This window comes from Xyrauchen texanus, chromosome 37 (genome assembly GCF_025860055.1).
Source record: "Xyrauchen texanus isolate HMW12.3.18 chromosome 37, RBS_HiC_50CHRs, whole genome shotgun sequence".
Classification (NCBI taxonomy): domain Eukaryota; kingdom Metazoa; phylum Chordata; class Actinopteri; order Cypriniformes; family Catostomidae; genus Xyrauchen; species Xyrauchen texanus.
This window is the reverse complement of record NC_068312.1, coordinates 27,682,311-27,904,635: the sequence shown is the minus strand read 5'-3', so window position 1 is coordinate 27,904,635 and position 222,325 is coordinate 27,682,311. Positions and strand designations below refer to the sequence as shown.

General features: G+C 39.1%; 9 protein-coding genes across 13 annotated transcripts; 2 read left to right on the top strand and 7 right to left on the bottom strand.

Annotated features, from left to right (window-relative positions):
• Window positions 1-4,236: 4,236 nt before the first annotated feature.
• abhd17ab (abhydrolase domain containing 17A, depalmitoylase b) lies at window positions 4,237-13,854 on the bottom strand. Its single transcript, XM_052108531.1, has 5 exons — window positions 13,506-13,854; window positions 12,484-12,863; window positions 10,945-11,139; window positions 10,009-10,188; window positions 4,237-8,330 (listed from the first exon to the last, which is right to left on the bottom strand). Exons 2-5 carry the CDS (start codon window positions 12,855-12,857, stop codon window positions 8,105-8,107), a joined length of 975 nt encoding a protein of 324 aa, XP_051964491.1. The 5' UTR covers window positions 12,858-12,863; window positions 13,506-13,854; the 3' UTR covers window positions 4,237-8,104.
• Window positions 13,855-23,215: 9,361 nt separating this feature from the next.
• LOC127630884 (AN1-type zinc finger protein 5-like) lies at window positions 23,216-37,006 on the bottom strand. Its single transcript, XM_052108732.1, has 6 exons — window positions 36,889-37,006; window positions 35,518-35,720; window positions 33,746-33,851; window positions 33,423-33,562; window positions 26,781-26,888; window positions 23,216-26,240 (listed from the first exon to the last, which is right to left on the bottom strand). The coding sequence occupies exons 2-6, from the start codon at window positions 35,675-35,677 to the stop codon at window positions 26,092-26,094; spliced, it is 663 nt and encodes a 220-aa protein (XP_051964692.1). The 5' UTR covers window positions 35,678-35,720; window positions 36,889-37,006; the 3' UTR covers window positions 23,216-26,091.
• A 1,213-nt stretch (window positions 37,007-38,219) lies between these two features.
• Window positions 38,220-43,866, bottom strand: LOC127631097 (perilipin-3-like). Its single transcript, XM_052109072.1, is given in 8 exon segments — window positions 38,220-38,598; window positions 38,696-38,914; window positions 39,076-39,304; window positions 39,306-39,429; window positions 41,419-41,650; window positions 41,753-41,835; window positions 41,969-42,164; window positions 42,481-43,866. Coding segments are annotated over 8 exon segments (1,251 nt in total). The 5' UTR covers window positions 42,547-43,866; the 3' UTR covers window positions 38,220-38,496.
• A 3,693-nt stretch (window positions 43,867-47,559) lies between these two features.
• LOC127630913 (ral guanine nucleotide dissociation stimulator-like 1) lies at window positions 47,560-90,763 on the bottom strand. The gene is given in 19 exon segments (XM_052108776.1): window positions 47,560-50,023; window positions 50,488-50,602; window positions 52,187-52,438; window positions 52,526-52,647; window positions 52,650-52,705; window positions 59,606-59,695; window positions 59,811-59,932; window positions 60,059-60,091; window positions 60,308-60,394; window positions 60,721-60,810; window positions 61,437-61,521; window positions 62,185-62,288; window positions 63,463-63,678; window positions 64,350-64,474; window positions 64,610-64,803; window positions 65,097-65,171; window positions 66,649-66,857; window positions 68,213-68,323; window positions 90,261-90,763. Coding segments are annotated over 19 exon segments (2,409 nt in total). The 5' UTR covers window positions 90,396-90,763; the 3' UTR covers window positions 47,560-49,835.
• An 8,178-nt stretch (window positions 90,764-98,941) lies between these two features.
• Window positions 98,942-120,446, bottom strand: LOC127630408 (procollagen galactosyltransferase 2-like). The gene is made up of 12 exons (XM_052107878.1): window positions 120,141-120,446; window positions 111,817-111,927; window positions 111,293-111,410; window positions 110,607-110,741; window positions 110,211-110,415; window positions 109,280-109,399; window positions 108,903-108,976; window positions 108,621-108,727; window positions 107,997-108,129; window positions 107,526-107,653; window positions 107,192-107,398; window positions 98,942-103,686 (listed from the first exon to the last, which is right to left on the bottom strand). Exons 1-12 carry the CDS (start codon window positions 120,368-120,370, stop codon window positions 103,413-103,415), a joined length of 1,842 nt encoding a protein of 613 aa, XP_051963838.1. The 5' UTR covers window positions 120,371-120,446; the 3' UTR covers window positions 98,942-103,412.
• An 8,200-nt stretch (window positions 120,447-128,646) lies between these two features.
• On the bottom strand, window positions 128,647-173,132 carry zgc:92140 (uncharacterized protein LOC447854 homolog). The gene is made up of 6 exons (XM_052108743.1): window positions 172,992-173,132; window positions 147,618-147,741; window positions 136,328-136,413; window positions 134,362-134,432; window positions 132,718-132,778; window positions 128,647-131,664 (listed from the first exon to the last, which is right to left on the bottom strand). Exons 2-6 carry the CDS (start codon window positions 147,706-147,708, stop codon window positions 131,623-131,625), a joined length of 351 nt encoding a protein of 116 aa, XP_051964703.1. The 5' UTR covers window positions 147,709-147,741; window positions 172,992-173,132; the 3' UTR covers window positions 128,647-131,622.
• A 3,055-nt stretch (window positions 173,133-176,187) lies between these two features.
• edem3 (ER degradation enhancer, mannosidase alpha-like 3) lies at window positions 176,188-190,819 on the bottom strand. 3 transcript variants are annotated; one of them, XM_052108796.1, is made up of 21 exons: window positions 189,211-190,819; window positions 189,046-189,091; window positions 187,692-187,792; window positions 187,523-187,562; window positions 187,298-187,410; window positions 185,895-186,045; window positions 185,430-185,564; window positions 184,826-184,931; window positions 184,605-184,702; window positions 183,401-183,526; window positions 183,244-183,327; window positions 183,051-183,134; window positions 182,810-182,934; window positions 182,187-182,361; window positions 181,844-181,989; window positions 179,472-179,616; window positions 179,164-179,355; window positions 178,847-179,012; window positions 177,738-177,923; window positions 177,482-177,529; window positions 176,188-177,261 (listed from the first exon to the last, which is right to left on the bottom strand). In XM_052108796.1, exons 1-21 carry the CDS (start codon window positions 189,330-189,332, stop codon window positions 176,963-176,965), a joined length of 2,688 nt encoding a protein of 895 aa, XP_051964756.1. In that variant the 5' UTR covers window positions 189,333-190,819; the 3' UTR covers window positions 176,188-176,962. The 3 variants fall into 3 exon arrangements, with proteins under 3 accessions (XP_051964756.1, XP_051964758.1, XP_051964759.1); XM_052108798.1 differs by lacking the exon at window positions 177,482-177,529; XM_052108799.1 differs by lacking the exon at window positions 177,482-177,529 and having other exon boundaries at window positions 176,188-177,255.
• Window positions 190,820-193,131: 2,312 nt separating this feature from the next.
• npl (N-acetylneuraminate pyruvate lyase (dihydrodipicolinate synthase)) lies at window positions 193,132-198,025 on the top strand. Of its 2 annotated transcripts, XM_052108801.1 has the most exons (12): window positions 193,132-193,192; window positions 193,335-193,404; window positions 193,512-193,585; window positions 193,700-193,787; window positions 193,920-193,977; window positions 194,446-194,521; window positions 194,625-194,717; window positions 194,920-195,068; window positions 195,874-195,920; window positions 196,327-196,411; window positions 196,648-196,687; window positions 196,856-198,025. In XM_052108801.1, the coding sequence occupies exons 2-12, from the start codon at window positions 193,337-193,339 to the stop codon at window positions 197,005-197,007; spliced, it is 930 nt and encodes a 309-aa protein (XP_051964761.1). In that variant the 5' UTR covers window positions 193,132-193,192; window positions 193,335-193,336; the 3' UTR covers window positions 197,008-198,025. The 2 variants fall into 2 exon arrangements, with proteins under 2 accessions (XP_051964761.1, XP_051964760.1); XM_052108800.1 differs by having other exon boundaries at window positions 193,145-193,404.
• Window positions 198,026-199,580: 1,555 nt separating this feature from the next.
• Window positions 199,581-209,426, top strand: LOC127630957 (vesicle-trafficking protein SEC22b-B-like). Of its 2 annotated transcripts, XM_052108861.1 has the most exons (6): window positions 199,581-199,785; window positions 201,615-201,724; window positions 201,940-202,100; window positions 202,202-202,348; window positions 207,271-207,391; window positions 207,826-207,971. In XM_052108861.1, exons 1-5 carry the CDS (start codon window positions 199,711-199,713, stop codon window positions 207,387-207,389), a joined length of 612 nt encoding a protein of 203 aa, XP_051964821.1. In that variant the 5' UTR covers window positions 199,581-199,710; the 3' UTR covers window positions 207,390-207,391; window positions 207,826-207,971. The 2 variants fall into 2 exon arrangements, with proteins under 2 accessions (XP_051964821.1, XP_051964820.1); XM_052108860.1 differs by lacking the exon at window positions 207,271-207,391 and having other exon boundaries at window positions 207,826-209,426.
• The last annotated feature ends 12,899 nt before the right edge of the window (window positions 209,427-222,325 follow it).

Sequence of the window (222,325 nt, the reverse complement as noted above, 5' to 3'; positions counted from 1 at the left end):
CACACGACTCCACATGCAGAAGTATCCTTGGGCAAGACATCGAACCCCAAGTTGCTCCCATCATTGGTGTGTGTGAATGGGTGAATGAGTGTGTAAGCACTATATAAGTGCAGACCATTTACCATCATATTATTATCATACAACAAGGGGCAGCCAATATTAGCAGCAGGGCAGGAATAATGCCATGACCTCAGGCAAGGTGCAGTGAACCATATCCATGAGTGTCTTCTATTTCCCTGAATCTTCAGTTACCCGATATCCAGGTCAATTTTTACTACAATAAATCAGCCCAACCATATGACACAGAACCATTTCACATTGTGCTTAAAGTCTTGGGAAAAATGTTAAAGACCATTTAAGAAAAATACACAAAACAACTGTTTCAAATGCAACATGCAATATTCCACCACAGCTGGATTCCATGAGCGAATCTATACACACAGTTAAAGGTGGGGTATGTGATTTGCAAAACGGCCGGCAGATTTTGAAAATACACAACTCATAAGGTCCTACCTTCTCTCCTCCAACGCTGGCCCTGACCCCACCCATTCGAAAAACATGGACGCGCAATCATGCACGAGCGAAAACTCAGATGCGCGAGAGCGAGCCAGGCTAGCATAGGTTGGAGTTTCTGCATGACGTCACCATTTACCTGCTAAGACCGTCAACATGGCACAACATTCAGCGTTAAGTTGCACCAGATATTATTAACACTCAACAGTCACATAAATCATTAGTATTGTTAGAAAATTGATGTTTTTGAAATGTAAATATATATTGTATAAATATAAAATATATAAAAATATATAAAAATATATAAAAATATATTGGACGTCCTGGTTGTCACCGAAGTTTATGGCTAAATATAGGGCTGACCGATATAACGTTATCAGATGAGATTGTTATGCGCATCTCGTCAGTAAAGCACATAACATAAAGTGCATTCATTGATTAGTAAATCGCCATCAGCTGCTTTCAGATGGAGCGGCGTATACTACACAGATCCGTAGTTCACTAACAAGCTGGGCCGTGATAATGAAGGGTAAATTGCCCAGCTTGTCAGTGATGAACTACAGCTCTGTGTAGTAAATGCCGCTCCATCTGAAAGCAGCTGATGACGAACGGGACACGCGCGCCAGGGTGGTGGGGGAGGGGGCATGGTACGACCGTTTGATTGACACATTTTCTGTCCAATGATTCTAGATGGTCTTGAAAATGATCGGCTGGAGTTTTTCGAGTCCTGCTCGTTCCACAGATGATTAAATTGCTTAATTTTCATTTCAGTGCTTCTAATTTACAGCCAGTAAGTGGGTTAGGAATAGGATTTCAAGTTATTTTGAAAAAATGGTCAAAAAAGAAAATCACATACCCCACCTTTAAGAGAGAAATGAAGAGACCACTGCAAAATTAGACTTTTCTCTGGATTTACAATTTATAGGTATGCGTTTGAGTAAAATGAAAATTTTTGTTTTATTCTGTAAAGTACTGCCAACATTTCTCCCAAATAAAACTATAGTAATTTAGAGCATTTATTTGCAGAAAATAACAACTGGTCAAAACAACAAAAAAGATGCAGTGTTTTCAGACCTTGAATAATGCAAAGAAAACAAGTTCACATTCATTTTTAACAACACAATACTAATGTTTTAACTTATGTTCATAAATCAATATTTGGTGGAATAACCCTGAATTCCAATCACAGCTTTCATGCATCTTGGCATGCTCTCTACCAGTCTTTCACATTGCTGTTGGGTGACTTTATGCCTCTGCTCAGCTTAGCTTGATTGTTTGTGGCCATTCATCTTCCTCTTTATCACATTACAGAGTTTTTCAATGGTGTTCAGGTCTGGAGATTTGGCTGGCCATGTCAGGGTCTAGATCTGGTGGTATTCCATCCACACATTGTCTGACCTGACTGTGTGGCATGGAGCATTGTCCTTCAGGAAAAACTAGTCCTCAAAGTTGTCGAACACAGTCAGAGCAGAAGGAAGCAAGGTTTCTTCCAGTATAACCTTGTACACGGCTGCATTCTTCACAAAGACGAACCACGCCTATATATAGTAAATCAGGAGAAACTGATAATTTTGCAGTGATCTCTTAATTTTTTCCAGAGCTGTATATTTCTACTAGAACACTGGGTTATGTTTGTCAGTATCATAATAAACATGTGGGAGAACATTAGACATACTCATAAACAAGTTTAAGTGAAGACTAAACACATATTTGTGATAAATGCAACATGCAATGATCCACTTTAGCTGGTTTCCATGAACAAATCTACCTCTTTTCCTAAGAATGCAATGTTTGTTTGTTTGGCAGTGTGACAACAAACATGTGGTAGAACATTCCACAAACCCATAAACTTTACTTTGGACTAAACAGATATTTCTGATGTTTTCTTATGCTTCACAGTGAAATGAGAGACTGCAGCACAGAATTCTTTAATGGCACAGCAGGACGAAGAGATGTAGACATCCGATAACAGTGAGGATATGAAACACTCACTAATGGAGTGGCAACACGTATTTTGTGACTGTGGTGAAGAACGGAGGATTTTCACCAGTGATGCCAATTTCAGTAAAAGGGCAGAGAATGCACACATCAATCTCATATCAAAGCCCTGCCTTATAAGTGTAATTTCTCAGTACAGAAATGTGTTGGATGTTACTCACTTGGATGGTTTGCTAAAAAAAAAAAGAAAAAAAGAAAAAGAAAGCAGCATCTCTTATTTTCCCCAACAATGTCCAACTGCAACCCTACAATAAAGCCTTTAGGGTTTCACTGATATCTACTCTAAAAGATGTTCCAAACAAGCAGGGCACTTTCCATCCACAATGGCATTGATTGCTGGATCTGCTAGACTTCATTTCTGGCTGAGAACAAATCTAAGAGCTCCATCTATAGACTAAGTCTGATCATTGCACATAGATTCATCAAATTGTATTTGGACTTTCATCTCACTTATGAACATTTCAGTGTCAGAGCTAAGATGCAATGATCCAACTGATCAATGATTTTCACTGATACAGGTCTGACCATCCATTTTAATTATGCCATTTTAATCCATTTAAAATATATAGTGAGTGCACTCTAGTGGTAGAATTTGAAACCTGCAATATCAATGTCCCCCTGGCAAGCCTCAGGCAAACTGTAACACAACTCAGCTGACAGTGGATGACATAGTTGTGGTAGAAACATTAATCACATCTCCTGAAGCAACTACTGATACATGTCTTTTTGTTCATCCAGTCATGTAGGTTTGGAATTTGATTAAATATATACACAAAATTGAACATAAAACATGGAATGTTTCAATCATTATTAAAGAACCAACTTTGAATGCACAACCAGCAATTACAAATAGGACCAAAAAATATTAAGACCTGGAATTTTATCAAAGGTGAAATATTAGTTTAAATGGAAGCAATTTCAAAACCGTGAAAAAGTGTCCTTGAGAGAAAGTAATTAATTATTTTGCCCACTCTGAAATGTGATCCATGAACCTAAAACAGGTGTCAATAGTAAAACGTAGGTGATGCATTTCAATGCAAATAAAAGGCCACCGTAAAATTCATTCATGTGTGATTAGACTGTAGACAGATTTTGTGTACATTTTCACATACATGTTTACTGGCTATAGAGGCAGGCATAAAAATGTGTAAGCATTTATGTTTAACAGTAAACCATAAATCCCATCTAGCCATATTAATTCCTCTTGACTAGCAGGTGGCAATAGGTTGGGTCATGCCAGAGCTCACAGGGTAGTAATTAAAACAAGGCAGATAATTGGAGGGCTTTTTTGTTACGGATAATAACAAAACCCATCTGTTGCAGCCAAAATCCTCTGCGACACTATTCTCTCTGTATGCCCACACACACATTGATATACTGGTTTGTTTTTATGGGCATATCCAGATTCTTGAGACGAGTTTGGCATTAGCTGATGAATTGGAAGAGATGAATACATCCTAGATGAACAGAGAAATGCAGCTAGCTGCTCGAGTAAACTAAAACACGGCCAACGGCAACAGACAACATTATCTGTTACGCTTGAACATCAAAATGTTTCTCTCTGTGCCTTGAATCATAAATACCTCAACAATGGGACTTAAAATCTGGGCTACACAATTTAATGATCACAATTTAATATGCAGGTCAGGTTTTATAGTATTTCATGAGGATGTTTATATCCCAAGTATATAATATTATTATTAATTCTGAGCACAGCAACAAGAAACAAGATTTACAATCATTATCAATTTGTAATTTTATTTTCTATGATCTCATATTTTCAATTAATTCTGGAAAAGGAAAAAGACATCTTTTAAACAAAAAACAACAACATTAGAATAATGCATAAAATGATAGAACTGTAAAACCCCATTGACTCTTGCTCCCGACCCTGTAAGATTCTCAAACATCCAGATTAAGATTCTCAAAAAATGCTATACAATACATACATCGGATGGCTTTAAAAACACATTTCTATAACTAATTTTCTTTAACAAGAAAAAATATCTTAATAAAAAGAGCTGAATCAATAGCTTTTTCAGATTACCATACTTCCATTTGACTCTTCCCATTGCAAAAATATAAAGAATGGTATGGTTGTAAGCTATTTCAAACATAGCTAATGTGTTGGGGTGGAGTCTCTGGGTAACTCCAACCCCATCCCAGTCCAACTTCCTCCCCAACTGTATGCACATGTTATCCTCATATCCAGTCCTCTGTTTCCAAGTCTGTATTGCTTCAGCCCTCTAAACACTTGTGTCTTATTGGAGGTAAACACTAAATCTACACAAAACTTCCTCTTGGCAGCTATAACAGCAGCCTGTACTGTGAGACATGGCTTTGTCTGAACAGCCCAAGTCCACCCCCCCCTCCTCAAGCCATATCTGAGTGGTGACAAATGGCAGTGAGCAGCCATAACAACTCCAACACCTGTCATCTTTGGTTAGAATGGAGAATGAATAAGCCCTGTTGTGTTCAACCACAGAATGCATACCTAAATACATGATGAAACATGGAATCAGAGTTGTTGGAATCAGGCTTTGGTTTTTACGTTCAAACCAGTTGTGTATTTTTCTGAAGAGTTTAAATACAGAGTGATCACTGTGCTTTTTGTAGTAGTGGGAATGTGGCGAACACATGCAAATTGGGGGAGTCAAACATGGTTCTTTGGGTGATCAGAACGAATGGTTTAAAGCTGAAAAGAGAATTATGGAACAGGATTTTTGGACATTGCATGATTTCTTCTAAAAACAAGTGTAAAACAACTAATTGCAACCAAGGTCAGACATTAAAAGAAGGTTCCAGGTTCAATATAATTTAAGCTCAATCGACAGCATTTGTGGAATAACGTTGATTACCACAAAAATGAATTGCCACAGTTCCTCCTTTTCTTTAAAAAAAATTGAGGTTACAGTGAGGCACCTTCAATGGAAGTGAAAGGGGCCAATTTTTGAACATCAAAATACTTAATTGAATTTTATAGACAAGAGGTAATTAATTCTCAATCTAGTTATTCATACTGACAACATAAGTCAATGCATTTAATCATGTGACAAAAGGTTGACATCTTGTATATTTTCTTAATTGGTTGGGGGGGGGAGGCCCTATAAAAAGGTATAAAATGCCCTTGAAAATGAAATCCAGGGAGCAAATATATAAGTTCTGACCCTGCTTGCAACTATGATGACATAAAATCTAAATATTTGTCTATTCTAACAAGGTATTAAAGTTAATCTAATTATATTTATTGTGAGTTACTTTGAGGAATCCAGAATAGTTATAAAACCACAGCCCAATGTGTAAATGGGCTGGTTCACCCAAAAATGAAACTTTTGTCATTATTTAATCACCCTTGCATTATTCTAAACCCATATAACGAACACAAAATGTTAGCCCCAGTAACAATTCACTTTAAATTGCATCTTTTTTCTCTTATAATGAAAGTGATTGGCCTACTATCTTCTTTTGTGTTTCCAAGAATATATTGTTTCCATTAGAGTAAACAATTATTATAATTTTTTAGGTGAACAATCCTTTTAAAAACAGCAAGAATGAATCATGCCAGCATGGGGAAGTGTATTAGGTATCATTATGTAATATCTCAATAACAAAATGCTTGGTAGTCTTTGCTGCATCAGAAAACAGAAGGTTGAAGTGTTTGGCCCTTTAATTTCATTTGAGACCATTCAACCGTGATCTGTAGCAGCCAGTACTCTTAATAATTCACAGTTGAAGAGCTTAAGTCTGAGAGACAGACACGCCACTGAGTGATCTCAGCACAAGTGTTTTTAGGAATTCAAAGAATATTACAACCTATAGGTATCTTGTCTTTCTATACACCATGAAACCTGATACCTGTAAGAGTCATGGTTGCATCCACGACATCAGACATCATAAAGAGAACTCTTTAACTGAACATACAAAATGAAATGTTAGGCAAAATGTTAGGGACTGACAGCCTCCATCATCATTCACTTTCATTGCATTTAGTGAGTAAATTATGACAGAAATTTATATTTTGGATGAACTACACCCTTTAAATTTATAAACTATGAATTTAAACGTTCAGGGCTGCATTTCCCAATAGCATCGTAAGCCTAAGTAGATCGTAGAAACCACGGGTGCCAATGGTCTCTACAATCAACTTAAGCAGCAATGCTTTTGGAAAACCCTGACCTATCGCATTCCAAATTCAACACATTTAACTCGGTGATAAAAAAAAGAAAAAACACCAGACCACAAATTAAATATGCGTGATTACAGTGGGCCTTGAATTTGAATGCAATCTGTAGATGTAACATTTCCCTGCCAGGGACATATACCTGATGTAAAAACTGGAAAAACTGGTTGGGATTTGTATGTCATTGCCACAGACTTCAAAAGTGATTTATATTTTAAGCTCTGACTACTACCCGTGTTGTATGCATTCTTTGTTTAATCCATTTATAAACACAAGCCCAGTTTAAAAGGTTCAACTGCCTGATGGTGATCCTGGCAGCCATGTATAAATGTGGAAATCTGGCTTTAGGAAAGTCCCAATGAGATAACGAAACCTCAATCTTGCTACTGGCCAAACAGTTCAAAAACATGACGCATGGTTCTGGACGTATATATGCTTTACTAAGAGAGCAGCAGGTGTACTCCATATCATGTGATGGATCTCGACCACAGTGTTTTCATTGAAACATGATGAGTGAGTTGCCTTCGCAGTTTCTTTCACCTCAGGGTGCTATGGACACCCTTACATGTAAAAAGATAGGGAAGAGAGATGGAGAGGGAAAGATAATATGGACTGATCTGCTAGGGACAAAAGCAATTTGAGTTTTCCCTGCCTGGAGCAGTATAGATCATCAGGTGTCATCTTTTACATAAAGGGAACCTAATCAGGGGGCAACATCAGTGCAAGTCTGAGAAAAAATTGACTCATAAACCTGGGCAGAAGAGTGGAAGCCAAATGGTAACGTAGTGAGATAATAGTGAGATGGGCATCTTTGCACTAGTGTAGGATGAATCAAAACGCAATCCTGAAATGCACTGCCAAACATCCTGTTTATTCCAATCCACTGCAGGGTCGAAGCTTTGTACCAAGGCTAGGAACTTTGCCAACACTGAGATTGAGCTATTTTAGGTTGTCCATTAACAAATGGGAAGTGAAGATCTTTCTGCTGAGGCATCATGGGAGCAGACTGGAGAAGGAAACCACCGAACGACCGACAGACGAATACTCAGATACAGAGAAAGAAAGTCAGGTTGGAGGTACAGGGCTGGGTCTGGCTTATTTCCTTGCACTGTTTAAGGGGCAGAGAGGAATCCATCCATACTTGCCCCAGAGAAATTGCCCTTCCTATGCACACACATATGCATATGCATGCATATGCATGCTCACACGTACAAGTAACGGGAGGGTGGGGACACCACATGAGGAAAAAAATCAGAGTAGAGGAGCATTCATAACGAGCTGCTCCGATAATAGTCGTCCATACAAAATGGCAACCTTCAGTAAGTTACAGATGCATCCATCTCACTCTCACTCAGACTGGGAGATGGTGGGATGACGAGTTGTAAAGAGAGAGAAACAGAGATGCAGGAGTGCTCAGGCATGTTGTGCAGCTAGTTCCTGACCGATGAAGCGACGCAGGCGTTCCAGGTACTGGCTGTACAGTTCGATGTCATTGTGTCCGGCTCCCTCCACCCACAGTGGCTCCACGGCTTTGGGGCAGCGCTCATACAGGGCCAGGCCATGGGAGAAATCTATCACCTCGTCCTCCGTCCCGTGGATTATCAACACTGGAGATGTGATTTTAGACACTTTCTCAATGCTGAAGTGGGGGACACACAAGGGGACATGATGGGTTAGAAGTCAGAGAAATCTTCTCCAATGAACAGAAGGAAAATTAAATAATTGAAAACCACTTCAAGAATGTTCTGAATAGCTAATTTCACTCTTGACATATATGATCAATGAAACCCCATATAATTTACTACTAAGCTACTTTAAATAACTACATTAAGTAATGTGACAGTAGCTCATTAGTTTTCATAGTAGTAGAATATACATTTTTCTAGTAGTTAGCAATTTCTAGTAGCGATTATCTGACTAGCATGACTAAATGCTACATTGTCATTTTATTTCGCATTATGTTGTGTACACAGCCTTACAAATGTCCGAGCTGAGGTAATTATCAAACATGTTCTTTTAGAATGTCTTTTTCTCGAGTTTAGTGAATTGGTACTTGTGAATTTCTTTGCATTTTCAGCACAAATTCTTATGAAAATTCTGTGGAATTATGTGGAAGGTATTTATACACACTAAAATGTGTTAAATGGAGCTGACAGTATTTTAAAAGCATAATGAATTTAGCCAAAATATTTAATAAACAAACATGCAAGGGGTGGGGAATGTGTACAACTTTTATGAATGACAGATGTCACAATTCTGTGGAAATCCACAGTTTCACATGCAGATTCAGTCTGGGCCTGTTCATTATTCTTATCTCTCAAATAGTATTCCCAAAAGTCCATGTATACCATTTATAACTCTTTTTTAGCTAAATAAATATTTAATTGCATGCAACCATTTTACAATGATTCAGTCAAAAAATATATCATGTTTTAAGTTCTGTTACTTCTATTTAGTGCAAATTTATGTGTTCAAGTTTGATGCTATCGTCCTAATTTAAATGCTCAGTTTTTGTGACAAATAAACTTATATTTCAGGGCAGCATTTATTATATTAAGTGATGGTTTTATAATGAAAAAATGTCCCCTTAAACAGCTTCAACACAGTTCATTACAAGATAATAACTATAAGTAGCATACTAATAAAACTGATGTGAATCAACAACTGCTTTTTTCAAAACGTAGCATGCTGCACGACTGTGGTTTAACTACTTTGACTTAGCATAGTTTATAGTTATAGTTTCAAAGTATCCTGAAACAACACTTGTGTGTGTGGGGGTGCCAGCAAACTTAACAGCTGACAGCAAACTAAACAGTGCTCTGGTTGGTAGAGAACAGTGGTGGTTTTGACTGCAGCTGTTTGGTGACCATGTGTTCTCCAACACAGGCACTAAGTGACACCGCCCACCAAGACCATTCAACAATTCTCTGAGCTCTACAAGGCCACTGGCACAACCAACATGCAACAATTAAAATGAATGTATTGAAACTTAACCAAATAAAATCTGTTTCCATTTAATCAAGAGCCAAAAATCTAATTCTAAGATTTTTCAATGCATGATTATTTTTAGACACATAAATCTCATTATAATCTCTGCCAGCAATCAACTTCTCAACACACTGTTCACTCTGTCCAAGAGCAAAACCGGTGAATAACTCAATAATCAATCTGTGCTGGCTGTGACAAGGCAAATAATTGGCTCATAAACAAATCCAAATGATGAGCCCTGTCAAACCTCCAGTGAAATTGGAGATACAAATAAGTGTGACACTGAGACACAAATAATAGGGACCAAAATTAGCCTTTTCTATACTCACTTGGGAAACGCATCAAAACAATACGTTTTCTTAGTGTCTGGGAAGGCCACCCTCATGCCAGAGGTGAGAGGAGAGTGAAGAATCACAGCAGCACACTCATATCGTGATGCCAGGTCCACAGTGGGCACTGTGCCAATGCTCTGTCCATACAGGATTATATTTTCTGGGCTAATGCCATATCTGATTTAAAGGAAGGAATGAAAAGTTTATTACTGTCAGATGCAAAACAAATAACTCCTGTATCACTGCAATTTACAGCATCTACAGACCCAATCAAAGGCAGGACAGTGTGATAAAGTTTGTGCTGCACTATAACTATATCAGCTTAATAATGTCTTGTTAAACATGCCTTGCAAACCTAAAATTTGGTATTCTGCTATAGGCTGCAAATGATATACAAATAATAATTTCCAGCAAAAAGTGTGTATGAATATATAGCTGTAATGGAGTTCCCTTACCACTAATTTATACCCATATATTTATCACCATTCAAATTCTAAAGACTGTTGTGTGTGGAAAATCCCAGGAGATCAGCAGTTACAGAAAATACTCAAACCAGCCCATCTGGCACCAACAATCATGCCGTGGTACAAACCACTGAGATCACATTTTTTTTCCACATTCTGATGGTTGATGTGAACATTAAGCTCCTCACCCATATCTGCATAATTTTATGCACTGTACTGCTGCCACATGATTGGCTTATTAGATAATCCCATGGATGATTGTTGGTGCCAGAAGGGCTGGTTGGCAATAAGAGGGGGACCTACACAATATTAGGCAGGTGGTTTTAATGTTGTGGCTGATCGGTGTATATATAAATATATTTCTACTCTACCACAATGGAATCTTACCATCTAATAAACATGAACAGAAAACATATTCATTTATACACATTTCAGGACTACAGGACAGCATACTGATTTCATGTCTCACCTTGAGCGTAGAGCCTGCCACGCTGCATCTATGTCAGCATATAAATTCTTTTCTGATGGTTTCCCTGTGCTAACCCCATAGCCAGAGTAATCATAAGAGAATATGTTACAGTTGATGCGAGTGCCCAGGCCAATATAGAAGCTACTCATTTGACCTAGATCCACTGCGTTACCATGGGAGAACAGGACAGTGAACCTGAGGAGAAACCAAGAGAAAGGGTTAATTGGATTTGTAGTACAAAGTAACTCACTTTAATAGTTTCACCATGCTGAAAGCAGTATTTTAGGGTCTGATGCAGCATCTCAGTTATTATGGCATCCGCAAACCTATAATTTTACTTGCTGAATCATTAGGCATGTAGGCGCATATGCAGCAAGCATGAGCCGGATACGCCTCAGGGAATAGTTTCATAACTAACATGGGTGTGTGTGAGTGTGTGGAAAGATTTTTTTTGTGAGTATTCAAATCATCAGGTGGTAAAAATGGTCTAAATCAAAGCCTTTCAAAATGAAACAACATTTAATGCCACAAGTACTTTCTGTTGCGAGATAAGCATGTCAATTGTGATAAGACATCTACAATGTGTCATCTATCAAATACAGCAAATAAAAAATGTCCTTTCCACATCCAATTAAAATAACCCATTTACAGGAAATAAAGCCACAAAGGAACAAGTACCAACCCGTCAAAATAAAGTGACACGTGATAAAGAAAGAATGTGTTCAGGAAGTATTGGCTTCTGAGTAAAGACAGCAAACAAACAGAGGGGGAAGGAGGAAATGGGACAAAGGAAAGATGGAAAAAGAAGCAATGTAAATGACTGTTGGGAGGAAAAGGGGGGCAATCAAAGGAGATGTGAAATGTAGAGTTCTACATATATTACGATGAGGAAAACTACAAATAAGACCCATCCGAATTAAGGGGAGGGGTCTGCAATGGTCATGTGTCTTTAGATTCTTAAAGGAGACATGACATGAGGAATACCATTTTTCTTGATCTTTTGACAAATAAGAGGTCATTGTACTATAAAAACATACTACAAGTTTCAGAACTCTAAACTTCCTCTTCACTGCAAAAAAGCAAGCTTGATTAAACCAAGCTGCCAAAATGACTCGTTCTCTACTTCCTCCACATTGTGATGTCACACTGTGGTAGACATTTGCATGTGACCGCCTCCACAACAACACATCAATGCCTACTTAACCTTATTACTTCCGTAGCCTGCCCAGTTGCGGTGAGCAGTGAGATGGCAAGGAGAGAGCAGATCAGTTAAGAGCAGAGAGCCAATCATAACATTGGGCATTTACTGTCAAGTCTTAAAGGAGAAGCAGAACCAAAAACAAAGCGAACTGACAGAGGGTCAGAATGAGAGTGGGAAATGTTCATGTTTTACAAATACATGACTGTTTTTTGTGGATATTATTTTTTTTTTTACAAATATTATAAGTAAACCTCAAAGAACATAATAAAATAACAAAAAATGCATGTCATGACCCATTTAATAAAATGATGGTACACAATATTTTGCATCCGTCTTACCTAGCAGAGGGGGCACAGCGGATATACATGCAGCCCACTCTGTTACCCCGACTAGAGCGAGTCAAGAACACTTCCGTGGCATCCAGTTCCCGCTGGGAATACTGGAATTCTGCTCGCTCTGTGAGATGGAGCTTCCAGCGGCCCTCACCTGTGGCATTCCCTCCCCCTACCGAACTCCCACCACCACCACCTCCTCCCCGGGAGCGTAGGCTCAATGTCCCTGAGGATCCGGCCGGAACTGGCACAGCCTCAAGATCGGGCAGGAGGGAATAGGTGGGCTCAGGGGGCAGAAAGGCAAGCTTGGCAGCAATGCGGCTGGGGCAAGGGGGGCAACAGAACAGGCAGCACAGCTCACTCACAGAAAGGCCATTCATTGTCAACTGCATGAGGAGACAGGAGATCATGGTTAATGCATATTCAATACAACACAGGGTATGATTCAAGTTCATTCAATGATCTCGATTAAACACCAAAGCATTTCCATAAGGACACCACAAGTTATGGATTCCAGAACTGTTATGCATGATATAGGTCATCGAACTTAAATTAAAAGTCCACAATAAAAAGTACAGTATATTCAGGTTCCTTTGAAAACCATAACCCACTCAAGTGTTTTTCTTTCAGAAATATTTATAACGCAAAACTATTAATAGTTCTCTATAAATAACTGAAAAGGCAGTAAGCACCAACAGTAAACAAATGGTTAATAAATATTATACCAAGGTAGACTTAAGATAAACACTCATAGACGCTCAGTAAAACTATCCCAGCAATGCCGTCCTCTGAATTTAAAAACGATAGTCTATGTGCTTTCTGACACTGTATAGACAGCAAATATATATAATAAATCATTACGATCAGCTGATATAGCCAGTTTAAGGGGATCCACAACAAAATCCACCAGTGGTCACATCAGTTCTAACAAACCGCTCGCTAACTGAATAGTTACACCTTATTTAACGTTCGTTCAAACACCAATAAATGCAAACATGTATATTAATGTATATAATTGTTACACATACGTGTCGTTCTCTTGACCACAGCCTGCCAAAGCCGGATTTCTATGTTTTCACACCTCTATCGCTAAGTAGCTAACTCGTTGAAAGGGGGTAGGGGGAGTTAGCCAGGTAGCCCGTCAGTTACGACTCCTCTCAGATAACAAATAAACGCCTGGCCGACGCTGGAGTCATTTCCCATCCGAGGATAAAATGTAGCGCCCTCCAGGAAATAAATGTAAAAATTCAGGTCAGCCGTACACGATGATGAATCGATTCCCGGCTACCGTCCTGACATGTATTAATCTGCTGCTATAGGCTAATAGAGCTGTGTGTTTTTTTCCACTTCAACCATAGATGTTTGCCTGGTTAGCCCTCCTACTCTACACAGCAGCGGCGTGTATGACCCTTTAGGAGGCGACAGAGGTGCGAAATAGTCAGAAAACGCGACGCCTGTTTGTAGGCAACTCATTAATCTATCAAATAGAATCATGTTTTTAGAATTATTACGCTTAGAATCCTAGAATTATACATAGGCGAGGTGAACCCGGAAGGCTAATACACCATGGGTTTTTAGAATAGGTATTTTCAATTTAGGAGTAAAACAAGATCTGTTGTGAAAATTACTTGGAGAGATTTTCAGGTTTTGTTATAGAAGACAAATTACACACAGACATTCCTCAATCGTGGATTTTGAAGCTGTTGGGACTTTTTAAATTACATGTTGCTTACCCATGACTAAATAAGGACTACAACAGTAGTCCATTTTGTAAAACACCTTGCTCACATGCTCATGGTAGTTGTAGTTCTTAATTAGAATTCTGATAGCAATGGGTTTTTTTATTTTTTAATTCAGTCGCTGTGTCCGAATATAGCCTACATACCTCCCTACAATGCAGTATGCCAAAAACAGTATGCTGATTGAGTAGGATGTCCGAATCCTCTGTATTCATAAATCAGTAAATGAGAAATACCCAGATGACCTACTATTTCACAATTTTTTTTCACACTAACTGCACATTGTCAAAGACATTGTTAGTACTATTACTAACATACTGACGGGGGCCCCAAAATGCTAGGGACTAGCTCTGCTCGCATGCATACCTAAAAGAACGTACTGTTTTACCCAGGGCCATAGATTCAATGAGCAATGGAAACGTATCGGTTACCTAACGTAACCTCGGTTCTCTCTAGAAGAGGGAACGAGTATTGCGTAAGCTAGCTTACGCTACGGGAAAGATTAATCTTTTCTGAGATATTGAAGCCAAAAAATTATCCTTAATTTTTGTATCCATTGTCAACGCAGTGCGGCAGCTGCAGACCTTGAGCGGGCTAGCTAGCGAGCTCATAGGTTGCTCTGCGGCAACTGCTGCAGCCTATAGACGAGCTTGGGTGAACTCGCATCCAGTGAGAGGCGTCGGCGTGCTCACTGCATCAAAGCCCGCCAAAATGGGCGTGACTTGAGTGCATATAAGCGTAGTTCGTAGGCTGGAACCCTGGTTTTCATTGACTGAAGCGAAAAGTCGCTCGTGGCGCGAGCACGGCCGGCTACGCAATACTCGTTCCCTCATCTAGAGAGAACCGAGGTTACGTTAGGTAACCGATACGTTCTCTTACGAGAGGTTCTCTCGTATTGCGTAAGCTAGCTTACGCTACGGGAACCCCTTGTCAACGCCGTGCGCGCCAAGCATCCACTGTAAGAGCCCCAGGGAATTAAGGGGGGACCCGGGGGAGCCCTTATGAGTGGGGAAATAATATTTGGCCGGCAAGAATGCGGGTCATTGATTGTGTAATACATAAGCACATAGTGGGAAGGGAACGACAGAGCGGCGGTGCCGGTCTGTGTGGAATGTGTCCCATCAGTGCAGCTCACCAGGGGTGCTGTAGCGTATTAAACCGCTAGTAGTTTTGCCTGCAGAGCGGGCACTTCCATATTGTAAAATCTGACAAAGGTGGAGGGGGAAGTCCATCCCGCTGCCATACATATGTCGTGAATGGAAATCCCGCTGGACCATGCCCACGAGGATGCCATGCCTCTAGTGGAGTGAGCCCTAATGCCCAACGGGCATGGCAGGTCTTTTGACGCATATGCAGCAGCAATAGCGTCCACTATCCATCTAGATAGTGTCTGTTTCGAGGCGGCGAGACCTTTGGTGCGCCCTCGAACGAAACGAAAAGCTGCTCAGAGCGCCTGAAAGCGGTGGAGCGCGCAGTATACAATCTCAGTGCTCTGACCGGGCAAAGGAGATTGGCGTCGCGTTGCTATCGGAATGCTGGCAGCGCCGATAGGGAAATGACCTGTGCTCTGAAAGGAGTACCGATCACCTTGGGAACATAGCCGTGTCTAGGCTTTAAAATGACCTTGGAGTCACTTGGTCCAAACTCAAGATACGCAGCGCTGACAGACAGCGCGTGAAGGTCTCCCACACGTTTGACTGATGACAGGGCAGTCAGAAAAACGGTTTTGAGTGAAAGGTATTTCAAATCCACGGATTGAAGTGGTTCGAAAGGGGGGGCTTTCATAGTTTCGAGAACTATAGAAAGATCCCAGATAGGAACCGATGGGGGGCGCGGGGGGTTCATCCTTCTAGTTTTTTACCCCATGACTGGCCATGCAGGGGTTCAGCGAACGCCGCAACGGCCGCCACATACACTTTGAGCGTGGATGGGGATCTGCCCTTATCCAGCAGCTCTTGTAGAAATACGAGCAGCGACGACACCCCACATGTCCGCGGGTCCAGGTCTCTGTCGGTGCACCATTTTGAGAACACAGACCATTTTGACGCATAGAGTCTTCTCGTGGAAGGGGCTCTAGCGTGTATGATGGTGTTTATTACTCCTTCTGGCAGAGCGACGGGTAGTCGTTGATCACCCACGCATGCAGCGCCTAGCGCTCTGGGTGGGGATGCCAGATTGTGCCGCGAGCTTGAGAGAGGAGATCTGCTCTCACAGGGATGGGCCACGGCGCTGTAAGTGACAGCTGCGTAAGCTCCGGGAACCATGTCTGATTCTCCCAACGCGGGGCTATGAGGAGCACCGAGTGACGCGTTTCCCTGATCCTCTGCATTACCTGTGGCAATAGCGAGACGGGAGGGAAGGCGTAAAGCGGGCGTCTGGGCCAGTCCTGGGCCAGCTGCCCTCGCTCGAGAAAAATATTGGGCAGTGAGAGTTCTCTTTGGACGCAAAGAGGTCTATCTCTGCTCTGCCGAATAGGTGCCATAACGTCTGGATTGTTTGAGCGTGCAGGGACCATTCCCCTGGGGGAATATTGTCTCTGGACAGTCTGTCCGGGCCATCGTTCAGGTTGCCTGGCACGTGCGTCGCCCTCAGCGAGCGCAGGTGGCACTGGGACCAACTCAGTATGCGTTTCGTCAGATGGAATAGGTTCCTGGATCTGACACCGCCCTGACGGTTTAGGTAGGATACCACAGATCTGTTGTCCGAACGGACCAGGACGTGGTGACCCTGAATGACCAGGAGAAGGCGCACGAGCGCGTACTCGACCGCTATCATTTCCAGACAATTTATGTGAAGGAGCTTTTCCTGAACTGACCATAGGCCGAAAACCGGAGAGCCCTCGCAGACCGCGCCCCAACCCGTGTTGGACGTGTCTGTCGAGATGACTTTTCGGCGAGATACAGCTCCCATTGTCACTCCCCGCTGATACCATTCGGCCACTGTCCAGGGCTGCAGAGCTGAAATACAGGTCTGAGTCACCTTGGGCGGCCTGTGGCCCAAGCCCGGCGAGACGCGCGGGTGTTTAGCCAATGCTGAAGCGGGCGCATGTGCAGTAAACCCAGCCGAAGCACTGCTGCGGCTGAGGCCATGTAACCTAGCACTCTCTGGAATTTCTTCAGAGGTGTGAGGCTGTTCATCTGAAAAGATGCGGCTAGTCGCTGAACACAGCGCCGTCATTGCCACGGAGTCTAGTTCTATTCCAAGGAAGGAAATTGTCTGACTGGGCTGTAGTGAGCTCTTGGTCCAATTGACTGCAAGACCCAAACTGTTCAGATGGCTGAGGAGAACTGCTCTGTGAGACAGAAGCTCCATATGTGACTGTGCCATAATCAGCCAGTCGTCCAAATAGTTCAAAATTCGCAAACCCTGACTCCGCAGGGGTGCGAGCGCCGCATCCATGCACTTCGTGAAAGTACGGGTGCTAAGGACAGGCCGAACGGAAGGACGGTGTATTGATAAACCTGGCCGTCGACGGCGAATCTCAAGAATGGCCTGTGACGGGATTTATCTGAATCTGAAAGTATGCATCTTTCAGATCGAGAGAAATAAACCAGTCCCCTGGTGCACATGCGCGAGGAGTTTCCTGATTGTAAGCATTTTGAACGTCTTTTGCAAGCACCTTGTTCAAAACCCTGAGATCTAATATGGGTCTGAGGCCACCGTCTTTCTTGGGAACAAGAAAATAACGGCTGTAAAGCCCCGACTCGCTCAGAGAGGGTGGCACTTTCTCTATGGCCCTTTTGCACAGAAGGCTTGCTATTTCTGAACTAAGCATGCACGCTGCTTCCGTGTTCACAGTGGTTTCGAGCCAGCTCTGAAGCGAGGAGGGCGGCGATCGAACTGTAGCAAATAGCCCTGTTGTATTGTGCTTAACACCCACTTGGATATCCCTGGAATAGCTTCCCACGCTTTGAAGCGTAACGCTAGAGGGTGAATGGCCAATTCGCTCTGATTGCCGCACACAGAGCGCTGAACAAAATGTGTGAGCGCGTTTAGTGTGTTTATGCATGATTGCTCGCAGACAGCATGAACAGGCTGTTTTGTGAGTGACTTCCGATTGGAATGAATGGGGAAAGAGTCACATCTGTTACGTGATGCGTAAGCATAGTCATGGGCATGGGACTTACACACAGAGGAATGTTTGCTGGCCGTGTAACAGAGCGGGCAGAGAATGGGCGCGCGACGTATTCGTGGGCGCATTTATTGACTCTACGCTCGAGCGGTTCGTAACCGCTTTATGTGAGCGTGCTCTGGTGGGGACACGAGACATGCAGTGCTTGTGTGTAGAGGTGAACACTGGATTGTGGGCACATTTTCTACACATAGGGCTGGTCGTGTGACAGAGCAGCCAGAGAATGGGCGTGCGCACGCATTTGTGGGCGCCTTCATTGACTCTGACGCTCGAGTGGTTCGTAACCGCTTTATGAGAGCGTGCTCTGATAGGGGCACGGGATGTGTTATGCTTGTGTGTAGGGGTGAACACTGGGTTGTGGGCACATTTTCTGCACAAGACATGTTTGCTCTTTACAAGATTTATTTGGGTCGCCGTGAAAACGGCGTTTGAGTGCAGGCAAGCGGGCAGTGTCACCGGCTTGTTGGCTGCTAAATTCACCACTGCAGTAGCCTGAGAGAAGGGGACTGACAGGGGCTAAGCTTTGACGGTGGTCCGCCGCGGCGGACTGAGCCGTCGTTTGTTCAACACAGTTAGGAAGATTTCGGCTGCTCGGGTTTCAGCGTTACCTTAGATCGAGGCCCGCGGGGGGACGGCGGTCTGCGGCGGCTGTCTGAGCGCGATCGAGGGCGGCCGCCCTGTCGACGCTGAGAAGTCTGAGTTTGTTGAACTGGGCGCTGTGAAGAGGCTCGTGCAGGAGGCTGATCACGTGAGCGGCCTGCAGAGGAGCTAGCGCGACGCGGCAGGAAGAGGTTCATGGCTTGGGTGGCTTTCTGGACTTCTGAGAAGCGGTCAACAATGCCACTCACCGCGGAGCCGAAGAGACCGGTCGGAGAGAGCTCTGCTTCTCCCATGTCGGCTAGTGTTAGCCACAAGTGTCTCTCGGTCACAGTCAGCGAGGCCATGCACTTCCCTAGAACTTGGGCTGCAGCTTTGGTAGCGCGAAGGTTGAGGTCTGTCGTGCTTCGTAGATCAGTAACAGCCTCTGGGTGCCTGCCTTTCTCATCCCACCCCCGAAGAAGGTCTGCTTGTAGGATCTGTAAAACGGCCATTGAGTGCAGAGCAGATGCGGCTTGGCCGGCGGCGGAATAGGCGCGGCCAACATAGGCGGAAGTCGCTCTGCAGCCCTTAGACGGGAGCACAGGCTTGGAACGCCATCTCGTGGAGGGCGGACAAAGGTGTGCTGCTACCGAGTCCTCGACCGGGGGGATGGAGGAGTAGCCTCTCTCAGTGGCGCTGTCCACCGACGCGAGAGAGGTGGAGACGTTGGGAACGGGACCTGGCTGAAAAAGGAGCGTTCCACGACTTTGCAAGCTCCGTGTGTAATTCCGGCAGGAAGGGAGCGGCCCGGGCCGCGGGTGTAGAGCGGCGATGGCTTAGAAGAAAGCAGCCGTTGAGTCTGTTGGGTGCCTGCTCAGGGGGCGGTGACCACTCGAGCCTGAGGCGGTCGACGGCCTGTGTGAGGAGGTGTGTTAACTCCCCTTCGACTCCAGCGCGGGTCCTGCTGGATTCCTGGGCCGAGGAGGAGGCTTGGGAGCCTGACCACTCCTCGCTGTCCGAAGCCATGATGGAACAGCGGCCCTTATCCTCCGCCTCGTCATCCCAGATGGCAGCAGTGCGGCCGCTCGGCGGCAACTGCGCGTCCCGGGGGGGCGGGGAGGGTGAAAGCGATGCTCGAGGGAGAAGCTCCGGCGAGGCAGTCGCTTCAACCACAGTTTCCGGCAGCCTTTGTGAGCGGCGCTTCTTCCTGCGCGGCTGAAGGTGAGGCGGCGCGGCAGTTTCTGCTTGGAGCGCTTCGAGTCGAGCCCGCAGGGCTTTGATGCATTGAGCGCGCGGACGCCTCTCATTGGATGCGAGTTTGCCCAAGCTCGTCTATAGGCTGCAGCAGTTGCCGCAGAGCAACCTATGAGCTCGCTAGCTAGCCCGCTCAAGGTCTGCAGCTGCCGCACTGCGTTGACAATGGATACAAAAATTAAGGATAATTTTTTGGCTTCAATATCTCAGAAAAGATGAATCTTTCCCGTAGCGTAAGCTAGCTTATGCAATACGAGAGAACCTCTCGTAAGAGAACATGTAAATGCTTCACGTTGCACCCCCCACCCCCCAAAGTTCAAGCCATATCTACACCTTTGGTTTTACTGACTGAGAAGATCATCCTTCATCATAAACAGTGCATACTGTGACAGCAAGCGATTTTGGACACAGGGTAAAGCTTCAAAATTTACTGTGTAATTTATGTTCCAGCCCAATATTTTCTGTGGAAAATATTGATGATTTCCAAGTATTGGCATATCTTCTGGAGACATAACCAGTGAGTAGCATGTGGCCTCCGTGCAGAAAACAGCTGCCCGTTGTACAAAGGTGCCTATGTTTGATCCTGAAAGGCAGCAGATGCCCTAATCCTGCCAACACCCTAATCACATGGAGCCTGTAAGGCTGAGTACCCTGCCAGGAACAACCTGAGGCACTTTGGCCCATCGCAAAAAGGCTGGAGTGGATGATCTCGCTGTTAAAGGAAACATCTTTGCTCTTTACTGTACCGCATCCGAAAATTGCGCTGACAGGACATGAAGGGAGGAGTTTCCAAAGAACTGCTGTCACATCTGTTTGCGTTGCCCAGACGGCGGATAATTAAGGTCTTCCAAGAGACCAAATACCAAATATATTATGAAGAAAAAAAAATTTAATCTGACCGCTCATGTTCCAGTTTGTTCCCTACGTGTATTAGACATCTGCTTTGGCCAGTTTAACCACACAAATGACGGTTTCACAAAAGTCCATGTGTACAAAATGAAGCCCCTTTGAACTTTTCCATTAAATTTGAGATGCATATGGGCATGCTGAATTTATTTTACAATATATTCCACAGATAACAATTACATTTGAGACTTAAGCATAACGAGGAAATTGGAAATCACTTGTGAGAAAGGGTGGAGATGCAAAGTGGAAAATTTACGCCTTTGCAGAGAAGAGATTTCCTTTCCTGCACTGAGCAACAGAGAAAATATATGTGATTAATATAGAACTGATTATGAAACCTACTATAAAACCTCCTCCTGATCAAGCAGGACAATACTGCACTCTTAAAACAGGCTTATGAAGTAAATTAATATAATGGGATTTAAATTAGAAAGATAAATGGCGTTTTAGGCAACCCCACATCCTCAAACCGTGCAGCTGTGGAGGAACACAAGCGGTCTGTGGTGAAATAGGGCAAGCTGAGGTGGGCAGCTGCTGATGTGGCAGCGGGTACTAAATACAGGGTGATTCATAATGCAGATACAGTACATTTGGAGTGTTTACAGATCTAGTTTACTCATCTAATAATCACAGCATGAGAGGATATTCTACTTGGAGTGTCTCAGTGGAAAGTCTAAGAGCTTCACAACTACTTGAGTAAAGGTACTGATTACAAGGGTGGGTGAGTTTTTATCTAAGCCACTTCAGTGATTAAATCAACTGTTTGGTTTTTAAAGTTTCCTACTTGAGTATGGGTCGTGTGTTATTTGTGCACAGGTACAGTCAGACGCGGCGTCAGCCGATTTTGCCGGGGCTTCATCCCCGAATGTTTTGAGTGTAGCCCCAAACGTATTTTTAAAAGTTGACTGACAAATATGAAACCGGACAATAGCCTATGTAAACCCCCGAAATCATTAGTTGCCTTATTTCATTGTGCTTTGTCTTTGCACATACTGCATACAGCCTGTAAAATAGACAGGTCTTAAAAATAATCTAGCCTATAGAATAAGTTTCTTTGTTGTCGGCAGGGGCGAATATTTCATCAAAATGTTGGGGGGGACAATAAACATAATTCTCAAGAGCAATTTTTGAAGGGGACAGCAAGGTTTTTTTGTTGTTGCCCCGTTTGCATTTGTATTATTTTATTTCTTAAACAATTATTTTAAGAATATATCATTATATTATTTACAATACACATATATTTTAATGATATTTTGGGGGGGGACAACCCTCAGATGGGGGTAGCTGTGCCAGAATCAGGCATGGAAACTGGTAACAATTAATCAATCACTTTACTTTAAAGTTAAAAGTGAAACATTGTTTATCCCAATGATCCTAATGAAAGGATTTTGACAGATGAACATTGAGAATTATATACAGTTTGATGCCATGGTGTGTCAATGAACTTAGACTAAAGTCATTCATGTATTGCTTTAACTTGGGATCATTTTGACTATGTAAAAAAATATACATTATTTTTTATATCAAATTTTTTTTTACCTCACTTTACTCACTATAATATAACTCTTTTGTGATGACTTTATGGTAATGTACATGAAAATTCAAGAATCATGATAGATATTAGGGCAATCCCACTGATCTGCTCTTCCCAATACATTTTCTTCAATGGTATTGGTCTACAATTTGACATATGTAGCACTTGATGAATTAGTTGTTTGAAGCTGATTTGCAATAAGTTATGTGCTGTATCTGTTCTTTTGCATCACAGATGACTCGGGGAGGAGAGAGGATGAGTTAGTCGAGGATAGTACTAGTGGAAGATTTAGGAACTGTAGAAACAGGCCCAGCCAGAGCAAAACTCAAAGAATACCCTCTCACCAGCTTTGGACTACAGAGAAGTGGTTTCTAGTATGAAAATAAAATTGTCTAGGCTAAGCACCGGATGCCCTTCAATGCTGGAAACGCCTCTGGGTACAGCACAAACTACACTTCAGCTAAACGGATACAATTCATTTGCTGTGAGATATTGTATCCTCCTGATGTTAGGGGAGGAACAGAGCAGTATTGAATAGAAGAAATGAGCTGGAATGAAACACAAGACATTGAATAAATTTAAAATAAACTTTGTGATTTTATTCGTTTTATACTTACTCATACACATCATACAATCCTAAATTTGAATGGGGGAAAAAAAAGGTATCTTGTGGTGTCTCTGGGGGACTGGGCATGCTGGCAAATTAATCCATGAATGCTGGTTAACGTAATGCTCAACATGCCTGAGCTGAAACTAACATCTGAATGTTCTGATAAACTAGGAGAGAATAAAACCTCAAAACCTTTGCTATCATGAAGTTATGTAGAATTTGCTCTGCTGTTTGTCTCTTTAACATGCAATAATGCCCATGAATTGTTGCTATTGTAGAAGAGGTAACCCTATTAGCTCGACATACAGTGCCAGTGATCTAAAAAGACACTGATGGCAATATTAGAGGTGTGGAACTGTGGCCCAGCTGGCTTTTTCCTGCACTGGAGCTTAATATGTTTAGGCATGATTAACATTACCAACTAATTGGCAATGTTCACACATTTTTGGTGTACTCAGTCTCAAGCTGTGGCATTGTAACTTGAGCCAAACATACATAGATAATGCGTTTTACCACGTCTGTATCAAAATACAAAAAGGCGTTTTTTTGTACAGTCTGATAAGACTTGTATGCACTGGGAGATGTATAGGGCATACAGTAAATCCTCAAGCATAAAAGAACAATGCAGACAGAAAGAGTGAGTTCCAAACCCTCATTAAACGGCTGTCAAGATGCTGGCTCATATCAGGCTCAGCAACCATGGTGTGGGAGCATGCAAGCTTTCTGAGCTTCTTTCAGAGAGCTGCTTTCACACCTGCCTCTCTTGACTGCCAGCACCACTAAGGATAATGCTCCAATCACAGATGGTGCTAATTAAAGCTTGGGTTATTTTCTTAAAGCAGCAAGGTCATTGAATTTGCTCAGGCCAGGACTTCAAATCACATTGCTAGGTATCAGTTTGTTGACAGATTTCAATCAAATCGGTTACATCCACCAAGAGTCACATAGAAAATTAGGTTGTATTTGAGATTCTGCCTTGTTAGTCAGGGAATTGTTATGAGTCATGGGAAAATTTGCACAAAGACTTTTTCAGGCTACCTTGCTTGAAGTGAAAGACGGATACAAAATGTCCCACATGGTAGTTTCAGCCCTTTTACAAAGTAATTAATATCACAAACACAGCCAGCACAAAAGACACAGGCCTCACTCAAAGGATTACAGAGAACACACTGCACCTTTCTCCTTACATATGGGTTAATAAACAATACATACCAAAAAAAAAAAAAAAAAATTCAAAAAAAAAAAAATTCTGCTTAACCTTTCCCCTCCTCTCAGAACACTGCAACATTCTATTAAGAATAATTCAATATGAATGGTAGCCACTTATTTACATTAGCGAAGACAGTAGAAACCTTTTAATTTGAATATCAGTGATTCCGGCTCCATTTGTCCATGCATTGTAACAATGGGATTACAATTTTTTTACATTCTTGTTCAGATCAAAGTTACAATCTAAAATGTGGCTGATGAATTTTGCATTTTACCTATTATCCGTGCAAGCATGCAAGGCTTGTCTGTTTGGTGAATATCTGCATCTTCCACTGTGACATCATTAAGCAAAGCAGTGCTCACAAAACGGAAAAGTGTTATGTAATACATCACTAGTCCTGTTAGCCATCATTCATTCATTTGTCTGCTGGTGGTTAATAACAAATACATAGCTTCTCAAAGCTCTGTGACTCTGAGGGCAAAGGTCAAAAGAGTTAATATTTAATTGCTGTATGCGCATCGCTGTTGTTCCATACAGCTCCAAAGATTCTATGCTGCTGCACTTGTGCGAGAATACTTAAGAAATTCCTTTCGTTGTGCTTTGATTCTGAATTGACCGATAATTTTTCAGCCCAATCCTGTCCATTTGTTTTTGGAGACTCTACTCTGTCTAACATCAGAACTTATTATGCTTTAAATTGATACATAATTAGAGATAATTTTTTACATATATTTAAGGGATTTAATACAAATACATTTTTTTAGCTTTTTTTTTTTTTTTTGGACACATGCTTCCAATCCTCCAGTACCAGCCAAATGATAATAAAAAAAATAAATAGACTGCAATCACACAATTCAAGCTACGTACAATATATTAATATAGATCTTTTGATGCCATACACTCATTAAAACAGAAAAGGAAAGACAAAAAAAACTCAGTCACACGCTTATGTCAAATCTCTGGCTACACCCCTCCCCACTACCCCTTCAAAACACATCCAATAACTATTCATGCACCCAACGTTATCATGATAAGTCAGTATATAAAAGAGGCATATTTGAAAATGTACAGGTTGGGATTTGACATGTCAGGGGTAATTAATCAGAATAAAGAAAAACAATAACACAGAAAATAAAAATTGAACATGGGTAAATGTGGGAGTAGTCATTAAAATCTAGATTCTTCAGAAACAATTCGCAATATCAGAGAAATTCCCATTCTCTCAATGCCCCCCACCCCTGAATCAAATCCTCCATTCTCCTGACCCCACATCCCAATTTCCTATAAAAAAATAATGTTAATATCCTAACAAAATCAATGCCAGGGTAAAAACTAGTGTCCACCCTCCCCCCAGTTCACATGGATTCACACTTGACAACCAATCCCTCTTCTCCCTGGCTCTCTAAAGAAACACACACACACACACACACACACACACACACACACACACACACACACACACACACACACGTCCTTCCAGGAGAGACAGGGAGATGATGGTTTAGGGAATGGCCAAGCAGGGGCAGTACCCCCATCACCCCACCCACCTTATCCTACATTGAACAAATGAACCCATTTTAGAATGGTGTTATTCAGCGCCATGGTTCCAAAACTTGCAGGTCAAAGAATTTTGCTCTTAGCCGTCAGTCCTCATAACTTCTGAATCTTCTCAGCTACCACAATGGGGTTCTCCTTGCGGATGCGAGCGGCAGCAGCTCCTCGGTAGTCGTAGGGACAGTCATGTTTGTCAGAGTAACGGTGGATAGCACAAAACAGGTTACCACAGCGACAGTCGAAGCCTAGAGACAACAAAATTGGTAAATCAGGCAGAATAATTAAGAGTTGGTTCAGTCTTTCAATTGACCATATAATTCTTTAGCTAAAGTGTTAAGTTCTCTGAAGTAAGAGCTGGATACCAGAGGTACCACGTGAAATGCAGCACAAACCTGCAGTATGCTGCCTGACCACAACTGTGAAAACTATAACATATTACCTAAAATCACTGAAACTTGAAAATTAGCTTGCTAATAAAAATAAATGTACAATTATGCTGAAGTTGATCTTTCAGTCAATCTTTCAGAAATATATTAAGGTGTAGATGTAGCTTTCTACATCACAGATATCTCTTTAACCAAAGCTCACTTTAATGCAGATTTCTAAATGCCAAAAGAAAAAGGGAACATTTGTGTATGAATATGAAGACTAATATGCTGACTCTTTCAACAAAAAAGAAAATTAACAATTTTTCCATTAAAGATTTTGAAAACCTTTTGTAGTCTGCTCCCAGTGATTGCACCCCTGCCCTCATCCAAAAACACTGCTCTTTCCTTGGCTCTTACCTGTGAGGCCAACTTTTTTCCTACAAGTGAAGCATCGATTCTTCTTTTTGTTCTTGTCAGGAGTCTGATCTCCGTCTGAAGAAGTCTGTGCAGCCTCCCCTACTGGCCCTGTTATTAAATACATGGTCTGCCTTGAGAAATAACTTCTAAAACACAATGAAATTCCTTGCTTCTGGGACTACATGTAAAAGGGATTGTTCACCCAAAAATGAAAATTGTCATTTACTCACCCTGAACACATTGCCTTCTTATAAAGATTGAAAGCAGGGCTTTAGCTCAGATGTGGTTTTTCAAAATATGTTTCTTCTTTTGCCAAACTACTCTGATCTTTCATAACTGGTATATGCTCAAGATTAAATCTATCAGACTTTTGTCAAAAACATAAATTAAAATACATAAAACATAAAAACAACTGAGAGAGCTGAATGTACCAAGGGAATTATATACTTGTGTCTGGGGTAACAATCATACATTTCTACTAATGATTTTGCACTAGGTACAAAAGGGGAGACCAGGATGAGTGTCTCTTTCACACAGAGATTCCAGAAAAAATCATTTAAATGTCGGTCTCTCAACTGTTCTGGTATTGCAAGATTTTGTTCATTCACAGTGCCAGAGCTTTCCCATAATCTGTGCTCACATTCACACTCATTACAGAAAAATCTAGTAAAGACAAAAGTGACATCACGATCGAAGGATGTCTAATGTACAGCATCTTGAGATAACTGGCGACTTCTCAAATGCCCGAATCCTCTTGTAAACAAATGCATCGTGCACAGTACCACAAAAGCAACAGTTAATTTCATTGTCTGCGAGGATGCCAAGTAGGTTCCTTGTTTTAGTATCACTCTAATTCACACTTTTAGTTTTTTCAGTATTAGGGGTGTAGGTTAAGAGATTTGCACAGTAGCCATTTGGGCAGTTATACCCAGTTTTATTTGGGCAGTTATACTTTTTATAATCTACTCATAATTTAAGCTTTTTTTTTTGTGCGCGTTATTGGCTGTTGTATACCAACTGAATTGTTCTTGAGGACAATAAAGATTGAAAGTAAAAGTCATAACAGTCAATAAATAAAAATGGTATCAATGCAGAAATGTGAATAATATTAAATAATAATAAAATAACAATATAAATATTTTATAATAATATTAAAAAACTAAAAATATTTGCAATGATTTCTGCCCTGGATCAGTTAATATGTACATTTGATGAGTCACGTGACACCATGTGAGGAATCGGACATGTGAACGGCGAGCTCTGCGCACTTTGCTAGTTAACACTTTTAAATGACAAAAAACGGTGAGATTCGGTACACTCCGTTCCATAACTGTTCTAGGAGGACAATATGTCAAAGAATTCAAAACCCTAGGGCTCTGGAGACATTAAAAGACACTTACGTTGCTTAAGCTGATAATCCCGAGCAGGCCGCAGGCACAGGAGAGATGAAGGAAATGCGGCAAGAGATGTTGAACATGTCGGCAAAGCTGACGAAGGTTGTTGCTGATTTGGAGGATGTTGCTGTGGTATGTCGATCGATCGCTGCCATGGAGGCGATATTCACTGTAATGGTTACAAGAGTGGGGGATGTCGAGAAACAGATCGATTATCTGGAGTTAATGGAGAGGGAATTATCAGCTAATCCGCTAGCAACCAAGGTGAATTTGGAGCTTGTCTGGGAGACATAGCAGGCAGAATAACATCTGTATTATCGGAATTCCTGAGGGCGAAGGACAGGATATGGTGAAATTCCTATGTGGGTTCTTTCAGAGTTTGCTCGACATAGCAGGCCATAAGCTAGAAATCAATCGAGCTCACAGGGTTCTGGTTCGGCGATCTGTGGAGGGAGACAGGCTGGCCGATCAATTCTGGCCAAATTTCTGAGATCATCCAATAAAGATCTTGTTACGCATGTGGAGGAGTAAAGGAGGGCTTTCTTGGAAGAAACACAGCATTTTCTTGTTCCCAGATTTTGTGAACTCGATAAGAGAGAAACTTGATGGATTCAAGGAATGCAAGAAACTTTTACATCAATGGAAGTTCGCTTTTGCACTGATATTCCTGGCCAAATTGTGAATAGATGCCAAGGATGGCTGTAAAACATTCACATGACTACAGCCATTGATGTTCTTCATAAAGTCAGTGGAGTGAGTAAGTTGCCTTGTGGTACTCATGTTGCAGCCGAGTGGACCGGATCACTATACATTTGCTTGACTGTTTGAAGATTCTGCACGCTCTTTGTGCTGGTTCCGCCCAGCAGCTGGAGTTTATTTTGTAGAGCAACACAGATGAATCTGCATGCTCTTTGTGTATATTCTGCATATTAGCTGGAGTTTGTTTTATAGATCATCTTTTGCTGTGTAATTATATTTCACAAAATTTGTATAGAAACACCGGATTTGAGAAATCTGACGGCAAAGATGTTGTGGGAGTTCTCGTAGGCATGCAAGGACTGTTTGAAGGGATGGACGCCAGTTGGCGCTGTCGTGCGCGGGATTAATGTGCACATTTTTCTTTTTTGTTTGGTTCTGGGGAATATTCGGGGTTTGACTGTTGCGCTAACTTTGGAATGTGGTCTTTATAATCCTGTTTTTGACACACAATCTAGATTTCCTCATGTCAAAAAGTAAAATGTTAATGAGTGTATTGTCTATCTCCACATGGAATGTGAATGGGCTGGGGCACAATATCATGTGGTCAGTGGTGAATGATCAGACTCTGCCATCTCACTTGATGCCGAAAAGGCATTTGATATGGTAGAATGGGAATATCTTTTAAGATTTTGGAAATATGCGGGTTCGGGAATACTTTTATTAGATGGATAAAGTTACTTTATAGACACCAAGTAGCAGCGGTACAAACAAATAGATTAATTTCAGATTACTTTACTCTGGATTGGGGCACCCGGTAGGGTTGCCCTCTTTCCTCATTATTGTTCTGTCTTGCCCTGGAAACATTAGCAGCCACCATAAGGAAGGAGGATGATTTTTCAGGGGTGGTGGCGGGACGTATGGTGCATAAGCTTTTGCTTCATCAGTCTCTGACCCTACTAGATCTATGTCTTGCCTCCACAGAATTATTCATTCCTTTCCCAAGGTCTCAGGATACACAGTCAATTGATCTAAATCTGAAGCTTCGGCTCCGACAGCTTACAACCCAGTAACAGCTTTTCAGCCGGGTGCCATGCAGTGACCCAAACAGGGCATTAAGGACAGCCTCATTTTATTTACAGCAAATTTGTGCGATTTAGTTCATTTTGACCCTTTAATTAAAAGGTTTTCGAACGATGTGGGCAGGTGGGCTTCATTAACCTTCCCAATCATAGATAAATGTAATGTTATTAAAATGAATTGTATTCCAAAATTCAACTACCTGCTACAAATCACTCCCTGTAGATGTCCCCTCTCTTATTTCAAGAAATCTGATAGCATAGTGAAGTCCTTCATTTGGAATGTTAAACGTCCCAGATTACATTTCAGTAAATTGCATAGGCTGATTGACAAAGGTGGGCTAGGTCTACCCAAGACTTTGTTTATTATTATGCATTTGGTCTCAGACATTTGGCTCACTGATCGCTTCCACCTGAGAGAGCCCCTCTCTGGTTTTGTATTGAACAGGAAGTTCTTGCCCCCATTTCGCCATTGCAAAGCCTTTCTATTAAACTAACCGGAGAAGTTACATCCCGTTATCTCTCATTTGTATGCAGTATGGACAAGTGTGTCCAAAGTGTTAAATTCTGACATTTATTTAAATGTTGCCTCGAGCATATGTCTGAACCAAAAATTATGGATTAATAAATCCCCTTTCTGCTGGACAGAGTGGATTGTGAGGGAGGTTAATTTGAGGTCTCAATTCTTTAGGCATTTACAGCTGCGCCACCTGCTTTGTACTATTTTTGGGAGCAGCATACCCCCCCAAGCGACAAATACTCTGAAAGTGGTAATTACTACTTTTGGAAAAGGCCATGAGGCATCAATGTATTACTCCCTGCTAGTTCAGAATCTGAGGTTACGGAGCTTCATCTTCTCTCAATAGATTATGGGAGAAAGATTTAAACTAGGTATTTGGAGGACGGAGTGTGGGCTACAACTCAAAAATACGTCAAGTCAACATCTATAGATGCAAGGGTGCACCTTATGCAATTAAAGATTTATATTGATTCTATTGAACCCTCTCTAGATTGTATAGTGTATAGATTTTTGGTTGAGGGTTTCAGAATTTTAATGTGACACATTGGACACTCATATTTCATTTTGCCCATGACTCAGTATTTTAGGAGATGGGGTGGTCATTAATATAGGGGATAAATACATAAAATATTACCGTAATTTCCGGACTATTGAGCGCACCTGAATATAAGCCGCACCCAGTGAATTTAAATTATTATCATTTTGAACATAAATAAGCCGCACATGTCTATAAGCCACAGGTGCCTACCGGTACATTGAAACAAATTAACTTTACACAGGCTTTAACGAAACACAGCTTGTAACAAAAAATTTGCAGTAAACCGTAGCCTACCAAGAAAGTCATTGGTCACTATCTTCCTCCTCCTGTGCACTGAAACCACTGAAGTCATCTCCTTCGGTGTCGGAGTTGAATAGCCTCAGAATTGCTTCATCCGATATTGGATCGTTTTCATTGTCGCTCTCGTCACTCATTCCTCACACTGCTGTTTCCAACATCTTATCATCGACTCATTAAGACCAAGCTCCTGTGCAGCAGCTCCATTTCCTTTTCCAACAGCCAGATCAAATCGCCTTCAACTTGAAAGCTGCATCATATGCATTTCTCTGTGTCTTTTCCATGATGAGGGTGACAAAATGACTACTGTAATCAGAATGATGGGAAGTTTGACGCGCTCGATTGAATCTAAACAGTAAACAAAAAAGTTGTTTGACCTTAACCCGTTCGGCAATTTCATTGGTCTAATGAAAGCTTCATGCCGCCAAAAAACTGAGCACGTCACAGAACGTTTTTTTTTTTTTTAATAAAATTTGAAAGCGGGAAAAAATCCATATATTAGCCACGTCATTGTTTAAACCGCGAGGTTCAAAGCGTGGGAAAAATTTGCGGCTTATAGTCTGGAAATTAAGGTAGGTCCTTGAAAGAGTTATGATCGGCAGTCAGGTCATTCTTAGGGGATGAAAGTCAACTGGAGCGCCCTCATTTCAGGAGTGCTGCATAGAAATGGGCAGGGTAGCGGCATTTGAAGAAATGTCTTATAGAAGGCAGGGAAACTTATTAATAAGTTATTTAATATAAATGGGGCAGCTATTTGGTATTTTTGGTAGGCTCTCGGGGAGGGGAAGTAGAAAGAGAGATTTGTAGTTTTAAGTGTGTGTGTTTTTTTTATTTTTATTTATATATATTTTGTGTATTTGTGTATTCTCAGGTTGGACCCACAGGGACATTTGTTGAGGGTCAGGGTGGGGTTGGGGATTGGGAGGGCAAAAGGGAATAATGGGGATTAAAAGTTGATTCTGTGTATTTATGTTTGATTTTCTGCTTCATATGTCTGAATCAATACAAAGTTTTAATCATAAAAAAAATATGATACAGTATCTTAGATTGTAAACAATATTTACTGAAAAATAACTTCACTGACAAGCTAAAGCTATGCTTTTTTTCAGATATTAGCATTTATAATCAAATTATTATTAATTTGCAGTTTATTTGTTGGTGTCTTTTGTTTTGAAAATATTTTCTATTTTCCACCATCTTTGTTTTATATAAAAAATAAAAAAAATTCACAAATAGAACAAATTAGCAAACACATTGTTTCCTCAATGTTGCACTGCACTTAAACACTTTTTTTGAGAAGGCAGCTGATCTCGAGGTAAATGTTTTTCTTTTTGATGTTATTTTCATGACTTACAAGCTGAAAAACTAAAAGTAAAAGCAACATTTGGAAGAAAAATATAGAAATGCATTATTTTGGACTACTGTATGTGTTGGAAAATAGCAATAAATACGTTTTCGGAGGTTTTGTAATTTTTTTGCCATTGTTCATAAAATGTATGAACAAACCGCTGACCTGTCGTAATGTTGCATACTAACGCTTAAATCTGTTTGCGCCGAGTGTGTAAGAAAGTCTACTTCAGGTTTGGCATTTGGTGTGCTCTACTCACTGAATGTAAGAGGAAAAATTATTTATCACATCAAGTTTATGATGCTGTAAATTAAGCTGACAGTCTATTAATTTAACTGACATTTAAAGTGGAAACATCAATTCCTTTACTTGGATTTAAAAAAATTAAAAAAAATATCAGAAAAGGATGACCTTTTTTTTTTTAACACAATGCCATGAATGAGATAATGTCAACTGTATGACAGCCATCTGTTTTTAAAACTGCGCTGTACCATGAAATGGTTACATCAGTATACAAACTTTTCCTTAGCAAGATAAGTCATCACTACGAAACACACCCTTGACAGTATCGGCACTGCCTATGTTCACACTGACACATTCAATGATTGATGCTGGCAATGTTGCTGGAATCTGATCTGGGAACATAATTTCTGGCAGTCCACCTTCGACTAGCGTTCAAAAAGAAGACACCTCTGCAATTTTTCCAGCAAACTGCCGGAATCAAAGCCCAGTGTGAATGCAGTTTATGTGTGAGTGAGAACATAGCTGACCTGTGCTTATAGACGAGCCCTCATCATCTTCCTCCTCATCCTCCTCCTCCTCCACTTCTGCTCTATCTGAATCAGTGGTTCCAGTGTCCTGTGAGATGCTCATAGCAGTCATTTGTTGGGTTACAGGGCTGGGCGAACTGCTGCATCAACACAATTCAACCAAATACTTGTATTAGTTGTTATAATTGCTCCCTTTAAAATGCTTCGTGGATTTTGCTTTTTTAAAGATTAAGATTTAAAGATTTTTTAAAGATTAACACCGATCTATTATTTAAAAAATACAGTTTTGCATCTGTAGTTTGCACAAATTCTAGAATCCTTACCTAGACGTACGTTCTTCAGGTGGGGTGACTGCTTCTGAGGTGGGTACAGGGGCGGACTCCACAGACACTGCAGATGCGCCTGGGGAACCTACAGGTGATGTGGCAGCTGGAAGACAGACATGAGCTCACCAACTCATGGTCAAACCAATCAGAATCAAAGCATTTCTTCCAAGAATTAGTTCACGCAAAATGAAAATTCTGTCATTTACTCACCCTCATGTTGTTGCTTGTCTGTCCTTCTGTGGAACACAAAAGGAGAAGCTAGGCAGAATGCTAGGAACTGACAGCCTCATTCATCATTCAATTTTATTCTATGGAAAAAAGATGCAATGAATGTGAACAGTGACAGAGGCTGTAAGTACCTATCATTCTCCCTAATATCTCCTTTTGTGTTTTGCAGAAAAAAGTCTGGAACAACTTGAGAGCGAGTAAATGACAGAATTTTTATTTTTCAATTTTGAACTTTTTCATGAAACTATTTTCAACAATTTTGGAAATTCAACTGAGGGTACACAATTGTTTCCCAATGAAATAGGTGCATGTGAACAGCAAGTCTTGTGTTATTTTGCTGTTCAATTACAGGCTTAGCAGCCTCACTGGCTTCAACACTGTTCATTCACTATTAGCAACCCAATCACCTGTCTAATTCAATCCCCCAGTAGAGGGTGTAAATCAGACGTTTCATCACAATCCGATTTTATCTTGATTCCCTTGGCCCGTGATCTGATATTTGCAGAAACTCCAAAGTCTGCCACAATACGATTTCGATTTGATTCAGGGCCCTGCGATCGATATTCCGATATTATGTGCCTATTTTACACAATCAATTACATTTTTTTTGCCCTCTAATGCAACCCCCAAAAAATTTGAATTTTTTATTGAGCTCTCTGAAAAGTGCAAATTTAGTATCCACATCGGGACATCAAAAACAAGGTACTTCAGATGTTGAAAAAAATTATACAGATAATATTTTGAAAAATATTAAAGTGATCATCAGTCGTTTAACAGCTTATTTTTCAGTTTAATCAATTTCTTACATGACATGACAAGTACTTACATGACCTGTTACCAACTATATGTGCTATCTGCGGTTTACTTGGCTATAACTTCCAAAGTTTTAATGAAAAATTCTGTTAAAGTAAACTGGGATAAATGTAAGTAAGAGTGTTGATGTGTAAAGTCTTATAACTGATGCTAGTGCTGGGCAGCAAGTGATTTCAATGTCACCGTTGTCAAGACGTTTCACATGATGGCTGATCTGCTCCATGGTACCGGTACTTTTTAATAGCAAACTGTCATGTTATTTTCAAAGGGGTCACATGTACAACGATATCGATGGAAGCCTGAATTAATTGTGCATGCCAACAGTTCGGTGTTTGTCACAAGAGCTCGCATGTTAAGGAGCACCCAGTTGACGCACGCGCGTGCGCAGACCCTGTCACTTGTTTAAAGCTTGCGTTTTGCTGGAAGCTCGATTGACACGCGCACACACAGATAGTGGAGTGTAATTTGGCTTCACAGACCATGCGCACATCCTTGTCCCACATGAAAAGCATATTTAGTGCTCAAAGTGAAATGAATAAAGTTGCTTAATCCCCTGACAGAAAATTGTAAGGACATGGCTGACATGAGAGTATTAAAATAAAAGTGCATCTTAAAAAATGTCTATCGATATTTACGTGTTGTATGAATAACATTGGATCATTGGTTATTGGATCGATACATTGATCCAGATCAATGGATCATTACACCCCTATCTCCCAGTATCCTACCTTTCTCACCTGGGGGGCTGCTTCGCCCCCCTCCTTGTTGTCTCTGCAGATGTTCCTTGTAGCAGACAGAGCACATTCCGTTGGTGCGAGGGTTACCATAGAAACCGCATCCCATAGTACAAAGCATTGGCACCTGTGTCTGATTTGTCTCCTGAGCCATGCTGTCTAAGAAGGGGGGGTAAGGGGGACGGGAGAGGGCAATCCTAGAAATAGGGTTTGAGAATTAGTATTATATGAATTAGCATAATGTATTAAGAAGTGGCTAGACAATGGAGAGGCTGATATTAAAGCACCAGAGCATAAGGATTAAATGTAGGCTGTAATTGCCATCATGACACACATGATAAAAAGACAAACATCTCAGGTTGTGAGATGTGTCTGCCATCAGACAAACCAAATTAGACATTCATTACAGATCATCTGTAGACAGATCACTGCAAAATGCTGACACAAGTTTTGCAAACACAGCAATCAATAAGTTCGCACCGTAGTGGTTTGTTGTTGACATGACTGATTGATGTGTACCATCTTATTGCCACTAGCGCCATAGGAAGTGAAATTGATACTCAAAATGTCATAGCAGCTCGACCTGGTGTGTTTTTCTTTTTCTAAACAACTGCACTGAAATGTCAAGGTCAGAAAGTGCCCTCCTAGTGATGAATGTTTGCTTTGCTATGGTGAAACGGTTTACTGTTGCTGAACTCCCGTTATAGGGAGAATCAAACTTTAAACCCAATGGCTTATTTTTTTGGTGGCCCTGCTAGACTCGGTTGCACGAAAACAAAAGATATTTTGAACGTCTGTTTGTTAGCCTTTTGTTTCTCAAACAAACAAACGAATGGTCCAGGTTACTGTTACCTTAAAATCCTGGTGATCAAAAGACGATTGGAAATATAGGAACAAGCTGCCATTCGAAATAAATACGCCCATAAATCATTATTATGGGAATGTAGAAGTATTTCATAACTGTCTGACCGATAAACCACCCAGTAAACATACATAAGTCCGGTTATTTTGGAGGCTGACCATGGGAAACCAGCTGAGAGCAGCTCCGCAATTAGGAAAACATTTCGTCTTTGACCCGAGTATCGGGACAAATAACAACCCGACGTGCTGTCAACGTCAAAGTGACACCAAAAAATAATATTTTCCTTCAAAAGTAGTTGACGTTGCGTAGAATTGACAGTGTTAAAGTCGCTGACTTCGTGAAAGTCGTTTTGTTAGTGATTTTCAAATAGCCAGGCTAACGAGCTAGCTCTGCTAACGGCTAGCTGACGTGATGGCACGCACACAAAACGGAAAGCTGGGACCACCAGACCGTCCCGCGGTCATTCGCGGTGGCTTAAAATCCCAGTAAGCTCGGATATTTACCCGTATTTTGGTGCGATTGAGGAGAAATCGACGACCTTGATCCACAGAAATCGTCAGAGAAGGTTCCTGGTACGCGTGTGCGGCCTACTTCCCAGCGTCATCTGAAACAACAGACGTGACGTCACTGCATTGCTCCACTGTTGCTTCGCTGGTGTTTAGAAGCAATCTCTGTAGTTTTTTTTGTTTTGTTTTTTGGTCTTCCCTAGGAGACAAATCTTTTAATATACCTAAAATTATTTCTTAAATATACTTAAAACTATTAACATACAAAAAAAAAAAAAAAAAAAAAATTCTTAAAGGAATATTCCAGGTTCAACACAAAATATGCTAAACTGACAGCTTTTGTGGCATAATGTCGATGTCGGTAATTATTTTTACTCATTAGAAAAGTTGTACTTCTAAAGAAATGAATAGTCATTTTAAAATATATGCACAAAATCATGAGCACTCACATGAGATGAAGACTAATATTAGTAACCTTATAAAATCTGTTTTAATATAAATAGAGAGGGTCCCCTCAAGGGGGCTGCCATGTTAGGATCACATTATTAACTGAATACTACTTGCTTAATCTCAGTAACCACCCTGTTATTGGACACTTTAACTCATGTATTAAATTCATCATGGCTTTTCTGTGTAAAGTTATATTCATATTTACAACTTTGTTGCCATGACGATGTGACGCCACAAACCCTGTAATCATGGTAATTTAGTAGTCCGCCACACAAAACTACAATTTTAACAACTTTACAGCTCAAATAATACATGAGTTTTAAAAGAAAAATTTGTGTAAGTGCTTTTCAAATTTCTATCTTGGAACCCTCCCAAATTGGCCCCATTCACTTACATTGTAAGTGCCTCACTAAAACCTAGTTTCATGAAAATAATTTTGGCTGGTATTCAACAATACACCCCAAATTTTGTCGAAAGAGTTTAACTTGTATGGAACCTGACATTTTCCTTTAAGTGCTTTTTTCTCCAACTCTTCGTTTTAGGATGTGTATGCTTTTATTTCAAGTTGAATGTCAAGCTTCCAAATTCAGCACCTTTCTGGAAAATATTCAATTTTGACTTGATTTTAATGATTGTTCTCACAGTATTATTCATTTATGTATACATATAATATACAGTATTGTAACAACAGTGTGTATTATGCTGTTAGACAGTATATTGCCTATTATAAAGAAGAACAATCCTTAATTTTGTAGAATCCATCATTTGTGTCAAATTATGCAAAAACAAATGAATGCTTTGACAAAAGTAATTTTATTTCCTCAATTTATTTACCAAATTATATAAACACATGCAATCTCATGGTTTTCAATGAAAATAAAATAATTCATACAAAATCAGTGACAACGAAGGACGGCGTTTGCTTTCTTTCAGTTGAGATCATCTTCGATAGACATATATTAGCTCATTAGTACATTTCCAATACTCTAGGTTGAAAATACTGACATTGATGAACTAAAAATATGTATTTTTATTTGCAATGAGTGAACATTTTAATGTCTATTTTAAAATGGAAATAATTACAATGTGACAATTTGGAGCATATATTAATGTCATTCATCAAGACATGTCCTTTATTTGGGTGCCATTTGCAGATTACCCTTTCACTGTTATCTGAGGTGCAAAGGGCCCAACCAACCAATTGAGAGGCGTGTTATTGAGGAGATACTCTATGACTCCATCCAAAGATTGTCGTAACTGTTGAATAAGATACACAATCAACATCATTATTACACAGACCAGTTTTACAACAGAACAGAGCACAACAATTGGCATTCACTCAAAATGACAATACCTGTGTAATCTGCTGGCGTGTTTGCTGTAGGAGGAAGGGAGTGAGGGTCCTGGTGCTAGCCAGAGATGCCTGGAGTTCTTCAGCTGTATGTCGAGCATTAAGAAGCTGTTCCTGCATGGTGCCTGGGAGACCCTGTACACTAGACACAACCCCTGAACACGCAACCTTCAGCTGGTCACTTAGACTTTGAACCATTGACAGGGCTCTCCTCTCCAGCTGCTATGGGGAGACAATGACATATACACTAAGAATATGCCTGACAGACAGATACACACATAATAAGTACTTTTTTAGCATGAAGAACCTGTGTTTGAGAGCAAACTTTTGTTATACATTGCAAGTAAAAGTCGAAAAACTACAAATACTATAAACATCCTTACCTCTCTCTGGTCTTGTGCAGCATCCACCTCTGCCACCCCTGTTCCTTTTTTCTCCAGTTCCTTGGGAGGCCCTTCCTTCCATTCTTTCCAGTTCTGAAGTAACTTCTCTGGAGTTCCCCCTAGCTGCTGGTTGGCACTGGCTAAGGTAGCCCGGGCAGTTTCCAGCCAGTCTAAAGTGCTGGTGATTTGAGTCACAGCCACATGTGTGGTGTCTCTGGCTTTGCGGGCTAAGGGATTGCTCAAGTGCCCTCTCCCTGACCTTGGCAGACAACTTACCAAGGCGGACAAAGTAACTAGGGTGAGAAGTCACTATGAATCCTTCCTCTTCGCTTGGCCTTGGTTCAGCCAGGGCAGCTGTAGGCAGAATGTACAATAATGAGATCAATAGCAAAACCTTGATATGGTACATAGTTTTCTCTATGTACTAGTGTGAGCAACAACCTAACTTATATATATGTTCAATCCAAGAAAGCTTAAAGGAAAAGTTCACCCATAAATGAAAATTCACAGTTTACTCACCCTTGTATTGTTCCAAACACATGTGACTTTCTTTCTTCTATAGAACACAAAAGGAGTTTTCTAGCAGAATGTAAGCCACGGTCATCATTCACTTTCATTATACGGAAAACAGATGAAAGTTAAAGGGACAGTTCACCTCAAAATGAACATTCGGTCATTGTTCACTCACCCCTGTGTTTTTATAACCCCATTTCAGAACCCATAGAGGTCTGTCACAAATGCTCACGGGTTCAGAATGGAGACAAGCCATTCCCACTTCCTCTATCTATAGCTGTACTGCGGTCAAACAAATGAGGCAGGACATAAAAATTAATCTATTCTCCGACTACAAACTCATCAGACATATTTAGTAAGTTCGGTTTTCTGGTTTGTGTACAGCTGTGCTGTGTGCTGTTATTTATGTTGCTAGGACCTGGTTTTAGATAAACAGAAGCAAGCGAGTTTCGCTTGAACGTCCCATTTTGTGAACTTGCTCTCGTGCAGTCTCATGAACACGCAGAGGAACGGTCACTCAACAGTTTCCCTAATAATACATTTGATTTTGGTTTGATTCTCACCTAATATTGTTGTATGCTTTCATAAGAATCGTGAGTCTCATGGAATAATTAGTCGGCTGAATTATACTTTTGCATACTTTTAAAGCTTGAAGAGGTGGTCACCATAAACTGCCATTTTATGACATCACTGAGCACAAAATGTATTCACAATTTCTCCCTTTGTGTTAAGAAAAAGAAAGAAAGTCATACTGGGTTATAACAACACAGGGGTGAGTAAACAATGACTGAATATTTATTTTGGGATGAACTATCACCCTCAGGTCATCACAGATGTGTGACTTTCTTTCTTCTGCAGAATACAAACAAAGATTTTTTTAAGAATATCTCAGCTCTGTAGGTTCATACAATGCAAGTGAATGGTGGCCAAAACTTTGAAGCTCCAAAAAGCTCTAAAAGCCAGCATAAAAGTAATCCATAAGACTCCAGTGGATAAATCCACATCTTCTGAAGCTAATTAAGTGTGGGTGAGAAACAGATAAATATTTAAGTCCTTTCTTACAATAAATCTCCTCTTTCACTTCAAGCATTGTAATGAATTTTCAGTTATTTTGGAGATTCATATTCTTCATGAATATCACCACATACTGGTCGGGGCTGGTCAAACGTGTACATTTATAGTAAAAAAGGATTTAAATATTGATTTAAAGATATCCTGAAGACATGGATTTAGCCACTGGAATTGTAAGGGTTAATTTTATGATGCCTTTATATGCTTTTTGGAGCATAACATTTCTGCCCACCATTCACTTACCAATTTTCTTCTAAAAATCTTCATTTGTGTTCTGAAGAAGACAGAAAAACATACAGATCTGGGATTTCATGATGTTGAATAAATGAAGAGAGAAATTAAATTTTTGGGTGAACTATTCCTTTAAGACACTTTGCCCTAATGAGCTGAAATAATAAATTATCTTGAACTAATAATTCTTAATACTAGATCATTCTTAATACATACACAAAATTGTTTGTATTAACAAACACTTTAAGATTCAAGTCAGCATGTAATTAATCGCATTACTTGGTAATAATGCAATATTATTACTTGAAAGTGAAATGGGCCTGCAATCCTTATTGGTTCATTTAGCATGCTATTGTTACAACTGAAACAACAAAATCTTTCAAACATGAATGAGATCCTTGGAATTTCATTGTGACCATGTGTTTTCAAACACAAAGTTAATTTCAGAAGAGAACACACAATAACTAATTTTACCTTTAAACTTACCTTTAAAAACAATTACTGTGTCTAAAACACAACTTAACTCACCAAGCTCTTTCTCACTGAGTGGAAGGTTTTGATCCACCCAGTCTTCAGAGTGTGTGAGAGCCTTGTCTACACCATTACTGACCATCTGGCCCACACGGGACCCCATGACGGTATTTATGCCTTCGGTCATAGCCATACAGGTCTTTTCCACACCCCCCAACACAGCCCCCACCACAGCATCCTTAGCTCCTGACACAGATTGGTACACCATGCCCACTGTGTCTGATACCAACTGCAATTGAGAAATACCAAATAAGTGCCTATTCATATCCCTTTATCAATTCACAGGCCAAATGCTATAGGTTACAAACAGACTAAGACTGTCAAGCATTACCTTGTCTGCTGGTTGTTGTAAAATGGGAAATTTTTCTTCTACCTCGTCCAGCCCTTTCATAGCGTATTCATTTACCACTGAAACTGCAAAAGAGAAAAAAATAAAATCTGCTGCTATTTGAAGTAAAACTTTGTTAATAGGGTACAATGGGGCTAAAGGCACACCTTAAGGGAAATTAGCTTTTTTCAGGTGACCTATCGGGTGAAGACTACTTACTCTGTGGTTCCAGTCGGTCTAGTATGGGTTTGGAACCTGTTGTAGCAGCAGCACCCAGAGTGCGCACCCCACTCTCTGCCACCTCCATTACTCCTTTCAGGAGTGACACACTGTGTTTAGTAGTGCTGTAGGCATTGTACACCGCATCACATGCTGAACTCACCAACGGCAGATTACCCACCCTGGATACTATGCTCTGAAATACAGCATTAAAACATATTGAACTATATTCATTGTAATTCAAATTTGATTTTAATATGTTGTTTACACTTACTTTTTATGCACAATGGACCTCATTCATATAAAACTATCAGAACGAATTTCTGTTTAAAATGTTTCTAAAACCATTTAGACAATTACGTAAATATACACAGAAATTGGTTCTGCTTATGTTAAAATAATAAGGCGGCCTTATGTATTATACAAAATGTAAAAAGTTTTATGACTGAAAGGAACATAACTCTTGTTGTGTACCTGTGTATATGAGGAGGTTTAGAAAATATATAACTGACCTGTTGCTCCTGGCTAGTCTGTGATGTCTCTTTGTCCATCCCACCTGTTTTCTCATTGTCAGACATTCTAAGGGGAAATATTCCAGTAGGGGTTTACATTAAAGGTAACTAGGAGATGGCAAAATAATTTACACAAGTCAACATCCAGTCCTTTGATAGTCCTGGAGAAAAATTCCTATCAAACAAACACCATCCTTAAAAACCTAACCCTATAACTACATTTAAAAATGAAAGAGAACTCTTAGATTGAAAGAATGTAGTTAACCCTGCCATAAACCCGAACACTCAAATCTGATTGGTTGATTATAAGGTTGTTCCAAGACCAACAAGGATGTTGTTCCATGTCCTAGATGGCAAGTAACATTAAAGGAATACAGTACTGTACATAAGTTTTAGGCACTTGTGAAAAACTTTGTGAGGATTTCTTAAAAACAAAATGACATAAATAGTTTTCATTAATCAATTAACGTCATACAAAGTCCAGTAAACAGAAAAAGAGCTAAATCAATATTTGGTGTGAACACTTTTGCCTTGAAAACAGCACCAATTCTCCTTCTTACACCTGGACACAGTTTTTCTTGGTTGTTGGCAGATATGATGTTCCAAGCTTCTTGGTCTCAATCACTTCTGTCTTTTCATGTAATCTGTTAGGGCTTGCCATCTGTTGCAGGGCTCCCTGTTCTTCTAATCTAATATTTTCTATTTGCAAAAGGAATGTTTGGGAGTATAAAATGTATATTTCCTATTGACACATTAAAGTAAAAGATATAAATAACCATTTTAAGACAAATGTTTTTGTGAAACATCTTATGTGCCTAAGACGTTTGCACAGTAGCCTACTACAGTTTACAGAAAATTTAAAATTCTCTAATCATTTACTTACCCTCATAACATCCCAGATGTGTATGACTTTCTTTCTTCTGCAGAACATAAACTAAGATTTTCACTGTACAGTTTGCCACTGTACATCAGTCTCTGGGCAAGATCGTGATTTCGAGTCCGGTTATATTTCCTAAAGTTTAACGCACGCACAAAGCTATAGATGAAGCTAGGAAGTGTAATCGAGCTTGAAATCATATTATTGCCAAGGAGACTGATGATGTCAAAATAGTGGAAAAGAGAGTAATATACAACATAAAGTGAAGACACATCTTGTGTTCTCTTACGAGAGGTTCTCTCGTATTGCGTAAGCTAGCTTACGCTACGGGAAAGATTAATCTTTTCTGAGATATTGAAGCCAAAAAATTATCCTTAAAGGGGTCATGACATGGTTTTTTTTATTGTATTATTATGTTCCCTTGGGTGCAATTATAGTATTAATATATTTTTTTTTAAGAAAAACTTTTAAAATCTAGTGATTTATGACCTTTTCCCACCCTGTTTCTCATCCTCTGATTCAAACAGTCTGTTTTGGGGGCGTTTTCCATTTAAGACTTCAGTGTTAACGCCCACTGTTATGATTGGCTAACGTCAGTGCCTATGTATCAATTATTGACGCCCCCAGCCAGAACAATATGCAAGTAAACTAAGTAAAAACACTGTGATTATTCATAATGAATGAAATTGCGCTTTAAAAAGTAGTTTAAAGTTTAAAATAGATTACTTACAATTTGCGTCGTCGTTGTTCCCAGAATAGTCGGCACGGACTTATCTTTGAGCAACAGTTTTCTGGCAAAGCCAGCATCATATTGAGATTTGTTCTCAAAACAGTCATCCTTAAAATGACTGGAACGTCCGCAAAAAATAAACTGCATCCATTTTTCCCTGACGTCTGGATCTTTCGGCAGCTTATTCAGAGGTTTTGTTTGACCACAGCCAGGAACAGCACATCTGTGTGGCATCGTAATTTTCCTGTGCACAAGTAGTCTCTGTCAGAGCTCGCTGTCCATCGACTGAACACTTGTGAGGCGACGGCGATACTGAAATGAGCGTAGTTGTCTTGCGCTTAGAGCGTAGTTATCTTGTGCTGGAGGCGGTCATATGCAAACGCTGTTACGTCACTTCTAACCGACACGTCACTTCTAACCATGAATCCAGAACGGGCTGTATTTTGAGCTTGATTAAATAAATGATTCGTTTAGAATGGGGAGGACGTCTTAAAATATTAAACTTGCAGGACGTTTTAATGATACAAAGACCTCTTATATACCAAAAGATCAAGGCAAATTTGGTTTCTCATGTCATGACCCCTTTAATTTTTGTATCCATTGTCAACGCAGTGCGGCAGCTGCAGACCTTGAGCGGGCTAGCTAGCGAGCTCATAGGTTGCTCTGCGGCAACTGCTGCAGCCTATAGACGAGCTTGGGCGAACTCGCATCCAATGAGAGGCGTCCGCGCGCTCACTGCATCAAAGCCCGCCAAAATGGGCGTGACTTGAGTGCATATAAGCGTAGTTCGTAGGCTGGAACCCTGGTTTTCATTGACTGAAGCGAAAAGTCGCTCGTGGCGCGAGTACGGCCGGCTACGCAATACTCGTTCCCTCATCTAGAGAGAACCGAGGTTACGTTAGGTAACCGATACGTTTTGTACTCTAATTTAATCATATTTTTGCTCGACTTAAATAGGAGTGTTCATTCTGACTCCAGAAAGCACTACTTGTAACAAATAAAGAGAGATGTATAGAGGAAAGGGAGTAATTTTTCTGACATATTTTATAGTTGCGCCATTCTGTGTGGAATCTGACAGCAGACATTCGAGGCTAGCTTTAAAACAGCTTCAAACAACAGTAAACGCTTATGAATATACAGATTTTCTTACTGAATTGATTAATATACAATCTGCATTACTGTTTCAGAGTCGCACGCGACGCGGCTATTACAATAAATAAATAAATGTGTGTATATATGATGGGCATGAAAAAACAAAACAATCGTAATAAAAAAAATTGAGACAAAACGTAACTTAGGCTAGCTCTCGCTCTTTGAGAAATTCAATGTTAAACTAATTACAGCACATTAATGTAACAATAAAATAGTGTGTGGTGTTAAAAACTCATTGCACGTGCCATGGCCATTATAGCCATTTTTCCATTCAAAGAGCTGTGTCTTGTGAACTGACCTGTTATTGATCCGCTGTCCTGCAGTGACCCGCGTAGTGTTGATGTGGGAATCTGTAATCGCTGTTCAAGTCAAAATCTTGTCAACTTGTCGCAATAAAAGCGCGGAGTTCTGTTAAAAACCAATCACCCTCGTTGAAATTTCGTATTATGAAACTAGAGACAACCCACAGTAATTGTTAGCTCATTTGTATTAGTTTCCCATTTTAGCCTTGTTCTACATGAAACTGTCTTATTTTCTACCATCACATAGTCAGGACGGGCCCCCCAAAAAACACAATGCTCTTAATGATTGCAAAGACTCATCAAGTTACAATTGTGCCACCCAAGAGACCGAGGTTTACATTTTGTCCATTGCAGGGTATTTTGATCTATTCAAAAGTAATCCGTGTCTTTTTAAATGCTTTTATTTTTTACCATTTTCCTTGAAATTGTTCATGACATGAGCTTACTCTTCCTCCACTTTTTCATTTCTCAATTTTTTAGTTACTGATGATCAACTTTGGATTTTCTAAAGGATTAATTCACCCTATAATGAAAATTCTCTCATGATTTGCTCACCCTCATATCATCCCAGATATGCATGACTTTTTTCTGCTAAACACAAACTAAGATATTTAGAAGAATATATCTCTACTATGTTGGTTTATACAACGCAAGTAAATGGTGACCAAACTTTAAAGTGCTAATAAGCACATAAAAGTAACTCATACGACTCCAGTGGTTTAATCCATGTTCCTTAAGCAATCCAATCGGTTTTGGATGAGAACATCCCAAAATATATGACTCCTTTTTTCCACTATAAATACTGACATAAGAAGTCTCCTTGGCAATCATGATGTCAAGCTCGATTACACTTCCAAGCGTCAACTAGCGATCTGCCAGAGACTATTTAGCAGAGATTGGCCACTTCTATTAAATTAAATGGGAGAAATTAGAACGGCCAACAAATGTATAAAAGGAAGTACCACCTTACAGGTAAAAGACTCAATTACCTTTTAGATACAGACATCACCTTTCAATCAACTCAAGAAGATGCATGCGCATTAACAATACAAGCCAGGAAAATTGCATTTTTTAAAGTTATCTGAGGTAAAAAAAAATAAATTACAAACATTTATGAGACCAATGTTGTCAGATTTTATGGCTGTTTTGAAATATATTCTTTGATCATAATCTTGATTAACCATTTTGGAGATTTCTGTCTTTCCCCATTCAAGTAGATGGGAGCTGGATGTGCATGTTGTTTGTTTAGATAAATAGAAAATAGCTGCCCTGCCTGTCCAAAAGCGTTCCAAAGATGACTGATTTAGGAAGTACTAGGAAGTATAATCAAACTTGAAATCATGACCCTGCCTAGAGACTGCAATGGCAAAATGTACAGTGAAAAAGTAGTAACATTTTGGTCTGTTCTCACCCAAAACTGACTGGATCACTTCAGATTGCATGAATTAAACCACTGGAGTTGTATGGATTACTTCTATGCTGAATTTATGTTCTTTTCGGAGCTTCAAAGTTTTGGTCACTATTTACTTTATTGTATATGACAGAGCTGAGATTTTCTTTAAAAAAAAAAAAAAAGTGTGGTCTGCAGGAAAAAAGAAATTCACACATCAGGGACGGCATGAAGGTGAGTAAATTATGAGAATTTTCATTTTTGGGTTAACTATTCCTCTAACTTACATCTCCTCCGTCTTTCTGAGTTGACTTGAGGTGAAAAGCGGCAATGTGACAGCTTAACAAGATAAGATATGTAATCTTATGAAAATATAAAAACAGTGACAAAAAGTAACATCTACACTTCTGCTAATCACTTGAGATAATAGCAATCTGTGTGTTGTTGAAGCATAACAAACAGGATAGGCTTACAGCATTATACCAAAAATATATCTATTAACATCATTTTGGCTGTCAAATTTTCCACTGTAAACATGTAGCTACATACAAAAAATCAATTAGACACTGTTTTCATTTGCATTTGTGATTAAATTAAAAAGACTAGCAACTATTGACTTCACAACTGCAACTCTTCACAATTTAATTGAGTCATCGGTTTAAAAACAGATAATGTAAAAGATAAGAATGGCAAAACAAAACAGCTTCAATGAATGAATCATTGGCCTCTGTGAGAAGCAAACACATTGTGGTCAATATCCAGAGTACTCATCAGTCTCAATTTAATTCATGAAAAGTAATTTCAATTACAAAACATAATTTATCATAATGATAATAATTTATTCACTAACTTGTTGTAGATAGACAATTCTTTGGTAGTGAAGAAATATTTAAAATAAAGAATTGAGGAAATTCACAAGTGTTGAATGGATTTATGGACAAATTAACCAAAACAAACACTACTGCCATCTACTTTTAAAACACTACATTTTATACTGAAACTGTTAGTGTCATCGGAGTCTTGTATGTTCATGTAACTGATATAAGTGTCATTCAATTATTTTGAGAGAACAAAAGAAATCAAAAGAAAGTTTGGGACATTTTAAATTTGGTGTCTATTGATGTGTTATCCCAGGATGTGTTAAACTAGATATAGACAGAACAGTAACAAGTATCAGACACCACATTAACAGGTTTTATGATAAAAAGGACATTATGTAGAGAGAGAACCGGTTTAAAGGCAAGAGTTTCATGTGCCTTTCAAAACCGTTAGGTGTTTAAAAAAAATGCCCGCGCAATTAGTTTTAGTGTAAAAATATTATTTGTATAAATATGAGATATTCATCAGTTATTTGAAAAAGATTTCACTTGGTGGCAGGGTTCCTGTGAGAGTGAATTATTAGGCTGGCTGAAAAACTCATCTAATAACATGTTTTGCAGTTCTAAATGTCATGTGTCCAAAAAAAATTATTGTAAGATTTACGCATTTAATTTTCATAACAAAATTCCAACAAATGTAATTTTATTTTTAATCTTTAATAAAATAAAATGTAAAAAATATCAATATTTTAAGGTATATTCATTTAATTTTGTTAAACATTACACAATTCAATTTGATGGAAATTTGTTATGAAATTGAGAATAGGCTAAATTTAATGTAGTGGAAATGTCTGACTTTTCATAATGCTCACTTTACAATCACACACACTCGTTTGTCACAGCTTTTTTCTTGTCATTTTTAAGTATTTTTAAAAATGTCAAAATCCTTTTCTCATAGATATAATGGATATTTCTTCAACTCTTACAAAAACACACATTTAAAAAAGAAACAAAATGAAAACTATTAATTGTTTGAAGGCTAAAACAGTGGACCAAGCGCTCTTTGTAGTACACACCTACTGACTCCGCCCACCCCTTAAGCAAGTGCCACTGTATCAGTGAGGAAGGCAGCTCAATCCAGGTTTCAGACGAGAAACCCATCCTATGGGTGTAACCACACCTTAAAGACACAACATGGATCCAATCATCTAAGGACAGACAATTCCACAGACTTGATAAAACCAAGTAGGAACCAATCAGAACACATAATTTCTGCATTCGTCACACAGCTCACAATATGAGAGTAACAGTAATAGAGATAAAATGCTTAGAGAAGGCAGAGAAGGTCATTAAAAAATAGGGTATCAGATTTGGGTATCAGACTATTCATCAGAGATATGCATCATTCGTAATACCTAGAGGAAACCGTTCACAAAATTGGCCTTAACTAAGAAGCTACAATTAGAGTAACATTAGAAGAGTGTAACACTTCTAGAAGAGGAACTCTATGGATTGCTATGCCATGATCTTTAGTGACAGCAGCCAGTCTAAGCAATTTAAGTCTAAGTATGCAGTCCACATTATCCACATAGTGCACAAGGGGACACAAAAAGGACACACTGAAAACGATGACAACATCACAGCTCCTGTCGATCATCTTCAATACTGATACAAGAGTTCCACTATTACCATTTATGAAGGCAACATGGCTGTCATTTAAGTTCTCTTCCCACCGCTTCTTTTCTTCCCAAGGAACTTGTGTAGGCGTCTTGACTGGGAAGAAGTGTGCTATTTTGAAAATACTGACAAGAAGCAGGAGACTCTCCTGCACATGTGCAAAATATCCAGCTATATGGAGGGAGGGACATGTGGGCCAGACAGTTCCCGGCCTACGGGGAGGATATCTGATGGGGTAGGTGCTACTATAAGAAATAAGTATATATCTTCAAAAGGCAGAAAGGCAGCCAAAATCAGTTCTGAAATGTTTTTTTTTTTACTATGTCAATAATCTATAAAGCCCATTTTCCACATCTCCACCCTCAATAGTTTTTGTAAAAAGCTCTCTCCTGTCCAAAACGGGCAGAGGTCACAGTGTGACCTTGCTGAGCCCGTGGGACAAAGTGGTGCGCTGCTGTGTGCGTGGCACAGTAGAGCTGCAACGACTGCGCAGCTGAACTGGCCTCCCCTCCATCCCTCGCAGACGCAACAAGAAGTCAAAGTTTGCAGAGGTGCTCATGGCATAAAACACATTGGCATTGTCGGGGATAACCAACTCTGGAAACACAGAAAAGAGAGCAGGATGTCAAAATGATGAAGAATCCCACCATAACAAGCCCAAATCCCAGCACCAAGGTTTCAAAACATGCTAGTCCTTATCAGAAGACACTGTTTATTGTTAGTGTTCTACAATACTGTGACAGGGCGGGGCCGGGTTATGATGCTAAACACCCGGCCTCTAATCGGGCTAATCAAGCCTCAGCGAGGGATAGAGGCCGACTGAAAACTGCAGTGGGACAGAGAGAGATTTACGGGCAGCTGTCCGACACCTGTGTGTTTGTCTTTTGGTTAAGTTCTTCATTAAAATATTATTTATATTGTCAAGCCAGTTCTCGCCTCCTCCTTGCCCATCTTAACTCCCTTTACAAATACTTAAGAGACAAAATACAGAGACTAAACGTAACTGTGACTTCACATTGATTAATGCTTTGGTACAGAGGTGGAAGGTTTTAAAGTCGTACCTCTCTCTTCAGAAATGACCTGCACCAGCTCATAGTCAGCAGCCTGCTCAACCTCCAGGTTGTGTTTGGTCATGGCTCGAGAGATCACTGCTGGAGTTTTGTCCTGACTAGTCAGCTGCACAAAGATACAATAAGGCATTTTACAACACAATCTGCACTTCTGTAAAAAACAAACGTATCCATTAAAAAGGACTTTTCCTGATGCAGGCACATCTGCCTAATTAGTAACATATATTAGTTAGACTAATTACCAACATCTGAACTTCAAGGAATAGTTTACCCAAAAATGAAAATTCTCTCATCATTTACTCACACTTGTGTCATCCCAGATGCACTTGACTTTCTTTTTTCTGCAGAACACAAACAAAGATATTTAGAAGAATGTCTCAGCTCTGTAGGTCCATACAATGCAAGTGAGTGGTGACCAAAAAGTTGAAGCTCCAAAAAGCACATAAAGGCAACATAAAAGTAATCCATATGACCCCAGTGGTTAAATCCATGTCTTCTGAAATGTTCTAATCAATTTCTGGTGGGAACAGACTAAACTATAACTCCTCTTTCACTATAAGTCTTGACATCAGCAGTCTCCTTGGCGATCATGATTTCAAGCTTGATTAGACTCCGTAATGCCACCTAGCGCTCTGTGCATGCATCAAGTGTAATCAAGCTTGAAATCACAAAGGTGCCTAGATACTACAATGGAAAAATCCACAGTGAAAAAGGAGTCATATATTGGTCTATTCTCACCCAAAATCAATTGGATCACTTTAGAAGACATGGATTAAATCACTGGAGTCATATGGATTACTTTTAGGCTGCCTTTATGTGTTTTTTGGAGCTTTAACATTTTGGTCACTATTAACTTGCATTGTGTGTACCTACAGAGCTAAGATATTTTTCTAAATACCTACGTTTGTGTTCTGCAGAAGAAACAAAGTCATACACATCTGGATGGCATGAGGGTGAGTGAACGATGAGAGAATATTTAATTTTTGGGTGAACTATTTCTTTAATATAAGAAAGCTCTTTATACTGACAGCTGGAGCACCTGAGCAGGTACGTATTCTTTCAGTATATAATCACACTAATAAATTACTTTGTTACACCCTTTTCATGCTCTACCAAGATTTTTTAATGGACTACAAAAACATTGCATTGTGTCTTTTGACTAATAGCACCATATTTGATTTAAGAGCTACAGCAGAGGGGAAGATTTTCAATGAGTAATAACTATGTGGCGAGCAGTGCGGGGCCGAGAGGCATCTGGGCAGAGAGAGGACAGGAAGTTGAGTGATGAATGAGCTCCACCTGTGTGCCACACCCGTCTCGTGATCCAGTGAGGGCGGTGGGAGTATTTAAGGAGGGGAGACAGTGGCAGATGACAGAGAGAGACACACAAAGCTGTTTGTCTGCGTGTCAGTGATGTTGGTGTAATGCGAGAGCAATATGTGTTGATTTTATGGGGCTTTTTAGTCATTTTGGAGCTTGACAGACCCAATCCCCTTTCATTTTTATTTTATCTGAAAAAAAATGTCCTAAATAGCTCAACCAAAATTCACTTCCAAGTTTAACATAATAAAAAAAAAATTATTTAAAACCCATACAGATTCAAACTGGTTTGGAACGATGTGAGGCTGAAATTAGATTAATGTAAGAATGTATTGAGCACACTGATAAAAGTAGAAAAGTCTTCACTAACCATTATGCTCTTGTAGAGGTTGCCGTTGCCCTGTTCGAGGCTAACTCTGATGATGCAGGCATCCTGAGCTTGTGTATTGTATGCAGGAGGAAAACTGGGTGATGTGGGAGTCATGGGCGTCAGCGAGACAGAGCGGCGGTGCATGCAGGGGGGCCCGGGCAGTATTGGGGAGGCTAGAGATATGGTAGCACTGGCCGAGGAGGAGGAGGTGTCCATGGAGTGCAATGAGGTACAGGAGGAAGACTCTGACAGCTACGGTCACCATGCAAATGTATTTTTAGTACATGTAGTTTATAAAACACCATTATCACATTTTGGCATGATTTAATATGTTTTTACCTTTTTTAAATGTGTATCTATGATGTGTGTGGGTGTCATGCCCTCGCTCTCTGAAGGACTTGAGTCACTGGAAGACACACTGACAGAGTCCATGCTCTCCCCTGAGCTTCCAGCAGGGGTGACCGAGGACTCTCTCTCACGGGAGAGCTTGTGTTTGTGGCATCATTTCCTAAAAAGAGTCTAATGGAGAGACAAAGAGACAAAAAAATAATTGTTCTTTGAATATAGCGTACACAAAATTATTCACAAAACAAATTAATGTTATGTCACAATTGTGTAGCAATACTATATAAGACAGGAGTTGTTTCTTGCCACTTTCGCCATCATTTTGCTCACTATGGAGTTTGTACACCACTATTCTTTTGTAAAGCTGATTTGGAACAATGTGTATTGTGAAAAGCACCATTCAAATAAATTGAATTGAATTAAAGGCCCCATGAAATGGCTTGACAAGCGCAGTTTCCCCTTTTGTCGCTCTCTCCACGTTGTGTCAGAGAAGCGACACTAGGGGTCTCTCTTGAGCGCCGATATTCACCTCTGAACTATGAAAAAAGGCCAATGAGAGTTGGCAACCAGTATTTGCATGTCCCGCCCCCGGACATACGGGTATTTAAGCGGCGCAAATACGGGAGTTCATTCAGAAAATTTCTTCGGAGCCGATGGTCGTGTTTGCAGACTGCTGCGTTTTACACACCGAGTTCCTGCTATCCTCTGCTGCATGCTGTTGGATTCTACGGTGCACAACAGCGGTTTTCTCCTGTTTGCACGGCTGTGCACTTCCTGCCCCTGAGCGCATTGACAGTTGCAGATAAGAAAGATCTCTCACGAGTTCTTTCATTCATAAAAGAGTGATTTTATTTAAAAGAGTAATTTCCTCTAAAAGAGCAAAAACACAGTGGCATTGAACGTCCTTTTAAGGACGCGTCTTTATAAAGATGACTTTCCGCCCCTGTGTTGTTCCTGGATGCGGTAGAGTACTCTCCGCTTCCGACGGCCACAGGCGTTGTCTCATTGCGAGAACATGACCATGACAACGTTGCGGTCGCGGCTTGCTTACAACTGTAAGCAGGCCACTCCAGCCGCCCCCCCGCGTCGCCCCTTCTTCCCACGGGATTGAGGACGATGCGGCTGGCGATGGAGGCGATTCGGGGATGGCAGCGGGTGCAGCTCCGCCGGGTACGCCCCCTCGGACAACCCGTGCCCGGCACGCTCGTTGACTCCGTCCCGCTTGAGGTGGCGGCGACTCGCCTCACAGCCAGTCTGCCTACCCTTTTGTGATGGAAGCAGATGAGTTCGCCGCGACATCGGAGGGCGTGGGCTCTGATGCTGAGGGCTCCTCTGGGCTGCCGCCTTCGGGCTTGCACGCCCAGGAGGAGGCCGACGCACAGATGTCCGATATGCTTTCCCGGGCAGCCAACAGCGTGGGTCTGGATTGGAACCCTCCGTCCTACCCACAGCCATCACGGCTGGACGATTGGTTCTTGGGCGTTGGGCACCGCTCACAGCCTCGCCCCCCCCCCGGTTCCTTTCTTCCCGGAGGTGCATGATGAGCTGACGTCTTCGTGGAGAGCACCCCTCTCCACTCGTCGCACCGCCACCTGCTCATCCGCCCTCGCCACCCTCGACGGCGGAGCGCGCCACGGGTACACGGAGATCCCCCAGGTGGAAAGAGCTGTTGCACTCCACTTATGTCCCGAAAGCACTACCACCTGGCGGGGCCGCCCTGTACTCCCTTCCCGGTCCTGTAGAGCAACATCCTCGCTCACCGCGAAGGCCTACAGTGCTACCGGACGCGCCGCTTCCGCCCTGCATGCCATGGCTCTCCTGCAGGTCCACCAAGCCAAGGCACTTCGCAACATGCACGGGGGTGGCCCTGATCCCGACACGCTGCAGGAACTGCGCTCAGCGACCGGCCTCGCCCTGAGAGCGACGAAGGTCACAGCGCAGGCACTCGGGCAGGCGATGGCCACTCTGGTGGTCCAGGAACGTCAGCAATGGCTGGACTTGGTTGAGATGCGTGAAGCTGACAAGACTCGCTTCCTCAACGCCCCTGTCTCCCAGTTTGGCCTCTTCGGCGACACCGTTGAGGACTTTTCCCAGCAGTTCTCCCTGGAAGAAGCAGACGGAGGCCATTTCGCACATCATGCCGCGCCGCAAGCTTGCCGCCACAGCCCAGGCCCCACCTGCTCGCCGAGGGCGTCCTCCCGCGGCCAGAAGACCTTCTGCTCTGCCCCAACCTGGGCCCAGCTCTCAGCCCGGCGTCGAGCAAACCGCAGGAAGCGTCGCCCCCTGCCTCACGGACCCCTTCGAGGACCGGAAGGCTCCCAAGCGTCCCTGAGACAGCGGACCCAGAGGACAAGAAGTTAGCTCCGAGGTGGTAAGACCACTCCGTCCCCAGTGGAGGGCGGGAGGAGAATCGTTTGTTTTTTCATTTGCCGCACCCCTGGCCGGGGCTCGCGGTACCAAATTCTCAATAGAAGAGCTATTTCCTTTACCTCTGGGTCACATGGCCCGCAAATGCCGTTCTCACGGCACTGGGCTTTCAGGCCTCAACAGTCTCGGGCCCAGGATGCGGTGCTCCGCCCTCAGCCCCACGACTGTTCCCGGCCCGGCCGAGTTCAGAGCGAGTCCACAGCGCCACCCGGCGCCTGGCGTTACCTGTTCCAGCACCGCTGCAAAGCCCGCCCGGGTACGTCCAAAATACTCGTCCCCTTGGTGCCCCTAGCACGGAGCTTAGAGGCATGGCTTTCACTGCCCAGCTCGTCACGGTGGCTGCACGGACCATCCGACTTCGGTTACACAATTCAGTTTGCCAGGTCTCCACCCCTTCGTGGGCGTTCGTTCCTCCGCGAGTGCACGGCGAACATGCCCACTCCCTGCGCGAGGAAATCACCTCCCTTCTAATCAAGGCCGCGATAGAGCCTGTCCCTCCGACCGAAACGAAGAAGGGTTTCTACAGCCCTTACCGTTGTACCCAAGAAAGCGGCGGCATACGACCGATCTTGGACCTCGCGAGTTTTCAATCGGACCTTGTCCAAACTCCCGTTCAAAATGCTTACCCAGAAAAAATTTTTATCTGGCGTCCGGCATCTAGATTGGTTCGCAGCGGTAGACCTGAAGGACGCGTACTTCCTCGTCTCAATTCGCCCTCGACATCGACCCTTTCTACGGTTCGCGTTCGACGGCCAGGCGTATCAGTACAAGGTCCTCCCCTTTGGTCTGTCTCTGTCCCTCGCGTCTTCCACGAAGGTCGCAGAGGCGGCTCTTGCCCTGCTACGAGGGCGGGCATACGCATACTCAATTACCTCGACGATTGGCTCATTTTGGCCTCCTCGCAGGAATTAGTATGCGTACACAGAGACCAGGTGCTCGAGCACCTCGGCCGTTTAGGGTTTCAGGTCAACTGGGAAAGAGCAAGCTCACCCCTGTCCAGAGCATCTCTTTTCTCGGTTTGGAGTTAGACTCAGTCTCAATGACAGCACGTCTCTCCAACGAGCGTGCTCAGTCAGTGCTGGAATGCCTCGCTTCTTCGAACCAGGCACCGTGGTCCCTTTGAAGCGTTTCCAGCGGCTCCTGGGGCATATGGCATCCTCCGGCGGCCGCGCCACTGGGGTTGATGCATATGAGACCACTTCAGCATTGGCTCCAGACTCGAGTCCGAGGCGAGCATGGCGCCACAGCACGCACGGCGTGGAAGTTACCCCTGCCTGCCGCCAAACCTTCAAACCCTGGACAGACCTCTGCTTTCTACGGGCAGGAGTACCCTTGCAGCAGGTGTCCCGTCGCATTCTGGTTACAACCGGCGCTCCAAATTGGGTTGGGGTGCCATGTGCAACGGGCGCGCAGCCGCAGGCCGGTGGAACCGAGGCCGCTGCGCTGGCACATCAACTGCCTAGAGCTGCTGGCCGTTTTTCTTGCCCTGAAGAAATTTCTTCCGTTGATTACGTGGCAAGCACGTCCTAGTCAGGACAGACAGCACCACGGTGGTGGCCTACATAAACCGCCAAGGCGAGTACGCTCCCTCCACATGTCACAGCTCGCCCGTCATCTCCTCCTTTGGAGTCAGCAGCGACTGGAGTCACTGCGCGCCACTCAGATCCCGGCAACCTCAATGTGATAGCGGACGCGCTGTCAAGACAAAACTTGCCCGGTGGAGAGTGGAGGCTCCACCCCCAATCGGTCCAGCTGATTTGGGACAGGTTCGGCAAGGCCCAGGTAGACCTGTTTGCCTCCCAGGAAACCTCCCACTGTCCGCTCTGGTATGCCCACACAGAGGCTCCCCTTGGGACAGATGCTCTGGCACTAGCTGGCCAGCGAGGGCTGCGCAAGTACGCTTTACCCCAGTGAGCCTTCTTGCACAGGTGCTATGCAAGGTCAGGGAGGACAAGGAGCAAGTCACTCTGGTGGCCCCCTACTGGCCCAACCGGACGTGGTTTTCAGATCTCACGCTCTTCATGACAGCCCCTCCCTGGCGAATTCCCCTGAGGAAGGACCTTCTTTCTCAGGGACGGGGCACGCTCTGGCATCCGCATCCAGACCTCTGGAATCTCCACGTCTCCACTTCCACGCGGAGGATCTAGACACTATTAACCAAGCCAGAGCCCCTTCGAAGTGGCGTCTGTTCGCGGACTGGTGTTCTTCCCGAGCCGAAGACCCGCAGAAGTGCGCAGTTAGGTCAGTGCTCGTGTTTCTTCAGGAGAGGCTGGAGAGGAGGCTGTCCCTCTCCACCCTCAAGGTGTATGTTGCCGCTATCGCGGCCCACCACGACACGGTAGACGGCAAGTCTCTTGGTAAGCACGACTTAATCGTCAGGTTCCTAAAAGGTGCCCGGAGGATGACTCCCTCCCGGCCTAACCTGTTTCCCTCCTGGGATCTCTCGGTCATCCTTATGGGACTCCGGAGACCCCCCTTCGAGCCGCTTGACTCAGTTGGACTCAGGGCCCTCTCTCTCAAGACCGCCCTGCTGATCGCGCTCGCTTCCATCAAGAGGGTCGGGGACCTGCATGCGTTCTCTGTTAGCAACGCTTGCCTGGAGTTCGGTCCGGCAGACACTTTCGTGATCCTAAGACTGCGACCGGGCTACGTGCCCAAGGTTCCTACCACACCCTTCAGGGATCAGGTGGTGAACCTGCAAGTGCTGCCCCGGGAGGAGGCAGACCCAGCCCTTTCACTGCTGTGTCCAGTACGTGCCTTACGTATTTACCTGGACCGCACACAGAGCACCAGACGCTCTGAGCAGCTCTTCGTCTGCTTTGGGGGACAGCAGAAAGGGAATGCTGTCTCCAAGCAGAGACTACGCCCACTGGGTTGTCGACGCCGTTTCCTGGCTTATCACACCCAGGCCGTGCCCCCCTTTGCGGGTCCGAGCCCACTCCACCAGGAGTGTTAGGTCCTCGTGGGCACTGGCTAGGGGCACTGCCCTAGCAGACATTTGTAGAGCAGCGGGCTGGGCAACACCTAACACTTTTGCGAGATTCTACAATCTCCGAGTTGAGTCAGTATCGTCCGTGTTCTCTCAGGTACCGAGCCCGTGAGAACTTCGGTGGCACGTCCACGATCTGACCGGGTGAATCGCTTGCACCCAGCGCCTTCCCCTAACCAGGGAAACAGTGCGCCTTCATTCCAGGAGATCCCAGGTTTGGGACACTGGTTGACTCCTCCCTAGCCCTTGTGGGTCGCAGTTCTGCGGAGGAACTCGCCGACCCAAACCACTGCGGGTACCGCAAGCTACCTTGTACTGGTATAGGTGCCCCACAGGTAAGGCCTCCTGTTCGGACTCCCCCTGTGTGTAAAACCACAGTTCTGTCCCCTCACGAGTTGACTCTGTGTTTCCCTTAGGCAGTTACAGCTGCCTCGGTTGCCGTGCTGTATGCTTCCCCCCTCTGCGAGGCTGGATCTACCACCGCACTACTTTTCCGCATAAGACCTAAGTATAGGCCATGCGATGTATTTGCCACTCAAAATTTGCCTCCCCTCCCGGGTAGGTGTGGCCTCCGCAGGGTCTTCTCCTAAGGGCTAAGACCCCCTTCCCTCAATGCGTGTAAGGGCCCCGGCCGTAGTTGCTCTATGCGAGAAACATAGAGAGAAAAGAGGCCCAGCCAGGCTGGCCCGTTCCCATGTTGGCGGCCATCACCTTGTTCCCCCCTCCAGGGTAACGATAAGGAATCCTGATGGCTTAAATGGGGCATTGGGGAAGGGTACGTGCAGCCTGATACAGTTGGTCGTTCTGCACGTAGGAATACCTGCTCGCTCCTGTATCAGCAGATCACTTACACGGCTCAGCGCATGGCTCTTTCTAAGTGGACCACTAGTGTCGCTTCTCTGACACAACGTGGAGAGAGCGACAGAAGGGGAACGTCTAGGTTACGTATGTAACCTCCGTTCCCCGATGGAGGGAACGAGACGTTGTGTCTCCCCTGCCACATCGCTGAGCCGAGCCCCTGTTGTGGCCGGACCATTTCCGGCTCCTCAGAAAAATCCTGAATGAACTCCCGTATTTGCGCCGCTTAAATACCCGTATGTCCGGGGGCGGGACATGCAAATACTGGTTGCCAACTCTCATTGGCCTTTTTTCATAGTTCAGAGGTGAATATCGGCGCACAAGAGAGACCCCTAGTGTCGCTTCTCTGACACAACGTCTCGTTCCCTCCATCAGGGAACGGAGGTTACATACGTAACCTAGACGTTTTCGCTGTGCTGAAGCTTTTCCTATTAAAGCAGTTATTTGGAGCAAGGAACTTTTTCAATAGCCTTTAGTTTACATAAAAGCTGTGAAACATGATTTGCTACTTTCTATTGCTAGTCGGAGGCTGGTGGTTTTAGGGGGGCGGGACATTCTCGTGCTAGATGAGTCATCAATATAGTTTGTCTGTTTTCCGTAAGAGAAAGACTGCAAATTGTAAACGTGAACATATATCAGCTCAAATTAAAATGTGTACACTAGAGTATGCTAGCATAAAGCAAAGCCACAAAACTCCAATTCTGATTTCATGGGGTCTTTAAGTGTAAAGCAAATATTTGATTCTGATGTCAAGATTTTGTAGTCTCATCATAATTTCATCTTGGTTATAGATCACTCACAGGCTAAGTCTTTTCACCATACTCTTGCGGGGTTTTGGTGACGTTGGACTGTTGTCACCCAATCCTTCAATCTCACACGAGAGCGCGTAGCTGCAAGACATTGGAGACTGATTTTAGCTTCTCAGACTCCCACATTATCTACATGTAGGAAAAGACAGGAAGACAAGGGGGAAAACAGAGTATAAAAGTGAAAGACTGCATGTACCTCTCCTCCTCTGTATGTTGAGGTTGACTTTTAAACCAGCGCAGAAAAGTTGGGTCAGGGGTCAGGCAGTAACTGTTACACGCAGACTGCAGGAGCTTAATCTGAGCGATCACCTCAAACTCCTGCGAAGAGATGGAGAGAGAGAGAGATTTTCAACATTCACAAAGATCTGAATGGCTTTAGTCAAGAATAAGGGCTTAAACAGTTGTTTGACTGTAAGGCTGAATAATAAAAAAGTTGGTACTCACTCTGCGGCGCTTTTCAAAATTAAACAGTCCTCCCTGTGAAACACAGGAAGACACTTTAGCCCAGACTCTCCTATTGATTTGACACATGACAAGCTTTGATTAAATCTTCCAAGTTCTTGCTAAACAATCTATAAAAAGTTCACATAACAATCTTAAACAAACAATATGTTAAATAAACGTATTCCCCATGTATTTCACGCTCTCTTGCTGTTGCTCTGGAAATGGGAGTGGTGAATACAGATGACTCACCTCCACTTGGTCAGGCAGTGCTGTATCAAGCATGGTTAGATCTGTAAGAAATGTGCCCAGATATGGGATCGTCCCCTGCATGGCACCCTGGGGACAAAAAGGTATAATTATGAGATTTTTGACCATGTAAGATCTTCCGTGGAGCACAAAACAAGATGTTAGGCAGAATGTTAGCCTCAGTTACCATTTACTTTAATTGTATGACAGATGCAATGGAAGTGAATGGTGACAGAGGCTAACATTCTGCCTGGCTTCTTCTTTTGTGTTCCAGAAAATAAATAAAGTCATACAGGATTGAAACAACTATGTTGAGGGTGAGTAAATGATGACAGAATTTTCACTTTTGGGTGAAGTATCTCTTTAACTCCCTCTCTCAAATAGTACACATCAATACTAGTTACTTGCTCACTTACCATCTCTTTCTGTAACTGCAGTCTCTTTTGCGATCTTTTCTGATGGTCTTTGGCACAGCTGTCCAAGCTGGCAAATTTTGAGGTGCCCTCCTGAGGAGATCAGAGTCATCATAAGTAATACATAGTAGCTAAATTAACAACACAGACTATTATTAAGAAAATAATATTTTGGGTAGATCAGCGAGTATTGACACTGACTACCACCCCTGGAGTCTCAAGTTCGAATCCAGGGCGTGCTGAGTGACTCCAGCTAGATCTCCTGAGCAACCAAATTGGCCCAGTTGCTAGGGCGGGTCGAGTCACATGGGGTAACCTCCTCGTGGTCACGATTAGTGGTTCTCACTCTCAATGGGGCGTGTGGTAAGTTGTGCATGGATCACGGAGATTAGCATGAGCCTCCACATGCAGAGCCTCTGCGGTGTCATGCACAATAAGCCACGTGATGAGAAACACGGATTGACTGTTTCAGAAGTGGAGGCAACTGAAACTTGTCCTCCGCCACCTGGATCGAGGTGAGTAACCGTGCCACAATTTGGTACTAGGTAGTGGGAATTGGGCATTTCAAATTCGGAGAAAATGGGATACAAATTTCCTCAGTGCAATACACATCCAGAGCTGAGAATGCAAGATGTGTGTGTGTGTGTGTGTGTGCGTGCGTGCGTGCGTGTGTGTGTGTGTGTGTGTGTGTGTGTGTGTGTGTGTGTGTGTGTGCTTACCCTCATAAGGAGTTCTCGACTTGTAAGGTAATTATTGTGGTCGGAGAAAATATCAGACAGCTCTTCAAACATCTGCATGCTGTCTCTGATATAGTATAAGGGAACAAAAACAATCAGAAAATATGATTATGTCATTTAATTCTATAATTTTTTTTATTACAGAATCTATACATTTTACCAATCTACATTTCACCGTATATCCAGAACCTAGATACTTTACCAGTAGCCATATTATTACCAGTAAACATAACCAATATTATTAAAAGCATACATAAAGGGGGCCTGGGTAGCTCAGCGAGTAAAGACGCTGACTACTACCCCTGGAGTCATGAGTTTGAATCCAGGGTGTGCAACCAAATTGGCATGGTTGCTAGGGAGTGTAGAGTCACATGGAGTAACCTCCTCGTGGTCGCCATAATGTGTTTTGCTCTCGGTGGGGCAAGTGGTGAGTTGTGTGTGGGTGCCGCGGAGAATAGCGTGACGCAATATGCCTCTGCGGTAATGCACTCAACAAGCCACATGATAAGATGCAAGGATTGACGGTCTCAGAAGCGGTGGCAACTAAGATTAGTCCTCTGCCATCCAGATTGATGCGAGCCACCACGAGGACTTAGAGCACACTGGGAATTGGCCATTCCAAATTGGGGGGAGGGAAAGCATACATCAAATTGTTACACCTATTCATATCCTGATTAGAAATAAAGGAGTGTCTGTTTAATCGGCAAACTGGTTGATTGACAGAACTCACTTGGAAACAGAGGCCCATACTCTCTTCAATCTGTAGATGGGGTTGGACTGCAGCGCTGACACTATAGCTCTCAGAGATGAGAAGTTTTTACGGATCCGACACTCCTGGAGACATTTTAATACACATTTAAATATTTTGTCATTTTAAATTATTTATGAGGCTAGAAGAAGTTTCATTGTTATTTCAAGCTCTACTTGGTTTATAGTCTAAAATAGTATGTTATATGAGCTAAGGCTTAGTGGTTAGCTGATGTGCTCTGACATGTTGAGCTGTGGTGCTGAAGTAGGTAATGCAAATTCGAGTCCAGCTCCTGTAATTTCCAAAGCTGAATAGTTGCCCAATCACAGACTAAGGTCTTAGCCAAATGCCTTAAAGGAATAGTTCACCCAAAAATGAAAATTCTCTCATCATTTACTCACCCTCATGCTATCCCAGATGTGCATGACTTTCTTTCTTCAGCAGAACACAAACAAAAATGTTTAGAAAAATAACTTGGCTTTGTAGGTCCATACAATGCAAGTGAATATAAAGGAAACATACAAGTAATCCAAATGACACAAATGTTTAAATCCATATCTTTAGAAGCAATATAATAGGTGTAGGTGAGAAAAAGATAAAAATGTAAGTTCTTTTTTAACTCTAAATCTCCACTTTAAATTTCACGTCAAAACATTTTGACCCGTTTCTCACCCACACCTATTAAAATGCTTCTGAAGATATGGATTTCAAATCAGAATGAGCTTTAATTGCCAAGTATGCTTACACACACAAGGAATTTGTCATGGTGACAGAAGCTTCCAGTGCCAAGATAATAATAAAAAAAATGCATATACACCATATAAACACAAACATTAATTTAACCACTGGAGTCTTATGATTACTTCTTTTTACTTTATGTGATTTTTGGAGCTACATTTTCTGATCACCATTCACTTGACTTGTATGGACCTACATAGCTGAGATATTCTTCTAAAAATCTTTGTTTGTGTTCTGCTGAAGAAAGAATTTCATACAGATCTGGGATGGCATGAAGGTGAGTAAATTATGAGAAAAATAAAAATTTTAGGTGAACTATCCCTTTAAGAATGTCTTATAAAAAGATGTAATTTCACATCGACCACCCTTTTTCTATGGCAGGAAGTCTAAAGTATTTTTTAAACACAATACTAAATAGCCTACATTCTACAAGCTTCATGCCAACAGCTTAAATGGGCAAAAAGTTAGAATGAAGTGATGTAAATGTGCTTGACGATACAGCTGTGTGTGTTCGTTACGCACCTGTGCAATATCAATCCAGCGATGGATGACGCGAGAGCGCAGGTTTGGACGTATTTGCCGATGGCGGAGGATAGTACTGACCACGCACGCAGCCACTGCATTAAACTGGGTGATGGTGGCACGGATGGTGGGTGCGCTCTGTTTCCCATCCTTCTTATCACGCTGAGACCAGACCGATCCCAAACAATGATGAGGAACCACCTTCTTAAACAACAGCTGTGAAAAGAAATCGAGTTTTAGAAAAGTGAGTTCTAAAGAAATGTATAGAGCTGCAATTTACTCTACATTTCTTTGCTTGAACCAAAGAAATGTAAAAACAAATAAATGTGTAAAACAAATTTGCTGAAACTATTGGTGCTTCATTGAGATGAGTAACTCCTCTTGACTTTTACAATTTGTGTGGCTGACATGAAATACTTCTGGAAAATTCACATGTCTTGCAGTGTGACTTGCTAACCCAATTTAAAACTATTTTAATCAGCATTTTGCTCATAATATTAATTATATCGCATGATGTTGCTTTTATTACCTCATTTTACAGCTCAAGTTTGTAAATGTTGCTGTGTCAGGCAGTCAGGACACTCTAAAAAACACAGCAACGTTTCGATTGTTTTTGGACAAAGCCACAGTGTTTACAGTTTTCGATGAAATCAACCTCTGAATGGCTTATAGTTTTCTCTGCATACTAGGCATAGAAGCATATATATTTTAACTTTAAGAAATGAACTACCTGTAGGTAAGGCAAAAAAGTGTTTAAAATGGTGACCAGTACCAGGACCTAAGATTTACACTTTCCCCTTTACCTTCGTATGACATACAACCCAAAACATGGACTTCAAGTCATTTCATGACTACTTAAGTCCTGATTTAATCTAATTCTCTCTCACCGCATCCATGTAAGTCAGCTGCTCTGCTACAAGGTCAACCTCGAAGGAAAGGAAGTCCTCCTGCAACTCGATCACCACTTCCTCATCTTCCGCCAGGCAGAAGGAGTTGTTGCCCAGGAAGCTTCCTGCAACAGACCAACAGCAAGTAGTTTTGAATGCACAGGAAGCCAGAACAAACATTAAAAGACAAATGAAAGCAAAGATGGATGGGGAACATGAACAAAGATAAAATAAATGAACAGTGACCGAATAAGACTTACCATCAGTTTCATTCTCTAGGCTGGCCTGGGCACGTAATTGTTCTAGCAGACTCTGAGCCCGGCGCATTGGCTCTGAGCCAGGCATGGCCTTCTGCAGGAAACCCAGCACACGATGCAGGCTTGGATATGATGGTGGTTCTTGAAAGTCGTCTGGACACTGATCCAACCAGGCTCTCAGAATAGAGGCTAAAGCTCTGCAACAAAAACAAATACAGATGTTGATGAATACTAATTAAAATCAGGCCATAAGCAATGCAGCTAGCTAGGGAGGAAATCCCTAGTTTCTTCATAACGCAATTCATTTTAGCAATAAAACTATAATTTATCAGTTCCCTTTTCTCATTTCTTTTAAACTCACACACACACACACACACACACACACATTAACAGTTTTAGCTTTTTTTAAAGCTTCCATGTAAATGAAACTTAAAACACAAGAGCTGCTTAGAAGTCATTGCAGATGGCCACAAGGAAGACAAAAACTCACGTTCTAACAGCGTCTCTGCACTTTCCAGACTGACTCTGGTTACTGTCCCCTTCACAATCCTCAAAACTGCCATACCTGCAGAAGAAGAGTGAGACCAAGTTGAGCAAGTTGAATAACAGGAAAATAACCACCGCAAAGGCAGTAACCACTGCAGAAGGAGCCAAATGTAGAACTCATACAACATCTCATAAGTATTTATTTAAAAAAACTGAGTTCTACACATAAATGAGAAATGAAATAAATTCCACACATAATTTTTTTATGTTTTTTGAGCTGATAACAGTACATTTTCTATGGCCATTCTCCACCCTCTCTTTGACCATTTAGAATTAAAAGAGTCATATTTTGCTTCTGTGCCTATAAGATTTCTATTTAAAAGGATATTCTGGGTTTAATACAAGTTAAGCTCAGTCAACAGCGTTTATGGCATAATACTGATTACCACAAAAATGTATTTGGACTCATTCCTCCTTTTCTTTAAAAAAAAGCAAAAATCAGGGTTACAGTGAGGCACTTACAATGGAAGTGAAAGGGTACATTTTTGAGCAATAGAATACTCACTGTTTCAAAAGTATAGCGACAAGACATAAAGGATATGCGTGTAAACATTATTTAAGTGTAATAAAATCACTTACTAAACTTTTCTGTTATAGCCAATTTTACAACTTGACGATGTAATGTCAACAAACCCTAAAATAACTTAAAACAAATTGATTTAAAAAACTTTACAGCTCAAATAATACACAAGTTAATGTAAGTGCTTTTATAAAATTATAAGCTTCCAATTTCTGTGTTTAAACCCTCCAAACATTGGCCACATTCACTTCCATTGTAAGTGCCTCACTATAACCCAGATACTTGCTTTTTTAAAGAAAAGGAGGGGCAAGTTTAAATAAAGTTTTGTGGTAATTAATATTTGCCACAAATGCTGTCGATTGGGTTTAACTTGTATTGAACCTGGAGCATTCCTTTAAATGTCATCTTTGTATGTTAAATGGACAGAAGACACAGATTAGCTGACGAATCTAAAATTGTTTAACTGCCCCATCTCTTTGCAAAGCCTATACATTACATTGAGTGGTTCACATTACAATCTGGACTGAAATGTGTTCAAATTGTTAAAATCAGTTTGAAATGACCAGGAACCTTGCTGAAACTAAACTTATTTCTAATTTTGCTAATTATAAGCAGAATGGCAGATGCCAGGACAAGTACAGGGTTTGGCACTTTTGCCAAGGGTTTTGCTTTTCATGCGTATCACTGGTTCCTCTTGTGTTTAGGAAAAATAGTATATATCCTTCTACCACTTTATTAATTCAAAATGACTGTGCGCAAACTTCCAATAGTCACTCTTGATGTGTTAATGTGAATGGTCTTGTGGTAACAAATTCATCGGTCTGACATCAGTAAGTTGTGGAAAATGAGGTGAATCAAGATCTCAAAAGATCAAGTAAATATTTAATTCTTCCTAATCTGACACCTTTAATAGAGTCTCTTTCCTTAATATCTTAGCAATGTGGATGATAATGTGTATAGACACACGTGTACACACCTGTCCAACAGTAGCTCCAGTACACTCTGTGTGGTGGTGAAGGCCCTGTATGTGGACAGGAAGATGCTGGTGTAGGTCAGATCATTATCACCAAACGCTGTGAGCAGTGTCTCCACTAAGCGCTCCAGTGTCCCCGCACGGATACTTCTGATCTTACACGTCTCCAGCTGACTGACTGTGTGACCTGGGGGCAAGCGGTCACCCTCTGCCTGATAGGGGAGAATAAGAGAGAGGTCATAGAAACTAAATAAAATATGTCAGCTTTTAAGGTTTAAGCAAGATTCCAGGACTCAGACTGAGAGAAATGAAAAGAAATGAAGAAATAAACAGGGACTGAAAAAGAATGAGACCTTGGTACTGCTAGCACGCTACAACAGGAAACTCTACAATCTGTTTTTAATCAGTGTAACCCTCCTCCTCCCTCTTCTCTCTCTCTCTCTCTCTCTGTCGCTCTCTCTCTCTCTCCGTGACAAACTGGAAAGTCGGCAGACTTTTTAAAAATGCTTCATTAGGAGGTGAAAACACTACAACAGTTGTGGGGTTCACACAAAGAAAAGGTGTCCACAAAAAAGGAGAGGGGATGTCAATAATTTTGAAACTGGGATTGCAAAAATGCATTACTCAGATTTTCTGGAAAACATTTTACTGGAAAACAAGACAACAATACTGAGAAAGAAATAATTTTTTGCATTGTACAAACTCAAACATCTTTAAGACCTACAAATAAAGAGACTGCGTTGCAGTCGCCAAAACTGGGTCACACGTTAAGCACCGTGACCTCTAAAATGGGCCTCTTATGGTGGAAGACGTGCTTTCTTTATATTACAATGTCAATCAAATTACTGTGCTTTTAGAGCATGGTTACTACAAAGTTTAGTTGCTTTTGAAATCAGCAGCATTATCACAACAACAACAATTTACTTTTATGAACTGATAATATATTAAACTGACCACGTGTTCACTTTACGCATATTCAGTGTTGAAACAGCTGTATGACAGCAAACTAATACCCCAGTTTGTTGGAAATAAAATCAGCCCATGAGTGTATTGTTTTCTGTTGTTGATTCAGTAGGGTGTTGACAATATAGAAAACTGTTATGGAAAGGTTAAAGCAACAGACAGATTATACCATATTTACAACTGTTATTCAGAATGGAGCCATAACAGCATGCCTTCACAGCACAATTACAATGTTGAAACCTTGAAACTCGTGCAACATATTTTTTGTTGCAAATGTTTTTAACAGCGAACTGAGTTCGATGCTTTCTTGACACTAAATATAGAAAAAATAATAAGTAGCGATAACATTAACCAAGTTGTACTTTTACCAAAAATCTACTCTATATAATGTTTTAAGTGTTTCCTTTACATTTTATAATCCTAGAGTCCACGCAGACATATAATGACCGCAACACTGTAAGAACCAAAATACTTCCGAAAACCATTCAAAGTTTTATAGGGTCAGCCCTAACATGCCCAACTGTCTGTTCGACCCAGCATGGGCAGCCAAAGTGTTTCTTTAAATAAGAACGGAGGAACATTCAGATCAAAGGCTTCCTCTCACCCCCAGCCATCTTGCGCCTTTGTTCGCCGCCTGCTGGATTTGGACCCTCTTCAGCGTCACGTTGTATATGGCCCCTTCCTCGACCTCCTCCCCCCAGTCCTGCACAGAGCTCTGTGGAAGGGGAACACAATTAATGTTACACCATTTGGAAAGCTGTGATATAAAACAGGAATAAAACAATCAAGATGTGTCAGGTGTACAGAATCAGGAACCGTGGCATTTAAGTTAACATTAAAGCACAAAAAGACAGATACTGTAGATGAGGTTGAAGAAAAAGACAGATTACTATATTCTATTATTTAATTCTATTCTATTCTAAAAAATATATATATATATTAAATATTGTGATCATTATTATCATTATTAACATTATTTAAATGTTATTTCTTTCTCTTTTTTTGTCACTTTTTTTGTGTGTGCATAGAGACACAACAGTTCCCGCCCACTTTTTCAGCCATAAGTTTTTCCATTCTTTTTTTTCATAGCGATTTTATGTAATTGTTCATAAAAAGAGTTCTAAGCCAAAAAGCAAAACAACCAACTCCAAGATGAACTACAACATTAAAAAAAAATTTGAAAAAAAAAAGTTACAAGCACTTAAAGTCTTTAATGAAAGAATGAACTAAACTCCCGCAAAGCATTGCAAATGATGGAAATTAACATTTAAAACGATGGAAAAATATATAACTATTGATTTTAAGGATTTTAATAGAACCAGTGTGTTTAAAGTATATGGCAAAATGTTCAGATATATATAAATATAAAAGCAGCTTGTGTGAGACTCGGTTGCGTCATTCTCAGTTCTTCATGGAGGGTGGTCGCTACTGGGTTCTTCTGGCGCGATTCTCTATATGATAGACGTTTCTCTGCTGGATCATGGATAGTGTAGTTCTTAAAAAGGAATTCCACTATTAAAAGCGATTTTTTTTTATGAAGTTGAAATAACATAAACTGATGCCTTACCATGAACAGCTTCGGAAGCTCACAGGTCTGACTTTAAAGGTTTATCAATTATTGTTAAAAATAATTTCCCCGGTTGTAAAAAGTTAATAGGATTTTAACTTCCGGAACCAGATTGTTGAGGTCTATAGATGCTTTACGAATACTTTATTCAAAACAATCATGCCAAAAAAGTACTTTGAAACTTACAAATTGACAAAAGTGAGGCTCAAAGAGCGAAGAAATTAGATCTGGCATTGGGTTTTGAACAGCATGAACAATGTGGCTACAAGCTTTTACAGATTCTCAACATAGACAGATTTCTCCATCCAGCCTCGGAGTTTACCTTCTCAAGGAAAAGACTATAAACTTGCACATTCAACCACACACACATGTTCTCTCTCTGTAACACACAAATACAAACAGCACAATGGGATGACCAGCATTACGTGTCCGGTTGAGTGAAGTCTTTCAGGCTGTATACAGCCTAACGTTCACATTAAACTGTCAGACAGTGAATAATGCCTTCATCAATACATTCTGCCCTCTTCGGTCGATAACAATAAAGAGAGAGTTGTGTCTCAGTGAGCGATATATATACATATATATATATATATATATATATAAAACCCTGCATGCTGTCTCTCTTATTCAAAACATTTCATCTCTTCCTCTTTAATTAAAAAAAAACACGGGACCTCTTTTCAAAGATGGAAGAAACTTTTAGAGTTCACAATGCAAAAACTGGTGAGAAATAATTAATTCAGCAAGGTTTATGCTTAAAAATGTAATAATAAACAGACTATAATTCATGATACTGTACACTCTTTGAAAATAATTATTCATATCTTATTATATTTTGCTTCGTAGGTCATGCTGATTGAGAATGTGAGAATACTTTGAATGAATTCAGATGTTTAGATACTTGAGAAGCTGTTGCCTAATATTGTATTGCACACTAACAATGTCAGTAGACCTTTTTCCAAACAGATTCCTGAACCCTAGAGAAACAATCAAGATCTACTGTGCCATCATTGGCCTGTTCTTAGATATACATTTAAGTTTCACACTCTGTCACTGGATTATTGTGGAAGTCTTTAACAAGACAGATTGATTAGCCTGTATTTCTGTAATAATTCAGCCAGAGTCGTGCTTTGTAGGTCCAGCAATGGTATCCAGCTCTGTCTTTGCTAATGGGTACCAAAAAGAATTTCTAAATGCCAGTATAGATATTTTAAATATCAATAGAATGGTGTGTGAAGGGCCATAACCACCATAGACACCAAGGGGGGCATGCCCCCCTAATATTCAGAAAAGTGGCTGATCAATACAGGTTTTTCAATGACAGTTCCTAACATTTTTCATTTGGTTCATTTGGCTTTCAAGTTTTGGTTAAACTACAATATTTAAGAACATGTCTTTCATAATCATTGACAATGATGTTCAAGATTAGTCAGTAATTTTAATGGTAAAGAATGTAAAATTACAGTATTTTTTTTTAAATTGGTTAACATTAAGTTACATATTCTGTACAAAATGGCATAATTAACAGTAAAAATTTTAATTATATTTACCATGAGACTACATGCACTTTTTATGGTGTATTGTTGTTATAATTACAGTAAAACAAAAGTTCAGTCCCTTTGTTCATTTCATTATTTATTTTTTATGGGAGAAATTGTTTCTACTTATTTTTAAGTTATCTACATTAGGGTCTTCTGTGTAATATTTTATGTAGTTTAGTTCATGTTTATTGCTTTATTTTAGTGTCACAAATGTTACTGTTTTCTGTTTGCGTGAGTAACACTGTGCACTGCCTCTGCATGTGCTTTAATAACTGCTCCTGGAAGGGTCACTCCTGATGAACTAGGTTATCATGTGGCCTTTTGTAGATACTGCGGTGATTAAAAATACATATTAAATTAAAAAGCAGTTTTATATAGAGTTTTATATTTCCAGAAGGTTAATCAAGTCCATAATATTTAATATTATATAACAGTAGTGAACCATAAAAAATTCAGGCATAAAAATTACATTCCATAAAGCCTGAAACATGGTCATGGTATTTATTACGGTAAATTTCAGGTAACATTTTACCGTAAATGTAACCATTTTTTTTTTTTTTTAACAGTATATGTATAACATGTCTCTTCTGTTTTAAAAGGAAACATCTGTATATTCCTTTCAAAGTCATTCATTTTGATTTAAAAAAACATCTTCCTATCAAGTCTTTCTACCACTGCAACACATCCAGACTATGTCTGCATTTATATAGGCCTAAAAGAGCAACTGTCCCTGGAATGAAGTGGATCATTCTGTATTCCCCGGCCCGTTTCCTGTACAGTGCGTTCAGATAAATACTCAGTTGGATGAGTCATATAGTCCTCAAAAACAATGGTAGGAGGTCTGATCGCTCGCTGCCTGGACCCTGCTGAGTCCACAGTATATGCACTGTGCTGCCCCATTGTTACTGGAAGAAATGTTTTCCAAAGCGGCTTTTAAAGTGTGCTCTGTGTCTGCAGCACAGGCAGATATAAGAGAGGGTGGGGCTACATGAGAGGAAACAAAATAGTTTTTCTCTGAAATATACATATATTTTTTTTTGTTATTTTTTTTTTTTTTTTTTTGTGGAGTACTAGGACTGCAGCCAAATGTGATGCATCAGAATAGATGGGAGCTCTTTCTAGGTCAAGTATATATTTTGGCTGTTTAGGGACTGGGAGACTTTATCTGGGCGGATAAATTGTCCTAGAACAATACAACTCTTCCTAAACTCTTTTCAAATGGGCAATGGATATGTAATATGCAATAATAAAAGACCTGAAAAGCATTATAAGAAATTAGCTGTGGAACATTTCAATATTCTGTTTAGGTCACTTCAAAAAGAGTTTATCATCATGCTGCCATGACTATCATCATAGTCTTTTACCCCTGCAGCATGCATACAACAACAAAAACAAAATCCCAGTCCGTGAGAAACAGTCCCTCAGATAACAACAAGTGTCTTTAAGCCCATCTGCTGCTTTGTTTTCGTCTGCAGACACGCCTGAAGGCTATTCATCATACAACTACAAGTTCTTATTTCTAGAGTGAACTAACTAACGGGACTGCATCATCTGCCGCCTACGTGGAGACTATCTGATCCAAAGTCATGTCATGCGTGGATGATATCAGACGAGCCTGATACATTATTACACTAAAACATTATTTATATTCCCCACGACCCCCTCCCTTCCCCTCCCAAACTCTTTCTTAATCCTTCAGTCCCCCTCCCTCCCTGCAGTCTTTCTCTCTTGAAGCTCAACACCACAAAATCAACAGTGTGCAGAATGCAAAGAGAGCCGCAACTTCTTACCATTTTAGCTTTCCAAGCGAATTTCATGGTGAGGGCCTCTCTCATCGTCTGGTAGCGGCATTAGAACAAGTCCAGCGAGAAAGGCAAAATGTTTTCAATTGTATCGGCCGACTGAACCCGAATTGTCCTCCAGCACACACACACGGTCCGCCCGAGATCTCTCTGGAGTCTAGGAAGCTCGTTCTCTCTCTCTCTCTCTCCACCCCCGCTTCTCTCCTCCGCCTCACTACTAGTGAATGACACAACTCCGCCTTCTGCACTCTCTTTGCCTCTAGTTCCATTTCACTTCTTTTATTACTGAATGTAAAATTATTACGCAACGCTAAGATGTTCTCTATGAAATATTTTTGTCGCCCTAAATAAATTATGTATGCCATAGATCATTTAGGCCTATGCTTTGGTTAACTAACATGAGGGTAAATGATGTGGTCAATAAACTTTAAAAACGCCCAATTCCTCGCGTCCATTAACGTTAACAGTAGTATACTGTATTTATTTATTTATGATCTAGGAATGTTCTTTTTTTGTGTACATTTTAATAACCATAAACTAACCTTCTTAGCACGCTGCGGAGTGTTTTTTGCGTGACAACCTAATAAGAACATATTTTCAGGTTTATTTTTTTTATAGTCATTATGTTCTAGGAACGTTAATTTATTTATTGTGAATAACCAAAACGAACCTTCACAGAACGTTGCACAGAGTTTTTTTGCGCAATTATCCAAGGACTCATTAAAGGGACAGTTCACTCAAAACTGAAAATTCAGAAGAATATCTCAGCTGTTGGTCCTCACAATGCAAGTGAACAATATATATATATATGTACAACATACAAATACAAATCTATTATATACAGAAGCAAGGTATTTGTAATGGCAGAAGAGGTGTGGTATGTTGTATAAATATAAATAGACTAAGCTGCAAATTGCACATTAATTATTGCTCAATGGGGCAGTTTTAACTGTTCATGAGATGAATAGCCTGAGGGAAAAAAAAAATGTTCCTGTGCCTGACGGTTGTGGTGCTCAGTGCTCTGTAACACCTGCCAGAATGCAACAGTTCAAAAAGGTATTGGGCAGGGTGAGTGGGGTCCAGAGTGATTTTTCCAGCCTTTTCCCTCACTCAGGAAGTGTACAGTTCTTGAAGGGAGGGCAGTGGGCAACCAGTAATAATCCTCTCAGCAGTCCAAACTGTCCTCTGTAGTCTTCTGATGTCTGATTTCGTAGCTGCACCAAACCAGAAAGTTATTGAAGTGCAGAGGACAGACTCAGTGACTGCTGTGTAGAACTGTATCAGCAGCGCCTGTGGCAGGTTGAACTTCCTCAACTGGTGAAGGAAGTACAACCTCTGCTGGGCCTTTTTCGCAATTGAGACAATATAGGTCTCCCACTTCAGGTTCTGTGAGATGGTGCCCAGAAACCTGAATGGCTCCACTGCTGTCACAGTGCTGTACAGAATGTTGGGACCATTCTGAGCTTGTTGAGCTCCAGGCTGTTTTGACTACAACAGTGAAACAGCTGTTAAACCTCCCTTCTGTATATACAGGCTCATCGTTATCTTGGATGAGGCTGATGACAATAGTGTCGTCTCTCATCTGCAAACTTCAGGAGCTTGACAGAGGGGTCCTTAGTGGTGCAGTCATTTGTATACAGGGAGAAGAGTAGTGGGGAGAGCACACATCCAGTGCTGATTGTACATGTGCTGGAAGTGAATTTCCCCAGTCTCAATAACTGCTGCCTGTCTATCAAAAAGCTGGTGATCCACTGACAGATAGACATGGAAACGGAGAGTTGGTGTAATTTAGTCTGGAGAATAGCTGGGATTATGGTGTAGAAAGCTGAACTGAAGTCCATAAAAAGGATCCTTGCATATGTCCCTCAGTCCAGATGTTGCAGGATATGATGCAATCCCATGTTGACTGCATCATCCACAGACCTGTTTGCTCGATAAGCAAATTGAAGGGGATCTCAAAAAGATCCCTTAAAGGGTCTAGAAAGGGAACTATTGATCTGTTTCTCACCCTCACCTATCAAATCACTTCAGAAGTCATGGATTGAACAACTGAGTCATATGGATTACTTTGATGCCTTTATGTCCTTTTGTGGATCTTCTGAGTTCTGATCATATTCACTTGCATTTTGAGGACCAGAAGAGCGAAGATGTTCTTCTAAAACTCTTTGTTTGTGTTCTGCAGAAGAAAGAAAGTCACACACATCTGGGATGACATGAGAGTGAGTAAATGATGAGAGCAGAATTTTATTTAATGGATATTTGTAGGCTTTTTTTAATCACATTTTTCACTTAGTTAGAAAAATGTATCACATATACCTATTCATTATCCACTTATTCGTATTTTTCATTATTATCATAATTTAACATGTAATAATTTTTTATGGTCATATTTTCATTATTTTCCATACACATTGCAGATAGGTGTTTGATAGATACTACAAAAAATAGTAGCCATACCATCAAGTACCATAAAAGTTGTCAATGGGCTTCTTTACACAGCCTTGCTCTATATAATATAAGATATAAGCTTGCTCTGCGCCTGCTTAAAATGATCTATCCCTTTAAAAACTGACAATCATGACTGTAGTTACAATAATAATAATAATATTAATAACAATTATTATTATTATCGTCATGCAATTGAAATGTGAAAGATGCTTTAATGTGTCACAGAGTTCAAATACAACCATGAGACCTCAAAGTGGGAGAACAGGGGCTTCTGATGGGACTACATGTCTGAACTCATAGACAATATGAGGAAGGTTGACGCTAGAGCTGATTGTTTGATCAAAGAGGTTCTCCTTTTGCCCCTTGTGCAGGACATCTGTTTTTTCATTTGTTTTAATCCAGGAACCCAGTGGAAACAAAGTAAACTTTAGCAGGTGTGATGTGTCGTACACACTCTTGGGTTTGGTTCTCTTACTTCCACGTAAGCTACCTAAAGAGCAATTAAGATGCCTTACAGATTCAGTGTGATCATTCATGCAATCACATTGAAAAGCACAGTAGAAAGTGGTTCAATATTCTCAGCCCTTCAGTTCTATCTTAACAAGGCCAGCGTTGAGATCACAACCCTTCGGGCCAGCTTTAAGGAGTACTTCCTTGTACAAAAATACATTTTACAGGCAATGTTGCTCAATCACAAACAATTGAAGTTTAAAATAATAATGCCTTATATCCTTTGTTGTGGTTTTAAAAAGACTGCTGTTTCTGTCATTGTAGCCATTCAGCAGAAAGAAGATCAGAACTCGAAGATTAGTGCAGGAAAGGGTGGCGGTACTGTTGTGGAAAATGATCTGAACTGGTAACACAAAGGTCATGGGTTTGAATCCTTATAGAGGTAACCTCTCACCATTGTGCTTTGAATAGGGGATTTAACCTCTTAAGATCCTTGCCATTTTTGGGGATTTCCACCTGGATTTGGCCTACCCAAATTAAAAAGCTTCCCATTCCCACATACTTTGGCCTAAATACACAGTTTTGGTGTCATTTTACAGGAAACCCTTTGAAGTTGCATAAAACACTGCTAAAAATAAAAAAAAATTAAATATATGTTGTCTAAACAGTAATAATCCTCCTAAAAAAAGAGGCGCTTTTTGATTTTTTTAATATAAATTCATTTTTGAAAGTGTATAACTCAAGCCCTGTAAACCCTAGCAGCAAGCACACAGTTTTGGCTGTTTCCACTAGATGTCAGCAAATACCTGAAAAGGAATTTTGTCTGTATCATGTTTTATTTAATATCTATTTCAATTTATTTGAAGGGAGGAATATTACCTTTTTTTGGTGTACTTTCCACCTACCCAAATCTAAAGTCTCCCCATACCCATATACAGTGCTATAAATGCAAAATCCCAGTGTAATTTTACAGAAAACCCTTTGTCATTACATAAAACACTGTTGAAAGTGGTAAATATGTGCTCAGGTGTCTGGTGAGATGCGTCTGTGTGTTTTGCGCACGTAATCTACCTAGTGATCACTTCACAGTCAGGATGCAATATCACAGCCCCTGATTGGTCTATTTGATCTTGAGAGACATTGCCGGAAAGCGGAGGGTCTCAGCTTTACGGCAATATATGCTTTATCCGGATGGGATGTTTATATATTTTCCTGGATTGTTGAATATCATATAACATTACTTTGTGGTGTTTCTGCACTCGCGTGACATATCGAGGGATTACTTGGGCACACAACCACAGAAAACACTGAAAAACGGCTCATTTTGCAGAGAATAATCTAAGGTAAAGGATTATGTAGCATTTGTGGCTAACTGTGCTGTCTAGTGCGAGTAGCACGGCAAATATTCAATAATTTCACTTGTATGTTTACAAATGTTGATTGTATACTTCATGATTCATTCGAAGTGAATTAGATATGTGATTATACCTCAATAAAAAGACTTATTGGAACTTCTTACTGGCAATGAGAGCTTTCATTTGATACATGGTTTGTACATGTGCGTCATATTTGAGCGATATGAGAAATATGCGTATTCAAAAACGCACATAATTATGACACGACTTTTGATGGGTGGAACTATGTAATTTATTGTAAATAAGTTACTTAGTGTAAAACAAATGCCAAAGTGATGCATATCTCAAGAAAGTAGACATTCTAAGCTTTCAAATGGTACCAGATATGAGCTCATAACTCCTCCGCATACATTTAAAATTGGAAGTATATTATTACTGACGTAATTTTAAATCCCGGATCCGGGATCGTGGATTTTTACTCTTTTGCCCTGGGGACTTTCCCAGCCCAATTAGGGTACTGTATGTTTTGTTGGATTAAACACATACCTAATTTAGTGCATCACTCTTTACAGACACATTAAATAAATTTACAAAACTTTTATAATTAAAAAAGTTCAGTTTGATGTTAATGTTTGCCACAAAGCTGTTGTTGCTCAATGCAGTTTGACTGTCCAATGTTTTCTGATTTAAATTTAAGTTAATTAAATATTCGAGTAATAAGGCCACATCCATACTACTACATTTTCATTTTAAAACACATTGATTTAGCTACATTTATGCTGCTCATCCACACTAGAATGGTTGCTTCCTCACTGAAAAAATATGCATTTTAAAATAAAAAATAAAAACTCCTTTACGACATACTTTGTAAAACTATGACATTAGAAAACTGAAATTAGTTTTCAAACAAAAATGTATTAGTTTTGATATAGCCTAAATTTCCCTCTATAAGACAAAAGGCTATTCTGAGGAGGCCATCAGTATCAGGAATTGTTCACTTTTTGCTTACTATGTAAGAGACTATTTAAAATATTTACTGTTAGGTCTGGTCCAAGGATGCAAAAGATTTTTGACCATGGAATTTAGTCAAGCAGTGTGGTTAATCCCTGTGGTTAATATCCTGGGCTGTGGTTAATGTTCTGGAAACCAGAACCAAGATTGTATTCATGAAAGTGCATATGTTTGTGTGCACAAGAGTAGTCTACCAACCTACAGTATCACATGACTCCCTCAAACCACACTACATAACCCTCAACGCCATGCACCATTAGCCAACAACAGTCACAACAAATTCAATATAATGAAGTGTGCTTAAGCAGAGACCCCCTCCCATGGGCAGAGTAGTTGCCTGGTCTTAGGTCAGCGAGGGCAGCGGGGCTCCAGGGGGAAACCCTAATTTTCCTGGATCTGCTCCAGTTCCCAGGCTGGTTTGACTGGGTGTCCTCTGCTCGGCTCATCTTCAGGGGATCTGGAAATTGTGGAGAGCCACTGGGAGAGGCCGTGACCTCTCGGCCCCCCTCAAGGGACAGCTGTTTGCCCTCAAAAGGGAGTGATGTCATCACAGTGCACAACAACAAGGCCTAACAAATAGCAGACTGGACACGGCTGACGCACACATGCAACTCTGATCTCACATACAGCCAGAGCCCCAGGAATTAGATAGAGAGAGTGTATGTGTGATAAGAGCCTCACGCCACTGCATCAGAGAAGTGATGCCAATCTCTAAAGGAAACACATCCCTGTTGAAAAATCAAAACATACCGTTGTGTTTTAGATGTTGTTGTCCCAAATTCACACAACTATATGGTTATGCCTCGGGATCCTTGTTTAATGTAAGTCTTTGTTTTTATGTTCACCATTTGAAATTCCCAACTTCTGTAAAATGTGTAGGTCTGATCTTTTAGAAAAGTAATAATGGCCCACATCAACAAACTGAACAATTTGAGGTATCATTCATTTCAGTACTACAAATGGTGTGGTACAAGTCACATTTCTATCCAGCAACACTTTCTTGGTGAACCAGCATCAACAGGATCTTTCAACAGTTCAATGCAGTTGAAAAACAAATGCATTTTGCTGGTTAACTGCATTGCTATGATTAGGACCAAACCAGTTCTAACAAGCATTGACTAGCATGCTCATTCAAACTGGTCTTTTCAGCAGGGATGAACAAATAGGGTAGCACAATTAATCAAATAAATGATTTAGATAACAATTTCAGCTACCACAAATGTTTAATTGTGAAAGTGTCAATTGCAGCATTCCAGTATGGTATTCTCCTATTGCAGTAAAATATCTATTTACGTGCTTTCTTGCAACAATTCATCATCAATTAATAGATGTATTAACGTAGGCCACTTTGAGTATAATTTACTTCTAAGCCACTAAAAGGGCCAATGTGAAGTTGGCCGTTTAGGCAATGTCTTGGAAAAAGTAATACATGAACACAGTTCTTCATGTGTGTAGTCTACATAAACATTACTTACATGAGAATTTTTATATAAATTATTTTAATAATAATGTATCACAATTGCAAAATCAATGGTAATAATACAAATATTTGACCACTAATATGAAATAGGGTGTCTACCTCAATATCTGTTCTGGATATGCCCCAGATTAGGTCCCTAAAATTAATTAATAATGCCTATTTGCCTGGTTTGCAATTTTGCGATGTAACCTAAAAATTGACCGATCTCCTGACACGGAAACAACCTTACAGACTGTTAACTTTGATAAAGATATAAAGAGGGGATAAAGAGGCATGGGGCTGGGCTTAGGAAACAAGCTTATAGGGGGAGTCCAGGAGGGCATGTATACAACCCTAATGGGGGGTTTAAGATATCTATTCTGTCGACACGAAGTAAATTCACCAACAGAGACACACTGAGTCTAAGCATCCCCAGAGTGCAACCTTATAGCCTCCAGTCAGTCTCTCTTCCTGTGGTCAACTAACACACACAAACACCCATAAACACACACATAAACACACATACACACAGGGCCTGTGAAGCTATGGAACATCATGAGCAACGAGAGCAGTATTATGGCACCAATGTGGGGGAAAAAACACACATTCCAGGAAATCTCCCACTTCCTGCCTGCTACCTCCCAACTCTAATGTGCCTGTCGTCATTGTACCTGACCAAAGAGTCAGTTATCATGTCCACACTGTCAATCACAGTCGCAAAAACATGCTGGTTAAATAAAATCTTGGACTAGCCCATCACTGCATGTACAGGAGTATACACGGTCAGATTTTGGACTGTTGTGTTGCTCTCGTCACTAAGAGATTTATAGGCAGAGCTGACGCTGGCAGAGTGAGCTGGATCAGAGTACTGGAGCTAGTGGATGCTGGGAGGAGACCTTCAGTGGTGGTGTATCTGTCTGTGGTATGACATATCAGGCAGGCATAGAAACTATGGGAAACGCATGTTCTTCTTTGAGGTTGCTAATTGTGGTGGCACTGTCTGATTGAAGGTTTGAGATAAGCTAGAATCTGTGATTCACAATTCTCAGGAATCTGTGATCCAGTGTTGCCATAACACCACAGCAATAACACAGTGAAGATAATATTTGCTTTAACGCATGCATTTTCAATTTGCTGTTTGCTTTCTTTTAAATTATCTTCTAAAAAAATCAATGCAGTCTAACACAACATCATACACTGGCTTTGCTTGGTATAGCATAGTAAAGGATGGCATACTAGTCATACAATTTCTGTAGTCTGCAGTATTTGTACTACATGACCATCAGTTTTCAATGTGAAGAATGAACAGGAAGTCATATTATATGACATCTTGTTTATTAAATGTCATCTTGGACTTATTCTGACGACTAGAGGTGTGGATATAGCACCCCTCAAACACAACAGTTTTCAGTTACTCATGCCATTGTAGAAATTCACTATGGGCAGTTAGCAATGATGATTAATTTAATCCATGAGTGAAAGGGTCCAACAAGGCAGTTCCTGCACTAATAATAACATAAAATGAGTCTAAATATGCAAAACCAATGTTTTTTTATATATTTCTGAGATATCTGCATGCCACTTGCTGAATTAAACATGCAAAATAAAGAGATCACATGACAATTTAGCATACTATACATTTAAAAAATATATATTTTCTCCCCTTTTCTCCCCAATTTTTGGCATGCCCAATTCTCAGTGCACTCTAGATCCTTGTGGTGGCATAGTGACTCACCTCAATCTGGGTGGCAGAGGAAGAATCTCAGTGTCTGAGGGAGTATCTTATCATGTGGCTTGTTGAGCATGTTACTGCAGAGACCTAGCATGTGTGGAGGCTCACGCTATTCTCTGCGGCATCCATGCACAACTCACCACGAGCCCCACCGAGAACAAGAAACACATTATAGTGACCACTATAAGGAGGTTAACCCAACCTGACTCTACCAACCCAAGCAGCCGGGCCAATTGGTTGCTTAGGAAGCTTGACTGGATTCAGTCAGCACACCCTGTATTCTAACTTGCGACTCCAGGTGTGGTAGTCAGAGTCTTTACTTGCAGAGTTACTCAGGCCCTGCATACTATACTGTTTTAAATGTTTCGCTAAGTTCAATATAGCATACTACTTTCTGCAGTATATAGGCTAGATACAGCAGAAAAGTAGGAGCATTAGGGTAGTATTCTATTTTGATCTTAGCCTTTATTGTTACCTGACGCATACTTTTCCACAGTATATTCACAAACAGTACTATTGACAGTAGGAAATGTTCTCTGTATACTCTGCAGTCTGCAGTATGTATTCTATTCATAGTGTTCTGTTTGAACGTCTGTGATTGAGCTGTTTTCTTTTCCACCAAATATAATCAACACAATTTAATATCACAATAACCTTTTTGTAATCACTACACAGAGATGAATGAAGAACTGAACGTCCTTGAACAGCTTCAGGGGTTTTTAGATGAAAGAAAACTGAAACAAAACAAAGAAAACTTAAGCAACAGCTTTCCCGCTGAGCCCCATCAGAAGCACAGACTAAATATATGTCTCAGTGGAAAATCTGTCATTGTGAAATATGCGTAAAAACATCTGTTAGCATCCTCTAATGGCTGGAACTGTGAAGGACTTTCACAGACACACTTCTCAGAAACTCAAACGTCATTCCGCACTGATGCATGTGTGGGAGCAGGAGAGAAGCAGAGTAAGTGTGTTAGAGTATGAGTGTGTTTATGTCCTCATACTCAATAGTTTTATTTTCTATGTCCAGTAGAGGGCAGTCTACGTGAAATGAACTGCTCAGAGTTAGCATTAGCAACTTCAAGACAGAGAAGGATAAACAGTAATTTCACTGCGAAGAGTTTTATTGCTAAAAGTTATGATCTGCTCTGGAGCCAGTTTGAATGTTTTACACTGTATTGAAGAAAAAAGTCACGTGTTTGATACAACAACACCCTCCTCCCTCTTGCTAGTTGTCTGTCTCTCTTATTCAGTAGCAATGTTCCTCATTACCAACAGTGTTTTCCATCTATCCCTCCTAATTTTACAACAAAAATGTGTCACCTGGACAGTGGTAACTATTTAGCAGCCAATAAAAAATATAGCACTGCATATTGTGCATAGACAACACCTTAACCAGGCTCAGCTGGCGAGGAGTCCCTCAAAATAAAAATACAAAAAATCTGTTGCTCTGTTTTTTTTTTTCATTCCTTTGCCTGTACTGTGTTTAAAGACTTGTAATGGCAGAATCTGACAGATTATTGTAATCATTAAAGTCTAGTTTCAATATGCTCGGGCAATTGGCCAAAAACAGGGATAATCCTGGACTACATTATTTGATGACTAATATGGCAACCAGTTGTTCGTGTGAGTCGGTTGGTGTTGTTAATCTGGCACTTTGACCCGGAACTAATAAACTTTAATTAGCCTGTGTGGTTAGACTGGTTTGGACTTTAGCCAAACCATCTGCAGACAGACAGACAGACAGATACACAGATAGATAGATAGATAGATAGATAGACAGACAGACAGACAGACAGACAGACAGACAGACAGACAGACAGACAGACAGACAGACAGACAGACAGACAGACAGACAGACAGATAGATAGATAGATAGATAGATAGATAGATAGATAGATAGATAGATAGATAGATAGATAGATAGATAGATAGATAGATAGATAGATAGGAAAAATAATACAGTACTTTTCCAGTACTGTACAGTAGAGTGTTTGCTGATCAGACAGTAAAATAACTTACTCAGTGGACATCACTGGACTGGATCTGGTCTATTTTGAGTCTCAGGCCTTCCTTGCCTCTTTCCTCATCCCCCTTTTTCCTCTCCTGCCACTCTGACAGAGGGGGCATTAAACCAGGCCACATGACTGGGATCAGGCCAGTCACGGAGAGAGAAAGAAAGAATAGGGGGCTGTAGGGAAGTGGGGGGAGTTGTTGTTTTATAGCTGTGTGGGGCTAAAGAGGTCTCTGTTTGTTTGTTTCTGTAACTGCTGCAGTGACCACACACACACAAACACGCACACACACACACACATGTTGGGAGGGTTACTTTTGAAATGTATTCCACTACAGATTACAGAATACATGCTGTAAAATGTAATTTGTAACGTACTTCGTTAGATTACTCCAGGTCAGGAAAGTATTCTAAATACTATGGATTACTTCTTCAGTGCTGGTAGATTTTTTTCACTTGTTTTGGCTATAAAAACTCTGCCAGTACAGTAAAACAAAATACATATGTTAAAAATACATTCTCTGAAAAATCTAAATATCTTATGCTATGTTGTTTCTAAAACAATATTAATCAAACTGATCTTGTTTTAAGGATTTTTAGATATTTTTACAGGAAAAAAATACCAAAATTATTATTAAGAGCATATCAAAGGTCTTAGTAAAAAAAAAAAATTATGATCAATGAATTAATTTTATTGATAAAAACATATGATCGTGTCTGGTAACATGTGTCTGTAAAACGGCTAGAAATAGAATTTTAGCTTAGCGTAAAGCTGACAATTTACACAAGGTTTATTTCTATTTCTTCTGCTCCAAATTTACTTCTCTCTCTGCTTGTATGAATGTAACACATCATAAGAAAGTGTTTCACCGCTGTTCAAATGCACTTTATATTGCATCATTTTTATGTATAAATGTTTTCCATATGAAAGGACTAAATATTAAATGAAAAAAATTACAATAAAATCTCTACGGTAATCAAAATACTTTTTGAATGTAACTGTATTCTAAATACCAATGATTTAAACTGTAATTGTAGTGGAATACAGTTACTTATATTTTTTATTTAAAATACATATTCAAGTGATTTGAATTATGGGGACAATAAATGTCCTCATAAACTACATTTAAAGCATAATAATACCCTTGTAATTACCAGTTTGTAACCTCAAAACAATCAACCTTGGAAACCACACAAACCCGCCCACAAACACACACACCTGTCATCTACCGGAGATAAGGGTGTGTTCAGCTTTGGTACGATTAAAACAATCTCTGGTACGATTGCTCTGTTAGGGCGTGTTCACACTTGTAGTTCGGTTCTCTTGGTTCTTGGTCCGGACCAAAAAAGAAAATGATACACTTAGTCCTGGTTCGCTGAGCATGTTAACACATAATGTTTACATTTTATGGCTATATTTTTGAAACAATAAGTTTTAGGTTTACAGATTGGTCTCATTCACTTCCATTGTAATTGCAACATTGTGTCCCAGATTTGTGCTTTTATTTTTTTATAATTTTTTATTTTTTTTTTGTGGTAATCAATATTATGCCACAAATGCTGAGTAAGCTTAACTTGTAATGAACCCAAAATGTTCCTTCAAGCATACATGTTAGTCTTTAGATCAAAATAATTTTATAACCACGAGAAACATAATTTAGTTTTTAGCTAAATTCTTTTAATAATTTGCCCCATTCACTTCCATTGTACGTGTCTTAATTTATTCCGAGATTTTTACTAAATTTTGTTTTCTTAACCAGGTGCGACTCCTCGAATGCTGTTAATTGAGCTTAATTTGTTTTAAACCTGTAACATTATCTTCTTTACTACAATTTTTTTTATTAATAACTACTAACTGATAAAGTAATTTATATATATATATATATATATATATATATATATATATATATATTATTCCTGAAAAGAGTAGTGTAGTGAACACTACCAAGAACTTGATGTTAAATATGTTTATAAATGAATAGGCATCATTAATGTTCGTTTCATTTGGCTACTATGAAAATTGTTAATACTTTATTATAACTCTAATTAATAAACTAATACATACATAATACACAATAAACTGTTTAGCATTGTATAGCTAATATGAGTGTAGTGATGTTGACGTGAACGCGTTATCTTGTATTACCATATGCAGCCTACATAATGAATGTGTTTTATTTGTGTACTATATTGTGCTTTGCTGTGAAAAGTGAAATTGTTTTCCTACTTAGAAATATGAATGGAAATGATTTGATATCACGACAAAAAGGCACCACAGCAGTAAAAGTTAAAAAAAATAAAATAATTAAATTTGATATAGGCTAATTACAGGACAGAGTTGTCCAGCATCTGCGGAGAGCATCAAAAACTAGCACAGGTGCAATAACAAGCAGTATTTTCACAAACTGCAATAGTTTAAATTACATTTAAATGTATCTACATATATTTATGTTTAGCAGGGAAATACATTTACAGTGAAAATTATGGTTATTCCGGTAATGCTTGTGCATCAGCATTAGACACTGGAAATTTCCCACCCCTTACTGCAATGGAAAATATGATTGGTTAGCAAATATCCAATTCTCATCTGAAATGAACGTTCTAATTGTTGGATCAGCTAGTCGGACTGTCATTGCTTGTGCCATCAGTTGCGCTTCCACCTTCCACATCTCTGTACACATTGAGAGAGCCCTACAAAAATCCCTAAAAAATATTTCTCCCCAATTTGGAATGCCCAATTCAAGTCTTCATGGTGGCGTAGTGACTCACCTCAATCCGGTTGGTGGAGGACGAATCTCAGTTCCCTCAGCCATCTCAGCCTCCGCATCTGAGATGTCAACCCAAGCATCTTATCACGTGGCTTGTTGAGCGCATTACCGTGGAGACATAGAGCGTGTGGAGGCTTCACGCTATTCTCCACAGCATCCATGCACAACTCACCACACGCCCACTGAGAGCGAACCAAAATATAGCGATCACAAGGAGGTTATCCCATGTGACTCTACCCTGCCTAGCATCCGGGACAATTTGGTTGCTTAGGAGACCTGGCTGGAGTCACTCAGCACGCCCTGGATTCAATCTCACGACTCCAGGTGTGATAGTCAGTGTCTTTACTCACTGAGCTACCCAGGCCCCCTCTCTGTACACTTAAATAATAACAATAATAACAATTAATAAACAAAATTAATACAACGGTGCTGCAGCATTGCGTTAGTAGATTGAAAAAGATTAGCGGCCAAACGTATCATCACTTATTTCAGGTGGGCATACACAAAATCCTAAGAAAGACAGGTGGGCACACGGCATGTGCCTGCATATGCCCTTGACCACACTACTTGTAAGAACTTTCTTAATTTTGTTCTTAAGACAATTTTTGTGAATCTGGTCCCAGATTTAAACCAGCCTCTTCCACATGAGCGCCACAGCTCAACATGAATTTATCATGCTTGCTAACTACTAAGCCATGACTCAGCCTGCTTTTGCGCTTCTTCATTCACTTTTACAGTGCTTAATTGATTATTCATTACTAATGTTCTTGTGCAAGATCTGACATGCCTTGTGTCCTACCAGTTCATAAGAATTTCAAAATTGACATGAAATTCTGAACTATTGAAATTAATTCTCCAAGGTTACACGTGACTCACTGAGAGTATGCAAGGAGACACTGGCTAGCAACAGCAATCAGTGCCACTTTCAAAAAACATCTGCCACAGTTGCTATAGGCTGATGGCAAAAAGAGAAGTGATGCAAAAATAGAGAACACTTAGTGTGCTATTCCTATATTCAGCATAATTCCAGACACGCGCTTGCGGTCTGCGCAAAGCTTCCTTAATGTGCAATGGCACGACCACTTTTGACTTTCTATTAATTAATGTGGGCGGCACAACTGTGCCATATAGCCTGAAAATGTGAGGGCATTGACCCTGGTCACTTGACTACATAGGTTTTTCTCCTTTGTACTGAGTCTTTGCTGCGTCAAGCAGAAAATCCACAGTTATATCAGCATTTATGGCTGGTAGAATGTGTGCAGTGTCTTACTTGACCCATCTTACTTGAACTTTGCACACTCTCTTCATCATTAAGGCCACAAAAACAAAGCCATTATTGACGATTAAGGCCCTATCACACTTTAACAAGTGGATTTTGTAACTACGAGTGAAAGTTAGTTAAATCAGTGGTTAAGGATATGTGCGTACAGTGAAGTTATAAAAACAAATGGGAAAGCAGGAGTGTTATGCAACACTTTTGTCTCTAAGTAAGCAGATTAAGTGGTTTCCAGTCTTAAGCAGTTATGGAAGGAAGGGACTGGTATACAGGATAAATAATAAAGTGCCTGAAATGTAAGTTACTGAATAACTTGGGAAAGGGGACAGAGAGAAAAAGAGAGAAGAGGGGGACTATGGAAGAGAGTGAGAATGTCATAGCTGAGGTGAAAGGTGAACCAGGGTCCCACATGCCACAATTGACAAATTGAGGGTTTCAGCACTGTGGGAGGTTTGTGGGACAAAGTCATTTTGTATCAACTATGTATGTGCGTACACTTGCAGTTTTGTGCATATTTGTGTGCTTGGTCCATAATCGAATGTGTTTGAATGGATGTGAGAGTGTGTGTGTGTTTGTCAACTATGTTAAATATGCTAGTGGAATCTGTGGGTGAGTGTGGGGCAGAGTGGCACGGGGGGCTTTCTATGGCCTCAAAGTCATAGGAACAATACGTTGTCAGAGGAACAATACTCGGAAACCCTCCAGTGTGAGAGGAAGAGACTTGAGCCAGGATGTTGGATAAGAAGAATGGATCTTCTCCCTCTCTATTTCTTCTCTCTGCCCATTTTAAATGTGCTGACAAATAGGTTAAACAACCATGTCAAAAGTTTGGGTACACCAACTCATTCTTTATCATTACTATTTTTCACATTTAGAAAAATTATAACAGTAAAGTTATCAAAACTGGAAGTAATGTGAAAATTTGTAATAAATAAATCAAAATATTAGATTTAAAACTTAGCTTGCTTTTAGTTACTTCAAAGAGCCATTGTTCACCATTCACCTGAGATGCTTAACCAGTATTGGAGTTTCCATTCCGTTTCCAAAAAAACAAAAAACATTTTTTTTATAAAAATGTAAATGTTTAATGTTGATTACTACAACAAAAAAAAAATTCTTAAAGAAAAATACAAAAATAAATCAATGTCCCTCCTATTTCTTTTAAAAAAATAGCAAAAAGAACTCAAGGTTACAGTGAGGCACTTACAATAGAAGTGAAGAATTGTGAAGTGGATCATTTTATAAAAGCTCTTACATTATATCTTCTTTGTACATTCAATCTTCATTCTTACAATTGTTTTAGGGTATGTCGTTTATATCATCATTGCAACAAAGTTCTAAAGTTGGATAGAATTTTACACTGAAAAGTTTCATAAGTGATTTTATCACATTAAAATCATGTTAACACGCATATTGTTTAAGTATTGGGACTATACTTTTGAAACAGTGAGTATTGTAATGTTTATGGTGTGGCCCAATTCACTTCCAATTGATTTGCCCTATTGTAGCCCATATTTGTGCTTTTTTTTTTTTTTAAGAAAAAGAGGAACAAACCATTTTTTTTATATATAATCAGTATTATGACACAAATGCTTTCAATTGAGCTTAAAAGATTTGTTCACCCACCATTAGTTCATGCCATTCTAGATATAAGCTTAACAAAAGAATATTTCAGCTCTGTAGGTCCAGAAACTACGAGTGGGTGTCCACCTTTTGAAGCACACATAGCCATCTTGAAGGTAATCCATACAACTTAATGAATTAATGAATTAATGTTGTCTGAAGCGAAACACTGGGAGTGTGTAAGAAATAGATCAATATTTAAAAAAATTTTTTACAAAAATTGTAGTTCTGGTTTGGATATGTCAACTGCGGCACCATGATGGAACAGTCAACAAGCAACGCTGTTTGAATCTGATTGAATGTAAGTGGAGGAGATGCCTCAGACCAAGCTCCTTGCTTAGACCGCTGCACAATCTGCCTTTGTGTGGAAACAGAATTGGGGTCCATAGAAACAGCTGTTAATAAGGGGTCTATGTATTAATATCTACGTAGAGGAGGCTTACGTGCTTACATCATGCAAAAGGCAGTTGGAACTCCACTCTTGTCAACGTACAAGCCTTACACACACCTAGTGTTTCGCTTCATTAGACATTAATTAATCCACTGGAGTCGTATGGATTACTTTTATGATGGTTATATGTGTTTTTCCGAGCACTGCATTGACATACAGTATTTGCTAATGCTGCAAACCCCCCCCACACACACACTTTTCTGTGAAACACAATGATGCTGTTTCCCTGAATTGAAACATTGCAGTGCTGGTCAGAGGGTGGTCAGACAGACGGAGTCACCAGCAGTCAGCTCCACTATTGAAAAAGTGCTGACAGAGAGAGCTTTTCCCGCTCTGCATCACCACAATTCCCCACCGCTGCCAAGCATTCACAAAAACACACATACACACCTTATCCTCTTAACAAACCAGTCAATGTATATGTGGCCAAACAAATCTATTGGCTTTTAAGAGAAAAACTCCCCATACAGTTCTTTTACTCCCCATAAAGGTAATACATATTTTCTGAGTGGACTGACTCACCCCTTATTTACCCCTTAAGTTAATTATGAAACTACATCTTAACTTCATCCCTTATATCACCCCTTACAGACAAATTTTAAGACAATACCTGGCCCATTTACAGTATAAACCTGTTTAGCTTGAATAAATCATTTTAAATAGGGTTTGGTGTATTTATGGGCACAATTAAAGTACACAACAATTACAAGTCTATGTCTGAAATTGGTGTGATTTAGTCATGGAGAACCGTTCTTGGCTTTTATATGTGATAGCAGTGTGAAATTTGAGCAACTTTCAGATTGCTGCAAGTATCTGTCTGCATGTCTGTTCTCCACAGATGCTACTTTATATCTCAACAAATACAAATCATTACTACTGCAGACTTGTGACTTTCTGTGATCAAAAGTCAAATAAAAGGCGAATTAGCATATTTATTAGAAACAGTCATTGTAAACAGAATAGATTCTTCTTTTCATCCCAAATCTCCAAATGATCCCAAGCAAACATACAAATGCAAGCCCAAACCAGATGGTTATTGTAAATTCCATTTACACATCATTGCTAGTAAAGGCAATCCACCAATAAAGCACTAGTGACAATTAAAAACCATTAAAGCAGCCTGACAAAGACAAGAACACACATTTAGGTGACTGACCCAGTGTCGTGGACTGCTCTCTGGGGACCGTGGTTGGTACCTCTGCAGGGCAACCCCTCCATCCCCATCTGCCTCCAGGTAGTGTGGGATGGGTGGCCAGGGAAGGAACGACGCCAAAGGGTAGTGAGAGATCATGATGCCTGTGCAAGTTGCCAATACATGTTCGAGTTAGTATGGCAGGGCTAGAGAGACCCAGTGCCCCTGTGATGAATGATGATGATGGTGATGAAGATCTTCCCCTTGTGACCATGCACTCACAGGTCTGTGAGATGGGATTGCTGGAGCCGTTTGTATTTATGTGCCTGTCGGTCTCAGGAAGGCATTCACAATTGCAGTCCAAGGTTACTGCTTTCTTGCATGATCCTTTGCCCCCTTTTGTGATGTAAAACAGTCTGAAAGAGCTCTGTTTTTAAGTCCACAATCACTGTTTCCAAACAAATATAAACGTCTCTCTTAATGTTGCTCAGTCTAATGCGAGAGAAAGTTGGCAGCCTCTCTGTTGTGGCCACATGAGTGATTAAAGTCTATTGTTTTTCTCTCTCTCTCTCTTCGTCTTTCTGAAAGGAGGAGGAGGGGTGAGTGATAAGCCCTGCCCCTGCATTAGTATCGTCGAGGAGCAGAAAGGTGGAGAGAAAGACAGGATAAAGATAGAAAAGTGGGGTTAAAGGGGATTCAATGTTAAAGGAGGCAAACAGAGAGCATTATAGGTTTAAACAAAAGAGAACCGTTTTAGCAAAATTCTGCATTAAAGCTCTATGCTTTTTTTGTTTGAATTGTCAAATGAAAATGTTACATCTGTAACAAGCAGTTGAGTACAAATATATATTCCAAAAAGCTTGTCTGAGACGCTGGTCCCGGTAAAGCAGTAGAACCGCAGGGAGTCGTTAAGTGTTGAAGGAGGGCCTGATTGAGTCATCCACAGTCATAGTTATGCAGTATCTGTTAGTAATGGAACCTTCCTGTTAACCAATAATTCAGCAGTGTGGCCTTTGATACCAAAACCAAAGACAAGGTTCAATCGACAGGTGTGTGCAACATAAAAAATGTAACCAAATATTGAAGACGGTGCGGACCAATTGTAAAGTTTTATAATTGGTCATTTTAAAATACATATTGATCGACCGCTATCCTAAATATTGGAAGGGCCTGTTCAATGCTGGTTATGCCCCTGTACAACAGGCTGTGTATGTGCTAAGAAGGAACGACTGATCAGCCATGTGTGAACAAAAAGCATTGCCGTCAGGAATTCTTAAGAAACAGAGATAGCTTACGGATATACAAACATACTGTACTAACACAAGCATGTCAAAGTATAGTTGGGACTGTTAATATAACACAGAGTTTAGAAGTTTTGACATCTGACCCTTGCAAAAATGCCTCCAGTGAATATGTAAATCAGTAGCTAACATGAAATATAAAAAGAAACAGTAAAATCCAGAACAAGTTTAGAACATTTCACAGAACGCACACACACTCACATAAATTTACAGTGATCTTGCCTTAAGAATGTTCTAGGTTAAATACAGCTGAAGCTGTATTGAAAGCAATTGTGGCATGCTGTCAGTTACCACAAATAATATTTAAGTCAATTGGGGAAGACATTATGGCACACATTATGGCAGAAGCGCTTATAATAATTCTTGCACACAAAAATGTTAACAATGAGTTATGTGAGTGATTTCATAGTCATGACAGGAGCTGATATATTGCATATACTGTAATTGTGCACAGACAAAGCTAGTTAGAGATTTTATCACATTAGTTTCATCATATCACATGTAATGTTTTCGTCTGTAGTTCGTCTCGTAGATTTGTTTCAGATTTGGTCTGAACAGGGCTTTAAGGTATAGTTCACCCAAAAATGAAAATTCTCTCATCATTTACTCACCCTCCTGGCATCCCAGATGTGTAAGACTTTCTTTCTTCAGCAGAACACAAACAAAGATTTTTGGAAACATATCTCAGCTCTGTAGGTCCATACAATGCAAGTGAATGGGTGCCAAAATGTTGAAGCTCCAAAATCTACATAAATGGAGCATAAACATAATCCATATGTCTTCAGTGGATAATTCCATGTGTTCAGATACAATATGATTGGTGTGGGTGATAATCAGATCAATATTTAAGTAATGTTTTGTCATAAATTCTCCTCTCTACCCAGTAGGGGGCGATATGCATGAAGAATGTTAATCACCAAAAACAGAAGGAGAAAGTGAAAGTACTTAAATATTGATCTTTTTCTCACTCACACATACCATATCACTTCAGAAGATATGTATTTAAGCACCAGAGTCATATGGAGTATTTTTATGTTACCATTTTGTGGATTTTGGAGCTTCAAAATGTTGCCACCCATTCACTTGCATTGTATGGACCTACAGAGCTGAGATATTCTTTTAAAAATCTTTTGTGTTTAGATGAAAGAAAGTCATACACATCTGTAATGGCATGAGGTTGAGTAAATTTGGGTGGACTAACACTTTAAGTCCTGTGGCTATACTTTCAGAACATTGTGTATTTTTATGCTTATTTCTGTTTTTATTCCATTTTCTCTCAGACTGTTAGTATATTACTGTAAACATGATTTTTGTGTGAATGGTGACTGAGGCTGGCAGCCCTTAACATTCTGTCTTACATCTCCTTTTAAGTTTCTTCAGAAGAAAGAATTAATATGGGGTTACAATAGCATGGGGATGAGTAAATGTTGACAGATTTACATTTTTAGAGAAATATCCCTTTAACGTATATTGAACTCTGAACAACCTAACCATGGAGTGCTCTATTCTATCAATAACTGTCGATTGAGTGTGGATATTTATGCCATTTGCATTATATACACTTTTGCTCACACATGCTCCCATACAAATATGGAGATCTAAGAATAAATAACCCAATTAAATCAAGAGCTATTGTTTTGTGTTTTTTTTTTTTCATCCTCAGGCTCCTATATCTCAGCATCTATTGTTGAATATTTAATATGATTTTTTTTGTGACCCACAGAATGGGGGATCTGAATCTCCCTCTTTAACCTTGTGGATTCCTCTCTTTCCCTCTCTTTTGCTCCTCCCTCCTTGTTTTCTCTCCACGTTCATTCCAGCTTATTCTGTCCCCATAGTAGAGCCAAACACCCATCTGAAATGTTTTGAAATTTCTGTTTCTCTGCTTCCCTTCATAGACACTCCGCTGGTACATTTTGATCTCTACAGTTTGCTGACATAGCTTCAGTGTGGTCTGGTGAAGTTTACACAGTTGGCACAATTTTTCGGCCTGTACACGCACACTCACACATGTGTAAGTTATATCACCCAATTCCTTTCCTTATTTCAGACATGGCCTTATTACTGTGTTTGGCAACATAAAACAGATTATGTTAAGTACTGGAAGATTCCAACAATACTAACACTACTCAACTCATGTTTACTGCGTGTAAAGCATCTATGGAAATATCTTGAGCAACAATGTTTGGCATGGCTGCCATTTCTCAGCAAAAAGTGCTGATAAGGGCATCCAGGCAGAACAAACTGGACATGTAACACTCTTGTAAATGGCAGAGTTGAACTCTCTAATGATCAAGTTCACTAGGACTAATGAATGTATAACTGTAAGAAATTCCAAGTAAGTGTGTGCCAGGACTCCTAAAAATAAAATTACGGTGTGAAATGTTGAGGCTTAAAATGTATGATTTGTTCGTAGCATACCTCTTGGGTCATCCTGGGTCTTTTCAAGACAAAACATGCCCAAATGCTCCCCTGCTGCCTTCTACCACCACCTAGTGGACATTAGAGGAACAATATACAAATTCCAACTTCAAGAACCCACAAATCATCTCCATGGTGTAAGGCAAATCTTGACACCAACACTAACTGACCCTTTCGTGTCATGGACAGCCACACTGAGGCATTCTTAATCAGATATCAGATGTAGAAGACAGCTTATCTAAATAGCAGATAGAGGAAGATAATTGTTTGCTGGCATACAGACCACACATTGTGACTAAGACAGGAATAGCTTTTCTTTTTCAAGATAAGACCAAGCTTTAAGCAAAAAAAAAAAAATAAAATAAATATATATACCTCTCTCTCTCTATCTATCCATCTATCTAACATCCATCCATTTGGTTTGCCTGTTGGACCATCTGGACCTCAGAAACTGATGATAAGCTATGAGCTCTGGAGCCAAGATGGCAACCTGGTTTAGAGAGGGAGAGCCTGTGGCTGCTCCAGCATGGACCTCCGTCTAGAAGAAATGTTGTTTGGAACAAAGGGGTTGGTGGCAGCTATTACACAGGAAAAGATCAGTTGAGAGAAAATTATTGAGAGTAATGATCATTTGAGTGTAATTTGTCTTAGTGTCAATATAATGAAACAAGATGTATTCTGTAAATGTGTGTTTTGTGTTAGTGCAAGCTTACAGTGTGACATTTAAACAGAATATATGCATTTTATATATGTGGACAAGTGTATGATTCTGACATACAGACTTCATGGGGACCAAATAGCTCAAAAACATTTAGCAAAAAGGTAGCTAAAATTATAAATACACTACATTGGAGATGTCTTCAAAACGAATTTTTTTTTATTAAGAGACTAAATGTGGGCCTTATTTCTGAAACATGATCAGAACAGAATTTGCATGTAATTTGTTTAATTAATCCATTCTCATGTAAATATTCCCACTGAATTTAATGGAAAAATAGGCATAATAATGATTTTACAAACGGTTTACACAAAAGTGCGTTCTGCTCGAGTTTAATGAATAAGCCACAATGTCTTAACTTTTAAAAGTAGCAAGAGATGTTTTTAATGTTAGAGTGTATTACATTTAGGATTAGTTTACAGTTATTATAATACATTTATGAACAATATAAAACCGTGGAAAGTCCTCATGTAGAGTCCTCATGCTTGGTAAACGTGTATCCTTTGAAATCATCGCTTTGTTTGCATGTATGTTATAGGTATCTGTTCTCTGTTTTGGAACAGTGTGACTCCATTAATTCTGTCCTGCTGTACAGCAGTTACACACCATGTGATGAACCCACACACCTTTGTGCCGTAGTTCTCCTGGGCTTCCTGCAGCAACATCCCTGAATCCAGCTGGACCTTCTCTTCTTCCAGCTCTATCTCCCTCAATGTCCACACACTCAGACTGGCCTGCAGAGGCTGGCGGCACAGTGGCCTCATCTCACCCTCAGCCCCTTCTCTGTCAGTGCATGGGGGGTCAGCAGGTGTGACATTAGTGCCTGTTATAGGCATCTCATGGTCATCTAATGTCAGGCAGGATAACTGCAGACGGGCACAAAGCCCAGTACTTAACAGCCCAGTACTACCCATCTCTAACACCCCTTCTCATGCCAACCAAACAACCCGAGGGGCCCAACAATCACAGCCCCCCACTAACAGAAACACCCACCGGCCAATCAATGTGGTCAGGCACATACAAATGCCCCCAGCACAGACAGTAGAGTTTGAAGCAGGAGCTCAGTCTTCCATTACTGCTACATTTTCCTCCATTGGCACAGTTTTTTCCCTCAGGCTATACATCTCATGAACAGTTAAAACTGCCCTGTGCAATACACAGCTTAGTACATTTATATTTATCCATACCATACCTCTTCTTCCATACATTTTCTTGCATCTTTATATAACAGATTTTCACAGGTTGGTTTTCTTCTGAGAATTTTCCATTGACCACAGAAAAAAAGGATGCATCTACCTTAATGGAGCTTGAAGTTGAGCTTTTGTGATCCAGCCAATCAATGTTGTCAGGCACACACAAATGCCCCCAGCACAGACAGTAGAGCAAGAGTCTTCCATTACTGTTACATTTTCCTCCATTGGCACAGGAACATATCCTGATTTCACCCTGGACTCTCGGTTTGCTCACCAAGCAGAAGTAATGGCAGATGCTACTGAGAACAATCAAACCTGTCAAGCTGCTTATCTGTCAGAGAAACTCATACTTGATTATGGTACTCATGTCATCACTAGTGTTGATGCCGGGGCCAGAGCAGGAGTCTGGCAACGATCTTACAAATGGCTAGTGCCACTGTCCTCCTCAATTCAGCTAACACCTTGATGCCTGTCAGGTATTGTACTGTGTCCAATCGGGTCTGATCAAAAACCTATCCATCTCCCACCATTAACAACACCATCTCTATTCAACATGATAGCAACAAACACTGTATGTGACAGAAGAGGATCAGGCCTGGGTAAGAATGGGAGAACTAAAAATTAGAGAGAAAATCAGATGGTCAGAATGTTTGACAGCTCTTCTTCAGATGTCTGGAGGTGAAAAGGCTGGTGTAACTGTTGATGTGATCACTTCAATTGCTGTTGTAGTGGCAGAAACAGTCTTCTTAATAAAATGGAGAAGGAGGTTTTCAGGCTTCAGGGCAAGCAGCAGGTATGAAGAGATTAATTGTGATGGCCAACTTGAGAGTACTGTAGTAGATAGTCAGAGAGAACTTGAGAAGTCAAATGAAAACCCCTCTCAAGCTCTACTAGCATGATTTGTAGTACATGATTTTTTTTAAAGTTCATGTAAGATTTACTAATCATTTTTGGAGGTAACATCCTGGTTGTTTTGTAATCAGTTGAACAGTTATAAAGTACACAATGATTAGTTATGGTAATGGGTAATGCAATGATATAGATGATGGGTATAAGGGTTTGAGTCATAATTATGTAGACACTTATCAATACATTTATGACTTCTGTGAATAATGGTAAACAGTATTGTGTTTTTATATGTATATAGCCTACATTATGCCTATAGCATTGCTGTTCTTGAAATCACTTGATATCACTGAAATAAATGCCCTGAGATGTCTCACAAGTAACTGTAATAGCATTAGACTGTAAACAATTATTTGATAAGCAATTTTAGAAGACTTGGATACAATTTCTGCCTGTCGATCATTCTGTGTGTTCTCATAGCAGGAAGCTTGAAGTGTAGTAGTAGAACTGGAACATTCAGGTTAAATGGCATATTCAGATTCATAACAGTTATCAGTTGAGGGTGCTCAGCCACATCAACAAGGACAGAAGTATAGCTTACAAATACAAATTAAAATACCCAAACTCTGCAAGTGTAACAAAGGCAAAGAAACGATGATGAAAACATGATCTTGACTTGGACATGACTTGACTATGAACTTGGCATAAACAACAACACGACGTTACACAAACAATACCTGAGAATGGTCGATGGCAAACATTAGGCTTAAATACATGGAAAAGGGCGAAACATGACAATGATAACCAATGACACGACAGAACTGATAGCTCATAAAACACATACAACCCTGACAGCAAGGCACATCAGACCAAACTAACTAACCTCTTACCTTTCTCATGACCAAACATTTTTCACAATAACATCTTTTTAAAGACTTTTCCTGGACCAAATTTAGAACCAGTATCAACAGAAATGCTCTCTGCATTATTCCCCATACTTTTTGTGGTTTAAAAGGGTGTGGATTCCTGACATAATTTATAGATTTTAACTAGATTTCTAGTTTAACTATTCAAAATCAAGAATAAGAATGTGACAGTGACTAAAACCAAGGGCACGCCATCAAATGACTACTTTTCATAAGACATGAAAAGAAGAGAAAGCATGTTAGGGCAGCACACCTGACGATCATGAAGTTAAGAGAATTCAATCTATGGATTTACCGAATATGATTTATGCACTCCATAAAAAATATAACTTCCTTGGAATACTAATAGATGGTGACAATGACATCTGTGAAGAACTAGCACAGAAAAATCCAGTCTCTGGTGATTATTCCTGTCATTCTTCATTTTGTTTCGATAAGGTACCTGCATGTGAAAATGTTTACTATGTCCAATTTGCAAACATTGACACCTACTGGTTTTCCACAAATCAGCAAGCTCCTGAATACTCTGGATACCTCTTCGGAGGTCTATTTGGACCGACTTTACAAAACCCAACCAAATCTTATGGTTGCCCTCCAAATTACTTTGCACAATTTATTTTTATCAAATTACGTGATGGTTTGTCTGAGCAATTATTATGAGGAAGGAACCAGAACTTCTGTGCAAGTTTGGGGGTTTCTTTAGCTGCCAGTCTGGCAGCAGTCTTGCAAATGGCCAATACCGCTGTCCACGTCAATTCAGCCAACATCTTGCTGCCATTAGTGATGCCTGTAATGTATTGTACTGTGTCCAATCAGGTGAGTTCACTGATGGTCAGTTAAAACCTATCCATCTCCCACTACAAAACAGTGTCCAGTCAACAAGATTGCAACAAACACTGTATCTGTAACGACAGAATGTGATAAGGGTAAGAATGGGAGAAACTAAGATGTGGCGACTGACAATGTTTGGTGTGTTTAATCAAATGGTCAGAATGGGAGAAACTAAAATGTGGCAATTGGCCAAACCTGGTGAGGTAAATCAAAAGGTCAAAACTTCTGGCATGTCTTCTTACCAGATGTCTGGACATGAAAAGTCCGGTCAAGCCTTTGGTTGGGACTGTGATCACTCTTGTGGTAGTTGCAACAGTGTTTTAATGAAAAGTAGAAGGAGGTTTAAAGGTTTTAGGTCAAAAAATGGGTATGAAGAGATTCATTAACAGGGCTATTGTGAGAGTGCAGTGAATAGACAGACAGACCATCACTATGCAAATGATAACAATCCCTATTAGCATGATTTGATTTGGTACTTTATTTTTTAAAGAAGTAATAACATTACAGTATTGTAATCAATTAACCTATTATACATTTTTGCAGTGATTGCCAAGTGATGATGATGATGATGATACAGTGGGGTGAGTAATAGGAATAATGGCTGCTTATGAGTTATAAATGTATGTGTTTTTATAAACAGCCTACATTTTAATGAGTGTGCGTGCATGTTTAAAACTCTCGCCTTTCATCTTACAACATCTACATAAACATTTTTACATTTTGCTTGTTAGATTTACTTGGTTTTGAGAGTGTTCTGTTTTGTTCTCTCTTAATAAGTTATGTCTTGTCAGATCATGTTACAGCATATCTTGTTCTTGATTTCTGATCTCGTTTGTTTGTCAGTATTTGGTTATTAAATTATTCAACTAAATTGTGAACATACATAACTACACAGAATATATGATTTAGTATGTTAGATATTACATGACACAATTACATTGTGAATAATTATATCAGTTGTATTTAATACATTCTGTTAAAATCAGATGACAGCTGGGACAAGTTTAGCCTGGGGGGCTTCTTGTCCCAAGTAAGGGGAAATTGTTCTCTTTTTCATATACTGTATATATTTTTTTTTATTTTATTTTTCGCTATGACTACTAAATTAGCAATTGTATCAATTTATTTCCAATGATAATACATTGAATGATCCATCATCAATCATATGCTAAACTTGGGCTAAACTTACACCTAAATATGTAACATTTTACAAGTAAGTGAAGGGGCATCCTCCCAGACTTGTTTGCCATGAATGTCTGGCTCTGTACAGTTTTTAGTCAGGTGTCCCCACTGAAAATCAGTTGCCCACCTTTAAACAGACTACAACTCAAGAGTGAGATTACTCTTCTGGTGTTCCCAACAAGAAGGAGCTGAAAAATGCCATCTGGATTCAGGCGGTCACACCTTATTTTCAGACAGACATTTTTCATCTGAATGACATCAAAGGGTATTTACCCAACACTGTCCACTTTTTGGCTCTGAAAACCCAATACAATTAGCTAAACAGAACTGAACATAATTTGCAGATGTTGATAACAAATATGTTATTATAATATATTAAGTTAAATGCAAAATATTGATTCAAAGCACTCCATTCCTCCCTTTGAAAGTAATTTAAAATATCAAGCCCTTACAGGTCATTTTTTAATCAAAACATTTAAAGAACCGTATATAAGAACAAAAATATGGAAATATCATTAGCTCAGAGTAAAAACAATTGAAGTTTTGTAAATATTGCTACCTGAATATTGAAGTAAAGCTGATTGTCTCCGTTTCTTACTAAAGGAACTTGCAAGCTGCAGTGCCACTATACTCCAGCAGATGACAGTCACTCTCAATATTACTGCACAGAGTGACAACCATCCTGCAATTCTTCATCAGTTAGTAAACAGATGGCATTCAAATAAAGTCCACCTCCTAAATAATAAATCAAAGACCTCCATTGTTATGCATATGTATTGTCCATGCATATGTATGCCCTTGCTATTGTCTGTTTGCAAAAGACAGACAATAGGAGTGGTGGTGGCGTAGTGGGCTAAAGCACATAAATGTTAATTTGAAGGTTGCTGGTTCGATCCCCACAGCCACCACCATTGTGTCCTTGAGCAAGGCATGTAACTCCAGGTTGCTCCGTGGGATTGTCCCTGTATTAAGTGCACTGTAAGTCACTTTGGATAAAAGTGTCTACCATTTACATAAATGAAAATGTAGACAGAGAGGGTATATAAAGGGAGACACACACAAGCAAAATTTGAAGAATCACTTTTCATATCTCCAATGCTAATGACTGCATCTTTATTCGTCTTCACATTATTATTATTATGTCATATATATATCCATCCATCTATTTTCTATAGCTGCTCTTCCTATGATGGGGTCAGGGGTAGTGCTGGAGCCTAACCCAGCTGTCAGATATAAACTTTGATATCATTGTGGGGACCAATTCCTACCCACACCACACAACACACACTCACACACACACACACACACACACACACACACACACACACACACACACACACACACACACACACACACACACACACACACACACACACACAGTAAACTAGAAGAACAAGTAATGCTGTTTCCCCATATAGTTTCTGCTCTTTTTGTTCTGGCAAGAGTGCCATGAGATGTCAATTTCTCAGTAAAAACTAATGCTTGAATGCACCAAAATTAATTAAGGCACATCATTTCAGACATTTAAGGATTAGCACAGGCAAACATGTGAGCTGTTTTGTAATATTTCATATTTACTCGCTGGTGATCAACATAAAATTAGCAGCACATTCTGAAACCACAAGCTTATGGTGAATGATTTTGTATTATTTGGTGTGCCATTTTTGTGGGTGCCAAATTTAGTTCCAGTCCGTTTTAGCCATAACCCAATGTGTACACATATCCTTTCTGCACTAGTGTAGGTTTCAAAGACATATCTACAAAAACGAACTAACAAACAAACAAAAACAGCTTAAACCAACCTAAGAAGTTAGTCTCTCATCTGGTCTCCCAGCCTAACAATCTGAAAAGTGACCAAACCATATCTATAACTAACCTGATCAGACTGACAGACCAGCAAAGAATTTCAGGCTGGTTGAATCTGATTCTTAATCAGGGAGTTTAGTACAAAGACAGCCAGAGGCTAACGAGAACAAAATGTTATTCAAGATGACAGTTAACCACTCAAGCACATCAGGGTTGCAGGATAAAAAATAAGAGGCTAGTTTTTTTTTGCCTATACTGGCATTGAACAACCCTGCCCATCTGACATCATTAGATGCATTATATTACAGACCATCAGTTTTATTAAAACAGCCCCACCACCAGCACCATGACATCTCCAGAGCTCAAAAACATAATGAAATCTACTGTAGGAAAACATAATAAGAAATTATGACAGATCACATACAGCACAGTAGAACCAAACACTCATTAAAGATACACAAGTCTCCTGGAATATTCTGGAAGTAATTATTGATGTCTCTGCTAGGGAAAAAAATGGATGTTCATAATAACAGAGGCATATCTTAGCTCACACACACTTTAAAATCCTACACTGATTCTTGAGATAAGGGACAATACATGTTTAAAATCTGAGTTTTTATTTTTTAATACTAACTTAATTTGAAATGGATATATTTGTAGCCAAAGGTCTCAGCTAATGAACCATGTAAGGGAACAGGTTTTTATAAAAACACTTCTTTTTCGAAAAATTGCCATTTATTCACTTCATAACTTGCATCTTACAGTCATTTGTGTCAACTCTATCGGACACACCAAAAAGTGTGCTATTTTAATTTGATTCATCCAACAAGTGTAAAGTCTTTAATTATCTAATAATATTGTTCAGTAAAGGAGTTAAGTGATAAAATACATTCAATATTTTTTTTTCTGTTTTCATACTATTCTGAAAATTCTGACTGAGTTGACAAAATGTTATAGAGGCATTGAAGATGCCACTATAAACTAAACTAAAATGCCAAAATTGATCCCACAATTTTAACAGAAATTATAATAACAGACAATGACAGAGTGGACAAGCTAAGCTGACCGCTGAGATTTAAACATTGTTTGTTTAAAATATGAAAAATATCAAACGTACCAGACCACGTGTCCTACTGTTGCATCCACCATAAGCAGAAAGTGGGAAAGGGGTACTCAAGAGTTAAAGCTGACCAGGACATTTTCTGATTTATTCAGGAATTTTTTATTTTTTTTTTAAAATCTGACTGAGTTGACACAACTTGATGCAACGTTGATAGGCAGTTTATGGAAAAAATGAATGCATGCATTTTAAAACATTCTAATGAAATTATTTTAAAATATATGTAAATAATGCCCTGAGTATACACATTTCCTTTAGAGTGAACTTTTCCAGTATGTTTATTGTTATGAATTTATTGGTTTTTTAAATAAAGATGACTTTTGTAAGTAAGACATTTTGGTCCCTTATCTCAAGAATCAGTGCCTGATAAAGCTGTTCATATATATATATATATATATATATATATATATATATATAAAATAATAAAACATTTTAAATAAAAATTCCTCTGCATAAGTATTGTTCTTGTAAACCCAAATGTTGTAAGTCCGATGAGTCTGTCTCTGTCCAGTCATTGTATGGTGTTCTCATCCTTCAAGGCTTTTAAATGTCCAACAGGAACGGTTTGGTCTCTCAATGTCTGTGGAAGGCATGATGAAATAAATAAAATGGAAATAAAAGGAGCTTGAATGTTTTGTGTCTCTTAGTGCACAGACTGTGCGAAATCAGCCAACCAGCCAATGGTGTTAAAGCCTCCCAGCCATCTCTCATGCTATTGGCTGATGTGTCACCAAAGAGGCGGAGACTGGTGAACATTGAGGAGGGAGCTGTCTATGAGTCAGTCAATTGTGTAGTTTAAAATTGTGTGTTTCTGGGTGTGTGATTTCGCCTATTAGAGTTCATCTCGCAAGGCTCGGGACGCAGGTGGCGGTGTGTCTCCAGTGACACTGTTCTGGGCAACAGGGCGTATTTGTCCCTGCTGGGCAGTTTTTTGGGCATACTTTCTGTCCCAGTCCGTGCTGACTGCTTCATCATCCCAAATAGTAGATGTCTCAGTGTCGCTGAAGTAACCCGGCTCACCCGTATAGTGTGTTGGGTACAACAGCATTGGCTCAACAGAGAAAGCACGTAGATTCCTGGGATCAAAGTGAGACATGTATGCCGTACTGGGAGAGAAAGGAGGTGGGGAAACAGGAAGTGGGGAAAGAGTGATGAAATGATTGAATAATGATGCTAATTTTAGAAAAAAACACAACAACATGATAAATACAATAGTGTTTTTTTCTTTTACTGCCGTAGCAGAACAACAGATTAAAGAGAATCTTCCTGAGCAAGTAAGTTAAAGTTTCACTGTGTTAGTTCAACATTCATTTAGTTAGACATTCAGTTTACTGTAATAGCACAAAAGATAAGCTCAATCAAAAGGATTTGTAGCATAATGGTCATTACCTCAAAAATTATTTTGAGACATCACTCTTTTATATAAAAAAAAGGTAACACTTTACAATAAGGTTCCATTTGTTAACATTAGTTAATAATAATAATAATATGTTAAATCTATATAGCACATTTCCAGAGATAAAGGACGCTTCACAATAAAGAATAGTAACATAACAAACATACAGACAATCATATGGACAGTGGACAGTTGCCCAGTCTGGAACAAAAAACAAATGCAGTTGCAGTTAGCAGATCGTGCAAACAATTAGACATTTCAATCCAGTACAAGCATACAAATACAATGAGCAGTACATGAAGCATATACACATTATGACTGATAATATTGGGGGAGCAAATAGGTTTTCAGCTGAGTTTTGAATTCAGAGATAGAGGTAGTAGTTTGGAGTGCCAGGGGAATTGAGTTCCAAATCTTAGGTGCCACAACAGAAAAAGACCTGCCACCCATTGACAAAAGGCTGACTCTAGGAACAAGAAGAGGTTCGCAACCAGAAAATTGGAGTGAGCGAATAGGAATATAGGGAGAAAGTAAATCAGAAAGGTAAGAAGGAGCTAGACCGTGTAGTGACTTAAATGTAAGCAGTAGAATTTTGTATGCAATACGGGATGCGAAATGTAGCCAGTAAAGGTTAAATTGGATGGGAGTAATATGTGCAGATCATTTAGTGTAAGTTAGTACTCTCGCAACAGAATTTTAAATATATTGCAAGCGGTTGATAGACTGTGCCGGTAGTCCAGAAAAAAGGGCGTTACAGTAGTCAAGGCGAGATGTAATAAATGCATGGGCTAACGTAGGGACGAATTTGGGCCATACGATGTAGTTGGAAAAATGCTGCTCTAGAGAGTTTAATATAGGCATCTAGGGTCAATGTAGGGTCACGAATGATACCTAAGTTTTTGACTGTGGCAGATGGGAAAATTAGAGTAGCATCAATGTCACAGCTAGGGACATTAATTACATTTTTTGTTAGTGTTGATGGACCAATAATTATGATCTCAGTTTTACTCAAGTTTAATTTGAGAAGGTTGGAGTTAAGCCAGCCCTTCAATTCATTGACACATGAGGATAAAGAGGCAGTCTGGTGAATAGAATGTGGCTGGCAAGCTGTATATATTTGTATATCATTGGTGTAGCAGTGATAGTTAAAACCTAGATAGTTAACAAACTATCAATGAAAAATACTTTTACAGCATTTATTAATCTTAGTTAATGTTCATTTAAATATATACTAATACATTTTTAAAATCAAGTGTTACATTTGTTAACATTAGATAATGTATTATGAACTAACAATGAACAATTGTATATTTATTAACTAACATTAACAAAGATTAATAATGCTGTAAAGAAACGTATTGTTAATTGTTTGTTCATGATACCTAATGTATTAGCTAATGTTAACGAATGGAACCTTATTGTAAAGTGTTACCAAAAGAAAATAAATAAAATATGTAAAAATGTGTTTACAGTACGGCACTTACAATGGAAGTGATTGGGGCCAGTCCATAAATATAATGTTTACATATTGTGGCTATACTTTTGAAACCATGTGAATTTTAATATTTGTTCATATGTGTTAGTGTGATAAAATCACTTAATAACCTAATCTGTGTAAAGTTATATCCTTATTTTACAACTTTGTTGTCATGACAACATAACACCAGTAAACCCTGTAATCTGGTAAATGCCACAATGCTGAAACATCTTTGATTTTATGAAACTAAAATCATGTTAACATGTATAACGTTTATGTCTCGTGGCTATAATTTTGTCCCTACACCAATGGTCCAATTCACCTCCAAGTGCCTTGCTGTATACGCGATCTTTGCTTTTTAAAATAAATAAACACACAAGTGATGTCAAAATATTTTTCTTGTGGTTATCAAAATTATGCCACAATGCTGTCGATTGAGCTTAACTTGTATTGTACATGGAACATTTATTTAAATATGTACAATGGCGCCACATATTTGCGATGAGTTTGACTACTTGCATATTGCACAATTTTAGCATAATGCAACACTAAATTCACACACTGAGGGCACACGATGCCTCTCTGTATCATGATCATATACATGTATTGCCAAGGCAATCTCTTTATTCAGTTTACACTTAAACACACACATTTCAACTGACATCAACAATACTGCAAGGGCACTCACTCAATATCTCTCTCTCTCTCTCTCTATACACAAACACACATACACAAACACACAGAAAGTGGAGTATATTTATACAGTAATCCATCTGTCTTAAACCAGTGGCCCTTCCCCCAAAACTCAGAGAGCCATCAATGGGAATTTTGTCCCTCCAATGCCGGCAACAGGAAGAACTGCCCCTTCCCAAATTCCTCAAAGAAAGAGAGAGAGCAAGAGACAGGGGAACCTAGAGAATAGACAACAAGGCAGGAGGACCACAAGGTACTGAGGGTGTTAGGAGAGAGAGAAAAGGGCCAATGAAGGTGAAACATACAGTGGGCATAGTCAGTGCTGTGCAGGATTCCCACTTGAGGAAATTAGGTAGAAAGGCAGCCATTGTGTGACCAGGCATGAACACCATACTATTTTTCCCCTCTGAACAATCTAGCACTTTGTATGCCTGCCCCATTCAGTAGTATATGAGTGAGAATGTCTGTGTGTGAGAAAACTCATATCAATGTGTAACAACTGCTGCATAAAAAGACTTGGGACTGCAGTAGTTAGATGTTAATGACTCACTGTCTATATATACATTCACACTTCAGACCAAAAATCTTTTCATCCATCCATTCTTTACTATAGCTACACCATCCATCCATCCATCCATACTTTATTATATCTACAGCACATCTACACAATCATCCATCCACACAACCAATACATCCATCCTTCTTTCCATCCATCCAACCATTATTAGATCTACACAATCCATCTATATATACATTTATAGATCATCCATCCATCCATCCACCCACACAACCCATCCATCCACCCACCCACCAATCCACATGACTTATCAATCCATCCATCCATCCATGCATCAAATCTTTCCATTTATCCATCTATCATTAGATCAACACATCCCATCCATACATACATCTACACAACCCATCCATTCATCCATCCATCCATTTATAGATCTACACAACCCATCCATCACCCATCCACTCAACTTATCCATTTATCCATCCATTAATAGACCTACACAACCCATCCATCCAATATCACACTTACTTTGGGTGTTTGTTGAACATGACTGGCAGGAACTCATCCACAGGGAGCATCTTGCCAAGCGGCTGAGCAGCCAGGAGTTTCTTGGCCCCCTGCTGTGAAAGAGCATAACCTAGAGTCCAGTATGAGTAATCAGCTTCTACCAGGTTATTCACACCCTCTACAGACACCTCTGGCTTGGCCACCTGCATTCGCTTACGACCCACATATCTACGGAGAGACAGACAGAGAAAGAGAGATGTAGAAAGAGGCAGTAACAGAGAACATCAATACATTTTTGAGCAGTGAAAAGGTCTCATTCTGTACACATTTTTTCGCTAGTGTTATTCTTACATACACGAGGTCCCAGTCAAGCTTAGCTTTTTCAACATCCTTCATGATGGTCTGCAACCTCCCCTTAAACCGAGGCTCAAACCTCACGTCATCCTCCAACACCAGCACACGCTGTAGACCCCTCTCCACCACCTAACACACAGAGACACACTTTTTACAACCTTTAAACTAGTAGTACTACACAGAAAACATATTTTTGAAAAGCTAATTTCAGGAAACCAAATGACTTCACAAGTAAATGGCAATATTTACTGGAACGTTGCTTGTCTGGCTAAAATTAACTGGGCAGTTATACTAGAGTAAACATGTGGTCAGTTTATCGTAAAGGTTATGTAAAACACTAACAAACAGAGAAAAGCTGGACAGAGTTCATCAGAGGTTAGACATTATAGAAGAACTGGTACTCTAATGTGTGCCTGTGTTTGGGTGTCTATGCATATTGTATATATTTGTTTATACGTGAGTGTGTCTGTACCTGTTTCCAGATGAAGTGGTGGCTGAGGAAACAGCCGATCTCTCCGCGCGTCAGCACCCTCCCGGAGTATGGATCCTTATACCCCGGTAACATCTCTATATGTAGAGCTTGTAGCTGAGATGTGTTCAGAGCCCTGAGAGGAAAATAAAAAAGAACATTATTTGAAGTGCTTTCTCTGAAGTTCTGCTACAAATAAAATTCTCACATTCACAAATTACAATTTGCACTGACCATTGGCTTGCTGAGAAAAAAAAACAGATCAACAAAGTTTCAAGTGCTTTATCTTTACCTTAGTTCTGCTACATTTTAAAAACACAACTCGCAAATCACAGTTGGCACTGACTACTGCCCTGCTGAAAAAGAACAGCATGACTTTACATGCTGAAACATGTTGGTTTATGCTGGTTACTGCTGGTTTGTGCTGTTCCAGATGATCAACCAGCATAGCCATGTTGATCACCAGCAAAACTTAGGGCGTAATGCTGGTTAATCATACTGGTCTTTCTGAACTTGACCAAGAATATATTGCTGGTATAGGTAATGTACTAGGAAGCCTAGTGATGAAACCAGCACTCTAGAATTCATTGGGTGGTAGTACCAATGAACATCCTTTTGATAACCTACTTCCCATCTACAGCATAAAACACAGAGGCCTCAAGTCCCAGCACTGCCAGGGTGTTCAACATCCGCTCCCTCCGGTCTAACCTCCGCTTCAGGTTAATCAGAAAGATCTGAGAGGAAGAGAGAGATTAAGAGAGTTGGGTAGAGTTAGGAACCAGGACAGAAAGAAAGGGAAGGAGAATGTCACTTCAAAGAAGTTTAAATCATCTGAAGTTTCTCTGCGGAATAACTATCTGCACGAGTGTTCATTTCGAGCAAGACATTCCAGAAATTCTGCTCTCTCACCTCATCAAAGCCCATCTTGTCCTGGGGTTTAGGTGGAGCGAAGAGGAATTCTGAGGGTTTTACATTATGATCGACTGAAAAGAAAGAAAGGGGTTAAATGGATATATGGGTGAGGTTATTTGTTAACATTTGTCATACATTTATACATTGGATCACAACAGAATTTATGACAGGTTAAAAATAGAAAGTGTGAAATAGTTCTTTATAGATGCTTAAAGTGCTGGAAAATGGGTGTTTTATTAGAGGCAGTGTGCATGGGTGTGCTTCAATATGGGTGTGTGTATAAGTGGACATGAGTTTTCTTTATGCAAGTAGATATGTCTGAGTGCATGCATGCTTTAAAGTGTGCATAGGTGTGTATGAGGGCTAATACTAACTAAAGGCTTCAGTGATAGTGTGTGTGAAGCTCTCCTTCTCATCGTCCACACTTTGCTGGGCTTTCAGAGGTACAGGCAGGAAACCGTAATGCTCTCTGTTACACACGTACATCTGTACACCTATACACAAAAACAACAGCATAAATTGAAAGCTACTAATAAATATGCTTGACAAACGAATCTGCACACAAACATGGAATATCTGACATTATTCTATAGACATTTGCATTTAGCTAACCCAACACAACAGGAAACATGAGTGATACTCTATTACTGTGTTTTAAAGTGTGTTTGTGTGGTTTTGTGCATTCAGCTTTATGGGTCTCTGTCCATGGGTGTTTAGAAACATAATTTGTCAACTTCATATTAGTTGTGTGTGAGTTCCCTGCCTTTATGCAGCTTCACTGCATGCTCTCACACTTTATTTCCTCAATGGAATATCCACAAACACCCATTAAAATTAGCCCATTAAAGCAGCCAGCTGGAGCTGGTTATATTAGCCACAAGATTATCCAACATTAAAGCTGCTACACAAACACAGAGATGCACACACCCTCCTCACCAGTAAATCCTGCACTGAAGCAGGACAGTTATAGGTGGTTTAAATTATGTGTTATGTTCTGATATGTGTCTGTTCTGGGTTACAGAAACATTAAACCTTCATATGTTCTTCTTCTGTTCATTATGAAAACAACTGTGCATAATTTCTCATCACAATATTGTACCACTACTGGTCATAAGCATTTTCTGCATTTTTGGAAGCTGGTACTTGTTCCTCGCACAACATTACTTGTAAAGCTTTTTTGTTTGATAATAGGATACACTAGAAATATGAACATATTTGAAATTTGTAAACAAAGAATCAGGTCTCAGTAAGATCTACCTTGCCCCTGTAGTTCACCCATAAAGAAACCCTGTCAAGATCTCTCACCTGCTTGTCGAGCCGAGAACGCAAAGACCATGATATCGTCAAACGCCCAGCTGTAGTCAGGATGAGGTGGGTAGAAGGCCAGGTCTCGTGTGCCACTACGTCTCAGATCCAGAAGGAATGTGGAATGCACCATGGGCACCGAAAAACAGCCTAAGAGCTTCCACTCACGGATAGGCTGGTAGTCTGGGGTACGCTTATAATAACCCTGAGATGAAGAAAGAGAATGTATGTCCAATAAGTTGAATTCTCAGTTGTCAGAGCATTGACTACTGGTAGTGGTAATTCAGGGGTTACAAGTAATGTAGCCTGTAATTGGTTGAGTTGACACTGTAAGATGGGTAGTTCAGTCTAAAAATTTAGGATTACACCTGACGAATCATAAAGGTAGAGCTGTACCTGAGGAGTGATACCACACCAGAAGTTTGAGTAGAGGGATCGGGAATCCAACATGGGTGCCACCAATGTCAAATTCTCTGCCATCAATAGATCCAACACCCGTGGGTTTGTTAGTAGGTTATCACTGTCAACAGACTGAGAGAGTTGAAGAGGAGAGAGACAGCTTTAGCCTTACTTTAAATCTTGTAAAAATATAAATAAAAACATCTAAAGAGACTTTTCACCCAAAAATTACTATTGTCATAATTTACTCAACCAAGTTCTCCCCTGTGGAACAGAAAATGAGATGTTAGGCATAACATAAGCTTCAATCACCATTCACTGTCATTGTATAGAAAAAATGCAATTAAATTGAACAGTGACAAAGGCTAACATACTGCCAAACATCTCATTTTGTGTTCCATGGAGGAAAGAAAGTCATTGGGGTTTAGAATAACTTGAGGGTGAGTAAATGACAACTTTTCTTTATGGGTTTCTTTAATAAGTCTAAACATTCAAATTAACTGTGTGTATTGTGTTCCTGTAGCTCAATTTATACAGCATGTTGCTAACAATGCCAAGATCATGATTTTGATTCCAAAGGAATGCATGTAAAGATAACGTAAAGCTTGAATGCACTGTAAGTTGCTTGAAATAAAAGTTTCCATCAAACAAATAATGTAAAAAACAAATCATAATGACCTCACCAGTATATAATCAGCCCAGCGTTCTCGTGCAGCCTTCAGTGCTGCCTGTCTGAGCTTCATCAGATGATTGAAACGAGACGGGGCCCAGTGCTTCGGCCCCCATTCATCTGTGTATGAGCTTACACCAGAACAAAGACATACACACTTTAATATGCCTTTCTGTTTAATCTGCAGTTATAGGTTGATTTAAAAAAAAAAAAAAAAAAGGAAGATAAATATGGCAGAATCTTAGGAGAATCCTGCATGAATAATCATTATGTTTACAGTATGCATACATGTTATGTTTACAACATTATGTTGCTAGCGGGGCAGAAATTCCATACTTCACCTTTAAGAAATATAAATGATCAGATTTGGAGCTTGGGTAAAAAGTCTGTTTACAAGACAGAAACTTTAGGCTTTTTCATTTAAGACTAGACTGAAGCCAAATCTGAAAAATCCAACATTAGAAGACTGTCCCAAATACACATAAATCAGTGCTAATCGACTTTGAAAGCAACTGCTTTGGAACACAATGAACTAACCTTGGTTCCTCCATGGGCCTCCACTCCACATAATGATATCTGCTCTGCCTGTTCTTCAACCATTCTCTCAGCATGGCAGTGGTGTTATCCACATTGTGGTCTGTTGCAGCCCTTCAAGACAACAGAGAATTGACTTTATTTTAACATAAACACAGCAATCTCCAAAAACAGCTGCACATCAGGAGCGCTGTGTCCTTCAGATGATGGAGTGGTGGTGGCGTAGTGGCTAAAGCACAGGGCTGTTAATCAGAAAGTCGTTGGTTCGAACCCCACGGCCACCACCATTGTGCCCTTGAGCAAGACACTTAACTCCATGTTGTTCTGGGGGGATTGTCCCTGTAATAATTGTACTGTAAGTCGCTTTGGATAAAAGCATCTGCCAAATGCATAAATGTATGTAAATAATGTAAAGATGAGGGTGGAACAGCTCAACAATATGTTTTGAGTAAGTATTCATTTCTTCTAGATTTGTGACACAGTCACGTAAGAGTTTTTAATTCACATTCAAATGAAAATACTGGAATTGGACGATGCTAATAAACCACTAGCTTTGTATTGCTGGACTGATAAATTCCTCAAGGGTGGTTATGGGCTTGAAAGGATGTGAGGCACTTCACAACAGCATGCCAACAATGTGTGTGAGGTACCATGTGTACCGTGCCTTCTTTTCAATGTGAGGAATGTCTATGTGACAATGTGACAACAACACTTATGCACAACTGATCCATGTTTTGAATGTAAAAATGGTAAATCTGCCATGACATAACAGTGTTATTTTCCCAGCACGACTCTGTGGGTTGTGGAGATCACATGTAAATACTGACACAAATACACAAATACAGGGCTGTTTGGCTGTGCCAGTGGAAATCTCCACAGCAGAAGGACTCTGCAGTGAAGTAGAGATAAAATCCAGTTAGCGTGTATACTCGTATTTACCCAGTACAAGCAGCATTGCAGTTAAGGGAAGCAACAGTACAAACTGTATACTGAATATGTCTCACTTAGAAGTCAATTACTGAAAGGCCAAATGAAAGAAAAATTTTGGGGGAAATCCTATTCTTATTCAGTAACTTTTCTTGATTTCCAGTAAAACCATGTCAGTGTTCTTTACACAATCATAATTAAGTTGACATGCAAAAGTACATACTGTAGATAGGAACACTTAAGCATAGGCTCTACTAAATGTACAAACATTTGTGCTTAAAACAAGTGGGAAATAATGGCACAAGATAAAATTCTTAATTTCGTTTGCAACGTTGTTTTACAGGTGGGTTTATCTTGGTGTAGGTATTTTGTTTTCTATTGGATAACAAGACATTAAGAACATTTCGTTTGCAGTGGGAAACAAAGTGGGTTTTTTTTTTATAATATCCACACATCATAAAATCTACAGTGAACAATACTAATTTAAACCTGCAAATAAACAGCCACCAACACATTTTCAGGCAACAGATATCAGTGTATCAGCGTATGTACGTTATTATACACTCTTCATCTACAATAACAAATACAAGAGCAGCTATTGAACCTCACGACTGCCATTTTGTGACACAAACAAACACGCAGACACACAATTATTTAGTGTGGTCTTAGTTCACCCAAAGATTTAAATCCTATCATAATATACTTGCCCTTGTGATGTTCCAAAACTGTACTACTTCCTTTCTGCCATGGAAAACAAAAAGGAAATATAAAGCAGAATGTTAGCGAACTGACAGCCTCAGTCACCATTCATGTTCATTGCATCTTTTTTGGCTAAAAAAATGCTAACATAACATTTAAAACCTCCTTTTGTGTTCCATATAAGAAAGAAAGACATAAGGGGTTTGGACCGGAAGTGAGTAGTTGATGACAGTTTTGGATGACTAGCTCTAACAAATTTAGACAAAAACAGGCCTATATGAGTGTATAGGCTTTCAACAAGTGCAAATATGTGGAACTGTCCTTTGCATGAGCACTAAGAATATGTATGTGTAAAGTATGAGTGTCCAAGTTTTAAGAGTGTATAAACACACAGAGAGCAGAGCTTGATAACTAGTTTGGTTCTTTATAGCTGGTTAGAAACACCTGATACACAGGTAATTACAGGCAATGCAGGGTGTCTAAAAGATTACTAGCTTTCAGACACTCATGCACACAACATTTTCTGATGATCTCAGTAAAAAAGTGTGCCACAGTTGTTTGCAAGGAAAAGCCTTCAAGCAGCAATAATTATTCCAGGACATCTGGGACAAATCCATTCAAATCAGAATGAACAATGAAGCAAAACAGAAACAGTGAGGACATTGTGTATGCATGAGTGTTTGTATACGCGTAGAAATGCAAGTGTGTATTTGCTTATTTCTTTTAATGCATTTTTCATCTGTTGCATTTGTATGAATTAAATAAATATGCTGTATCACTGCTGCATGATTCAAACATCTGGAATAGATGGACACGCATCTTTCTTTAAATGCCTCACTAATGGCTTATATTTGCACGTGTTCTCTGACTCCCCGGGGGAGAGACCCACACAATGTATTATAGGTTATGCAGCTCCATGATGCAGTCACTAACATTCACAATAACACAAACATCAGCTGCAACTGCATATTTATGTGAAAATGTAAACACACTGCATGACTTTTACTTGTTACGACTATGTCCTTGCATTATGTTTGATCGTACATTATGAATAAATGGATAAATCTCAAAGAGAACATGTCTGGGTCATATTTCACACAAAAGCATACATGGCATAAGGAAAATGGAGCCTATTTGTAGGACCAGTAAGAATTGTCGCATTGCAACCTTATTTTCATGACAATTAGCCCCCCCTCACCCTCACTCCAACTGTCATTACAATGATGTGTTTATGATGTTATAATGCTGTTTAAGTTTTGAGTTTAAGTTTGTAAGACTCATTATTCTCAATGTTTATTGTAATTATAATTTGTGTTTGTACATATACTGTATATATTGTATACAGTATATTTATTTACATATTTGTACATTTATATACACACATTATGGAAATTAGAAAGAGTTTTTTTTTCTGTACTACAGTTACTTTCTTGAACATAGTCACTATGAAAAAAAAAATGTAAACGTACAGTTTGCCCACAAATTTAAATTCTGCCATCATTTAGTCTCCCTCGTGTAGTTCCAAACTCGTATGACTTTCTTCCGAGGGACACAAAAGGAGATGTTAGGCAGAATGTTAGCCTCAGTCACCATTCACTTTCATTGCATCTTTTTTCCATACAATGAAAAAGAATGGTGACTGTGGTTGTCAGTCCCTAATATTCTGCCTAAATTATTTTTCCATGGAAGAAAGAGAATAATATGGGTTTGAAACACCACAATCGTAAGGAGTTTAATTTTAGAGAGAACTATTGCTTTAACAGTCCTAAAAAGGCTTTATTTTCTTTATGTAAAATCTGAGATTTGTGAGATTCATCCATATAGTAGCAAATGCTCATGTTATTGTCTGTCTGATTTAATTATCTGGGCCTATAGTTTAGCGCTGGCCGCAGGGGCACAGTTATAGTCATGACCAGACAAGCAAACCACCTCTGGAGGTTGAACCTGTGAGTGTTTGAATGATTCAGACTTCTGGTTTTTGAAGGTTCTGTCAGTTATATATCCGGATAGACACACACACACACTCCTCACCTTTCACTCTCAATTCTCATTCCCTTGTGCTGAATTAACTCCTGACAAATTTCCATACCCAAAGGCCTTTAGAAGCTGCTGGCTTTGCTCTAACAGGAGCCTTTTCATCAGCTCTAAAAACCTCAATCCAACCAGCAAATAATCTGGTCTGTTAAACTGAATGTTCCATTCTGCTAAAACCTCATACAGGTTCGGTACAACACAAGGGTGAGTAAATGATTGCAGATGTTTCGGGTGAACGATCCCTTTAAACACACTCCACTACTGAAAGTTATTTTGTTCTGTCAATCAAGAGAGATGTTATAGTATGTTAGTGGAACTTATGATAAAGGATATTAGATGTGTTTAGGGTGGGTGTGTGGCAGGATCTTTAGCTCCGGATTTGTATGTATGTTTGCACTCCTGCTGTGTTTGGAAGAAGTAGGACTTTGCTTATAAAACCCTACTTTCTTTCAACAGCCTTTTGAAGTTTATTGTAAGTCTCCATCTCATTATCTAAGAGCCTGGGGCTGACTCTCTCTATCTCTATCTCTCTCTCTCTCTCTCTTTGTCTCTTTTGCTCCTCCATATGTCTTTATTGACAGCATCTGGACACCACATGCTATACACACCTTCATGCACGCACATCTTTTACTCTCTCCACCTGCACAATAAAGCCATCACAGAGATAACAAGGGATGTCCTCTGACAAATCATCTTTGAGAAGTTTGATAGAGACTAATAATCATTATTTACTCACCCTCATGCTGTTCCAAACCTGTATGACTTTATTCCTTCTGTGGAACACAAATGGAGATGTTATTCAGAATGCTATCCACAGTATTCAATCACTAGCTTTAAATGGATGAAGATTTTTAGAAGAATATGTCAGCTCTGTAGGTCCATACAATGCAATTGGTGATCTAAACTTTGAAGCTCCAAAAGGCACATAAAGGCAGCATAAAAGTAATCCATATGACTCCAGTGTTTAAATCCATGTCTTCAGAAGCGATATGATGAGAAACAGATCAATATTTAAATACTTGTTTTACTATAAATGTCCACCTTTGACCAGACACGGCCAGTTGGAAAGAACAAAAGAAGAACATAAAGGTGAAAGTAGAGTTTTTTGTGAAAAAGGACTTAATTATTTATCTGTTTCTAACCCACACCTATTATATCACTACTTATATGCTGCCTTATTTGCTTTTTGGAGCTTAAAAGTTCTGGTCATCATTCACTTGCATTGTATTAACCAACAGAGCTGACATATTCTCAGAAAATGTCTTCATTTTTGTTTAGCAGAAGAAAGAAAGTCATACACATCTGGGATGGCATGAGGGTGAGTAAATGAGAGAATTTTCATTTTTGGGTGAACTATCCCTTTAAAGGAGAAGCAGCACCAAAACTGAGCTTTTCTGAAAAAAGCTCATGTTTTACAAATATATTATTTATTATTACAAATTACTGTTATTACTTACACACACACTACACACTGTGTATATGTGTGTATATATAACAAATCGTTGTCACCAGTCCTGACCCACTGCGCACCAATAAACTACTGTTCTGTTACTCAGGAGTTCATTAGGAGTCTTGAACCTCTGCCTGCTTGAGGCCTGATGGGGTCCCTAGGATTAATAAAGTAAACTTTAAGCAGTATGGATGGATGGGCTGAATCACGGATGGAGACAACTGTTTTCGGGAAAGAACTGGTTCTGGGTGGCAGAGAAGTTCTGGGAAGAGGAGTGGGGGTGCAAGCTGGGCCACAGACCCCATTTGACTGATGCTTTGCCAGGGTTGTGATTATAATAACCTCAAACACAGCTGTAATGAAATACGCATAATCCATAATAATTCACAGATCTCTCGATCAGAACAAAACCCTACAATTCTCAGTTTTTTGGTTTTTTTGCATCTTGATTGATTGTATTGCTAATTTATTGAATGTATTGCTACATTCCATTTACCCTTGGCCACATAAATGTGCATTCGTAAAACTAATATAAATCTGATCTACTATTCCCGCATTTAAAATGTCCATCCATCCATCCATCGTCAACCGCTTATCCTGTGTACAGGGTCGCGGGGGGCTGGAGCCTATCCCAGCTAACATTGGGCGAAAGGCGGGGGACACCCTGGACAGGTCGCCAGTCCATCGCAGGGCCACACATAGACAGACATACACTCACACTCACCTCCACAGCATTAAAATGTACTGTACAAAAATATAACAGTTATATTTTGCTGATGAAAGTTTAATTTTGTCCTATATGGCAATTAGTATTTGCATTTGCTCCATCCATGTCTTATTATTGCTCTCTACCATGTGGATTGTGGAGCTAATTCACTTTCGTAAGCTGACTTAGTATGTTTGGGAGGAGTACACTTATATATGTGGCCTGAATAACCAGATGCATTCATGCTTGTCCAAAACTCAACTTGCATGCATCGCAAAACATCATCCATCTCTAATGCGACTTGGAGGACATTTAGACTTGGTCGAATTGCTATTCGATTAGTAAAAAAACTTATGAAGTTACCAAGTGTAAATATGTATGTCCTTAAATAACCATTCATCATTTATTACTTAAACTTGGCAAAATGCTCAGCATTCCACAACAGCAGCATCAAAATCCTTGGAATGAACACCTGAGTCAAGGTGGAAGCTGCTTGCATGGCTGTCCAGAAAATCACATCACATTAACCCTTAAACAAAATCAACAGATGAAAATTTGATTCTCATAAAGAAAGTCTGTGTTCAATAAATTGTAACTCTATCTGGATCAGGCATGTGGAAATCCAACTTATCATGTAAGACTAGCACAATTAATTTGAACAGTGACTTAAAGTTTGACTAATTTCAGGACTGTGCCTCTGGGGAACATGGTTTTGGATTTGCACTCTTTAAAATGTCCTTCTGTATTACTTATAGGGATAGAGCTCCCCAAAATAAAAACAATTTTATCATTTACTCACCCTTATGCCATCACAGATGTGTGACTTTCTTTCTTTTTAGGAAAATGTCTCTGCACTGTAGGTCCATACAATGCAAGAAAATGGTTGCCAGAACTTTGAATCAAAATCACCTAAAGATTTTTTTGAATTCCAAAAATCAATTTAACCAGTGGTTAAATCCATGTCTTCTGAGGCAACATCATAGGTGTTGGTGAGAAACAAATCAAGATTTAAAGAAATATTGCAGGTTCAGTTAAGCTCAATGGTCAGCATTTGTGGCATAATGTTGATTACCACAAAAATGTATTCAGACTCATTTTTTTTACTATAAATCTCCAGCATTCTTCTTTTGTTTTTTGCAGATTCCTATTCGTCATGCATATCACCACCTACTAGTCAGGGCTGGTCAAAAGTTAGATTTATAGTAAAAAAAAAAGACATACATATTGATCTGTTTCTCACCAACACCTATCATAATGATTCAGGAGATATAGATTTAACAATTGGAGTCTTATAGATTAATTTTATGCTGCCTTTGTGATTTTTTTTAGCTTCAAAGCTTTGGATACCATTCACTTGCATTGTATGAACCTACAGTGCTGACATATTCTTCTAGAAATCTTCATTTGTGTTCTGCAGAAGAAAGAAAGTCATACACATCTGGGATGGCATGAGGGCGAGTAAATTATGAGAGAATGTTCATTTTGAGTGAACTATCCCTTTATGGGGATAGTTTGTTGTCTGAGCTATTAAATCAAGACACTGTCAAATGAGACTCTATTCTGTGTCTTTCATGTCAGCTCCCAGATTAGAATTCTTTTTTTGTTGTTGTTGTTGTTGTTGTTGTTCTGAACAAGCTAAAGTCAAACAAATGCAGTAGCTCTCACTACATCCAATCTGAGACATCTAGTCTTTCCATTGGTGGTGTAGTGGTCTAAGCACCATAACTGGTAATCAGAAGGATGCTGGTTCGAGCCCCACAGCCACCACCAGTGTGTCCTTGAGCAAGGCACTTAACTCCAGGTTGCTCCAGGGGGATTGCCCCTGTAATAAGGACTCTGTAAGTCGCTTTGGATAAAAGCATCTGCCAAATGCATAAATGTAAATGTGGAGGCTCAGTGAGTTAGAACTTTGCAGACAAATAAAATCATTAACATTTAGGAAATGTGTGTGCATGACAGAAAGAGAAAGGGGGCATAATCTAAGACTGGGACATTCTGAAAATATTGGGACACTTCTACAGTTGCATTTGCTTTATTGACCATCTCAATCCATCCTTATCAAAACTGGTCACAATTGCAAATAAAATAAGAGTAAAGTTGTCATTTCTGCTCATTATCAAGCAGTATATAATTAACCTGACAAGTAAAGAATAGAATAATTTGGGGAACAGAAGGAACATAGTGTTGCTTAGCCAGCAAATGCATTTAATCTCCATTTAACATGAAATTAAAACCGGGCACGAACGCATGGCCGGAGTGCAGTAAAAACTCTTTACAGGTTTACTTCACGCAGACAGCGGCGTCTCTGTTCTTCAATCTGCCAGAATGTTTTCATTAACCAAAACTTACCTGCGCTACATCCACAATAACTCCACTATGTACCAGACCTTCTCAATTAGCAACCACCTCCATCAACACCACACAAGCTGCAAAAGCAAACGTCTCATGACACACGTCATTCCTCCACAACATGCCCCAATGCCCCATAAACAGTCAAATTTGTCCACATACCATATCGCAATCCGATCCTTCGGGTAGTCCAGTCTGTCGATGCAGCCCAGGTAGTATGGCAGGCTGTGCGCCGCATTCCGAGCCAGAATCGCGATCAGGACTTTAGGCTTAAGCAAGGAGGATTCGGGCACGAGTTTCGGGTCCTGCACGGGAGTCGTGAGCTCCGCACGACAGTTTTGCGCAACCAGAGCGCACAACACAACCACCCTCACGAATCCCACATCCGACATCTCTGCCTGTTGGACACCGCTATCACAACCTGAGCAGCGCGGAGGATCGTAATGAGATTTGGGAAAGTAAGGGATGGGTCGAGAGAGGTGGAGAGGTTTTAGAGGGGTTACCTATTGACGAAAGAGGGTTCCCTCCCCATTTTCACACCCCTCTCCCTGGACACATCATCGACAAGCACGAGAACCCAACTGTGCTGTGTGCTTCTGAGAACTGATGAACACTGTTATATAATCATATACCTTTTAAAAAAAATTAAGTAAACTCTAACGCAGGTTATGTTACTGTATCTGAGCCTATCCCCCAGAGTTTAAAAGCTTTTAACCATGTGCAAAAAAATAAAATAAATAATATGTTGTTGTGGTTGCACTGATAAGTGTATGCAATATAGATGCCTGGCTATCATTAATCACGTATAAAAGATAATGCATTGTGCATGAAATGCAGCTACTGTGCATATCGCACTAATGGGACTGTTCACCTAAAAATTAACTAATAATTAAATATTTACTTACCCTCATGCCATCCCGGACGTGAATAACTTTCTTTTTCCTGCTGAACTCAAACAAAGTTTTTTTTTTTTTTGCAGAATATCTCAGCTCTGTGTAGGTCCTCACAATAAAAGTGAAGGGGTGCCAATATTTTGAAGCTCCAAAAAGCAAATAAAGGCAGCATAAATGTAATCCATAAGACTCCAGTGGTTAAATCTATATCTTCAGAAGTGATACAGTTGGTGTTGGTGAGAAATAGCTCAATATTTAAGTCCTTTTTTTTTTTACTATTAATTCTCCTCACTGCCCAGTAGGTGGCGATATGCACAAATAATGTGACTCACCAAAAACAAAAGAAGAAGAGAGTGAAGGTGGAGATTGATTGCAAAAAAAGGACTTAAATATGAATCTGTTCCTCACCCACACCTATCATATCACTTCTGAAAATATGGATTTAACCACTGGAGTTGTATAGATTACTTCTATGCTGCCTTTATGTGCTTTTGGAGGTTAAACATTCACTTGCATTGTGAGGACCAACAGAGCGCAGATATCCTTCTAAAAATCTTCGTTTTGTGTTCAACAGAAGAAAGTAAGTCATAAACATCTGAGATGGCATGAGGGTGAGTAAATTATGAGAAAAGTTAAATTTTTGGTGGAACCAAAAGGCCTTTAATAGCCTACTACTTGAGACAACATTTAGCATACCATTAATGCAAAGTTGTTAATTATTTCTTAATCAATAATTATATTAATTATTTTAATAGTTATAATAATAAATGTATGGTTCCCCCTCGTGTGTGTGTTTTTCTTTTTGTTTCTTCTTTTTCTCGGGGCCACTTTGAAACACTGTTGGCCAGAGCTTTTCCCCCATTCTTTCCTTTCTTGCTCGTTTTTATTCCATTACGCACTCTCATTCCATTCTCAAGTCTCGCGTGTCCAACACTACAGTGTTCATGACGTAATCGCCATCGCATGTTCTCTACAGCTGACACCTGCTGGTCCCTGCAGTTAACTCGACTCGCAAGCGTTCGCGAATTACAAAGGCAATGTTAATTGCAGTTGGCCTACACATGCGTTCCTTTAATTTAAATGTGCAAGTTCCCCAGATACTACTCTAAAATCTTTCTGTCATTTAGTTTTATTTCAATGGTGTAAATACAAAGTTACAATTATATTGTAATACGAATAACTGTAGAAACGATAATATTTTGACGGGACCTGTGGTTTTAAAAAGTACCTGACTATATTTCTCAAGGGGCGGATTGACGTCTGTAGTTATCGTTGTAATAAAATTTGATGCTATGGCGGCCTCAAGTGTTTAAAAGTGAAATTGTTGGAAAATGTTCTATACGCGTCATTTAAATTGTAAACGCGCCCTTTCTGTTAGCAGAAACAGAGATATATTTCTGGAGACCGGTATCAGTTGGAACAGACAAAAGACTGGAACAGATCAGGAGTTGGTTGGGTTAATTTGTGGTAATTTTGTAATACATTTTACAAAAATGTCACATCTAAATGTTCACCCTCTTGACCCTCACTGATTTATTCTGTTAGGGCATTTCAATGTTACAATCCTTTAAGGTGAAGATAACCTTTAATTGTATCTACAGTATGTCAAAACAAAAATTGAATCCCTCTGCTAAAATGTTACAGAAACAATACAGATAAAGATTTTTAATTTATACCAATTTTAGATAATAGTGATGGATCAGTTTTATTTATAAGATTTAAAAGCCTCTGAAATTGGCTAAAATCATTTACAAAAAAAATGTGTGTGTGTGTGTTGTTTTTATCTCATATTTACTGCTTTTTTGTTTGAATGTCTTTTTTTATATTTATTTTTTCCTCAGTTAGCATTTAAATAGTTTACCATGTTAAGCAACAGTATAAGGCCATATACATAATCACTGTCAGAAAAAGAAGGTGGTCGGGTCTGTTTGTGATCACATAGGGTGCAACTACTGCTGTTATACCCTCACTGGGTCATACAGTAATTACACATTAAGGTACTAATATGTACATTTAATGAGAGATAAGGTACAAATAAAGGGTACTGTGAGAAAAAATTGCAGAGAAGTTAATATTCTGTTAATGTCTAGTTCCCCAAACAATGCATTCACTAGATTCGAGTAATATTGTTGCATATCAGGAAAGGAGGTCCTGTATTCTGTCTGCGGCAGAGGTGTTTCCAGCATTGAAGGACATACGGGGCTTAGCCCAGACAATTTTATTTTCACACTAGAAACCACTTCCCTGTAGTCCAAAGCTGGTGAGAGGGTATTCTTTGAGTTTTGCTCTGGCTGGGCCTGTTTACAGTTCCTAAATCTTCCACTCTAGTACTATCCTCGACTAACTCATCCTCCTCTCTCCTCCCCGAATCATCTGTGATGCAAAAGAATAGATACAGCACATAATGCATTGCAAATCAGCTTCAAACAACTAATTCATCAAGTGCTACATATGTCAAATTGTAGACCAATACCATTGAAGAAAATGTATTGGGAAGAGCAGATCAGTGGGATTGCCCTAATATCTATCATGATTCTTGAATTTTCATGTACATTACCATAAAGTCATCACAAAAGAGTTATATTATAGTGAGTAAAGTGAGGTAAAAAAAACATTTTTAATATAAAAAAATAAATGTATAAGATCTTAAATTAAAGGAATACAGGAATTACTTTATTCTATGTTTATTGACACGCATCGAACTGTACATAATTCTCAATGTTCATCTATCAAAATCCTTTCATTAGGATCATTAGGAGCATTGGGATAAACAATGTTTCACTTTTAACTTTCTGTAAAGTAAAGTGACTTATTTATTGTTACCAGTTTCCATGCCTGATTCTGGCACAGCTGCTGCTGCTGCTCCTCAGTCTGTAGCTCATCTTTGCTACACTCTACAAAACCATTTAATCAAATCAAAGTGTATTATTTCCTACAAACTAATATCACAAATCAAGTCACACATACATTATGTTAATGCTCATTGGTTATCCTTAGAGAAAACAACACATGATAAAGAAGAAAAGTACGCTACGAACAGGACTCGATCTGACGTTTCCGGCGTGAGAGGCGTATGCGCTAACAAGGAGCTAACAATTTGGGTCGGTCATTTGTACACCTTTTGAGGTCAGGTGAGTGAGGTTTACACACTGCATAGCCATCTACCTGCTGGCTCTCGTTACAAGTGCAGTGGGATAAAACTAGTGTTCCTGGCTACCCACTGACTTCTTTCGGAAAAATCCCCAAAGCCTCATTTGCTTCACTTTTGCTGTCTTTCCTGCTAACTGCTGTTAACTTGCCAAAATAAACGTTAATTGATGTCAACTCCTCCCCTTCCTGCTGCATATTCAACAGAGAGGAAGAAACGGAGTAGCCCATAGGCTACCGACAGCAAAGAAACTTATTCTATAGGCTAGATTATTTTTAAGACCTATGTCTATTTTACAGGCTGTATGCAGTATGTGCAAAGCCAAAGCACAATGAAATTAGGCAATTTATGATTACGGGGGTTTACATAGGCTATTGTCCGGTTTCATATTTGTCAGTCAACATTTCAAAATACATTCGTGGCTACACTCAAAACATTCGGGGCTGAAGCCCCGGAAAAAATCGGCTGATAGTCTGGTCTGCGGCATAAGTTGACTAAACTGTCACTTGAAGGGAGTGATGAATGAGAGAAGTACAAGTGGCTAGTTGAAGTTCTGGTGGGAATGTTTCTAAAAAGATGAGTGAGTGGCGACCAGGGTGTAATCAAAGAACCACAATGTGTCAGATATATACAGGAGATGGACTCAAGGGTTTGAGGCTGTTTAGTTGAAATGAAGGCAGTGCCAGGCATGCAGGAAGTGCATGATTGATGGAGGAGAGGGGGATGGAAAGAGAAGTGAGAGATATATGAGCAGATGAATGAAGACAGAAAGAGAGAGAGAGAGGGCTGAGTTAGGTAATAGCTGTGAGCTCATGTTGGCAGTGCAACATGACAAGCAAAGCCAGCACTCACACACACTCTCTCTCTCTCTCTCTCTCTCTCTCTCTCTCTCTCTCTCTCTCTCTCCTGGAAGGGGCTAACACAAAGAAGAAAATCTGTGTGAAGTTACATTTTAGCCAACTTCATCTTACATCAGTGGATAAATCCATTGGCTCAGAGAACTTGTCATAAGTAGGCCTACCCTATCCAGTAGTGGTGGGTATTTTGATTCATCTCATTGACTCAAGTCTTTTTTTTTTATCTGTTCACCAAAAGATTAATTCAGATTAGTTTATTGATTCGTTCACTGATCATGTCTGTATATTACGCTTTTGTGTAAGTAGATGGGAACAAATTGCCGTCTTTTAAAGGGTAACTAAACCCCTGCTCAGAGTCTGACTCCACCCACAAGCAATATTTGAAAAATGCTCGAAAAGTGGGCAGACCCCAGCGGGGATAGAGGGGACGAACCGAGGGCGGGGATGAGCGTGCACCTGAGACCCGTAGTGACAGATTAATTGACAGCTGCTGTCAGACTCTAAAATGGAGTGACTGGAGTGACGCAAGTAGCTTTGCCACGGAGCGGTCTTTTGAAGTCGAGGACCTTTCTCCCCCACCTTCACCTGAAGTGAAGGAGGGTGAATTGTCTGTGGACACAGGGCCGGATCCATATCAATTCGAGCCGCTGGCTCAAACTGCGGTTTTAACTCCCTGTTGAGCATCCGATTGCGCATTCACCTTCACTCGCGTGCAGGAAAAACAAACGAAACGCTGTTCAGTGATGTTTATCCTTTTAGCAGGATTTTTATTTAGCAAGCTTCACTTGAACATAACATCAGTTAGCTGTTCTCTCAACTTAGAAGAATGTGACGTAAAGCGTAACGTCATCATGTACAAAACCATATACCTCCAAATAAAACTATACAGGTAGTCAATACCGTAATACAATGTATAAGGGTGCAATACGTTTAACACTCCCGCATCGCGAACGCGCGTTTGTCGGCCCCAGAGGATTAACTTTAGCCTAACCATAAATTGTGATTCAAATATATATGATCACTCACCTCAAGACGCCGCTGAGGTGGTGGAGTCCATGCAGGAGGAGCAGCGTTTGGCACTGCGTCGCTTTTCAGCGCGAGCTCTTTGGAGAAGCCCATTTCCACCTCCATTGCGTTGGAGAAGCAATCCCGCGTAAAATACAGTTTGCACACTCCTACAGCTCTAGGCGGGAACTCGCGGTCTTCCAGAACAAGGACGTGCAACCCCTGGCGCCTAATTTCCAAGTCTATATGGAAAGCAATACAGTCCAGCAGTGCTGTTGCAACCAGCAACATTACACCTACGTACCATCCTGACCACTGTACTAAATACAGATAATCTACGCTAACTTGAAGCTATCCTAACTGACGCAATACTATGCTACTAACTAACAATGCTTCTAACAATACTACACTAACAAATATGCTAATTAACTACCTAGGCTACACGAAATAATCTAAATAACTATATAAATGCTATGCTAAATAGATGCTAAAATACTCTATCCTGATCATTTTCAATACTCGCAATTCCAACTCCTGACTCGCTACAGTGGTTTTGACGAAACGAGATGGTTTTTATACTGCCATGGGCGTGGTAGCTCGTACCAAGGGCGTGGTGAGCTGGAACCTGCTTATGTCAGTTGTCACCGCTTACATCACGAAGTACCGCAAACAGCCAATAGGAAAATTCAACTGCAGTAGCCACCGTTCAACCTGAAGAGGGCAGCACTCAGACGTTTTTACACCATATATTGTAGAATTAAAACACTTTATACACAAATGTCAAAAAAAAATTACTTGAATCAATGACCAGTAGGCTACTAATAAAGCCCCATTCTTACAGATCATTAACTAAAAAAAGTTGGTTTAGGGTTTAGTTACCCTTTAAGCTTTGAAGGAGGAAAACGCAAGAGTTCTTTATGATAGAAACAAGTCTAATATAATTTATTACAGTTTGTGCCTCAATTCTACTAAGATACTTCAGTACTGCAGAGTGTTTAAGCATCATTTAAGCATCCTACAAATGACAACAAAGCATTTCTATCATATTTTGAACTGCTGAGCATTACTTTTTAATCAAGCTATACAAAAAATAAATAAATAAAAAAAGACAACTAAAAATAATTATTAGCTTTAATAAAGTATGAATCTAATTGTAATAATTTGTTTATCACGCCATTGTATTCATAATTAATCTAGTCCATTTTCTTCTGGAATGAGACTGTCGAATTGAACAAACGACTTGCCTCTTCCTCTCCTTTAGTTGTTCAGCTGATCCTTATTAATGATGATGCTGTGCATTTTGTTCATGATCAATTGTACCAATACATTCATGAACAGTTCATTTTATTCATGGCCACATTTCCACTGTCAGGCCAAATGAAGACATGCTCCTGGTGCCAAGGTCAGTTGAATTCCCACTACCAGAGAAGGCCAAGTGAGGATTTAGGCATGGTCAAAGTCAAAGGCAGAGTTCAGTGAGACACTTATGCTGTGTTTCATTCAAATTGGTTGTGGAATATTCCTACTTGAATTCTCTAAACTCCAACCATGAAGCAATTTCATTGCCATATGCTTGGAAAATGATGTTTATACAACCAAAACTGCAACACTCCCGATTGACTATTTCCTAGCAACATAACTGACATAACTTGCTGCTATGCAAGCATTTGTGATACAGGTGGCATGATACAGGAACATCCTAACATTGGAATGCTATCTTATTTGCTTTGTTTTCACAGCAATTTCAGTTAAGATCTCACTTAGGGAAAAAGCTATCCCCAGTTTTACTGAGCAACCACTGGGCGGGGACATGGTGATCCTAACTGCCTGTTTTGTGTTGTTCTGGTTAAAACTACCAAAACAAGTGATTCAGACTGAGAATAACCATTTAAGTGTTATTTGGACTAAAAAATACCTTCAGGCTCAACTTGTGCAGTTATTGGCTGTCACAACTCAGTGTTAATGATATCAACAAAACAAACATTGGACCATCGCTTCATGACAGCTACATACTCCGGTGAGGCACTGTCAAAAAAAAAAAAAAAAAACTATGGGGCTTTTGGCCCGATGGTGGGAATGCAGAGAGATTTTGGTCTCGCGGCACGAGATCCGATGCTTTTGGCCATGGCTTACCAGTTTATGGCCCTAGCTCGTACTGGCCCGATAGTGGAAAAGCGGGACGTCTTATCTCGTTCAGACTCAAACTTCAGTGAAGGGGCGTATTCGTTCAACGGGTGAAACCAATAGGCTCATTTGAGAAGCCAAACGCCTCACCTTGAAAGTAGACAAGAGTAGACGGCTGTAGTCAGGGAAGGAGTGAAATATGAAATATGTCAAATCGGAAAAGTTCTCACATCTCGTAGTCGATCTGACACCTTTGAGATAATAGGCAGATATCACAGGATTCACGTTCATTTGCTGATAAAGTGGATGTAATTTGAAATCTGTTGCTTTAAAAATGAAAATAAATATGAAAAAGTCACTTAAAGGTGGCGTAAGCAATTCCTAAGACGGTTGATATTTGAACTCAACACCTAAACAAACACACCCCTCCCTTCAGAAGCTCCGCCCCCAAATTCACTTGTGTGGATCATTCTGATCCACTTTGTTTATTTTACCATTTACAGAGCCAGGGCTGTGTACAAACAGCGGATTTTTTTTTCAGCGTACACAGAATAGAGATATTCATGGAATTTGACAAAACGTGTATTGGATTAAAATGACGTACTCCACATTTAATGTACCTGTTATTTAATTTCGCCAATGAGACGTGTCTTTCCATCCATTTTTAGATGAATGAAGACACATGTTTGAGATATTACAGAAATATGATAAAAATCACATATCCCATTCAAATATCTTACTGTTATAGTGTTGGGAATATTCACAGATAATTTATACACATACAACAATGATTTTAGAGATAAAAAAAAAATAAAACATTTTAGAAGATAACAAAACATCACTGAGCACTGCTCAACATAAGCAATAAAAGCTGTGTCGTCAGCAAGTCGTTTCCCATCGTGCCTTTAGTCACCTCTGTCGGGGGAGAGCAACTGCGGCCACCATGACGTCGCGAGAGTTTTTGGCATACGTCGACTCAAGCATGACATCATAACAAGTCGCACACAACACCAAAGTCACTCTAGCAAGTCATTCCACTGTCGGCCATGTTTGGAACGCTGTCGGGAGGCTATTTCCAGTCATGCTAGCCACTTGAATGGAAAATGACCAAAATCTCTAAAACGGTTGATCAATATTAAGATCAAAGAACATATTTTAAATCAGCAGTAAAATTAACAATACTGGAATCTTTAACTGTGATTATTTTACTCATATTACACAAAACAACCGCAATTTTCCCGGCTTGTATAGCTAATGCGCACGCGCGTTTTAAAGTTTGATTGACAGGCGATGTCTGCATCTAAAATGTGTTTGGCTCTTTTAACCGTAAGGCGGGACTTCCTTTCTACATCCGTTGACAGTTGGGCGCGAACTCCCTCTTTCTCCCATTCATATGAATAGAAGTGGCCCATCTCTGCTAAATAATCGCTTTAATAATAAAATAAGCACATTACTGCTCAGAGTTTGCTCATCTCGAACGACCCTAATGATATGCTCCTAAACAGGCTGCAGACGAATGCTATTGGCTCACGCTATAGTCAGTCTTACAGGCATGAAAAACCACCAAAGCAGTCTCGCGCTTCCAGAGCGACCGGTCAAAACATTTCAGATGGCCGTGTAACGTTGCTCTGAGGCGTTACGCGCCTGTTGAGATTTCTGGTGTTGTTCCGCTCTTCGACCAGCAGATGGAGACAAACGTCATCAAGTGTGTTGAAATAAGACAGAGGCGCATTTGCTTCTTGTTGTTAGTTTAACAGCTGTTCCAAATGCCTCATCCACGTAGAATTTCGGTATAAACGGGATACGCTGGGCAGCCTTTTCTACAACATGTTGTATATTTGTTAGGTTTAATATGTTAACCCAGATATGTAATCTTCACATATGTGCATTTGAAACTCTACCTCAGTACCATTAAAGTATTTTTAACGTTATGAGTCAGACCACCAACAGGAAATATGACGCTGGAATGGATTAATGGTGCCAGCAATACCTACACGCGCCAAGCAATGAATCAGTAAGATAGCACTCAGAAATAGAAAGCAAAAGCTCACGTGTCTTATTTCTTTAATAGAAAAAGAAAACACTGAAAATAAAATTTAAAAAGGATTCAATCCAGTAACCATGATGACGGATGCCTGGCCAGCGCTGTGTCGCCGGAATGACCCCCACCCCACCTCATACTGTTTCAGAGTCAGAGACCAGCCTGAACGCTAAAATACTACAGAGAGAAATAAGCAGGGTGATGGACAGAGAAAGGATAATGGCAAACAAAAAAGAAAAAGAAACCCTGCAGCTAAACAGGGCTATGATGAACACCTTTCACACAAGGCTAACAATGATCAACCCCTTTTCTGAGACAGACATCCCATCAACAAAGATTAACACAGTCAGTCCTGACTCTGACACAGATTAACACAAACACAGCCATGTTAAACACACAAAAACAACAGTTAGACAATCCTAGCTCTCTGCTACACTTATCACAGTCCCATTACCTGTATTAACAGAGCAGCATAAACAGTCAATATGGATCTGTGAGTAAATTGTTGCCTATATGACTGGCTGTAAAGGATATGTATGTGTGTGTGTGTGGGCAACAGAAAACAGTTGGTAACTAGACTGTCCTGCCTTCTGCCCATTTATGAGAACTTAAATAATGGCAGGATATACAAATAGAAAGTGCGAACTTGTGTGTGTGAAAAGAGGGTGTGGTAATATATTTTAGCTGCAAGTCTTTGTGTGTGTTTATGCGAGTGTGTTATGGGGTCACCGCACAATCCTGACCTTTACAGCACTAGTTTGAGGAGGGCGTTGAAATATGCTAAAGGGAAAAAAACATACAAAATGGAACAAACAACCAACCTCCACAAATTAAAAAAGGTCCTTCAAAAAGGCAAAAAGGTCCATATCAGTTTTGAAAAACAAAAAAAACAAAAAACTCGTCCACGTCGCTCTTATCAAAATATCAATGTTCGTTCATATAATTGCTTCTAATAAAATAGCTCTCTTTTGCATTTCCACCTTCCCACCTGGAAAACCCCCACAACACTCCATCTTTACATTCATCCCCCACTGTCTCCAGAGGATGTGATGTAAGCTATCCTCTCTTCCCTCCATGTCAGTGTTTCTCTGGCCTGCCACTTAAAAAAGGACTGGGAGGGGCATGGTGTCTTTCTGCTCTCCATATCCTTTCATCTTTCCTCTACATAATATCTCTTTCACAAATGGCTAGACGAGGCCCTCCGTCACAGCTGAGAAAGGAGGCCGGTTCAATGCTGGCCGTAGGAGCACAGAGAAGGAAAGGATTGAAGGGGGCAGGGTCCCAATATCAAGTCAGAGTGAGTCTGTCGATAATAAGTCAATCAAGCTGTTGCTTCTTCATCCAACCATCTAGATCTCCAAGCAGGGCAACCCCAAGAGGAGAGGGGTCCAGGGTGCAACAGCCGATGTGGAATAGTCCTGCTTGCTTTTACTCTGACAAACACACACTCTCGCACACATACTATGTCTCAAACTGAGTTTTACAGACATAGGAGACACTGATTTGAGTTCATTCTCTCTCTCTCTCTCTCGCTCTCACTCTCTTTCCATCTTTGTCACGAATCGAGACCTCTCTGCTATGTCACATCATCCTCTTCCTCCGAGCAGTAGTCCCGACCCTGGGGAATAATAAGAAAAAGAGAGACAGGTAAAGTAAAGAAGCTCTTAAAGGAACAGTTCACCTAAAAAATTATAATTCTCAGATTTTTTTAATGACTTTCTGATCTCTGCTGAACACAAATACTTTTTGAAGAATATATGAGGTGTTTTGGTCCATACAATGCATGTCAATGTGGTCCAAAACATTGAAGCTCCAAAAAGGACATAAAAGTAGCATAAAGGTAATCCATATGACTTGATAGGTTTAATTAATGTCTCCTGAAGCATTACGATCTGTTTTGAGAGAGAAACAAACCATCTCTCATACATGTGCCACGAAGACTGCAGATGTTTACATTTATAATAAAAGAGTTTGGTCCGTTTCTCACCCAAAACGGATCATAAATCTTCAGAAGTCATGGATTAAACCACTAAAGTCACATTGATTACCTTTATCAAGTCACCTAATGTCTTTTTTCGAACTTGAAAGGTTTGGAATACATTGACTTGCATTGTATGTATATAAAATCATCTTACATGCATCTCCTTCAAAATCGAGATGGCATAAATTCTCAAATTTCCATTTTTGGGAAAACTATCCCTTTAAAACTGTCCAACACAAGTGAAACAGGACCAAACAGTTAATCTAACCTCTCAAAACTGATTTTTTTGCTTTTTGCAAACAATGTGTAGGATTTATCCATTTTGCATTTTAAGCAACTCAAAAACAAAAAGATGGTCTAAAATGTGATTACATTTAGAACAATTGATCCCAGACCTCAAGGGACACACAAATACAGATAAGGGTGGCAGAGAGAAAGAGGGAAGTTCAGAAAAAAAAACAAAGCAGAGCCATGCATACATAATTTTTATTTTATCGCCAGAGGTTTAAAGGAAGTACCAGACAGGCAAAGCAGATGGTGAAATGACAAGACAATCCTTTAAATGTCACAATCTATATCAATAAGCCTTTCTTGGAGTGTTTGCATGGTGTGCGCTGGCCCTTTAAAATATCTAACCCATCTGCAGCATCCTTTACTTTCTGTGCCTCTTTCTATTACTCCCTCGCTCACCTTCTCAATCTTCTCATCCAGCATTCTGAAGAACTCCTGCTGACTCTCTGACGTATGTATGCTGAGAGAAAGAGAGGGAGAAAAAGAGGAAGTTAGTGGGGGCAGGAGAAGAGAAGCAACAAATACACTAGAATTTTCCATTACAACAAGCATAAAGAACACACACACACACACACACAACGCAGAGTGGCTGGGAAGGAATAATTTTATAGAGACATTACAGCAGGGACCATAAACTCTTGCCTCCAAACAAACACACACACAGCACATTAACTGAGTGTTACTCCATCGCCATCATACTCCATCATACTCCAAAAAAAAAGAATGATCTGTTCGCTCTTAATTAACATAACCCCAGATTCACATAAACACACTTGCATATGCAAACATTGGCACAAAGCTAAATAAATAGATATTTCCAGATGCTTTGGTGACCATATTTCTTTTTTTTCTTTGTGGCAATTTGTATTTTAATAAATGCCCTGTGAAAATGTCTTTATAATAGTTAGTAATATCTTGAAACATAATGTCATGAAACAATATACTTTCATATTAATTTATAAAAAAATAACTACTGCTCAGGCAAGCATTACATAAAATGTTCTTAAAGGAACAGTTCATCCAAAAATCTAAATTCTGTCATTGACCCACCTGTATTATTTCTTGACTAAAATAAAGCTCCAAAAGAATAAATACCATGTAGTTTGAGAAGACTTGTGGGCATTATTCCAAGTCTTCTGAAGCTGTACAATAGCTGTGTGTGATGAAATTGTTTTCAGCTAAAAAAAAAAAAAGCTTATTTGTACTTATGTTCAGATCAAAACATTAAAATGCATCATGATTGCAGATGAGAACCAATGATGAATGATGTCATTATTGTCAAACCTGGCTCAATGCGTCTTGATGCATCATGTTTGAATTGAACACAAATGAAGTATAAATGAGATTTGAGGGCATCAAGATAACCTTAATTTCAGCAAATAATCTACATTTCTATCCATTACTTACACAAAGCCATCCTAAGGCTTCATTAGACTTGGAGTGTCACTCTGCATTAAATGAGTCTCATGGACTAATTTTATAGAGCTTTTAATTTTGGGGGCTCTACAGCCTCAGTCCTCATTCATTTTGATTGCATGGAATACGCATGTGTTCCATGCAAGTAACAAATGCATTCGAAATCAAACGGGTTTGAAACACAAGGGTAAGCAAACGATGGCTGGGTGAACTATTCTTTTAATGACTTAGCAAAGAAAGTTATTAATTGTTATTCTTATTTTAATTATTTTATTTTCTATTTATTAATTGATTCACTTTTTCTGTTATTGTTTCTAGTATCGGCAAAGCATCAGTTGCCCATGAAGCACTTTGAAACTGAAAATATCAATCGAAGACAAACACATGTTTACATACAATACGTTTTGAAACATATGGCTCATTAAACACAAATAGAAAATGCAAATGAGATCCCTGAGGGGATAAGGCAGGCCAACAAGGCAAAACAAACCACACACAATTTTCAGACGTTTGGCACGTTTTCAGCAGAGCAAGAATTTAAATGCCCTCACCCACACAGACACGCATGTAAAACAAACAGAAACGCATGCATACCGTAAACAGAAAGACATTTATAAATCCACTCACTTCGTCCTGTTGGCGTTGGGCCCAGGCACCTCTTTGTGCTGTTTGGTCCTGTGCTGTGTTGAGCTTTTCTCCTGAAACACACCCGGAAAGAACAAGTTTTCACTTACTACTGTTCATAACAAAGCCAATTCAGCCTCCGCCGCCCTTCCCTGGTGGCCCTCCTGAGCGTGGGCCCCTCCACCTCCTGGACCTGGTCCAAAACCAGCTTCCCTGCTGGAGCACAGTGTGATACAGAGGCCCTGGGAGTGACCTTCTCTAGCCACTGCTAATGAGAATGCTGCCCTCCTTAGAGAGACTGTGAGAGATATAAAAAGGGCTGCCCTCTCTTTAACTATCTCTCTATTCTCCTCAAACTCCCTCTAATCTGGACATGGGTATCGGAACACCTGCTCTGTCTGTACAACTTCATTAGGCTGGGCAGTTTAAAGGGGACATATCATGGAAAATGAGGCTTTCCTTGGTGTTTTGAAATAAGAGGTTGATGTATTATTTAAGCAATAAGGTACTAAAGGCTGTGCTATGTAAAGGATCATGTACAGTTGGCTGGTCATTATCACAAAATAAACCCAGCAAGTGGAGCGGAGGGGTCTTGAAGCACACTGATTTTCACCTCTGTTTTGCGAGTTCTGATAAACATGTTGGTGTTTGTCTTGTGAAAACGACTCCTACATATTACAAGATGACTTGCTAAATAAATAAATAGACATGAAATATTGATTTGAAATCAATAGCTTAGCCAAGTCATTAACGTATCCGTAGAAGGGTTACGGTTAGGGGTAGGTATCGGGTTACTGTACGACTCTAAGTAAACACAAACACAGTGTGTGAAAACTGCATGCAGCTTTCGGGAGATTTCAGGTAACCGGACGGTTGCCTTCTAGACATGGCCACAAACCTAAGTGTGGTTTGTTCTCTTTACAGCTACGTGTTGCCAATACAGCTGGTGTTTCCCTTACCGCCCCCCGCTGAAAACATGGATCTTAAAGCTTAAATTGCTCAGATGGTAGGAATATTCCTTATTCCGATCCAGGGGAATTATTTATTGTGTTAATTTTTATTGAGTTATTTTTTATATAATTAATCACACTGAATAAACATGTATAATATACTTCTGCTAAAAGATTTAGTCCCTGATATAACAGAGCATATACATAATAAATCCCTCTCCACTGCCCCTCCCTGTCAGCCTTCCTAAAAGGTCAAATAACTGCCCCACTTCGTATTAAATAGCCCCAGGTTGCCTAGCCTTCTATCTGACATTTCTACAAATGCTGCCACCCTGCCCATCTCAGTGCAACACTCCCAATATGAGGGCACTCCAGCCGACCTCCATCCCCTAAGGATAATCTGTCTGCCGATCACAACACTGGCTAGAACCCAGTTTCTTATGTATTTATGCCCTCTATTAATGACCGCCCCATGGTGTAAAATATGGGAAATTTGAGTGCCCAATAAGTCACATATAAAACTCTGAAACCTCAAACAAAATTCTTAACACCCCACCAAAAAACACGGGTTGTGTCCCCATCTTTTGATTGGCATCGCCAGCAGGTGGGTGTGTCTTTAATACCAAGGCTATACAATCTAGAGGGGGTCCAATAGAATAAAGTTGACAATGCTTCCTTAAGTAAAGCATCAATCCAGACAAGTCCAGATATCTGAGAACATTTGAATGAATGTGTGCACACAAAAAAATAACAATGTAATAATATGAAAATGTGATGTTGACTGGTAATATGAGTGTCTACAAATGAAAGCAAAAGTCTGAGACAGGGGAAAATAAGTCAGAATTTCTCACTCCCACATTCAAAACATGTCTGCACATGTGTGTACCAAGCACACACACACACAGTTTTCTTCCCAATGTATAAGAAAAAAAAAACAAGCTTTTGCACAGCAAAGGACACCATGCCACAGGGAAAAATTCTGGATGACAGTTTTTCAGGTGTGTGTGCAAATATCTCACCAGGTTCTCTTGGTTACGTGCGTTCACCCTGTCCTCTTCTCCATGCATGTACTTCACCTCCTCCACTCCCTTAATCTTATATTCATCTACAGTGATGGAGAGAGAAAGATGAGAGCATTAGTGAGTGTTTTGTTCTAGGGCAGTTAACATCAGTATTGGAATGCACTTATGGAGTAAAGAAACTGTAAAAACTGAGAACATGCCAATCATGAATATCCCTCCATGTGACATTGACACACACACAGCTTAGCTATCTAAAAGGGGATGCCATAGGGTTCAATAGTTTTTCAATTAGTAAGGACAAGCAAGGAAAGTCATTTGTTCACTATATAGGAGGACATTTTCAAAACAAATTGGCCATTGCAACTATAGCCAAACCTGTATAAAAGCATGCACGCATGCATACACAGAAACACCTTCAACCCGGCTTTAATAGATAAACTATTTGGACTTTGCCCTTTCCCAGCAATCAGAGATTACCAGCGGCCATACATTAACTTCCGCATAGTACATACTGTACACATGTACGCACACACCCACACGTATATAAAACTGTCTTTTACAATGTCTAAAAATCAGTGTGTGAAGCGACCGCAGCCCACTCTTTCGGTTTATCTCGCCTCTATCGGTCTTTCTCGCTTTGATGTCCCTGTCAGTTACCATCATGACAGCTGGAGTGGGCAGCCTGTGAACGTGACTCACTGCAGCCCATCCACACAAGCACAAAAACGCAAGAAAAGGAAAAAAGAAAAATATAAAAGAGAGCAAAAGACACCGCCAGTCTTTCACAGTTTGCAGAATGTAAACCTGTCTCTGCACAAAAGACCATGCTCCAACATGCTGACAAACACACATACAGCCAAGAGAACAAACCAAGAGAAATATCACTCACAAATTAAATGTAGCTTTAATTAATTTGACTGAGGCTTGTTACACAAAACAGGCCTGGGCTCCAAAGAGACCCATACCTATACACGCATACATCTCCCACACAAACATGTTCACACACACACACACACACACACACACACACACACACACACACAATTGTTGTGTTTCCATGTTTTATGGGGACTTTCCATAGACATAATGGTTTTTATACTGTACAAACTTTATATTCTATCCCCTAAACCTAACCCTACCCCTAACCTAACCCTCACAGAAAACTTTCTGCATTTTTACATTTTCAAAAAACATAATTTAGTATGATTTATAAGCTGTTTTCCTCATGGGGACCGACAAAATGTCCCCACAAGGTCAAAAATTTCAGGTTTTACTATCCTTATGGGGACATTTGGTCCCCACAAAGTGATAAATACACGCACACACACACACACACACACACACACACACACACACAGGTAATATCATTACTAAAAAAGGAGAACTGGTGAATATCTCATTCCTAATCCATCATTTCAGACAGAGAATCTTTCGTGAAATATGTATCTCAGAGAAATGGCAGACCTTTATGTCGCACGCCCTGGAGAGTGTGACATTTTGCCACTTTAGTATGCTCCAGACAAGTGATTTTTGGTGAGAGGTTCTATAATGTGAAGATATTATATTATCTAATTAATGATAGCAACATGACAGTGACCTTCATGAGCTGACAGAGAAGAGGATGCGTTCTAGTTCAACTGAAAGCAAAGTTTTTATGTGTTCAAGTAAGGCTGGATGATGTGTTAAATATTTTATCCTTTTAAAATATAAAGTAAACATTGTTAATAATGCAAAGATTTTAATGAGCGTTTATATGGTTTCCTAAAGACTATGACTGTAGGCCAGCTTTGCGCCCACTCCTTGTGTCATGACTCATGAGTATGAGAGCACAAATATATATTTTAAAGGAATTTTTGGGTTCAATCGAAGTTAAGTCAATCAAAGGGATTTGTTGTATAATGTTGATTACCAGAAATATTAAATATTTCAACTCCCTCCTTTTCTTTAAAAATGAAGAAGCAAAAATCTGGGTTACAGTGAGGCACTTACAATAGAAGTAAATGGGGCTAATTCGTAAATGTTAAAATACTCACTGTTTAAAAGTATAGCAAGAAGATGTAAACAATATGCGTATTAACAATTTTAGTGTGATTAGTCACTAACAAATCTTTTCTGTTTGAAGCTATATTCAATTTTACAACTTCGACGCCGCAACACAGTAAACCCTAAAACGTCACAGCTCAATTTTTTTTTAAGTTTCAACAACAAGCTTCACATTTCTTCCTTTAAACCCAATATTGGCCCCATTCACTTCCATTGTAAGTGCCTCACTGTAACCTCGATTTCTTTCTTTTCTTTTAAAGAAAAGGAGGATGAGGCTAAATTCATTTTTGTGGTAATCAACATTATTCCACAAATACAGTTGATTTAGCTTGTATTGAAATACTCCGTCTAATAGCCTCTTGATTTAAACCCGATTATCCTACGTTTATGTCTAAACAGTAGCAAAATGTCAAAAATGTTTGCTTAAATAAATTTTTTCAAAACACTGATTAAAGGATTCTTTCATGTCATTCAAAACAGTGGCTCGAGACCTGAATGATTTTAGTCTAGCCCTGAATGTTGTTTTGTTTGGAACTTTTTTTAGTGAATGTTGGTTACTATCATCATTTCATAAAGATGAATTGTTGACTGGCTAAAATCTTTTTAAATATTATCTGTCACATATTTAGAATCAGAACTAGGGATGCCAGATTTAAGTCAGTTCTTTTCAATGAATTGCTCAAATGGGCAGTCAGAATAGTCTGAAACTGTTCAAGATTTTCATCACGCTTCCCATACATACTTCCCATTGAATAGTTTGGAGCAGTTTTTCACAATGCAAGACAGTAACAGAAAATTGTAGAACATTTAAAACCCATACTTACAACCCCTTAGCTGCTGACTCAAGAAAAAAACATTGTTCTGTGAAATTTACTGATAAAGATACTGTATATATTGAGTATCATCAAAAAGTTACAAAATATTTCTGGCCCAATTTCTGATGTGTTCAGTGCTGTGAGTGGCGTGTCTGTGGAACATGAGTGGGCTGCTGTAATTTTAGAATCATGGAGCTATTCAAGTGGGTGTCTGTTAACACAGTGAGTCCACCACGAGGGAGGGGAGTTTGTCAATCTCTCTCGCTCTCTCTTTGATAGGAGGAAGATTAGTCATTAACGTTGTGCAGAACAGAGAAGAGTTACGAAGCCAAAGGTGATCCCATATTAATAATAAAATACATTGACAGGTCTTTCTCTGCCTTTGAGACACATGAACGACACTGTGCCTCTGGTTAAAAATCAGTTGTTAAAACACTAACATCTCAAGTCTTTAAACTTCAAACCTCAGTTGACACTATGTCAATGAGATGATCTGTTGCCCTACAGTATGCCGCTGCTGATAAAATCATTAGCTAAACAGTCACCTTGTGAACACTTGCTTAGTGAAATGTATCCACCACAGCCTCCTACTATAAGCTATATGCGCGCACACACACGCACGCACACACGCTCACACGCGCGCACACGCACACGCACACTCTCTCATGCCCTTTCACACATAAATGTACAGTAATTTTATCACTGGAGGTCAAAGAGTGATTTTATTGTTGGTCGAAATGGCCGTTCATACAGTCGGATGCCCTAATGCTATCAGTGGGCTGCACAACTGGCCATAGCTTTTGAAAGTTGTCAGTAAAAATTACGATGTCTTTCTAATTTGACATGGTTAATTGCCACTAAAAATTCACATTGTGGATGGGAAGTGATTGTGCATTAAGCACCATGATAAATTAACAAGAAAAATGATTAGCAAACCATGACTTGCCAATGTAATTCATTTAAATAAAGTTAAAATGTGAAGTATTTAAAAAAAAAATTGGATGTTAAAATACTTCTACCCCCAGCTTAAAAGAATATTCCGGGTTCAATACAAGTTATGCCCAATCGACCATTTGAGGCATAATGTTAATTAACACTAAAATTAATTTTGACTCGAGGTTGCATTAAGGCACTTACAAAGGAAGTGAATGGGGCCAGTCCATAAACGTCAAAATACTCACGGTTTCAAGACAAGATGTAAACAACATGTGTGTTGACATGAGTTTAGAGTGATAAAATCACTTATAAACCTTTTCTACATGAAGTCCCCCCCCCCCCCCCAATTTTACAACTTCATTGCCATTATATCATAGCGGAATGAACCCTGTAAAAATTAAAAATAAAACGATTTGAACAACCATTTAAACTACTTCACATGGTATTGAACCCGGATTATTACTTTAATATGCATAGACAAGTATAAGTTTGTATTCATACTCGTAGGTTGATTCCCAAAAAAGTGTAAACACTGTGGCGCAATTAAAACAATGCTGTTTGTTTGAGAATTTTGACCTGACATAGAAACATCATCAATGGCATTAGTTTGGGGTGGGACTCTCCGTTTTCCGTCCAATGGATGATGTTGGAAGTGTTTGGTTAACCGGTTTATATTATTGAGGCTGCTACCTCAATAACTGCAATGTGCATAGAACACTCATCTCATAGTATGTTGTGTTTACATTTGGCATTTTTAGAAACTGTCATCTATTTGCACTACTGTGTACTGGTCGGTGCTGCACTGTCTCTCACTGTGCCTATTGTCCTGTTAATTTGTAGTAATTTATTGTACTGTCCCGTACTTTTTGCACACGTTTGCACGTGCACTTTAGCTATGTTATTTAGTTTGTGTAGTCTCATGTGGTTCTGTGTTTGTCATATGTTGTTTTATGTAGCACCATGGTCCTGGAGGAACATTGTCTCGTTTCACTGTATACTGTACTAACTGTATATGGTTGAACGACAATAAAAACCACTTGAATTTAAAAAAACAATCATTAAATTTGGTGATGCTATTGGTGCAGAAATTAAACTCTCCCCCTTTAGACTTTTCTTAACTTGGTTGTAGGGATGTCCCGATACTCATGTACTGGTACTCGTTAAAAAGCTCTGAAACTAAAAACCATCTGATTTTTGTAAACATTCAGCCCACAATTTAAAATAATGTTATGTCCTAGGGAGATTATTTAACTGCAAAAGCTGCGATTTGATGAGATAAATATATAATTTGCATGTAATTCAAGTGTGTGGAGACAGAGACCTTTTAAGGCTCCTCCAAGATTCATACAGGGAAAACAGCATCATTAGCATCGATGACATTTTGACAGATGACAGTAAACCGAGTGCATATTCACTCTGTAGATTGAGGCACATACAGAGTTCATACTTTTTTAATTAAATAGCAGCCTTTTATGGTTATATAATCACTTTGAGTCATGTTGTGACCGTTTTTTCCAGAGTGGGAAGCTGCCATCATAACGTCAGAACTCTTTGGTCAAAACAACACAGAAACACTTCAAAATAAAAGCTCAGTCAAAATGAAAAGTAAATTTATAGAAAAAAGTATGACAGAAATATATCACTACTGTAAAGTTATGTAATATTCACTGCAATACTACTAATTATAATAAATCAGTAGTAATTGTATTATATTTAAGCAGTATCTACCATCTGTGATGCTCTGTTAAGCAGCAGTTCATTTGACAAAAAAATAACGCCAATGTTGTATTTTGGATTGTGCTGTGAGGTTCTGTATATAAGCACTTCATTTAGAAAAACAATTATACTATATTATGTTGAAAATTAATTGTTATATTTTAATTTGATTAAGGTTTTAATGAATCCATTTATTTAAATACCATTTTAACATTAAAATTTAAATAAAGGTTGATATGGATTTTAGAAAAAAACAACAACAACAGGTATCTGACACTGTATCAGCGTTTACCAAAATTAAAGTATTGGTACTCATTCATTAAAAAAAAAAAAAAATGGTATCGGGGCATCCCTACTTGGATGCATTGCTGGATACACACACCAAGAGTTGCAGCTGCTCACGTTGCTGGAAATTATCAACTCTTATTAAAAAAATCAATAACTTTTGTTTGGTTTGACGCTGCAGATCGTCAGTCATATTTATTTATTAAGCACATATAAAAACAACAACTATTGACCAAAGTGCTGTACAATATGCCAGATAAAACAGCTACACAAGACAATGACCATAACAATACTAACATTTACACCGATTTAAAAGCTAAAACAAACGGGTACGTTTTAAGACGAGATTTAAAATCATCAAATAGGAGAAGACCAGAAATGGCAATGTATTCCAAAGCCTTGGCGCCATGACTGAAAAGGCTCTGACACCCTTTCATTTCAAACATGACCTGGGGACAGTTAACTGTATGCGGTTAGATGAACATGAAGATCAAGGAGGACTGTTGTAGAGAAATAAAATCAGAAATATAAGATCATGCAAGGCCTTGTAAACAAACTGTAATACTTTGAACTGGATCCTGTATAAAACGGGAAGCCAGTGGATTGTGGCTTCCACAGGAGAAATAGAATCACATTTTCTGGTACCAGTCAGAAGCCTAGCAACAGCGTTTTGCACCAGCTGAAGACTGAGTTACACCTGTGCATTACAATAGTCCAGTCTTGATTAAATAAAAGCATGAACATGTGTGAACACCCCTTTAGACTGGCAGCAATCACATACATACAACGCATACACAAATCTCAACAGCTCACTTCAGATCACATGTAATCAGACAACATATTCTCCGCCTTCTGCCCTTGTTTGTTTTAGGGTAGCTCAGCCTTTCCTGTCATTGTGTGTGCAGGAGATTGTGTGTGTGGATTGACCAAGCGCTGAATCACAGATGAGGACACACACAAACACACACTTTCTCTGTCTGAACACTGACACAGTTTGACTAGTAAACAGTCTGCTGGCACTAATCAAGTCAGGGTGAGAGCTTCGAGAGAGAGAGAGAGAGAGAGAGAGAGAGAGAGAGAGGGGTGAAAACTGTCTCCCTCTGTTTCTATTGATAGAGATGTTTGACTGACAGCCAGGAAGGGCAGTGGAAAGAAAGGGCATCAGGCTGGCAGCAGGATGAGAGAAAAAGACAAGGAAAGAGAAAGAGGGAGAGAGTTATAGACAGATAGAGAGAAGGGGGAGTAAGCGATAATCCACAGTAACCAGGTCACTGCTCCATTCTATCTGGTGAATATAATACTCATCAATCTGTTGCTGAGCACTCCAGTTCACTCACAGATTACCAGATTTGCCTCATGACATGAACCACACACACACACACACACACACACACACACACACACACAAAGACTGAGAAAATAAAAAGAAATAGGATTGAAGGCCATATCCTCAAAATCTAAAATGACGAACACAGGAATGGAATACTACCATACCATTTCGTGCTTAATAAATACTGCATAGCATTTTATGCATACTGATTTAAAAAAAGGGAATCGTGACTGAGGCTAACATGCTGCCTAATATTTCCCTTTGTGTTCCTTGGAGGAAAGAAAGGTCACGTCCGCACTAATTTGTGTAAGTTTGAAACCTCCGTTTTACGGTCATGAAGAGCATTTTAAAAAGTCAAAATTTTCAGTGGAGGAAAATGCTGTTCCAGTGAGGTGTGTAAGCCGCAAAAATCGACGCGTTTTCAAAATAAAATGAATTAGTGTGGACATGGCTAAATTCAAAATAGTTTTGGAACAACATGAGGTTGAATGAATGATGACAGAATTTTCCTTTTGGGGTAAACAATCCCTTTAATTTGACATAAAACAAGGCTGTGAGGGATAAACGTACAGTCCATACAATAAGTCTTCTCTGTCTTAAGGTCCTAGTTCACATATAATTTCTACTTAATGTTTACTTTTTTTTGGAATGTCCAATGCCCAATGCGCTCCAAGTCCTTGTGGTGGCATAGTGACGAAGGACGAATCCCAGTTGCCTCATCTGAGACTGTCAATCTGCGCATCTTATCCCGTGGCTTGTTTAGCCGTTACCGCGGAGACCTAGCGCGTGTGGAGGCTTCGCAATATTCTCTGCAGCGTCCATGCACAACTCACCACACACCCCACCAAGAGTGAGAACCACATTATAGCAACCACGAGGAGGTTACCCCATGTGACTCTACCCGCCCTAGCAACCGGGCCAATTTGGTTGCAAAGGAGACCTGGCTGGAACATAGTCACTTTTTTAATGTTTTCCATCACTAAGAAATTCTTTTGAAAAGACAGATTTTCAATGTTGCGCCAACTGAACCTTTGTAACCCTAATGTATAAAACATTACAACGCATTAAATAGACTATACATCTGTCCCTCACAGCCTTGTTTTAAAGGGGTCATGACATGAGGAATACAATTTTCCTTGGTCTTTTGTCATAAAAGAGGTCATTGTACTATAAAAACATACTGTAAAGTTTCAGAACTGAAAACATTCTCCTTAATAGAAAAAGAGCATTTATTTAAACCTTATTTAAGCTGCAAAACTTTCTCATTTGGAATTTGTGGGATTTGTGATGTCACAAGTACTAAATATATCTGCGTATATGAACTGCGTTCAGAAAGATATCACCGCCTTTTTTTCATCATTGCACCCTTGGCCCCGCCCACTACAGTGTTGTTTCTAAAACAAGATCAATCATATTGATCTTGTTTTATGGATTTTTAGATATTGTTATAGAAAAACAATTTTTATCAATTAACAAAACTATCATCAATCATTTTTTTCCTAATATCAAAGGTCTTACTAGAAAAATGAAAAATAAAATTATCCAATGTGAATTTGCTTGATAAACAAATATGATCGTGTCTGGTAACATGTGCATGTAAAATGGCTAGAAATAGCATTTTACAGACAATTTACACAAGGTTTATTTCTATTTCTTTTGCTCCAAACTTACTTCTCTGTCTGCTCGTATGAATGTAACACATCATAAGAAAGTGTTTCACCGCTGTTCAAATGCACTTTGGATAACATCATTTTTATGTTTAAATGTTTTCCATCTGAAAGGAATAAATATTAAATGAAACAAATGACAATAAAATGCAATGTAATCTGTTCAGTAATCAAAATACTTTTTACATTTACATTTATGCATTTGGCAGACGCTTTTATCTTGTAATTGTTTTGGAATACAGTTACTTATATTTTTTTAAGTTGTAATTGTATTGGAATACAGTTACTTATATTTTGTATTTTAAATACGTATTCCCTTTACAAATTCCGTTACTCCCCAACCCTGGAGGGGAGGAATACAGAAAGAGACTCATAAAATTGTTTGGGTAATGGGGAGGGGAGGAAAATAGGCAGAAGTGGAAAGGAGACAGCCCGATCCAAAGAAAGGAAGGAAACAAGGAAAGTGTGGCCTTGAGAAGAACGACAGATATGCTTTGGGTGGGATAAATGTCAGGGGAGGAAATAGGGGAGTTTATGATTCCACGTCACTCACCCTCCCTTTCATTCTCAGACTGTTCCCCACCATCTTGCATGCTCTGAATCCTTAGATGCACAGTGAGGAACATGGTAAGGAGGAGAAAGACAGAGTGAGAAAGAGGGTGGGCGACAGCTCCCTGTGGCTGGTCTTCCAGTGTTTCCTGTTTGGATTTTCTGCTGTTGCCCCTATTTCTTAATCTCCCATAATCTCTCACACAGGCATGAGTCGCTTGCTAAGGGATGCTGTTTTCGAAACCCTTTAAAACATATTTAAAACCTCACACTAGCACATGTAACTCACACAACACACACTCACAGGCATGAGTCACTTACTCCAGCTGATAACGTTATCCTCTAAAGCACACACGCTTGTTGTCACAGATGTGGCTGACAGTCTTTACACAGGGCAAACACATCAGTATTAGTCCCCAGAAGTATTCATCCAAGAATTCCCAGAATTTAATAAATCAACTTCTTAAAGCATTGTAAAACTAAACTGCTCAAACATAAATTAACAAATTTAACTGGCAGTCTAACCGTTGACATGTTTTTGTTCTACTTAAAGTGCAGCACAAACTGGCTTGAATGACTGCTAAATGCCACTGTCAGTGCCACTGATGTTCAAAATCTAAGACGCCTTTCATATCTGCAACAAACACCTGTCCTATATAAACAAAATGTCAATTCCTTCAGCTGGAAAACAGCAAATGCTTCTGTTTAGTAAAAAAATGCGTTACATTTCAGATGATACTTAACATGGAAATTTCATGCACTAGATGGCCGAGTGCATTGTGTAAGTAATCAGGTTAACAAAAACTAAAGTTCTGGCAAATTTGCCACAAGTTTGCCAATGCCACTGATTATTTGCACATGCAAATTAGCTTGCAATTCACCCCAAATGTTTGCCAGAACTTTGCAGCAAGCTCATTTGCATGTAAAAATAATTAGTGGCAAATATGCGGCAAGTTTGCCAGAACTTTCGATTTTTGTAATTCGGGACACAGCTCTACAGAAATCAGTTTTGAATAGCCTTGGAAGACTAACATTTTAAATGAGACAACACATAGCAATATAGCAATGTTTACAGCACAATACAAGGAAGACATGTTGTGCTACTCAATCCCTTCATCCAAATTTGCACCTTCTGTCCTAAATGGTGTGCAAAATAAGAATATGTGCATACCAAATCTTAATACGTGCAAAAAAGACAACAATATCTGTATGGTATGCTTTGGAATTTCCAGTGGAGTATGGAAAAGTGTGCATTCATTCTAATATGGTTAATATTTCCTAAAACAACTTACACAACGGAAGAAAAGGAGTTTGTGATGGTTCACTTTCAACTTTTTAATTTGAGCAAAAGTTCAAAAGAATGCAAGGCCGAAGCTGCCACAATCATTTTTAAAACATATAAACCTTGAAGTTAAGTAATAACTGATTTTAAGGTGATGAATTTGAGCTAGATACTAACGCTTATGTAACCGGTCATGATCGACCCGCTTTGAGCGGGATTCGAACCAGTGTCAGCTGGCATGGGAGGCAGATACACTAATGAGGAGGCTAAAGCCCTTTGCATCAGTTGCTAGTGTGCCTCTTGAGGCCAGGGGAGTGAAGTTTACACATACCGCACAGCCATCACGTATCAGCTTGCTCCCGTTACACTTACAAGTAACAAACAATACTCGACAAGGGGGCTTGTGGTATTATGTCATGTTATGATGTGTTAATATGTCCCAATACTGCCACTATGTCTTACTTTCAAGCTTTTAGTTGATTCATTTTGCCTGAGGACATTTTACAGAGTGATCTGTAACTTTGCCATGTTCTCTTCACTGGATATTGCTGTCCACTAGGTTAATGAAACAGGGCTACCCAGTCTTCAGGAGCTGCTTGGAATTTGTTGGTCATTATCAATTTTTAAATTTGTTTGATAGTGTGTGTGTTTGTTTGAGACTGACCGGTGAAGAGGTCTCCGTTGCTGTAAGCTTTGCCCCGGCCCTCTTCTTCAGTGGGCACAGCCAGCACCTGCTTAGCCGAGGTGCAGCCCATGGCCTCACTCCTTACCTCCTCTCACCATCTCACCTGAGAGAGAGATAAAGACACAGAGAACATATTTAAGAGGCTGACAGTGCACATGATTAAAGTTATCCTGTCAGAACTGACACACAGTTAGGACTATTATCCTGTCTGCTGGGTAGCCGTTACATACTACCGGTCATTAATGACACCAGAAAAAGAAAACACATTTGAGTTGAGCCTAAACAGATCCAGACATGTTTATCACAGCCTGAAGCCAGAGTTACAGATTCCTGGTTTGTTTTATATTATTTACAACTGACATTTAGAACATGTGTATCTCCGAATTGAACCAGGTCCAAAACCAACATAAGTCACACAGACAGAACACAATCAGAATTAGAGATTTTATATAGAGAAATAATTTATTTTTACCAAGATTCACACTTTTCCACTTAATCGGTTCTTTAAAGGGATAGATCAACCAAAAATGTAAATTCTGTCAGAATTTACTCACCCTCATGATGTTTTCCCAATCCATATTACTTTTTTTTCTATTGTGGAATACAAAATGAGATGTAAGGCAGAATGTTATTCTCAGTCACCATTCACTTTTATTACATCTTTTTCCATACAATGAAACTGAATGCTGAGTGAGGCTGTCATTTAGCTTAACTCCTTTTGTGTTCCACTGAAAAAAGAACATATACCTTGAGTATGTTAATGTGCTGATTGCATTTATTGCTTAAGTGAGAGGTTACATAAATTATAAATTTTACAGTTTAAATAGTCATAATACATGGTTACATGGCTTTTTTGTTTGGGGGGTATTCATAGAAATAGTATAGATACAGGACATCAAGAGAAACATGACCCAGGCCAAAATCAATATTTTGTAGTACTCACATCGCCCATGGCTCTTGTGCACAAATGTTTTTATTGTAGTAATATAAAACATTATTTAGCTATTATTGTATTTAAAATCAGAAACAAAATAAATAAATAACTCACTATATCATACTAGGGCTGCAACTAATGTTTATTTTGAAAATAAACTAATCTAACGATAATTAGAATGATTATTTGACTATTCGGGCAATTATTGCAACGATTAATCATTTTTAGATATTTTTAAATATTTAAAAAAATATATATATTATAGGGGGCCTGGGTAGCTCAGCGAGTATTGACACTGAATACCACACCCGAAGTCATAAGTTCAAATCCAGCTTGTGCTGAGTGACTCCAGCCAGGTCTTCTAAGCAACCAAATTGGCCCGGTTGCTAGGGAGGGTAGAGTCACATGGGGTAACCTCCTTGTGGTCGCGATTAGTGGTTCTATATTTATTTATTTTGTATTATTACATAATAATTCCCTCATACTTTGCAATCTACATCACCATAATCTGTTTGAAAAGTTGGAGTGCGTCTGGACAGTGAGCTGTTCTTTCTTTCCGTCTTCAATCAAGCACGAACTGAAGTGCTGCTCTCCCGCGTAATAATTAGTGTTTCAAGTTCTTATGTTGCGTTAAATTAGCTCAAACAACTGTACGACAATGTAAATATTTGTCGTACATTTTTTATACATCACACTACAAATGCTCTACATGGCTTGATGACCCCAGTATGACTGCCTCACACAGAAACGAAGGCAGAAAAGAGGGGGAGAAAATGGACAAAACAGAGGAGAGAAACATCAGAAGCGCCGGCTACTCCTCCTTGTCTCTATCCTTGTTTGAAGTCATCAGTAGGGCATTGTTTACAGCTAAAGCTCTGGCTTTAGAAGCACAGTGCACAGGACAAAGCACCAGATGTACAAGCGAGTGAAAAGTGTGTGAACGTGTATGTGTGCAACCACAGGTCCGACAACTCTCAGCCTGCTAGTCTGTCACGCGTCCTGGAAAACCTGGAATTTCGCAATGCAGTTTTCCAGTCATGGAAAATTAGAAAAATACCTAAATGTCCTGGAAAAAAGAATGATTTGTCATTGAAAATATTAATATAACCATTTGACTGTAGCTAGCAAGGTTTCCGTTACAAGCACAAAAACATGGTAACGATCTGACTCGGAATATGGGATCAAATACACACATTTTTTCAGTAGTTTTTTCGCTGCAGGTGGCTGCACATTGTGAGACAACATTAGCGGTTAAGGGTGCTTACACCCTCACAATTTATTACAGCAGCAGCCAATCAGGAGTTTGGCATTCGTGGTGCAACCGAGGCAGATTTCTTGATTGGTTACAGCTACGGCTGATTGCGTGCTGTGCTTCACGGCGCATGCAAAGTAAGAAGCGGCATTCGCGAAACTTCTCATTCATAAACAAACTGAAAGAACTGGTACTTGTACCGACCAACTGAATGAGAGGGACATGTTGTTAGTTTACTTCAGCATTGGCATGGGAGTCTACCTTGTTCATCATGGAGAGAAAAGGGCGGAAGAGCTATTAATGAGTAAAAGTGACTAATGTTTCTGCATGTTGAGGGGATGTCACATGACTTGTGTCTGTGCTGCCGAATACATTGAAGTCTATGAAGTGACACGTCAGCACAACCTCGGCTCCAACTTCACACCAAAGTATTTATCACACACGCATTGCCTCACAAATTATGTCTTCGAGAGTACAAACTACATTAAATATTTAAAAATGGTTGAAATTTATGGAGATGTTGAACGTCTCAATTTCCCTCTTTGTCCTTCAGACGTACCATCCCCTTTGAACTCAGTGCATTCGCAGCATTCTCTGACGAAGCATAATCTTTAGTCAGTGTGTAGGAACCACTGATCTATATCTATCTATTCTATCTCTCTCTCTCTCTCTCTCTCTCTCTCTCTCTCTCTCTCTCTCTCTCTCTCTATATATATATAAAACTGGATTGCTCATGATGTCACAACAGTGAAGCTACTGCACCGCCATCTTGGTATTCCCTTACATTCTGTATTTCTATTGGTCTCAACGGGAAATCGTCTGTTTTGGGGAGTAATTTTTACCTTTCCAGTCACATTAAAAAGTTTTTTTTAAGTCTGCATATACTGCATCACAATGCAATCTTCCTAAATATGTAATTAATTATTTATTTGGACTCATATATAGATGAGTGGTAGGCACCGTAATGTGGAGGACAAAGCACCGCTTGATGCTGGTGTTTAGCGGAGCTTTGACGCCTCGACTAAACTCAAATAAAATGCACTTTACAATGATGAAGGGACATCATTGAAACTCAAAATGATTGTCATTATGCCATTATTGTTGTTTTTTCTGATAAAAGTCATGTTCAGCAGTTTAAACATTGTAGGAAAATGATACAGTAAATCTGCTTTGTTTTTATAATGCTAATACACTGAAACACCACATCAAGTTCATCATGTGTACGCTTGTGTGTGTGTGTGTGTGTGTGTGTGAGATGACAGAGAGCACTCTGAAGTGCACAGCACATACAGACCATGTATTTATTTAATTAAATTCATGCTTTACGGGGATTCATATACTATGCCATGGAGCATACTGCTTATCTTGAGGTGAGAAACTTCTGTCAAAAACACACAGAAATGGCAAAATAAAAGCTTGATTTAAATGGACACATGTTTTTGCTTAAATATTATGTTGGGCGCATAAAATGTCCTGGAAATGTCCTGGAAAATTGTGGCTTGAAAAGAGTGGGAACCCGGTCTCCCTCTCAAGGCTGCTGTGATTTGGTGCTCTATCCAATAAACCCCAGGGGTTTTAGGTGTGTAAATATTTAGTTTTAGACCATCTCAGGTCTTGAAAGAAAATGTTCTTGAGGTGCCATGAAATAATTATAAAATAATTGGGTGGGACTCTGTTTGATTGACCAATGGATATGCACGTTCTTGTGTATTAATGTACTGGTCATATTAGTGACAGGAGATGCTAATCGGCCAGATGTGAAACTGTGTTAATAGGACTTGGCTTAAGCAGTTGCTTAAAACCTACCTACTGACAACATACACATGAACAACAGTGTTGGGTTTAATGCATTACCAAGTAATTAAGTACTTAATTAAATTACTTTTTCATTGAACAAAGTATGGGGATCCACTTTTCAGTAATTGAATTACAGTTACTTCTGATGTAATTGCATTAAATACTGTACAGACTCTAGAACACTTCTATAAAACAATAGTGATATTAAAATCTAGATTTAAAATATACGTTTTTAAGTTTTCATTTTCAATCATTCAACCTGGAATTGATACAGAAGTCATTAAAAGCTTCACATTTTGAAATAGGTGTCATTTAAAAGCTTGGAATTTGGGCTGCTTCTTAATATAATGAATCATAAATGTGCCTATATTACAGATGTATGCTTATTAAATGATAAATAAATTCCAATGCACATGCATACATTATGGTATCCATTTACCTTGTGTTTATGGTAATCCTGGTGACTAGCTCATAGAGAGAATAATGAACTTCAAACAGCTGTAATGCATTAAACAAAAATGAGGCGATAAACGGCATGTAACGAATATTAAACAAGAAAACACACAAAATAAACCCTAATCTCTGTAGGCTATACATTGACTATTATTAGTGCCGGCAGACTGCGAGTGCAGTTTATGTGCGTGCATTGAGACTATGCGCTTCTCATTCACTGACTGTTGATACAGCGCTCATCTGTGACAGTTCCACTGTATAACTTATTAAATGTGTCACTTTAATTTGTGCTTGGACTTGTTTTAAATCACACTATTTCCCACATTCTGTTTATGTTTCATTAAGTAATACGCAAAAATGATTTTAACATACATACATTTTCATGTCGCGTTTTTGTTTATTACCTCATGAAACAAACAGAATATGGGAAATGGCATGTCGTTATTAACACCGGATGACTAAAACCAGCCCCAAAACAATGTAACAGTGCAGAGATGTTGAAATAATCCTCAGAGTAACATGAGCTTTGCTTGCCCTCACGGCATTCACAAAAGTACTATCACTCACACAGTGATAGCTGTGTTTGCACGCGCACTGTCGCTTGAGACTGCCCGAGTCTATGCCTGAAGAAAAGATTCCGCAGGCAATCAGAGAATTTGAGCCACAAGTAAATTAACCGGCGAAAATAATATTTAGATTTTCCCGGTTATCAACCAATAAAATACCAGCCGCTGATATATCGCGCATCCCTAGTTTTAACTACTCGTTGATACTGTAGCAGGTTTCAGTAAGGAGGAAGCGGGAGCTGGGGTTGCAGTCCATGTAAGTGTGTTTTATTTTCCAAGTTTAACTTAACAAGGTGCTTTTCACTTTGCAGACACATCTTCACTGATAACAGTAAGAACAAACGTAATAGTACTAAATAAACGCTTTGCAGTTTACAGCTTCGGGGTGCGTGTCAGTTTCGGACTCTCTCTGGCGCTCCGTCGGCCTTTTCAAGCCTGTCTCTGCCGTCACCGACATGACACAGGTGAACTGGGGCTCACACACAAACTCCAAAACATGACAGAGGAATTTGATCTACCAGACTCGTATCCACTGAAAAAGCCACTTAAAATCGGCTGTTTGGGAGCATTTGAATGACTGACTGAATACGATGAATGGAAAACATGCTGACAGAATTATATAAAGTCCTACAAATGGGACAGTATGTTCTACTTAGTCATCCGACAACCAGTGGTTTAAAATATTTAGCTGAGGTGGTTTAAAAGGATGAATTGAAAGATGCAACTTTTTATGATGTTTAAGCCTACTGACAGTAACTACATTTATATGTAGTTACAATTGGGTCTTAAATCATCATCATTATTTAAAGCATTGCTTGAAACAAATTCACCACATTCAACAATAAAATGTAAATTTAAGTCATAATTGGATTTTAAATAGCCTGCTCTAAGCAATGTTTCTGTTATTATGCATAGTCCACAAGTTTATTTGTGAGGCTTTGTGGACCGATTCAAGGACAGTATTTTTATGGAGTCCGTTACTGATTCTTATAGTGGGGTGTCTGACGGACAACGGTTGCTTTAATAACCTGCACTGTTAGAAATTTCTGTAAATTACACAGTATTTAACTGTAAAATGAACTGTATTTTACTGTAGGACAGTTATACAGCATGTTACTGTATTTTAAAGTTGCATTGTGGGAAATATCCCCTTGGCGCCACTAAAATACAGTATTTTTCATTTACTGTAAATCGAAATACAGTGGGGGAAAAAAACGAGCGTGAAACCTGACCATTCACAGAAAAGCTTTTATTTCCCGCCTGGAGAAAGAAGAAAACGAAGACACAGATGCAAGCAAAGGTGTGTACAAATATTCCTGCTTTTATTTAACATATTTTATATTTTTGGTTTAACTAAAACTATTTAAATAAAAAAACAATAAAAGAAAAAACGCTGCCACCTCAGTCACCTCACACTTTATGCTGTGGAGAGAGCTTACTAGAGAGTTACCAACACTCTGTGCAAACATTCATATTTCTTCCTTTTCTTTCCCTTTTCTGAACGTTTTACCGTCATATGTGGACATTAACGGGTCTCTGCCTTGGGTTTGACCACGTCAGGAGCAGGTGAGTGTTCATGTGAACTGTTCGCCGAAAAATAACGCTTTTGTGTATTAGTTTAACTTTAAAGTCAGTCGTTTTTTCCCGCTATATAATCGCTTGGCGTTAACTGACATATAAATGCACCCGCAATGTTCGTGTGCAAACACTGTGGCGTCTCTGTGGAGACATTATACGCCTTTATTAATCATGCCAGAGGGCATAAAAACACGACGAACTTCAGGTTTTCGTGTGCAGTTCCCGAATGCCCATGCACTTTCCAAAGGCTCTCCGCACTTCAGTCTCACATTTACCGCAAACGCAGAAAGGCCGCAAAAAACCGAACAGATCTGAACCACATGATCTGCATTCTAGATGCAGCGTTGAAGGCTGTACATTCGTGTCGACCAAATTCGCCAGTCTTTGTGAACATCTAAAATGGCATATTCGAGATGGCAAAAAAATTTAATGTCCGATTACTGGCTGTAAAAAATATTTTCGAGTGAAGTCGTCATTTAAAGGGATAGTTCACCCAAAAATGAAAATTCTGTCAGTAATTACTCACCCTCATGTCGTACCAAACCCGTAAGATCTTCGTTCATCTTCGAACACACGCTGTTTACGTTGTAAATACAGCACTTCGGGTTCTACGTTAGAACACCGCCTCACTATTGGTCGACGCTGTTCATTTGGGCACCACAACACATGCGTGTGATGCTGACGCAGAAGCAAGCCAATGGTGAGCCGGCGTTCTGATGTAGAACCCGGAAGTGCTGTATTTACAACGTAAACAGTGTAGGAGACTGACACAGACAAGAAGAAATTGTTGAATAAATTCTGGATTCACATGGACTATTTTACATTTACATTTATGCATTTGGCAGACACTTTTATCCAAAGCAACTTACATTGCAATTATTACAGGGACAATCCCCCCGGAGCAACCTGGAGTTAAGTGCCTTGCTCAAGGGCACAATGGTGGTGGCCGTGGGGTTCGAACCAGCGACCTTCTGATTAACAGCCCTGCGCTTTAGCCACTACGCCACCACCACTCATTTTAACAATGTCTTTCCTACCTTTCTGAGCCTTGAAAGTTGCAATGACGTTGCTGTCTATGGAGGGGTCAGAAAGATCTCGGATTTCATCAAAAATATCTTAATTTGTGTTCCGAAGATGAATGAAGATCTTACGGGTTTGGAACGACGTGAGGTTGTGTAATTACTGACAGAATTTTCATTTTTGGGTGAACTAACCCTTTAACATCACTTCAAATAAGTTTTGAATAACAAGGGTGACTAATGAGAAAAGCTCCATCTACATATTGTCAATGACACCAAAACCAAATGTTAAATGTTTTTGCAAAGTTAAACATTATAAATTAATGAATTACTATTTTTAATTTTTTTTAGGGGATTCAGTTCTACACAGCAAAAAATGGATGCTGCCAATTGAAGGCAAATTTCTCTTTCCTGACACTGACCTACCAGATTTGTCCTCTGCGTTTGCTGTTCTCTTCGGTTGCTATTATGTGCTTAACATCGAGTACCAAGTGGAAGCAGCCACTACTTTGGAGTTCATTCAGAGGTAAGTACATCTTGCAATATGACATAATATTAGGTACACATTAAAGGGATCATCCACCCAAGTTCTGTCATCACTTATATATTCAGCAGAACACAAAATAAGATATTTTGAAGAATGTTGGTGACCCAACACTTTCGTTTCCTGTTGACTTCCATTGTTTTTTTGTGTCCATATAATGGAAGTCAACAGGAACAGAAAGTGTTGGGTCACTAACATTCTTTGTGTTCCACTGAAGAAAGAAGAACATACAGGTTTGGAAAGACATGAAGGTGGCTAAGTACGGTGACCAAGAGAGCTCAACGTGCTGCATCTTAAAGGGTTAGTTCACCTAAATATGAAACTTCTGTCAATAATTACTCAGCCCTCAAGTTGTTCCAACCCCGTAAGACTTTCATTCATCTTCAGATCACAAATTAAGATATTTTTGATGAAATCTGAGAAATCTGTCCCACTCCTTCATAGGCTTCTATGTAATTTCATTCTGCTGGCCCAGAAAAGTTATTAAAGACAATGTTTAAAATAGTCCAAGTGACTACAGTGGCTCAACCTTAAGTTTATCAAGCGACAATACTATTCATTTTCTTCTGTGTGGGCCTCTGACATGAGTTCACTAGAGCCACGACGCATGTCACGAGAACTGAGTAGATGACACTCACGATCATTTGATGGGAAAGTGTGAAAGGTAAAACATTCATTTTGTGGCATTGGTAAGGCACTTTTATATTTTCTCGTTGGTTTCTCACGATTCACACATCCCGAAATGCACACTTTAGAACCATTTTAAACACTACATTGAGACCCATCTGCGTCATCTTCTGTTCTCACGCATGCGTCGTGTTGCTCTCGTGAAATTACTCAGAGACCCACACGGAATTACATTTGTACATTTTTGGGGGTTTTACGCACAAAAGTATTCTCGTCAGCTTGATAATTTTAAGGTTGAGGCACTGTAGTCACTTGGACTATTTTAACAATGTCTTTACTAACTTTTCTGGGATGGCAGATATCGATTACCAAGCAGCATATGAAGGAGTGATCCAGCTCTCAGATTTCATCAAAAATATCTTAATTTGTGTTCCGAAGATGAACGAAAGGCTTTTTTGGGTGAACTAACCCTTTAAGAAAACATGCAAATAGAAAAAACAACCGCAAATTAAGTAAACATCTTCATCAGTTTTACAACACACGTGTGCTCCAAATACTCACAACACAACCAAATACAGAACTGCAAAAGTTTACAACACAACCAAATACAGAAACGCGCTGCAAATGGCACAGAACACAACGGAAATGTTTTCAGGGGACCCCAATAAGTGACGAACCCGGCTGTGTACAGCCGATGTACGATTAACGGCTGTCCAAATTCACTTACTCATTTTCATTCACACCTTCAAGTGAACTGTATTAGTGGACTAACAAAGAGATTAGTGAATGAGGGTTTAGGGGGCGATTTCGGATGTAGCCAACGTAATTTCCTCATTATTTTCACCTGGGATGTTCCCATGACAACGCAGCATGGTATCCTGTTCTTAGGACAGACATGTATTATTATTGCTGTTAAAATAACTGTTGCAAATAAATACATTTTATACAAAAAAGTTTTTATAATATGCTTTATTTATCTGTGTCTCAACTTTAAAAATTGCTGTCTCATCTTTGGACCCTACATTACCTAACATTTCTTACCTATGAAACTTATTTAAACTTAACATTACAAAATTTTTTACAATGTTACTGATGTATAGAGTAATATCTTACCCTCGTGTTCTTTTTACATTTTGTATATTGTATACAAAGTTGTATGTCATAAACATGTCATCTCTGTATGTTTTGTAAAAAAAAAGTTTGTCCGGGTTACGTCACTTATTGGGGTCTCCTGGAAACATTTCCGTTGTGTTCTGTGCCATTTGCAGCTGCTCTCTGTATTTGATTGTGTTGTGAACTTTTGCAGTGCGTTTCTGTATTTGGTTGTGTTGTGAGTATTTGGTGCACACGTGTGTTCAATTTTTGTCTTAACCAATGTTTAAAACATTTTTACACATCAAATGATCTAACATTTTTTTTCTGTTATGTAAAGGTTCATTGTGAGGATTAACCCTGACAACAGCAAGTGCTCCTCAAAGTTCCAGGTCAGTAAAAGAAGTGGGAAGATGGTGCAAAGGAAGAACTCTGGCCTGAACCCTCATGTATCCTCCTTCATTAAGGAGTTTCTGGATTTCAGCTGGCAAAACTATTAAGCTACTAAGAGCAAATACACTCTACAAAGGAGTTTTCTGAATTTGTAAATTTTTAAGATTGTTCTTATGACTGGATCTGTTAATGAATTGTTTTAAAATGCTCTTAATATATAACTTTTATGTATAAATGTTACTGCAGGTTTTTGGAAAACTACAATCTGCAAGAATATTAAAATGTTATTTAATGTATAACAATTGAACAATTAAATAAATAATAAATAAAAAATTAAACAGTTTTCGTTGTTTCTTTTTATAGTTATTTACTAGTTTTTACTACTGAGACCTGTTGAAATACAATAATTTGTACAGTTTTACAATAAATAGTAAAAGTGGACAACAAAAACAGTAAATTTCAAAGTGTAAAGTAATATATTTGTATTGTATTAAATATATTACTGGAGAAAAGACCATAACATTGTGTTTTACAGTAAAAATACACTATACTGTAAATAAATTTACAGCAAGTTAAATGGTACTGTAAATATGAATACAGTATTTTTACTGTAAGTTTAATTTACAGTAAGTTACTGGCAAACAGCTGCCAGTAAGTTACTGTAATTTCTACAGGAATTTTTTTACAGTGTGTTGCACAAGACAAAAATGTTGTATGCCGCAAGCTACATGTGCAACCACAATAATCTTAAAATTATGCAGCTCTGAAGCGACTCCAACACTTCAGTTACATTGAAGCGCATTTTGCGCCTGGTATGCAGAGTGTTGCCTCTCTAATTATTTAGTCTACCTTCTATTTATTTATTGTATATTTAGCAGGCTTCCTTTTGCGCAGCGTTCACATGTCCCTAAGAAACATGTCCACTAACACATTAAACTGTGATATGTATTTTTTAACTCAGTGCTGTTGAATAAAAAGACAATTTGCAAATAATCGTAAAACCGGTTAATCACAATTTTTTTTCTCAGATGGTAATCCAACCATCAAAGTGTTAATGGAAAGAACACAGACAAAAGATTGATAATAAAATGTATAACTCACTTTGGGCATTTGTGTGAATGGCTTTCGGCTGCAGACAGCAAATGAGTGAAGCAGCATATTAAACAGAGTGGATGGGTACTTGAGAAGATTCGATTCCTTTTGTAGACAAATAAAACAATTACAGAAATTACAAAACTACAGTGACCTAACAATAACCCCTGACAAAAGAATTGACTAATGTATAGGGCCATAAATTAATAGCCTCTCTTAAAGACAGCCATGAAGATGAAGCAGTGCATGATAGCGTCACAAACTTACTACAAACACACACACACACACACTCAGTACACACACATCCAGTAAGTACACACCCTCAAAAAAGTCCCAGGGCTTTAAACTGTCTGAACAACTGCTTGCCCTGAAAAACGGGCTGATCAGGAGAGAGTAATAAACATGGAAAGGAAAGCACCAGTCGTTCGAATCTCAGCAGCAGTGGAACAGCACAAACATCAAACCCTTCTCTGAGTAACCAAAGAGACCCATCTATTCATCTCCGCCTGTGACCGAACATGCAGGTCAGCAGCCCCCCACCATAATATTTACTCACCCGGGACGGCTGTAGCATCAACCCCTCATCCCAGTTTAAACAGATCATCAGGCTGACCTGATCATAGAGATGAGGTTAAAGAAGGCAATGAAACCAAGAAAGTGACGTGTTCTTGGAAAATGTCTCTACACAAATGATCGTACAATGACGTGGATGCATGAGGAAGGTGTTTAGCAGCCAGTACGAAGCAGGTGTGAGGTTACGAACAACTGAAACAAACTCAAAAACAACTTTGTTTTGGCCAGTTTTAGTTTGAAATGATGTCATTCTCATTCGTTCTTCGATTTCATATGAAGTATGGGTACTTTACTTACTTTCACTCTTTAATTGTTCAGACACAAACACAGAGATGCTTTCACCGGGCATAACGCCTGATCAACCTACACACATATCTATCAATCCTAACTGTATCTCAAGGCATTCAAACAAGCGCACCATAACCAATAAAGTGAACATTATTTTGCCAAGTAGGACATGTTCCAGGATCTACAGTGCCTTGCAAAAGTATTCAGACCCCTGACCAATTATCTCATATTGCTGAATTAAAAATGGTGCATTTAAACTTCATTTTGTTTGATAATTTAAAACACTGGAATTCAAAATCAATTATTGTTAGGTGACATTGGTTTTATGTTGAGATATATATATAACAGAAATATCTTGCTTGTATAAGTTTTCAACCCCATGTGATGTGGAAGCTGCCAGGTTACACAGAAGAAAGAAATAGCCCTAACAAGGACACAATTTCTTTACCATTGGCATCCATCTGTGTATCATTAAAGTTGCAATCACATTTTCTGGATAACAAAACCCACTGTTGAAGGATCACTGGTCAGGCTGTGAATCTGAAGGAAAATGAAGATCAAAGAGCATTCCATAGAAGTTAGAGATAAAGTATTAAAAATGCAAAGATTAGAGAAAGGGTGCAAAATAATATCCAAATGTTTGGATATCCCAGTGAGCACAGTTGGATCAATAATCAGGAAGTGGAAGCTGCACCACACCACCCAGGCACTGCCAAGAAAATGCCATCCCTTAAAACTCAGTGCTCTAACAAAAAGGAGACCTGAGAGAGAAGCCTCAGCGAGGCCAACAACCACTTTGAAGGAGCTACAGAGTTCAGTGGCTGGGAGTGGAGTAATTGTGTACCAGTCAACGATATCAAGAGCACTGCATAATGCTGGTCTGTATGGGAGGGTGGCAAGAAAGAAGCAGATACTCAAAAAGTACCATCTGAATGCATGTCTGGAGTTTGCCAGAATGCATGTGAGTGACCCAGCTGTGATGTGGGAGAAAGTTTTGTGGTCAGATGAGACCAAGATAGAGCTTTTTGGCCAAAACTCAAAGCACTATGTGTGATGCAAACCTAACACTTCCTATGCCTCAAGACACACCATCCCTACAGTGAAGTATGATGGTGGCAGCATCATGCTGTGGGGATGCTTCCCATCAGTAGGTACAGGGCATCTTGTTAGAATTGAAGGAAGAATGGATGGAGCAAAATATAGGGAAATACTGCAAGAGTGCTTCAGTTCACTAAAAAAAACTGAAGCCTGGGAGGAAATTCACCTTTCAGCAGGACAATGATCCCAAGCACAAGGCTAAAGCATCAGTGGAGACTCAAGAATAAAAAGATAAATGTCCTACAGTGGCACAGTTAAAGTCCTGATCTCAATCCTATTGAGAATCTGTGGCACTATTTGAAATCAAAAAGATATTTCCCAACAACAAAACAATGTAACTTTACAATAAATTATTCTGAGTTTCAGTGTTTTAAAATAAAATATCAATCAGAATGACATTTCAAATGTACCATTTGTAATTTGGTAATATGAGAGAATTGGTCAGGGGTCTGAATACTTATGCAAGGTACTGTATATCCTTGTCGGTCCTGGAACAATATTTCTATCATTCAATCAGGTTTTAGGGACATAGAAAAGGGTAGGTTGAATTTGGTTAAAGCCTTTTAAACCATTCTTATTAACCTATCGTTGCCCTCTGATTTTAGTGATAGTTTCTTTGATAGGGATGTTGTTCCAAGACCAACAAAATGTGTTGATCCAGGAACCCATAATTGCATGGCAAAATTACAATGACCTAAAAAGAACCCCTGACAAAAGAAAGAATTGACTGATGCCTTTAAGGATGGCCAAGAAGATGAAGCAGAGCGTGAAGGCATCACACACTTACTACAAAACACACACACACACACACATCCAGTAAGTACACACCCTCAAAAAAGCTGCAGGACTTTGAGCTGTCTGAACAACCGCTTGCCCTGAAAAACAGGCTTATCAGGAGAGAGCAAGAAACATGGAAAGGAGAGCAACAGTCGTTCGAATCTCAGCAGAAACTGGATGACACAAACATCAAACCACCCTCTGAGTAACCAAAGAGACCCATCTATTCATATCTGCCTGTGACCGAACAAGCAGGACAGCAGCCCACCACAATAATATTTACTCATTGGCACTGCTTTAGCATCAACCCCTCGTCCCAGTTTAAACAGATCATCAGGTTGACAAGCCTGCTAAGCTCTGCTAAGACACACACACACAGTAAAAACTGCTCAGAGTTGTCTCCGTTATCTTACGACTAAGCCCGCTTTCCCTTTCATTCCTTCTGTCTGTCTTAAACAGGATGAGTGAGTAGTTGTTTGTGAGAGGATAGAGGTTTAAATAAAAGCACCACTTTTTAAGAAGGGAATTCTCTAGCCATAAGAAGAGAGGAAGAAAGCAGAAAAGGACTGAGGGGGAGACATAGAGATGACGGTAAAGAGGGCAATGAGACCAAGAAACAGAGTGATAGAGGTGAGGTCAGGGTCAAAGAAAAAGAATGAGAAACTGATTGCAAATGTTTACAAACAGTACTTTAATTCAAAGTCAGGAGATAGAACTATGTACATTTTCTGAAGAAAATGTGATGTGGTTGTCCATGTAATGAAAACATGATCACATGGTAAGTCTGCATATCACTACCTAGTGTTCCAGTACCCTGACATCTGCCCCATTCTGCCTAGTTACTGACAAAGTGCCATCTCTCATCAGACATTTATACAGCAATTGAAGTGTGTTTCCCTATTCCTGCGGTGCAACCGATAGCGTGTTGCGTCAGCAGCGTGGAAGACCCAGGTTTATGACCTGCATTGAAACCAGGAAGTAATCGTGTTTGCATAATCATTGATGAGCATGATTCAGAGGTTTCCCTCCAAGGATACATTGAGTTAAAGAAATACGTAAACAGCGTGTTATAGATCAACTTGCTTTTGGCACCCCTTTGTGCCCCTTTCACCTGGAAACTGGAGCTTACATGTGCCCACACGTTCAACAAAACCTCCGGTTTCAGCCACTGGGCCAGTGCTTCAAATTTGTGATCACAGACAGAGTTTAGCTCAAAATCTTTTAACTCTTTCCAAATTCACTGTGAGATGAGTGTGGTTGTGCTTGGTTGCAAATGTTTCTAATTGGTTGCAGGGTTTTCTTTGGTGGTTGTTAGGGTGTAACTATGTAATATATAGCACACATACAAGGGCTGTTGATTTGGTCAAATTCCATTTGACTTAAGAAAATTATAATTAATATGTATATATATTATTTATACATTTTTTGTAATATCCATTTTGCATACCTATTAATGAAATTCTCTCTCAGCTAAAGTGGTAAATTATACAAGGAATCTTCTAACTTGTTACATTACCAAAATATTTTTTATTTTATTAATAACAGGGCCCAGGGTCATCTATGATTTCGTCAACCAGGTGAAAATCATAGGTCTGACAGCAAAGGACACTTCACCTACTAGGGCTGGGCGATATGACAATATATATCATGGCAATAATATAAACTGTCAATAAATAGAGATTTTGCTATATTGTGTATATTGCATTATGTAAATATACACTGTTTGTCAAATTTAAAAAAAGAAAAGAAAATGATACAAGTATAGTTTTCATTTATAAAGCATTTAATTTATTACAGGGTTATTTTTCCTTCTCCAAAAATAGGCATGGCAATATGACTACTTAATATACTTAACAATTTGTACCCTCAGCCTCAGGCCATCCAAGATGCATCTGAATTTCTTCCTTCCAAGCTCGTTGGTAAGGTCAGATGGAGGAGGAGTCACGAAGCACGTCATAGTTTACAAGAGAAGGATCGCTGTATAAAAGTTGAATTGTCTTTGCTGTAGATTTGTATTTGTATGAGTGTATTGTTTAAAATGGTCGTTTGGCTTATGTATTCTGGATGCTTCAACCTTCAGAAACCCCAAAGGAAATGCACAGCGAGAAAAATATTGACTTTTCATTAATTGCTATACATGATCTGGCTTATCGTGCTGAACATGGGTATCAGTACACCCCTACATTCTTAAATGCATTTGATTTTGCATTGAAAATTAAATTTATTTAAAAAAAGCGAAAAACTTCTAAATTCAAATTGCACTCCAAAAGAAACAAAAAAGCAAACCTATAATAAAGTGATAAAATATATATATATATATATATATATATATATATATATATATATATATATATTTTAAGTAACCACCTTTCCATTTACCGTCAGGCAAGTATCCGTCTAAAAATGCAGGCGGAAAATTACTTCTGATGTGCCAAGCCATCAAAAACGATCCGAAAACCGTGGTTAAAAAAACGAGGTGGGCTAACTGCATTGTTGCACCCCTAGTCCCCACCCAAACATGATATAGTATTACAACACGTGTTTCTGTAAGTAGTAGTCACTTCAAATATATTTTCTATATGTTTCCTCATCGCCCCCATGTTAAAAGTAATTTCTGCACTGCTGCTAACATAACTTTACACTAAGTGTCATCTAATTTTGTTATTTGGCCGTTTTATATTTTCTGTTTACTTTAACGGCCATGTATGAGTGAGAAAATGGTGTAAACTGTGTGACCGCTACAATCTGTAAATTGTTTCAATTTTATTCCTTGCCCCACTGAGATTTAATGCAGATTGCAATAGTTTTAGTTATTCCTGTTAGAAAAACATTTGTGTTTTGACATTCCTCCTTAAAGTGACTTGAATTTTACATTTGTTTCAATTATTTTGTTGTTGGATTTCTAAATGTAGATTACTTTAATTTTATTTTGGGGTGATTTTAAGTAAGAACTTTTACTTAATTAGAGTGGTTTAATTAGAGTAAAAGGAAAGCGCAATCTACATTTTAGCAATCAACAACAAAATAAATTTAACAAATGTAAAATTTAAGTCACTTTCAGGAGGAATATCAAAACATTGTGCAACCTCGAGTTTAGCAGTCCAACATAAAATCTCTCCAAAATAAAATTGTTGGACTGTAAAATGGAGATTACCAGTTAAGACAGGCCGATTTTTGTTGCAGAATAATGCCCTGCAGTGCACAGTTTGTTTCTTGTACATTTGTTTTTCTCTGTAATGTAGAACAGTGTTAGCAATGTTACTTATAACATTCTCAGTCCTAGAATTCAAACTATTTTATGATGCTCCCAAAATATATATTTGTGGCAGCGTGGGCGTGGTCAAGCGCCCGTCCGGGAGAGAAAGCGGTAAGGGCGCTTACACCTGAGCTAGATTGTGTCTAACACCTGTGTCTAATTTCAGTAAGCCTGGGGAGAGCGGCATAAAAAGGCAGCAGCCACAGAGCTGCTGAGTGTGTGACACGTCAGTCCAGTGTTGACGTATGCTGCATGAGAGAACGGCGTGTTGACAGAACTACATATTATTAAGAACTTTATGTTTGAAGAGCGATTCCTGTTTGACTGTGAGCAATGCTGTGTGTCAATTAAAGCCTTACCTCTGTTTTGGAAGCCCTGTTCCCAGTGTCCTCCTTCCCTCCTTAAAGACGAGCTTTACAATATTTAAGTAATTAAATTAATTCATAAACATGCAACGACTAGTCGACTAGGAAAATATTTGGTAGTGGGCAGCCCTAGCGTGCAGTGAACATTTTACACCTGAGGAATTCATCGGCTGTGCCCGTGCTGTTTTTCCAGTAAACTCAGGTATGTGTGAAAACTTTGTCACCATCACACCTCCCTCGGTTTCTGCACCTTCCTCAGCGCTCCACTCCTCATCACCCGATTTCTAATTCACCACACCTGCACTCAATTCACCTGCTCATCACTGCCTGCATATATAACTCACCTTCACACCACTTCACTTTCAAGTCTCACACAAAGGACTCACAGTGTTTATTTACCTGTCTGAATTTGATCATCAATATCAGTTTAGTGCTTACCCTTCTGTTTCAACAGATACCTCTTCATATTGTGACGTTTCTCTTCTGTGTGATATCACCTGTACCACTGTGATCTCACTGTGTAAATCCTGTGAATCTCTTGCCCTTGGTTTCACCAACTACAACTTGTGTGGCTTGAATTCCTGGCAGCCATATTGCCTATATATTTCTGCTAAAGAAAAAGCACAAATAAATAACGCAACGGTATTGCTCCGAAATAATGATGAATTATTTGTAAATTATTTTTTATTGTTTTGAAATTGTTTTGGTTTGTAAACGGCGCTTGGTCTGTGCAAGTTTCTTTGGAAACAATGACGTGCTTCCTGCCTCCTCCACCACATGATGCGTGACCTTACCAACGAGCATACGTCATCCCTCTCATAAGCACACGTCACAGTGATGTATGGAAGCAAACATTTGTAGTAGCACACTTTTCCTCAAGGCACACAATATGAAGTATCATTCAAGTCTGCACTACAAATGGTGTTGAACAAGTTACACCATTTAATACTAAGGGTTAGGGGTTTATTCAAACCTCTTAACCTATATATGAGCAATATTAATGGTGATCTTTCCATTGCCTAACAATACTGGTAATCGCCTGAGCATACAAACCAAGATAGTGTGCACTGCAACCGTGTCTCTCAGAAGTCTCACAGTAAACAGAATTGATCTCTTCATGTCTTTTACTCTCTTGACATACTGTACCACTCAGGGCTGTCTCATCACTGCCTGTATCTGACTGGCTCAAACACTGACTTCAGCCCTCAACAACTGACTTGTGCCTTTCACCTCTACAGTGTGTTTGTGCATGTGAGTGGCTGTTTCATGCTTTGTGCCTAAGCCACTACTGTCAAAGAAGGACACAATGACTCATAAATAACATCTCATATGACTAATGATGTGGAACATTGAGTGCTACTTTTTCTTTTCATATATTAGCATCTACAAAACAACACACCTTTGTGTTTTTCCTTTGTGTGATTACTAATACAGTACCATCTCTCCCCCGGTAAGCGCGCGCACACGCACGCACACACACACACACACGGCTACAGCTTTGTGGGAATTTCCTCAGAGGTCAGGTCTGTATTTTTTCAGTATCCATCTCTATAAAGCTGAAAAGCACCTCCTAATTCTGCCTATAAATATTCATTTCAAATTAGAAAACCATCTATTATATACCAATTCTATGCCTGCTGCCAGATAATTGGTACGTCTGTTTCCTGTAAGTATATACAGCACACAAACAGCTCCGTAGTCTCTATAATGAGCTCTTGAAAGTCTCAAATTGAAAATCCTTCCCATGTGCAAAACTCATTTACATCCCATTACAAAATGTTTACTAATTCAGCAAAATTTTAATAACGTTTAAAAATGTCATGCTTCCTTTAAAATGGCACTGAAGGCAGACAGCACGGTTGTTTCAAACATTTAAAGGAATAGTTCACCAAAAAAAGAAAATACTCTACACTTACCCTGATGCCATCCCAGGTGTGTTTGACTGTCTTTCTCCAGCAGAACACAAATCAAGATTTTCTGAAATTTTTGAAGCTCTGTATGTCCTTATAATGGAAGTAAACAGGTGCCATCGGGCTGCTGGCTATTTGACGGTCCAAAAGGCATATTAGGTAGCATAAAATCACCTCGACCCCAGTCAATCAATTAATATCTTCTGAAGCAAATCGATAGGTTAGTGTAAGAAACAAATTGATAATTAAAACTTTATTAACTTAAAAAAATAAATTGCTTCCTGCCAGCAGTCGACGCATCAGTGATACAAGTACTGACACATTCACGCACGTCATAAGAACGCGCTTTGTATACAACAGAGGAACGAACATCAGGCAAGAGTTTATTTTAAGCAGCATCCCAGCACTGGCCGGAAGCAACGATTTAAAGTTAAAAAAAAAAACATTTTAATGATCGATTTGCTTCAGAAGACATTCATTGATTGACTGGAGTCATGTGGATTACTTTTATGCTGCCTAAATATGCCTTTTGGACCACCAAATAGTCTTCTGATGCAAATAGTCATATAAATCTGGGATGGCATTAGGGTAAGTGAATAATGAGAACATTTTCATTTTTGGGTGAACTATACATTTAAAGGGACAGTTTACAAGAAAATCAATTATTGTCATAATTTACTCACTCTCAAGTTGCTCCATATCTTTATGCCTTTCTTCCATTAAACACAAAAAGGAGACGTTAGAATGTTAGACTCAGTCACCGTTCACTTTAATTTAATACTTTTTGCCAACCATCCAATAAAAGTAAATGGTGACTGAGACTAAAGGCCAAAGTATACTTTGTTTGTCCACATTGGTGATTGCTCCATGCAAAGTATGCGTAACACAAATTTCGTCATAACAGTCCGCGTGGCCCAGCTTTTCTCAACGCACGGACAGCCCTCATCTGTGTGCATCGTCACCATGTGCCTGCAGTTGACTGTACTAAAAGAGTATCGCAAAGCAGTAATAGTGTGCGTGTGACAAACGCCTTCGTATTCGTCAGTAGAATAAGCCTATACTTTGAAAGTCATCCCAGCACAATCCAATCTGGAACATGCAAAAACAAAGTATACCTGGGCCTTAACATTCTGCTCAACTTCTAATTTTGAGTTCCATGGAGCATTTCCCTCTGTCGTAACAGGAAACACAATGGCACCCTGGTGGTAGAAAGATGCTATATTTGATAGGAGCAGAGGTGGACGTTTGATCTGCGTCATTTCAAGACTGTAATTAGCAGTTAGTCATACACAACACACTTCAGCCTGACTTCAACCCCTTGGAAGACAAGTATGACAAATGCACAAACTCAAAATTCATATATGTAACAGTTAAATTACTGCCTATTAGGGGTGCACCGATCGATCATCCACCGATCTAAATTGGCCGATCTTTGTATTAAGTCTGTGATCAGCTGATTGTGCCTAGAATCAGTGCCAATATTTTTTGCAGCATGCAGGGAATCGCTCATACACTGCTACTCTAACGAATGAGTGCTTTCTCAGTTCTTGATGCATGACAGTGTGGCATCAGGAGGGGAAATTCTTGGTAATTCTAACAAAGAGAATCTGAATAATAAATTATAATAAATTCTGTTATTCAGATGAATATGCAGGGTTTTTTTGTGTGTAAGAATTACACGTGTATGAATATTAAGTTGAGTCATTAAGGTAGTAATTCTGACTCGCTGCACGAAGAGGATAAAGAGACTAACGGTATAAACATGCGTATACAAATCTGAGTATATGTGATGTAATGCGAGCCATGACAATCAGACTTTGTGTTGAGTGACTAGGAGCACTCAGCTTCACTCCCTTCAATATGCTCACTCGCGGTGTCAATCATACATGCGCACTCTCCAGGTACTCTCAATATCTCAGTCACTCATCTCAGTGCTATTCTGTGATCAGATTAATGTTGGTCACATTACCACTAATCACAGCAATTACATTTGGACCATAATGGCACCAAGATGCCTTCAAGCATTTGCTTAATAATTAGTTATTTGTGTTACAGCAAAACACCAAAGACAGTAAACAAATCATAGATATTAAGGATTTCTCACTGGAGCAGTTTTAGAGCTTGTAATGGTTATATTTTTCTTATTTTTGAATGTATCTCTGCTGTGTGTGATGCTCTCATGGTTTTTACTTCTTACCAGTATGTCACAATGACCTTTTGATATTGACAACAGAACTATTCATAACCGTTTTAAAACAAATAAATGTAAGCAATTTACAATTAATGTAATTTTAATAACTTTATAAAAAGGTTCCATTTGTTAACATTAGTTAATGCATTAGGTTTCATGAACAAACAATGAACAACATATTTTGTTTTATTATATTATAATGTTAGTTCATAAACTTACAATAGTTAATTGTTAGTTCATATTAATTCATAGTGCATTAGCTAATACAACTTTTGATTTTAAAAATGTATATGTTGTAACTAACATTAAGTGCATTAGTTCCTGTTAACTACAGTAATGTTGTTAAATAATGTTAACAAATTGAAACTTTTTGTAAAGTGTTACCGAAATTTAACTGTGTGGGGCATAAACATATAACTGCACACAATATAACTTGCAAAAGTGTGTTTTTTTTTTTTTTTTTTAAATCAGTAAAGGCTGAAAAATTGGAGCTCAGTATCAGCCTCAAATTTTTGATGGGAATGAAATAGAGTCTGTGAGAGAGAAACTTATCCGTGTCTTCAATGACATGGGCTGTAAAAAGCTATATAAAGCTCTTAGAACACATCTAATTTTCCTCAACTCACGCTGTCATTTCCTGGAAAGATAAGGTTTCACCAGCCAAACGATACAACAACACTTTAACCAACTGTACAACCCACTGAATAGACTGTACATCCATCCCTCACAGTCATTGTAGGTTGTCATTTTATTCATGAGACATAGAAGAATCAATAAAGTTAATATAATTGACATCAAACCTGGTGCGATGCTTCATTTTTGTATATACGAAAACGCAAATGAGATTTGAGAGCTAAATTACGGTCTACTCCATACACTAAGCTATTGTACAGCTTTGTAAGACTTGGAACAAAGTGTAATGGTCATAGACTTACTTTATAATACTTTTATAGTCATTTTTGAAGCTCAATAGTTCCCATCTTCTTCACTATCATTGACAAAAAAAGAGCCCCAGAACATTCTGCAGAACATTTCCGTTTTTGTTCCGCAAAAGAAAGTAAGTCATACAAGTTTGGAATGGCATGGGTGAGTAAATGACGACAGAGTTTTCCACATCACCACATACTGCAAAATAGTCTCAGATGTGGTTATGCTGTCAGCATGAAGAGTCAGTGTTCTAAAAAGCAAAAGTTGCAACACCACACACCTGTTATCATAAACACAACACACAGTACTCCGACACTGACACAGGGCCCTCCCACATAGACCTCCAGTCACTATGGTAACCTCCTCTCTGAATGATGACACCCTGACATTGCATCATAACCCTGTGAGCTAACTGGGTTGCTTTCTCGAGTCCCATGAACCGAGGGAGAAACTGAATAAAAGAGACCAAGCAAGAGATGGTTGCTGTGGCTGTGAAGTGACCGAGAGGAAGCATCACAATCGCTATTAATAGCCATTCTGCCTTTTCAGTCACCAGAACAAAAGCCATATGTGCGCAGAGCATCACGTACCGCTCATGGATGAGAGAGACAGATGGAGGTGTCAGACTGATGAGAGACCCAGCCATGTTCCCTATAGGTTCCTTACAGGCCAAGCAAAACACATAGTGTACACAGCTCCACCTAGACTTAAAGAAATGTTCCAGATTCAAAACAATTTAAGCTCAATTAACAGCATTTGAGGAATAATGGTTTTATAACCATTTCGTGGACCCCCCAATAAATTTCAATTCATCCTGTTTGTTTAAAAAAGGCAAACATCTTGGAAGTGAATGGGCCATTTAATAACTATTACAATTCACACAGTTTCAAAAGTATAGCAACAAGACACAAACATAATACATTTTAACTGTAATGAAAGCAGAGATTTAATGGCATGTTACGTGGTCATGACAACAAATTTAGGAGGAACACCCCAACATTGTCCCCCTCACCATTCTAAACAGCACTGTGCCAGCAGTGGAGTCATTCAGGTTCCTGGGCACTACCATCTCATAGCACCTGAAGTGGGAGACACACATTGACTCCATTGTGAAAAAGGCCCAGCAGAGGTTGTACTTCCTTCGCCAGTTGAGGAAGTTCAACCTGCCACAGGCGCTGCTGGTACAGTTCTACACAGCAGTCATTGAGTCTGTCCTCTGCACTTCAATAACTTTCTGGTTTGGTGCAGCTACGAAATCAGACATCAGAAGACTACAGAGGACAGTTCGGACTGCTGAGAGGATTATTGATTGCCCACTGCCCTCCCTTCAAGAACTGTACACTTCCTGAGTGAGGTAAAAGGCTGGAAAAATTACTCTGGACCCCACTCACCCTGCCCAATACCTTTTTGAACTGTTGCCTTCTGGCCGACGCTTCAGAGCTCTGAGCACCAGAACCGTCAGACACAGGAACAGTTTTTTCCCTCAGGCTATCCATCTCATGAACAGTTAAATTGCCCCATTGAGCAATAATTATGTGCAATACGCTGTTTTAGTCTATTTATATTATCCAACATATCCACTTCTGCCATTACATACATTGCACTGTACATAATATACTGTATTTTTATTCTTTACATAACAGATTTGCACTATGTGTGTGTATGTGGGTATGTATGAAGGTGAGTACATGTACGTATATGTATAATTATTTATTTGTATTATTCTTTTTTGTTTTTAATTATCCATGTCTTGCTGCTGTTTTTGTATTGTTGTACACTGGAAGCTCCTGTCACCAAGACAAATTCCTTGTATGTGTAAGCATACTTGGCAATAAAGCTGATTCTGATTCTTATACTTTTGAAACTTTTATAGACTGGCCCCATTCACTTCCATTGTAAGTGCCTTAGCTTTAACCTTTTTTTGTTTTTCTTCAATAAACAAGCTATGAGTCGAAACTATGTATGTGGTAATCAACATTATGCCACAAATGCTGTCGGTTGAGCCTTACTTAAAACCGGAATCATTCCTTTACACGTGTTTCCCATAATGCTAAATAGTGACAATTCTGCAAATATGGAAGCACTGTGACAGAACGACACACACAGCTGCGTCCAGCTGCGCCAAGGCAGAGACAGAGGGCGCATTGTCTGCCCGCAGGACAGTGGACACACACGTACATTAGTGCATGCATGCCAGCCCAGGTGTCTTTTTGTTTTCATGGGGGTGGGGGGTCAATAAATGTCCATGAAATGCGACAGAAATCTCACAAAAACCAGCCATTGTTGCAACATCCATCTCCCCTACCCCCCAGGCTGTCTAAAAATCTAGTGAGCTGCCAACATTATTTTGGAGAATCCAATTTTGTATCTATCTTTGCAGCTCACTCGGTTTTAAGACGGCCGACTGTGCAGGAATGATTAATTGCTTTTCAAAGATCAGATCGAACTGATCATCCACGAAAAGAGAAGAGCCAGCCAGGCAGAAGTGGGAAAAGCCAAGAGTCGATTCGCCAAAGACCAGCAACAAAGACACGCAAGCGGCTTGAACGTACGACGAAAGCACTCCCTAAATGCTCGCAGAAATCCCGTTCAAAATGCATAAATTACAGTTAAGCACTCACTTGTTAGAAGTGACCCGCTCGGTCCACTGGCGGCAGCTCACGCTCACTCTCTCGGACGGGCGGACGAGGAATAAGCGCTGGCTGGGCCGGCTCTAGTGATGTGGACCGCTGGCTGATAGCCCGTACTTCTGATTTGCTCGAGGAAATGCAGCCATCTTGGTGATGGCTCGTGTGGCAAACCAACCACACGCCTAGACGCATGAGGGGAGGAACTATTCAAATTATCCTGAAAATTTTCCCCACATCAACCCCAGTTGCATGTCTTAAAAAAGGAGCTTTATTAGTATAATGATGCTTTCTTTATAAATAATTGCTCAAGACAAGAAATTATACGAAGCGTTTACCAATATTATGTAATAAAATCTATGTAAACCCTGTATATTTGTCAATTATTTATTTACAATAATGTTAAATTCGTTAACAAATAGTTTAAAACTTTTATGAACTAACAATGAACACTTTGCTAGCCTACTTTTACAGCACTTATTAATCTTGGTAAGTGTTAAATTTCAACAAATACGAATGCATATCAAATTAAAAGTTGTGAACGTCAACAGCACAGCATTATGAACTAACAATGACATTTAGATTTTTAAAAACTTACATTAAAGGGGTCATGACATACCTTTTTACATTATTTAAATGTTCCTTGAGGTTCATTATAATATTAGTAACAAATTTGTAAAAAAAAAAAAAAAAAAAGAAGAAGTAAAAAATTTTTTTTTAATATATATATATGCCTATACACCTGAGTTCGAATCCAGGGCATGCTGAGTGACTCCAGCCAGGTCTCCTATGCAACCAAATTGGCCCAGCTGCATGGGAGGGTAGAGTCACACCGGGTAGCCTCCTCGTGGTCGCTATAAAGTGGTTCTAGCTCTCGGTGGGGCCCCTGGTGAGTTGTGCATGGATGCCACGGAGAATAGCGTGAAGTCTCCACATGCGGTATGTCTCCGTGGTAATGCGCTTAATAAACCACGTGATAAGATGCGCGGATTTACGGTCTCAGACGCTGAGGCAACTGAGATTTCTCCTCTGCCACCAGCATTGAGGTGAGTCACTATGCCACCATGAGGACTTAGAGCACACTGGGAATTGGACATTCCAAATTGGGGAGAAATGGGAGAAAAAATGTTTGATTGGCTCTTTGCTCTTGACCTGCAAAGACTATTTAGCAGAGACAGGCCACTTCTATTAAATGAATGGGAGACATTGGAATGCTTAATGGTCAAAGGATGTAGGAATGAAGTCTTCCACCATACAGGTAAAAGAGCAAATCACCTTTTAGATACAGATATTGCCTGCTAATGGAAAACATATATATTTTTTTTTTTTAGCTTAAACTGAGGGAAAGAAGTACAATTTATGATAGCAGTGTTTTCAGATTTTACTGCTGATTTTAAATATGTTCTTTATATGTAATATTGACCAACCATTTTGGAGATTTTGGTCTTTCATAATTCAAGTAGATAGTAGCTTCCCTTGTATGCCACTTGTTGGTATAAAAAAAATTATTGACGTTTTGAGTTCTGAAAGTTAGTGTTTTTATAGTACAATGAGCTCATATGCCAAAAAACAAGGACAATTTGATTCCTCATGTCATGACCCCTTTAACCAAGATTAATAAATGCTGTCAAAATATAGTTCATTGTTAGTTCATTTGACCTAATACATTAACTAATGTTAACAAATGGTACCTTATTGAAAAGTGTTACCGTTTTTTGTGTACTTGTTCCTATGCATAGATTACTTCTAAGCTAAACTTCTCAGTGAACTCAACACTTTTCAATTTCATTACAAAATTGACAAAAAAAGTGAGATTCAATAAAATAAAATGTAAATATATAGTATATATATTTAAGTTTATAATTTAACCCGTATACGCATACCTAAGGACTTTAGAGACCAGGGACCTCATTCCACCCCCTGTACCTCCATTTTTTTGGAGTTGTGCCAGCACCTCTTTAATATTCCTCAATCTATCTCTTATAAATAGTGTAACACACACACTCAAGTATGTAAGAGTGTCTGTTTTTTGGTTTTATTTTTTGCACTTCCATCAATTTTATTTTTTTGAATTATTTCATATCTATTTAAGTTTAATATCACAGGATATCTACTTCTTTGTGTCTTACATGAGAAATGCATACTCTTGAATACAAATAAATACTATATCTTGACTTTCTGTGCAAAAATTAATTATCATTATTTTATATGCGTTTAAGCTTACATAATATACATGCAATTTCTTACTCAAGGTGGCGCTGTTGTTTCAGTGATTGACTTGATTTACATTTGACATTGCTATTTGATGAAGAAACAACATCGAAATAAATGTATAGCAAGTACAAAACATGAACAGTATGATTTGACTATTGTCATTTAGGAGTACTACTGAAATAATGTTGTGCATCTATTTAGACTCAACAAGTGCCTGTGAAAATACACATAAGATGTGATGTGTAGCTCAATATGTGTTTGACAGCCAGTTGCATCTCATGAAATTTCAGTGTGAAAATAATGAATCCCGTTCTTGATTTGTTCCAGTATGTTTTTTTTTTTAATGAAATTAATGAAAAAATTAAACTTCAAAATATATTTTATTTTGTTTTGTAATTGTCTTAGAAATATTTTTTTAAATGTTACACTATCTGGATATATAGAAGTGCTAGTTCTCTAAAGACTGAAATATGTAAGTGTTTTGGGGAAAATTAATATGCATTTAAGGGTTAATATTGTTAAATATTACACAATTCAATCTGATGGAATTTTGGTTTGCAAATGAAATGCATAAATCTTAAAAATAGGCTTCGCATTTGCCTTTTTATTGCATTGTTATGTTCAATTTTCTTACGTAAATAAAAAGGGGTGGAAATCCCCATTTGATGTGGTTATGTGTTATGTGGTTCCTAACAGCTAATCTTTAATGGGGGAAATCAGTTTTTTTTTGAGAGAGATATGTTTAGTTTATATAGTTACAGGATGTGATGGTTATTCTCATTTTATGCACAGAAAATAAATTTACAGCCAAATTCGATAAACAACCATGTATTGGAAGTCCAGCTCAAACTTGAAAATGTAATCATGTCTTTTTTATTCTATACTTATCACATGAGGTTTCTACTAAATTATATCTTATCCTGTCATATCCCTCTTCCAATAAAAAGGAGGCTTATGAACAAACATATTAAAATGTTTAATCAATTTTATTGAGCTTATCATGGCCCATGCCCCCTGGCATGTTCTCCCAGTCAATTAGTTTGTTATTGGGAGCAACAGAGCAATGGCACCCTCTGGTGGACCCTTCAGTATGCTTCTCAAATCTCCATCCTTAGAACACATTCCATCACTGAAGTGCAAAGTTGTCATCTCAAGACGTTTAATGTTTTTCTTCAAAAGACCTCATCTTAAAGTCATTAGCTGGATTAAATGTGTAAGACCATTAAATACTTAATGTGGAGGTTGGAAAGCTAAGGAGCTTTGAGAAGTGAGTGGTTTGTATAGATGAGAGCCCCAGTCTGATTCTCTTACCAATCAAAAACAATAAACATACAAACACTCAGACATACATACAGTATATCACTCCATAACGATCCTCTTATTTCCTTATTTTTCAACTGTTGATTAAGACCCTGGAGGCAAGAATTGAGCATGAAACCTATTTAAAAAGCAATTAATTCCAGTCAAAGCAGCCAAGCCTGCACTTCAATACTCACAGGATCCATTTGGGAGAAGGAAGACAAAAATGGGACAAGAGTGAGAGTGATAATGTGGGGGTGAGATCTTAAACACAGTTCTTCACAGTTCGGAAATACGTGAGGCCCCTGAGAACTGGCTGTAGAAAATGAGCTCTTTGAGCCAGCGTTCTTATATCGCGCCTGTCTGATATATTTTCAGCATATGACAGAACTGTTTTCTCAGTCTGTGCTACAGCTAGGACAAACTAGCGCAGTCAGAGATGGAGCGTAATATCAAAGCTCATCCTTCTCCATCTGCTTAAAAGCTTCTAAGTCCTCCTGCCAATCAGCCATCAGTGAGTCCCCTGATTGGCTATTTGAGTCTTCGTCCCCTGCAGGCTCCTCCCATACATCCACAGGGACGTTACTGTCAAGACCCTCTGCTGGCTGAACCGACTCCTTCCCCACAACTGAGTCTTCTGCTACTTGTTCCTGAGTAGTTACTTTTGATTGGTCGAGAGGTTCAGAGGAGGTGGGAGAACTGTGGTCCTTCTCCTCTGTGGAGCAGTCCTCTTCCTCTGCTCCATCTGTACCTTGAAAAAAGGAGATTGTTAAAGTCACACCATTTCAACACTATATGGAATTTACCTTGTCTAAAACAACATGCTGGTTTTATCACCAAAACAGGATGTGGTTTTCTAGTGGTTTAGAAGCATGCAGATTTTAAGTGAACATGCACTAATTGAGGTCCATTTTCTCAATAACAGGTGGGTTTGATGAATGAAGGGAGAGCAGAGGAGGAGGGGTACTTACTGCCATCCAACAGGGTGCCCGGGAGGGCTTTCCCCTTAAATATGGCATCTGTTCATCCAAGTAAGAAAGGAGGGAAAAAGAAGCAGTGGAAATGGAAAACAGTACCAAACACAGAGGGAAAGAGTAATAAAAAGAAGAATCAGAAAGGAATCGAAATAAGAGGCAACATGCACCACCTCTCTAGTATCGTCACATCTTAACAATGAAATCACCTCAGATCAAATGTACTCAAATCATAGTTGAAGTAACGCCTCACCTCTGTCTCGTGCTTTATCACTTAGCAGCACCTCCACCTCCCTGTATTCCTTAAGCGCCTCCAACAGGATGTTGCCCTCTTTGTGAAACAGGAAGAGGAGCGGAAAAATGACTTCTTCAGTGTTCCGCCCATCTCCTGCCATTTGGAACAATGGAACCGTGTCACTGCTGCTGCCCTCATTATCATCTAAAGAACAATTATGAAAAAATATAAGACAAAATTGTAGACACTGATTGAAACTGTGCATAAATGGAATAATTCATCCAAAAATGACAATTCTCTCATTTACTCACACTCATGCCATCCCAGAGGTGCATGACTTTGTATCTTCTACAGAACACAAATTAAGAAATTTATAAAAATATGTCAGCTCTGTAGGTCCTCACAAGTGAACAGTGACTAAAACTTTGAAGCTCCAAAAAGCATATAAAAGGCAGCATAAATGTAATCCATATGACTCCAGTGGTTTAATCCATGTCTTCTGAAGAAATCCATTTGGTTTTGGGTGAGAACAGACCAAAATGTTATTCGTTTTTCACTGTATATTTCTCCATTGCAGATTTTAGGCATGATCATGATTTCAAAGTTTGATTACCGGTACACTTCCTAGTGCTTGACACAATATGCAGATCACTAGGAAGTATCAAGCTTGTAATCATGATCAACAAGGAGACTGCTGATGTCAATATTTGTAGTAAAAAAGGAGTTATATTTTTGTCTGTTCTCACCCAAAACCAATTGGATTGCTTCCGAAGACATGGATTAAACCGCTGGAGTCGTATTAACTACTTTTTTGCTGCTTTATGTGCTTTTCGGAGCTTAAAAATGACAGAGCCACAGACATAGAGCTACTGAGATATTCTTCTAAACATCTTCCTCTGTGTTCTGCAGAAGAAAGTTAAGTCAAGGTGAGTAAATATACATTTTTGGGGAACTATCCCTTTAACTATGAAAAAAGAACACTTATAACAAATTCTTTTCATATAGCCAGGGACATAAACTAGTGATCTAAACATGATCTAAAAATCAAAACAACAAAAGTGTTGACTGACAGTCTGCAAATTCTTGAATCTGAAAACTTCAGATTTTAGTGGTGTAATGTTTCTCACCAATGACAATGCCTCCAATGGCCCCGGCTTTCTGAATGTGCCTGGCCTTTTCTGCAAACATACACTGGCCTCTCTGCAGCAGAGCAATGCGGCCAGCCACAATCTCACCATTACTCAACTCAGAACAGCCATTGTAGGGCTCTGCTACAGTTACAAACCCACGAACCTGAGGAGGAGGGAAAAATTTAGATCAGAATATTGAATTTAACGTGACTAATAAAGCTGCACACGCTTTAGCAAGAACAAACCAGGAACAACACAAATATTGCAAAAAAGGGAGACATTTCATCATCAAAGGTCATGGTTTTCACACTCACTCCAGAGCTGCTCTTGGAAAGATCGAATCCAAACTGAGCAGGGCCTGCGGTCAGTACAACTCTACCAAAAAAGGGCTGTGACACAATCTGAACAGCACGTGGAGGAAGCTGCTCTTTCTGCTGCTGGCTGGAGAGCTCCATCATCTCCTGCATAAAACGCATACCATCCTCTGCAGCAATGGCACTCACTGCCTACAGAGAGAGAAGAGGGAGGGCTTTTCAATTCAATTAAAAAACAAATTACATAATGTGGTAGATTACATAGTGTCAGAATAGTAAATGTGGGCTTGATTTATATTTATTGGTACCTGAGTGGCATGCTGGACAAGTTGCACTCTACCATCCTTCAGGTGGATGAGACTCACACCCATTCGCCTCAGTAGTTCCAGGTGTTCAGGATTATTGGCCATGAAGTCCTGAGCCCTCAAAGGAGGATGGCCCATACCAGGCTCTCTGTAAGACAGAAAGAAACATCAGCATTGATGTTGAGTATCAGTTTAAAATTGCAAAAACAAATTAAGTTGTAGAGAAAAAAGAAAAAATTTCTTCTGATATTATAATTGTGTACCTATAACTAGTTTCGACAGGTGCTTACAAGGGCTGGGAATTGATACAGCTTTCTCGATTTTAATTGATTCGATCCAAGAGCTCTGGGTTCGATACCGGTTTCGATATGACTTGATTTGATTCTGATTCATTTGTATATAATTCAGTTATACGGTCCATAAAAGCTGTATGAAGCATAACACTGCCATTCCTGTCTTGCAGGAAATCACACACAGAACGAGCAGTATGGCTGGAGTCATTGTCATGCTTGAGGGTCATGTCAGGATGAGCCTGCAGGAAGGGTACCACATGAGGGAGGAGGATCTCTTCCCTGTATTGCCTGCAATGACAACAAGCTCAGACCAATGATGCTGTGACTCACCCCAGACCATCATGGACCCTCCACCTCCAAATCGATCCCACTCCAGAGTACAGGCCTCGGTGTAGCGTTCATTCCTTCGACGATAAACGCGAATCTGACCATCACCCCTGGTGAGACAGAACCATGACTCGCCAGTGAAGAGCACTTTTTGCCAGTCCTGCCTGCTCCAGCAAAGGTGGGTTTGTGCCCAAAGGCGATGTTGTTGTCGGTGATGTCTGATCAGGACCTGCCTTACAACAGGCCTACAAGCCTTCAGTCCAGCCTCTCTCAGCCTATTGCGGACAGTCTGAGCACTGATGGAGGGATTGTTTGTTCCTGGTGTAACTCGGGCAGTTGTCGTTGCCATCCTGTACCTGTCCCGCAGGTGTGATATTCGGATGTACTGATCCTGTGCAGGTGTTGTTACACGTGGTCTGCCACTGCGAGGATGATCAGCTGTCCTTCCTGTCTCCCTGTAGCCCTGTCTTAGGCGTCTCACAGTACGGACATTGCAATTTATTGCCCTTGCCACATCTGCAGTCCTCATGCCTCCATGCAGCATGCCTAAGGCACGTTCACGCAGATGAGCAGGGACCCAGGGTATCTTTCTTTTGGTGAGTCAGTAGACTGGTCTCTTTAGTGTCCTAAGTTTTTATAACTGTGACCCAAATCATCTGTAAGCTGTTGGTGTCTTAATGACCATTCTGCAGGTGCATGCTCATTAATTGTTTATGGTTAATTGAACAAGAAAACATTGTTCAAACCATTTACAATAAAGATCTGTAAAGTTATTTGTATTTTTTTTTAATTATCTTTAAAATACAGTGTCCTGAAAAAAGCTTTGGGTGAGAAAAAGATCAATATTTAAGCCCTTTTTACTTGAAATCTCCAAGTAAAATCTCCACCATTTGACCATACCCAACCAGTAGTTGGCGATAACGCCAAAAACAAATGAAGAATGTGGAAGTGAGAGTGAAGCTTTATAGTAAAAAATAGCTTAAATATGTATCTGTTTCTCACTCATTCCTATCATATTGCTTCAAAAGATATGGATTTAACCACTGGAGTCATATAGATTACTTTTATGTGCTTTATTTGGACCTTCGGAGTTCTGACACCATTCACTTGCATTGTATAGACCTACAGAGCTGAGATTTTCTTCTAAAAAATTGTGTTCTGCATAAGAAAGTAATATACATCTGGGATGGCATGAGGGTAAGAAAATTTTTAAAATTAAAAAAATTAAGAGAATTTTTATTTTTGGGTGAACTATCCCTTTAATTTATGGGGCTTTGAGTGAGAAAGCAACCTAAAAATTAATATATTTAACAGATCCAGTATTGTAATCAACACAACGAAAACTGAAGGAAACTTACAGTGAAAGTAAAAGATTGATTTTGGGATTCTACTAATTGATATTGGGATCATTCAAATGATGATCTCAATTAATCTGAAAATCTAGATTTTTACCCAGCCAGTCCTAGTGCTTAATGGTGTAAAATTTGCCACTATGGTGCTAGGGTGTTGACAGAACATTACTTTGAAGTTGATGAGGTATTCTGAATGGTTTATAATGCAGTTGCTAGGGTGTTCTGGATGATTGCTTTTTGGAAAAAAAGAGCCAACACAAAGTCTCTATAATATTCTGGTCCCTAGATACAGTTACAGATTTGTTAAAATCAATAACCTTAAGTATGAGCAATAGTGATAGTGGTGCTTGTTAAGGCAATCAGCACTAAGTAAATGGACCAAATGGTCAGATAATTTTCTCACCGAATGGCAGCTGGGCGTGGACAGCTCTTGTCCACTGTGCTCCTGATTGGTTCACGAAGATTGCGTGGGAAGGCAGGGTCAGGAAAGAGAAGCCGGGTGTTAGGGCAAGTCCACTCGAAATTTGCGTCATCAAGCTCTTCTCCAGCCTAGAGTCAGAAAAACAGCAACCAACATTTAACTTACAAAAACTTTGCATTTCCTATAATCTAACAGGTGATTATGACTTGTTTTTCTACGAGGAGTTTGCTCAAATATAGTTGACTCTGACTAGTGTTATCTGACCAGTACTAATGTGTGCAAGGAGAGAGGCAAGCAGAACCGTTATGAAACTGTTGTGCAATACCATCTTGTTGATCACAGGGGGCGGTGGTGAGTTTGAGGTAGTGGAGAGGGAAAGAGGGAGCAGATGAGCTTCTGTGGTGAAGACATAGTCCTCCACATTAAAAGACAAATCCTCCTCTTCAGCGAACAGCAGGAATAGGTACTTAAACATCTCTGCTAGGAAAAATGAGTCCATGCTGAAAGAGGTGGGTGGGAATGGAAGAGAAATAAATATGTTGTGAGACAGCCTTTCTTTGAGTCTACATAACAGTATCATTTACTCGTATGCCCACACTTAACCAAAAAAAATCAACACTATCTGTACAAAAATGGATATTTGGTAGTTTTCTTATGACCATATTAATTATAGAGACTACATAGAATATCTGTACTGTTAAAAAGCATCAGTAACACCGCAGGACCATATTAAATGAACCAGTGAAGGAAAGAAAGTCAAAAACTTAAGAGAAATGGTGACCCATCACAGCACCTAACATATATTTTCTCTTATCCATTCATATTACTTTTAACCTAAAATCTTGATGTTAATAGTAATAATAATAATAATAAAAAAGTAAACTATCCAGACAGTACCAATTAACCATCACTTAATCAGACACACTTCCCACAAACCCCTGATCGTACCGGTCCTCGTGACTCCCTGTCCTCACATCCTTCATAGCAGCAAAGCCACAAGGAACTCTAGCAAAGCGATTCAGGTTTTCCAGTATGGTGCGCCCCACCTCCAGGTAATATGGATCTTTGGTGGCCTTCAAAGAGCCATTTAAATTTGCAGTGTTAGCTACAAGTTTACTAAGTAAAATGAAAGCTCTAATACACAGCAACACGGAATGCAAAATAACATAAATTGGTCATGCCCATGTACCTGATAGAGAAAGTAGGTACTTTCTGCAAACTCTGGCCGAAGGGGGTGTTGAGCCCAGTGAACCCTGAAATCAGTGGTGAAAGCCTGGCGAAACAGCACGAGAGAGAGAATTGGGGGGGGCAAAGTCAAGTGAGGATAGTCAAATACACAACTTCTGCTCCGACACAGACAGACAACATGAAAGAGGATCTACCTCAGGGAGGAAGTTGTGTTTCTTGGTGATCTGATAAAGCATTTCATGTGTCTCAATGGCAGGGCGGATATCCCCTTTCAATACCTGCAGAGCAGAAAACTTACATTTGTATATTCCAAAGAGAGAGAGAGAGAGAGAGAAAACACAGATCACCCACCTGCAGTCCAGGGAAAAAAGCAAGCAAGGAGTCCATCCAGGTGCGTGCTGGCAGCAGGGGTTTATGGATATGAACGTCCAGTAGCAAAGGAGGCTGGCTGATGTACTTCATTATGGATGCGTAGTGCTACAATACATCCAAGCAATAGCAATATATTCAACTGATAGCACAAATTACGGCAAAACCGTAAAAAATCTATATTTTTACCCAGATATTTTTACAGCAAAAATCTGAGCATCATCTATGTTTGATTTTCAGCCAAGAGGTCAAGCTGTGAGGTTTCGATCCCAAATAGGTCAAACATTTTTGCTCTTTATATATTCACAGGTCAGTTCACCAAACTTAAGCTTTGGTGAGGACAAAATTCTAGGCCAATAGTTCTATATCCACTGTCCTGCATTGTCATGTGCATGAAAGTGAACGGAACATGATCGAATGTGACCGCATCATAGAGTAAACATGAAATAACATTCACAACCCTGTTTACTACTGTAATGTGACACATTTTTCAGTGAATCAGGGCATTTAACAAGAAAAACAAAAGACAACTTTTTTTTTGTTATATCCTGGACATCTTAGTATGGCATTAGTGCAATTTATTACACAGCGCTCTGGAATACTCGAGTCTGATTGTTCAATGGCACCATCTAGAGGTCTGATATCTCTGAGTAACAACCGCAGATCTGGGGATTAAGACGTATCAGACCACACATCCAGGTATTGCAAGTCATCTTTCCTGCTTCTCAGATCACTTTGCGATCTCTACAAGTAAGCTAATCAAATAATTTAAACGCAAATCAATGTTTCATGTCCATTCATTTATTTAATATCCAAGTAGCCTTTTTATAGGCTAGATAATGACAAGTCAGTCTGTCATTTTCACAAAATAAACACCAACAGATCTCCAGATATTCAGCCATTTATTTATTCTCATGTAATTACACACTTTCATCGCAAATCAATATTTTATGTCCATTTACATTTATTTGCCTAGTAGATGTGTAATAAGTAGGATAATGTAGACAGACGATTGTAATCACAAAATAAACCCCTTCAGGCTCATACAAGACCCCTCCACTTTACGTCGAGGTCCTAATCACTATTTCAGAGTTTATTTTGAGATGACTGTACATTATCTCCTACATATAGCATATAAAATAGGGAAATGGACTGATGACCTAACAAAAGAACAAGGGATACTCACAGTGTTAAAGCGCTGCAAGAATTGATCATCACCCAGTAATATATACGCCTTCATCAAGTACTCATAATAGGAGTCTATGCCTGCCCCAACACCGCTGTCTGTTAATGGAACAATTACAAAAGATTTAGACTTTACAAGTTTTAAGTAATTTGTCTAAACGTGAACACATCTGCTTCTGTTTTGGTTTAATTTTTAAGTGGGGGAGTACATGTCAGGCTCACCCCTGCGGACCCACTCTCCAGAGTGGATGTTGATGGTTGTTCCAACTAGATTACTGTTCCTCTGTCTCTTTTCCCAAAGGAAGTCCAGAGCTCTTCTCGCATGAGCCTGTAAACAGCACAGCCAAACACCAACACTTAAATATTAGCCTACTTTCATAGATTAGTCATCATAAGTCTTACACCACACACAATGAGAACATTCCTGACCTGAAAATACTTTTCATTGCACACAATCTAATGTTGCACGCTCATAATCTTTCAGACGGCACAGTTATATTATTAAAGATCTGTGCAATTATTGTGCAGACTGAATGAGTACAAACATGTGAGGAATCAACATTCTACAGCCAAATAACTTCAATGCTCTGTTGTTAGTTTATTACAAACCACAGGAGTGTTTCTACAAGGTTGGTGACATGAAGTACTCTACTCAAGATGAATCATACACAATGCAATGTTTTCATATTTCTCTGGAGGTTAGGTTATATAAAGAACCTCAGAATTAAATCTTTCTCTGGAGGTTATATAAGCAACCTTGTGATCATTAAAAGAATAACATTAGCTTAGTTCAGTTTGCCTTCAATACAAAATTTGCAACATTAACCTCAAATGTGGGGTCCCCAGTAAAGCGGCTCAAAGCTGCAAACTCCAGGATAATTGTACCAGCACAGGCAGTGCAGGTGTCCGTCTCAGTGCCTGTACGAGTCTCGGGTCCACGGACTCCATGACGCAAGTTCACCTGTAAGTGCAACAAAACACTAATGTGTGTCAATAAAAAAAAATGCAAACATAAACACAATCACTAATTAAATAAGAACTAAATTAGATCCTTCAGACTTTCAACAACCATTGCCATGGCAAGCACAACCATAGATTCAAGACAGTCAGAGAGTGTGTGTGTGTATACATGCTTTAATAGAGACTAGTCCTAGCTAACAAGACAGAGAAAAAAAATATCACCATGAAACCATTTCATGGGCTGTCAGAAGATACTAGAAGAGGGAAATATATTCATCCCAGTGGTGACATTTACATCAATCATGTTGCTTCTATGTATGTGTGCACTCACTCTAGGGTAAGGCAGGCCACTGCTGGTGTTAAATGCAGGCAGCAGTCTTAGCCCAAGATCTCTGGCCATGTGCAGCAGCTCATCATGGTACCAGAGCATTTGGCCACTGTCTTTCAACATGACAGCCATGGAGTGGCCCCCTAGCAGGCCACTAAATGAACAGAAAAGGTTTTATTCAATCACTACACTTTACAATTTACCATAAAATTGCAGCCTTTCACCACATTCTATTTATGTTTGACTTTGTTATTCTTGCATAAGAATAAAAAATAACAAATTATTTATAGAAATTGCACTTAGCCATTTCTAGCTCTTTAAATATTTTAGAGCTGATTGTAACTGTAAAAAAAATATACATTTTCAATACCGAAATTTCATAATTTTTATAGGGATGGTTCACCCAAAAATTTAAATTCTCTCATTATTTACTCACCCTCATGATATCCCAGGTGTGTATGACTTTCTTCACCAGAACACATTTGAAGAATTTTAGCTCAGTAGGTCCTTAAAATGCAAATTAATGGAGATTTCTCTTTTGAAGCTCCAAAAATCACAGACAGTCAGCATAAATGTCATCGATACGACTCCAGTGCTTAAATTAATGTCTTCTAAAGCGACAGGATCGCTTTTGGTGCGAAAAAAGATAAATATTTAAGTACTTTTTAAGTATAATCCAAAACTTCACGAGAGGGTGGAGTCAATGCGGTCTCACGTTTGACGTATTTGCATTGCCGTGGATACCGATGTAATCTCACATTATCCAATTGGTTGAGACATCCAGGATGATCACACAAATGCACCATTGTGAGTAAAGAAACAGATCAATCCAGATCTAAACCATAACCAACCAAGCTACTGTACAGCATTCCTCCTTTTCACATGTAAACAGCGCTGTGACGCGCTTACGTCAGTTCTCGCGTGTTTCAAATGCCAATGCGATTACATCACACATGTACCGCTGCTCACAAGAAGCATGATTTAGAGTTAAAAAAAGTACTTAAATATTTTTTTTGCACCAAATGCGATCGTGTCACTTTAGAAGACATTTATTTAACAGCAGGTGGCATATGGATGAAGTTTATGCTGACTGTCTCTGATTTTTGGAGCTTCAAATGAGAAATCTCCATTCACTTCAATTTTAAGGACCTACTGAGCTGAGATATTTTTCTATATCCTTCAAATGTGTTCTGGTGAAGAAAGAAAGTCATAAAGATGTCATGAGGGTGACTAAATGATGAGAGAATTTTCATTTTTTGGGGAACCATCCCATTAAGATTTTTTAATTTACCATCTCTTTTCCAGCCTTTTTTTCCATGACCATGGTAATCCTAAATAGATTTTAATTCAGATATTTCAAAACATGTCAACCCATTCTGAAAACCTATCTGCCAGTGATGACTTACCCCAGCACCCGGATATTGGTCTCAAAAACAGACACCACGATGTCATTATCCAACCGTACATCCGTCACAACTCTCCTCACTGCCTCTTCAAACTCTTCGGTCTTATTTAACAGCTATGGGATGTTAGATCAGACCATAAGCAAACAACCATGGGCGTGAGTGTATTTATATGTGCGTAATGTTTGTTTATGTGAGGTTAAGCCATCTGTTTGAGGTGTTACTTACCGCAAGAGTGTCAAGAGTATCAATAAGTGTGAGGGAGAACCTGAAGGCAGAGGACAACATTTGTTTTAATCTCTTTTTTCCAAAAAAATTAAATAAAAATCCTTTTGCCACTTCTATGTGAATCATTTCTGCACATCTCCTATCTTTATTTTATTGCCAACTGACTTACTTGCCCAGGGCATCATCTATATCCCCCCGACTGGGCTCTAGTCCACGTACTCGGCCACGGCAAGTTAAAGGCATTAGCTCATCTGCAGGGTAAGCATGGTCCTTTTAAAGGGAGAAGAAAACAGATTAGATGAAACTAGGTAGATTTGAATTACAATGCTGTACTTTCCAGCACTTATCCTATATACTACTAATATAATATACTGATATATATATATATATATATACTGATATATATATATATATATATACTGATATATATATATATATATATATATATATATATATACATATATATATATATATATATACTGATATATATATATATATATATATATATATATATATATATATATATATATATATATATATGACCATCACATTTCAGTTCCACACAATCGTATGTTAAAGTGATAGTTCACCTATATATACACAAATATACATACACACACACACACATATATATTATATATATATATATATTCATAATTTACTCACCATCATGCTATCCCAGAGTATGACTTTCTTCTGCTGTACACAAGCAAAGGTTTTAGATGAATATCTCAGCTCTGTAGGTCCATTCAATGCAAGTGAATGGTGGCCAGAACATTGAAGCTCTGAAGGTAAATGCGCCATAAAAGTAATCTATATGACTCCAGTGGTCAAATCCATGTCTTCAGAAGTGATATGATAGATGTGGGTGAGAAAAAGATAAATATTTATATCTCTTGCATATCACATTTTTCTCGCATACCACCGCAGACACGGCGAGGAGACATTATAGTAAAAAAGGACTTAAATATTGATCTGTTGTTCACCCACATCTATCATACAGCTTCATTAGACATGGATTTAACCACTGGAGTCGTAAGGCTTCATTTTATACTGCCTTTATGTCCTTTCAGAGCTTCAAAGTATTGTCTACCATTCACTTGCATTGTTTGGACCTACAGAGCTGAGATATTATCTAAAAATCTTTGTGTACAGCAGATGAAAGAAATCATACACATCTGGGATGGCATGAGAGTGAGTAAATGATGAGAGAATTTTCATTTTTAGGTGAACTATTCTTTTAGAAAATACATTTTCTAACCTGCTAAATGAGAGACACTTCTGAGCTTACTAGAAACTAGTAAGGGCAGTATTTAATTTTGCTTAGAGCATTCTTTGGCAAACTACAGAATCCATAGCACCAAAAATGATTAGAAAGTTTAAAAAATCTGCACATAGGACTAGACGCTGATGGAATTGAAGCATTAAGACTTTATTGCCTAGAACATACACTATAGAGATACCCTGTATCTAGAAGAACTACAAGTGTTATCTCAAAAAGTTATTTAATACTGTGTACATACCATGTAATTGTGATAAGCGTGGTCAAACATTTCCAGAACTTGGTTTCTGAGAAGCAAAGCAATGTCAGAAAAATCATATTTCAAGTTATGAAACAGGTCTACTATATCATCCCCAAAAGTAATCTATAACTTTATCCCACGCTTCCCACATTACTGTTCCCTCACCTTAGTTTGTTCTTCTCCTCTTTGGTCATGGGCTCAGACAGCCTGATGAAGGTTCCTATGAGAAGCAGCAGCAAAAAAGTATGCAACATTGTTGCAGAAGGAAGCATCCACAATCCCCACATCGCTCTAATACCGAGGTGTCACAATGGACTACTCCCAACTACCACAATGATGAAGACAACACTCCAAAATACACAGACACACCCTGAGCATGTGTTTCACTACAGTCCTTGCTTCCTTAGATGTGTATATGGTGATTGCTCATCCACTTCTGGTCCATTATAACTAAATATATTGGCAAAAAAAAAATGTTTTTAGGGTAGATTCTGGAACACTCACAGTTTTAAATACATTCACTGTTCCAGCTCAGTAACTTCTCAGTTCTTGTTCTCATCTAAATGTCTCACTTGGATGTATGCAGCTGTGGCGCATTTCTGAGATGCTTTTCAGTTGAACAGTGTCCCTTAAAACATGATTGAGGAAGGAAAATTTAAAATCAATTCAAGTTTCTCCCCAAACAGTGTTGCCTCACCTGCCTGTCACCTTAAAAACACGTTGGCATCCATGCGACACGTTGGCGTGCTACTCTCTACTGACCATCATCCAACAACACGACATCACTGCAGATCCCCAACAGAGACATGCTTAAGAGGAGCTCCAAATGGGGCCATGGAAAAAGGTGCTTTGTCGTTAAGAGCAACCATCACCATGGGTAACACGATCAGCATTTTGCACCCACTGTAATATCACGTATGAATCCCACTCGACTTGATTTGGGAAAGCTTGGATAAACAGCTCAGATATTTCCCAGATTGTAGACAGGTTCCATTTCCATTATCCTGAAAACAAGTTTAAACCATGTAAAAAATGCTGAAGCGCCAAGCAAAAAATAAAATCCAGAGAAAATGATTGCTGTTAAGGTGATCAGCTGAAAAGATTATTAATTAGCTGAGCACGCTTTGTTGTTTAGCTCGCCGGCTAAACCGCCGATGACAGCTCGGCTTTGTACAGCATGTTATTGAAGTAGAAACGTTGCTTGAACAAGCAGAAAAAACATATTTAATATGTCCTTCGGTAAGCCATGAGTAACTTGGGGGTCCATTCAGCTTCCAATATCCGTAAAATCAAAACAACACGTTTAGAGCGATTTTATGTCAGGTGTAGTGAATGGGGTCAGAGTTCTTTCTCACAATAAGTAAATGATGAGCAGATCAAAGTCTCTCTAGCAAGTCAGTTCACTGTCGGAACGAGATGGAACGCTTCCAAAACTGTATTTCAATCATGTCAGTGCAGCTCCTATCTACTTAAATGGGGGAACACCATTATCTAAAAAACGATTGGTCGTGATTACGATCAAAGAGCATATTTTAAATCAGCGGTAAAATCTGACAAACCTAGTATAATAAAATGTGATTCTTTTCCTACTTTTACGCTAAAAAATGAAATTTTACTGGATTGTATAGCCAATACGCATGCGCTTTCTCGAGTTGAATGACAGGCGATGTCCAACTCTAGAAGTTGATTGGCTCTTTTAACTTTCTTTCTACATCCGTTGACCGTTGGGCGCGAGCTCCTTGGTGTAGAAGTGGCCCGTCTCTGATGAATAGTCTCTGAACAGATTCAGCCGAGAGCCGACGCTTGGTCATATGTGACGTCAACATCCGTATCCGGTACTACGTTTCACATACACGCCCCTTGCGCAGTGCTGTGGATAAACTACATTTCCAAGCATGCTTCAAGTGTAATATTATTTGTAATGTTTCTCGTAAAACGTGTACTAGAACGTTTAATTTTTAAATAAATTACCCCTGTTATTTCTGTAATAAAGATAAATCTGTAAAACACACACACACGCACATGGGGTAAACTTTTTTTTTTTTCTTAACTGCCGTTCCCAGAACATTCGTTACTAGCTGGGTATATAAAATTGTTAGCTGGGTACATACAATGAAAACACAAGAAAATAAAAAGTTAACTGTGAGTCACGTGCTATCCATTTCAATTTGACACAGAATTATCTGTTATAAACCCATCTGATATGAGACACTTAAAAGCTCTGTGCTGAAGCTTTGAGACCAGATTAAATAGCCCGTCATATTAAACTACATTTTTCCGTTCACAACTGTACAGGCTTTTCATTCCACTAATCAGCACTCTTATAGAACTATGCCTGACAGTTACTGTAGTAACATTAACTGTAGTAGTAACTATATGGTATTTTCCCAGAAATAGTGTATATATTTGTAATACATTTTAATATTATTAACCAACAAAAAATATTGTGTATTAGGGCAATAAAAGTCACTTTTATGGAGGTTGTTTTTTACAAATTAATTACATACAATAATTACATCTAACCATGGTGATCTTTGTTTTTGTTTTTTTTTGTTTTTTACCTGTGATTAACATGATCTTACTAATACCACAGTTAAACTCTGGATACTATGAACAAACAATTGTAAATTGTCATAAAGTCAAATTCAAAGCAGAATTTAACAAAAAAGCTTGCATGGACACTCATGAATTAAGTATGAAGTTATGACATTTCTCCTTTGTAAATATGTTTAGTTCTATTGAACTTTAATTGAAGAAATGTGAATTAAATGTATACTCAGTAACTCTTTGTTCATGTGTGGATGCAGCATCATTCAACATCAGCAGTTTTCAGTTACAGATGCTATTGTAGAAATGCACTATTCACAATCAGCCATGATTAATTTAATCAGTGAGTGAAAATGTCCAATAACAAGATGGTTACTGAGATTAAGCTGGTCTTGTGATTCTAAAATGGCAGTGAGGGTGCCCCTGCCCAATGTAGAATTAAACAGCTTTTATAAGGTTACTGATAGAATCCTCATCTCATGTGAGTGGTCATGATTTTATACACATGTTTCAAAATTATAATTCATTTCTTCAGGAGTAAAAAATGTTAAATGGGAGAAAAATGACTGAGTGCGAAAGAAAAAAAAATTATACAAATAATTATAATATGTAACGGAGTTAACATGGCCTGACAAAAATTCAGTATTAACATTGTTAACTGCATTTGCAATAAAAAAAAAAAATATATATATATATATATATATATATATATATATATATATATATATATATATATATATATATTTCAGTAGGTTTCTGTCCTTTCATTTTTGTATTTAATTTTGATGTATAGAATATGTTGCATTTGTAGGTGTAATTTTGGTAAAAGTCTTGAGAACTCACAAATTTTACAGGCTACAGCCCTGCTCTCAGCGTGCGTTTTTTGACAATTTGAAGTCTTTTTAACTTGACATGGTGTTTAAATAGTGCAGGTCCTGTGCGAGATGCGGAAGAAAAAGCGAGACGCAGTGCAAATGCCAAAGACATTTGTCCAGCAAGTGTTTAAACAATGGGAAAACAGAACAGACGCATGCAAAAATACTTTTGATGTGAACTGTTTTAACATCAGTATCGATATTTATCAGAGCAAATCGTCCGGTTCGTGTGCTGTGAGTAGAGCGTTTGCGCGAAACAAGCCTACGGAATATAGGCCTAATAGCCTTTGATATAATAATATAATAGCCTTTTAAAGCCTAGGGAAGCTACACATACATAAAATGCAAACAAATGATATAGTGGTTTGTGTAGATGTAAAAGACAGTTACTGTTAGAGCCTGAAATATTATTCTTAAGTTATGTTGATTGATCAGTGACAATTTTGTATTTAGTTTTATAACAGATCTTTTCCTATTTCAATGTTTGCATTATTTAAATTATGTGAACTTGGTAACATGCTGTTTTTTGGAGGCCATGAATGAAACATTTCTCTAAGTGCTGTTTATAATAAAAATAAAAGAGTCTAAAACTACATTTCCCAGCATGACTTCAAGCTGACGCGCTTTCCGCATGACAGCCTCGTGCGGTGACGTCACGCACAAAAAAAAATATAAGACAGATAATTGTCCCAGCATTGGAGAAAGCGGCACAAGAGACTGAAAAGGTACTGTAAGCAACAGAGTATTTTTTGTCGTGCACGTTTAATACTTGTCGATCAAATTGAAAAATATATCAAATGTATAACGTGTCACATCCACGGCATTGATCCACTAGCAAATTTTGTTGTTGACGTGTACTGTATGCAGAGATGTCTCGTGAGGTGAAAAAGCTCACTGGGCTCGTTGCAGCTACTTTCACACCACTCACTACAGAAGGGTGAACTATTTTAAACTTCTCATCAAAGTTGTACAGAATATGCCTGTTGCGTGAACTTCTATGTTATCAAGTCATAAGCCTGTTATTCAATTTCTGCTGTTTTTTAGGGAGATTAATCTCTCTGTGATCGAGCCATACATTGATTACCTTACAGAGAAACAGGGTGTCAAGAGTGTGTTTGGTAAGTCACATTTTCTAATGAAAGGTTTGGGGCATATCTAAGGAAGGGAAAGAAAGAGGATACTGATTAACACAGTTATATGAATTTGATATCTCCCACACTTTTTTCTGGTAGTTAATGGCACAACGGGCGAGGGCTGTTCACTCACTGTGGAAGAAAGAAAGCAGCTTGCTTCTGAATGGTGCTTACAGGGCAAGGGCAAGTGAGTAATAACATGTTTATGCATATTTTTATTACATGTTTTCCTATAAAAGTTAAGATAGCGGAATGCATTCTTATTGTGCATTCTCTTGTGACTGTGTGTGTGTGTGTGTGTGTGTGTGTGTTTGTTCAGGCTTGAACAAGTGATAGTTCATGTTGGCTGCATGTGTATAAAAGATTCACAAGAACTGGTGAGGACAAAGCTTCACATCCCTTTTTTACATGCATTATCTGTGTTCTTTCACATATATATAACTTTTGTAAATGCACTTTTCAGAATCAGAATCAGAAAAAGCTTTATTGCCAAGTACGTTTTTTACGCATACAAGGAATTTGTTGTGGTGTTGTAGATGCGTTCACACAGTCTCTAAATATATGAGCAAGAATAAAAATAAAGCAATATAAATATAAATATGTCCACGCAGTATCAATTAAAAGTAAGTATAAAATAAAAGAGAGCAGAGTAGTGCAGTTAAATGTTTCTCTTTTGTCTTTTAACATAACAGTAGCCCCAAAATGATCCTTCTTCAAATTAATTGTTTATCTGTACATGTTTCATAACGTACAGATAAACAGGTTTTTCACTCCAACTCCTCGTGATTGTATAAAGTTGCTGAGTGGATGTTTTTTGCTGAGTAGATGTTTTGCTTTTCCCTCAGGCTCGGCATGCTGCCAGTATAGAGGCCCATGGCATATCAGTAATCTCTCCTTCTTATTTCAAACCCACTAATGCAGGTTTTTAGTCCCTCTATTGTTCTAAATACTGCTTTAATTAGAATAAATAAAAAATATATATATTTATATAAACATAAAACAAAGTATCTTCTTCTTTTAACAGATGCGTTGAAAATGTTTCTAAAGGAAGTGGCCGCCTGTGCTCCAGATCTTCCATTTTATTATTATCATATTCCAGGCATGACTGGTGTTTCCTGTAAGTGTGAACCCAGATCATCATAACGGCACTCAAAACTGAGGACTTTTTAGATTTTTTACAATTGCACTGTACACAGCATTGGGGTTTTTCAATGAGTAAGACTGGCATGTTACAGATTGCATTGTTGCTGTTTCTCTCTCCAATCTCACTTTTCTCTTGTTTTATTGTTCAACTCTGTTCTACCGTCTTACACTCACAGTGAAAGCAGTCGATGTGCTAAAAGGGATTGAGCTGATGATCCCCTCATTTCAGGGAGTGAAATACAGTGGGACTGACCTCAGAGATCTCGGACAGTGTGTTTGTTACTGCCAGTCCCAAAACTGGTCTGTCCTGTATGGAGTAGATGAAGTATGAAATCCACTCCCTCCTCATCTTTGCATCTACTTTATTTGAACCATCACAAAATAATGGAGGAATTTCACAAAAACATGTCATGGTAACATTTTACCCCAAAGAAAAATATATTTTAGTTTGTCTTCTTTAATAAGAAGAAAATTAAGCATACTTTAGTATTAAGATTTATTTATTTGTATGGTGACATTATTGTCAATACATTTTCTCCCAAAATTTTCATGATCATTATGAAACGCTTTACTCTTTATTTTGCTGTTTGTTCTGTTTTGTGTAATATCCATTGTTCTCAGTGGTGATTCTCATGACTGTAATATATAGTATTTTATACTGTTTGCAGTTTAGTATACAGGTTTTTTTCTTACAGAATTATGGTAAAATAATTACTATTATACAATGATTTATAAATTAGAATTAACAGAACGTAAGGCAGTACAACAAATACTTTCATGATGTATACTTAGGAAAATACTTTGAATTTTAATTAATACTGTATATCATTGTGTTTTTCCCCTTTTAGTAATGGGGCTGGCATCCTAAAATCTTAATGATCCTAAAAATAGGTTGCAAAGCAAAATATAATTTGTTAGTCCTTATTTATTTATTTTTTTGGTTTTAGAGTGAAATCTGACCAGACAGGTTTTGTGAGATTCGTATAAATATGCTGAACTTGCAGTGTGACTAGTTCTGAAATATATTATAATGTTAGTTCACCCAAAAATGAAAATTTTGGGTGAACTAACCCTTTAAGTTGGCTTTAATTTGTGTGGAAAACTTTATGATTGACCTCTTTTCTCTGCAGCAACTCTTGGGAGCTATGGCACTGGGTGTTCATGGAGCAGTAGGAAGGTGAGTGTCAACATAACGGCATCTTCTAACTACTCAATTGCATTACTGTCTGGTACGATTCAGAATTTCAACATCGTGACCTTATTTTCTAGCCCCAGTTATCATGAAATCTTGATCTTTTGCTGTGTTCCACACTGTGGTGTTAGTCTGGTTCCTGATAAATACATTCTGTTGGTCAGTCATGAGACTGATTTTGGTTGATGACAATAGTGTGACCTCAGTGTTGTAATCAGTTGTCATTTTAACACTGCAAAAACAAAAGTTTCACACATTTTTGTTCAAAGGGCTAGATATGAAGATAAACAATAGATTCCAGAAAAACAAGTGGCCATTGACACTTTCTTGTAACTGAAAGTTAAAATCCCAAACTTACTCATAATGCATTGCTGAACACTCTCCTCTCTAGCACATATAACTACCTCGGACGCACAGTGAAACAAATGATATCTGCTTTCGATAAGGGAGATGCCACACAGGCCAGAGACATACAGGTATATCACCCATCACTTTTCGTATGTACATCTGCTTAGCTTTATTATACTGTATGTCTAATCAACATTAGACTGTCCCTGTAATAAGTGCACTGTAAGTCGCTTTGGATAAAAGCATCTGCCAAATGCATAAATGTAAAATGTAACATCAGCCCCTGCTGGTGACCATTTCCACATGTATATGCCTGTGCTTAGTTTTATTAACAGCTATTAATCATTTGCTTTTTTGGTTACAGTTTAAATGTATGGATGTCATCACATTTGCTATGAACCTGGGTAAGTTGACTGGTTTCTACATGCTCACAGTATAGCTGTAAAGCTCCAGTTGGCCATAGTCATGTTTGTGTTGTGTGTATTATAGGGAACTCTTTTCAGTTACCTAAGCCTAGAGTGTTTGGATTAAATCCCATTGATTTGGGTTCTTTATTTATTCATGCTCTGCAGGTTTTGATGTGGCCATGAATAAGCAGGTGATGAATGAAGTGTCAGGGTTAGCACTGGGTCCTCCTCGACTCCCACTGCTGCCCTGCCCTGTCTCAAAAGCACAGTCTGTAGCACAGAAAATCAAGTACCTCTCTGAGGGACACTCAGATTAGATTACACATTTTATTGAACCTACTCTACTTGTACCAAAGTATTTTGAACATTCCTCAGTGTTCCTGACCTGAAAGTTGTAGCATATATCTTTACTTTATGTAGATGTATTGCATCTTTATACTTGGATGCTTTTCTTTATACTGTAAACAAACATGCATAAAGTCTGTAAAATGTTCTTTTTTTATATGGCTATTGGCTAGTTTTAAAGTGCAATCAGTAACGTTTTTACTTGTGTTATCTTGGACTTACACTGACACTTAGTGGCATGGATGCAGTGTCAATCAAAATGAATAGTTTTCAGTTTCAGATGCCATTGTAGAAATGTACAATTCACAGTCAGCCATGATTACTTTAATCCATTTAGTCCTCTCCACGTAGAATAAAACAGCATTTATAACGTTACTGATATGACTGGAGTCTTCATATCACATATGTTTTAAAATTACAATTAATTTATTTAGGAGTTAAACTTTTTAATGAGGAAAAATTACAGAGTGCACCTTTTTAAAACTGTAAAAAAAATGTTTGTGGTTTTATAATCGTTTACAAACAGCACTGCTGAAACAACTGTTGCAGGTTCATTGAGTCCCATGTATGGGCTGCTCTTGTAGTGCCCTTATGCAACTTAAACTTTCTACATGACAAATGGCATTCCTTGCAACAACTGTACGCAAGACAGTCTTTGCAATAATTGTACTGTATGTAATTTTGGATGAAAATCATCTGTTCTATGATAAAATCAATGTAATTGTCATCTGTGCTGTTTTTCTGTTGCACAGATTTTCTTAATATACTACAAACTGAATAATAATTTAGCAAGTTATTCTCAATTGCTGTTGGTGTCCATGGATATTGTACAATACAAAAAATTTGACTAGAGATTTCACACGAACCACTAAATGAATATTTTCAGTGTTTTATTTCATTTCAGTTGTGTTTTATTAGATTTTTTTTAGAATACCTCTTAAGAAAGGGAAATAAAATGTTAGTTATAGTAAGCTGATTTTTTTGTTAATCAGGAAATGTTTATATTGAATAAAATGTATTCATAAATTAAGCACAGCCTTTTGAAGTTCTTATTCAAACTCATTCTGTGTTAGTCTATTTCATATTTCAGACTGGACCCTGCCAATTATAATTTGACGTTTCTATTTTGATATGTCTGTTAGTATGCCATTACTGAGTTTACATTTTCTGACATTTTCAATGTCATTTTCTTACACTTATTTGAGTTTTTAGAGACCCATGAAGTTGCCAATCCAAAGACTTTGAGAGAGGATAGAATGTCTCTGTATTTCTCTCTTTTCATTAGGCTTCTACATCTTTACATTTCCACTATTGTAAAAAATAATCTGGACCACAGGGTCTCCCTTAGCTGGGATGATGCCGTTATGACAGTTATTGGCAAATATAAAGATATGTTCTGACCTCTTGTTCTATGTTCAACCCTGTGATGTTACTTTCGCATGCTGATGTGAAGCAAATCGAACCTTTGAAGTTGATGAGGTGCTCTAAACTCCCCTGTGTGTTAGTCTAATCTCACTCGTCCTCAGATGAATTTCCTGTTTGCAGGTCATCCAAGACAACTTAATTACTGTATATTAAAACAAATCTGAAAATAGAAAGTTACATTTACTACTAACTTTAAAGAGAAATCTGATGTAAAAAAAAAAGTTTATACTAGACATTATTAACTATTATAACATTTTTAAGTGGAATATAGCAATGTAGGAAAGACTGGCCTATATTGCAATGCCAAGACTGCACTGTCATCACATCACCAAATCAGTGGTTTTAATGCTGACTTCACAGTGTGACTAAACCAACTGACTAAACATAACAAAATGTGGAAAAAGTGAAGCACTGTGAATACTTTCCGGATACACTGTGTGTGTACTGTGTACATGTGATTTTTTTTATTTTATTTTTAATTTTTTAATTTGCTAAAAAGATGTCAAACAAACTTCGTTCACGTTGTCATTATGGGGTATTGTTTGTAGAATTTTGAGAAACAATTTTGGAATAAGGCTGCAAAATAACAAAATGTGGAAAAAGGGAAGCGATGTGAATACTTTCTGGATGCACTGTGATGTTATATATATATATATATATATATATATATATATATATATATATATATATATATATATATATATATATATATATATATATATATATATATATATATATATATATATATGTGTGTGTGTGTGTGTTCAGCAGAATAAAGAAAATCATACACATATGTGATGGAATGAGGGTTTACTTACCCTCATTCCATCACATATGTGTATGATTTTCTTTATTCTGCTGATGAGAGTTTTCATTTTGGGGTGAATAATAACTAAGTGATAGCAACAATCTAACAACCCTTTTGGGTTAGGACGTAACACCTTGCAAAGACTTATAAAAACGGTACCTGACAGATTCTGGAATAATACGAATTAAGTAGCAAACAAGAAATATCATTCATTTCTGTCGTCAAGAAGCAACATTTACAATCAATGCGGAACCAATGCTAGCTGTTAAATAATGTTTGAACTAGCGGGACAATAACACAGCGACACCAAATATTCACGAATTTCCGGCCAGCTCAGCGTACGGAGGAGTGTTATCAAGCTGTAATCCAGACAGACATTTTTACAGCTGTGTTATCTGTTCCACCACTTATCAATTTTCATCAAACCTGACATTACAGCAAAATGGTGCTGCTGACCATGATCGCGCGACTGGCGGATGGACTGCCGCTGGCCGCTTCAATGCAGGAGGACGAGCAGGTATCTGTGCTCAGTGATCTTTATATGTTTTATCATTTACATTAGTGTGTCTGTGTCAGGGGAGGTCAGTGTATGCTGAAAATTTGACAGATCAAAGAGCAATGCCTTGTAAACGTCATGGGTATCTCGTTATCGTGATATATTATCAACAGACAGTAGATAGCTGTCTTGATCTCAAATTGCAGTGGTATAATCACTGATTTAGAGGTTATTTAAACACACACACACGCTTTTTTTCTTCTTCTTTTTTCTTCATTTTTCTCCCCATTTGGAATGACCAATTCCCACTGTTTACTGCCTCATGGTGGCGCAGTTACTCACCTCAATCAGGGTGACAGAGGACAAGTCTCAGTTGCGTCCACTTCTGAGATAGTAAATACATGCATCTTATCACATGGATCGCTGTGCATGACACCGCAGAGACTCGCAGCATGTGAAGGCTCATGCTGTTCTCCGCAATCCACACACAAATTACCATGCACCCCATTGAGAGCTAGAACCACTAATCGCAACCACAAAGAGGTTACCCCTTGTGACTCTACCCTCCCTAGCAACCGGGACAATTTGGTTGCTTAGGAGACCTAGCTGGAATCACTCCGCTCACCCTGGATTCGAACACCTTCAGGGGTGGTAGTCAGCGTCAATACTCGCTGAGCTACCCCTGCTCCCTCGAGGTGCACTTTTAAAAGTTGATGTTCTTTTTTTACCTGACACATCATCTAAGAAACATAAAGTATCTTAAAAAGCCGTTGGACATGGCGAACGATCAAAGACTTCTGTCTAGCACGTTTACATAGAAAAATAATCCGTAAAGAGCACAGACGAACAGAAAAACTTGTTTGGCATGAATGGTCCTTAAGCTGACGTATGTAACCATTTCTGTGTTATACTTTATATTATTCCAGCTTAATTTGCAGAGACAAATATAAGTTGGCCATTTGTAGGTTAATTTTCTCGAAAACTGTAAGTACTGTCATTCTGTGGCTCTTTGAAAATTGCTCTTTTTATTTGAGAAACCTGCTTAGACCCACCACAACAATGTTACTCAACCAATGGTTTGAGTTGGAGGCGGGACCATCTCTTTTTTTCTAAAAACAGAAGATGGGGGGTGTATTCAGAGAGCTGTTTTGAAACCAGTTTATTTTTCCAATTCTGTTTGGTAGCTCTATTGTCACCAAAATTACACACTTCAGCTTTAAGTCCATATAATTTGTCAGCTATATTCCAAGTTTTCCACAACCATGCTAACTGTGTGAGGAACAGACTGGCATCAAAGTCATTATTAACTGAAAATCTAACAAATCTCATTCATGCTTTTTCAATTCAAACCTGCCATGTCATGAGACGTACCAGAACCTATTAATTAATTTGGACTTGTGTGGGCATTCTCCTTTAAGTTCCTTGGAAGAAAAGCAACGTATGTGACCATGTATTCATCTGCAGCTGAATAGCTATAATTGTTAAGTGTGTTAATCTTTTAGGAACCATAAATGCACATTTCAAAAACAGAGTTCAGTCTATTCTGCATATAATGTTGGATTAGGTGGAAGTAGTTTTCTTTTTCAAAGAAAAATAATTAGAGATTTTCCTGCAAATGGGATTCATGTGTGATGGATCTAGTACATGCCCAGAAGTTTCATTAGCTTTACAAAAGACATTTGATTTATGGTCTAATATATTTACATTTCTTCCTTTCATGCTGTCATGAAGGGAAGTGAAAAGGTTTGTTCAACTTTTGCCTTGTGAAATGCCTCAGAAGAGGGTCGAATCTATTGTATCAGTGTAATATTGAGTGTGTTATTTAGTCTAACTATCATGTCTGTTCTCAGATCGGTCGAGACCTCCAGCAATATCAGAGCCAAGCCAAACAGCTGTTTCGCAAACTGAACGAGCAGAGTCCCACCCGCTGCACCTTAGAGGCTGGCTTAATGGCCTTTCAGTAAGTTGAAACTATCCTGAAACTATATATTACATATAATGAGCTAAGTCAATTATTTATCAAATGTAGATGAATATATGGATTCCAAGAAAATTATGCATTCACATTTTTAAAGTTGTTTGTTTTGTAATTTTATTTGTATTATTATTACATAAAGGTACTGTAGTTAATATACACGGGTCATAAAAAGTGTCTCATCTTACCTCTTTTCAAAGCTATGTCATTGAGAAAGGAGTTTGCTACCTGGTGCTTTGTGAAGCCGGGTTTCCTAAAAAGCTGGCCTTCGCTTATCTTGAAGATCTGCAAGCAGAGTTTCATGAACAACATGGCAAGAAGGTGCCTACAGTCTCCAGGCCATACTCCTTCATAGAGTTTGGTAATAGCCCTCACTCTCCACCAGCCAGAGTTTCATTGGCTTCCAAACATATTGCCGATCAAATTCATGCCATCTCGTAATACTTTTTCTCTTGTTTGTAGACACATACATTCAGAAGACCAAAAAGTCTTATATCGACAGTAGAGCGCGCAGGAACATGAGCAATATTAACACAGAGCTGCAGGATGTACAGAGGATCATGGTGGCCAACATAGAAGAAGTTCTACAGAGAGGAGAGGCCTTATCTGGTAAACTACTCGCAGTTCTCTAGTCAGTTTTAGGGCAGATATAATGAGCATATGCTTCTTCTGAATTTGATCTGTGGCTGTTGTCAGCTGTAATGGAAGATCAAAAAATCTAAATCTGTACAATTGACTATATTCACGTAGATGTTCTGTTATCTACATGTACAGTGGCCCCAAAAAGCATTTGGAAGGAATAGTTCGCCACAAAAATTTTAATTCACTCATCATTTACTCACCCTTATGTCATCCCAGATGGTATAACTCTCTCTCTTCAGCGGAACGTAAGCAAAGATTTTTAGAAGAATATTTCAGCTCTGTAGGTTCATGCAATGCCAGTGAATGGTGACCAGAACTTAGAAGGTCCAAAAATCACATAAGTCATCATAATAGTGATCCATACGACTCCAGTGGTTAAATCCATATCTTCAGGAGCAATAAGATAGGTTTGGGTGAGAAACAGATTATTCATATTAAACCCCTCCCACCGAACATCCCACCCGACACAAACACGCACTACTGTGGTCATCAACAACTAGAATATAAAAAAGGAAGATTTTATATATATATATATATATATATATATATATATACACACACTCTCACCTAAAGGATTATTAGGAACACCATACTAATACTGTGTTTGACCCCTTTCAGCCTTCAGAACTGCCTTAATTCTATGTGGCATTGATTCAACAAGGTGCTGAAAGCATTCTTTAGAAATGTTGGCCCATATTGATAGGATAGCATCTTGCAGTTGATGGAGATTTGTGGGATGTACATCCAGGGCACGAAGCTCCCGTTCCACCACATCCCAAAGATGCTCTATTGGGTTGAGATCTGGTGACTGTGGGGGCCATTTTAGTACAGTGAACTCATTGTCATGTTCAAGAAACCAATTTGAAATGATTCGAGCTTTGTGACATGGTGCATTATCCTGCTGGAAGTAGCCATCAGAGGATGGGTACATGGTGGCCATAAAGGGATGGACATGGTCAGAAACAATGTTCAGGTAGGCCGTGGCATTTAAACGATGCCCAATTGGCACTAAGGGGCCTAAAGTGTGCCAAGAAAACATCTCCCAGACCATTACACCACCACCACCACCAGCCTACACAGTGGTAACAAGGCATGATGGATCCATGTTCTCATTCTGTTTACGCCAAATTCTGACTCTACCATCTGAATGTCTCAACAGAAATCGAGACTCATCAGACCAGGCAACATTTTTCCAGTCTTTAACTGTCCAATTTTGGTGAGCTCTTGCAAATTGTAGCCTCTTTTTCCTATTTGTAGTGGAGATGAGTGGTACCCGGTGGAGTCTTCTGCTGTTGTAGCCCATCCGCCTCAAGGTTGTGCGTGTTGTGGCTTCACAAATGCTTTGCTGCATACCTCGGTTGTAACGAGTGGTTATTTCAGGCAAAGTTGCTCTTCTATCAGCTTGAATCAGTCGGCTCATTCTCCTCTGACCTCTAGCATCAACAAGGCATTTTCAGCCCACAGGACTGCCGCGATACTGGATGTTTTTCCCTTTTCACACCATTCTTTGTAAACCCTAGAAATGGTTGTGCGTGAAAATCCCAGTAACTGAGCAGATTGTGAAATACTCAGACCGGCCTGTCTGGCACCAACAACCATGCCACACTCAAAATTGCTTAAATCACCTTTCTTTCCCATTCTGACATTCAGTTTGGAGTTCAGGAGATTGTCTTGACCAGGACCACACCCCTAAATGCATTGAAGTAACTGCCATGTGATTGGTTGATTAGATAATTGCATTAATGAGAAATTGAACAGGTGTTCCTAATAATCCTTTAGGTGAGTGTAATATATATATATATATATATATATATATATATATATATATAGCCGACTTCCATCCCCTGAGGATGACTTTCATGCCAATCATGACTCCGGCTAGGACCCAACTTTATAAATATCTGTCCCCAATATTGACAGCCGTCCCATCACCCAGGATACAGAGTCTGGGGCAAAATTAATAGTGAGTGTCCAATAACTCACACATAAAGTTCTGAACCCCCAAAGCAGCAGATTACCTAATCCTTCCAATGTTTTGCAAAAAATATTCCACAAAACAAAGTTCAGCCAATAGGAGGCATAAACACATGGCATATACAGATTCATCCACAACTGTCCCAAAGGAGTGTTATTCTACTAAACAAACTCCAGCTGCTAGGCGGAACCAGCACAAAAAGTAACAAAACAGGTGCCCAGTTTACACGGACAGTCAAGTATATGTTCAGTGATTTAAGTTCAAGTGGGAGCAAAGTGAGAAATGCACCATGACTTCCTCGGTCCATTGATTTTATGAAAGACATCGCTTGTTGTTGGCATGTAAATATTTTGCAGCCATCCTTAGTATCTATTCTCAATTTGGCTGGGAACATCAGTACAAAAGCAACCTTCCGTTGATGTAAGAGTTTCTTGCATTCTGTCGATGCAAAAGTTTCTTGAAGGGTGTTATTCCACAAAACAAACTCCAGCCACTAGGCTGAAACAACACAAAAAGAAACAAAAAGGTGCTCCTCAGACAGTCAAGTGTATGTTCAGCGAGTCAAGCTAACTTGGGAGCAACATGAAAATCACCAAATGGCTTACTCACCCTATTGTCTCTATGAAAGACATAGCTTGCTGTGGGCATGTAAATATTTCATCCTTAGTATCTAAAAAAAAATCATCCCTTAGTATCTATTCTCAATTGGTTCGGGAACATCAGTGCAAATTCGACCTTCTGTTGATGTAAGAGTTTCTTGCATTCCTTGAAACTATCACGTTTCTCTCTTCAAAGTCTGGGAACAAGAAGATTATGTGGTTCATCCAAGAAAGCCTTCCTTTACTCCTCGCCCGAAATTTGGCCAGAATTGATCGGGGCTTGTCTATTTCCGTGGATCTCGGAGCCGAGGCCCTGTGAGCTTGCTCAATTTCCAGCTTATGGCCTATTACAGTGCACCTGGAAAATATTCACAGCGCTTCACTTTTTCCACATTTTGTTATGTTACAGCCTTATTCCAAAATGGATTAAATTCATTATTTTCCTCAAAATTCTACAAACAATACCCCGTAATGACAATGTGTTTGAAATCTTTGCAAATTTATTAAAAATAAAAAACAAAACAAAATCACATGTACATAAGTATTCACAGCCTTTACCATGACACTCAAAATTGAGCTCAGGTGCATCCTGTTTCCACTGATCATCCTTGAGATATTTCTACAACTTGATTGGAGTCCACCTGTGGTAAATTCAGTTGATTGGAAATTATTTGGAAAGGCACACACCTGTCTATATAAGGTCCCACTTATCAGTGCATGTCAGAGCACAAACCAAGCTATGATGTCCAAGGAATTGTCTGTAGACCTCCGAGACAGGATTTTATCGAGGCACAGATCTGGGGAAGGGTACAGAAAAATTCTGCAGCATTGAAGGTCCCAATGAGCACAGTGGCCTCCATAATCAGTAGATTTAAGAACTTTGGAACCACCAGGACTCTTCCTAGAGCTGGCCACCTGGCCAAACTGAGTGATCGGGGAAGAAGGGCCTTAGAAAGGGAGGTGACCAAGAACCCGATGGTCAATCTGACAGAGCTCCAGCATTTCTCTGAGGACAGAGGAACAACCATCTCTGCAGCACTCCACCAATCAGGCCTGTTTGGTAGAAGGCCAGACGGAAGCCACTCCTCAGTAAAAGGCACATGACAGCCTGCCTGGAGTTTGCCAAAAGGCAACTGACCATGAGAAACAAAAGATTGAACTCTTTGGCCTGAATGGCAAGCGTCATGTATGGAGGAAACCAGGCACCGCTCATCACCTGTCCTATACCATCCCTACAGTGAAGCATGGTGGTGGCATTATCATGCTGTGGGGATGTTTTTCAGCGCCAGGAACTGGGAGACTAGTCAGGATCGAGGGAAAGATGAATGCCACAATGTACAGAGACATCCTTGAGGAAAACTTGCTCCAGAATGCTCTGGACCTCAGACTGGGGTGAAGGTTCATCTTCCAACAGGACAACGACCCTAAGCACACAGCCAAGATAACAAAGGAGTGGCTACGGGACAACTCTGTGAATGTCCTTGAGTAGCCCAGCCAGAGCCCTGACTTGAACCTGATTGAACATCTCTGGAGAGATCTGAAAATGGCTGTGCACTGACGCACCCCATCCAACCTCATGGAGCTTGAGAGTTCCTGCAAAGAAGAATGGGAGAAACTGCCCAAAAATAGGTGTGCCAAGCTTGTAGCATCTTACACAAAAAGATTGAGGCTGTAATTGGTGCCAAAGGTGCCTCAACAAATTATTGAGCAAAGGCTGTGAATACTTATGTACATGTGATTTAAAAAATAAGGCTGTAACATAACAATATGTGGAAAAATTGAAGCGCTGTGAATACTTTCTGGATGCACTATATGTCGAGCAGACTCTGAAAGAGTTAGTTTAGGAATTTCCCCATATCTCTGCCTTCCTCATGCTCAGGAATTCCAACAATTCAGACGTTGTTTTGCCGAATACGATTCTCAAGGTCGTCCAACTTTTCCAAGATGCACTGCAAATCTACCTTGGTCGCTAGCAGATTAGCAGCTAATTCCCTCTCTGATGACTCCAGTTAATCGATCCGTCTCTTACCGTCCTCGATTCTTGTAACCAACTCAGAGAATTTAGCTTCCATGGCCGTAATCGTCTGACCCCCGAATTGTGCCAAGCGTCTCGGCAATTCGCATTCTTTGTGCATATTGCCACCTACTGGTCGGGGCTGGTCAAAGGTGGAGATTTAAAGAAAAAAAAGGACTTATATATTTATCGGTTTCTCACCCACACCTATCATAGTGCTTCAGATGATATGGATTAAACCACTGGAGTCATATGGATTACTTTCATTCTGCCTTAATGTGATTTTTTTTTTTTTTTTAAGATTCAAAGTTCTGGTCACTATTCAGTTGTATTGTGAGGACCTACAGCACTGAGATATTCTTCAAAAAACCTTTGTTTTCTGCAGAAGAAAGTAAGTCATACACATCTGGGATGTCTTGAAGGTGAGTAAATGATGAGAGAATTTTAATTTTTGGGTGAACTATTCCTTTAATGTATAAATATCATTGCATTAGATAACAATCTATCAATTGGCATTCAGTCTACAGAAGACGAGCACACACTGTTTTCAATACACACACTACTTACATCAATACATTTCCAAAAAATAAGGTTTAAAATATAAAGTTATGTAAATTACTATCTGTAATTATGTAAAATTGAAGATTCACTGTCCAAAATTAAGAAAGTGCTACGTATGTACACACTTCCTGGTTAACAAACTAGTTGTTAGTGCAACATATCCATGACTTTATACATCCTCTATAAGTAGCCTACCTTTGAACCAGTTTGTAATAAGTAATGGCTAAAATGAGTCAGTTCTGAGGAAAGAGGACAGATTGAATTGTCTTATTAAAGTTTTTTACCTCTCCCTTAGCATTGGACTCAAAGGCCAGCAACTTGTCCAGCCTGTCGAAAAAATACAGAAGTGATGCTAAGTACCTGAACACTCGCTCCACGTACGCTAAGCTAGCTGCAGGCGGAGTCTTCTTCATCATGCTTATCGTATACATACGGTTCTGGTGGCTGTGAGGTCAAGGGGAATGCGTGAATGGGAGAGGGGCTCTTGAGAAAATTACAGGTGAAAAGCAGATGGACTCTCAAAACATCAACAAGTTCATGTTGTGTTTTAAGGCCTCGAACTGTTCTTAAAGACTGCTGGATCCGACGATTTCCCTCCTAGCAGGCTGTAAAGTCCCTAACCTGATTTTCACTGGTCTCTGTTTTATGAACTACAAAAGTTTGTCTGTGCTTGATTGGATTGTGGAAGGAAAATGTGTTTGTTAGTGTGTGACTGAAAGAGTGAGAATGAAAGAAAGTGTTGTCCTGTATATGTCTGTGTAAAAGAAAAAGCCCATCCTGTCAAGTAATCTTATATACTATATAACAGTACATACAACAGCAGTGTAACCCAAATCTAGGAATTAATTATTCATTAACAGATCTATGTTAATTCAGATTTGTATTTTAAGCACATTTTGTGGGATTAGAAGGGTAGATCACCTAAAAATCATTTACATACACTCACTTTGTTCCAAACCTATAAGGCACTCTTTCCTCAGTGGAACAGAAAAGTAGATATTAGGCAGAATATTATCCTTAGTTACCATTCATTTACATTGTATGGAAAAAATATGCAATTAAGGTGAATTGTGACTGCAGAAGAACATCATATAGGTTTGGAACACATGAGGGAGTAAATCATGGCAAAGTTTTCATTTTGGAGTAACAATAAATTTAATGCTTCTTGGGTTTTGGACATTTGTAAAGACTTCCTTCCAGCGAGGAGGTGTAAAACAAGAACAAACATAAAACACGTGTGACATTAAAACTTCAATCCCACCAGTTATCTGCACAAAATCTAACCTAGTGAGGCTCCTTTTTTCAGATAGTAAAAAACTTTCAGCAGATTTGCAAGGATTTTTCACTTCTGAAAGCCTCATGAAATAGTGTTATATCAAGAAAGCCATTTCAAAGTTGTCTCAGAAGTACTTTTGTTACAAATCTGAGTTTTGCCATTTCAAAATGGACATGCCATCATTTTGAAACTTTCGATAGTTTTGTTGGTATGTATGTTGCACTACACTTCCACTGAAGCGGGGATATTCGTGGTGTTGTCCAATTACTTAATACAGACCTGATCATTGGAGTGTGTCAGGAATAGTGGTGGGCTGCCACATTTTCGAGAAGTAGATATTTGGGTCTATTTTATATGAGTAGTCCAATGTAGTCTACAACAATGCTTATCTGTGTCTGTTGCACTACCCCTTTGCATGGTTGCAGATAACTGACCAGGGTTCCTGCAGCTTTATCTTTCAGAGTTTACATTAGATTGTGTTTCACTAAATGCATTGAAGAACTAAACACACAATACCTGATCAGTCATCATTGTATCAACTGGATAAGACTGACATGCTCATCAAAAGGGCTTTCATGCAGCTCCCGTCACCGAGCCTCCAGTATAAATAAAATGATTAAAACTCAGTTTTTCCTTTTTCTCTGTATGACTTCACAAGACATGTAAAAATAGGTGCTGACACATACAGTCTCACTACATTGTGTGTGCATTTTGTTTTGAGGAGTAATCCAGGTTCAAAACAAGTTAAGCTCAATCGACAGTATTTGTGGCATAATGTTGATTACCACCCATTTTTGGTGGATTTAAAGGCGGAAATGTGATGCTTATAAAAACCACTTAAATTTATTCTTCCATTAACACTTTATTTGAAGAGTAAATTTGTTTAAATCTTTGTATTTATGGTTGTTTTAGGGTTGACGTCATCATGGCAAGTAAGTTGTAAAATTGGATATAGCTTAACACAGAAAAAGTTACTAAACGGTTTTTATCACTCTAAAATTGTGTTTTCAAGGATATTGTTTATGTCTCGTGGTGATACTACTAAACAGTATTTTAACGGATTTGCGCAGTTTACTTCCATTGTAAGTGCCTCACTGTAACTGCATTTTTTCTTTAAAAAAAAAAAAGGAGGGACAAGACAATCAATTTTGTTCTAATTAACATTATGCTACAGATGCTGTCAATTGAGCTTAACTCGTATTAAACTCGAGGTATTCCTTTAAGCTTTGGACTGCCAGTGCCAGTAAACATCTTAATATAAGGTTAATGTCTTCATAGGCCTTCCTGAAGAAATGGTCTCACTAACCTCTGTCTTTTGGGGATTACACTGCCAAACCAGGCAGTTAATTTGTAATTTCACAAGTCAAGTTTAGTCTAGATGGGATCTGGGGTTACTGTCGGATGGCATGAACTTGTAAAAGAGATGGGAAGTTCTGACATGACATAATTTACAAAATCTTAAATGTCATATGCCCTGTTCATAATTCTGAAACTGAGCAATGATTAACAAGAATTAATGTTTTTTTTACAATTTAACTATAAATCATTAGTGATGCTTCCTAAGGTAAGGCAGTGATTACTGAGATGAAGTGATTAGTGTTCAGCTGGTCATGTGATCCTAACATGGCAGCCCCCACGAGGGGACCCTCTCTGTGTAGAATAGTACATTTTCGTATGACTGGAGTTCTCATCTTAGTCATGATTTTAGACATGTTTCCAAATGACTAGTAATTTATTTTGAAAGGAGTAAAACTTTTTAATGAGGAAAATTTTACTGAATGCACCTTTAAAGGCAGAAATGTGTTGCTTATATAAGGATTAACATTAATTCTTCTATTTAGTTGACGAACTATCTCCACTGATATCTTGCGTGTGGTGAGTATACTGTAGATCTATGGCTGCTGTCGCATCTCGCATCATCCAAGTGAATGCTGCACTCTGGTGGTGGATGAACATAAATATAATATATATATATATATATATATATATATATATATATATATATATATATATATATATATATATACACACACTCACCTAAAGGATTATTAGGAACACCTGTTCGATTTCTCATTAATGCAATTATCTAATCAACCAATCACATGGCAGTTGCTTCAATGCATTTAGGGGTGTGGTCCTGGTCAAGACAATCTCCTGAACTCCAAACTGAATGTCAGAATGGGAAAGAATGGTGATTTAAGCAATTTTGAGCGTGGCATGGTTGTTGGTGCCAGACGGGCCTGTCTGAATATTTCACAATCTGCTCAGTTACTGGGATTTTCACGGACAACCATTTCTAGGGTTTACAAAGAATGGTGTGAAAAGGGAAAAACATCCAGTATGCGGCAGTCCCTTGGGGGGCGAAAATGCCTTGTTGATGCTAGAGGTCAGAGGAGAATGGGCCGACTGATTCAAGCTGATAGAAGAGCAACTTTGCCTGAAATAACCACTCGTTACAACCGAGGTATGCAGCAAAGCATTTGTGAAGCCACAACACGCACAACCTTGAGGCGGATGGGCTACAACAGCAGAAGACCCCACCGGGTACCACTCATCTCCACTACAAATAGGAAAAAGAGGCTACAATTTGCAAGAGCTCACCAAAATTGGACAGTTGAGGACTGGAAAAATGTTGCCTGGTCTGATGAGTCTCGATTTCTGTTGAGACATTCAGATGGTAGAGTCAGAATTTGGCATAAACAGAATGAGAACATGGATCCATCATGCCTTGTTACCACTGTGCAGGCTGGTGGTGGTGGTGTAATGGTGTGGGGGATGTTTTCTTGGCACACTTTAGGCCCCTTAGTGCCAATTGGGCATCGTTTAAATGCCACAGCCTACCTGAGCATTGTTTCTGACCATGTCCATCCCTTTATGGCCACCATGTACCCATCCTCTGATGGCTACTTCCAGCAGGATAATGCACCATGTCACAAAGCTCAAATCATTTCAAATTGGTTTCTTGAACATGACAATGAGTTCACTGTACTAAAATGGCCCCCACAGTCACCAGATCTCAACCCAATAGAGCATCTTTGGGATGTGGTGGAACGGGAGCTTCATGCCCTGGATGTGCATCCCACAAATCTCTGTCAACTGCAAGATGCTATCCTATCAATATGGGCCAACATGTCTAAAGAATGCTTTTAGCACCTTGTTGAATCAATGCCATGTAGAATTAAGGCAGTTCTGAAGGCGAAAGGGGGTCAAACACAGTATTAGTATGGTGTTCCTAATAATCCTTTAGGTGAATGTATATATAAAAGCACTTTGAGTGCTTAGAAGAGCGCTATATGAGGGTAAGTAATTATTGTTAGAATAATAATAATTATTATTATTAAAACTTGTGTATTATTTGTGCATTAAGGTTGTTTAAATCTGTATTTTACAATCTGTTTTAGGGTTTATGGCGTTATCATGGCAACGAAGTTGTTAAATTGGATATAACTTTTTTTTTTTATGTTTTTTTTTTTTTTTTTTTTAAGAAAATGTCAAGTCGAAGTTAATTTTTGTCGTAATCAATATTATTCTACAAATACTGTCAATTGAGCTTAACTTGTAGTGTAACCAGAATATCCTTTAAGAAAAACTGGAGTTTGTTTTGTCCAGGTCATAAGAACAAAGTCTCATTATTCCTGCCTTTTCATGCATATACAATAGAGGGCGCCCGACTCTAGTTTTATAAGCCTCTTTTTCTACGCCCAGACGGCAATTAGTTTTTGTCATTGGGCAAAGTTTACATTTTGAAGTAAACAGAAAGAGAGAAATCTGTTTTTAGAGAATGGATGCAAGAAAAGTTGCTAACCTTTCTTGTAGAGAAGGAAATGCTGACGTTTTTACTCCGTTCCATCTGTGTGTGCAGGAAGTGGGCACAGCCGAAAAGAGAAGCTGCCGCAGTAGCGTGCATCATCAACCACAGTGATCAGACTCAACTCTTCACCCTTAAGTTTCTCTATGCAGAGGGGGAAGTGCGAGCTAGCTGAGGCTGACCTGCTGGAAAAACTGCCAGGCCTTGAACACTGCTGGTCTTTTTGTTTGACTGAACAGATACGAATCTTTGTTAAGTCTGTGCCATCAATTAAGTAGATCTGTTGCTGGTGTGCAACACATTAAATAGCATATTCTTAGGAAAATTTCGCATTGTTCTTCATAAGAACTATGTGAGTATGTTGCGTCCGCAGGCGCCAGTAAATGTTGGAGATTTGCAGTTCATGACCCTACTGTGTCACAACTAATGCTATCTATGTCCACCCACACACTTTGATACATAGTCGAGTGTTACAAATATCAAGATGGATAGTTCACCAAAAATTCAGTCATCTACTTGATGAGTAAACTCTAAACTTTTGTTTAGCATGAAAGAGAAGTTTAGCAGAATGTCTGGGCTTCTTTCTTTCACACAATGAAAGTGGATGGTGACTGGGCATGTTGAGCTCCAAAAAGGAAAAAAGTATCTTATAATGGACCTAAAAGTAGTCCTTATGACTTATGCACTGTATTCCAAGCAAGGTTTTGAGTTAACCCTTGCAAAATGTATTTTCAAGGTATTTCATTCACAGTGGTGGTTAATTTTGCTCATCTACTGGCCACTGTGGCGGGTGACCTGTAAGACGTCTCGGAGTAATACATGACTGTAAGAAATGCCATTAGACACATACTTTATAATATTTTGAAGAACAGATGAAAAAGAATCTGTTGATGTGTGTGTCTGATTTGGTGTGTTCAGTTTTTCAGTGGCGCTGTGCCACAGATGAGTGCAGCACGAGAGATTCTCATGGAAACATGTGCATGCATAGAGTTCTCATTCTGTCTTCTCAGTTTCAGTGTTCTGAAAACAACTGGAATATTGTTGTCAATGAGAATGGTGCAAATGATCTTAGACCATCTCAGGAGGTGTTCTGAGTTTGGTTTTAGTCTTAACGTAGCAATTTGCGTTTTACCTGCTTTGTGAATGCAACTCTGCAGGTTCACTTTATTTTGACTTCATTTCAAATATTTGTAGCTGTATAATTACCATACATAGCAAATGACACACAATGACATTAGGTGAACATGTGTCATCGTAATTCAGTACAGCTTTAGAAATTATGCTTGAACAAGAAGTTTAATTTCTGTGCTTGTCCACTCTTTAGCCTCCATTATTATGATAATCAAAATAATAATATGGTAGTATATGTTATATTACAAAATGAAATTCTATAAAAATTATATATATATAAAATCAGTCAGAAGTTTACATACACTTAAGCTGAAGTCATTAAAACTAAGTTTTTAACCACTCCACAGATTTAATATTATAAAACTATAGTTTTGGCAAGTTCAGGACATCTACTACATCTACTGACGTAACATCTACCAAAGTAATTTTCCCAACAATTGTTTACAGACAGATTGTTTAACTTTTAATTGACTATATCACAATTCCAGTGGGTCAGAAGTTTACATACAGTTAACTGTGCCTTTAAGTGTCATGGAAAATCTTTGAAGAATCTCTCTAAGATGCAAGAATCCAGGGTTCCAGATGCCAAAGTTAAAGTTGATTGTGTCACCAACAAACTTGAGAAAGGTCAGCTGTCCATTCTGACTCTCTTAGTCCAAAACCTCATCTTCTATACAGTTTGTTATCTGGCATTACCTCATTTCTACGCCGCTTCGTTATTTTTGTAACCAATGGATACAATTCGCCACCATTATCTCACAGAGCCTTTTGATATCGTTTTACTGGTAGAAACCTGGCCTTAGTCTTTTTAATTACTTTGAAAACTGGTTGTTTTTACTCTTTATCTTCAGCTGTGTTTCAAGGTCCATAGCCTCATTATTTTGTTACAGCTGGGTGCTCTTTGTGTTTTTTGCAGCAACAACACTTTTAGTAACCTCATATGCTCTCTCCTGGGTCACACAAAGGCCAGGAAACTCATTTAAGTACTTTGATATAAAAACATACTATAATTTTGAAAAATATACTATATAAGCAGCTTAGAAAATTCCAGAAAATGATGTAAAGCCTTTAGACAATTAGTACCTGTGGATGTATTTTAAGGCCTACCTTCAAACCCAGTGCGTCTTTGCTTGACCTCATAGGAAAATCCAAATAAATCAGTCAAGGCCTTAGAAAAAGGTTTTGGACCTCCACAAGTCTGGTTCATCCTTGGGAGCAATTTCCAAATGCCTGAACATACCACACCACGTTTATCTGTACAAACAATAGTATGCAAGTATAAACACCTTGCTCAGCAAGGAAGAAGACACTGCTCAAAACCACCATAAAAAAAAACCCAGACTACAGTTTGCAAGTGCACATGGGGACAGAGATCTTACTATTTGGAGAAATGGTGTGAGGCTTGCACGCAGAAGAAGCATCTTCAGCATCATATTAAGGGGTGCTTTGCTGCAGGAGGGACTGGTGCACTTCACAAAATAGATGGCATCATGAGGAAGGAAAATTATGTGGATATATTGAAGCAGCATCTCAAGACATCAGCCAGGAAGTTAAAGCTCGGTTGCAAATTGGTCTTCTAAATGGACAATGACCCCAAGCATACCTTCAAAGCTGTGGCAAAATGTCTTAAGGTCAAGGTATCGGAGTGACCATCACAAAGCCCTGTTCTCAATCTGAGAGAAAATGTGTGGGCAGAACTGAAAAAGCATTTGCGAACAAGGAGGCCTACAAACCTGACTCAGTTACACCAGTTCTGTCTGGAGGAATAGGCCAACTTTCCAGCAACTTATTGAAAGAAGTTCATGTGGATTTTTTATAACTCTGTCAATGTTAGCTATATGTATTGCTGGCTTCCATGGCTGCAGCGTGCTATGTTTTCCCACTAACTTGTTTCAAATCTGGCAACCAGGTGTGTCGAAATACTATTGGGAAATGAGAAATGGGCAGTGGGTGGGATCATACAGGCCAAAACACAAACAGAAATTCCGTCCTGGAACGGTCATTTCAAAGTAGAATATACTGGCTGTAGCATTGTTTTCGGAGAAGCAAGTATTTAAACTTAGCATGTTTCCTAAATCTCTGATAACATATTATATTTAGTACAGAAAATAACATGTTGTACCTGTGGAGCGGAGATGGGTGGGGGCCGGGCTGGAACAGCGCACACCAGGACCCCAATCAGCCTGATGCGGTCTGGGCATGCGCTGTTCCAGCCCGGCCCTCGCCCTCGCCCTCCTCTGCTCTACACTCCTCCCAGCGTTACCTCAGGACGGGGAGCCCCCGGCATGACGTACACCCCCTCCTCTCTGCTGATCTCTGCTCTGTTAATTTCTGTTAAAACAGTTAATTTCATACCCTAATTCCAAGTCAAACAGTCTGAAATTTAAGTTGTTATTCTCTGATCGACAGTCTTCCTTGGCAAGTGCCATGGACACCATTCACTTTCATTGAATGGAAAAGAGCAGCTAGCACAATCTACTAGATATAACTATTTTATGTCCCATGGAAGAAAGAAAGTCATATAGGTTTTGAAAGTCTTTCAGTTTCCAACTGTCAAAGTCTCAAGTTCTAGACAGATATACATTATTTGTCATGCCTCTTTCATCAAATGTCTTCCATTCCTGTGAAATATCCTTTAAAAAATTACTAGATTTGGTTAACAAATGCTTTTATAGGGAAAGTTCACCCAAAAATTAAAATAATGTCATAATTTGCTCACCCTTATGTTATTCCAAACTCTTATGACTTTATTTTTTCTGTACAGAGCCCAAAAGGAGATGCTAGGCAGAATATTCAGTCTCAATCACATTTACTTTCATTGTATGAAAAAAAAAAAATGCAATGAAAGTGAATGGTGACTGAGGCTAATATTCTGCCTATCATCTGCTTTTGTGTTCCACGGAAGAAAGATTGTCATAAGGCTTTAAAATAACATGAGGGTGAGTTAGTGTAGACATAATTTTTACTTTTTGGAAGTTAAAGAATTAATTGATTAGAAAGTGACTTTCTATTAAAGCAAAACCTCCTCCCTGTAACATAGAATTGCTCAGTGCCACTTTGACCTACAAAGGAGATAAATCTGATGTGCTATTTTTCTCACAAACTCTGCAGAAGACACTTATCTGAAACTGTGAGAGGGGAAGTGTTTGCATGCAGTTGTTCTTTAACACTGTTTGAAGTTTGCACTAGTGATACAGATATCTCAGTAGAAGGGCAGGACAGAAGCAAGGCTTCATCTACTACATGGAGTTCAGTTGATGTCACATTTCAGACCAGAAGACCTGGAGAGGACTTGGCTAGATCTGTTAAAAGGCCGGAGGAGGCAGAGGGAACATTCTGCCACTCCCTCTTTTTCTCTCTTTCTTCTACCTTCTTCCCCTCTCTCTTTTCTGTTACCATGGCAGCAGGAGTGCGTGATAGTCATGTGAAAAGGAAGCTGATTGGATTAAAATACTTGGTTTGATCAGGGGTCTGGGATACTGCACACGTACTAAACACACCATAAACGGATTATGCTCGACACACACACACACACACACACACACACACACACACACACACACACACACACACACACACACACACACACACTGTCAAGGGCCTCAAGGTTGTTTGCAGGGAAGGTTTTTGATAGGAACTCGCAAGTGATACTAAATAATTGTGACGTTTTTGGCTGAGGAAAGATAAAATAGATAAAGTAAATCTTGAGTTAAGTAAAACGCATACTGTTAAAAATTTACTTAAAGCAGTAAGTCCATTTTTCAAATGTATGTCCCTTAGAAGAAACTTACCATGGTAACCAGAGTTTCTGCAAAATTCAGTGATTACTACAGTTATTGTTACTACTATACATTTATATGGAATCTCCTTCAAACCGTGTGAGAAGCTTTCAGAATAAATGTGTCTGTTAGAGCAAGTATCACTATTAGGCTACTTCAGAGTGCAACAGTCTGGTTCCGAAAATAGAAATTGATTTTTTTTTCATAAGGGAATTGATTAATAATGAGAACTTATAAACCTTTCAAGACAGACTGTGAGCTTGTTAATTGATGGTATATGGTTCTACTGAAGCCATAATTTTGAGTTATTTCAACAATATTTTTTTAAAAGTGTTTAGTGGAATCCCTGGTGAAGAACTACACTACCCATGATCCTTAAAGTTGCGCTCAGTAATTTTTGAAGTGCCTTATTCTGGCTTACACTGACACCTAGTGTCCTGGATGCTGCATCATTCAAACACAGTAGTTTTCAGTTACTAAGGCCACTGTAGAAATACACTATGCACATTATACCAGGATCAATTTAATCCATGAATGCAAGTGTCCAATAACAGGGCAGTTACTGAGATTAAGTGAGTAGTATTCAGCTGGTCATGTGATGCTAACATGGCTACCATGGGAGTGGTGGTGGCGTATTGGGCTAAAGCACATAACTGTTAATCAGAAGGTCACTTGTTTGAGCCCCACAGCCACCATCATTGTGTCCTTGAGCAAGACACTTAACTCCAGGTTGCTCCGGGGGGATTGTCCCTGTAGTAAGGGCACTGTAAGTCGCTTTGGATAAAAGCATCTGCCAAATGCATAAATGTAAATGCATGAGGTGCCCCTGCCCCATGTAGAATAAAATAGTTTTTATAAGGTCACTCATATGACTGAACTCTTCATTTCACATGAGTGGTAATGATTTTATAGACTATTACTATTGATTTCTTTAGAAGTAAAACTTTTAAAAGGAAATTAACAATCCACCAATCAGCCTCTGTTTGCCTGCACATTATATATTTGCATATTTTGCAACAAATGTAAACAAAATTTTTCTATACTTGTTTATGGTTTTTAATTAGATTGCTTAATTTGCAATGCTTTATGGGATTTTAGTTAATTCCCTCATGAAAGGGATTTGCTTAAAATCAAAGGTTGTAATGTTGTGATTCACCTTGTAGCTGGTTGGTTTGGTTCATGGTTTGGAACTCTTTTATGAAGTGTTTTTGAAATCCCTATGGAAAAAAATGAATGGGAAAAATGCTTCCAGAACCAAGATAGCTGAAAAAGTGGAAGCAGAAACTATGATTACCATAGTAAAGGGTCATTGTAAGGGGCTCAATCGTCTTTTCTTTGACTTGATAAAGGTTGATGCACATCAAATGCATGCTGCGCATCATTATTCAGAGGAGAATTGTTTGACAAGCCCTTCTCATTTGTTGTGGTGATGCTATAACCATGATAAATCTTTAGCATAAATGTAGCACTGTTCTTACACAATTACTTTTTTGTTACCATGTTGAGGTTCTGACTGCCATTTTATCACAAAATTGCCTTGAATCACAATAGTGTAAGCTTCCTCTTTTTCCTGTTCACTGTTTAAATTGACACTGTGATAATTTTTTCACCTATTTTTTTCTCTCCATCAGCTCTACTGTATTCCTCTCTCTCCTAATGTTTCTCCTCTCTCACGCTCCCTCGCTTTGCACCGCACTGCCTGAGCAGCTGTACTCCAGTCTACAGGAGTCGTAAAAGCCAGGGATGAAAGAGGAAGTTCAGAGGTAGCTTGTGAGTTATTGCCCCCCAATGTACAAACAAGGGCCTGAGAACTGCCCTCCTTCCTCACCAGGCCTGAAACAAGACTGACGGCTGAAGCTAGATGCCCCTTCACCCTGTGTGTACACAGTCCCCTTTAGCTACACTAAAGGGAGTGATCTGAGGTCACCGTAAACCTCATCTGCACATCCCATCAGCCATATGGGAGCGATTAGTAACATATGACTGTAATTAGGTTATATCTGGAGGGCTACTTATATCTCTTTGGTTTATAAGCTTTGGGGAGAGTCTTGAAAAAACTGTCAAGAAAAGTCTGGGTCATATTTCAAAAGGAAAAAACTTTATATCAGACTCTTTGTTATTACTGTATATATTATTACTCTTTAATTACTTTATGTTTGAAGAAAATGAAGCATTTTTTTATGTTGTCAAGATATTTTGCATTGTGACATTTCTATTCTGAGTAGCCTACTCTTATGTAAAAAAATGTCATTGTCATGTGAAATAAAATATGATTAGAACAATTGTAAGTATACATAACAGTAGTATTAGCTTTACTAAAAAAAAACATGTTTTTTGTAATTCCCATTCTTTATGTTGAATCCAATTAGAATATTTAAAAAGTACTGGAATGATACTGTTTTTTATTTATTTAAATCTGCTTAAAGGTGGTGGTACAACAAATATTACTATGATGTAATAACACTTCATCTAAATACATTACTTTTTAATAGGGCTGTCAATCGATTACAATTTTTTATCGAATTAATTACATGGTGTCCCGATTAATTAATTGCGATTAATCGCATAAACAAATATTTGCTAGAAAGCCCATCATATAACGATAATTCAATATGTAATGATTATACATATTTATATCAATATATAATTATAAATAGTTATCTTTAAATTTTTAAAAATTATATATATATATAAAATAAAAAATATTCAGATAATTAAAATGCATTACATTTTTGTAGCAGAAGAGTTAATCATTGATACGACCATACATAAAGCGGCTTTAGAATACAATGTATTGTTTACTACCATATAATTGATCATAATCCAATCATTGGCACACAGTTCACAGCAATCCATTTCACAAGTGAATTTGTCAATCAGTTCGAGATATATTATGAGGGCTTGTTTAAGGACCCAGTCAATTTACACCTACGTCGGACATGCATGTGTAGCGTTTCGGGTGCATTGCATCATAAACATAAAATGTTTAGGTCACCTTGTCAAGTTAAATATAGTTTAATACTCAATCTTTAAACACATCTTGAGATCCCTTAGTTCAGATTTGTGCTCCATCAAGTGTTTTGAACGCAAGAACGTAACGCATGTTTTGTGTTGTTCTGCCTACTGAAGTGTTTTCTTCATTGTATAAACTGCGCGTTGCTCATACAGCTGAAATTTCACTTACTGCCCTCTGCAGTAAACAGGTGGTACTACAAGCTTGCATTTCTCAGGAATCTTCTTTATTATGGTCCGGGGTCAGTGCAATTAATTGCATAACTTTTTTTAACATGTTATTTTTGGTAAAATTAATCGCACTGAATTAACGCGTTAAATCGACAGCCCTACTTTTTAACATTATAAAAAGAACTGGAGTCGCTAGTTCAAATCCAGGGTGTGCTGAGTGACTCCAGCCAAATTTGCCCGGTTGCTAGGGAGGGTATTCACATGGGGTAACCTTCTTGTAGTCATGATTAGTGGTTCTCGCTCTCAATGGGGCACGTGTTCAGTTGTGCGTGGATCCCGGGAAAGTAGCATGAGTCTCCACATGCATAGTCTCCGTGGTGTCATGCACGATGAGCAATGTGATAAGATGCGCAGATTGACGGTCTCAGAAGCGGAGGCAACTGAGACTTGTCTTCCACCACCCGGATTGAAGTGAGTAACTGCGCTACCACGAGAACCTACTGAGTTGTGGGAACTGGGCATTCCAAATTGGGAGAAAAGGGGATAATAATAAAGAATAATAAAAAAAATTACAAATAATGAGTTTTTGAACTCATTTTTATTTGGGTGGAAAAAAGTCGTAATTTTTATTTGTACAGCAATTTTCACAATACAAATTGTTTCAAAGCAGCTTTTAAAAAAATTACGCTGTATGTCTTAAACGTCATAGAGTCCTCATTGGGCAGTTTCAAAAATGAAAAAAAATTATGCATTAAAATTATTTGTCTTTATAGGTCTGCAGAAAGCTAGCCAAAGGTGACTGTGGCAAAAAAAAAAAGTAACAGCAAAGAGTTTTATACAGCACGAGTACAGTATAATGCCAATATCAGTAATGTATTATACATGTCAAGTAGTAATTGAGCAAACGTACAATTTTGGTGGGCAACTAAATGATATTGATTGAACTGTATGATTGATAAATAATCGTCTTTGAAGTCATCCCAAATTGACTGCGAAAATGCATACAGATGCTGCATTGTTAGTTATTAGCTTTCGTTATTTGGCTGATAAAGGCTTTAGTTGGAAGTGATTTATTGTCTATGTATTCCATTTTAAGAAAAGTGATGTAAGCAGTGTTCAGTGAAGTGTTCAGTTGGATTGGAGTTGATAGGTGTTTTTTCACTGTGTAGTCCATCTTAAGACCAAGATGATGCAGGCAGAGGCCAGTGAGGTGTCCCTTGCAGTCCCTCTGGAAGTTTGTGGGACTTCATTTTCCATGAAGTACAACCTAAGACCAAGGACCAGGCAGTGACCAGTGACGTATCCCTTGCAACCGTAATCAAGTACTGCCAACTAAAGCCTTCATTGGCCAAATAACTAATGCTTCATATTGTTTAAGCAAAAACTAATTGGGGGGAGGGGTAAAATGGACAATAGCTTGAAGATTTCTTTGTAAGATTTACACTGCCAGGATTCTGCTAGGTCTAATTTTGGAGTGGTGGTGGTGTAGTGGCTAAGTGGCTGTGTAGTGGCTAAAGTGCTGAGCTGGTAATCAGAAGGTCGCTGGTTCGATCCCCACGGCCACCACCATTGTGTCCTTGAGCAAGGCACTTAACTCCAGGTTGCTCCAGGGGGATTG

What these genes read in the sequence shown, in the direction of transcription:
- abhd17ab (XM_052108531.1), bottom strand. Translation starts at nt 12,857, where the DNA reads ATGAATGGCCTTTCTGTGAGTGAGCTGTGCTGCCTGTTCTGTTGCCCC. An exon ending in CGCTGTGCCCCCTCTGCTAG is followed by an intron (nt 11,140 to 12,483) that starts GTAAGACGGATG and finishes GTTTCTCCTCAG; the next exon opens with GTTCACTGTCCTGTTCTCCC. An exon ending in TGTTTTGATGCGTTTCCCAA is followed by an intron (nt 8,331 to 10,008) that starts GTGAGTATAGAA and finishes CCCCCACTTCAG; the next exon opens with CATTGAGAAAGTGTCTAAAA.
- LOC127630884 (XM_052108732.1), bottom strand. Translation starts at nt 35,677, where the DNA reads ATGGCTCAGGAGACAAATCAGACACAGGTGCCAATGCTTTGTACTATG. An exon ending in CCTGAAGAACGTACGTCTAG is followed by an intron (nt 33,563 to 33,745) that starts GTAAGGATTCTA and finishes GTGTTGATGCAG; the next exon opens with CAGTTCGCCCAGCCCTGTAA. An exon ending in GGGCTCGTCTATAAGCACAG is followed by an intron (nt 26,889 to 33,422) that starts GTCAGCTATGTT and finishes ATTTAATAACAG; the next exon opens with GGCCAGTAGGGGAGGCTGCA.
- LOC127630408 (XM_052107878.1), bottom strand. Translation starts at nt 120,370, where the DNA reads ATGTCGGATGTGGGATTCGTGAGGGTGGTTGTGTTGTGCGCTCTGGTT. An exon ending in TTTTATGCTGTAGATGGGAA is followed by an intron (nt 108,130 to 108,620) that starts GTAGGTTATCAA and finishes TTTTCCTCTCAG; the next exon opens with GGCTCTGAACACATCTCAGC. An exon ending in ACCACTTCATCTGGAAACAG is followed by an intron (nt 107,654 to 107,996) that starts GTACAGACACAC and finishes TCTGTGTGTTAG; the next exon opens with GTGGTGGAGAGGGGTCTACA.
- zgc:92140 (XM_052108743.1), bottom strand. Translation starts at nt 147,708, where the DNA reads ATGGGCTGCACCTCGGCTAAGCAGGTGCTGGCTGTGCCCACTGAAGAA. An exon ending in CAACGGAGACCTCTTCACCG is followed by an intron (nt 136,414 to 147,617) that starts GTCAGTCTCAAA and finishes CCATCACTGTAG; the next exon opens with ATGAATATAAGATTAAGGGA. An exon ending in CACGTAACCAAGAGAACCTG is followed by an intron (nt 134,433 to 136,327) that starts GTGAGATATTTG and finishes GGTGTGTTTCAG; the next exon opens with GAGAAAAGCTCAACACAGCA.
- edem3 (XM_052108796.1), bottom strand. Translation starts at nt 189,332, where the DNA reads ATGTGGGGATTGTGGATGCTTCCTTCTGCAACAATGTTGCATACTTTT. An exon ending in ACCAATATCCGGGTGCTGGG is followed by an intron (nt 186,046 to 187,297) that starts GTAAGTCATCAC and finishes CTGTTCATTTAG; the next exon opens with TGGCCTGCTAGGGGGCCACT. An exon ending in ACAGGGAGTCACGAGGACCG is followed by an intron (nt 182,362 to 182,809) that starts GTACGATCAGGG and finishes CACCTCTTTCAG; the next exon opens with CATGGACTCATTTTTCCTAG.
- npl (XM_052108801.1), top strand. Translation starts at nt 193,337, where the DNA reads ATGTCTCGTGAGGTGAAAAAGCTCACTGGGCTCGTTGCAGCTACTTTC. An exon ending in TAAAAGATTCACAAGAACTG is followed by an intron (nt 193,978 to 194,445) that starts GTGAGGACAAAG and finishes CTTTTCCCTCAG; the next exon opens with GCTCGGCATGCTGCCAGTAT. An exon ending in CACATTTGCTATGAACCTGG is followed by an intron (nt 196,688 to 196,855) that starts GTAAGTTGACTG and finishes CATGCTCTGCAG; the next exon opens with GTTTTGATGTGGCCATGAAT.
- LOC127630957 (XM_052108860.1), top strand. Translation starts at nt 199,711, where the DNA reads ATGGTGCTGCTGACCATGATCGCGCGACTGGCGGATGGACTGCCGCTG. An exon ending in CAATGCAGGAGGACGAGCAG is followed by an intron (nt 199,786 to 201,614) that starts GTATCTGTGCTC and finishes GTCTGTTCTCAG; the next exon opens with ATCGGTCGAGACCTCCAGCA. An exon ending in GCTGGCTTAATGGCCTTTCA is followed by an intron (nt 201,725 to 201,939) that starts GTAAGTTGAAAC and finishes CTCTTTTCAAAG; the next exon opens with CTATGTCATTGAGAAAGGAG.